At 47.6% G+C, this 257412-nt stretch overlaps 6 protein-coding genes, 1 long non-coding RNA gene and 1 other non-coding gene across 26 annotated transcripts; 2 read left to right on the top strand and 6 right to left on the bottom strand.

Annotated features, from left to right (window-relative positions):
• Positions 1 to 17639: 17639 nt before the first annotated feature.
• Urm1 (ubiquitin related modifier 1) lies at positions 17640 to 38024 on the bottom strand. Of its 4 annotated transcripts, XR_007834562.1 has the most exons (6): positions 37930 to 38024; positions 32875 to 32945; positions 23886 to 23967; positions 22154 to 22202; positions 21916 to 22033; positions 20808 to 21793 (listed from the first exon to the last, which is right to left on the bottom strand). XR_007834562.1 is itself a non-coding variant. In XM_051185040.1 (5 exons), the coding sequence occupies exons 1-5, from the start codon at positions 37962 to 37964 to the stop codon at positions 21725 to 21727; spliced, it is 306 nt and encodes a 101-aa protein (XP_051040997.1). In that variant the 5' UTR covers positions 37965 to 38024; the 3' UTR covers positions 20808 to 21724. The 4 variants fall into 4 exon arrangements, 2 of the variants coding, with proteins under 2 accessions (XP_051040996.1, XP_051040997.1); XR_007834561.1 differs by lacking the exons at positions 20808 to 21793; positions 21916 to 22033; positions 22154 to 22202 and adding exons at positions 17640 to 17959; positions 18988 to 19494; XM_051185040.1 differs by lacking the exon at positions 21916 to 22033.
• Positions 38025 to 49623: 11599 nt separating this feature from the next.
• Slc27a4 (solute carrier family 27 member 4) lies at positions 49624 to 62732 on the bottom strand. 2 transcript variants are annotated; one of them, XM_051185036.1, is made up of 13 exons: positions 62457 to 62732; positions 60943 to 61109; positions 59022 to 59416; positions 57691 to 57849; positions 56139 to 56208; positions 55947 to 56038; positions 54960 to 55069; positions 54495 to 54704; positions 54198 to 54324; positions 53173 to 53310; positions 52800 to 52964; positions 52582 to 52728; positions 49624 to 50482 (listed from the first exon to the last, which is right to left on the bottom strand). In XM_051185036.1, the coding sequence occupies exons 2-13, from the start codon at positions 61101 to 61103 to the stop codon at positions 50325 to 50327; spliced, it is 1932 nt and encodes a 643-aa protein (XP_051040993.1). In that variant the 5' UTR covers positions 61104 to 61109; positions 62457 to 62732; the 3' UTR covers positions 49624 to 50324. The 2 variants fall into 2 exon arrangements, with proteins under 2 accessions (XP_051040993.1, XP_051040995.1); XM_051185038.1 differs by lacking the exon at positions 62457 to 62732 and adding an exon at positions 61632 to 61879.
• A 3644-nt stretch (positions 62733 to 66376) lies between these two features.
• Positions 66377 to 66570, bottom strand: LOC127222886 (U2 spliceosomal RNA). Its single transcript, XR_007834575.1, has one exon. It is a non-coding gene; the product is annotated as a U2 spliceosomal RNA (small nuclear RNA).
• Positions 66571 to 69537: 2967 nt separating this feature from the next.
• Positions 69538 to 77515, bottom strand: Coq4 (coenzyme Q4). Of its 2 annotated transcripts, XM_051185034.1 has the most exons (7): positions 77357 to 77515; positions 77147 to 77278; positions 75989 to 76085; positions 75372 to 75474; positions 71127 to 71256; positions 70530 to 70623; positions 69538 to 70158 (listed from the first exon to the last, which is right to left on the bottom strand). In XM_051185034.1, the coding sequence occupies exons 1-7, from the start codon at positions 77424 to 77426 to the stop codon at positions 69987 to 69989; spliced, it is 798 nt and encodes a 265-aa protein (XP_051040991.1). In that variant the 5' UTR covers positions 77427 to 77515; the 3' UTR covers positions 69538 to 69986. The 2 variants fall into 2 exon arrangements, with proteins under 2 accessions (XP_051040991.1, XP_051040992.1); XM_051185035.1 differs by lacking the exon at positions 71127 to 71256 and having other exon boundaries at positions 75401 to 75474.
• Positions 77516 to 78028: 513 nt separating this feature from the next.
• On the top strand, positions 78029 to 85717 carry Trub2 (TruB pseudouridine synthase family member 2). The gene is made up of 8 exons (XM_051185033.1): positions 78029 to 78187; positions 79071 to 79202; positions 79934 to 80008; positions 81505 to 81566; positions 82627 to 82708; positions 82924 to 82996; positions 83964 to 84100; positions 84927 to 85717. Exons 1-8 carry the CDS (start codon positions 78079 to 78081, stop codon positions 85250 to 85252), a joined length of 996 nt encoding a protein of 331 aa, XP_051040990.1. The 5' UTR covers positions 78029 to 78078; the 3' UTR covers positions 85253 to 85717.
• Positions 85718 to 102349: 16632 nt separating this feature from the next.
• On the bottom strand, positions 102350 to 103307 carry LOC127222139 (uncharacterized). The gene is made up of 4 exons (XR_007834527.1): positions 103202 to 103307; positions 102915 to 102958; positions 102752 to 102815; positions 102350 to 102404 (listed from the first exon to the last, which is right to left on the bottom strand). It is a non-coding gene; the product is annotated as an uncharacterized LOC127222139 (long non-coding RNA).
• Positions 103308 to 119034: 15727 nt separating this feature from the next.
• Positions 119035 to 125959, top strand: Prrt1b (proline rich transmembrane protein 1B). The gene is made up of 4 exons (XM_051184021.1): positions 119035 to 119218; positions 123214 to 123671; positions 124206 to 124349; positions 125499 to 125959. The coding sequence occupies exons 1-4, from the start codon at positions 119209 to 119211 to the stop codon at positions 125646 to 125648; spliced, it is 762 nt and encodes a 253-aa protein (XP_051039978.1). The 5' UTR covers positions 119035 to 119208; the 3' UTR covers positions 125649 to 125959.
• Positions 125960 to 129276: 3317 nt separating this feature from the next.
• On the bottom strand, positions 129277 to 245672 carry Rapgef1 (Rap guanine nucleotide exchange factor 1). 14 transcript variants are annotated; one of them, XM_051185018.1, is made up of 27 exons: positions 245369 to 245672; positions 185974 to 186110; positions 185430 to 185543; positions 179262 to 179440; positions 176953 to 177109; positions 167392 to 167480; positions 166628 to 166783; positions 166046 to 166166; positions 165480 to 165663; positions 163476 to 163946; positions 158887 to 159089; positions 156614 to 156769; positions 146065 to 146322; positions 145154 to 145237; positions 143467 to 143552; positions 141181 to 141292; positions 139749 to 139824; positions 138592 to 138676; positions 136850 to 136942; positions 135987 to 136172; positions 135484 to 135568; positions 135289 to 135383; positions 133953 to 134031; positions 133741 to 133842; positions 133192 to 133289; positions 132405 to 132533; positions 129277 to 131735 (listed from the first exon to the last, which is right to left on the bottom strand). In XM_051185018.1, exons 1-27 carry the CDS (start codon positions 245427 to 245429, stop codon positions 131585 to 131587), a joined length of 3747 nt encoding a protein of 1248 aa, XP_051040975.1. In that variant the 5' UTR covers positions 245430 to 245672; the 3' UTR covers positions 129277 to 131584. The 14 variants fall into 14 exon arrangements, with proteins under 14 accessions (XP_051040975.1, XP_051040973.1, XP_051040974.1 ...); XM_051185016.1 differs by lacking the exon at positions 245369 to 245672 and adding an exon at positions 223504 to 223710; XM_051185017.1 differs by lacking the exon at positions 245369 to 245672 and adding an exon at positions 223504 to 223710 and having other exon boundaries at positions 156614 to 156766.
• Between the last annotated feature and the right edge of the window lie 11740 nt (positions 245673 to 257412).

The raw sequence follows: 257412 nt of genomic DNA, 5'->3' as shown, positions 1-257412 counted from the left end.
TTCCAGCTGGGTTATCTGTCACCAGCCTAAGATAGTCACTTTCCCTGAGTCTTCTGAACCTCACCGGTAAAACCTGATTGATGGCACTTAACATGAGGGTTTGCTAGGGGGGTCCTTGAGAATGAATGCATTTGAGGTTCTCAGTGTCTCACTCTCTCTATGGAAAGAGAAGGGCCCATGAAAACATCCTGAAGGGAAGCCAGAGTCCTCCCTCTTGCTTGTCAGTCTCTGGCCAAGGCATTCCCAGTCCCCAAATGAAGATTCTCCCTAAAGCTGTCCCCATTAGTGATAGGGGTGCTGTGGTCAGAGTGTGCCCGCCAATACTCAAATGCTAAAACCTAATTAACAATACCATGGGACTAAGAAGAGAAGAGAGGAGGGACTGGCCAGATGGCAGGAGCTAAGTGCATTGACTGCTCTTAACAAAGAACCAATTCCTAGCACCCTTATGGCAGCTGATAACTGTCTGTAATTCCAATTCCAGGGGATCCAAAGCCAGCTTCCTCTGGCTCTAGGCATGCACCTAGTGCACAGATTTCCACGAAGGCAAAACAATCATACACATTTTTTTTTAAAAAGTAGAATTAATAATTTAAAAGAAGAAGGAAGGGCTGAGTCTGGTGGATCACACTTGCAATTATAGCACTTAGGAGCCTGAGGCAGGAGGATGGGCCAGCCTGAGCTAAAGTAAGACCATCTCAAAAATAATCCGTAAAAAGTCTCAAAAATAATCCATAAAAAGTCAAAAATAATCCATAAAAAGTGGGGCTGAGCTGGATGTTGGTGGTGCATGCCTTTAATCCCAGCACTGGGGAGGCAGAGGCAGGCAGATCTCTGTGAGCTCTAGGCCAGCCTGATCTACAGAGTGAGTTCCAGGACAGCCAGGGCTACACAGAGAAGAAATATGTCTTGTAAAACAAAACAACCACCAAAAAGTGGAGCTGAATAAATGGCTCAACAGTCAAAAGCACTGACTGTTCTTGCAGAGAAACTGATTCAATTCCCAACACCCATATGGAAGTACACAACCATCTATAACTACAGCTCCAGGAGATCCAACACCCTCTTCTGGCCTCTGCAGGCACCAGACACTTATATGGTGTATATGCATACAAGCAGGAAAAATTGTCAAACACATGAACAAATTTCTTTTGGTTTGTTTGAGATAGGGTTTCTCTGTGTAGCTCTGGCTATCCTGGAACTTGCTCTGTAAATCTCTGGCCTCAACTCAAGAGATCCACCTTTCTCTGCCTCCCAAGTGCTGTGATTAAAAACATGTGCCACCACTGCCAGACTTATTATTTATTTACTTGGCAAACATAAAGAAGACCTGAGAGAGGTCCTTAAACTACATGGTGCTGTCTGTAAGGAACAGGCCCTCACCAGACACCAGATCTTCTAGACTTTGTTCTCAGATTTCCCTGTCTCCAAAATTGTGAGCAAAGACTTTCTTGAGCTAGGCACAGTAGAGCATGCCTGCATTTTAGAACTGGGTAGCCAGGGGCAGGAAGACCCTGAGTTCTAGGATCCTGTAACTACATAGCATGACCAGCTCTGGTCAGGCATGGTGCCACGAGTCCATAACCCTGACACTCAGGCCTGTCTCAAAAAAAAAAAACAGAACACAGAAGGCAGGTGTGTGTGTGTGGGGGGGGGGCTGTTCTCAGTGCTAGATGACAACCTCAGGTGTCAGTTACCAGGCTAGCTGGCCCAGAAACTTCTGGGGTTCTCTTGTTTCTGTCTCCCATATCCCTGTAGCTCTGGGACTTCAAATGGGTGTCCAGCTTTAAATGGATTCTAGGGATCTGAACTCAGGTTGTCATGTTTGCATGTCAACTGTTTACCCACTAAACTATTCATTTTTTAGATTAGTAGCTTATTGAACCTGGAGCTCAGCAAAATTCAGGTCTTCAGAGATCCTCCTAAACCCTCCATATCTGGGTTACAGACATATGCCCCTGTACTAAATTTTTCCTTGAGTTCTGGGAATCTGATAGTCTTATGGAATTATGATGTGTGGCAGGCACTTTACCAACTGAGCCACCCTCCCAACTCCCTCATGTTTTGTTTGTTTTTCTGAGACAAGTCTGAGTGTCAGAATTATAGACATACAGCCACCATGCCTGACCCAAGCTGGTCTTGCTATGTAGTTGCAGGATTTCTTAGAACCCAGGCTCCTCCTGCCTCTGGCTGCCCAATGCACTATGACATGCATGTACACATGTACTCATGAACCTTCACATGCACACACACAAATTTAAAAAAAAAAAAAAGCCATGCACAGTAGGAACTCTGTGAGTTCAAGGCCAACCTGGTGTACAGAGGGAGTTCCAGGACAGCCAGGGATACACAGAGAAACTGTCTCAAAAACCCTAACAAACAAACACACAAAAGGTGGAAAGAAATCAAGGAAGACACAAATATATACACACATCTTTCATATACACAAATAAATAATATATAGAAAGAAAAGAAGGCAGGCAGTAAAAAAAAAGGAGGAGGAAAGAAGGAAGGCTCCTGGGGAAAGTAAACAAATAAAAGTACATTTCTACAGCTCACCAGTAACCTAGTCTATGGTATTAACCATAATGGCCCAAGTGGACTAAGAAGGGAGCTTTTGGGGTCTCTCTAGGCCTAGAGTTTTTCACTTCCCTAGCACACTGACAGTTCCAGGTGATTCCTTCTTCCCTTCCTTCCCCAGTGCCTCTAATCCTCCAGCCTGTCATCACTCCTATCCCCACAGCTTTCCCACACCCCTGTCTAGAAAACTTCTAGAGCCCAGCAAACTCCTGGTCTCCACTCTCATCCGGGCCCACCCAGGTCTGCAAACCTGTTCCCTGTGCTCCGGCCTCAGTCCTCAGGGTTATAGCAAATGCCCTCAACTCTGTCCCAGGCCAAGGGGCCCCAAGTCATGTTTTGAAGAAAAGAGGAAACTGGCCCAGCATCTCTCATTTACAGCTCCCAAAGTTTCCCCTCCTTTCCCCCAAGTCAAGCTTCTGTTGTCTTTTACAATGGAAGAGGTACCCCCTCCTCCCAACAGAACAGCCCCAGCCTCCATACCATCTCTTTCCTGTACCAACCTCTTCTTCAGTCTTCCTCCAAAATCCCAAAAGACTTTAATCTCTCCCAACTTAAAATTGAGAAAACAGCAAGATGTCTGTGAGGCCTCTGCAGCAACCTTGTGTCTCTCCCTGTAGAATGGAAAAATCTTTCATTTCTGTTCACTATTTGATTCACAACAACGCTGTTCCCAGCATAACCAGCATTTTCCAGCCACTTCCCCAAGCAGACTCTTCTCCTCCAAGAGCTGGTCCAAGAGGGGTCAGCAGCCTCCAGCAGCTGACAGCAAGAGCCACACCCCCTTTCTGAACCTCTAACCCCTACTACTCCCCACTTGTATCCAAATTCCATCTTCTCAAAATAGAATTCCAGTCTTCTGCCAAACCCAATGTCTCTGCCCTTCTAAGGGAGGGTACTTCTGTGTGCCCAGTCCCTTGAAATGGAGGTGAGACCCAGTACCAGGGTACAGAAACCTTTCACTAGGTTTGGTCCCAGGACCCACATGGTGAAAGGACAGAGCCAAATCCTAAAAGATGTCCCCTGATCTCTGGGTATACCTTGCATAAGTATTTGTGTTCCTATACATGATCAATCAATAAATGTAATAAAGAACACATTTTTTAAACCCCAAAACCAATGGCTGGATGAAGAGTTTGCCTAGCTTGTGAGGGTCTGGGTGCTAATAATTTTTGACTTGCTGGGCAGTGGTAGCGCATGCCTTTAGTCCCAGCACTTCAGAGGCAGAAACAAGTGGATATCTGTGAGTTCAAGGCCAACCAGGAAAACCAAGGCTTCAAAACAAACAAACAAGCAAGCAAAAAACAAAACCAAAAACAACAACAACAAAAGAAAAACCCTGTCTCAAACAAACAAACAAACAAAAAAGCACTTGCTGCTGTTGCAGAGAACCTGGATTTGTTCTAGCATCCACATGACAGCTCACAATCTACTCCAATTTTAGGGCTGTCTGTTGCCATCTTCTGGCTTCAGAGGGCATTCCACATTCGATATACAAACATAAAAGTGGGTATCATGCTACATAAAATAAAAATAAATAAACCGAAAAAAAATCACTCTGATCCAGACATTCTGTCTCAAACCTACAACCCCAAAACCTGGGAGGCTGAGACCAGAGAATTACTCTGAGTTTGAGGCAAGCTTGAACTACATAATGAGTTCAGGGAAAGTCTAATAGCCTGGGCTTCAGTGCGAAATTGTATCCAAAGAAAAAGGGAGGGAAGTCTGGGGGTGGGGCAGGTATGTCCAAGTGTAGAAACAGCAGAATCAGAAGTTCATGGCCATGCTTGGCAACATAAGGAGTTGCAAGCCAGCCTAGACAACATGAGAACTTGTCGTTTAAAAAAAGAAAAATGAGGGGCTGGAGAGAAGACTCAGTGGTTGAGAGCACACTGGCTGCTCTCCCAGAGGTCCTGAGTTCAATTCCCAGCAACCACATGGTGGCTCACTGATGCCCTCTTCTGGCATGCAGGCATACATGCAGATAGAGCACAAAAAATAAATAAGTAAATATTAAAAAAGAAAACAAGCAAAGCATGATAGTTCATACTTAAGGCACACATAGAATAATCCCAAGTTCACAAACAGTCTGGTATACAGCTTACCAAGTGCTGGGCCAGCCAAGAACACATGGTAAGACCCTGCCTCAAAACAAACAAAATGTTCACATGTTTACATGATGGTGCATGCCTGTAATCCTAGCACTTCAAAAGCAGAGGCAGAACTGCTGCAAGTCTGAAGCCAGCCTGCTCTACACAGTGACACTCTATCAGAAAAGACAAAAACTCGCACACACTCACTCACACAGGCATGGATGTACACAATGAGATTCTTTAAAAATAACTGCAAGATAGGCAGTGGCAGCACATACCTTTAATCCCAACATTTGGGAGGTAGATCTCTGTGAGTTTGAGACCAACCTGATCCTAGCCAGAACTATGTAGCGAGAACCCATCTAAAAAAAGAAAGAAAAAACAGAAAGGTGTGTGTGCATACATACACACACACAAACACATATGTATATACATACATACATACATATATATATATATATATATAAAGTGAGACTTTGCCAGGTGGTGGTGACACAGGTCTTTGATCCCAGCACTCAGGAGGTAAAGGTAGGATGGATCTCTGTGAGTTCGAGGCCAGCCTGGTCTACAGAGTGAGTTCCAGGACAGGCTCCAAACCCTGCCTCGAAAAACCAAAAGAAAAAAGAAAGCAAATATCAACTCCATCCCCATGCCGAGGAAGTCTGAAAGTCTTGGAGTGGAATCAAATGAACTTTCCTTTTCAGTTTTTTCCCTCGGTTTGGAGACAGTCTCACTATGTACTCTAGAACGGCCAGAAGCTCCTGACCCTTCTGACTCCGAATCATGAATTCTAGATCTACCTTTTTTTCTTAGGGTTCTGGGGATCAAACCCAGAAATCCACTCTAGATTCTACCACTGACTTGAACCCCCACCCCAACTATTCGTTTTAAAGGTCCAGGTAATTCCTGCTCAGGCTGAGCTTGGAACTGCATGCTGAGCCCTGATGCTCTGGGTTATATTAGGGAAGTGCCTGGAAAGCAGTTACTCCTGGAGCCCAGCTGGTTCCCTAGGATCTAGATCAAGATGTGCTCTCAGAGTCTCTGCCCCTTGGTATTCTTGTGCCCCTCGGCCACTGTAGTTCTGTGCAAAACCATGTGGTGGCGCCAGCACCCCAGGGCTTCAGTTGGATATCCTGAACTGGAGACCCTGGAAGAACTGTCCCCTTCCCCCATGGTCCACATCCTACTGGGAATCTAAGGCTTGATGCTCATGGGCATGCACTTTACCAGGGAGAAAAGATGATAGCAGCCAAAAGCCAATACACTCAAATTGTAAGGAGTTAACTCTGGAGGGTTAAGAAGCTGAAACAGAAGAATTAGGGGTACCAGGCCTCTGGGACTTGGAGGTAAACAGCTCTGACCCAATGGAGTCTTGCCACATGCCACTATAACCCTCTGCCTATCCTGCTCAACCTATCTATCCTGGTCCCAAGCACTGCTTCCCTGCCAAGATAAGGGTAGCCAGGGCTTCATCTAGGCTCTAGGCTAGAAGTTCTCACAGCCTGGCAGCCAGGTAGGCTGTGGATGGCACTTGAAGTAGGGAGATGCTTGGATGGAGCTCTTACCAGCTGTCAGCTTCCCTTCTCTTGAGTTGGAGGTTCTCTGGACCCCTGTCCTGCTCTGTGGTCACAGAGGCCCACGATCCTGGCCAGAGCATGAGCCTTCAACCTGTTCTTAGTGGGTGCAGCTCAACAGACCAAGAGATCAACCTGGACACCATTCTCACCTCTGGTTCCAAGCACAGTTCCAAGAAGACCCAGGGCAGAACGGAGACTTGTCCACTTTAGGCTCCCCTGTCCTTTATCTGTCCTGTTTGAGGGAAGATTGAGACCCCAGATCCCAACTGGAGACACTCTTGGCTAGTCTGTTTAAACTTAGCATACTCTGGCTTCTGCTTTAGAAATTGGTCTACTCCCCTCTAGTCTCCAGGGTATCCACCCAACACCCACATGCTCCAAAGAATCACCCTCTCCCTCTTGCCTATGCCTTCCTCTTTGAGGACCCCCAGATGTGGTTCTGTCCTCCGAGGTTCTGCCTCTGCTCTTAGGAGGCTGGGACTAGGCCAGCTGTTTTCTCTAAGCAGCCAGATGTTTTGCCCATCAGAAAGTAGCCCTGGCTCCTCTGCTAAAATCGTTTCTAGGTTGCAGCGTGGCAGCCCTACTGGGCCAGGGCCTGGGAGTGGTTAACTCCTCAGATCCGGGCAGCAGCATCTGCCTCCCAGCTTTCTGCATTCCCCAGACTTAGCAGAGACTTCTAGAGACCCCAAGAAGGCTAAGTATGGCTGTCTTCAGCCCCCTCAACAACTACTGTGCCCCTTCCCACAGAACCTTTGTCCCCAGGTGAACCCTAATGAGGTTCAAAGGGATATTGGGAATAATTATAACAATACTAGTTGTCCTCCTGTTATTCTTAAAGCCACCAGAAGTTTAATTAAATGACTTGCCAACTCATTTGACTTGTTTTGACAACTCTGTGGCAGGGGTTAGTATTTACTGAAGAGAAAAGGAGGAAACCCAAGGTGTGAAGAGTCTCAGTCACCAAGATTTGGTTGGATGATGCTCAGCCCTAGCAGCTCTAGAACAGCCCACTGAGCTATTTAAGTTCCCCTGAGCCCTGTTTCCTAGGCCTGGGATTTCCATCTGTGAAATGGGAAAACCAATGAATAGAGTTAACACAACTAGTCCCGGATGTAAAGTTGGGCCAAGGCACCTTCCAAGTATTTATTAGAGATCACTCCTTCTGGTGGCTGTGGTTGGCCTGGGCGAGGATCCCAGCTTCACTGCCTTCTGCCTGCCTGGTTTGGGGTTAGAGACTCCCAGTCAGCCTTTCTGTCTCCAGAGCTGGAAAATGGAGACAGGAATATTTTTGCCCTTGGTTTCAACAACGCAGGTAAAATGGTCTGCCCACACCCCAGCTGGAGGATTGGTGCAAAATGTCCCCCTATCTTGCAGTACTACTATTGACTCTTACTGGACAGAGAGATCCTTCCACCATGGGTGCCTCCAACTAAGCATGGAGCTGGTAGGTAGAGCACTGTGATTACTGGCTCAGGAGTCCTCTACTCAGGGAAAGAAGGCTCAAGGTCATGGCAGTTACAAGGGTAGAGGGGTTCAGCCTGCCTCTGGATCTTCCAGGGCCTCCTGTTCTAACCCCTGTACTTTTTCTCCAGAGACCAGAACCTGGTCTGGGGAGAGGGCCAAGGAATAGAGACAGTCCCAAGGTTAAAAATGGCCCAGAAGGTGACATGGCTGAGGCTGGGTGGGATCTCAGGGTCTGGGAATGACTCCTCAGGATGCAGTGACCCGTGTTCTCCCCTTTTGTCCCCTCCTCCCTGCCCACCATGGGTCAGTTCCCTAGTCCCAGCCTAGACATCTGGAACTGGGGCAGACAAAGGGCTGCGGGAAGGGACAATAACCTTCTGTCCATTTTCAGATGCTAGGCCAGGCCTGGCCAGGGCTGGGGGCCGGAGCCCCGGCGAGGCGGTGCCAGGCCCCCCGCGGGCAGCGGACAATGTTGGCAGTGATGGAGAGGAGGCATTTCAAAGCGTTTTGTTTCTCCTGACCCCCTCCCCTCCACACATCTCGCCCCAGCTCGGGGTGAGGCCCCAGCCCCACCCCCAGCCACCCAGGCCTTGCTCTGGGCGGCTTGGGGACTGGCCACATTCTTGACCTCAGGGGAAAAGTTTAGACTCTTTGCGCCCTGAGCAACAATAACAGTGTCACAGACCTGATTTAGGAGCAGCACTTACCATCACAAAGCCACAGACAAAGGGCTGAGGCTGAGAACGCGCTGGCCTCAGAGCCCATTCCACGGCCAGACTCTGTTCACGGCTCTCCCAGGTTCTGGCCAGGCCCACTGTGTGCCAGGCACAGACACACCTGGGGGCCTTGAGACAGAGTGGGGGATGAGACAGAGAACAACCAGGAATGAAGGGCTTTGAGAGCCACTTCTTACTCTCCCATAAACTATCAGTGACTCCGAGTAAGTCCTTCCCCACGCCAGGCCTCAGTTTCCCCGTGTATAAAAAAGACACTAAATAACAATGAAAGAAGCAGGCTCTTTCCATGTGGCACAGGGGTTTCAATCATGATGATGGCCAGCCTGGGGACGGTCAGGAGAGGAGGCCCATCCACCCAAGAGGCTGAGGCTACACACTGCCCTGAGCTTCAGGAGTCAGAGGTCAACCTGGGCAACCTTGTGTTGGTGGTGGAGAGAGGAGCATGCCCCTGCTCCACCCTGGTACTTCCCAGCAGCACTGGTTACTAAGCCCTTCCTGGATTTCACCCCCTTTGGTCATTTAAACCCCAATCAACCTCACAAAGCAGGTGTACCATTGACCCTGCTCTAAAGTTGATAAACTGAGGCTAAAAGAAGCAGAGTGACTTGCCCAGGGTCAGGCCGCTTCACTGCAGACTGCCCCAGTGGGAAGGAGTGAGGAGGCAGCTGGCCTCTGCTGGGTTAGGGTGGAAGGGCCTCCCCTCCCAACAGAAGGCCATGAATAAATAAATATTAGATTATCCCCAGGGGGAATTCCACCCCCCAGAGCAGGTGCCTTTAAAAATCTGGATTGATTCTTGTCTATGAGCAAAGGTTGGCCTGGGTGGACACCCAGATGCAGAGGACTGGACACAATGACATACACACACCCCACTCCCCCATCCCACCCCCCACCCTGTGGAGGCTAGGAACCAGAGGCAACATGAAAGGTCATTGAAAGGTTTGTGGCACCAGCTTTAGGCTGTGTGTGTGTGTGTGTGTGTGTGTGTGTATGTGTACGCGTGCGTGTGCACGCGCGCGCGGTGCCCATTGGGTGAACTTCACTGAAGGTCTCAGAACGGTGCCTAATGCATTACAGGGAATCCTCCAGGCCAGGACCCAGGGCCAGCACAGCTCACCTCACAGAGGGCACCGGGACATCATGGCATGCCATTGGCTTTCCTTTCCATGAAGTGGTTGGCTTTTGACTGCAACACGAGGGTTAGGGTTGGATACCAAGAGCAAAGGGGTCCCTGTCCTCTAGGATTTGTCACACACAAAGACAAACTATGACTTCTGGGGGGAAAGTCAGGAAACTGCAGTGACCCCGACAGCAGCGGGCTTGTCCAAAGCCCTGACAGAAAGGAAAGAGGCTTAAAGTGCTGTCCTGACTGAGCTGCATGGGTGGCAGAGTGACCATGGCACTGGTGCCCTCTGGGCTGACCGTCAGCTCCACTGACTGCCATTAACCTGGAATGAACAGCTACTCAATTCTGAACTCATTCTGCAAGTTATTATTTATTTGTTTGTTTGTTTGTGGACAGGGCCTGGTGTAGCCAGTTTAGCACTTTAGCTGTAAGTACCATATATAGCCAAGGCTGGCCTTGAACTCTTGATCCTATTCCTGCTTCCACTTCTCAAATGCTGGGGTTACAGGCATGGACCACCACATCCCAGCTACTTTTAGAATATTAAGCATAATTCTGTTATTATGCCAGTCAAATAAAATAGTGGGCTGGCTGCGGCAGTGGACACCCTTAATCCCAGCACTAGGGAGGCAGAGGTGGATGGATTCTTGTAAATTACAAAACAGCTTAGACTACATGGCAAACTCTAGGCAAGCCAAGGCCACATTGTGAGATCCTGTCTCAAAAAGTGGCTTTGGGGAAGTCTGTTGGCAGTTACCTGAGGCTGAGTTTGAGGCTAGCTAGCATGAGAAACATGGTGATCTTTTGTCTTAAAACAACAAAACAACAACAACAAAAACAGTTGGCTTGAGATCTGGGGTCCTCCATCCCAGCCCCCATTTCACTGAAGCTTCTCAGTTTCTCCAACTACTATCCTGTCCCTTCAACATCTCTCCCCAAACCACCACTGACACATGAGTCACAGACAGTGGGTGAGACCATCCAAACAGAAAATGCCACAGCTCTTGGAGACTCAAGAGAGTTTATGCAGGCCCTAAGGAGCCCTAAGAACAACAGCTTTCCCTTCCTGGCCTGGCTTCAAAATAGAGGAGCACTCACCAGGCAGAGCGTCTTGGGGTCCCCCTCAGCCTGGAGGTGGATGGCACTGCTGGGTGCTTAGGTGCAAAATCACTGCCCGCCCAGCTCTTATTTTGGAGGGTTGGCCAGGCAGCCCATCCCAGGCCCAGACTTTCCTGGCATCTCCAGGCAGGAAGGGCACTGCCTGGGGGGTTGGGAAGAGCAAGGAAAGATTGTAAGCAAAGGTGTCTTCCAGAGGGCTTGATCTGATACTCACTTCACTTTCCTCTGGACATTATGGGATGAAGGTCTAGAAGCCAGGGGTCCAAAAAGAGCCAGCAGAGGCTAATAGAGAGGTTGGTCTGACCCAGACCCCTGCTCCCCCAACCCCCCCCCCCAGGCCAGGGAGGCCCACATGGAGGTGTTTGCTTTTCCTGTCTCCACACTGGTTCCATTCAGAGTGGCCCATCCCACCCCAGGCCAGCAGCCAGGGAACCAATGCACCAGGGGGCGAGATCACGGAGCAGCCTCCCTTCTATCCTTATTTCGTGAACATGAGCATGACACAGCAGCCCCAGTTTCATGGGGCACTGGAAAGAGGAGAGAAAAAAAGACCAGATAGAGGAGGGCGAGAAAAATATGGAAGAGGTTGAAAAAGAAGAGGAGCACACAGACACTGATGGGAAACAGAGCCTCAGAGGAGGCCCTGGGCATACAGAGGCGGAATGAGGAGCCGCTGGACAGAGGGCTGGGTCAGGTGGCAGGGAGGGCTGGTCCAGAGCCTCATTGTCTTGTTTTGTGCTAAGACACTGATGCTGGGATACTCACTTGAACATTGAGCACCCTCCTCATCCCTGGGCAAACCTTACTGACTTGTTTTGTGCTAAGACACTGATGCTGGAATTACTCACTTGAAAACAAGCATCTGCCTCATCCCTGGTCCAGGGCTCCAAGGAGGGGCTGAGACCTGGTCTGGGGCCAGAGGAAAGAGGGTGAAAAGTTTCCCCAAGTCAGAAGGCCATGGGGGAGGTATCTTAGTGGGTCTTGCTCTTTGCTCTCTCTGACTGTCACATTGGTACATAAAGGGGGTGGAAAGGTCAGATGTGCCCTTTCAGGCCCGTGAGAAAAATTCTGCCCATTTCCCTAATCCATATTTATTGGTGTGAGACACTGGGGTGAGAGAAAGCCCCTGCCCCCACCAACCGCCCCAGCCAGGCCAGGTTACCACTAAGAACAGGCTCCATGTCACCCAAATCCTAGTCTTTGTCTCCAGATTGGCTCCAGAGCCCACCCCCCCTTCCCCCTTGGGGTTGCCAAGCAACCATGGAAGGGTAGCTGAGTTATTTTCTTTATTACAAGCAAAGGCAAGACAGAGTTGTGGTCCTAGAGGGGGGCATAGGGTGCTGAGAGAAAGGGCACCCTGTGCTCTAAACCCAAATGTTCTGAGCATTGGTGGCAGAGAGCTAGGACCTCGAGTCCATCTGAAGCAGGAAGACATTACTGAGTGGTGGGAGGTGGAAGATGCTAGCAGACATCATTCCAGACTGGAGATGACAAGGCATTTCCAAAAGACCTGGGTCTTCCTGTGACCACCAGCTGTGCTATCTGCTTCAAATCCTTTTCTTTCTTTGATCCTATGTTTTCTCCTTGATAAAACGGTAGTACTGGTGTATATTATCGTATTTAACCCTCAAAAAATTACAATGAAACATTGTTTCCCTCCTCTCTTTTACTGGCTGGGAAACAAGAGGCTCAAAGATGTGACACCCTATGTTACACCTAGTTGATAAGACCAAGGTACAACTCCTCAGCCCCAACCAGTTTTACTGAGATGTAATTTATGCACATACAATTTGCTTGATCAGAATATGAATTTCAATACTTGTATATTTGAGTCCTGTATCTAAGACTACAATTTATTTTATTCTTGTATCACTGTAAAAAGTATTCCCCCCCCCAATCCCCAAGATGAGCATATAGTACAGTAGTAGGATTAGGAATTGGCATTCTACCTATTTGACCCTAGATTATTTGACCCTAGTATCACACCACCACCACTCCACAGGGCATGTGGCCCCTGTCTGTAATCCCAGCATTAGGAAGAATAAGACAAGGGGATTGTTGTGAGTATGAGGTTAGCTTGAGCTTTATAGTGAGTTCCAGGCCAGCCTTGGTCTATGAAGACTTTGTCCTATGAAGGAGAGAAAGGAAGGAAGGAAGAAGGAAGGAAGGAAGGAAGGAAGGAAGGAAGGAAGGAAGGAAGGGGAAGGGAGGGGAAAAGAGGGGATAGGAAGGAAGGGGAGGAGACAGGAGAGATGGGACAGGCAGGCAGGTGGTCCAGAGGTCAGTGTGTCCCTTATCCATTACACATTGCTCCCATCACTTCCCACCTTCCCCACATCCAGTCATCACCACCACCAATCTACTTTGTCTCTACAGGTTTGTCTGCTGTTGTGAATATTTCCCATGCATATAATCAGACAACATGTCTGAGTCTCAGCTCCTAACTCCAGAGGGGCTCAGGTCACAGATGTGGTGGGGACAGGTAGAGCAGTTAAGAATGGGACCTTTGCAACCTGACAGACAGCTCTACATCCTCGATCCACCACCCTTGATGATCCATGCCTAGGAGCAAGGGACTTACTCTCTCCCAGTCTCATTTTTTTAGTGTGTAAAATGGAGAGGCAGCCTTTCTCTCCAAGGGATGTATCAGTCAAATGTCTAGCCAGGTGCGTGCTATTCAGTATGTCATAGTTCACAGATTGCAATGCTTGTTTAATCCTGACCTAGGCACCTATTAAGGATGAAATGCTAGGGACAGAGTGGTAAACAGGACACGATCCTGTCCATACAAGCCATCCATTCAAGCGCAGAGACAGACAAGACAGCTCATAAATAAGACACATACAGAGTGAGATAGTTCAGAGACAACAAGAGCAGTGTGATGGAGGAAGCTAGCTAGTCAGATGGTAATAGATTCATTTCTGTACTGACAGTGGAGGCTAGGGCCTTGTACATGCTAGGCAAATGCTCTATAACTGGACTATATATTACTTATTTTGAAACAGGCCTCCCAGAGTTGCCTAGGCTGTGTTCAAACTTGGGAACCTTCTGTCTCAGCCTCTTGAGTAGCTGAGAATGCAGGTGTGGCCCATGTCTGGCTATATCACAATGGCTACTTTGAACTAAAAGGCTTGCTTCCACTCACAGCCCCTCCCCTCGGGGGTATCTTCTGATAAATGCAACATGAAATACAGGATGAAGGGCTCTCAGATCCTGAGTAGGGACAAGGAACTTAGCTTCAGTGTCTATGACTTCATGCGTTGGGTTGTCAATTCATATCTAAAGGTGGACCACTTGGCCATCCATCATGTAAAAGTGCCAGCCACCACCACTTCCCCCTGGCCCCAGACCAGGCTTCAACACTCAGCACAGAGACCTTCCAACTTGGTTAGGCTCCCTATCCCACCCATGGCAGCTCAGCTGATTGGCTATGAACATTCACATACTTTGCACTGTGTCTGTTTATGTTTAATTTTATTACACTTATTACGTATGGATGGATGGGGATACACATGCCGTGGCAGACACAGGTTAGAAGACAGCTTCTAGGATTCAGTTCTCTCTTTCCATCCAACACATGCATCCCAGAGATCATACTCAAGTGATCAGTCTTCACAACAAACTCCTTTACCCATTGAGTCATCTCACATCTGTTTTCTGGTTTTTAGAAACTCAGTGCTGGGGTTCAAAACTAGGGCTTTGGGAATGCTAGGCAAGTGCCAAATGCTCCACTGTGCTTCTCTGCTATAGTCTCTGTCCTTGTATTTTTGTGGCTTCTTTTTTTTTTTTTTAAAAAAAAAAAAGATTTATTTGTTTGTTTATTGGTTTTTCGAGACAGGGTTTCTCTGTCCTGGAACTCGCTCTGTAGTCCAAGCTGGCCTTGACTCACAGACATCCACCATTGCCTGGCTTATTTTGTGTACATATGCTCTCACATGGGCTTGAGGAGGTCAGTAGAGGGAAATAGGACTCCATGGAGCTGAAATTACCAGTGGCAATGAGCTGCCCAACGTAGGTGCTGAGAACTGAACTTCGTCAAGTTTTCTACTGATCTAGCTCTCCTGTGCCCCTCCTTTTGTAAAGAATTCTTTCTTGCTTTTAATTGTGTTTTGCATGTGAGTACATGAACATGAGGTATCAGATCCTCCTGGAGCTGGAGTTACAAGCAGTTATGCCTACCTGAAATGGGTACTGGGAATCAAACTGAGGTCCTCCAACAGAGCAGCAGTATGTGCCCTGCTTTTGTGAGTTTTTTCTGTGTAGCCCTGGCTGTCCTAGAACTCACTCTGTAGACCAGGCTGGCCTTGAATTTACAGAGATCCATCTGCTTGAATTAAAGATGTGCACTACCACACCCATCCTGATTTTGAATTCTTAATCTTCCTGCCTTGGCTTCCCAAGTGCTAGTATTACAGACTGTGGGACCAGGCTGGTGGGAAAGTGCTCATAACACACACCTAACTTTTTGCCTATCCTTTGTTGATCTTTTACCCAATTGTCTTAAAGTTGGTCTCTTTTTCAACCATCTACTCATTCATTTAATTATTGCATTATTAATAAAGCATTCATTCATGCACTTAACTGTCACTCATTCAACAGATGTTTCCTGAGCATGTCCTTTGTGCTGGGCAGTGTTTGGTCAAATCCTTGGTAAAAGGCCAGTTCTGGCAGGAAGTATACACACTGGATGTGGGTGTCTCTGCTGCTTTCCTTCTGAGAGTTTCTTGTCTTCCTTTGTGTGTGTGTGTTTTTTTTCAAGACAGGGTTTCTCTGTGTAACAGCCCTAGCTGTCCTGGAACTCACTTTATCCATCAAGCTGACCTAGAACTCACAGAGACCTGCCTAACTTTGCTTCCCAAGTATTGGATTGAAGGTGTGTGCCACAACGCCCAGCTTTTCATAAGGAGGAATGGAGCTGGTTTTCATAAAGGCTAGATGAGTAACCTGTATGTGTAGTTGCATGCACACACGTGTTGGTGGTGTGATCAAGCCTTCCTCATTGGAAGCAGGTGCCACACGTTTAGATTTTCCCATCACCACAGAGGCAAGTATAAAGAGACCTGTTGACACAAGTCATAACCATGGCTCAGTTCCCCTGTCCTAGAAGCCCATGGTAATGCTGCTTTTTTCATAAGTTTTCTCATGTCTTCTTGTTGGAATGACTCTCTGCCTTTTGTAATTCCGGAGAAATCTGCCAATCAGAGTGTTTCCCCTGGCTCTGCTCCTTTCACTGGGCTGGCTAGATAGAAACAGTTGGCTGTCAGTGTACTCACACAGTGCTCACTAACAGTGTCAGTGCAGACCCTGCTCTGATACTACCAGCTTTCACAGCACAGCAGCAGAAGCTTAAATGGCCTGGATCAGATTACTCAACTTCTCCTTCCCCTCCCCACTCCATCCCCAGCACATCTAAACAAGTAAATGGGCACTTGTCTGTCTATGGCCTTTCGGGATCCCGTGGCATTCAGGGTGAAATCTCAGATCCTCCCAATGTCCTACTAGGTTTGGCAGGATGGGCCTCAGATTCATCTCAAACTCCCTGAGCTCCAGACACCGGGCATCCCATCTCTAGTCGATACTCAGAAGAACTTGTAATGATATTTTCTGCCTGCTGGCTTTGGAGCTGCTGGAATCTCTGCCCCTGCAGTGTCCATCTCCAATTTACTTTCTCTGGTCTTCGTTCTCCATGATATGCCTCAGCTGTATACTGGCTTTGGGAATGCCTGTGCTTTGCTGTCCTGACTACCACAGGGCAGGCACTCCATAAATGTGCAATGACCAGAGGCAGGATTTACTGAGGTTAATAGTAAGAGTGAGGGCAGCTGCCTCAGGGCTGTGGAGAAGGTGGAAGAAGGGAAAAGCCCTTTTCTGCTCTCTATTCTTACGGAATTTCATGCCCAACCCACCCAGGCTGTGTTCACACCAGACTGTATGGATTATAATTTAAGCAGTGTCTCCTAGAAGCCACTGCTCTGAGGACATTTTTTTGTTTGTTTTTTATTTTCCGAGACAGAGTTTCTCTGTATTGCTTTGTGGCCTGTCCTGGAACTCAGACCAGGCTGGCCTCGAACTTAGAGATTTACCTGGCTCTGCCTCCCCAGTGCTGGGATTAAAGGCATGCACCACCAATGCTGACAGCTCTGAGGATACTCAGAGTCTGTCCTCTGCATCTGCTAAGTAAGGAAAGACTAGGAAATAGTTTGTAATAGGTTGCACAATCTTAGGTTCTAACCCCGTTTCCATTCCCTCCCAGCTGGCTCCTCGTCACAGGTCTGCTGCTCTATCTGTAAAATGGGCCTGATGATATATATACCTACTTCCCAGGTTGTTGCCAGAAGCCAGCAAGATGTCACCTTTCTTAATCACCCACTCATTATCTGAGATGGAGTTTTGGTATATTACCCAGGTTGGTCTGGAACTCTTGGATTCAAGTGACTTTCCTACCTCAGTTTCCCTGAGTAGTAGACTACAGACACTTAGTTTTGGACACTGTCAGCATCAAGGGGAACATTCCCAGAGTTGAGATTTTTTTTATAAACCCATAAGTTATAGTTTGTTAACTTTTGTTAAGAAAAACTCCAGAAGTCTGTAGTTGATTTTTAAGTCACAGGACAGGCAAACAACCTACACACATTTAATGAGTGGTCGAGTGAAGGCACTGTAGGAGATTAGATCCAGAGCCACAAAGATCCACCGGACCCACTTCCTGTGCTATCGAGGACAATCAGACAACTTTACAATCACAGTGCAGCTGAGCACACGCCAGGCTGCCCACAGGGTGAGAAGAAGAGACTATTTCATGGTAAACGTGCTGAGTGTGCCATGGAGGAGTAGGATGTTCGAGGAATCCTAGGATGGATAGAAGGCAGGATGCATGAAGCTGCCACCACTCATTCCTCATTCCCCTCTGGGGTGTGACACTCACTAGGGAAGCCAGGCTGAGCCCTGGAATGAGAATCTGTGTGATATGTAGCCAGCAGACTGGACCTTTTCTGGATCAGACCTGCTCAGGTACATTAGAGCTCCTGAACCTCTGGATGGGTGGGCCATCCGAAGGAAGACACAGGAGACAAACATTAACAGATTGTTCTCCCTTTCACACCCACCTTTTCCCCTCATCGCTGGTGTTGCTGCTAGGTGTTCAGGAACTTGAGAATCAAGTCCTTGTCCTTGTCCAGATTCCTGTTGGGGGTGTGGTCTCTGGAGACCTCATCCTCAGTGTGTTGGTTGGGACTACAGGCTTCCCTTATTCTTCAGATGAGCGTTCTAAGGGGGGAATGATAACCCTCTGACCTCCAGACTGTTACCCCTTCACATTCCAAAGAAAACCCTGGGAAGGAGCCTCAAGGATTGAGGACTCCAGAAACTACAGATAATACTTTATCTGGGGTCCTCTAGGCATTCTTGGGGAGCTCAGCCAAGCTCAGAGAGGACAGATTCAAGTCCAGAATCCAGTACCGAGATGTGGGTGCCTGGCCCTGGAGGGAGGGGGCCACCGGCAAAGGGGTCAGGCTGAGGGAGCAGGCGGGGCATCGAGAGTGGAGGGTGCTGAGTGGGGGTGGGAGGGCACAGGGTCCGGCCGGTGCAGGGGGGTGGTGGCCCCCAGGGAGGGGCATGCTATGTCTTTAAGAGCTGCCTGAGCGCAGGTTGCAGCTGCCTGGCCAGCCCGAGAGACAGCGGAGATTCATTACCCGTCGACACAATGACCATTGATGGCCCCGTGGCGTTATTCAAATCCAGTACCAATTGCAGCCGAGCCCCTTTCTCCGCGCCAGGCCCGTATTGTTGGAGCGGCCCACTAAAAGCCCGCCCCGGCCCCGAGCCGCCAGAGGCGCCCGCTCGGGTTCAGCCCTGCACCTCGCCAGCATGCTGGCTCCCGGTCCGGCTCCCTGGGCGCTGCAGGTGACCCGGCGGCACATTCCGGCGCTCCCCGCCGCCTGGGCTAGCGCCACCCGCGACTCAGCCACAAGGAAGCAGAGAGCGCCCGAGCTGGTGCGTTCGTGGGGCCGGGCGGGGGAGGGGGCCCGTTAAGTCCAGCACCCTAGACCCCGGGCTCAGAGACGCCACCAGTCTCGGGCCCCAGTTTTCTGGATTCCCGGAGAAACCAGTCTGGGGGCGGGGAGAGGGGAGTCAGGGTTCCCTGGGCCTGACAGGGTATTTCTCCAAGCTGGGTGGCCCATAAACACAACACAGGTTACTCTAGGGACTTTTGGCCACGATGGAAGGAAACACGCTGGGGGCGATGGGGATGCCCGCGCAGGGCCGGCATCTGCATGCCCGCTCATCCACCTTACCGCCGATGGGCTGCGACTGATGAGCTTCTGCAAGGTATTCCGACGCGCAGCTCCCGAGATCTGCTGTGCGCTTTTAAGGAGCCAGGCAGAACCCCACAGGAGACGGGGGCCCTGAACTCAGGGGCTTCGCCACTGATTGTCCAAACGCAATTCTTGTACGAGTCTGCGGCCAACCGAGAATTGTGGCTGGACATCTGTGGTTGAGCTCCGGGCTCAACAGAAACCGGGTCCCTGCTGGGGTTAGGAGACTCCGGGCAGCGGCTGGCAGGTCCCAGCACAGGCACAGTGGCCCCAAACTGGCACGCAAAGAAGGGACACTAGCTAGTTCTTGCGACCAGAGCCGCCATCCTCATCCTCGCCTGCTTCCTTCGTCTCCTCCTCTGTGGGTGACCCGTGTCGGCTGGCAGCATCCTCCAGTTGATCGCATCGGCTTTCCATTTTCCAATTTCAGCCGTGAAGAAGCTGGCACACAACGGCGGGACCCAAATGTGGTTCGTGCAGTCAGTCCTTGGCCGCAGCCGCAGTTAGTCGGGGGGTGAAAACACATGCCTGCAGAATTCGTTTGCTAACTCGTTTTGAATTTGTTCCAGCCTGTCCCCTAACCAGTACTCCCAAACACCACCACCACCACCACCAACAACAACAACAACAAAAATCCCAAATCAACCCGTATATCCCAAACCAACCAACCAACCAACCCCTCCCACAAGCTCCTCTGGACCGACTGATGGGCTGAGCCTCCCACCGCTGCCAGAAACCGACAAGCTGGGGAATGATGCGCTCCAGCCGGGCAACCGCCTCGGCTTTGGAAATAAGAACTTGGACAAACGAATCCTTTTCATTAAAGAAAAATCTTCGAAGGTAGTGGGACTTGTTTATTTCCTCAAAAGCAATGGGCCTTGACTCGCATGGGAGTGGGGCTGTCGGGCGCTGACGGGCTGAGTCTCTTGTCTCTGACCCCTTTCTGCCAGAAACTGAAATGACCTGAATGGACTATGGTGAATGGGTCCAGCCAATTTGGCACTCCGGATGGGGAAAGCTGCTTTCCTCAACACATCCTTCTAAATGCTCAGCAGTAACTGGGGTGCCATAGCAGATGGGAAATCCCCTAACCCCCTCAGCTGCAGAAGGCATCCTAGACCAGTAGCTGAAGCCCAGGAGGTACTGCAGGAAGGGAGTGTGAACTAGGCTGATCCTCTAAAAATGACAAGCTGTGAGAATGATGACAAGACCTAACATCAGCACAGCCTCAACAGCACTTGGAGCCAACGCTGGCCTTGATCTGCTCCCAGACAGTCCCTACCAGTAACCCCAACATGGCTGCTCCCACCCACACAAGCCCAAGGGTCTGCCCTGTGGCAGTGCCTGGGAACAGCTCATTAACCAGGGGCAATGTGCTCTCTACTCCCCAACACTGGCCTACAACATTAGGCACTCTCGTGTATGTAGGTAAGAAATTCTGCCTTACTGACATTTCATGAAAAGCAATACTTTCGGTCAGATGAAGCTTTTTTCCTCCAAGTCATGGGGCTCAGCAGTCTTACTCAGGCCACCCCTCTTGTGGGTTCTGGGGCTGCTGACTGCAGTTGGCAGAACAAAGCCTAGATTTAGACTGGGTTGGTGAGAATGGCTGAGGATCTAGACTGATTGCTGTGTGTCTCTGTACACTCTCTTCTCCAGATGGCCCTACTGAAACACCCTCTTTGGAACAGTTCATGTGTTAGCTTTTCAGGTGAAGGCCCTTGGCTCAGAACAGAGACCAGAGATTTTTAGGGATACAGGGTACCTCCAGTTTCTAAGGATGAAGCTTCAAGCAAGGCTAGTAAACAATCTAGTCTTTTTATTTGCCCAAGGTCAGCTGTCGTAGGCACAATGTCCTCAGATTTTCAGAAGGGATGGAGGGGCACAGCTCTCTATCTACCAGGTGCTGCACACCCAAACCCTGCCTGTCTCAGGAAGCTGGGAGTTACACTCACTGAGGCCCTGCCCACTGTCTAAGGTTAGGCTACTTACTTCCATTCTCTACCCTCAGCAGAGGGAGTTGTAGGCAGCCTGGAGAGTGTCTCAGGAGCCCATCTGGTGGCCTATGTAAGGGGGGGGGGGAAGGCCAGCCAGGGTCAAGGGCTGGGGATGGGGGGCAGAAGGAGGGGTGTGGCTAGGAGAGCAGCTGCTGGGTGGAGGGGAGGGAGGGGAGCACTGAATAGGGGACCCCAGCTGGGGATCCATAATGACATCAGTAGGGGCCAAGCAGAGTCCTCAATGTCCAGATGGGGAAACTGAGGCGGAGGCCCCTCTAATCTTTGGCAAGAGAGGAGCTTCTCATCAGTTACTCCAGTTCATCCATCTTGCCCATGAAGATGTCTCAGGAAATGGAGTGCTTTCCAGGCAGTTAGTTACTTAGTGCTTAGATATACCAAGACACAAGGAGTGGCAAGCAGCTGGGTCACCTGGGCATAGAGCTCCCTCCACTCCTGACATATCACAGGAGCACCCTCCCCCACCTCAACTGCTAGAAGGAATGCTGGGCTCAGGCATCTGCTCTCCTTCCCTGCTCATGTGCCTTGCCCAGAAAGGCTCATTTTTAGCACCTGGCCTCTTTTCTCTGCCTAGAGGGAGCTCAGGGATACAGCAGAGAAAGAGGCAGCCAAGGGGGACTGAGGACCTAGAAGTAGTGTCCAAGAGGAGGTGTGGTTGTCCTGTGCTCCCCTTGCAAAGGTGCTTGGGCTCACAAGAGCCCTTAGCCGCCGTGCAGTGTGGAGATGAAGAGGATGCTGTCCTGGTCTTGCAGCTGGTAGTCCAGCTCCCCCTGGGGCAGGAAAGAGGAATAAGGACCATCAGAAGAACATGGTCCGGGTAATTGCCAGGCATTGGGATAGGGAAGAGAGAAAGGTAAAGGTAACTGTTTTGGGGATCAAAGAAAAATCTCACCAGAAAAATGGAGATTCTACACATGGACTTTCAAATCTCCAGGATGGGTGAGCTCCCTGCCTCCCTCCCCAGCAGACATTCAATTCCTCCTCATTTGAGATGAAAGACAGGAATAGCCCTGGGGTGGGGGTGGAGGGTTATGAATGAGACAGATTTCCCAGCTCGGACCTGATCAGAGAGGCCCAGGGTTTCCCACTGAAGGCAGGAGCTGGGGAAGAGTGTTATTGGAGGTACTGACCAGCAGTTCCCAGTCGGCATCATTAATCAGCACCAGAATTCCTGGCCGCCTGTGGGAAAGAGGGTAGTGAAGGGCAGGAAATGGAAGGCAGCAGGCTTAGAGCCTGTGGATTGCAGGAGTATGGGGGAAACTTTCCTCCCCATTTCCCAACAAGCAGACACCAGTCTGCATGGTCAGGAAACCAGGTCAGACAATCACAATTTTGAGGGTATCTTAAAGAAAATGGGCAAGGGTCAGCATCGCCTAACACCTAGACTTCAGGGAAGGCATTTTACTTTTCTTCATGTGAAAACAGAGCCAATTACAAGGTCTGGCCCAAAAGGACTGTTGAGGAATATAACAAAATGGTGTGCAGGGCTTGCTTGCCACTATGTCTCAGCAACCAGCAAGAGGAACCTGCTTTTCCTAGTGTCTAATCTTACTCTCCTAGGCTCTGGAAAGTAAGGGTTTTGGCTTCTAGGACTCCAGGATGCCTATTTTAGAGGAGGCAAGCTCAGCTCTTTTGGGCCAAAGAACACTACCAGTGGCATAGGCACCTAAATGTTTGAGAGTCAGTCCTGGTTCCTACTGGCAATGGTCCAGGGAACACTGATGTCCATGCAGGTGGCTTCCAGGACTGCTGTGCCAGAAACTGGAGATTGGAGAGTAGTCCTAGCCCACAGGGTAACCCATTCTTGAAGACAGAAGAAAGTCTCCCAATTTCATGGCCTGCCTCTTTTGCACAGGAAACCATCCTTGTTTAAAAGTGGATGGCTTGGCAGGAGAAGCCTGGGTTTTTGCTAGCAGGCTGGAACAGCAGGGAGCTATGTGTATTTGTGATGCCTCACACTGCACCTACTGACCACACAAAGAAAGAAAATGGAGTATTTCGAGTGTTATTTATTTAATTTTTAATTATCTGTGTGTGTGTGTGTGTGTATTCGAGTGCAGGTACAGCAGCGTCAGAGCTGAAGACAGAGTGACAGGCAGTTGTGAGCTACCTGATGTGGGGTGCTGGGAATCAAACTTGGTCCTCTGGAAGAGTAGTACTTGCTTTCAATCTCTGATCCATCTCTCCAGACTGTCTTGCTATGCAGTTTAGACTGCCCTCAAACTTGTGGCCATCCTCCCTCCTCAGCCTCTTTTTTTTTTTTTTTTTTTTTTAGACAAATCTTACTATGTAGCCCTGGCTATCCTAGAACCCTCTATGTAGACCAGACTGGCCTAAAACTTATAGAGATTCACCTGCTTCTGACTAAGAGCTGGAATTACAGGTGTGCACCACACCCAGTTAAAATGGAGTGTTTAGGTTCTTAGTCACACTGGCCGACCTTGAGGGTTTAACCAGGCACAACACAAGTGGCAGCAGCTACCACCAGACAGCATTGATAAAAAATGCTTCTATCATTGAGGAAAGGCCTATGGGACAACTGTCCTAGGTCAGGACCAGTAAGACCTTGGGCAGTATGGCTTTCTTAGTATTTTCTGTACAGAGGATATCTGAGGTCAGGAGAAGCAAAGTAACTCACCTAAGTTGCTGCATTCCTAATTTTTGGGAAAATTTACCAGGCTCCTTTCATGTGAGCTTTAAAGAACCTCAAGCAGAAGAAAACTAGAAACAGACTAGAGCATGGCTTTTTCCTTACAGCAGTTTGAGAAAATAGAGGGCTAGAGGACTCAAGAGCATAAGATGTAGGTTTAGACAGCCTTCCCTCTCTCTGCCTTGCTCAGGAGACAGGGGCAGGGAACTCACACACTCTCTCCCTGGATGAACAGCTCTGGCCGCTCTTTTAGCAAGTTCTTCTTGATCCAGACAAGGAGGTTCCGGATGTCCCCTAGAGAGGGAGGCACAGAACAAAAACCAAGGTCAAACCCAACTCATTCCCAGGCCCCAAAGCCTTGCCTGAAAGGAGAAAGTGAACGCTGGGGCTCACAGGGCCCAGAAACTTGTTTAGGAGAGGCCAAAGGCTGTCCGAAGGGACTTCAGAGAAAGTGGTCATTGCACAGCTGAAGGCACAGTGGGAGGAACTACAAAGAACTCAAGGACAGGGCCTGGAGAGATGGCTTAGTGGTGAAGGGGAGGTACTGCTTTTTCAGAGGATCCAAGTTCAGTTCCCAGCGCTCACACTGGGTGGGTGGCTCATGGTCACCTATGCCTCCAGTTACCAGGGATCCAATACCCTCTTCTAAGTTCTGCATGCACTTACCCTGACATGCATATGCCCACACATATGTATACATAATTTAAAAGGATTTAAAAAAAAAACTCAGAGACAGAGCGGGGCTGATGTTCCCTCAGCAAGTCTGCTTGGAGGGCATCAAAGAGCCGCTGCCATCTTTATCTCTCTTGCCAGTCCAGCGAGGGAGGCCTCAGCTTTGCTCACAGGCAGGGTCTGCATATATTTCCCTTTGTGAGGGGAGAAAAACAATTGCTGAGCCGATAACATCAGTTAATTTCCTCTAGCAGAGGGAGAGAAGGCTCCTCACCAGGCAGACACTGACAAATCACTGCTCACTACCCCCACTTTTGCAGTGCCCCAGGGGTGGGGAGGGGTGGGGGATGGCCACCTTGCCAAAGCAAGAGGTTCTGGGCTGCAAAGACCTGTCTTGCTCTGTGGAACACCCAGAGCTGCCTCCCTGGGACAGGCTCTGGGCTGGCTACCAGTCTCTTTTTACAGCGTGTGGAGGAAGTGGTCTCCAGGATTACCAGCCTTTCTTAGGAGCAGGGGACCAGCCCACAGCAAACTGAGACTGGTCTGCATCTATAAAGGCCATGGTACCAAGGACTTCCACCACTCTTCACTCAGATTGTTTTTGAGGCTCCTCTCCTGAAGGGTCAGCTCTCACAGGTGACTTGAGAACAAAGGTCCTAGAGAAACAACTAGCATTTAGGAAGCCATAGAGGGCTTGTCCTGAGTCAGTGTTGTAGAATTGAGCTCCTCATTGTAGTGCACATCAAACCTAGCCTTGGGGAGGGAGGGCCTAGAGGAGGGGAGGCCCAGTGTAGATAAACCAGTCCTTTCTTTGTTGGACACAAACATCCCACAGGGCAACAAACAGTGTTCATGGACCAAAACTGCCATCTCCCAATTGAAGATTCTTTTTGTTATTGTTTTTGGAGTCAGGGTTTCTCTGTGTAGGCTGCTGTCCTGGAACTAGCTCTGTAGATCAGGCTGGCTTCAAACTCACAGACATCCGCCTGCCTCTGTCTCCTGAGCGCTGGGATTAAAGGTGTGTGCCAGCATAGCCTGGCTAAAATTCCTTTTTAACTAAGCAAATATGTAGTCCCCAAGGAGAGGAAGAAGGGTGCTGCCTCCCTCAAGATAAACTTGGACTCTAAGTGGACTCTTCCCCAAGGCTCAGTTGCAGAGGCTTCCCTTTGGCCCTGAATCCCATTGGCCTCCATTTTGACACTGTCTGGTGGGGCGCCAGCCCATTCATCTTGTGGCTGTTCGATAGAACTACTGGAGTCTGACACATCCATCAGCCAGGCATCAGCCAGCCTCAGCAGCCAGCGCTGTGCTTGTTGTGTTTGAACACTAAGAACTGGGAAGAGGTTGGCTCAGTGACCACAGGCTATATGTGATAATCCTGGCTTGCTGGTACAGAATTGGGATTCTTCTGGGGAATAGCCCTGGCTCCCTCCAAAGAGGGTGTTTCTGCTCTACTCTAGGTAGCTTGGGAATAAAGGAGGGATAGTGGTCATGTTGGGGTCACCCACGTGATGACACTGTCATGGACTCCCAGAGAGGTCGCTGGGGGATGAATCTGCTGCCCAGTGCTGCCTCATTTATCATGATGCTCCTATTTGCTGAGGTCACTCCCTCCTCTTCTGCCTGCTCCCCACTCCAGGCCCGCCTACATTTTTGATAGCTTGTTACCATGGTGAGGCTGCTGCATCACAGCAGCCAGTATTGTCCCTGTGCCTGGATTTGGGGGTGGGGAGAGGTGGAACTCATGGCTCCCTTCTCAGGCTGCAAGGGCCACTCAGCCTGGCCTGAAATGCACCCCCGGGGACAACTTGCTTGGCTTGCTGAGGCCCAGACAATATGCAAATAGGTTCCAAGCCAGATGGTCGGCTTCCAAAGGCACCCAGGGGAGGAGGAAGGGTTAAGCAGAGTCAGGGACTGGTAGCTTGGGGTGGCTCTGGGATAGATGGCGGGTAAGAACCTTACTTTTACCTTCCCACTCACTATTTTCCTTCCTTCCATCCCACTCCTCCTGAGCATGTTCTCCCTCCTGCAACCGCCATTCACAAGATAAACATTTATTGAGCAACTACCCTGTGCCATGCATTAGGGTGATGGTGGCCAGCAAAATGGATATGGAACCTTCCTTGTGAGAGGGCAGCAGAGGCGGCAGACATTACTTAATTAGCTGTGGTACGTGCTAACTCCTTTGGGACCAGAAAAAGCCTTTCCAAGAGTGTTAACACTGAAGCTTAGGCCTGAAGGATGAATGGGCTTGGGTGGGGGAAGCACTCTGGACAGAAGGAAACACATATGGGAGGAGCTGAGGCACCATACAACAGGCAGGTTCAAGGCAGCAAAATGAAGGCAGAAAGAACAGCATTAGAGCACCGGGAAAGGCCTGCTCCAAATGAGGTTGCTCCTTCCCAAACCCTAGTGGTACTGATAAAGTGTGTGTGTCTCCTGGTCCCAGTCTCCAAGCTTCTCTGTCCTGCCACATAACATGGCACTAGTATTGCCATTCCCCGAGTGGAGTCTTGAGTTGCTCTCACAGCTCTACCCTAAGATGCCAATGGAACACATGAAGAAAGCGGAGAAGGTGACGGTCATAATTGTTTACCTGAGACAAGAGTCTCATTAGCCAGGCTAGCCTTAAACTTGCTATGTAGCTGAGAAATCCCAAGCCTGGAGCTTCCATCTCTTAAATCCTGGGATAACAGGTGTGCATACCATGTCTGCCAGTTTTAGTTTTAAGTTGGACTCCATTCCTTCCTAGTGATATAACCTCAGGAAAGGAATTCTCAGAGCCTCAGCTTTCTAAAAATAAATAAATAAACAAACAAACAAACAAATAAATAAATAAATAAATGGTGGGTGGGCAGGTGAATCCCAGTGAATTTGAGGCCAGCGTGGTCTACAAAGTGAGTTCCAGGATAGCCAGGACTGTTACACAGAGAAACCCTGTCTTGAAAACTAAAAAGAAAAAACAGGGGAGGGGGGGGAAGAGGTGAGACTGCGTTGTTACTGGGCTGGAGAGAAGGCTCAGTAGTTAAGAGTACTTGCTACTCTTCCAAAGAAAGAGTTCCCAGCACCATGTTGGGTAGCTCACAACCACCTTCGATTCAGCTCCAGGGATCTGATACCCACTTCTGGTCTCCTCTGGCAGGTACACACACTCACACACACACTCACACACACACACAACTAAATTTTAAAAATTTTGAACAAAGAATACAGATCTGGAGAGATGGTTAAAAGATAGCTGCTCTTGCAGAGGACCAGGGTCTGACTCTAATCACCCATATGGCATTTCAAAATCATCTACAACCAGGCAGCGGTGGTGCACACCTTTAATCCCAGCATTTGGGAGGCAGAGGCAGGCGGATCTCTGTGAGATCAAGGCCAGCCTGTTCTATAGAGCCAGTTCCAGGACAGGCAGAGCTGTTACAAAAAACAAAAAAATCATCTACAACTTCAGTCCTTGGGCATCTGATGACCTTTTTTTTTATCTCCATGGGTACCAAGCATGCACATGGTGCATAGATTTATATTTAGGCAAAGCACATAAAAATTGAAAAAAAAAAACTTTTTTGAAAAAAGAATGTATTGTTATAAGGATCAAATAAGACACTCTTAGAGTTGTGCCTAGACTATCAATTATTCCTGAATCCAGGGAAAGAAGCTATCTCCTCTGGACTCTCAAATACGTTGGCTTTCTACATGCTTTGCCTTCACCCAAAACCCTAGCCTTAGAGAGAGGTGTACCACAAATCAGGTAGTTCTTGGGCTTTCTGTGGGATATGGTATGTGCTCATTGGAAGCCAGATGGAAGCAACAGAAATAGGAGAGGGTATAGCAGGGAGGCGGGAGGCGGTAGTGTACACAATTAGTCCCAGCACTTGGGAGGCAGGGGCAGGCAGATCTCTTTAAGTTAGGTAAAGGCCAGCCTTGTCTACAGAGCGAGTTCCATGACAGTCAGAGCTATGCAGAGAAACCTTGTCTCGAAAACAAAACAAAACAAAACAAAAAAATAAGGGGGCTGCAGAGATGGCTCAGAGGTTAAGAGCATTGGCTGCTCTTCCAGAAGTCCTGAGTTCAATTCCCAGCAACCATATGGTGGCTCACAACCCTCTATAATGAGATCTGGTGCTCTCTTCTGATGTGCAGGCTGACAAACAAGCAGAAGACTATATACATAATTGATAATTTAAGAAGGAAGGAAGGAAGGAAGGAAGGAAGGAAGGAAGGAAGGAAGGAAGGAAGGAAGGAAGGAAGAGTTTGGGGTCCACATATTGGTTTTCTTTTCCAGGTTGCCCAGGCTGGCCTGAGTTCCTGCCTCAACAATACTCTTGTTTCAACGTCCCAAGTTGTTGAGGGCCATCACTCCCACCATCTTCCCCCCATTTTAGATGTTCAGATCTGTAATTTGGCAGAGATTGGTCCAGCTCCTGGTGCAAACTGTGTGGGAAGATTCACATTCCAAGGCTGTGCATGCCATACCCAGCCATGCACTCAGTGCTGGGGAAGAAGAGGGTACCCTAATGCAAAGTTCCAGTGCAAGACGCCTTGGACCTCGCTGGCCCATCACGAAACAGAAGAAACTGCTTTGGGGTGGGCAGTTAAAGATCAAATAGAGAGGCTTGCATTGAAGGCTAGACAGCCTCAGACAAGTCACTTTACCTCAATGTATTGGTATCATTTACCCTGACAAATGTGGAAAATAATCCACACTCCAAAGGGTTGCTGTGAGGATTAAGGCAAAATGCTAACAGCAGGACATCGGCATTAAACACACAGGGAACACTCAACAGATGGGCGCGCTAAGCTGTGGACTCAAGTCTTGATTCCGAATCCCTGACCTAAAGGTGGCAGTGGCATAGAACCTTGGTGTGCCCATCTTAAGAGTAAAAGCATGAAACCTCTCACTAGGCTAGTAATCCCAGCACTTGGGAGGTTGAACGTTTATAGGTCAGCCTGGGTTCCATGAGCACCTACCTCAAAAAGACTTACTGGGGATCACAAAAGTGAAGGAATATACTCAAACTACATTATATACTTGACATGAAAATGTTTTGTGGGAAAATATGGTCTTGGGTAACCTTGTAAGATAAAATAAGAAAGAAAAAGGAACCTCCACCCAGAACCCCTTGCCCTAGTAGGTCTTCCTTGCTTAGGAGATACTGACAACCTACATTAACAGGGTTCCTTAGAGCAGGTGTTCTCAACCTGTGGGTCGTGGCCCCTTTGGGGGACGGCATATCAGATATCCACATTACAATACACAACAGTAGCAAATTAGTTATGAAGTAGCAATGGAATAACTGTACTAAAGGATCACAGTGTTAGGAAGGTTGAGAACCCACTGCCTTTGAGCATTAATACCAGCCCCTCAGAGCTGTAGAGATAGCCCTGGCTGCCACAGAGCCTCATTCAGCCTCAGGAGACAAGGGCTGCTCCCTTTGAACCGCTCTCTCCCATGTAGAAGTGTGTCTTCTGCCATTCCTGTCCCTGGGCCTGTTAGAGCATTAGGCCCATGCCCAAAAATGTGTTTTCTCACCTCCATCTAGGCCCCTAAATGTTGCCCGTAAGTTAAACTGTCCCTTCCCTACCAAGTCTACCAGCTCGGGCTCCAAGGCAGGGCTCTTCTGGGATTCCCACTCCAGGCCTGAGCTAAAGGGAGAAGAAAGAACTGGCATGGGTGGAATGAAAGAGAAGAGGGGTGGAGGGAACCTCAGAGGCTCCATTTACAAGTGAATGGGAGGAAGAATGGAGCAGTTTGTGGGCTAAACTGGCCTCAGAAGGAGGTTTACAGATGTGTGAGGGGACGCTCCTCATTGTTTAATTAAGCAGAAAGTGGATCTTTTCAAAAGCAATTTTGCACAGGGACTGGGAGGGGAGGGGAGAGGAGGGAGGTAGGAAAGGGATCAGCAAACAGGCCTGGAGAGCAGAGAAAGGAACAGCTGGCCCCAGAGAGGCTGTGAAATGCATGCTAAGCAGTTTAAAGCGCCCAGGAACTGCTGCTCAGCTCCTGCCCTCCCTTGCCAGCTACCTTTTAACTTGACTTGAGCAGGAGTTGGGCATGCCTGTGATGGTCAGCAGAGGAAAAGGGGCAGCTTGGGCTACATAGAGTGGAAATAGCAGCTCTCTCTTGGGTCAGTCACAAGCAGGAACCAGAACAAAGAAGGCATCAATGCTAACATCAAGAAGAATAAAATAATTACCACTCAAGGGACACTTGCTGAGTATTTAGTGAGTTTGGGGATGGGATTGTGAAAATGTGTATATTTTTGTGTCAAGTAAAATTTAAGAGGAAATAAATCCTTGGGTTCATTTCCCAGCACCCACGTGATGACTCACAGCTGTAACTCCAGTTCCAGGGGACCCAACACTTTCACCCAGACATATATGCAGGCATCTCACACACACACACTTTAAAAAAAAAAAAAAGAGGAAATAAGCTGTAACTTGTGCTATTTTATTTTGCACACACACTCTTATGTATCCCAGGGCAAGCCTCAAACTCTTTATAACTTTGAACGTCTGGTCACACTGGTCTATCTTCTGAGTGCTGACATTACAGGGTCACACCACCACACCCAGTTTAAGGCCTGGTTTATTCAGTGCTGAGAATGGATCAAAGGACTTTTATGCATGCAAGGCAAATAGTTGTCAACTAAGTTACATCTTCAATACAAAATGTTTTTTTTGTTTTGTTTTATTTTTTTGTTTTTGAGACAGGGTTTCTCTGTGTAACAGCCCTAGCTGTCCTGGAACTAGCTTTATAGACTAGGCTGGACTCGACCTCACAAAGATCCACCTCCCTCTGCCTGCAAGTGCTGGGATTAAAGACGTGTGCCACCAACGCCTGGCCAAACTGGCATTTTAATAAACATTTTTGTTGTTGTTGTTGTTTGAGACAGTTGTTTGAGACAGGATCTCATGATGTAGCCCTGGATGCCCTTAAACTCACTGTAGATAAAGCTGGCCTTGAGCTCAGATGTCTAGCTGCCTCTGCCTCCTGAGTGCTGGGATTAAAAGTGAGCACCACTATGCCCTGCCTGGGATTTAAAGTGTGTGCTATTACTGTTTAGTGCAATTCCCTCCCCCTTTTATTACATGTATTTTTTTTAATGTATGTGTACACACGTGTGCCACTGTATACATATGGAGATCAGAGAACAACCTGAGGGAGTCAGTTCTCTCCTACTATGTGGGTCTGGAGCTCAAACTGAGTTATCAGGATTGGTGGCTAACATCTTTATTTGCTGAGCCCTCTTTTAAATTTTTTTGAGACAGGGTCTCTCTCTGGCTGTCCTAGAGCCTGTTGAATAGACAGGTTGGCCTTAATTTCAGAGATCCTCCTGCCTCTGTCACTGAGTGCTAGGATAAAAGGTGTGTGCTACCATGCCTAGAATGTTTTTTGTTTTTTGGGGTTTTTTTTAGAAATTTATTTTCATTTATTTATGTATTTATTTATTTATTATGCATACAGTGTTCTGTCTGCATGTATCCCTGCTGGCCAGAAGAGGGCACCAGATCTCATTACAGATGGTTGTGAGCCACCATGTGGTTGCTGGGAATTGAACTCAGGACCTTGGGAAAAGCAGCCAGTGCTCTTAACCTCTGAGCCATCTCTCCAGCCCGGGCCATTTATATGAACAGTGTTTTTATTTATTTATTCTTTTTCCTTTTTTGTTTCTTTGTTTGTTTGTTTTTATTTTTTGAGACAGTCTCTGTAGCTTTGGAGGATGTCCTAGGGATGACTCCCTTTGTAGACCAGGCTGGCTTCAAACTCACAGAGACCCTCCTGCTTCTGCCTCCTGAGTGCTAGGACTAAAGGCATGCACCACCACTGCCCAACTCATTTTGTTTTCTTAAGACAAGGTTTCAAGCTGGGCAGTGGTGGCACCCACCTTTAATCCCAGCGCTTGGGAGGCAGGGGCAGGTCGATCTCTGTGAGTTCAAGGCCAGTCTGGTCTACAGAGAGAGTTCCAGGACAGCCAGGGCTACACAGAGAAATACTATCTCGGGCCCCCTACCTCAATTAAAAATAAGACAAGGTCTCATTGTATAGTCCAGGTTAGCCTGGAACTCTCTATGTGGAACAGGTTAGCCTCAAACTCAGAGATCCACCTGGCCTTCCTACTTTTGCTTCCCCAAATGATAGCATTTAAGGTGTACACTACCACATCTGACTTGTATGAGTGTTTTACCTGCATATGTGTCAGTCTGTGCACCTCATGTGAGCCTGGTGCCCAGAGATGAGAAGCGAGTCTTCAATCCCCTGAGACTGGAGTTATAGATGATGCTGGGAACTAAACCTGGGCTCTCTGCAAGAGCATCCAGTGCTCCTAACAGATGAGCCACTGCTCCAGCCATTCCCCATGTAAAGACCAACCTCCCACCCCTTCTTGCAGAGCTGGCCAGGAGGGGAAAACATCCTCTCCAGTTTCTTGTTTTGCTTGGCCAGGACAATCCTGACTTTTTCCACTTAACCACAGACCTACCCATGCCCAGTGGCCCCAGAGAGCAGTCAGGAAATCCAATACTCACAGGGTCCCTCTTGCCCAGGCAAGGTGACTTGATGTTTTTTTACTCCATCGAACAGGAGCTCAGCACCACCTCTGCAAAGGAAGGCCAGAAAAAGACAGCTGGGTAAGTTACTGCTAACAGAACTGAGTTGAGTTTACTACCTGGGGACAGGGCTGGAGGTGAAAGATACAGACATCAGGGTTCAGAACAGCCTAGTTACTAGGGACTGCCTCTCAAAATGACTTTCTGCTGTCCCAAAGAAGACGGAAACCATTTTCAGTATTAGGGGAGGACCCAAGCCTACAGCCTCCTTTACTTTGCTTTCTGGAGGGCTAGTTGGGTACACAGCATAACACAGGCTTCAAAGCTGCCAGCTCCAAGAAGGAAATCAGGCTCAACCTCTGCTTGCCAGTCAGCCTCTGGCCATGTAGCCACCTTTTTTCATGCCTTGATCTTATTTTAAAAACCACCAATCTGCCCTTTCTGGGGTGCCCTGGAGACCCTGTGCATTTCCTGCCAAGTAAGGGTGGAAATAACCCTCTTCCTGCTCACTTCTATGCACTACTGCAATGGAGGCAGAGAGAGCTCACTGGGCTTAGCACTGACTAAGCATAACTGTTCACATCGCCTTGATGTTATAGATGTCCCTCATCCCATTTCATCTTCTGGGCATCCCAACAAAAGAGGGAGGAGGCAGACATTGTTAATTCCATCTGACATAGTAGACTGAAGCCCAGGGAAGTTAAGTAACCCCAGAGCTCTTTCAGAAAGCTCCCCAAGGGCAAAATTCAGTTCATTTCTGTGCCTTAGCACCTGGCTAAGGGATGGTCAAGACAACAGAGATGCTAAAAGCCAAGTTCAGAAACCAGGACTTCTGGTGTGGGCGGTAGATCTTTCAGTACTCTACACTATTTCTTCTCCTGGTTTCCTGATTCCCATCTCAGACTTCATGTGGGTCTGAACTAAGAAGGCCCTAACAGAATTTTGATGGGATGTGATGTTTCCCACCCCACCACCCTTTCCCAATCTCAGGGAACAGAGATGTCCTGAGGCAGCCCACTAGGAGGTAAAGGCAAGGCAAACACTGTCATGGGGGAAACATGGGAGACTGTCATCTAAACAAGGTCACGCTTTGTTGATGCAGAAATGTGGAGGGGGAGCAAGGGCCCATCTGTGGCTGTGCGCAGGGCCATTTCAGCTGCAAGCCCACACAGAACCTCCATTTATCTCCTTCCAAGAGCCTCATTTTCTGATGGGTAGGGGTTGGCACATGCAGCAGCTGGGCTGGGGGAGGGTGATAGGCAAGGGGTTCAGGATTTCAGGGTCAGAGAAGTAGGGTGGGAACTGGAGGCAAATAATCAAGAGTGGCCAAACCTGGTAGTGCCAGGCTCTGAGGCCAAGCCCCTGTTTTTCCTCTTTCAAACAGATGAAGAAAGAACCAATGAAGCTTTGAGTGGCCCATCACTGCTGGGTTGGCTAGGCCTGGGGGAGGGGAGTAGTTACTCTGTCAGCATGTCTGGAGTGAGAGAAGGCACACACCTAACCTCAGGACTGACTCAGGCAAGCTGTCTGGGCCCCAAAGACCTAAGGCCAGATCCTCTTCTGTTTTCTAGGATTTGCCTGTCATTCAATCTTAACTAAGATAACTCCATCTTCTCTCAATACCCCAATTCTCAATGCATGTGTCTGTTAGTATCAGTGACAGGTCTACATTTCAGTCACTTTTTCTAGTTGCTTTAAAATATATACCTATTTGGGCTGGAGAGATGACTCAGAGGTTAGGAGCACTGGTTGCTCTTCCAGAGGACCTGAGTTCAATTCCCAGCAACCATTTGGTGGCTCACAACCATCTGTAATGAGATCTGGTACCCACTTCTGGCCTGCAGGCACACATACAGACAGAACATTGTACATAATAAATAAATCTTTAAAAAAGAAAAAAAATAAAAGCTAGGCATAATATCACATGCCTATGATTCTAGCACTTGGAAAGTAGAAGCAGAAGAACAAGAATTAAAAGTCAACTTCAGCCTCATACTGAGTTTAAGGACAGCAGCTTGTGTCACAAGAGACCCTACTTCAACAACCAACTAACCAACAACAAAAAATTTACCCATTCACAGTTTTCATCTACTGTATAAAATACAAATAGACTCTAAATGAAATAAAGCCTGGCATACAGCAGGAATTTTAAGTTATTTGCCATATCAATGAACATGACTATTTCTCTTCTCTAATCTCAATAGTATATCTAGACTTTCCAACACCTCCCCAAACTCATGGAAAGGAATCAAATCTAGGTCATTACAGCCTGGAAAGGAGGTACTCCAAACATACCTTCCAATTCTGTGTGTACTGAAAAATGCTCTGTTAAGGCTGGGAAGTATAGTTCAGTGGGTAGAATGTCTGCATTGCATGCAGGAAGAAGCCTTGTGTTCCATCTCTAGCATTTCATAAACTGATCATGATATACATGCCTGTAATCCCAGCCCACGGGAGATGGAGGTAGGACCAGAAGTTCTACGACTTCCTCCGCTACCTACTGAATTGAGATATAGGCCATCTAGAATACCATGTCTCAAAACAAACAAAATAGCCAGATGGTGGTGGCACTCGGGAGGCAGAGAACTCTGTGAGTTCGAGGCCAGCCCGGTCTGCAAGAGCTAGTTCCAGGACAGCTTCCAAAGCCACGGAGAAACCCTGTCTCAAATAAACAAATAAACAAACAAACAAACAAACAAACAAACAAAAAAATCCACCTCTATTAACAACAATTCATAAGGCATGCCAAAAGGTGATAGAATTGGTCCTAACAAGAAAAAGATGAGACAGGCATGGTGGCACACACCTTTAGTCTCAGCACTCAGGAGGCAGAGGCAGGTGGATCTCTGTAAGTTCAAAGCCAGCCTGGTCTACAGAGTGAGTTCCAGGACAGCCAGGGCTGTTAAACAGAAAAACAGTCTTGAAAACACCACCACAAAAAAGATTGGATACTTTTCAAAGGAAATAACAGAGCTGGTGGCACTAAGGACCATGTCTACCAGGGTTTACAGGCAACAGTTTCTAGATTTCTAGGACACGTGAGGAGAGAATAATAGGCATGTCTCAGTGAGTCAGACATGATGAAAACCTCATCATCATAGTAAAAGGTAAAGCAGCACAGCTGTCAAGTGACATAGTTAACTAAAGTCAGAGGTTGAAAACACGTAAGATGATAGACAGAGTTGCACATGCATGCAATCTCAGCACTCAGGAAGAAGGAGGATCAAGAGCTCAAAGTCAGCCTCAGCTGTACAGAAAGTCTGAGGTCAGCCTGAGCTATATCATGAGCTCTTGTCTCCCAATAAAACCAAATTTGGAGGACAGAGGAAAGGTTTGTGGGCTTGGCATGTTATTTTATTTTTACAGAAGGTCTCTCACTATGCAACCTAGCCTGACCTCAAAATTAAAGAGATCCAACTGCCCCAGCTTCCAAGTGTTAGGATGATAGGCACAAGCTGCAATTCTGATGGGTCACTTATGTTGGGGGTGGGGGTGGAAAAGAAGGTTGTCCTGTCCTGCTGGAGCTCAATATTGCTCTTAGCAGCAAGGAAAGCTGAAGCTAAGAAGGAAGCAACCATGTAGCTTCATAAACTCTGGAGGGCAAGGGTTTTACTTAGTTTATGACTTCCTCGCTGTTGCCAGTACAGTATCTGGCAGACAGTATTCATCTCTGATGAATAAATGCCATGTCTGACTCACTGAGACAGAAAGGCAAGCTGGCAATGGGCAAACATTAACAGTGTGACCCTGTTGCTTCTTCCTTTTCAGTTCTGCTAAATCTGATCAAGGCAGCAGGATGCTTTTTCTCCTCCCCAGGCTGGGAGGTGGGAGGGTAGGGTGTTAGCTGAGCTAAGGGTCAGAGAGGAAAAACAGTCAGGAGGCCAGACCAATGTAGTTCTAATTGAATCCAAGCAGCCAGACAATATCATCAATTAAACTGCACTTAACATTCATGAGACTAACCCCTTCCGAAGGACAGAAAAACTGAACACTGTAGGGAATAGACAGAGTGCTATTTATCTTTGTATCCTTGGTATCTGGCTCACTGCCTGGCACATGGTAGGCACTCAATAAATGACTGGTGAATGAACTACCCAGTAAAGGGAAACATAAAAGAATGGAGGGGGTATCCAATGGGGAAAAAGGCACATTTGGAAAGAACTTTACATTTCTACCCTAGAGTTTCCCCTTCACTTCGACCTTAGCTTGCACACACACACACACACACACACACACACACACACACACACACACTAGCTTTCAGCTTTTCCATATGATTCTAGACACAACCACCCATCTCTAGAGGCCTCAATTCTTTGTTCTCAGCTCCGAAGGATGTCTTCTGTAGATTTTGAGGCCATGACAGACCTTTTGTGTGCTGGGAGAACAAACTAAGGATCTGAGAAGACTTTCAATTTTCTTTGTGTTCCTTCAAGTAACAATGTGCATCCCAACTGGGACTTTTCATCTTGTGCACACTATATGCCAATGTTGGAGACTCCCTCCGTGGTTGTTACCTGGGCTCCAGATCTACAGAAGGCATTCATCAAACTACTCTGAAAGAGATTCGAGCCCGATTAAAACTCTCCGGTTTGGGAAGGAAAGAAAGGAGTGCTGTCTTAGCCACACCTTCATCCAAGAAGAAACTAGGGGGAAACTGTCGCCCGAAGACAGAATGAAGGATTATTTAACAGGGAGACTCATATTCCCCTTAGGAGCCCAAATACCAGACAAGGCGGGTCAGGCTCGTAATGACACTGGTCAAACACGCTGGTAGATGACCTGACACTATCAACGCCTCCGAGTCCCATACGTTAAGGACCAAGGAGGGACTGTCAGCGCACCTTCCTGCCCATGTGTGCGCCTCTATTCTCGGACTTACGGCCTCGTCGTCCAGGGAGACCGCGCCTGTCAGAGGCGAGGCGAGTGGCCCGGCTCACGGAGGGCGTCAGTAACCTCAGCAGGTCGAGTGAGATCCGAGTTCCAGGCCCTACAGCTTTATTTCATTCCCACGACGCCCCAGTTCTCACTCACCCGAACTCCACCTCCACACACAAGGGCGCCGCCATGTTGAGGAAACCAAGCTAGCAAAACACGCCCTTCAACTTCCGGGGCGCCCGCTTATTTCCGGTCGCAGCCAGGCATCGTAGCGGAAGGGGCGGTACTTAGAGATAAGGTGCTCCTCAGCTACTGGACAAAGGCGTGCATTGTGGGCTGGGGAACTGATTGCCTATGTTTTTTTTTTTGAAGACCTAGTTTCCGAAGAGCCTGGGCTGGAAGTAAGCGACTGAGGAAAGACAGCTAAAAGGAAGAAGTTTATCCTAGTCCGATGACACTATTGTGAGCCACGTACTGTTGATCTTTCTTTGGTTACAAATATGTTTTCAAGCCAGGAGTGATGGCGCACGCCTTTAATCCCAGCACTCAGAAAGGCAGAGAAGGCGGATCCATGTGAACGAAAGGTCAGCCTAGTCTACATAGGGAATTCCAGGTCATCCAGGGCTACTTAGTTAAGATTCTGTCTCCAAAACAAAACTGTCCGGTGTTCGGTGTTGCGTGAGACTATCAAAGAAAGAGAATCACTCCAAGATCAATTTTATGCTCTCTGGCAGCAGAGAGGAATAGTTTCTGTGAATTGAACCTCGAACATCCGTGCAAAGGCGTATTTATTGTTACACAAGTTTTTTTTAGGGGGGTAAAACAAGTTCCTCATACCAAAGCCCCAGGTCTCTATGTTTTCTGAAAGGAAACACCACACCCCTGCAATTTTAGTCCTTATTGTGTACTGCAATACTAAATAATTTAAGACACTCCAGGTGTGCTAGGATAGTCTTGTGACCAAAGTCATGCAAAGGCTCTAGCTCCTTGAGAAAAACAACTCTATAGGTAATAGAAAACAGTCATTGTTTTCCACAATGATTTCTTTAAGGTCTAAGTACTTCTAGAAAAAACAAAACAACAAAACCCAATTCATTCTAATGTTTACCATAGATATAATGAAAAACTATTCCATTCTAATATTTACTATAGATACAATGATTCCACTAATTTTTCCTCTACACCAAACAAAAACAACCAAAAGAAGAATTAAAAAAAAAAATCCACTCCGGGCATGGTAATCCTAGCACTCTATAGAGGCAGAAACAGGCATATCTCTGAGTTTGAGGCCAGCCTGGTCAACAAAGCAAGTTCTAGGACAGGCTCCAAAGCTAACACAGAGAAACCATGTCTCAACAAACAAAACAAAATCCAGATCCCTAACACCCACTTCAAGTGATGGGTAGACATGTAGCCAGCCTTTAGGGAGGTAGAGTTGTCCTCCCCAGGCAGGCCAGACTACCCCAATGGGCAAGCTCAAGAGTTCAAGAAAGACCCTGCATCAGTATATAAAATGGTGGGCCAGAGGTTAAAAGTATTGGCTACTACTATCTAGAGGAGCCAGGTTTGGTTCCTTCCCAACACCTACATGACAGCTCACCCACATAGTAACTCTAGTTCCACTTACATATATTTAGGCAAAAAACTAATATACTGGGCTGAAGAGATGGCTCAGTGTTAAGAGCACTGACCGTTCTTCCAGAGGAGGTTGGTTCAATTTCCAGCACCCACATGGCAGCTCACACCTGTCTTAACCCCAGTTCCAGTGGAATCCAATACTCACACAGACATACTTGCAGGCAAAATACCACTGCACATAAAATAAAGTAAAAATAGCAAACCATTACAAACAAAGCTGATACACTTAAAAATAAATTACACACTTATGGAAAATGATGATTGAGGAAGACACCCAACATACAAGCAAAAAAAAAAAAAAAAAAAAAAAAACTCCAAAAAGAAAATGTCATGTGGGGATGTAACCCAAGATATATATATATTTCAAGTGGACTTGCTAGGCTTTATTAGAGTAAACCAGGTGGATATGAGTGAGGACAGCACAAATTACAAACTAACTGGAACATGGAGGAAATTGGAGAGCAAGGAGCTTGGCTAAAGATGTGGCTGTAAAAGTAGGCAGGAGGCTGGGCTGTGGTGGCAGGCAGCTCTCTGAGTTCTTGGTCTACATAGTGAGTTCCAGGACAGCCAGGACTATAATACAGAGAAACAAAAACAGAAAAGTAGGCCGGAGCCAAGCCATGCCTTATAAACTAGGTAAGCATTCCAGAGTCAAAGGGAAATGGGAGGCTATTGAAGAGTTGAGGAGGGGATGAGACTATTTCAAAATAGATTATTTTGGGAGCTAGGGATATGGCTGAGTTGGCAGAATACTTACCTAGCATACACAAATCCCTGATTTTGATCTCTAGCAAAGCAAAAACCACTAGATTGCATCCTTGTAATTCCAGTACTCAGGTAGAAGTTCAAGGTAATTCTAAATCATACATGAGATACTGTCTAGAAAAAGAAAGGAAAGCCAGGTGGTGGCGGTGCACTGCTTTAAAACCAGCACATGGGAGCCAGAGGCAGGCGGACCTCTATGAGTTTGAGACCAGCCTGGTCTACTGAGAGAGTTCTAGGACAGCCTCAAAAACAAACAAACAAACACATAAATAAAAATGAAAAAGAAAAGGGGGAGGTTCCAAGAATAGATGGTAGATAGATTCAAAGGGACGACATGCATAGTGTGAAAACACAAAAAGTAAATAAAAAGAAAGTTTAAGAAAAAAGGAAAAGAAAAAGAAATCCCATTTTAGAGGAACTCATAAACAGGAGTATGACCCGATACTGAAAGTGATGGTGCACAGCCCTAGGAGAATGAGATATATAAACTAAGACTTTGTCTCAAAAACTAAAACAGTAGCAAAACAGGCCCAGGGGTGGTGGGTGTGGTGGCAGCAGCACTCACTCCTTTAATCCCAGCACTTGGGAGGCAGAGGCAGGTGGATCTCTGAATTCAAGGCCAGTCTGGTCTACAGAGCCAGTTCCAGGACGGTCAGGACTGTTACACAGAGAAAACCTGCCTCAAAAAAACAAAACAAACAAAAAACCCAACTGAGAAACAAACAAAAAGCAACAAACAAAACAAAAAAATATGGCCAGGCAGTAGTGGTGCATTCTTTAATTCCAGCACTTGGGAGGCAGAGACAGGAGACTCTCTGTGAGTTCCATCTAGTCCTGCCTGATCTACAGAGTGAGTTCCAGCCAATGCTGTTTCATAGAGAAACTCTCAAAACACCATACACACACACAAACCCAAAACAATATGAATCATATTTATAGCCTAAACATGCCATGCTGTCACCACCTCCCACCCATGTAGAGTAAGATGCTTTTGGCCTCCTTTGACCACTGTTAAAAGCTTTTAAATCTGTACATTGTACTGTTTTATTTCATTTGATACTCACTACTGGTATATTGTAGTATATATAAAATAGGTTTAGAAGCCAGTGTGGTGGCAAGGGCCTTTCATCCCAGCGCTCAGGAAGCAAAGGCAGGAAGGTCTCTGTGAGTTGGAAGCCAGAGCTATGTACAGAAACCTTGTTTTAAAAATAACAACGAAGTAAAAAAGTAATGAGTTTGAGACCATAATCCTGAGATGATAATCCTGTTCTACAATGACACCCTGTCTTAAACAAGATAAAACAGAACAACAAAATGTTTATCAAAACTCCTTTAGTTTTGTAATTTTTGAGAGACTAGCCCAGGCTAACCTTGAACTTGCAGAAATGTCCTTGCCTTATCTTGGTAAGTACTGGGATGAAGGTGTGAGCTACTACTCTGCATTTTTACTTAATTTTCAATCTTTTGAACAATGTGACTTGAACAACCATGACACAACTCAGTGAACATAGCTTTTATTAAAATATTAAATGTTGCCAGGCATGACGGTCGCTCATGTCTTTAATCTCAGCACTTAGGGGATAGAGGCAAAAGGATTTCTGTGCATTCTAAGTTAGCCTGGTCTATATAATGTTTCAGGGCAGCCAAGCCTACAGAGATCCCTGTCTGCTGTGGAACAAATTTTTTTGTACACTGTGAAGATGTGCTGTTCTCACTGGTTTAATAAAGGGCTAAATGGCCAATAGATAGGGAGGTAGAGGTTTGGCAGGGCTTGTGGACAAAAGAGAGAATGAGAAAGAAGGGAGGAATCACAGGAGTCGCTGGCAAGACTCAGAGGAAGCAGGAGATGAACATGTCATACTGGAAAAAGGTACCACCACATGGTAGAGTTGAAAGAGCTAGTTAGTAACAAGTCTAAGCTATCAGCTGAGCATTTATAATTAATAATAAGCCTCTATGTGGTTGTTTGGGAGCCAGCTGGTGAGACAGAGCTGACTAGTGGGGTAGAAAGATAAAATAAAAAAAGATTAAATGTGGGCTTCCCAGGACTATCATGGTCCACGGCTATCTGTAACTCTAGTTCTAGGAGGGCCCTCTTCTGACCCCTATAGGCACTAGACAGTCACATGGTACACATATCTACTACATACATGCAAGAAAAATACTGGCACATGTAAAAATAAGTAAAAGTGTCCCACAGACACTTCTATTTTTTTTTTTGAGACGGTACTTCTATGAAGATCTGACTATAAAACCAAACTTATACTCACCACACACACTAAGCTACCCTCAAACTCAGATCCTGAGTGCTGAGACTAAAGGTGTGTGCCACTACATCTGACTAAGCATCTTTCTCTGAACTCTTACGTTTCAAGTTATAGTAAAGTTTTTATTTTATAATTATACTTTTTAATTACATGTATTCTGTGTGTGTATGTGTTCCTGTGCATGCCATATCCTGTGTGGAGGTCAGGGAACAATTTCTATTTTGTCTTGAGGGTCCCATGTATTGAACTCAGGGCCATCTTACAGCCCAATAGTAAAGGTTTTTCTTTTTTGAATTATTTTTCTTCTGGGATTACAGGCATCTTGTACCATCATGCTAAATTTAACATGTTTGGTTACCTTTTCCCTTCAGTGCTAGGCATTGAACCCCAGTCTCATGCATGCTAGGTAAGTGTTCTAATACTGCACTGCATCCCCACCCTCTTTCTAAGTTGTATGTCGGTTAATCTTGTGTTCTTCCACAGGAGACAACCATTCCATTTATCCTTTCTGAGTCAGGATCTCACTATGTAGCCTTTGTCCTTGTCTTCAATGTGTAGACCAGGTTGGCTCAAAGTCACAGAGATCTCTACTTACCTCTGGCTTCCAAGTGCTGGGATCAAAGGCTTGGACTAGCTCCTAAACCTGGCTCTCCCTCCCTCCTTCCCTCTCTTCCTTTTTTCCTTCCAGAAATATTTATGTGTTTATTTGTTTTTTGAGACAGAGTTTCTCAGTGTAGCCCTGGCTGTCCTGGAACTAACTCTTGTAGACCAGGCTGGCCTCAAACTCTGTACCTCCTGAGTGTTAGGATTAAAGGCTTGTGCCACCACACCTGGCTTTCCTTCCAGATTTATTAAGGAGGGGCTGGAGAGATGGCTCAGCAGCTGCACTGCCTGTTCTTCCAGAGGACACTGGTTCGATTCCCAGCACCAACATGGCAGCTCACAATCATTCAGAGTCTAGTTCTAGGAGGTCCTAACAGCTCTCTTCTGACCTCTTTGGGCACCAGGTACATATATGTTACATATGCAGGCAAGACAGTCATATACATAAAATAAGTCTTTTTTTTTTTTTTTTTTTTTTCTGTGTAGCTTTGGAGCCTGTCCTGGAATTCGCTCTGAAGATCAGCCTGGCATCGAACTCACACTCACAGAAATCTGCCTGCCTCTGCCTTCCAAGTGCTAGGATTAAAGATATGTGTCACCACTGCCCAATTTATAGAATACAATTTAAAAAAAAAAGATGTATTAAGGAAATCTCCCGTGTGTGTGTGTGTGTGTGTGTGTGTGTAGTTCCAAGGAGGAAATCCCAAACCTTGTTTTTTTTTTTTTTTTTTTTTAGTGGGGCTCTTATTGGGACTCAGGGTTTGCAGATTAGGGTAGGCTGACTGGCCAAAACCCCAGGGATCCCCTTGTCTCCACCTCCCCAACACTGGAGTTGCAGACTTGAGTTATTTCCTCAACCCTTCTTTCTCCTGCTTTTGATTTTAGATTTGTGTGTGAGAGTGTTCTTGTATATTTATGTGGGCACCCACTGAGACCAGAAGGGGGCATTAGATCCCTGGAGCTGGAGTTATAGGCTTTCATGAGCCCTGACTTGGGTGCTGGGGACCAAACTCTAGTTCTGTGAAAAAGCTGTAAGCACTTAACCACTGAGCCATCCTTCCAGCTACTAAAGTAATTTCTTAGTGAACCCCAGCTTTCTTTCATACTAAATATCCTGAAATTACTTTCTGTAGTATAAATCAACAATCAAGGGCCAGGGCTGAGCACAGGGATGCTCTTCCAGAGAACTGGGGTTCAATTCCCAGCATCCATGGCAGTTCACAACTGTCTGTAATTCCAGTTCCAGGGGTTCTGACCCTCACACAGATATGTGTACAGGCAAAACACCAGTGCACATAAATAAATAAATAAATAAATAAATAGTACTGGTTGCTATTCTGGAGACCTGGGTTCACCAGTGCACATAAATAAATAAACAAATAAATAAATAAATAAATAAATAGTACTGGTTGCTATTCTGGAGACCTGGGTTCAATTCCCATCGTTTGGTAGCTCAAAACCTGTAAATCCAGTTCTAGAAAACCCAATGTTCTCTTAAGTTCCCAAGATAAATAAAAACATTAAAAACAACATCGGGGACGTTGGTGGAGTGCTGGCCTAGCTCAAAGTTCTGGGTTCAATCCCTAGAACCCATTAATTGGGTGTGGTGGTGCCCATCTGTCATCCCATCAGTCGCGATGGGATGGTACTTGGTGAGTCCTAGTTCAGGCTGAACAGAACAGAACCTCAGCAAAGAACTCAGGCTGGCAGCATTGAGCTTCCTTTCCTGCGGCCACTTCACGTCCCAGCTTAACCCATCAGTTAGAAACAATATGGCTCAGCATCGTGTTGCCTCAAAGGGAGTTTACTGAGCTCTCCAGCTGCTTTACAGATAGAATATGCGTCGTGTATTCCTCTCAGGTACTCCCCGTTTTTCAGATGACAACACTGAGTCCCAGAAGGCTGTGCCTTTCGGATCCTGTTCCTTACTGCTGCTCACTTAAGGCCTGAGTCTTAACCAAATAACTTTCTCCTCGTATCCCGTGCAGTAGAGTCTGCCGCCACAGTCCGCGAGCCAGAGCATCGGCCTCCATCCTCTCTGAAGCTCCGAGGGAGACAATGCCGGGGTCGCGGGCGGAGGCGAGGGCTCGAGTGCCCCCCTGCCCGCCGCCCTTTGTCTTCCCGCCTGCCCCCTCGCGCGCCCTGGGAGGCTGGGAGGCGCCTCTCGCAGGCTTCCTCCTCCCATTCTTGTGCTAATTGGGTGTCAAGCTGAGATCAGTGAGAAAGAAATCCGCCCTGGCTCGGGTTAAACTGCCGCCAAAGACGAGGGCTGAGCCCAGAATATGATTAGGCCAGGAGGAAGCCGCAGCCCGGGGGAGGGGTGGCTGTGCTTTCAGACCCCTTTGAAAGTCACTGGATCGCCCCTCGCCCCCCTGCTCCCCCGCCCTCGCCACAGCCGCCTCTATGGGCCTCAGGAAGGTATTTAACCTTCTTCCTGGGAATTGAAAGCGATAGCTACACTGGCCTGGGCAGCCACTTGCCTGTTCCGAGCACTGCCGGACCTCCAAGGATGCAGGAGGCTGGCTTCTTCCAGCAGCGCCCGGTGCAACGTGTGTGTGTGGTGTGTGGTGTGTGGGTGTGAATTCTTGGGTCTGTGGTGTTTGGAGAAGCTTTACCAGTTCCAGCCTCCAGTCCCTCATCGGTGGGATGAGGATAAAATCGTACCTGTGGCCATTAACAAAAGTCTATATGAGTGGTTGACCTCCAAAGGAGCTCCAGTCTCTGGAGACATGAAGTGCCATCAGGAAGGGTTCAGTGCTCACACCTTTCAGCACTAACTCCTTCCCCCAATAATGCAGTTCCATTGCCTTTTTCAGTTTTTATCTGTAAGATTTATTTTTATTATTTTTAATTATGTGTGTGCCTGTGTGTGTGAGTGCAGTACCTGCAGGGTCCAGAAGAGGGCATCACGGATCCCCTGGACCTGGCCTTGTGGTTTTGAGCCACAAGATACTGAGCTTGGAACTGAACTTGTCCTCTGCAAGAGCAGTATACTTTTTAATCAATCAGCTGTTTCTCCAGACCCTTATATTTTCAATTTATATTTCAACCACTAGGATAGCATCTTCCCTTTACTCTCTGAACTATAACCGTACTTTAAAAAGACTTATTTTTATGTGTGTTTTGCCTGCATGTATGTGTACTGTGTATGGGTACTGAGAACCCATGGTCCTCTGCAAGAGCAGCAAGTCCTTTTTAGCCACTGAACCATCTTTCCAGTACCCCCCCCCCTTTGTTTCTCTGTGTATCAGTTTGGCCATCTGGAACTTTCTTTGTAGACCACATTGGCCCTGAACTCAAAAGAGATCTGCCTGCCTCTGCCTCCCAAGTGCTGGGATTATAAAGGCATGCCCCCCTACCCCAATCCCCTACCCCACTTGTGACAGTGTCTCACTATGTAGTCCTCAGTGGCCTGAAACTCACAACAAACTAGGTTGGTTTGAAATCACAGAGATGTTCCTGCCTCTGCTTCCCAAGTGTTGGGGTCAAGGTGTGCCAGAACCATGCCTAGCTGGTCTGTTTCTTCTGTAGGCCTTGACCTAATCTGCTTGGAATGCTTCCTTGAAAGGCTTCCTGTTGCCAAGCTATAGTGGCACAGGACTCATATTCCCAGCTAAGGAAGAGCATCTCAAAAACAAACCAGTTCAGTGCACATCTGTGCCCCAGGGAACACCTCACTTTGTCAATCTCCTAGCAGCTGCCACTGCCACACTCCAGGAAGGTGAATATGGGGCCTAGATCTTTCTTCCAGTGCAACTTTTAGGATCTGCTCAGGTGAACAGATATGTACTCTGCAACTGTAAAATACTTGATAAATGTGAGGAAGTGCTTCCACATCAGTAGCTATTGCTAGTTAACTTTACAAGCATGTGTTGAGCAACTACAGTGAAGTGTGCATGGAAGACTCACACATGGTCCTGGGCCAGATACAGATCCAAGAGGCCAGGCCCTCAAGGAGGGGTTGGGAGGAGTCCTACTGTGGGAGTAGGAAGAAAACAGCTTTGTCTGGAATGTTTTGATTACATTATTATTTTCTCTCCATGTGTTTGTGTGTGTGTGTGTATGTGTAGGATGGGCAACCTACAGAGTCAATTCTTTCTTCCATTATTATTTTCTATGTGTTTGTGTGTGTGTGTGTGTGTGTGTGTGTGTGAAGGATGGGCAACCTACAGAGTCAATTCTTTCTTCCATGTAAGTACTGCATATCAAACCAAGGTTGTTAAGCTTGGCAGGAGGCATTTTTACCTGCTCAACCATCTCACCAGTTTGGTTTATTTTTTGAGACAGGATCTCATTATGTAACCCTGACTGTCCTGAGAGTTTCTGTGTAGACCAGGCCGGCCCGGGACTCATAGAGATCCATTTGAGTGCTAGGATTAAAGACATTTACTACTCTGCCCAACTGTTTTTTTGTGTGTGTGTGTGTGTGTGTGTATGTTTTGCCTGCATTCATGTATATATGTGCACCATGTGTGTGAAGCACCCAAGGAGGCTGGAACGTATAGGATCTACTGGAACTGAACCCAGGTACCTTGTTTGTTTCTGATAGTTTCACTCTGTAGCCCAGCCTGGCCAGGGGTCATGGAGATCTTCTCACCATAGCCTCCTCAATGGTGGGTTACAGGAATGGGGCCACCGTCAGGCCTGGCTTCCAGAATGAAAATTTTTCTTGTTTCTTTTTTCCAGACAGGATCTCTCTAGGTGTCCTGCAATTCACTCTGTAGATTAGGATGGCCTTGAACTTGAACTCAGAGGTCTGCCTGTCTGCCTCCCAAGTGCTGGTATTAAAGGCATGTGCCACCACCACCCAATCAACACACTTTTTTATTTTATGCATGTATGTCTGTACACTGTACGTGTGCAGCCTCCAGAGGCCAGAAGAGGCCACTCAAGTCCCAGGAACTGGAGTTGCAGATGGTGGGAATCATACAGTGTCCTCTGGAGAGAAGCTAATGCTCTTAACCACTGAACCATTGCTGGAGATCCTAGTATGAGATTTTAACATCTGAAAAGGTTTCCTTTTTTTTTTTTTTTTCATCAAGCCTAAGACCTTGGAAGCCTAAAAGTCCTCAGAGACCATTCTTAGGATTCAGTGTCACTGGCTCTGGGGTCAGGCCAGTAGCAATTCCCCTCCTCCTGCTTCCTTGGCAGGGCACAGAAGGCCAGGCCTGCAAATCTGAGCTTCTTGCTCCCTCTGCTGGTCGTCTTTGGCATGACACTTAGCCTTGCTTCACACCTGCCCATCTCTGGCCTCCTTATTTGGTTTGCTCAGATGTACCTCAAGTGTACCCCCAACTCAAAAGCAACCCAGGTACCTGGATTTCTTTCTTAGCCTGGCCACTGAGCCTCTGAACAGTCAGCTGCTGGTCCAGGGTGTGGCCCACAGCAGGTTCTACAGGTTTGTGCAGAATGGCAATTTCTGGCTTCCTGTTGTGTTCTGCACTTTTTGAAGCAGGGTGATGTGGAAAAGAGCATGGGCTGGGGTTTGTATTCCAGCCCCTACTACCTGTGTAACACCGGCTCCTGAGTGACTCAGAATCAAAATGCTCTGGTTCTTTTCTTGGTGGCACACACCTTTAATTCCAGCATTCAAGAAAGAGGCAGAGACAGATGACTCTTACTGAGTTCGTGGCTAGCCTGGTCTATAAAGCGAGTTCCAGGACAGGCTCCAAAACTACAGAGAAACCTTGTCTCAAAAAACAAACAAAAAACCCTGCCTCAAGACCCTGTTTGGCTACCCACCGACTGCAATTCCAACTACAGGGGTTTTTGGGGCCCCATGGCATCATGTTTGCAGAAGGCTGAGTCATGTTATTAAATAATAACTATGCATGTTATTAAAAAACCATGAAAACCCCTCTCAAGCCAGGCACATGCCTTCCACTGAAGCACTTGGGAGACAGAGACAGAGGATCTTGAGTTCAAGGTCATCCTCAAGTACACACCAAGTTCAATGCCAGTCAGGACCACATAAAGCCATCTCAAAACTCAATACAACCCACCTCACAGATACAGGAAGGTTCAACGGTGGAGACACAGCTCTAGTGTTCCCATCCTGGGCAGTTAGGGCCCTTTGCACTTCTGTGAACTTGCTGGCTGCTGACTGCTAGGTGATGTCAGGCAGCCTTGATCTGGATCAGAGACATTATCCTACTGGGGCCTGTGAGTTTTAGCTGGGACACAGAGGCCTCCTGGCCCATGACAGAGATTGGACATGAGACTTTCACAGCCGAAGGAGGGGTAGGGAGGAGGCAGGGAGTCATTTGGTGAATACCCTCAAATAGCTGAGATGTCCAGCTAATGAGAACATCTTTCCTTCAAAGCCCAAGTATCCCCCTGATTCATAATGGCTCCCCTTAGCTTCTGGATCCTCCCAATCAATTATCCCCATTATTCAGGAGACCGAGTTACTGGCCACATGCATCTTACAAAGGCCAAGTTCACATGTCCTGTCAGATGTGGTGGCAACTGCTCCTAAGGAGTTAAGGGGAGGCAGATCTTTGGGAAGGGACAGAAGTGTGGCCTTATCCCAAGTGCTAAGAGAAGGGGCCAGAGGGGCCAGAGGTAGGAGTTAGACTAAGGAGTTGAGGCAGAGTTTATTGGCTCCTGAGCCTTCCCTTCATGCCTGCCGCACCCAGTCAGGCTAGAACTGAGGTGAAGGCAACATAGATTCACAGACAGGCAGGAAGGCTGCATCTGAGACACACAACTCCCCCCTCCCCAAGACAAGGATGCAGGAAACCTGGAGAAACAAGGAGTGTGATCATGACTTCCTGACACAGGGGCCTGGTGGCCACATGCTATCCTCATTTCCCCAGAGATGTAGGCAGGGCCGTGGGACACTTTGGCAGCTCTGAACCAGGATCGTCTGTGGACACCAGATGGCTAGCCACTGGAGTCTCTGGCTACTTGGCTTCCTAAGTCAGGAGGCTTTTGCCTTAGTCTCATTTGTAAGCTCCCTTCCTTTGGGAGGGAGCTTGGTGATCCCTCTCCCGCTCCCTGCCCTGGTGGACTGAAAACATCATCCTAAAGGGGCCTATCAGTAAGCCTGGGGTCCAGAAGACAGAGCTAGGACATGAGACTTTCACAGAAAGCCTCAGGAGGGTTGGGGAGGCGGCAGTGAGTCACTTGGCAGTTTTGGGGTGGGGAAATCAGCACCTAGGGGTGGAGGTGCGGGCCCTGCTAGCTTTGGTCTGCCACTGCCCAGGACCCCTCTGGGACAGAAGCTGGGGCTCTGAATACAGCATCCTCTGGCCTTCAGAGGGATGTAGGGGGAAATCACAGCTTTTCCTCGCCTGCCTGGATGCGGGTATAGGCCTCTTGATCAAGTGCAACATAGCAACCCTTCCGGGCATCCAGATAGAACAGTGGGTCTCTCACAACAGTGGGGTCAAAACCCTCCTTCCGCAGCTCTGTCTTCTGGAACTTGAAGGTCCCTAGGGAGTAGGGAAGAAAATTCAGAAAGTATAAGGCATGGGTCTGAACTCCTACAAACCTGATGGCAAGTGCTGAGAAACAGAGAGCTAGGGAAGAAAAAAAAAGGTGTGGGAGGAAGGGGCATAGTTCTTCACAGTCTATAAGGAATGTTCCATCCATCACATAGTGAATTGCTTCTCAAAGCAGTCTTGACACAGTGGTGGGAGGAGAGATTGAACACAGGGACAGCTAGCTGTGCTACCCCTGGCCCAAATAGGGAAACTGAGTCCTGAAGAAGGGACACTCACTATATGCCTAACATCACTGAGCCCTGACTAGATGTAAAAGCCTCAATGCCTTGAGGCCAAGTATTTAACCATATTCTAAGACACATGTTTTCTTCCCTTTTTCCCTTTTCTCTTCTTTCTCTCTTTGGACAGGGTCTCACTAGATAGCCCTGGCTGTCCTCCAAACTCACAGATTCCCCTGTCCCTGGCTTTCCAGGGCTGGGATAAAAGATGTGCATCACCATGCCTGGGCCAAAATTTGCACAGCTAGTAAGTGGTAGAGCTAGGCTCTGACCTGGGTATGACAGAACCTCATTTCCCTGTACCTGCTACCCTCTGCAATGTCTGCTGCTGCTCCCAACAGAAAATCCCCCTTATCAGCCTTCTAACTGGCTCTGAAGCAATGCTGTGTGATTCCTGACTGAATCCAGGCCTCAGAGGCCACTGCAGTCCCACCCCATGCTCTTGAGAGTGCCTTGAGACTTGACAAGCCCTGGGAAGAACAAGAAGCTACATGAAAGAGACAACCACCCAGGTGAGGTCCCTGGACCAGCACTACTCACAGGTAAGTTAGGTAAGATTTCAGTTTCTCAGTCACACTACCTCTATCTCAAATGCTCAATCCCTCCACAGCACCTGCTGCCACCATAGTTGACAGTGAAGATGCCCAACATTCCTATCAGTACACAAAGTTCTCCTGGACAGGGCTGCAGAAGAAGGCAGTTATGAGACAGGCTTGTGTGACTAAGGCCTCTGCAGCTCTACTAACCACCTTACAGTTGAATCCAAACCCTGAAATACTAACCCACAGAACTGTGACCTTTAGAGACTTTTGCATGTAGTTCACTCTGCAGCAAGGTCATCTGGTGGCTTCCCTGCTCATTCTGGACCAAAGTCACACCTTTAATCCTCAGGAAGTCCAGTCTCAGTTGTGAGACTGTGAGGTACCAGTGTCCCTCCTGACCCAGGAACTCCTGAGAGCCATTAATACCAACAGACAGGACCTCCCTCATCTTGTCACTCCTGAGACACCTACAGTCCTCTGTCACTCTCCACCCAGAAGCTGGAGATCTTTGCAGGACATGAAGCTTACCTCGCTACAACTCTACTCAAACACTTTTGATAGCTTCCTAATGTTTCTAGGCTATCCAATGCCCATCCTAGTCTATAAGATCCTATAGACTTCGGGCCCTGACGGTCTCTCCTATCTTACTTCATGGCACACTACTCTCAGAGCAACCAGATCTGGAGCCTCTTTTACATTCCTTTCAATTTATTGGTATATTATTTGCCTAAATGCTTTATGGTTTATTTTCTTATTATTACTTTTCTGTGGTACTGAGAATCAAATCTAAGGGTTCATGTATGCTAGAAAAGCTCTACCATAGAACTCTGTCCCCATTCTGTTGTGCCTTGACAAATCTATTTTGCTGCTTTGTTGAGACAGTGTCTTGTGTACCGTGTAGCCAAGGCTTGAACTCTCCATCCTCCTTCCTCCATTTCGAAGCATAAGGATTACAGGGTGTGTTACCACACCAAACCCATTCCATATCTTTGGAATTCCTTTGGAATTTTCCCCCTCTGGGTCTACCAGATTCCGAGAACCTAATGTCTAGTCAGGAACCACCACAGTGCAGCAGCCATAGAACTGTGCTCATTCTAAGGGATGCTGAACCTTCTCTGAAGGCTGTTTCCACATTTTCATGGGTGTGGGAGGATGACAGGATCTCAGCCCTGGGACAAGGCTGTGTGTCAAGGTCAGAGATCAGCCACAGAGCTTATCCTACTGAAAGACCCAGTCCTGGAATCCAGGAGCTGGTAAAGGAGCAAACCTGTTTTGTGCAGCTCAGGCAGGAAGCGCAGGAAGATGGGGCGGGCATACAGCGGCAGCTCCTTTTCCAAGGTCTGTGCAAAGCTCTTTAGGTCACAGTTGCTAATAGGGCTTGCCACAGCAGCCATTCCTGCTCTGCCTTCAGTTCCTGGGAGGAGGAGGGCACATAGTGAGAGGCAGGCAGTGTCCTGACACAACCACCATCCTCCCCACACGTACCTGGCACCTCGACACCATACACTGCCACATCAGCCATATCCAGCAGGCGGCTAAGTGTGCCTTCCACTTCAGTGGTAGACACATTCTCCCCTTTCCAGCGGAATGTGTCTCCTGTGCGGTCTCGAAAGTATAGGTAACCCAGCTCATCCATCACCAGCACATCACCTAGGGAGGGGTATGGTGAGTCAGGACTGGGCCAGCCTAGCTGTTGACCCAGGTTGAGCCAGGCTGTCATCACTGAAGCTCAAGGGTGTGTTCTATCACAGGGGCTGGGCTTTGGGGAGTCCAGAGATATATTCTCTGAGGCAATGGAAGCTCCCTCATCTTTCCCTGTCTCCTCTGGAAAAGGTGGCAAAGAGCAGAGGAGACTTACCGGTGAGGTAGGCTTGGTCCCCTTTCTTGAAGACATCATTAGCAATCTTCTTGTTGTTGGCACCCTGATTGAGGTAACCATCAAAACGGCGCAGGGGGTCCTGCTGGATGATGCGACCCACCAGCTGGCCTGGCTGGCCTAGGACAAGAATGACAGTTAGATGTGGTCTCTTCCACCTCTCTGCTCCCACAAAACACCCTATATCTTTTCTTTTTTGGAACCTGTCCAGGAGCTAGCTCTTGTAGACCAGTCTGGTCTTGAACTCACAGAGATCCGCCTTCCGAGTGCTGTGCACCACCACTGCCCGGCAAGCACCCTATATCTTGAGTTGACTTAATGCATGCTGCCTGCCATAGAAATGCCTCATTTGAGCTGAACAGTGATGGCACATGCCTTTAACCCAGCACTCAGGAGGCAGAGGCATGTGGATCTCTGAGTTCCAGGCTAGCCTGGTGTACAAAGTGAGTACCAGGACAGTCAGGGCTACATAGAGAAACCCTGCCTTTAAAAAAAATAGATAAATAAATAAACAAAAAAATCCCTTTTGTCTCCCAGATGGAGGGCGGCTGAGAGCAGATAGCCCACCTGAACAGTTCTGGGCCATCAGTGGTGAGGGTCCAATGAACCATCCAGGAAAGAACAAATAGTGCCCACAGACTTACATCTGAACAATCTGATACCACTGAGCTCTGCTCCCTCCCTGGCTCTCATATTCTTTACCCAGATTAGGTGCTGCCATCAGCCCTGTGTGAAGATGAGGGACTCATGTATGAGGCTGGCTCTCATAGAGAATCAGTCCTAAGTGGCCCGAATTGGGGCCTTGTCAGGAAGAAGGTGTGCAAATGGCATGGTGAATGAAGGAAGGTGAAGTGATGACAACAGAAAGGAGCCCTTAGAACAGAGCCCACTGCTCAGAACAGGGGACAGGGGCTATTTTTTTTTTTTTGGTGGTTTCCATACTGGCTGACTACCTCCGCCCCGCCCCTCGGATGTCCAATTCCCTCATGTTCCCTCATGGGGCAGACCTGGTTGGCAGGGAATGCAGACACCATCGGGCCCCCGGATCAGTTCCATAGTATCTTCATTGACTCGAACCAACCGTATGGGGTACACAAAAGACAGGATTCGGCTATTGAAGCCACAGGCCCCCACCTACAAAGATCAAGTCTTGGGTCAGGGCTCCATGGATTCCCCAATGAGACAGTGGGGCTAGAGGGACCCTGGTGTCAACTCTCATGCTGGAATTCTGCTTACCCCTCTACAAGCCTAGGGCCTATGTGGTCCATCCCCACAGCACTTAATAGCCCCGATCTGAACCTTACCTGGCTATCAAAGTTGCCCAGGCTACAGTTGCACTCAGTGGCCCCATAGAACTCGGCCACTTGGGGGATGTGGAAACGGCTGGAGAAGTCGGTCCAGATAGACTGCCGAAGGCCGTTGCCCAGTGCCATGCGCACCTTGTGCCGAGACTCAGCCTCACGGGGTGGCTGGTTCAGGAGGTAGCGGCAAAGCTCACCAATGTACTGTACAATCTGGGGTGGGTGTGGTGTGAGTCCATGCTCTAGGGGGGTGCCCCATTCATCACTTCTCCATCCTTCCAGCCCTCCCCCCCCCCAGGGGTTGAACAGTCCCTTCCCTCTCTAGGCTTCAGGTTTCCCATCTGAACAATGAAAATGTTGCCCAATGAACTGTTTCAAAGAGTCACAGCTCTTCAGATGCCCCAATGTGTGGGTGGCAGGAGGGAGACAAGAGGATGGGACTGCTCATGCCTGTCCCTTCTCACTCACTGTGCAGTTGTACTTGATACAATCATCCCAGAACCGGGAGGCTGAGAACTTCTTCCGGATCACCACAGTCATGCCATGGAGTAGGCACTGACCAACCCCCACGATGTTTCCTGAAGTCAGAGGGGCCTGGAGGTTAAGGAGATAGAGACCCAACCCCACAGCCACCTCTCATTCAGGCTTGCCTCTTTAGAGCCAGGGTCTCATATAGTCCAGGCAGGCCTCAAACTTGCTATATAGTAGAAGATAGGCCTTAAACTCCTGATCATCCTGCCCCTACTTCCCAAATGCTGGATTACAGGGTTTGCCACCACAGCCAGCTTCCAGTACCACCTCTCCATAGGCCCTCCTCCCCGGTCTTCCCCTCCCCCTGGCCTCCTCCTCTGTTCTATTCCACTACACTGACTGGCCACACCTCTCCTCTACCTACCATGCCTCCACAGTGTCTGTGGAATCAAGCCCACTTCTTAGGTTGCCCCAAGTCTGCATAGCTGCCATTTAATCACACATGGCTGCTCTTCTGCCATGTGTCTCCTCTAGGAGGTCTTCTCAGCCCCCACCCCTGGTCTCTGTGTGTGAGACACTTGTGCTTCCTTCCTGCCCCTCCCTTAGCTTCACTAAGTCATCTCTCCCTGAGTGTCAGGCAGGTCCCCAACAACCCCCTGCCCCCTCCAAGCACACAGATCTCCTTGAAGTATCATGGAGGTCAGAATCATACTCAAGCTGTCTTCCCTTATGTCCCTATAACCCAGCAGAAAAGCTACACATGTCTACAGAAACCAGCCTCAACACACAGCAGGCTAGATGCCCCTTGGGACACTGACCCACACCAGGAGTCTCATGTCACCATCAGTGGACAAGAAGAATGCAGTGGAGGCAATGGCCTTGCCTGAATCTGAACCCAGATTTGAGAGTTCATATTTCTACAAAAGTGTGGTTCCTAAAGACACAGGGTGGAGCAGCTATGGGGGGGGGAGGGCCCAGGGTTACCTGCTGAGTGGTAGAGGGGGAGGCAGTCATAGACAATGTCGTCAGGCCGCATGCGGAACCCATAGTACACCAGGGAAGCCATACGGTAATACCTTCAAGGGTACAAGGCAAAGAGCTCAGTAGGGCCCTGGACAGAAGGAAGCTGCCCAGTCCCATGCAGGCTAATTCCACCCTTGGACACTTGCCCCTTACCTGCTGTGCACCACAATGGCAGCTTTGGGTAGCCCTGTGGTGCCCGATGTGTAGACATAGAAGAGCTTATCTGAAGGGAACAGACATATAGGGCACCGTGAGTCCAGCGAAGGCCAGTGCAGGGAGACGGAAGGTGCATCTCCATTAGTACTTCTTCCTACTCTTCTTCTGGAGACCAGCACCTACGCCTCCCAGGCCTCACTGAGCCTGAGTGAAGAGCAGTGGCTAGAAAGAACACTTTGAGATCCCAGCTGAGTAGGATAGTCAGATGAAGACAAGACACTTCAACATCAGGCCTAAGCACGGAAGCACAGGACCTGGACCGCCTGGCTAGGCTTATAGGAGCAAGGTCACAGTGCCATGTGGGCTTCTGGAAGACAGGAATGCCTGCCTCGAGGCTTATTGGGAAGAGGAGTACTAGTTGGGAGTGGTGGTGCACAACTTTAGTACTCTGGAGGCAGAGGTGGGAAGATCTCTGTGAGTTTGAGACATGGAGAGCTAAAGGACAGTGAGAACTATATGACAAACACCATCTCAAAAAAAAATAAGAAACAAAGGCTGTGTATGGTGACTTTTAATCCCAGCGCTTGGGAGGCAAAAGCATCAAATCTCTGTGAGTTCAAGGCCAACCTGGTCTATATACTAAGTTCCAGGATATCCAGGGCTAGAGAAACCTTGCCTCAAAAACAGGAAAAAATAATAAAACAAGGGAGCAGGTATTATAGCCACTTTATATCATTGATGTCTATCCTAAATGGGGGCTGTCACAAGGCTCAGTCATATCAGAGTGTGTGTGTGTGTGTGTATTTCTCTGGAGGTCAAGAATTCCACTGGATGACACAGCAACCACCTCAGGGTGTGTAGTACCAGCTATGTGTGAGCCTAGGATAGTATGAGAGCACCAAAGTGAACCACCCTTGTTCCCTGCTCTCAAGTAGCTTCCAAAAGCATCTAAGAAATAAGAAACAGGACAGAGGCTTAATACAGGCAATGACAAGTCACCAAGTCCTTCCTGCCAATACCCTAGCCTCAGGGTTGACCTTTAATATCAACTCATAAAGTAGATTGCTACTATCCCCAACATTATTGCAGTGGGACCTGAGGCTCAAGAGGGCAGGTCAGTGGCCATGGTCACACAGGGAAGTAGCAGAGTCAGAACAGATAGGGCTCAACAGCCCAGCTCTGATCCACAGGCAATAAAGTAGGCTCTGAGACTTCAGGAGAAAATAAAAACAGGGGCAGGGCAGGCACCAGTAAAGAAGACTCCTGGGAGGCTTTCTGGAGGATGGGGCAAAGGCAGTCAGTGCAGGGCTGGGACCTGGCAAAGCCTACACTTACCAAGTTGGAAGATTATGCCAAGGCTCTTACATTTACCCTTCTCTCCACCTCAACTCCTGGCTAAGACTCAAAGCACGCTGCAGGGTGCACACAGTCCTACACACCAGGCATTACCATGGGCTGCTACACTTTATCAGTGACCCCAGAGAGCCCATCCAATTTCCAATGCTGTCTTGCTTCAACTTAGAACCCTCCAGGATGATGAGAAATATACCTGTAAAGCCCTTGTCAGGGTGACTGGGCAGGTGCTTTGGGGCATCTTCGAGTAGCGGGTCCAGATGCTCTGTGTTGGCGGGCACTGTGCTGGGCTCCCAGGAACCAGAGCAGAAGAGACTGAGTGAGAGATCCAGGCTATCATGGATCTCAGAAACAGCTGAAGAGGGGACAGTGTATGTCAGCAAGCTAGGAAGCCCTGCGTTCCCAGGACCTCTGTCTTGCCATAGTTAAGCATGCTGTCAGAGAAGACTGATTGGTGTGCGGAAATGGGTAAAACATTTACAATTTCCAGGACACAATGCCTTACCCATGTATCCTGGTCTCACAGCTATCATCATCAATTCCCTACCTCCCTATCCTCTGCTTTTAAAGCTATATATCTAGCGTGATATTGCTGTGTAATCCAATCCTCCTGCCTTAGCTTCCTAGTGCTTCGATCATTAGTATTCATCATGTCAGCTACCATCAGCCCGTTTTACAGATGAGGAAAGTGAGTGCTAAGAATGGAAGAGATGGCTCTATCTCACACCAAGCTTTTACCTACTCTAGTATGGCTCTCTGTGGGGGGACCAATTAGAGGACAAGAGGAGGTTGTGGCTCCCATTCCCAGGAAACTTTCTCTCAGGCTTCCTGAAGCTGCACAGTCTATATTCACCCTGGGCATTAGACATCCAGTCCCATTGGTTCTGCTTTCTCTAACTTCAGTGCTAGGAATGGAACCCAGAGTCATGTACATGTTAGGAAAGAGCTATGTACTCAGTCTTTCTGGCTTCCCTTTGACTCACCCAAACTTCCTCTCTCCCTGCTGTATGCTTCCTTCTCTACTTGGAGCACCTTAATCCTGTTCCTATTACCCCATGACCACAGCACTATGGGCAGAAAGAACAGGCTGTGGTCCAGCCCAAGACCAAATCCAAGTCCTGCTGTGTAACTGTATAACTCTGTGTGAACCTGCCTCATCACCCAAGAACCAAGATAACAATAGCTTTCTCCTCAACCTTAGTGAAGATCAGGGCTGGGCAAAGCACATTTGGCAATAAATAAAACTCAGGTCTGAGAGGAGAGTAGGGACTGGATTCCTGTTCCCCTTGGACAGATGAGGTCTAATATACCCAAGGACCAGCTAGCACTGGCCACATTGCTCATGCTTCAGAGCAAGAACCCTACTTGAGATTTGTGGTATTGCAGGTAGGGAAACTGAGGCTTAAGAGTCATGTTGTTCATACAGGCTCACCTGTATTTCCAGCAGGGTCCACAAGCCCAGAGACTCACATGATCTCCTACAGGGCTAGAATGCAAGGTCCCACGGGTTTCTCACTTAGAGCTCACCTGAGGCCATCTCGCTGCCAAAGATAAGGGCTCGTGCCTTTGAGGTGTCAAGACAGTGGCGCAGGGCATCGCGTCTAAGGTTGGTGTTGATGAGAGCCGCCTCCACACCCAGCTTGGCCATGCCTAGCCACAGACCCACAAATTCATTACGGTTCTCCATAAAGAGGGCAACTACATTGCCTGAGGCCAGGCCCCGGGCCTGCAAGAAGTTGGCCACACTACTGGAGTACTCATCCAGTTGGCGGAAGGTCCAGTGAGTGTCTGTGCCCTCGAAAATCAGGGCTGTCTTGTCGGGATGGCGCCGTACCATTGAGGCAAACAACAAGGGCACTGTCTTCCGCTCCCGAAGGTACCGACGAACCTTTGCCTTCACCTTCAGGAGCACCATGCCGCCACTGTGCAGGAACAAGGAAGCCATGAGTACTAAGCCAGGCAAGTTCCTGCCACCTGAGCCCAGGCTGCTGTCCTAACTACTGGAGCCTCAGGAACCAGCTTTCTAACACTCTCAACTGTCAGCTCCTACTAGGTGCTCGGCACCATCAATATAACCTCACTGAGGCCTCACAGCACACTAAGAGATCCTATAGTTACTCTCTTGATGCAGAAGGAGAAAGAAACCCAGGCTTTCACAGTGCCACACCTGGCTCAGGGCTTCAGAGGTCAAATGTAACTGAGCTGACAATCCAAAGTCAGGTCTCTCCGGGGTTCAACTCCACAGTTCCACTCTTTTCTGTTTGTTTTTTTGAGACAGTGTCTCTCTATTATGTAGCTCTGGCTGCCCTGGAACTCATTATGATAGCAGGCTGGCCTTGAATTTACAGAGACACAACTGCCTCCACCTCCTAAGTGCTGGGACTAAAGGTATGCACCACCACGTCCAGTCCCAGAGTTCCATTCATAATCTCTCCTGTCTGCTGTTCTGCAAGAAGCCATCTAGGGCCCAAGCCCATAGTCTAGACTCCTGATCTGGAGCCTCCCTGCCACAGGAAATCAGGGATAAGTGTTTCTCCCTGTAGGCAGAGGCAGGTATCTGTCATATTCACTACCTTGTTCCCTAGGCCTTCTCCATGCTGCATAAAGAGAAAATGTCCCATGCTTGTGGAACCACCTCAACATCCCACCCCACCAACCTCTCGCTTCTGTCTTTGCCCATGCTGGGTTCTATGTCTGTGCAATGCCCTCCTCTTGCCACCTGCACAGCACCTCTCACGTACAGTCCTTCCCTTCCAGGAGATGTCCTGGATTCTTGGCCTAAGTTCCTTGCCTGAGGCCCTCTCCCCCAATCCCTGTGGGGCCACTTGATACCTCCTTTTATAGTCATCTCAGACTGACAAACACTAAGCTGCCTGCCCCAGGTGAGGCTCCTTGTTCTGGGCACTGGAACACAGGAGTGAGCAAGACTGCCAGGATCTCTGCAGCATGGCACTGCCAGCTTAAGGAATAACTTCGTCCCTTTCTTACCTCCTAACTAGCAGATGAAGTCTGCCTTCTTCCTCTGTGTCTCAGAGCCAGCCTAGCACCTGGCATTAGAGCAGCTGGCAGCAGTTTCTTCCACATGGCTAACCCAGGGCCTGTGCTAACATCCAGGCTATGCCAACCTGAGGAAAGGTCCCTTCCCATTGGGGTCTTCTTCACCTTGTCATAAACCAGTGTCCTCAGGACCCCTCACAGACACCTCTTCAACAAACCTGCTCTATGTATGCCCTAGCTTCCAAACCTGCCCCAGGTCAGGGAGTCTCACGTTTAGGTGTTTCCTTGGGAATCTTTGACCTTGGGAGATGAATGTCCCAGGTATAACTGCCAGAGAAGGACATGAAGAAGCAACTGTTCCTTTGTGACCCAGCTTCCTTATGCAGGTGGGAATAATGGCTGGGAAAGCCTAGCAGTTGAGACTCCAAGAAGGGCTAGATATGGTACTCACAAGACATCTCGTCTGACGGTCTTGATGAAGACCCGGATGAAGCGCCAGCCGCCAGATCCCAAGTACAGGAGCAACAGGGAGAATCCCACCTGGGTCCACGGCAGTTTCAGCACCAGCTTGGAAAACAGTAGTGCCCCCACCAGTGATGCCCCAAGCAGCATTGTGACCTGCAGGCACAAAGTAGTCAGGAGACTCAAATGACGATTTCCTTAGGGACTAACACCACCTGACCCAGCAGCCACTTCAGTATGATACCCAAGTGGCAACCTATGGGGACTGCTTAGTCACCTCAAAAGGAGTGGCTTAGAATAAGGTTCAAGACTTTGGTTCCATGCCAACCTGGGATTGGGGTAAAAAGCTCCAGGGTCAGCCCGACAGTGGTAGCACAAGCATTTAATCCCAGCACTCAGGAGGCAGGTCTCTGAGTTTGAGGCCAGCCTGGTCTACAGAATGAGTTCTAGGACAGCCAGGGGAGCTGTTACACAGAGGAACCCTGTCTCAAACCCAAACAAGTCCGGGGTTAAGAAGCAAGAGGATGGTCTAGCTTCTAGTTCTATCTCTGGCCACCTTGTCAAGTGACCTTGGGCTAGCCCCTTTCCTACTTCAGGTCACAGCGCTTGGCTCTATGCACTGGGTTAGTAAGACTTGTTCTTAGACCCTTTCCAACACAAATAGGACAATCTACTCACCTATAATCAAATACCCTAACCAAGATAGCTGGGATGTGGGCACTGATATAAGTGCCTCTGGCTTGACTCCTCTCCCAGGGACTCCAGGAGGTTCTGGAGATGACAACACCCAAAAGGGCAGCTTCCTGGGAAGGGTGCCCTGCACAATCTCTGCCCACGGATTACAGGTTGTGCCTCTACTGGTCTATAGAGGGCGAGCCAGCAAATGGGTTAGAGGCTGAAGGGGCCTGAGAGGTGACAGCCCAAGGTAGGGTGAAAGGAGATGGCTGTTGGAAAGCACAATACTCACCTACACCCACACACTCAACAAGCCACTCAGATGACTCTTTGGGGACTAGCGTTGAGGGGAAGGGGAAAGGCTGTATTGGAGCACTGGGCAGGGATTAAGGCCAGACTCTATCCCTGTTTCTTTATGGACTTGGTCAAGAGGACAGCTAATGGGTTGCTTTTCGTAGGGTTTTCCTTTTCTTGGGAAGAGCCGAAGGTCAAAGATATGAAGTAGCTCAAATATCTCTAAGCGAAACGGAGGACCATCTTTTGGAGAAATGCAGTAAGCCAGGGGTGGAATAACTAATGCAGGATCGCCAAGATCTTAGCCCTCTGACCTGCCATTGCCACTCAGAAAGGAGGCTACAAGGAGGAGATGGGCCAGGAAGGGATCCCGTGGACCGACCTGCCCCTTTAGATAGCCAGGACATCAGAGCGCAGGTCTGGGAGACAGAGAAGGAGGGCGCGCCCCTCAGCTCCAGCCGGTGCTGCCGTCTCCCCCTGCTCGGCCTGGCACGTTCCCCCGCTTAGAAAGCCGCCGTCCCCGACTAGGCTCACCCGGCTGCGGCTGCGCGGCGCGGCGCCCGGTCAGGATGCGGCCCGGTTGCGGCAGCGGAGTGCGGAGCGCTGGGGGCATCAGCCGCCCCGGGGCTCACACAGCCGACCCCTCAGCTCGCCTGGCCTGCTCCGCGCCCTTGTAGCGTCTGTACCTCTGCCGCACTTCACCCCTGCCCACCTCCCGCACCCGCACCGGCTGAGCCGGCCCGCAGCACCGCCTTCCGCCCTGTCCCCGCAGAGGGCGAGACTCAAAGCTCGTGCGGCACAGTGTAACCCAGCCCCAGCGCGCCTGACACCGCCCAGCCCCGCCAGCCCTGCGCGCGCCACTACCCCCGCTGCCTCGCGGCCTTCTGGGAGTAGTAGGCCGAACTGCTTGGCATGTTGGGAATTGTAGTCCGAGTAGCCTTGTTGCTTTAGATGCCCTGGTCAGGGGATGTGCAGATCTCTCTCTGCAATTTCCAAGAACAGAAGACCCAGGGAGAATATACCTGCCCACATGGGCATTCGAGAATACTCAGGCAGAGTTTTGTATTTGTTTGTTTCTTAAATTTGTTTGCTTATTTGTGTGTGTGGACGCCTGTGCCAAAGTCTTGTGTGATTAGAGGACAACTTGGGGGCATTGGTTCTGTTCTTACACCATGCAGGCTCCAGGGATCAAATAAGGTATTACCCTCAGGCATAGAAACATGTACCATCACTGAGCTATCTTGCCAGTCCGGTTTATTTTGTGAAATAGGGTCTCACTCTGTAGTTATACCATCCTGGAACTTACTGCAGTCAATCTAATTCAGCCTTGGGATTGATTACAAGAATGAGCTACCACACTTGTCTTGAAATAGAATTTAACAAATACCACCACTCACTGAAAGAAAAGGCTGGATTCTGGCAGAGGTGAGCCCGCAAAAACCCACATTGTAGACTCTGGCAGAATACCAGAACACTAGGCTTCTAGCCCAGCCCAGAGCGCTCTTTCACCATGATTGAGTATGACTGCTCCCTCAGCACTTTTACAGTTTTCAGCACCTTTGCAAGAGTCAAAAAGAGCCAGACATGGTGGCTGCAGAGGATCTCCTTGAAGGCATGACTTTAAAGTCCATAATTAACATTAATTAACCTCCACTGAAAAGATACAGTATAACTTTGGCTCCCTTGTAAACCTGTTCCCTTTTGCCCTGTGCCTAGCTGTGGGCAAGGGTCCAGACTGGCAGCCCCAGTGGGGTTCACAGCCTTTGAAAAGGGGTGACTAAGCTTCCTCATCTATTACTGCCACTTGCCCTTAAGTAGCTCTTCCAATGACTTAGCCCAGTTAAGGTCTTAAAGAGGGGAGGGGCAGTTTCAAGGTCTGTTTATAGGGATTACAAATGAAATTTTGGTATGATGGTGATTTGGACCTGTTTATTCAGGAGATCATCCTTCAGAGGGCCTGGATAGTATGTTAAAGTGATGTCTCTGGGGTTATAACAGAAGACTGTGGTGACCTATGCTTATGGCATGGGCATTACAGACCAATAGGCTGGATTCACATTCTCAACACAAAGTTCCAAATCTCAGTTCCTTCTTATTAGTAAAAGTGGGTTTTTAGGGTCAGACAGTGACGGCACACACCTTTAACCCCAGCACTCAAGAGGCAGAGGCAGGAGGATCTCTGAGTTTGAGGCCAGCCTGGTCTACATAGTAAGTTCTAGAGAAATCTTGTCTCAAAAGCAAGCAGACACAAACAAACAGGGGCCTGGAGAGATGGTTCAGTGGTTAAGAGCATTGTCTGCTCTTCCAAAGAAACCATGTTCAAATCCCAACACCCACTTGGCAGTTCAAAACTGTCTGAAACTACAGTCTCAGGGGATCTGAAACTCTCACATACCCATACACATAGGAAAAACACCAATGAACATAAAATAAAAATAAGAAATTATTTAAAAATAAACAAAAGCAAAAGATACACACACAAGTAGGTTTTGGGACTGGATAGGCATGATGGAACAGACCTTTAATTCTAAAACTTAGGAGGCAAATGGTTTCAATGACTTTAGGCCAGCCAAGGCTACATTGGGAGACTGTCTCAAAACAACAGTGTGTGTGTATGTGTGTGTGTGTGTGTGTGTGTGTTTGTGTGTGTGTGTGTGTGTGACTCTAGGACTTACTTAACTGCATTGGTGTGCAGATCTATGAGGCACATTTGAAGCAGTGTTGACATATTTATTATTATAATTTATAGGCTCTCTGACCACAAAGAGCACATAAATCAAATTCTAGGAGACATGATGGCTCCCAGAGTTTGAAGTCACCCCAAGTACATGGAGTATTAGAATAGGGCTGGGCACATACCTTAGTGGAGCCCTGCCTGGCTTGCCTAAGGCCCAGTACCAAAAACTCAACCAATCAAAACAAACAAACAAAACAAAACCCAAACAGGGCATTATGACACACACCTTTCCCTCCACCACCCATGCATGCAGCCCCTATAGCACACAAATACTTTTAATTTCCACACTCAAGAGCCAGAGGCAAGCAGGTCTCTATGTTCTACATAGTGAATTTCAGGGGACTACAGAGTGACCCTGCCTTCGGGTCAACCAAACAACCAAAACCAAGGGGCTGGGGAGTTGTTACAGAAACAACATTCAGCAGCCCATGATGGCCTATAACTCTAGCTCCAGCAGATCTGGAGTCCTCTTTTAGCCTCTGCTAGCATGCATACACATACATATATAAATAGAATTTTTTTCAAAAAGAAAGGAAGAATTAGGCCTGTCTGGGTAAGTCATATAACATAGCGAGACTTTGTATCAAAAGGGAAAAAAAAATAACCACTAACCACTTCTGGACAGAAACACCTTGTCTGCTTGCATGCACAGGGATAAGCAAGTAATGTAGTAAATGCTGGTTGAGTGACTAAAAGGAAGAATGAGAAATGTTATAGCAACCAGGAGCCATGAGTGTAAATATAATACTTTCTAGACTGACTGTTGAGCTCATCTATAAGTGGGTAAGTGAGTTTGGGAGAGGAGACTGCTGATGAACCAACTGCTATCTTCTAACCAGGCTTGTCACACTGCTTAAATCGAGGCAGTATCCCACAAAACATTGGGTTAGGCCTGAGGTCAAGAAGCTAAACAAAGAGGAGTGAGATGTTCTGCCTCCAAGCTGCTTGGTGTGGTTGGACAAAGAGAGGGTGGGTGAAGACAAATATGGACTAGGCTGGCTGTCACATTCTGGCATTTTATCTGCCCTAACACTCTCCTTGAGCTGTTTTCTTTGCCTTCTGGTCAGAAGCAGCTAGGATGCATTCATTCCCTGGCCTCAGCTGCAAGGCTCTGACAAATCACTCTCCGAGAGCCCAGTGGTTAAGAGCACTGACTGTTCTTCCAGAGAACTCAGGTTCAATTCCCAGCACCTACATAGTGCCTCACAACTATCTGTAACACTAATCCCAGGAGGCCTGACACTCTCACATAGACATACTTGCAGGCAAAACACTAATGCACATAAAACAGATAATAATTAAAAAAGAAATCCTGCTGAGCCATGGTGGCACACACCTTTAATCCCAGCACTCAGGAGGCAGAGACAAACAGATCTCTGTGAGTCTGAGGCCAGCCTGGTCTACAGATCGAGTTCCAGGACAGCCTCCAAAGCTACAGCTAAACCCTGTCTCAAAAAACCAAATAAATAAATAAATAAAATAATAATAATAATAATAATAAACCTGAAAGGAACAAAATTGAAGCCAGGCGGTGGTAGTACAGACCTTTAATCCCAGCACTCTGGAGGCAGAGGTCAGCTTGGTCTACAGACTGAGTGCCAGGACAGCCAGGGCTACACAGAGAAACCCTATCTCAAAAAAACAATAAAAACAAAAAGGAGGGGGAACTGAGATTGGAATGTAACAAATAAATTAATAAACCAAAACAAAAAATGAATTTTTTTTCATCATTTCTGGAGGCACTACAATACCAGGTCAATTAATGGAATGGGCGAAACAAGCTCCAATTCCAGGTCCTAGCTCAAAAAATCCACTTAATATGTTGTCCTTGGATAGAGGACATTAGCTATTAGATATTAAACTGATAACAGATACTACATTTGATCTTAGCCAAAAAGGCCAAGAAACAACTAAATGTATTTAATTTTATATGTATGAATGCTTTGTCTGCATGTGGGTGTCTGTGGGGGTCAGAAAAGTATGCCAGTTAGAAGAGGACATTGGATCCCCTGGCCATGGTGCATGGATAGTTGTGAGCCACCAAACTGAACCATGGTCCTTTACAAGAACAACAAGTGCTTTTAACCACTAAACCATCTCTCCAGCCCCCAGTTGTCTTTCTTTTCTCTTCTCTCTCCCTCTCTCCCACCTTCCCTTCCTTTCTTTCTTGAGCCCTGACCTACCCCACCCTGCCCTTTTCTGTTTTGTTTTGTTTTAGACAGGGTTTCTCTGTGTAGCCCTAGCTGTCCTAGAACTAGCTCTGTAGACCAGGCTGGCCTCAACTCACAGAGATCTGCCTGCCTCTGCCTTTCCAGTGCAAGGATTAAATGTGGGCACCACTACCTCCCAGTCCATATTATGTTCTTTTGAGACTAGGTTTTCTCTCTGTATAGCCCTGGCTGTCCTAGAACTCACTTCGTAGATCAGGCTTGTTGTGGAATATTTAACTATGTAAAGATGTGTTACATTTGTTTCTGCTTCATTTGTTTAATTATGTAAAGATGTGCTACTGTTTTACCTTACCTGCCTAAGGCACCTGATTTGTCTAATAAAAAACTGAACAGTCAATAGCTAGGCAGTTGAGGGACAGGCAGGACTGGTGGGCAGAGAGAATAAATAGGAGGAGAAATCTAGGCTTGAGAGAGAAGAAAAGGAGTGAGAAAGAGGAACATGCCTGGGGCTAGAAGCCAGGCAGCCCTAGCCCTGAAAGTAGGACATAAAGAAAGGAAAAAGCCCAAGGCAAAATGGAGGTAAAGAAAAACAGGTTGAAATAAGAGCTAACATAAAGCTGAGCATTCATAGCTAATAATAGGTCATGATTTGGGAGTGGTTTGGTAGCCCAAAAGAAAGCCTGGTATACCAGGTGGTGGTGGCACACGCCTTTAGTCTCAGCACTGGGAGGCAGAGGCAGGCAGATCTCTGAGTTCAAGGCCAGCCTGATCTAGAGTGAGTTCCAGGACAGCCAGAGCTACACACAGAGAAACCCTGTCTTGAAAGGAAAAGAAGGAGAAGCTGGCTTTGAATTTAGAGCTCAGCCTTCCTCTGCTGGAATTAAAGGTACATGCCACCATCACCCAGCCCCCAAATACCTTTTTAATTAAGCCCCTGATGCTTTTAGCTTCCACCAAGATGGGCTGAAACAGTGAGCTAAAATAAGGTGTTTCTCTCTTACACTACGTTTGTCAGAGTATTTTATCTACAGGAGGGAGGGGAAATCCCCTGTTCTATGAAGTCGCTCCAGGCTCAGCTCCCTTGACTCTTTGGCCCTGCCATCCTTTAGTGGCTTCTCTGTAACAGCTGCATGAGAGCTAACATGAACATTGAAAAGCACCCAACTTACCAGGAATAGCTCTGTGGACTCCCAGGCAGTTCAGGCTCCCTAGGACTCTCAGGGCTTGGCTCATAGCTGTTTAACAGTCTCACCCACGTTTACCCATACCCATTCTGCTCCTTTGGCACTAGGAGCTGTGAGATGTAGCAATCCTTCTTGACTTTGCCTGTGGTGACTTCAGAGTTCACCATCAACCTTCCTGGCCAAAGATAACTTCCATTTCCTAAGTGTTCATGATGTAACAAGTACTGCCATGCACCATCTTACTAAGCCTCCCTCTCATGTGCATTAGGTGTTCCAAACTCATTATAAAGATGAAAAACACGCTTGTAGGAGATGAAACTGCTGAAAGCAAGCAGAGCAGGTCAGTGATGGGGCAAGGCCTGCCTCAGGAGCCTGAGTGTCCAAGCACAGACGGTATGGGTGCTATCTGCAGTGTTATGTCTGTATATGTGGTGTTGGAGATCAAACCTAGAGCCTTGTGTAGGTTAGACAATTGCTCTACCCCTGAGCTACATTCCCATCATCTTAATGTTCATTTTCATTTTAAAAGACTTATTTATGTGGATGAACATCTTATTGACATGTATTTATACACACCATAAGTGTGCTTGGGACCTGCAGAGATCCGAAGAGAACAACATATCATAGAACTAGAGTTATAGGTGGTTATGAACCACCATGAGGATGCTAGGAATTAAACCCATCCTCTTTAAGAGGAGCAGTGTTCTTAACCACTGAGCCATCTCTCTGGCCCATCATTTTAAAAAATTTTGTGTTTATCTTATGTGCATTAGTGTTATTGCTTGTATATATGTCTGTGTGAGGGTGTTGGGTCCCTTTCAACTGAAGTTACAGACATTGTGAACTGCCATGTGGGTACTGGGAATTGAACCCAGGTTCTTTGGAAGAGTAGCCAGTGCTCTTATCCACTGAGCCAGCTCTCCAGCCCCCTAGCCCATCATTTTTAATTTAAAAAGAAGTTTCACATCATATTTATTTTGTACATGTGTGAGTGCGTGCATACCATGGTACATATGTAGTGATCAGAGGATAACTTGCAGAAGTTGGTTTTCACTTTCCACTATTTGGGTATTGGGGAAGGAACTCATATCTTCAGGATTGGAGGCAAGTGCTTCTACATTTGTAAACCATCTATTGGGCCCTGTTTTATTTTCTTCCAGTTTTGAAATTTCATTTTGTATGAGTGTATATGGACACATGCATGTAGACACTGGTAGACAACTTGTAGGAGACCATTCTCTTTCCACCATTTGGGTTCTGGGATTAAAATCAGGTCGTCAGGCTTGGTGGCAAGTGCCCTTACTGCTGAGTCACCGCACTGGTTCACTTTACTGGTTTTTACTAGGGTGGGGGGAGCTTTTTCCTCTGATTTTTGCCATAGGTACTATCACTTTTTTCTACGTTAATTTCAGAAGCTGGCTTAGAAATAGAAGGCACTTGCTTCCTACACTGCCTGACTTCAGGCCCAAAGACAGTGACAAGCAACTGAAGTCCAAATTGGGAAGGAACCCCCAACCAGTATCTCAGGCTTAAGGCAAAGACAGCACTAGGCCAAGGGAGACTAGTGGGCTCTAGGCCTGATGGGAGCCTTTATTCAAACAGCAGAGATGTCACCCACTTCCCCACCATTCTTTTCAGGGCTTTGGGACAGGATGCAGTTAGTGGTCAAGTCACGGGGTTTCACAGAATACCCAGAAGAGGGTCTTCAGACCAGAACAATCCAGAATGATCCAGATGGCTGTTCCAGGCACACACATTGCTCTCGTTAGATAAGTCACAGCCCCATCACTGCCCTGCCTGCTCTCTTGGGCTGGTCCACAAAGCACATGACAGCAGTGACTATAAAAATTATGAACAGTGACACTCTGAGTTCAAGGTTCAAAAAGAAACAAAGGCAGTGGAAGGGGCTCCTTTGTCCCAAGGAAGGCAGTGGGGAGAGGCAGGCTAGGCCCTCCCTGTGCAGCAGCTCAGACTAGGCCAGGCCCTGGATATGTTTTGGGGGAGGACTGATACCCAGCTCCTCCCGAAGAGCTATCAGAGACTGCTCCCAGCGATGCTCATAGTAGAGGTTGAGGACACATGGGGCCCTTCGCCCATTCTGAATTGCCCAAGGGATCAGCTCAGAGAACAACACTTGCAGGTTCCTGTGGGACAGGAAGAAAAGGCGTAAGGTCCCCAAGGGCACAGCAGAGTCTGTGCTGCCATCCCTCCCTCAGACCTAAGTGCCTCATAGCACACACCCTGAACACTACACAGCTCAGATTGAAATATAGAGCTGTCCAAATTCCAGAAACTGCACACCTTCATGTTGACACTGCTCATTCTGATCCAGCCCTTGAGGCCTGGCCCAAAAGAACCTGGGGTTTATTTAGGCTTGCTCATTGCCTCAGTTTCCTTTTCTGCCTCATTCTTCCCATCTCTGTTTCCTGGAGAGGCACCAAGCACCTGCGTACCCTTCCCCACTTCCTGGAGCCCCAGACCTTTTGAGGTTTCCCTCTACCCACAGAAAACTTACTGAGCGCGGAGGCGGATGGGTCCAAAGAGTGCTCCCAGGATGCACATGGGCAGGCCTGTCTGCACAGCCTCAAACCACTTCACCACAATCTCTCCTAGAGGTAAGGGATGGCATAGAGATGTGAGCATGTGTGTGTGGTTGGGGCGGGGGGCGGGGGAAGTAAATGATGTTGTAATGGCCCCCAGAGGCATGTTCTCCTTTTACACTTCTAAGATTTGTTTGCTGGCATCTAGTTCCATCCTATGTGGGCTGTGGGCATTTGGCCAGAAGTAAGGGAAGGTCCAAGTGGGGAATCTTGGGGACAGCATGCAGAGGATCTCAAAGGCCAGGCTGACAATGGTCTGTACAGGTGACAAGGAGCTGTATGGGTTTCAGAAGCAGGGATCCTTGGAACCTACAGTGAAGGTCAGGTAGGTATGCAGGATGAGGATGTATGGCAGGGATGCTACCAGAATGCACATCATATAATGCAGAAGACAAGGCAGGAAGCGAGCTAGTTGGTAAAGAAGAGGTATGAACAGGGATCCTGCCTGGAAGACAGACCTGGTGGCTTACCCTGCCATTACCCACTCAGCTGGCTATCCTACCAGCACTCACCTAGCATATTGGTGGGCATCCCCAGCAGAGTGTGAAGCATATCATGCACCTCTCGGTATCTCTGGATCACATAGGCTAGTTCCTCATCGTCCACGAATCGGGTAGGTGCTCTTGTATCTGGGGAGACCCTCTGGCAAAAACAACCCTTACTTGGACTCCTTCCCAGCCATTCCCACCAAACTCATACTCCATCTGAGAATCTTGCTGTTTTCATCCACACCCACCAACAGGGTAAGATTCCTCCCTGTGCCTACTCCAATCACAATGCTGGCAGCCTGTTGAAATCTATAGCTTTAGTGAGGAAAGAGGGAGTGAGCATGGACTTTCTGTTTTGTAAGACGAAGTTTTAGGATTAGTTGTATTAAAAAATAAACATACTAGCCGGGCGTTGGTGATGCCTTTTATCCCAGCACCCAGGAGGCAGAGGCAGGCGGATCTCTGTGAGTTCCAGGACAGCCTGGTCTACAGAGCTAGTTTCAGGACAGACTCCAAAGCAATACAGAGAAACCCTGTCTCAAAAAAACAAAAAACATAAAAATACTAGGAGCAGGGGTGATGACTTGGTCAATGGTGATTTCATACAAGCATTCCATCCCCAGCAGCCACTCACTCACTCACTCACTCACTCACTCACTCACTCACTCACTCACTCAATCAATCAATGAATAAATAAATAAAAGGGTAGTTGCAGCACATGTGCCTGTAATCCCAGCACATGGAAGGCAGAAACAAGAGGCTAGGAGGTGACCTGGGACTTGCAGGCCACTTTATTCAAATTGATGAGCTCTAAGTTTGAGCTGACTTGAAACATAATGCTGAGGAAGACACTTGGTGTTAACCTCTAGGATCCAAAATATACACATGCGTGTGTGCACACACACAAATTTGTGCATACAAAATAAATATACTGTTGCTGAACTATAAACTTAATGATTGACATGAAGCTGGGGGTATAGTTCCCCAATACCCACTGCATAAAACCAGTCACAGTGGCACATAGCTGTTATCCCAGCAGTTTCAAAGTAGAGGCAGAAAGATTATGAATTCAGGGTCATCTTTAGCAATATAGAGAATTTGAGGCCACCGTGGGCTATGAGCCTGTCTCAAAAATCTAAGTAAATGCCAAAATGTTATTAGGCTAATTCCATGTGGCCTGAGTTCAGTTTGTACATCTGAGGACAGGTGTCACTGTTGTGACTCTGGTGCATGGTCCAAGACCCAGATGAATAACTCCTTTTTGTTTTATGGAAAGACTCTTGGTATGTAGCCATGGCTGACCATGAATTCACGATAATTCTGCTGCTGCTGCAGCCCCTCTAATGCTAGGATTATGGATGTGTACATTCCCAGGCACTTCTCTGAGCACAGTTAAGGAAGTGGATTATCCTCACTTACTCAATCCTGCTCCCAAGTCTGCATCAGTGCTGAACTACACATGACATCCTTTACATATACTGGCCTATTCTGGTCTTTCAGTAATCTAGGAGGCAGACACTATTAGTAACTTCAGAAATGAGAAAACCATGGTTAGGCAGGTGAAGTGTGAGACCCAAAATCACACCACTGAGGTAGCTGAGTTAACCTGGAACAAAGTCTGTTGGCCTTTAAAGTCAGCAACCTTGACTTTTATTATCAATTGGCCATATTAGTGCCCTGAAGATGAAGGATGTTTCTGGGGAGGATTTGTGCAGGGCTGTGAAACTGGGAAGAGAGGCAAGGCACTACCTCTATTTCTTTGACTTGCCAAAGGATGACCACATCTTGCAAAAATGCCAGCCTCGGTTCTTATATCCTTACCTTAACCTTCATCTAAATCTCTGTAGGCTCAAAGCATTCCTTACCATTCTGTGATAGTCGATTTCCTTGTCCTAAAAGTGCCACATCTCCAGACTGCCAGCACAGTCTGCCAGGAAGATGCTGGGTAAGGCACCCAGGACAGCCCTAATAGAACTCCTCCCCTCCCCAGTGAGAGGACTAAGGTCTGTGGAGCATGCAGACACTGTCCCTCCCACAGAGGCACTTGGGGCAGGTTCTCACTGATGAAATAACCTGCATCCTGGTGAAACTAGGGCAGGAGACTGCCCTGCCAAGACACAGGTGCTAGGAGAGGGCAAGAGACAGGTTGCTGTCTTGGAGTAATGCCTTTTATTTATTTAATTCATTTTTTATATTTATTTATTTTTTTGAGACAGGGATTCTCTGTTTAACAGCTCTGGCTGGCCTGGTACTCACTTTGTAGATCAGGCTGGCCTGCCTGGGATCAAAGGTGTGCACCACTGCCTGGCTCCCATGACTTTTAATGGCTCCTAGTACAAAATGCAGTTTCTTTCCCATGTCCCAGCACAACTATCAGTCTACTCCTTGCCTTTCATGCCTTTGAGTGTTTTGATTATCTACGTACTTATGCATGCTGAGCTATATCCCCAGACCCACCAATGTTTTGGTTTGTCAATTTCTTCTTTTAATATACAAATGGGTGTTTTTTATGTGTATATGTCTTGTCCTATGTACCATGTGTGTGCCTTGTGCCTACAGAGACCAGAAGAGAGTGTCAGGTATCTTGGGAGTTGTAGTTACAGGTTGTAAGCTGCCACGTGGACGCTGCAGATTGAACTCTGACCCTCTGAAAGAATAATAAACATTCTTAACCACTAAGCCATCTCTCCATCCCATCTGCTTGTTAAAGACAGGAACTTGCCATAGAGTACGGTAGGGCTAGTTACTCCCTATGTAGCCAAGGTTGATCTTGAACTCAGTGGCAAACCTTCTGCTTTACCCTCTCAGGTACTAGGCTTGTAGGTGCACATCATAGCATTGGACTTGATTTTCATATTTTGATGTGTGTGTGGTATGTGTTTATATGCAAATGTATGGCATGTGCGTGTGGTCAGAGGTTGGTGTTGCCTGTGTCCTTACTCCCCAACTTAGTTTTCGAACTGAACCTGGAGCTCACCAATTCTGGTCAGCTGGCTAGACAGTAAGTTCTGGGATCAGCTATCCTTAATTCCAAAGTACTAGGGTTACAGATATGAACTGCCAGATCTGGTTTTGTACATGGGCTCTGAGGAGCCAAACTCCGGTCCCCATGCTTAAGTAGCAAGCACTATTCCAGCAGAGCTGTTGTGCCAGCAGAGCTGTGCTCCCAGCCCCTGCAGCAGCCTTTTCACCTACTTAAGAGTATTCTCCCCAGAATTCCACATAGCTGACCATGCCTCATCTTCCAAGTCTCTCAAGAAAGGTCTCCCCTGACTCTACCATAAGTGGCGTCCTCTACCCCTCCAGAGACATCCTCTGCCCCATCATGTTATTTCCTTCAGAGCGCCTGTCTGCTAGACTATAGGCTCCCCAGCAGCAGGCATTTGGCTATTTTTGTTCATTGTGTCCCATGGTCAAGAATGATGTCTGTCCCACGCAACAAGCCCTCAAGAAATACTCTGCCTCAAAAAAGTGGATGTAGCAGGGTCTCATGTAACCCAGGTTGGCCCAAAACTCACTATGTATGTAAGGCTGGCGCTGAACTTTGGATCCTCTTCCTTCCATTCTACACCAAGTTCATGCAGTTCTGGGGACTGAACTCAGGGCTTTGTGCACACACTCTACCAACTGAGACACATCTCCAGACCACTACATTTTCATTTTCATTTTCAAAAACTACTTTATTAACTCTCTCATAAGAGGACAAGCTCCACAGGAACAGAGACCTGGCTTGCTACACCCAGGCACATGGAATGATGGTGGCAGATGCTGAATGGTGAGTCCTTCAGTAGTTGGGAACTCCCTTTCCTCCCACCATCTGTCTTGTCTGGTGCTGGAGAGTACCACATTGGCTATGCTCTAGAGCAGCAGGGGGATACAGTGCAGTGGTTCTGAGAGTACTCTGGGGTTGAACACTGCTCTGAGTGGAACTAGCTGTGAAGTTATCAAGTTGTTTCATGGCTCTGTGCCTGTGTCCTCATCTCTTGTAAGAGGATGACAATAGACATACTTGACAAGGTCACTGGGAGGATCCAGCTAGCTCATGTACCAGCCTGGCAGCTGGCATGCAACAGGACATGAATAACCTCCAGCTGGTGCCAGTATTTGGGATGACATTCCCAGCCCATTTGTTCATTCCATAGAAAAATGTTTGAAAAGCTTTCATGCCTGAGTTAGCAGCTCAGGCATCGTCCTGCCCTAGGCTATCATGCCCATGCCACCCTCGGCCTTTGTTGGTGACTGCTAGATGTACAAAGGCTGGAAACTCACATTCACATCCAGGAAGCGGAGATACTCACGGCCCAGAGAGCCTTCAGGCAGGCTCTGAAGTTTGCTTAGGTCAAGGGTGGACAGTGAGATCCGGGGACGCTCTCTGAAAGACAGAATGCAGGAGGTAGGACTGGGAGTGTGTCAGCCAAGGCTAGTGAAAGGGCAACATTGAGGACACTGGGGTAGGCAAAGGGCCATAGGACATCCACGTAGCCACATGACCAAATGGAGCACTGTAATATTAGGGACTGTGGAGACCATCATAAACCATGGATGAGCTGGTGCCTTCAAAGTCATAGTCTAGTGAGAGAAGAAGGACCACAGATGTCAGAAGGGTACTCACAAGTGACACTGAAGGGAGGGGACAGTGCCAGCACATTTGGAGGGGCACAGCTAACACAGACAGCTTAATGCAAGCAGAGTCTTGAGGCTGACACTGGGCTAAGATAACATATTGTACAAGCCAGGGGATCCAGCCCTACATACACATATGTGTGTTCCTGGTACTGAGCAATCCATGATCTTCTGAAGGGTTCCTAACAGGAAGAGGACTGATACAGTGTGACTCTAGAAAGATCAGGACCCCTGCCACATGTCAAGGCAAAGTTGAGACCTACTGGAGAATTTGGGCACCCTCTGGATCCTTCTTCATCTGGTCCCTGAGGAATTTCAGGGTGCAGTATCCTGTGGTCTCCCCTAGAACTGCAACCATGTCTAAAAGAACAGAAATAGGCACAGATGGAGGATAGGATCTTTTTGTTTTCTGAGATTGTCAGTCTTTTTAATACAGGCTGTCCTGGGATTCCCTCTGTAGACGAGGCTAGCCTCAACTACCCAGAGATCTTCCTGCCTCTGCCTCCCAAGTGCTAGGTTAAAGGCACGAGCCATCATTTGACAGCTAGCTGTTATTCTTAACATTATTAATCTACTAGAACGTGGAGGATTTGATCAACAGCGTGTGTGAATCACTTTCATATCCCATTATCAAAATAGATTTACCATGTTTCCACTATTAGTACAGGCCAAGTTTGAGATTAAATGGTGATGAAAAGCTATGTAACTAAGCTGATGGAGTGCTTGCTTAGTACACCCAAAGCCCTGAGTTTGAGTCCCAGCATCACATAAACTGAGTATGGCGGCACACACCTGTAATTCCAGCATTCACGGGGTGGGGAGGCAGGACAATCTGGAATTCAAAGTCATCCTAACCTAAGTAGTGAGTTAGGGGCCAACCTAGTCTACATGAGACCTCATTTCAACAAAACAACAATTTTGAAAATTGGCTAGTTTTGAGTCCAGGTATAGTCACTATATTATGTGATCCTATCTAAACAGGTCTTCCTCTCCCGTTCTTTTTTTTTTTTTGACAAAAGCTGGTCCTGTAGCTCAAGGTGGTCTTGAACTGATTCAGCAAAGAAAATGCTGAAGAACACGGCCCTTAACCTTACCAAGTTTATGCTAGTGAGAATGCTATAGTGTGGTGTGTGCCTGTAAGTCATGCAGTCCAGAGATTAATATGCACGGATGAGAATTTCCCCAGAATTACAAAAATGAAGAGCTGTAGATTTCACTCTACTTTCACCTCTTCTCCCTCTGTCCAGCAGATTATTACAATGACTTTGGCTAGAACCAGGCACCTGATTATCATAAACGTTCCTGGGGACTATGAGACAGATGCAGCCAGTTTTCGGTGTAGGCGACGGTCAGGAAACCAAGGCTTTGACAGAGGTCATTACCGGCCCGGGTTTTCGAGGGCGGGGAGAGAACGGCTTTACCGTGACGATAGGGGTTGTAGAGCGCCATTCCCGCTGAGCCTGCGGCCAGCAACAACTTTTGCAGCGAGGTGGTGGGGATATGGTCCGGATACAGCAGGCGGGGGCCATGGCTCCCCGCCCTGAGGGGTACACCTGCGGGGCAGGAAAGGGACAGGTGAGAGGAGCCCGGTTCCTTCATTCGCCGCGGACGCCCAGGTCAGAGCTGCTCACCTATAACTAGCCGCAGACGGAGCGGGAGACTGCGGCGGGGACGCAGGACTCGAAGCAGCAGGGTCACCATGGCAGCGGATGTCCGCGGCGGGTGGGCGGGGCTCTGCTGGCACGACGGAGGCCGGAGAAGTCAAAAGACTCCACCGGGACTGTACTCATGGCATTTTGGTCGGAAGTGTTGTGATACGAAGGCAGACTTGAGAAGGAAAGACGTCTGCCACTGACGTAAGACTTCTGTGTGAGCTAGGCGTTATTGAGAGACCGGAGGATCAGTTCAAGGTTCTTGGCCATTTAGTAAATTTGAAACCAGCCTGGGCTACTTGAGACCTTGCCTCAAAAATAAAGCCCCGTGTGAATTACACCTGTCACCCCAGCATTTGGGAAGGAGAGACTAGAAAATCAGAAACTTTCGGCAATATAGCAAATTTGAGAGCAGCCTGGGACATATGAGAAACAAGCAAAAATTCCTGAAAGGAATTCCCGAAAAAGCAAAACAAACAAAAAACAAAACAAAAAAACATATCGAGAGCCACGCTGTTCATTATTTGGCCCTATTTCCTTCTCCGCCTCATGTTTCTCCCCGGAGGACAATAAGATGAGAACCTCTTCCGGCTGAGGAAACATAGCAGCGACTTACAGTAGGGACCATGTTTGGGACAGGACCACGCGGCACTTCCGTTTACAGCTCAAGCTGGATAATGTGGTGATGCTGAGTTCCTGCCATGGGGTCTTCGGGCCTGGCTCGACTGCAGGGCCTCTTTGCAGTCTATAAACCTCCCGGGCTGAAATGGCTGCACGTGCGGAAGACCGTAGAGCTGCAATTGCTGAAAGGTGAGTTCTTCGACTCGGACCTACGGTTCTGCATTAGTTCTATCCGGAGTCCAACGTTGATTTAGCCTTCCCGCAGAACAAAGTCACGTCCTTCTTTATTTCGTTTTTTAAGCAACTCACATGTAATCTCAAATTTGCTATGTAAACTGAGGATAACCTTGACTTTTTGATCCTTCTGCCTAGGCTACACCAGTGTACCACCACCTCTGTTTGTGGGTGCTGGGGATAGAACCCAGAGCATCTTGCATGTTGTGCGAACATTCCATCAACTGAGTTACGATTCCAGCCCAGTCTTTTTTAAAGGACTCTTGTGGGTTTTGTTTGTTCGTTTGTTTTCTCAAGAGGGTTTCTCTGTGTAGTAGCTCCCCTGGCTGTCCTGGAACTTGCTGACCTGGGATGCAGAGATCCAACTACCTTTGCCTCCTGAGTGCTGGGATTAAAGATGTGTGAAGTGTGCCACCATACGCAGCCATTTTTTTTTTTTTTTTTCTTTTTTGGTTTCTTGAGACAGGGCTGCCTTGGACCTCACTCTGTAGACCAGGCTGGCCTCGAACTCACAGATATTTACCTGCCTCTGCCTCCCCAGTACTGGGATTAAAGGCATGTGCCACCAACACCCGGCATATATATATACACACACACACACGAATTGGTGTTTTACCTGCATGTATGTATGTCTGAAGGTGTCAGATTCCCTGGAGCTGGAGTTACAAACAGCTGTGAGCTGCCATGTGGGTGCTTGGAATTGAACAGCAACCATTGCTCTTAATCACTGAGCCGCCTCTCCAGTCCCAATGCCCAGCTTCTATCTTCTACACTACCATAGGCCTAACCCTTCTCCCAGGTATTGAACAGTGTTGACAATGTGTTCTGTTGTGTTTAGGTCTCAATGCAGCGAAGCCTCCTGCTCCTGAAAAGCGTGTTTGCTTCTTGCTAGGCCCTGTGGAAGGCAGTGAAGAGAAAAAATTGACCCTCACAGCTACCAGTGTGCCCACCCTCACTACCCACAGACTTGGTAAGGCAGAGTCAGGCAGGGTACTGTCTTTTAGAGGAAATCCCTACCTGAGTTATATTTCTATCCCAAGGACTGATACATTTTAAACATTTTAAGCCTTACAGGCCACGTGGTTTCCTCAGCACTGCTCGCCTTTCCATTGTAGTACAAAACAACTCTAGATGGTATGGAAAGGAGGGATCCTTATATTACAGTTAAGACTGAAGTGCAAACCCACTATTGAACGCAGTTGTACACACCCAGACTCTGTCTGCCAGGGTGGCTGAAAGCAGAAAGATCACTTAAGCCCAGGAGCTCCCTGCCAACTTGGGTAGCACAGGGAGACTCAGTCTCAGAATAAGGTAGACTCGATGATTTGACCTGTGAACTGTGTAGTGTGTAAACTCTTAATTTTTCTAGGACTCTGAGGACTCCAGGAAGACTTAGGTTATACATTAATTAGTTAATACCTACTCTGTACACATGTTGTTACCTTTCTCCTTACCATAGTTCTGTGTGTGTAGTAGATCCTTTTTTAAAAGAAAGAAAAGGTATTTGCATGAACGTGTGCATATGCATGGATGCCAAGGCATGGGAGTGGAAGTCAGAGGTCTTCTTTTGAGAGTCACTTCTCTCAGTCCACCATGTGGGTCCAGGACCAATGGCTCTTCTGTTGTAGTAATGAGGGCCTCATGCCTAAGCTATCCCCAGGGCTCAGTAGTTGAGGAAATGGTCTGGCTTTTTTCTTCTAGTACGTGGCCCAGCATTTACCAGCCTTAAGATTGGTGTCGGACATCGCTTGGATGCCCAGGCTTCTGGTGTGCTTGGTAAGAGATGGGCTCAGCCTTGGGTGTGTGTCTGTGGGCTCTGGGAAGGAAGGGTCAGGAGCCCAGCACGCCTTTCATCTGACCTTCCTTTCTCACCACTGCTTCTCCCCTGACTCCATGCATCTGTCTCATCAGCTGGGAGGGTGACTTGTGCAAGGGGACATCCCACCTCTGTCAAGGGATTTCTGCATGACATGTGGTTCAAGACCTTTTGGGGACATTTATTTACCAAACCTGTGATAGATGCTATGTGATTTTATGAATGAAGAGAATTGAGACTAGAGCTGAGGTGACCTGGCCTGGCCAGTAAATGCTGAGGAGCCACCATCAAGTTAGGGTGCAGCCTAGGCATGTGGCTTTGTCTCCTCTGGCTAGGGTCTAGATATTGCTGAAGTGGATACAAAACCCTGAGTCACAGGCCATCTGTAGCTTCGGGGTCATGTGGTAGCCTCGTTGTCCAGCCTCCACAGTCTTGGTTCTGTGTCTTTCTTCGTGAGGTGCAGGCATCAGACATGATCTCACGTCCCCTCCCTTTCTCCCTCTTTTAACAGTGAATGGAAAGCCTTTCATTTCTTTAGACAGAGGATAAACAGATCATGGAATAGGCAGGAAGTGGCTCCATAGGCCACTGTTCTAGGTCTTTCCTTTGTGCCCTTAGCTTCCTGTGCGTATACACAGACCTGAACATCTTCATCTGTTTTACTGATGCAGAGCTTAAGGGCCAAAGACATTAAAGGTTAGAGTCAGAAAACCCATATACTTACTTTTGCTTTCTGAGACAGGGTCTCAGCCCTGGCTGGCTTCTAATTTGCTGTGAATGACCTTGAACTCTTAATCTTGATCCTCCTGAACACTGGGATTGTAGGCATGTGTCACCTTGAGTTGGATTTATTTTATTTTTAAGATATATGTTTTTATTTGGGACAATGTCTGTCTACTTGCAAGGCTGGCCTGGAACTCAAGGTCCTCTAACCTCAGCTTCCCAAGTATTGGGATTACAGGTGTGTGTCACCTCTCCCACCCCAAATGTAATTGCAGTTTGATGGAGCTGGGACAGTGATCTCTTGCTTTGGGAGTGTTCCAGAGCCCCCTTGGGAGCTTCCTCAGTTGCTCAGGCCCATTACCTACTATGAGCCAGATTCCAGATTCCATCTTTGCCCAAGCCCTGGAGATCAGGGTTGACATCTGCTTAGATGGGCTGCTACTTCTTCTTCTTTTTTTTTTTGTTCTTGTTGTTGTTTTGGTTTTTTGAGACAGGGTTTCTCTGTGTAGCTTTGGAGTCTGTCCTGGAACTTACTCTATAGACCAGGCTGGCCTCAAACTCAGAGATCCGCCTGCTTCTGCCTTGTGAGTGTTGGGAAGCTCATAGGGGCTTCTAACCTGGATGTCAGAGGTCTCTGTGTCCCCTTCTGGCTGCAGCAGAAGGGGTAGGGAGTGGAAAGTTTTGTTCCAGGGACAGGAACTCTAGGTATAAGAGGGGTCTGCCTGCCTTTCAGTGCTCGCCGTGGGACATGGATGCAGACTGCTCACTGACATGTATGATGTTCACCTCACCAAGGTATGGTGGTCCAAAAATGTGGGGACAGCCTGTTTATCTCTTGGTTCTTCCCCAGGGATCATACTGACAGGAAAGACATAAGCCACCAGCAAGCATTTCCTGTCACCTGTGACTAGGAAATACTAGTGATGCAACATTACCCACCAGCACTGTTCTATCCTGACTACAGCCGTTAGCTGTGTGTGGGTCCCCTTGTGGAAGCCCCACCCCATTTCCCTGCTCTCCCATAAGGCCTTAGGAGCTGAAATTTGAGCCTGGATCTGTCCCATACCACAGTGTAAGCATAGCACTATTCTCACTGTAGGCTGACATGTGGGTGTCACTGTCCCATCCATGGGCTTCCCCCAGAACCAGGTGGGGCCATAGACTGTGATACTGTGAAGTCTGCTGAGGGGACACTTTAGGTCTGTGTCTTCAGTGCTGAACAGCACAGAATCTGGGACCAAAAGGCTCCAGGTCACAATCCCGATTCAGGGCTGTGGTGAGACAATTGTCTGATATGCACGAAGCTCTTTGTACCCAGCACTAAAAGACAGGGCAGTATCCGCATTCTACCAGCCATAGGACCCATGTCCCGATGAAACATCTTTGTGCTTCAGTTTCCTCAAGTCTGTGATAGGAATGAAGAGAACATTCCCTGAGACAGTCACTCTGAGGACTAAAGTGATGTCCCTGTCATTGCCATCTCTGTCATCCTCATCCTCATCACCCCAGGAAGAGGCAGTCGTCTGTACATAGTGGGAGGAAGGCAGTTCTGTGAGCAGCGAGCACTGGCCTAGATGTGGGTGTTGAACTCAGCAGGGACTACCAGTACATATGTGGGGTGACGCTCTGCTTGTTTTGGCTGGGTGGAGGCTAGTGCTGGCACCATGTCCAGGTCATTAGGAGTAGAGCACAGAGTACTACCCTGAGCTCCAGAGCAGAGCCCACATCTTCTCTCAGGGCAGGAGGGCAGCAGGCATGCTGTGTATGGAGCTCTACAAGGCCCTACCCAGCATCAGGCTGCCACTTCCTTAGCTCCAGAGCTTAGGATGGGGAATTCCCTGCCCTATCCCCACAGGATTATACAGTGCGTGGTCTTCTAGGCAAAGCTACAGACAACTTCTGTGAAGATGGGCGGCTGATAGAGAAGACAACATATGGTGAGAGCCAGAGGTAGGGCAGGAGAGGTGTTTGCCCAGCCTTATTAAGGTCTTTCTAAAGGACTATGAACAAACCCTACCTTATAAGCTCCCCATCCCCAGTGGATGCTCTGGCAATATTTAAAATGGGCTGCTTTGGGGTTAAAGACACTTGCCCAGTCTGTCCTCTGTGGCCATCTGTAGACTGACACTCCCCTATGCCATGCCTCCTCCAGACCATGTGACCAGAGAACTGCTGGACCGGATCCTGGCTATAATCCAAGGCTCTCACCAAAAGGCACTGATAATGTAAGTAGATCCGAGAGCTCACCGCTAAGTACAGGTAATCTAAAGAGGAGGAACCTGGAGCCCACACCACTGAGGCACAGAACGGGGGTAGGAATGAGTGATGGAGTCACCTAGTTGGTGTGTGCTTGGCTGAGAGTCCTTCCTTGGCCACGCTACTTGGGGTTCCTGAGTCTCCTGGCTATCAGCCTGTGGCTTCCAGAAAATTAACCAGCTGTCTGTGAATGGGACAGGAAAGTCCCTGTCTTACAGACCTGTACCTGAGCACAGTGTTCCAAGTGGGACAGGAACACAGCAGGGGCAGAGCTGCTGAGACGGCAGGAATGGCTCAGGGAGCATTCTCTAAGGATTAGCAGGATCCAGGCTTGGGCCATGTACCTGCAGCAGGAAAGGCAGGACTGCAACGACCAGTGGGCTCAGAAGCCAAGAGTCGGGGCTTGGGGTGGGAAGGGCTGAGGCAGGAGCAAAGCAAAGCAGGGTAAGGTTGGCCCGGGCAGTGGGGACTGCGGCAGTTCTGAGGAAGTGCTGTGGTCTCGCTGGGGACCCTGTGAGGACAGTGCCCTGTGCCCACTGAACTAGGCCTGAAGACAGCAGGAATAACAGCCGCAGAGGAGAGTGAGCAGTTAGAGAGGATGATGTGAGCAAAGAAAGAGGGAGCCAGGAGGATATGGGGCTTTTCATGGGGAGAGCCCTGGAATGGGGTGGCATTGCAGTCCCCTGGGGTTGCACTCCTCGGGTAAGGTGGCTGGGGGGCAGAGCACAGTGTACAAATAGAGGTCAGGACTGCTCAACCTGTGATAGGTGAAACAGGAATTGGCAGAAGATGCTCTTGGTGACTGAAAGGGAGGCTGCTCTGAGGGTGGGTGGAGGTTGGGGATGATGGGTGAGGAATGTAGCGAAAAGTGAAACCCTTTCATGGTTGGACAGGTACTCCACACTGGCCTTCCATTCTGGCCCTCCTGTCTCCCAGGTACTCCAACCTGGATCTGAAGTCCCAGGAGGCCTATGAGATGGCTGTACAAGGTTTGATCCGGCCCATGAACAAGTCCCCGATGCTCATCTCTGGCATCCGCTGTCTGCACTTTGCACCTCCTGAGTTCCTTTTAGGTATGCCACTCAGGGAGCTGGAGTGATGTGATGGGGCCTGGGTTTGGAGTCATGTGTGCCATGCCAAAGCCAGCATAGACTGCCCTGATTGGCTAGCCATGGTTGGCTTCTATCCAACAGGTCCAAGTTCAACCTAACCCACAGTAACAGCACAAAGGCTGTCCTGTGCCTCCTTTCTCTTCCCAAGCCTCAGAAGCCAGCCTTTTAAGAAGCAGAGGCTGGGCTGGTGGTGCACACCTTTGATCTTAGCATTTGGGAGGCAGAGACAGTTGGATCTCTGTTAGTTTGAGACCAGCCTGCTCTACAGAGTTAGTTCTAGAGCTACCCAGAGTTTCCATGTCTGGAAACTCGCCCCCAAAACAAACAAAGCAGAGACTGGATCTACCTGTCCATGTTGATAGATGCCCCTCAGACATGACTGTCACTTCCTGAGTCTCACCCAGCTCTACCCCAGCCTCTTCTGTGTTCTGTTGGCTTCTTTCCCAAGCACTGCCCAAAACAAAGCCCCTGCTGGGAAGCCCTATGTGAAAGTGCTGCTTTGTGCACCACTCCCAGTGCATGAGTAGATGACGTGTAAGCAGTTGTGCTGGAAGTCCAGCCTGCTCACAGCTTAGCTTCGGGATCCAGAGCTAGAGTCTGGCCTGGCAGGTTCAGGTGAGGCCTGCACTCCACACATCTGCCATGCTCCAGGCCCTCCAGCAAAGCTAAAAGGCATCTCATGAAGGATGTTCCTCATGGAGAGGAGTCCAAGAAATGTGAATCCAAATCAGCTTAGTCTCTGGAGCTGTTCCTGATAATATTATCTTTCCATGTCTGTGTCCCACAGAGGTGCAGTGTATGCACGAGACGCAGCAGCAGCTGAGGAAGCTGGTGCACGAAATCGGCCTGGAGCTGAAGACCACCGCCGTCTGCATGCAAGTGCGGCGCACTCGGGATGGCTTCTTCAGACTGGATGATGCCCTCCTGAGAACCCAATGGAATCTGCACAGCATCCAGGATGCCATCCAGACTGCAGCCCCCCGGGTGGCAGCAGAGCTGGAAAAGAACTTGAGACTGAGGTTGGGCCATCAGCAGCTCCCCAGTGCTGGGCAGCCTTGGGGCTTCAAGGACCCAAGCTCTACTCTGGAGGTGGAAAGCTATTCAGGGCAATGAATGCCTGGATGTGGGTGGGCAAAGACAAAGGCACTTCACAAGTCAGAGCTGGTGACTATGTAGAGTGAGATCAAGGGCCTTAGCATCCAGTGAAACAGAAGTGAAAAAGGGAATCTTTACGTGAGGCACACTGCAGACATGAGTTGGGTGTGGTGGCAGGGTCTGTCATCTGGGCTGTTCGGGAAGCTCAGGATAGAATCTTGACGGTTCAAGGCCAGCCTAGGGTTACACATTGAAACCTTGTCTCAAAAATCAAATCAGAGCCAGGCATGATGGCTCAGACCTGTAATCATTGCACTCAGGAGGTAGAGACAGAAGATCAGGAGTTCAAGACCATCTTGGCCACATAGTGAGTTTAAGGCCAGTCTGGGATGCTTCCATTGTTTAGCTTTTCACAGAGATGGGAAATGTCACCTCAACACCTAATGATCACACCTAATAAATTGCACTGGTGATTTACTTAGATTCTTAGGACTGACTGTCTGAATGTGTTTACATCTTGGGGAAAAGTCTTTTTCCTGTTTTAAAGTGGTGTCTCACCTGTGATCTCAGTACTAAGCTGAGATAGGAGGATGGCTCTGAGTTTTGAGGTCAGCCTGCACTATTTTTGGAATACTCTGTAGTACATGTCAGTATTTAATCTTTCTGCTGGTCATACTGTAAACATGGGTGGTGGAGGCAGGAAGATCAGGAGTTCAAGGTCATCTTTGGCTTCATAATGAGTTCTAGACTACATGAAACCCTAACTCCAAAATAAAAAGCTTCAGATTACTTTTAAAAGGTTTATTTTTATTTGTGTGAGTGTTTGCATGTGTTTTGTATGTGTGCAACATGCATCATGGAGGCTAGAAGAGGGCAGGAAAGCCCTGGAGCTGGGGTTACAAATGGTTGTAAGCCACCATGGGGATGCTGGGAATGGACCACTGGTTCTCTGGAAGAGTAGCCATGGCTCTTAGCTACTGATCCAACTCTCCAGCCTGCAGTTTTAATCTCCTGCCTACACTGGCTCTGAACAGTTACCGGCTGACAATGTTTTGATTACCCCTCCATCTCTTTCTAGACCCCCTTCCCCAACATGTTCCCCTCTTAACCTCAAGTCACCTATTTTTTCATGAGTCCTGACACATGCATGGGTATGGGGCCATAACAGCTTACTGTGCAGAAAGCTATTACCCCTGCAGAAAAATGGTTCTCCCTCCTCCAGCAGCCTATTAGTCACCGTTAGTCAAGATGTTGGATCCCCATAAACCCCTTCCATCCTTGCTGGAATGTTGACTGGCTTGATCTTGTGCAGGCAGCCAAAGCTCATACCCAGAAGACATTTTCACAGTAGTGTCCCCAATCTCTGGCTTCTGTCATCTTGCTGCTCTGCTGTGACATGCCTCAAGCCCTGAATAGATGGTGTGATATAGATTTAGGACAGTCACTCCACAACCACTGTGCACTTTGAACATGTGAGTCTTATGTTAACTGCTGTCCACTGGATGGAGTGATGTATCGTGGTTCAATAAGGAACAGAACAAACAAATAGGTCAAATAGATGTTTATGCAGGAGAAATAACTTACAACATAGACAGATGAACATCAGGTTCCTCCAGATGCTCTCCTGTCTGTGTGCTGCAAGCAAGAGAGTGTTCCCGGGGCTCCTCCTCAGACCTAGTTCCCCCAGGTCACTTCTGCCCCTGTCTCCACCCCCAATGAGCCTGGTCAGTGCCACAGATGCAGACAAAGTTAATCTCTCACTACAGTGATGAGTTTCTGATGTCTGAGAGCTGCCCTGATCTCTTCAGGTAAAGATAACGTATTTAGAGGGCAGCTGAACAGACAGTAGTGGTTGCTTCTGTCCCAGGATATATGATCTCTTCAGCCATAGTACGAGGCATGAGTCCCTCCTGGAGTAGGCTTTACATCTGAACAGGACACTGTTGGTTACATACATAATAGTAATGCCACTATTGCACTAATGGACATATGTCTTGCCAAGGTGGTCTGTCTTAATTTATTTTATGTATGAGCGTATTTTATCTGGGTATATCTGCACTATATAGGCCAGAAGAGGGTATTGCATTGAGATTGTAAGCCACCATGTAGATGCTGATATTTGAACTCTGCTACTCTGGAAGAACAGCTGGTGCTCTTAACCTCTGAGCATCTCTCCAGCCAACCAAGATGTTTTTTTTTTTTAAATAGTTATTTTTATTATATTTTCATTGGCATCTTGCCTACATGTGAGGGTGTTAGATCTTGGAGTTACAGTTGTTAGCTGCCATGTGGGTGCTGGGAATTGAACCTGGGTCCTGTGGAAGAGCAATCAGTACTCTTATCCACTGAGCCAACTCTCCAGCCCCCCAAGATGGTTCTTTACAGTGTCTTGAGGATTCCCAGCTACAAAAGACTATTGGGTGGCTTTTCTCACCCAGCAGTGTGCATAGGGCCTCCCAGTGCTATGAAAGGTCAGTTTTAATTGATTTCTTCATATCCTATGGTCAAAGTATAGCGTCCTCAGCAACAAGGTCTTATCATGTTCTGGTGGTCAATCAAGAGCAACATTAGCTTGTACTGTTTGAGGGGTCTTGGAGATCATCCTGACCAGTTACTCCAAGGGAGGGATCTCACACTTGACACTAGCATTTTGCCAATGACATGTCTTCTGTGGCAGAGCTTTGCCCCATGTGTAGTGCATCTCCATTCAAGCTCTCTCTCTCTTCTTTTTCTCCAGTTTCTCTGTGAAACAGCCCTATCTGTCCTGGAACTTGCTTTGTAGATCAGGCTGGCCTTGGTCCCACTGAGATCTGCCTGCCTCTGCCTCCTGAGTACTGGGATTAAAGGCATGCACCACCATACCTGCTTAATTATATTCTTAATAAGTTTATGAGGTGTGTGTGTGTGTCTTTTCAGATATCCTTAATGTTAGTGACCCCTCTCTCAATCACCTAGGGATTTTTAAAAGCCATTTTCTCAATACGTTCGTTTCTCTATGCTATAGATACTTTGGGCCCACATACAGATACTTTTTGGCTTTCTTTGACTGGGATTACCTTATATTTGGAAAAATTCCTTGTATTTGGAGAAAGCCTGTCATTGCAGCATTGAGGGGTAGTGGCAGCAGGATTAGGAGTTCAAGGTTATCTATACAGTGAGTTTGAACCAGCAAACAACAAAAAGTCTTTATGGGGGGGGCAGGGCTACATATGTTTGGAGGCCAGAGGTCACAATGTCTCTTTCTCAAGCCTCCCCACTTTACTTGTGGAGACAGGAATTCACAATGAACCTGGAAATCACCAAGTCGGCCAGCCTGGATGGCCAGGAAGCCCCAGAGATCTTCCTGTCACCACCTCTCTTGAGCTGGGATTATAGGGACACCTTTCCCAGCTTTTAAAAACCATGATAATGAGGATCTGAGCTCAGGGCTAAGGTCATGCATAACATGCTGAGCACCTCCACCAACAGTGTCTCCCTCTGTAACCCAGGCTGGCCTAAACTTGCAGCAATCCTCCTGCCTCAGCCTCCAGAATGCTGGGTTCACAGGTGTGAGCTGCTGCTTCGATTCTGTTAGCTTGCTTTATGCCCCTCAGTCTGAAAGGAGGCCATGCCCACATTTCCCCCTCATCCTCACCCTCAGAGAGAAGCACTGGGAGTGGCTTGTCCATGCTTGCCACTTGGCTATGGGTCACCTGTAGAAACTGGCCCTGATCACCCTTACATTTTACCCTTGCATGGTGGCTTCCAAGGCAGGCTTGCTGCTCCAAGTAACGGGTGCTCAACAGGATCCTGGCTGGGAAACCTCACACACTCAACTTCCCCATCCATGGAATGGGATAACTTTGCCCATCTTGTGAGGTTTCTGTGGGCAGATGAAATCGGGTGTCAGGTGCTGTGGTACAGCCGATGCAAGTTGTATACACTTCTGTGAGTACTGGCTTCAGAGCCAGAACCATGACAGAAAGATACACAGTCAGGCCTTCCTTCCAACTCTTGTTTCTGTGGCATAAATGATCTGCCAGGTAGATATTTGACAAGTAGAACCTCAGCCAGCAAGCCGAGGACATAAGTCATGCTGATAGTGTCTGACAACACTGGTCCCTTCTGCAATCCTTGCAGTGACTCATGACCTCTGTCTTATCATCAGATAAAGAAGTTTCCAGTAGAGGAGCAGAAAGCAAAGTATCTGACCAATGTCTAATGCAGGGACAGACTGAGCAAATGTCACAGCCAAGAGGAGCCCAGAGACAAGATGTCATAGTGCAGTATCTCCTGGGTGAGGCTCAAGGAGAGAACAAAGATAGCAAGACACAGTTATGGAAGTGGATTAGGCAGTGGATTTTGATCAGCAGTACTCTGCAGATACAGTCAGCCACAGATGCATTTCCACATCACAGGAAACCCCATACCTAGGCATGAGAACCCATGGGATAATATCAGTATTATCTGAAAGTGACATAAGGAGGTTAGTAGCTGGGTGCAATAACAAGCACCTATAATCCTGGTGCTTCAATAAAGACTTAATCAGGGGGCTGGAGAGATAGCTCAAAGGTTAAGAGCACTGACTGCTCTTTCAAAGGTCTTGAGTTCAATTCCCAGCAACCACATGGTGGCTCGCAGCCATCTATAATGAAATTTGGTGCCCTCTTCTGGCATGCAGGAATTCATGGAGGCAGAATGTTGTAAACATAATAAATAAATAAATCCTATTTAAAAAAAAAAAAAAGACTTAATCAGAAGGATCAGTTCAAGGCCAGTCAGTGCCCTTTTCAAAAAAAAAAAAAAGTCTGTTGAAGGCCTAGAGACCTAGAGAGATAGCTCAGCATTTAGAAGTGCTGTCCGCTCTTCCAGAAGACCTGAGTTCAGTTCTCAGCGCCCATGTTGGGTTGCTGGCAACCATCTGTAACTCCAGCTCCAGGGGATTTAATGGCCTCCATAGAACCTACATACATGTGCCATACACATACAAACACACAAACATGTGTGCGCAACACACACACACCTGAGATTTCTCCTAGAAACCTACATTTCAGCAAATTTAGTCTGATTCTAATAATTTCAGGATGTTTACTGTCAGTATCAGGCATCTGTACTGGCCTGCCTTTAGAGTTCTGACAGGATATGTCCTCAGCTTCAGCCACTAAGAAGAACACTGCCCACCTCCAATCCTTCTTTTACTTCCTCTCTCTCTCTCCTCTCTCTCCTTTCTCTGCCTCTCTTTCCTCTCTCTCGCTGCTCTTGTCGCTGGAGGCCAGTCTGCTCCCTCCCCTTTCCCCTAATAAAAAAACCTTCCACTTGAACTCTGTCTCATGCCATCTTTCTCTCTCGAAGCTTTTAAAAAAATTGCAACAGAGGGTATTGGGTGTGGTAGTTCATATCTATCTCCTCAGCACTCAGGAGATGGAGTCAGAGATCAAGAGACTAAAAGTCATCCTCAGGTGTGCAGAGTTGGAGGCCAGCATGGGTTACATGAGATCCTGTCCCATAAAGGATGGATAAATATAGCCCTACAGGGCCACTTGGGACTGCCTCATGGTGCATGGAAGAAGGTTCCATAAACCGAGTAGTTTAAGACAAGTAGAACTCAAACTGGGTGGGCGGGGGGGGGGGGAAGTGGTGGTGGTGGAGAGATGGCTCAACCATTAAGAACACTTGCTGCTCCCCAAGAGGACCAGAGGTTGGCTCCCAGCCACCATGTTGGATGGCTCACACTGCCTGTAATTCCAGCTCCAGGGGATTAGATAGCTTCTTCTGGCCTCCTTAGGTGCACACACATGTGGCGTAAAGCCCCACACCCACATATGTAAGTTTTTGTTCCTGTTTTTTTCAATGAGGCTTTGGAGAGATGGCTCAGTGGTTAAGAGCATGTGCCATGCTTGCTGAAGTCTTGGGTTAGATTCCCAGCACACATAAGATGGCTCACAAACATCTGAAACTCCAGTTTCTGATGATCCAATGCCCTGTTCTATCTTCCTTGGACACCAGGCACTTAATGGTGTGCATACATACATTTAGGCAAAACAATCATACACATAAAATTAATCTTTCAAGAAATTATAAAGTTCATCATGATGACACATAGTTTTAATCCTAACACCCAGGAGGCAGAGAAAGGATGAACTCTGAGTTCAAGAGTTCCAGACCAAGAATTTATCAAAAATAAATTCTTTTTGTTTTTTTGAGACAGGGTTTCTCTGTGGCTTAGGAGGCTGTCCTAGAATTCACTCTTGTAGACCAGGCTGGTCTTGAACTCACAGAGATCCACCTGCTTCTGCCTCTCGAGTGCTGGGACTAAAGGTGTGTGCCACCACACCCCAGATCAAAATAAAAATTTAAGAAATCTTGTGTGGGTTGTAGTGGCACTCACCTTTAATCCCAGGACTTAGCAGGTAAAGGAAACAGATCTCTGTGAGTTCAAGGCCAGCCTGGTCTACAAAGAGAGTTCCAGGACATCCAGGGCTACATAGAGAAACCCTGTCTTGAAAAAATAAAATAAATAAAATAAAATATGAATAATAATGGGATGGTTAAGGAGCCAACCTGGGATGGAGACAGGGCACAAAGTGTCAGTGGGCCCAGTTGCTGGTGACCTGGGGTCCAGCATCTGTCTGTCCCACTCCACAGCATTCATGGAATAGCTTACCTTTTCTTATCCAGATAATATAATCTACTAGCTGGGTGCAGTGGTGCAGCCTCTCACCTAGGCTTCGGTGGATACAGAGGCTAGAGGATGACAGATTCAAGACTCACTTAGGTAACTTAGTGAGAGTCAGTCTCAAACTTGAAAGCCAGGTCTGGTAGCACACATTTCCAATCCCAGCATTTGGGAGGTAGAGACAGGGATCAGGAGTTCAAGTCATTTGCAGCTGCCTGTGTACTTGGAGCATCTCAGGTCTCAGTGAGAAATCTGTCTGAAATAAAAAAAAAAAATCATGGCAGGCTGGTGGGATGGCTCTGTAAGCAAAGTGTGACTATAATCCCAAGAACCATGTGGCAGAGAGAGAAAACGACGTGGCAAGTTGTTCTCTGGTCTTCACTTACTCACTGTGGCAAACAGGTACACACACAAAATGTATGTATGGTGTGCATATGTTGCATGCTAAGCACATACTCTACCTTGAGCTACCTGTGAGTCCCATAGCAATTTGTTTTGTTTTGTTTCAGACAGGGTTTCTCTGTTTCCCTGGCTATCCAGGAAGTTGCTATGTAGATCAGATTGACCTTGAACTCACAGAGACCTGCTTGTCTTTGCCTCTGGAAATTCAAGTCATGCACCATCATGCTCAGCCCCTGTCGCCAGTTTTGTTTTGTTTTTTTTTTTTTTTTTTACCAAAATGGAATATATACTTTATGTGTGCATTGCAACTTGCTTCTTGGATTCAGTAACAATTCGTGGCTATTTCCCATCAGACCTAGGCATTCATTTATGCAGAGTCCTTCAGGGTGATTAGAGAATTGGGTCATTTTGAGAAGCTGACCTCTTCCTTCCTTGGGCAACTTCCTGTTGGGCAACTGTTGCCTTAGCATGAGTGACTTTCTCAAATGCTTGGGCTCCAGCCAGTTCATGCAACAGCACTGGACAAATGTCTAGTCAGTACTTACCCTTGTGGGCTCTGGGAATATGTAAGCCCACAAACCCACAAAAACCCAGTGTGGGGAGAGAAGGTAGCCATGTTCAATAGTCATAAAAACCGATTCTTTGAGGAAAAGGCCTGAAGACAGTGAGGAACAGAGCCAAGAGATACAGGTGATTCACCAGGGAAAGGCTGAGCTATTGCTGAGTGGTTCCATGGCTGGCAAGTGAGGATCACTGAAGACTTCAAACCTGATGGGCCAGTGTTAGCTGTTCTCATAGAGGGTGGCCTGGATCCCCAGCTTTTGGATTGATTCAGAAGCCCTGATGACCTGCTGTGGCTTCTGTACATTTGGTTGAGTAGGAGCCCAGCTTCAGAGCTAGCCTGACCATGGCTGCTCTTCCTGAGGGTTGGACAAGGGTCTGACACATTGGGTCTTGCTGATCTTGTTATCAGCAGGCTGGGGTGACTTGGAGAGCCCTCAGGTGAGGACACTGTTATTAACACTAGCTGTCATTAACTGAGGGCTTTGAGTGGGTGCTAATTGCCTTTTGTGTATCATGTGAGTTGTTCACTCCATCCTCCAAAGCAGACCATGTGATTAACCTTTGTTTAGCCTGTGTATCTCCTACATATGGGTCCCAAAGGAGAGCATAGCTTCAGCTCAGAGGCCCCTGGATCCTGGCCACAATGATGAACAAGTCTCCCTGGGTGTGGAGCCTCAGCCAGTTTGCTAAGGAAGCCAGGGAATCTACACACAGTGTCATCCACCCACATTGTGATCCTGAAGGCAGGGCACACAGAGCTCACCAACACAGCTGGTCTGTCTAGACAGCTGCCTTCAGAGAGTGCTTTATGAGGGTTGGAATTATGGGCAGGTTACCACATCCATGCTGTTCTGAGGATCCAAACTCTGGACCTCACATTGGATGCTTTGGTAACAAGCTCTTTAATTGCTGGACCACTTCCCCGGTCCCTAGCTTTTTTTTTTTTTTTTTTTTTTTTTTTTTTTTTGAGACAGGGTCTCTCTATGTCCCATTTGTTCCAGAGTTCATTTTGTACACCAGGATGGCTTCATATTCAGAAATCTACGTCCTGAATACTGGGATCAAAGGAGTGTGCCTCCACTGCCTGGCCTTAGACTTTATTTTAGATAAGGCCTCACTATGCAACTGTGGCTGAACTTTCCATACAGACTATACTGGCCTCAAACGCAGAGAAACGGCACGCCTCTGCCCCCATAGTGCTGGAATCACAGACGTGCACCACTATCCCATTTAAGTTGGGTTTCTTACCTTGAGTGGTTCACAACTATTTGTAACTTCTGCTCCAGGGGATCTGGTGCCTTCTTCTGGCCTCTGAGGGCATCTGTACATATGTAAACACACCCCCATACAGATACACACATTCTTTAGATCTTAAAAAAAATATTAAAACAAGCCTGGAGAGATTGCTCAGAGCTTAAGAGCCTTGGCTGCTTTCCAGAGGACCTGAGTTCAATTCCCAGCAACTATATGGTACTCACAACCATCTGTAATGAGATCTGGTGCCCTCTTCTGGTGTGTAAGGCATTCTTGCAGGCAGAATACTGTACATAATAAATAATAAATCCTTAAAAAAAAGTACTCAGGAGGCAGAGACAGGTGGATCTCTGTGACTTTGAGGCCAGCCTGGTCTACAGAGTGACTTCCAGGACAGGCCCCAAAGTAAGAGAAACCCTGTCTTGAAAAACAAAATAAAGGGGCCAGAGAGATGGCTCAGAGGTTAAGAGCACTGGCTGTTCTTCCAAAGGTCCTGAGTTCAATTCCCTGCAACCACATGGTGGCTCACAACCATCTGTAATGAGATCTTGTGCCCTATTCTGGCTTGCAAGCATAATACCGTATGCATAATAAGTAAATCTTAAAAAAAAAAAAAAAACCAAAAACAAAATAAAGCCAGGCAGTGGTGGCACACACCTTTAGTCCCAGCACTTGAGAGGCAGAGGCAGAGGTGGATCTCTGTGAGTTTGAGGATAGCCTGGTCTACAAGAGCTAGTTCCAAGACAGCCTCCAAAGCCACAGAGAAAACTAGTCTCGAAAGATCAAAAAAAGAAAAGAAAAAACCCACCAGCAAATACATTAACAAACTCATCCCCTTCCAACTTTGCTAATCATATGTGTGGTGTGGCCCTGGGTATGGGACCTTTCTATGTCTAGTGTGATTACCTTCCCAACTTGAATTTCAGACCCAGCTACAGACTGCTTTAATGTGTGTTGTTCTTTTACTTTGGTTGACTTTGTTGTTTTTTTGAGACAGGGTTGGCCTTGAACTCCTGATCCTGCTGCCTCAGCCTCCCAAGTGCTGAGATTGCAGATGTGCACCAGCCTGGCTTAATGTCCCTTCCCATCACCTGGACCTTAACCTGTGCAAGCCCAGATCCATTTCCCCTGAAGCCGCTCTTCTGTGGACCAGAACTTGGTGAGGGGCTGGAGAGATGGCTAAGGGCTTAGGAGCACTTATGCTCTTGTGGGAGACCCAAGTTTGGTTCCCTGAACTTACATAAGACAGCTTACAACTATCCTCAAACTCTAGGGGGAACTGATGCCTCTGATCTCTGAGGGCACCAGGACCCATGTGTACATGTCATGCACACAACACACACACACACTTAAAATAAATTTTAAAAAGCTTGGTGAATGAAGGAACAAATGATTGAATAAATAAATCTGAACAGCCACTGGATACCTGTAGCTTCTTGTCTCAGCCCACTCCTGTCTTACTTCTCCCTAGCTGTGGGCTGTGGGCTCATTAAGATTCCACAGTCATCACCCCAGGGCCTGAAATGTGCTTAGAACACACAGTGTCACCATCTTAACCCTGAGCTGACATTTACCAGAGTCTATGCAGTCATCAAGGCAGCCTGAATGAAGTAGCCACCTTTTATAGATGGTGAGATGAAGCCATCAGTGGTGTCTCTGTGTCTCTCCTTCACACTGAGTATCGTCTTGAGCCACACAGGTGAACAAGCTAAAAGCTGTGTTCTCATTGTGACAAAATGCCAAGAAAAGCCACTTAGGAGGCAGCACAATGGTGCGTACCTTCCACCCTGGAGCTCCAGAGCAGAGGTAGGCTGGGCTTTGTGACTTTGAGGCCACACACAGGGAGGCCTTTTCTCAAGCAAACAACTTAAGTAAAAGTTTATTTTTGTTCACAATTTGAGGGAACAGGCCTTCATAGCATGGGGGGCATGGAGTAGAACTGTGAAGTAGCTGGCCACACTGCATCCGAAGTGAGCAAAAGAGGGATGGACGCTGTTTTTATCTTTCTCCTGTCTTGAACACCACCCTTCCTACCCCCCCCCCACCCCCCCATCTCCCTACCCCCACCAAAGCAGATGAGATGGTTCTGCTCACATTCATGGCAGGTCTCTCATTCCTTAAACCTTCCTGGAAGGGGCTGGAGAGACTCAGTGGGTAAAAGCACTGGTGGCTCTTCCAGAGGTCCTGAGTTCAATTCCTAGCAACCACATGGTGGCTCATAACCATCTATAATGGGATCTGATGGTGTCTTCTGTCATTCGGGTACACATGCACTCATATAGAGCACTCATATAAATAAGCTACCTAAACTTTTGGTTTTTTGGTTTTCGAGACAGGATTTCTCTGTGTTGCTTTGGAGTCTGTCCTGGAAGTCACTCTGTAGACCAGGCTGGCCTCGAACTCACAGAGATCCTCCTGCTTCTGCCTCCCTAGTGCTGGGATTAAAGGTGTGCACCACCAATGCCTGGCCTATATAAACTTAAAATAAAACCAACCAACCAAACAAAAAACCTTTCTGGAAATATCCCCTCAGCCACAGGCCTATTTCCATGACAATCCTAAATCTAGCCAAGTTAACAAGATTAACCATCACTTCAGGAATGGTGGCCCATACCTGTAGTTCCAGCACCCAGGAGTCTGAGAATGAAGGTTTGAGTCCAGTCTGGGCTACTTCAAAAAACAGAAAAGCAAACAAATCCATATCTACCGTGCTAGCACCTCATTTCACTTTGCAGCCTCTGCTCACCCCTGACTGACCCCACTCTGACCATCCTGGTCAGAGACAAGTATCTCAAGTGGGCGGCCAGGGTGTGACTAGTCAGTCTGGTACTGACCCAGAACCTCCCAGACGCCTTGGAGTCTGCAGAGTGGGTTTCCTACCTGGTCCAGCTTCTGACCCCCTCCATGAACTTTTTTAGTCCTGGTAAATCAGAAGTCAAAAGAGCCCCAAAGATGACAAAACAGGTCCTCTCTTCCCTGGCAAACCAGCTGGGCAGGTGTCAGGTGGTGGAGCAAGTCAACTCCAGGGTGAGGAAGACAGCCAAGAAACCCCAGGGCCTATGAGGTGGTGTGGGAGCAGCGAGATCAGATCTCTTCTGAGTGGTAGTGATTTGAGGCAGTGCTGGCCCCGAGGATCAACCGGCTTCGGGTTTGGAGGTGGGCGGGTTAAGGGAGGATTTGTCGGATGTTATTACTGGTGACTAGACTTTTCATAAAGACAGCAAGGAATATGCAGCAGAGGTGAAGGATGGCATCAACACCTAGGGAAACCGGGCCTGGTGGCACAGGCCTGTAATCCCAGCTGCTTGGAAGGCTGAGACAAGAGGATCATAAATACAAGACTAGTTTGGATGATAGTGAGTTCAAGACCCGCCCAGTCTCAAAAGGCACACATAGGCCTTGGATTCAATACCCAGTACTACAAATGAATACTTACAGAAGCTGGACTGCTAAGGCAGGAGGATCACACATTCAAGGCCAGCCTGAGCTATAGGGTGAGTTCAAGACCAGTTTTGGCAGCTTAGCAAGATGCTATATCAAAGTGAAAATTAAAAAACCTGGGGATGTACCTTAGCAATAAAGTGCTGAAACACGCAGAGCCCTGAAACCGGGGACATGGCTCAGTAGGTAAAGAGCTTGCTATACAAGCTTGAGGACCTGAGTTCAGATCCCTAGCATCCACATAAGTCAATGTGGCAGCATGCACCTGTGATACCAACCTCTGGCCTCCACATGTACCTACATACACATGGAATGCATTTACATCACACACACACACAGCCCAAATAAATCTTCAAACAAGTTGGTTTGTGTGTGTGTGTGTGTGTGTGTGTGTGTGTGTGGTGTAGACTTGCCTGCTTGGGAACACTAAAGGTTTACACCCTAGAGCTGGAGTTATCAGCAACTGTGAGGCACCAGAGTGTGTCCTGTAAGAGCAGCTATAGTATATTGTCAGTTGCCATGTCAGAAGAGCAGCAGATGGCAATTGACTTCCGGAGATCAGCTTACCAGAATGCAAGGCACTGATGGGTGAATCTTGGGTAGGCAGGGCCCAAGGGCTTTGGCTCCAGAATGTCTCCTGCTATTATTGTGCATTTACGTACTTGCCACTGCCGTTTTTTTTCCAGTATCTGATGTGTGAATGGGTATGGGGGGGATCCCCACTGCTTTTAATGTAGTGTGTTATCTCATGGAAATATCCTGTTCTACTGGGCATTTTAACTTGTGATTATGAAGGTGAATTCTTCTTAAGCTGTATCATTTAATTGAAGTAATGATTTTATATAATAATAGCATTAGTTGCAATAGAATTATAATGATTAAAAGTTTTATACAAATGCAGTAAGGGATTATGATAGAGGTTAGTTTAGTGGGAAAATAATATAGGTAAAGTCAGGATATAGTGTTGCCCCCACCCCTGATAAAGCAGAGGCTGCAAGAATGTAGAAAACAGGACCAAGGAAGTGTCATGAAGCTAGGCCTTCTGAGTTCCTCTTGAGGAGAAACTGTGGTTTAAATTAATGATTAAGGAAAACAATTGGGTCCCAGAAGCTAGGCTAGCTCAAGTTCTGTTAATGTTAATGTTGGGAGATGTGCTCACAGGTTTTGGTGTGCATCACAGCTAAAATGAAGTTTTAAGTAATGACTTAAGGTTAGGTTAAGATGTTTTGGTTAATGGCTTTGAGGTAGAAAATCTTGAGGAACAATTTAAAGCTTTTAATAGCTGAGAGAGGGACTCATTGAGGTCAGGGAACAAAAACAATGGCACCTGGCTATTGCTGGCTGATGTACCTTTTTTGCTAGGATGGGCTGGTGATAAAAGGTGATGATAAATTCTTTGTAACTATTTCTACCCTCAGCTTCCTGATATAAAAAAAAAATGTTGATGAGCTGGGTAGTGGTGGTACACGCCTTTGATTCCAGCACAGGGGAGGCAGAGGCAGGCAGATCTCTGTGAGTTGGAGGCCAGCCTGCTCTACAGAGTGAGCTCCAGGACAAGCTTCAAAGCTACATAGAGAAACCATGTTTTGAAAAAACAAAACAACAAACAAACAAAAAACCCTGTTGATGAGTGGGTAAGCACCCTGAGGATTTAAAGTAGAACTGACTGGCCTGGTGTTGGCGCATGCCATTAATCCCAGCCCTTGGGAGGCAGAGGCAGGCAGATCTCTGTGAGTTCAAGACCAACCTGGTCTATAAAATAAAAATAAAATTAAATAAAGTAGAGCTGACTGTTTCATATATGAGTTTAGATTTGTGATTCTTTTAAGATTTGTTTTTGTTTGTTTTTCAAGACAGGTTTCTCTGTATTGTTTTGGAGCCTGTCCTGGAACTAGTTCTGTAGACCAGGCTGGTCTCAAACTCACAGAGATCCACCTGCCTCTGCCTCCCGAGTGGTGGGATAAAAAGCCTGTGCCACCTATGCCCGGCTGTCTTTTAAGATTTTTTTTTATAAGATTATATTTTGAGATAAATAAGTGATTGATCCTTTCTTTGTAACTGCAAAATGAAGCCTGCCAGTAAGAGAAGTGGCTGAGAAAAATACCTTGCTTGCTTATAGTCTGTTAATTTAGAACAAGTTTCTTGGATATGAATGTATGTGTCTTCTTGGGGATAATTTTTTTTTCACCTGTAATATGTAAAATATTCAGTCATGTAAGGGAAATGGGAGACTTTTTTTGGTATTCAATGTAATCATTCTCTTAAAAAATAGAATGTAGCTGGGCATTGGTGGTACACGCCTTTTATTCCAGCACTCGGGAGGCAGAAGCAGGCAGATCTCCGTGAGTTGGAGGCCAGCCTGGTCTACAGAGCTAGTTCCAGGACAGGCTCTAAAGCTAACCAAAGAAACCCTGTCTCCCCCCCCCCCACAAAAAGAATGTAACCACATTGTATGTTTTTATATTGCTTGAAAGATTTTGCTGGGGTATATAAGCTGTAAGGCAAAAACTGAAGACACAGGAGGCCATCAGGAGGTAGTGAGCTGGAAGTCACCAGAAAAAAAAGAAGGAAAACACCAGGGCAGAAGAGCAGAACAGAAAAAGAATAGAAAAGAACAAGCAACAGAAAGAACAGTAAAAAGAAAAGAAAAAGCAGCTTTTATCCCTCAGAAAAGAAGTCTGTGTCTTTCTCACCGACTCTCCATCTTGTTCCAGTCTCTCTGACCTGCAGAAGGCTGGACTCTCTCAACTGCTGAGCTCTCTCTAGACCCAATACACAACTTTCTAAAAGCACGGTAGAGGTTTGCAGCTAAGAGCGTATACCTAACGGCCCAGAGAAGTGAGCCAGCCCTCCCTCCATGTTTCCCTTCCCTTAGAAGGGAACAAGGTATCTGGACATGGTTCCAGCATTTGGAAGATGGAGTCAGGAGGATAAGAGTTCAAGGCCATCCTGGGCTACATAACAATCTACCTCAAGACACCCCATTCCAAATAAAGAGTCTTGCTATGTAGACTTGACTATCCTGGAATATGCTAGGTAGACCAGGCTGGCCTAGAGCTCTCAGAGATCTGCCTGCCTCTGCTTCCTAAGAGCTGGAATTAAAAGCGTGTGCCACCACACCCAGCTATGCTTTTTAAAGGCCGGCCTGTGTGGGAGGCAGCTCTAGAGTCAGTTGTAGTGTGCCTCATGCTCTGTACCCAGCTGGCTCAGTCTGGGAATGGTGTGCTCCAAGGATCTCACTCCATTGTTGGGGCCAGTGGGATGCCCCAGGTGAGACGCCAGCTGAGCCTGAGTTGTGTAAATGTCAGTTATTGCAGTTCTTAACCATTGTCTGCTGAAACCTGCAGCTTGTAACTGATTTGGTTGTGTGACTGTCACCCTTCACCTCCTCCTCTACCTAACAAGGACCTTTCCTCGCCATGCCTCCAGTGACCAGGTTTGGAGGCTTCACCTCCTCCTCACAAAAGATACTGGGCGCCTGGTCTGCCCCTCTTCTCACTGTTGCTGGAGTGTACCTCTGGTGAGAAAGGCACACAGAAATGACACCGTCTGGTCATCTGGGACGGGTGGAGATTATATTATATTTTATTTTGAACTCTAGGTTAAGGATGAGACATGAAAATTTCACATTTAAAGAAAAATTTAATTAAAACATATATGGGTTTGTATACATGAGTTCAGTGCCCATGGAGGTCAGAAGAGGGTGACAAATTCCTTGGAGCTGGAGTTACCAGTAGCTGGAGAATATGGGTGCTGGGGGTCCCTGCTTCTCTGAAAGGGCAGCAAGCATTCTTAACCACTAAGCCATCTCTCCAGCCCCTTAGAAGGATGCTGGGCTACATACAGGCTTTGGACTGAACTCCAGCCCAACTATTACATTTTGAGATAGGTTCTCTCTATACTATCCAGGCTGGTTTTGATCTCTGGGCTGAAGCAATCTTCCGTAGCACTGAGCCAGGATCGTTTATTTTTATTTTTGGACAGGGACTTGCTATGTAAGGAAGGCAGGACTGGTTGGTTCTTCCTGCCTCAGTCTCTGGAGTTAGGATTGCAGGTGCGAGCCATCATACCTGGCTCTGAAATGTTTTTAAGTAGGGTTTACACCAGATGTAATGAAGCAGTGTCTGTGACTTGTCTGTCAGCCTCTAGTTTCCAGCCAGCTGGCTCCTTAGTACTTGTTACTGGTCTCTTCAGACTCCTGGGAAAGAAGATTGTGGCCAGTAGCCTGGCAGGCCTGCACCCTCCCAACACAAGGGATGCTGCGCAGCTGTTGGGCACATCTCTGGGTGGACACTGCCCTCTTGAGGTTAGTTCCTGCCATGGCACTTAAGAAGTTCTCACACAGAACTAGAGATGTTTTCCTTCCAGTACCCTTGGCACTTATGCTTGATGCAAATACAGAGGCTGGCTAGGATGCGGTTGGGTGAGGCTTTTGTCTCATACCAAGGGTCTGAATGGAACAGCCTGCCTGGCATTACTCCTACTCACTTTTCAATTAAATGGAATTCCTGTGTCCTGGGTCCAGGGAACCCTGTCTCTGGCTTCTGTAAATACTGTTTTCATCTGAGACTGTCATCAGCACTGTTGTCTGTCTTTCTACTGTACAGACATCAGTGTTTCTCCCTATGGATGTCCCTAAGTGTCTCAAACATACTCTTGTAATCCCATGATATCTCTTTTTGGTGCTGGGAATTGAACCCATAGCTTTGTGCCAGCAGACAACAATCTAGCCAGCCACTGAGCTACATTCCTAGCCAGCCCAATGACATTTTTGAGACAGGATCTCATGTATTCCATGGTCCAGGCCTTCATATTGGAAGATGTGAGGCCCTCCCCGTTGATGTAGGATGTAGACTAGGAGAGACAATATCTCACATGAAGATGCTCTGTCACACTCAATGTCTAACCCCTCCAGCCTCCTTATTTCTCCCTCCAACTAGCACAATCTGCTTTCCCGTCTACCATGGACCTCTCCTCTCACACCATCTTTGTGCCATTCCTCATGGTTCTAATCCCACCATGGCCCAGCCTCTGCCCCTCAACAGCTGTCATCTCGAACTTTCCACGCCAGGATAAAATCACGTCACCCATTGTGGTCCAAATCTGTCTTCTCTGAGTCTGACAGGATCCTGAGAATCCTGGCCTCAGCTTCTACCATGCTCTCTTCCCTTCTACCTTCCTGGACCCCAGTCCTGTGGTACCTCAGACACAAGACCATTGAGTTGTTGAGAAAGTTGTCGCAAACTCTCAGTTGATGAGAAAGTCCTAAGAAAGGAGACACAGGGTCAGGGGTGCAAGTGGTTTGATGGGAACGTGGCTTGTGGGCAGTGGCCTGCCCTGACTCCCTCAGTAGGGAACGCTTACTTGGTCTCCTCCATGAGGTTAGCGTTATTGTCAGCGTCATGGCTCTGTATGGGTAGAAATAAGCCAGGTCACTATTCAGCTTCTGCTTATTATCTCACAGGGACAGGGTGGGCCAAGCTCATCAACACCCATCTCCCCAAGCCTCCCCAGCTTGGCCTCCCCAGCTTGGCAGGCCCCAGGAGCAGCACCTGGACCAAGCTACCTGAAGAGACTAGAGCGTTCAGACAAGGAAAAGCCCTTTGGGAAGCAGACAGGAGTGCAGCAGACAAAAGGGGGAAAGCACAAACCTGAGGTGACGCCACACCAGTGAGGTCAGCATCAGGGGAAGGGACAACACCAAGAAACATAGTGTCATCAGCAGCAGTTGGCGGCGCAGGAGCAGTGCGGTCTGTGGGTGCCTGTCATAGAACAGAACAGGGGGGTTAGAAGACCAGGAGGCACCTCGTTGCCATGGACATGAGGTGATGGGACAAGCAGGATAGGACGGCAGCAGTCACAGGACAGTTGCACATGCCGGGAGCTACTGGGCCACTTAGTAGCATTTTGAAGGGCCAAAGCTCAAAGCAGGGGCTGCAGATTCTCCTTCCTGAATACCAGAGAGCATTGTTCCCTCTGGAGCTCTGACCTGTGGTAGCCGCAGTAGGTAGAAAGAAATGGCCCAGTCTAGGAGCCAGAGAGCTGGCCTGCAAGGACTGTGATCCTGATAGGGGCCCTGTTCCTTGGATGGGCTAGTTGTCATGGTCAATATAACCATTCGCCCCTCTCCTCTTGCTTTCCTGCATTTACTTTTTTCAGACCCCTGTTTAAAGCAGACAGCAATGACTGCCCTTTGGCTTGCAGCATCCTGGAGGTTGGATTTAATAGGTAAAAACAGGGTCAGAGCAGATGGCCAAACATGGGATGTCAGCTCTGTCTAGGTGATGGAAATTAGGTTTGCAAGGTTGGCAGCAAGAGTCTTTCCCATTGAGCACAGGAAGCCACCCATTATCATCAGAAATAGTTTAAAAGCATAAGAAAACCTTCAATTGCAGATCAAGGGCCTGAGTTGGATGGTCTCTAAGAATACTAGAACAGACTAGTATTTTCCCAGTGATGAAACTGAGGCCTCAAACCACTCCATTGTTCCTTTAGGATAGCAAATGTGACCTGCAGTTTACTATAGGCCTGCCCTTCCTTCCTTTCCCAACCTCCCCTCCCCTCTGTCCCCACCTCATGTGCCACCTCTGAGCTGACAAGTTGAGTCCCAGCACCTGAGCAGACCAGAACACCTGGCCCTGAGCCCCAGCACCTGAGCAGACCAGAACACCTGGCCCTGAGCCCCAGCACCTGAGCAGACCAGAACACCTGGCCAGGATCAGCTTTGATGACTGCAAAGGCATCCAGCTCAAGCTGAGTGTCTTCATTCTGTTCCTCTCTCCGATCCTCTCCCCATACCCAGCTCCAGCAGGATGTGGCCCTGGCTCGGGCTCTCTCCTTCAGCCAGGCTGAGGCCCATTTCCTTCGTCTGGCAGATGTCTCTTGGGGAATGAGAATTACAAAGGAAGTACTAACATCGTGTTCAGGGGAGGCCATCTCTGTCCCACCTGGAGTCCCTTTTTGAAAGGTGCCTATGAGCTCAGCTGTGAGCTCACAATGCAGTTGTGAGCTCATAGCTCTCCTGCTTCCCAGCTCTCCATGGCTGAACCTGATTAACCTGTCATCTTAAAAATAGTAAAAATTACCCACTTTTGCAGCCTCGAGTCCACTGGAAACTAGCTTTCCCCAATTCAGTATGTGGGATGCTGCTGTGTTAGGCATCCTGGACGTAGTACAGCTTCCCTCTGTGTGCATTTTTAAATTTGAGGTATGTGTGTGTGTACATATGAGAGAGAGAGAGAGAGAGAGAGAGAGAGAGAGAGAGAGAGAGAGAGAGCCTTCAGAAATCCCTTCTCTCCTTCCATCTTGTGGGTTCTGGAGTTGGAACTGAGATTGTCAGGCTTGCACAAGCTCCTCACCTGCAGAACCATCTTGCTGGCCTCAAGAAAGACTTGCTAATTATAGAGTCATAGGGTTCTGGGTCATCAAGAGTTTGTCCTTGTTTTTCATGTGATATATATATGGTATATGTGTATATCATATATATATATATATACATACATACACACATATATATTATACACACACACACACAAACACACACACATGCCTTTTTTTTGAGACAGAGTCTCACTATGCAGCTCTCTAACTCAGTATGTAGACCAGGCTGGCCTTGAACTCACAGAGATCTGCCTGCCTCTACCCTCCCCCCCCCATGTTGGAATTAAAGATTTGTGCCACTGTGCCTGGTTTATTTTATTTTATTTTATTTTTTCTTTTTTGAGACAAATCATGCTATATAACCCTGGCTGGCCTGGCACTTGCTATGTAGTTCAGGCTGCCCTTAAACTCATAGAGATCCACTTTCCTCTGCTTCCTGAGTGATGGGATTAAAGCTGTGCACCACTACACCTGGCCTGGCTGATTTCCTTCCTTCCTTCCTTCCTTTTTTCTTTCTTTCTTCTTTTCTTTCTTTCTTCCTTCCTTTCTTTCAAGACAGTGTTTCTGTATGTAGCTCCAGCTGTCTTGGAGCTTTGTAGACTAGGTTGAACTTGAACTAAGAGATGTGCCTCCTGGGTGCTGGGATTAAAGACATGTACCACCATGCCCTGCTAAAGAGAATTTTTTGTTTTTAAATCTTCATTTCTAGCTTTCCATGAGGGTTCTGGGAATTGCACTTGAGATCTCTGGAAGAGCAGTCAGTGTTCTTAACCTCTGAGCCGCCTCTCCAGCCTCCTTTTCATTTTATTTATTTATTTGTTTGTTTGTTTTGGCCAGGGTCTCCTGTAGCCCAAGCTGATCTTCAACTTGCTATGTAACTAAGAGTGGCCTTGAACTTCTGATCCTTGTGCATCCACCTCCAGAGTTCTGGGATGACAGGTGTGCGCTGGGATGACTGACGGGTGTGTGCCACCATATCAATTATGGGTTATCAGGAATTTTTACTTTTAAATTCATTTTAAAATTTATTTCATTTTGTTTAAATATTTTGAGGAAGAATCTATCTACATAGCCATGGATGTTCTAAAATTCACTATGTAGACCAGGTCTACCTTGACCTCTGTCTCTGGAGTGCTGGATTAAAGGCATGCACCACCATGTCCATCTTTACTTTACTTTACTTAGATGCACTTCATTTTTTTGTTTGTATTTTTTTTCAATACAGGGTCTCTCTGTGTAGGATAGCCCTGGCTATCCTCACTATGTAAACCAGGCTGGCCTGGTTTCAAGTTGGCCTAATCTTAAACTCAGAGATTCTCCTGCCTCTGCCTTCTGAGTGCTGGGATGAAAGGTGTGTGTCACCACCTCCTGGATTAGATGCGCTTCATTTTAAAACAACTACATGATAATTCTTTCTTAAGAAATAATATCTCCAGTCAGGTGTTGGTGGCACATGCCTTTAATCCCAGAGGCAGAGGCAAGCAGGTCTCTGTGATTTTGAGACCAGCCTGGTCTACAAGAGCTAGTTCCAGGACAGGCTCCAAAGCTACACAGGGAAATCCTGTCTTGAAAATCAAACAACCAACCAAACAATAAAAGCAAAACAAACAACAACAACAAAACCTCCACTCCAAATTAGCCAAATGAAGCAAAGTGCTGATGGTGACATTGTTATGCCAGGGTTTGAGAAACCCCAAACAGATCTCCACAAGGAACTGTCACTCTGATGTAAAAGCAAGGTTTCTTTATTGTTTAAGCTGGCAGGGACCTCTACACTGGTAAGAGGCAGAGGTCCCTAACAATAACTGAGGGAGATTTTTATAGGCCTAGACCAAAGGCTGAGAGTCACAAGATTACAAAGTTTCCATGGTTACTCAGGGTTGTTACAAAGTAGGGAGCTACAGAGAGGTGGCTCAGAGGTTAAAAGCAAGAGCTGCTCCTCCAGAGGTCCTGAGTTCAATTCCCAGCAACCACATGATGGCTCACAACCATCCGTAGTGAGATCTGGTGCCCTCTTCTGGCCTGCAGGCACACATGCAGACAGAATACATAATAAATAAATACATCTTAAAAAAAAAAAAGTAAAAGTAAAGCTATAACTATTTTAAATAAGATACATTTGAGGAAGATAGGGTAGGGGTATGGGGTCACAAGTTTGTCAATTATCCTCTGAGTTGGGGTATTTTTACAGCAGTTAGTGGTTATCTGGTTTTCTCTAGGACAAAGGAATGTTGACACAGATGGTGGCGAGCTAACTCCCTTTCTCTGAGAGCTGGGTTCAGGCTCCTAATCACATATTACCAATTAGGGGGTCAAAATCTTTCCACAATTAGAAGTTCCCTTTTTCTCTGTGTAGCAGCCCAGATCTTTAGATTTTTATCAATTTTATTTTTTTGGTCTTTTAGAAACCAAGCCCATCTTTTTAAAGTCCTGGTGTCCTGTGTATGGGAAGCAGCAGGCTGCTATGGTGACAGGTAATGGAGACAGTAATCCCTTTCCTTTTCTACACCGCCCTTCAAGAAATTTATATATGGAGCTGGGCAGTGGTGGCTCACTTTTAGTCTCAGGAGGCAGAGGCAGGTGGAGCTCCGTGAGTTCAAGACCAGCCTGATCTGCTCAGCAAGTTCCAAGACAGCTAAGATATTGATGTTTAATAAGGATCAGGAGAAACAAATAGGCCGAATAGATGTTTATTCAGGGAGAAATAACTCACAACATAGACAGATGAACACCAGCAGGTTCCTGGTCCCAAGAATGCCTCCGGAAGTGCTCCTGTCCCTGTGCTGCAAGCAAGAGCACTCCCCGAGCCCCCTCCTCAGCCTTAGTTCCCCCAGGTCACATCTGGCCCTTCTCCACCCCCATGGGCGTGGCCTATGCCACAGGTGCGGACAAGGTGAATATCTCACTACAATTCCCCTTTTAGTCTAAAGAAAAGATTTGGGCTAGATACACAAACTATATACAAAATAGTGAATAACAAGTGTGCTCTAAAGAAAAGGAAAATGAAGAACATACAAGCTTAAGACCTAACTATCTAGTCCTAGGGTGAAGTTGAAACGGGGTTTACAATAGAGTTGTCTTAAGCTGGAAAGCTTAAGTCCAGTACTTAATATATCTAACTAGGAAGAGAGAATAATAGTTGTGATAGTTTAATCTTCAACCTCATCAAAGACCTGAGAAAGAAAATAATAATACTAGGGTAGGCAGGAAGTGCGAATGGGCAACTTCCAAAAGGTGCAGCAAGGACAGAAACAGGAGGCTACCTGAACAGTCACCCAAGGTCTCACAGCAATGTTGGTACAGCCAGTTTTGGCTAAGGCCTAGAGTACCTGACAGACCACAACAAAGCAGGGAGGTAGAATGGCTGTCTTACTCTGACTTGGCAGGGTTCAGCAGTCTATGTTTGCCTCCTGCAAGCGCATAGGACTGCACGTCCAAATCAGTGGTCGAGGTGGGGGCAGTACTTTGCCCAAGAGGCTATTAGCCGAAGCAAGGATGAACTCCAGAAGGAGCAACAACAGTGTCCAACATATTTTCGTGAACGTGCACGGTGCTGTCAGGAGCAATAGTGTCTCATGTCAATGGAGTACTAATATTAAAACATTGAAATGCCATGTTCTGCATGTCTATGAAGTGATTGAAAATTAAGCATCTATGTCTGACTAATCTCATAGTTAAAGGAAACATGGGTGAAGATAATCTGTAATACTCAGGAACTTAGCTAAAAAACTGATTAAAACTTCCTTGAGTAAAGCAGGGATAAATACCTAAACAATGTAACTATGTACATATACATACATGTAAATCCCTAAAATAGAGGTAGAGTAGAAATGTCTAGACAAGAGGTAGAACTATAAAGAGCAGCGAGATAAATATTCCAAATTGTATCAATATACAAAATGTCTTGAATACAAGAAAAAAATATACATACATAGAATGTGATAAGAATGATGTGCATAAAACATCATAAGTGGAAAGATTTCACACAATATGACAAAATATAATATACAATTCTTCCAGGAAGGGAATATAAACTTAATTTTACATAGCTTACCACAAATAAGAATATATAACAATGTAAGCTGTATAATACTATTATCTCACTCTTACTCAATAATTCACGAGAAGATAGGCTAATCTACCTATATCTCATCTAAACCATACCTTTCCCAACCATTCCCTATTCCTGTCTAAAAGATAAACCTGAGTTTAAGCATCACCTTCCATACCCAACCCTAAGTAACTAAAACCAACCTGAAGAAGAGGAATATTATCCCCAAATTCCAAGAGTAGGGAAAGGGGGCGTCGTTATCTTAAAATTATTTCCTGCTGAAATGGGATGAAGATTGCTCCATGGGATCCTGTAGGAAGAAAATTTTTAGCAACCAAATTTCTCAACAGAACTGGCTGTGACATATGTAGCTAGTCACTGTGTGGCAGAAAATGCTTGACTGTAGTTCTATTTGACGCTAGAGTGTAATAAGAAGGTGTACCATTACAGCTAGTTAGTCATGAGTTGTCTCGAGCAAAACAGTCTCAAAATGGTTTTAGGGTGATGTTTGTAGTCCAGATGCATCAGGGGTTGAGTTAAATGGAAATGACGACGTGGGGCCCCATCTTCTTTCTGGAGAGTTTCAAAGATTGCTGTTAGGAACTTGTGGAAAACTTAAACATCAATATTAAAGTAAAATTTTCAAGTTTTAAGGTATGCATTAGGGAAAAGCAACAAAAAGCATTAAAATGTATATGAGAAAATTAGGATTTCAGAGAGAAAATTGTGTATAAGCGTGTAAGTCCCCAGATTTTGTTTTCTTCTGCCTTACATCAATTGGCTTCTTGATTTAAGGCAGAAACTGTGAATTCAATCTTAACAACATGCTTGAATTTAGAGAAGGAAAGCCAAATCCAACTCCAAAGCCAGCATTGGTTTACATGAATTGGGACTACAGGAATACTAGATAGTAATGAGAAACAGATTTCTGTATAGAAATAGTTTACTAGAATTAAATATTTTTACCATAAATCAGATTCCTCTTCATTAAGTGATTGTTTCTGGGGAGCTGTCTTCTCTTCTGTAGGTACCTACATGTTCAGTGTCTTTTGGCTGTTTGAAGATAGTTGTTCTCTGTTTTCCTGTAAGAACAAGAACAGAACACTTCCCCTACCTTTGAGAGGTCTCTGCACATCTCATGGGACCTAATTTGTTGAATGACTTGTCATTTCTCTTCATTAAGGTGCTTCTCTTGTTCAACTCGGATCTTGATTAACTTAGATGGTATCCACAGTTTTTCTTCTCCTGTAGATACAAATTCGAAACCCCTACCCCAGTGTAACACATATCCTGGTTTCCATTCTGAGGTCAATACATCCTTGAAGTACACTGGCTGATTTAGTTCAGAAGTTTTTTCTATTGTCCAGTGTCTTTCTGCAGCTGTTTTTCCTTTTTCAACATGATTAAGAAAGTTTACTGTTAATAAAGCATTATGTAATCTGTGTTTGGGTGTCTTGGTTCCTCTTGCCTGTTTATGGAGTATTTCTTTTAAAGTACGATTGGATCTCTCAACTACTGCTTGTCCTGTAGGATTGTGTGGTATACCAGTTATGTGCTTTATGTTATAATACTCAAAAAACTGTTTCAATTTGCTAGAGACATATGCTGGATCATTGTCAGTTTTTATTTGTGCAGGTATGCCCATAATGGTCATTACCTCTAATAGGTATGTGAAAACAGAATCAGCCTTTTCAGAGCTCAGAGCAGTAGCCCATTGAAACCCCGAAAATGTATCTATAGTATGATGCACATATTTTAATTTTCCAAATTCTGCAAAGTGAAACACATCCATTTGCCATATTTCATTTCTATTTATACCTTTAGGGTTACTTTTGGTTAAGGAGTTATAGAATGAGCAAGTAGGACATTTCCTTACTATTTCCTTAGCTTGTTGCCAAGTGATAGAAAAATCCTTTTTAAACTTTTGCTGTTCACATGGTGTTTCTTACGAAACTCCGAGGCTTCTAGCACACTTCTTATTAATAACAGATCAATTTAATCATTGCCTTGTGCTAGGGGACCTGGCAGACCGTATGGGATCTGATGTGTGTCATATATATAGGATGAATCCTATTTCTGATAGTATCTTGTAACTGTATAAACAATGAAGTTAATTCTGTATTGTCAGGAATAAATTCTGCAGTCTCAATGTGTAAAACGACTCTCTCTGCGTATTGAGAGTCAATAACTATATTGAGGGGTTCTTTAAAATCCATAAGTACCATGAGAATGGCATACAATTCTGCCTTTTGTACAGAATTGTAAGGTTTTGAACCACTTTGCTTATTTTTCCTGATTTATATCCTGTCTTACCTGATTTGTTTGTGTCAGTGTAGAATATATGAACTCCAGAAATAGATGTTTTTCTTACAATGCTTGGAAGGATCCAAATCGTTTTCTTTGTGAATTTGATTCTTTCACTTTTGGGATAATTGTTGCTAATCATTCCCAAAAAATTACTGCATGCTCTCTGCCAATATTCATTATCTTTCCATAAGGAGGAAATTTCCTCATTAGTTAAAGGTACTATAATTTCTGCTGGGTCCCTTTCTGTTAGCTGACAAAGTCTTAATTTACCTTTTATAATCAAGTCAGAGATCTTTTCTATATATGTTTTTAGTTGCAAAGAATTGCAATTACCTTAGGTGTAATTCTGCTGTCCTGGAACTTTGTTGGTTTTAGTTGTAGATCTCAACTTGTGGCAGTTACGCCTGGAGGTGTCCCACCAAATAGCATCTGTCTCAAAAACAAACAAACAAACAAACAAACAAACAAACAAACAAACAAACATCCCCAAAATAAATAAAGGAAAATAGGAAGAAAGATAGGAAGAAAATCATATTTGGGGCCCAGCCACACATAGTAGAGGCCATGCCATTGCAGTCATGTTTTCACCAACTTAAAAAGATTTTTTTTTTAAAAGAGAGGGGAGTTGGAAAGATGATGCAGGGGTTAAGAACTCTGGCTGCTTTTGCAAAAGGTCAAGGTTCAGGTCCCAGCACCCACATTTAGGTGGCTCATAACTGTAACTTGATCTTCAGGGATCAGATGCCTCTTCTGACCTCTGAGGGCAGTTGCTCCAAGAGCAAACACACATTCACATGCACACAAATGAAAAAAAATCTTTAAAAATCACAACTAGTTGCTATTAAAAAGAGCAAGGAATGCCTTCCTTCATTGTTCTGCAGCCCTGACAGGGTTCAGTACATCACTTCTAAGACGATACTCCATTGATTGCTGGTGAGCATGGTGCTGTAATATCCTCCCCTGCCCCTCCCACCCCCATTCCTGGATGGCATGCTTGGGTCTGCTGTTCTGGGGCTGCTGATCATTCTGCCTACAGAGTGGTTGTCCCTGGGCTTTTACCATAGCTTCCTTCCTCTTAGCCTGCTTTCCTGTGTGAGTGATGTTTTCTCACAAAGGCAAAGAGGAATGTGTGTATGTTCACATGTCTATGTGTGTCCAGGTGCCTGCTGAGCCAGAAGGGGGTGACAGATCTCTTGAAGCTGGAGATATGGGCAGTTTGTTAACTGCCTGATGTGGGCTTGTTTCTAACTAGCTCTTATAACTTAAATTATCCCATTCCTATTAGTTTACTTTGTGTCCTGTGACTTTATTACCTCATCACCATATCTCCATATACCCATCCTGCTTGCTCTGTGTCTCCTGGGGTCATCACCTTCTCCTTCCTAGCATCCTCTCTGCCTGGAAATCCAGTCTAGCTATTGGACATTCAGTTTTTTTTTTAATTAAGCCAATCAGAGTGATACATCTTCACAGTGTACAAAAAGATTAATCCATAACATTTCCTTCTTTTCGTCTAAATAAAAAGGGAAGGTTGTTACTCTGCTACAGAAAAACTATATACAATAGGAACAACTATCATGTAAGAATTACATTCACAAATGTCCAGTCCATTTGTATTTGGCAAATTCAGAGAAAATTCTCATGTATGCTATCTTGATGAATCCAAAGTTTTGTGCCTAATTCACTTTCTATCCTAACTTGTATTACCAACCCCAAACTATGTTTTAGACCTCAAAACATTTTCTCAGATAAACAATTTAAGCTTTTATGTCTCTCAATTTTATATACTTTACAACCCTTTTATGAGTTTCTTTTCTGAATTTGATAACAAGGAAAACTATAACTACTTAGTCTTCAGCTCCATTAGAAACTCAAGAAGGATATAATATTACCTGATTAAACAGGAAGTGCAGAGCAAACAACTTCCAAAACTACAGAAATGACAGAAACAGCCTCTGTAACATCGAAGCAGCCATCTTTGGGCTACAGGCCTAGGGTATCTAACAGAATTTTCTGTGAAGCAGGAATTTTGGAGGACTGTCCTGGCTTATCTTGGCAAAGTTCAACAGCTGATTTCTTTTGTGTCCTGCTTGTCCAATTTGGGCAGTCAAGGTATGCCCAGTGGCTAGCCACAAAGAAAGGAAACTCCATATAGGGTTTTGTTGTTGCCAATCATCTTCCCTGAAGTAGATTGGTGCTGCCAGGAGCAGACACATCTCATTGTCATGAAAAGCTGTATGTTATTAAAATATCATAAATGCCATAATCTGTAGATCTCTGAAGTGTTTGAATACTATCTATCTAAAATATATCTGTTTAACTTTGAAAACATACCTAATATGACTACAGGTTTGATTATCATAGATGACTAATAACCTGTGTTTCTTAATCAGATACTACATTTTGAATAAACTATGTAAGCACAATACACCAAGAGTATAAACATACATTCAGTATAACAAAAATAACTTGAAATTTGTATTAATATATCAAAATTTGTACCATTGAGACTAGTAATTGCTTTTTTGGTTTAAAAGTAGATTCTATAATCCATCCTTTTATCCTATTACTCCTATATCCCCCTCCCCTTTTCTTTTCTGGAATGAGATCCCTGAATCTAAGGTTACTTGTTTAGCTTTTTTCCTGATCATTATCAATAATGGATGGCAATCAATATGGGTGACAATCATTCATAATTCATTAATTGACCAAAAACCATCCATCCCACCTCTTGGGAATGTGGGTGTTGTGTTCTTTAGACTGCTTTTTTGCTCTGTGAGGGGGGATTTGATATCTTTGGGGGACCCTGAGAAAATTAGGATAATGGTCAAGTCCTGGAAAACTAGCCATAATGTTTGTTGTCCAGTCTTCGCGCAATGGGAAAGTGTAAGGCTTATCTGTAGTCCTGGCTGGCATACTCTATGAGGTTAAACCCATTTCAGCCTGCATCCTTGAAGCTGCTCTGCATGCAGAACTCTGAGGAGCTGCAACAGAGGCACCCTGAGATGTTGGATCACCTGGGCCACCTGTTTTCATTGGTGTCTGGTCCCCTTGCTTTGAAAACACATATACTTTTAAAGGTAACATACATATCTGCAAATATGTTATGTGTGGTGTGCACAAGTCAGTTAAAGATTTTTGTTTGAGCAGGCAAAAGGCATCTGTCAATGTATAAGTCTGTTTGGACTGCATAACCAAATTGTAATAAAAATCTCTATCCTTGTCATATGCAAGAATGGCATATAATAATAAGTCATGAGGACTCTGTAGCCAATAAGATTTATCATGTCTCATCTTGTCTCTGAGCTGTTCCCATGCAGAGGGGTCAGCCTACACATCACAGGTCTTGTAGTCTTTTTTGGCTTTCTCTCCCATGTCTGTAGCCAAATATTCAGGAGGTCTCCCCGAGTCAAATCTGATCTCTATTAACCTGGAAGGAATCCACAGTCTTTCATTTCCTGTGGAAACAAAAGCATAACCTTTTCCCAACTCAATACATTTTTTGACTTCCATTTTAAGATTAAGACATTCCTAAAGTATACAGGTTGGTTTAATTCAGCAGTCCCTTTCACAAGCCAATATCTTCCAGCAGGTGTTGTCTGTTAATTAGCATTTAAAAAATTCAAAATTAACAAGGTACCATGTAAGGTTTAAACTCCCTGTGTTATAACATTTCCCATCCTTACAAAGGCTTATTCTTTTTTTTATTACTTTATTTCTCTATTTAAAGACTTTATAATTTTAAACTATTTCTTTTTTATGACTATACTTTTTCTTTTTTCTTAAACCTATGCCCATAATTAAACACACTGTAACCTGTAGACTTTTTTTTTCCCATCTGAATCTGTCAGCTTCAGCATACATGGCTTAACTTAGGGCATGGTGCTGGCATATGACATTGGTGGCTGGCTCCAACCCACAGGCAATGACCGACCAGTAGCCACACCTCTGTATGTGGAGCACTGGCTCATCTGAGAGACTGCAGGATTAGAAAGCCACATCTGGCTCCTTGTCCAGAACTTTTTGTAATTTTCTCAGGCCCTATGTTTGGATTTTTTTCCCCTAAGGCAGAGTTTCTCTGTAGCTTTAGAGCCTGTCCTAGAACTCACTTTGTACACCAGGCTGGCCTTGAACTCACAGAGATTCATCTGTCTCTGTCTTCTGAGGGCTGGGATTAAAGGCATACATACCACCACCCAGCTTTATGTTTGGATATTCTAGTCCCCATGTTGGATGATATATGTAGTCAGTCTATTTTGGGGGCTGCCAGCTCTCACACACACACACACACACACACACACACACAAAACCAAACCAAACCAAACCAAAACAAAAACCACACACACACACACACACACACACACACACACACACACACACACACACACACACAGGACACTTATTTGAACCCGGGTCCTTTGGAAGAGCAGCCAGTGTTCTTAACCATTGAGCCATCTTTCCAACCCTCATGGAGACATTATTAACTGTGAAGGCATAGCCTTAGGTTAGGCTTATTTCTAACTAGCTCTTATAACTTAAATTCCTCCATTTCTATTAATTTACTTTCTGCCTTGTGGCTTTATTACCTCATCTCTGTATTGCCTATCCTGCTTGCTCTGTGTCTCCTGGTATCTCTGCCTTCTCCCTCCCTGTGTTCTCTCTTCCCAGAAATCCTGCCTCCTTATTGGACATTCAGCTTTTTATTAAACCTATCAGAATGACACATTTTGACAGTGCACAAAGTATTTCACAACAAACCACTGAGCCATCTTTTTAGCTCAATCTTCAACCTTTTTTCAATGCCCTTTGTACGATTTTGCTCAGCTGCAGAATTCCAGATGTGGAATCTAGCTGTATATAGTCAGAAACACATTGCTCCAATACTTCGTGGTTTAGTGCATCAGTTTGAAGTCTCCCTGTGGTTCTGGGTGTGGCCTGACCCCACTGCACTCTCCAGCAAGGTTGCTTATCCAGTGACAGTCAGAGTCTGGTGTGAGGACTCACCACTGGGTATGGTAGTACTGTAAGGATGGAAAAATTTAGCCTAATTTTCCCTAGACTCTGCCCCCTAGCAGTGAGTAGGCAAAAGGTCATTCTTGACTGTTTATGACAGGGTGGGTTACTGACAGCACCTGTGAGTGAATGTGAACAGGAAATGAACTGTGCCACACTACTCAGGAGCCCTATCGAAAGCAGACTTCCTGGGCAAAGCGCAGGCTTGGATAGTTCAAATTGATTGGTCCACACTGGGTGCTATGAAATAATTGGTTTGTGATGAGCGGGCTTTGTTGTAACCCTATAAAAGCTGTCTGAACCCTGTACCCAGGGTTCCCCAGTCCTCTACCCCACGTGGAGTATGGCTGCAGACCCCAGTGCACTGGAATATAAAGACCTCATGCTTTTGCATCAAGACCGCTTCTCGTGAGTGATTTGGGGGGGGGCGCCTTTCCTGAGTTGGGGTGTGAGGGTCCATGCCCTCTGCGGGTATTTCAGTACAGTACATCTGGAATGATGCAGACAGGTGCTATTGATGTTTCTGTTGGCAGGGGCTGTCAGAATGTCTCCAGTGTCAATCACCTAAAATGCTTACTGTGGCCTCTTCTGTGACATGGGAACTTTATTGAATGGTACCTCAGGTCCATGAGTTTGTCCTCAGGTCTTCATCATTCCTTCCCCCAAAAGACAGAAGCTTCCCATAGTTTTGTAATTTTTCTTTTTTTGAGACAGAGTCTCGTAGATTCCAGGCCACACTCACACTTAGCTATGCAGCTAAAGATGACCTTGAACATCTGGTCTTCTTGCCCTGTCCCCTGAGTGCATCATCACTCCACATTTTTGTGTAGTGCTGGGGCTGGAGGCCAGGGCTTCATGCATGGTAGGCAAGCACTCCGTCAATACCCCAGACTTCTGCTACCAAAACTAATTTCGAGAATGGTCTCTTCCTCCCCCTCTCATTTATTTATTTATTCATTTGTTTGTTTTGTGAGACAAGGTTTCTCTGTGTAGCCTTGGATGTCCTGGAGCTCACTTTGTAGACCAGGCTGGTGTCAAACTCACAGAGATCCACCTGCCTCTGCCTCCTGAGTGCTGTGATTAAAGGGGCGTGCCACCACCACCTGGCATTCATCCTATCTTAATGACAAGCCCTCTAGTAAAAATTTCTGTTTCTGTCATCAGTTCCCTTCCCCCTTAATGCTACCCCACCCAACTTAAACTATGCCATAAAATCTCAAACTCCCCTTTGGGTGCTCTCCCTTCTCTCAGAGCCAGCCTGGCAGTTCATATCTCAACAAAGCTTCATCCTTTTGCCTCATTGCAACTCTGGTTGGTCTCACTTTCCTATAAACCTTAGACCAATTAATTCTTCTAAAGTTGCCTCTTCATAGCAATAGAAGAGTAACTAAGACGTGTTTGTGTATGCATAAGTGAGTGTAGTGTCTGTCGAGGCCAGAAGAGGGCGTCAGATCCCTGGAGCTGAAGTTTGGGTACCGAGAACCAAACTCCCCTCCTCTGCAGGAGCAGCAATGCTCTTAGCCTCTGAGTCATCTTTTCACCTCTTCCTTTTATTTCTAATGTCTCTTTTTAGTTTAGGTGCTTCTGGATCATGTGGATGAGCTGAACTTGAACCACATACTCAGCTCCTGGAGAGAGTATATTTCTCTATACAGAGGCTCTGCAGGGTCAGAGTAGCTTTCTTTGTAAACTCTATTAGCCATCCCTCTTCATCCCGGTAAGCTTCTGGCCAATTGCTCCCTCCTTCTCAGCTGCTCATTCTCAGTTCCTAGGCATTTTCCTCTACAGCGAGAGTTCCCCTGTAAACTGGTTTGATTCCGGGAGTGTTAACACCTGGCTTTGATCGGCCTTTGTGACAGCTACCTTTTGTGTCCCATACCTTCCATTTGATATATGTAAATCTTATCTGAGTTTCCTAAAGGATCAAATACTATGCAAAACTTGGTTGTGGGAGGATTCAGAAAACGGAGACGCCCAGTGACTGGGAATTGCTTTGGCATTTGTCTCCTGGCGGAGCTTCAGATAAGAGGTTTTGGTATGCGGAAATTGACTTGCTAAAGGTGTGAATTGTATAACAATTAAAAAAAAAAAAAAGCCTTTTTGTGACACTACAGTCAGTTCGCCAGAGGCTGACTCCCCTGAGGCTGCTCAGGCTAAAATTCAGGGTAGAGTGACCCTTGGTTTCTTCCACGACCTGCGTGAACGGAACGGAACGCCGGACACGACTTTCTTCTTTGTCTGGGTCTCAGCTGTGAACATACAAAAGGCGGCCAAGCACGCCTTGGTTTAAGTGTGGTATTTTCAGGTGACTGGGTTCAGACCTGTTGTACATTCTTCGGCTTGGTGCATCTCGGGAAGAAAGTTAGGCACGTGTTGTTTTAAACCTCAGCCTTTAGATGAAATTTACACTACTGGCGTCTCTGGAACAGGGAGCTGGAAGCCGACACACACACACGCACATGCACACGCACTCGCACACGCACACAAACGTGGCTATACAATTTGACTTTGGTCCAGGTCTCCCCTTTCCCCGTGGTCTCCCTCCTGGCTCTACCCCTCCCTGAGGGAAATGCAGGAGCCTCCTGCCTGCCCCCTTCTTTTGAGGATCCCTCCCCTCCCAACGTCCAGGCCCTGCAACTCCGCAAAGGATTCGATCAAGGCATCCTGCCCTCGGGGTACGCCAGAGCGGTAACTGGCCCAAGAGGAGGGGATGCGCAGTAGGTTGCAAGCGCCAGGGTGTGAGGGAGCGAGGTATTGACACAGCCGTGGACAAACAAGGCGGTCAATTATTAACCTGTTGCACAGCAGGCACCAGGAAACCCGAGCCGGCACCGTCAACCGAGTGGGGCGGACCCAGGCTCGAGGCCAGGAGCATCATAGCCGGCGCGCACCCACGCGGATCGGGCCATGGAGGCAGGTGAGGGGCGCCGGGTACAGAGGATAAAGCGTAGAGACCTAGGGCACAGGCAGGAACGAGGCGACACTGGGGTCGGGGCACACCCGTTTCCAGAGCCTGGGAGCTAAGAGGCTTCGGCAGAAAAGTTCAGGAACTCTCACTCTTTCTTGCGGGACATCTGGGGAAGGATGGGCCCCTGGTAGACAGCAGGTGTCCTGGCAGCAGCAGGTGGCTCTGCATTTCCCGCCCAGAACTAACTCCATCTAGTGTGGGTTTGCTTTGTTCACTCCCGGGGCCAGGCTGAGGCCCCAGAGGTCTGGCAGGCTCGATCAGAAATTGGGTAGGCATGCCTGGATGCTCCGTGGTAGAGTCCCCATCGCGGCCACACATCCAAGCGAAGGACTCCGGGTCCCCGCGCTCACTAGGGAGTCCCAGGCTTGAGGGGCATGAAGTGGTGCTGGGACCCACGCAGGTTCGCGATCAGATGCCTGTGTGCCCCTTGCATCGCCTGCACCCGCTTTAGAGGATGCTGAGGTGACTAGCAGAATTCCATTGTGCCCGCCCCCTTCTAGAACATCCCAGGCCTTGGAGCTGCTCCATCCCATCTCCTATCGCTCCAGGCTCAGATGTCGAGAACTCGAGAACCCTAGGCCACAGAGGCAGGCTCAGCCAGTAGATTTGTTTACTGGGAGGCCCCAATCTCTTAGCCATCGGGCCAGGTATTTGCGCTGGCGGGATCCAGGGAAACTGTGGTTTTTGTTACGATAACTGGGTCAGGAGCCTGGCATTTCTGCAATGACCTCGTCCCGGAGGGAACTGGTCCTTCCGCAGTGGCTTTAACTAGTTAAAGTGTTTGCTGAGCCCTTGGTTCCCTGGTCTGTGCATGGAGGCTTCTTAAGATGTGGGGAAGACTTGAGCCCAGGGCTGGAGCAACTGCTCTGTGTAATTTTTGTAACACTGAGATCGCCATTATCTATCCTTATTTTATAGTTGATGGAAAGAGGCCCAGAGCAGTGGGTCCCACCCAGGTCCCATGCCTGCACCTGCCCTCAGGCCAGCTCACCCAGGTGGGGACTCCTGGGACTGACAGGCTGGTCCTGGAGTTACCCATTGTTTGTGGTTTGTCCAGGAATAGAGTAGGTTCCTTCTGGCTCATTGGCAGTGGATGCTCGAGGATTTCCCTACAGGAGAGGAAGGAGCTCCAGCGTGCCAGTGGTGTGTGTGTGTGTGTGTGTGTGTGTGTGTGTGTGTGTGTGTGTGTGTGTTTCTGTATATGTACATGTGTGACTAGTGGGTTCACAGTGGGCACAGAGGCCAGAGGGGGACTTGAGGTGTGTTTAGCACTTTCTGCCCTTATTCCCTTGAGTTGGAGTTTCTTATCCAGCCTGGGTCTCAGAAGTTTTTAGTCATCCTCCACCACACTGAGGTTTCTGGTGCCACCTCCACTTCCCACAGACTCCTGATTTCTCTGTGGGTGCTGTGGATATGAACCCAGGTCCTCACATGTGTTCAGCAAGTGTTCTTTCCCAGTGAGCTATCCCAGAGGTCAGCCTTGTCTACAGAGTGAATTCCAAGACAGCCAGGGCTACACAGTGAAACCTGGTGAGGGGAGGGGGCAACAACAGCAAAAACCAACCCCCCAAAACATTTCCATCCCTTCCTCCTCCCCCAGGACTGAGGATTGAACCCAGGGTCCCATGAATGCCAGGCACACTCTCTACCAGCGAACTACATCCCAGCCTTTGGCAAGTTTTCTTAATGTTTTAACTCTGAAATCTTGTTCAAATACACCAGACATACCAACTGAAATGTGTGTTGTGATCTCTTTTCAAATATTAGACAGTCCTCAAGCCCCCATCATGCCAGGGCACAGGCTGATTTCTATGAGTCTGAGGCTAGCCTGGTCTACATAGTGAGTCCCAGGCCAGCTGGGGATACAGAATGAGAACTTGTCTCGATAAATGAAATAAATTCAGATAATTAATAACTTAGTTTAAAATTGGGACTTGGTTCTTTATAAAATGTGGCTTTCTGATGAATTTAAGTGTGTTTCCCTTTACCTTATGGAACAAAGGTGCTTTTTCTTATGTTCCCAGTGTCTGGGCATCAGAGCTGGTATGTGTTAGGTTTTTAGTGTGTGAGGGGGTGGGGAGGGTTAAGACAGGGTTTCTCTGTGTGGCCTTGGCTGTTCTGGAACTCACCCCGTACACCAGGCTGGTCTTGAACTCACAGAGATCCACTTGTCTCTGTCTCCCAAGTGCTGGGATTAAAGGCATGCGCCACCACTGCTCTGCTTGCTTTTCCTTCGGTTTTTATATATTTCTTCTTGTTGGTCTTTCTCCTCCTCCTCTCCTCTTTATGCTGTATGTGTGTGTGCACAGGCATGCTTGCACAAACACTAGAATTCCATGGTTCACGGTGGAGATCAGAGGACAACTTGCAGGGGTCTTTCCTCTCCTACCATGTGAGTCTTGGGGATTGAACTCAAGACCCAGCAGCAAGCTCTACCATGCTGAGCCATCCAGCTAGCCCTTCTTCTTATTTTTGAGATAAGGTCTTGTAGCAATCCTAAGTGCAGGTCTTGTCCTCCACCCCACCCCCACCCCCAAATGCACAAACTTTGTTTTTTTCTTGAAGAATGCTCACACAGTCCTAATTCTTCACATTGCAGATTACTCAAGTTAGTGCCTTGGGTGCTGAGATGTGGTCGGTTCTGGTTCACCTTCTGTGTGTGGCTTCTCCATGGTTAGCTCATCCCCCAGGGTCCTGTGCTAGTGTGTGGGTCTGCTCCTACACCTGCTGCTCAGGTCTGCATTCCATACTTGTGGGAATTAATTCTAGAGTGTTCAGGACTTGGGGTCCTTCAGGACCAGAGACAATAAAGGCAAAGGGACCAGATAGTGGCTCACTCAGCTCACATATAATGTTCAAGAAGTCCAGGGTAGCCCTTCAGTTCTTCCTGTGGGGATATTCCTTTATTCTGGGCTCAGGGCTGTGAGGAAGCCTGAGATGAGGTGCCTACCTGCTGTTCTCACTTTCAGTGACCCCTGGTGGTTTTGTGTTTTGTCTCAGGGGTTTTAGTTGTAATCAGCTGGAGAGACAAGCTTTTTAAAAAAGCATGGCTTGGGCTGGAGGGATGGCTCAGGGGTTTGCACTGGCTGCTCTTGCAGAGGACCTGGGGCCAATTCCTAGCACCCAAAAGGCAGCTCACAATCATCTGTAACTCCAGCTCCAGAGGGTTCAATGTCCTCTTCTGGCCTCCACAGATACCAAATGCATATGATGCACAGACACACATTCAGGTAAAACACTCATGCACATAAAAATAAACACATTTTAAAAAGTGCTTAAAGCACACTGCATGAATCTTCCCATCATGAATGTTTTTGTCCTTATTCTTTCCCCAAGAGGGGAGGCCATAGGTCAGCCTCAAGTATTATCTCTCTGGAGCTGCCTACTCTGCTGTTTGAGTCTCTCACTGGCTGTTAGATTAATTAGGCTAAAGTGAGGGGGGGATGACCAGGGAGCAGCTAGTCTCCACCACTGGGATGGCAAACTTCTGCCACAATTTTTATGTATTGGGATTGAGCTCAGGTTTTCATGGGTGCACGGCGGGCACATCACCAAGGAATACATCTCCCCAGCCCTGACAAGACCACTGCTAAGGGCAGTATCAGTCAGTCCTGTACCCTGCATTGTGAGCTTCCCTTCCTTCGCATTCAGAACTTCTTGGCTACTCTAGACCCTCTACCGCCATTGAGCATCCCTCCCCAAGCTCTGGTGACCCAAAGACACAGTCTTTTAAGTTCGACTTGTGCTTTGTCAATGTCCCCTAGGCCAGAAAATGTGTCAAACTCTGCCTGTGTTCAAGAGGAGGCATCACCACCAGAAGGAACCTTTTTGGGGCTGGGTGGGGGAGCATCTGTCTGGAATCCTGGCTGTCTGGAGGACCGCTCTGGGTGCAACTGGGCTGGGGGATCAGCAGCCCGGCCTCACAGCTCTGCTTTCTTCCCAAGGTCCCAACGCCAAGAGGGGCGACAGCCCTGCACCCCCGGAGGACCTTCCAGCCGCAGAGGACACGTGCAGCCCCTCACAGCCAGCACTCCCGCAGCTCCCACGCCGCCCGCAGCTGCTGGATGAAAACGCAAGGCCAGATGAGGACCAGGCCACTGCCTGTGCAGAGGGGAGCGAGCCGGCACAGGGGGAAACAGAACCCACTTCCGCGTCGGGCGAGGCGGGGCCCGTGCCCAAGGCTACCGGCGGCACTGTGCCGCCCATCGGCTTCGTGGGAGAGCCCCCACCCTATGCTCCACCGGACCCCAAGGCTGTGGCGCTGCTCTACCCGCCCTTCCCGCAGGTGCCAGTGCTGTTCCAGCCCGCGCCAGGGCCCGCCGCACTCTACCCGCCACCGCCTGGCCCGCTCTTCCCACCCACAGCTGCCGCTGCCACCGGAGCCTCCTTTCCCTTTCCCGCGGTGAGAGCACGCCCCAAGGCAGACCTGCACTTAGGTGGCTAGAGCTTTCTTGAGGTTGGTCTCCACTCGAAGAAATCCATCTGCTTCTGCCTCCTGAGTGCTGGGATTAAAGGTGTGCACCACCACCACCTGGCTTTTTTTGTTTTTTTTAAAGTAAAGACAAGCCTTACATAGCCCAGGCTGGCCCGGAATCCACTGTGCAGCTGAGAACTCCTGGTTCTGTTGCTTCCACCCCCACTAGGACTACACAGAGGCAGAGGCTGGTGAATCTCTTGAGTTTCAGGCCAGCCAGGGCTACATAGAGAGACCCTGCTGACAAAAAGGCAGGCAGGCAGGCTGTGTGTGGGTGGCCAGTGGACAGGTGGATTCTCCGAGCCTTCCTAGCTCCTTGGCAGATAAGGCATTATGGTGGCCAGCCCTGGGCTCGGCAGTGTGTGCAGGGCAGAGATGAGGGGACTCCTGGGCCTGGGGTAGATGTGAGGAGGGGAAGGGGGCCATCCCCTGGTTCTTCATGTAAGTGCTTCTGCCCTGCAGTATGGTAGCCCCATGGCAGGTGGGCCTGCCCCTGTGCAAGTGGAACACAGGCCTCTGCCCAAGGACTTCATGATGGAGTCAGTACTGGTGACCCTGTTCTGTTGCCTGCTCACAGGGCTTATTGCCATTGTCTACTCCCATGAGGTAAGTGATACAGCCATAAGAGAGGAGCCTCTGCTCCTGTGGGGATGTGTAGGGTCCCACCCAGGACCAGCAGCTGGGTAGGACCCAGGAATAAGCCCTATTGTGGGGCCTGGCCTTTCTTGTCTCTTTTCCTCTCCCTTTTTGCCTGTGACCCTCGTTATTAAGGATTTGTTCTGGCAAGTTCTAAAACAGAAAAGGTATAAGTGATTGATGAGGCCCAAGGTGTTGCCCAGCCCTGTTGGGTTATCTTGGCAGCCTATAGTCTGTAGATCCATCCAGCTGCCTCAAGTCCCCTCTGTCTAGCTCCCATCTGCCTGCTCACACCTCTGACTTGTGGCCCAAAACTACTCAGCTGTTAGTTAATTCATCTCTCCACCCCCCTCTTGCTAAGACACATTGCTCTTTCAATTCAGCCTCCCACCCTCCACTCCTCTATCAGCTATCAGTTCATCTGGTCACCTACTTCCCCTGCCTTTTTTGCTTACCCGCCTCCTATTTTCTATTCACTTGCCTTCCTCCCTGTTCCTTCTTTCATTTGCATAGCGGTTCATCTCCATCCACCCTCTTTCTCACTCACTAGTACCCTCCCCCACCACCTCCCTCCATTACCGTCCCATGACTGGGGGATTCATTGATGAAGGTGCAATGACATTCTGATTGGCAGAAGGCAAGGCTTGCGGGGTGTGTGTGTGTGTGTGTGTGTGTGTATTTGCAGGTAACAGTCCAGCCTTGCTGGGAAGTAGAGTGGCAGGGTGGTGGGCGAGGTCCCAGTTCAGGTTAGCACCAGCCAGCACTAGGGGAGCAAGCAGCTCAGAGGTAGGACTTTCTGTCTTCAGCAGCAGCTGTGTGGCCCAGGGAGGCCATTTAAGCCTGCTGAGCTCTCATGTCATCATCAGCAAGGTGAAAGGAGCCCCAGTTGAGGGCTGCTGTGAGGTGGCATAAGAGGAGTCTGGAGGTATTCCTTACTGCCGGGGGACCTCTGCACCATTCTTGCCCCTCTATGAGCTGTGGGCCTAGGTTCTGATATTCCCAGGCTGTCAGTTTCTGGCTTGTGGTGTGGGCTTGGTCTTGAAGGTGTGCTGGTGGGGTTTGGGGTGGGTAGAGGGGGATCACTATTGATGCATCCCACCTTGATCTGTTTTATTACAGACTCGAGCAGCCCTGGGCAGGGGTGACCTGGCACAGGCAGAGGAGGCTTCGAGGAAGGCCCGCTCACTGGTGCTCTTCAGCCTGCTCTTTGGGGTCTTTGTGTCTACCAGCTGGGTCATCTATGTGGTGGTGGCCCTCTACCTTCCCTGAGGCCCAGGACTTGCAGGCCAGGCTGTGCCCTTTCTGTGGCTAGCTGGTGCTCACACAGGGCAAAGGGGGAAGTGATCTATTAAGGCCTTGAGTGGGATCCTAATCTGAGGGACAAAGGCCTGGAAGTCTTCCTGGGAAGTCTTCACCTTCACTCCTAGAGAACACAGAAGACTAAAGTCCTCACTGTCTTCAGAGTCTTCCAGAGGACATGGCAACCTTCAGCCCAGCTCAGGGATCTGGCTCTAGTCAGTGCATGCTCCTCTGGGAGAGTGGAGAGGAGAGCTCACTACCATTTCTCTCCCTGGGAGTTCCTGCCTGGTGCTGCCCATGCTGGGAGAGATCAGGACTGCTATTATCAGTGAACAAGAAGCGACAGACCTTCCTGTCACCACTTGAGGACACTGCTACTTGCTGGTTTCTATCTGTGTACAGCTGAATCTCCGGGTCAATTGCCTGCCCTTCTCTGAGCTGGCTCACACTTGAGCTTCACTTACACAGGATGCCTCCTTTCCCATCCTTTCTGCCTCTGGTTTCTGTTGGCTACCTGACTGAGGCTTTCAGCTTCTGCCTTTCCCTGCCCCAGCTTCCTGCTCATTCTCTTTATAGGTCAGTTCAGGGCTTGAGGGAGTGTTTCAGCATGTACACAGCCCCCTGCTCCATCCCCAGCACTACACAACGGGGGATGGCGGTACACATCTGAAATCCCGGAACTTGAGCAGAAGGAACATTTAAAGTGTATCCTTGGCTACACTGAAAGATGGAAGTGAGCCTGGGCTACATGAGTCTCAAAAGGAAAGGGTTAGCTGGGCCCCCAGTTAGGGATGGCTGTCCTTACTGGGAAGTACTCTCAGATCACGCCACCCCAGATGCTGCGGCCACCTAGATACACAGCTGTTCTCACATCATGTGCTCTGGGGGCAAGTCCAGCTGCCTGAGAGAAAGACTTGTCACAGGAGTCCCATCCATCTATGAGGAGGGCACTAGGGTAGATTTTAAAGCATGGGCAACTTACACATAGGATGGCCTCTCCTTCAGGCCCTGCTGCCTCCAGCTAATAGCAGAAAAAGAAGCAGAAGCCCAGCCCTCCTCCAGGTGCGGAGACTGGAATAAGGAAGTCTGCGATGAGCAGAGTGGAGATCCAGGGCTGTTCTGGAACCAAGAACTTCACCTTCAAAATGCATGGCAGCCATGAAGAGGAGGAAAGGATTTTTGGGGCCTGGTAGATGCCTCAAAGGTACTCACCAGCCAACTACATCACTCTCACACACCTTTTAAATAAGTCACTGTGGAAAGGTGTCTAGATGGCTGCTCCTTTGGAGCTGCTATGAGACACGTTAAACGACAGTGGGGCTTGTAACTGCAGCCTGAAGCGCTGCATGATTCATGAGCTCCTTGCCTCTTCTGCTGCTGCCTCAAACACCTTGGGTGGTGATTAATAAAACTGTCAAGAGTACCTGCATCAGGATCTTAACACGAAAGCTCCAGTGTTCATTATTCAACACTGTTGTGAAGGTGAAGCTGATAGTAAAAACAAGGAAATGGAGTCTGGAGTGTGAAAAATAGAGATGGCTCATGCTGTGTGAATATACAGCTGTAGTGGGGTGGTTCACACTGTGAATATACAGCTGTAGTGGGGTGGTCCACACTGTGAATATACAGCTATAGTGGGGTGGTTCACACTGGGTGAATATACAGCTGTAGTGGGGTGGTCCACACTGTGAATATACAGCTGTAGTGGGGTGGTTCACACTGTGTGTGAATATACAGCTGTAGTGGGGTGGCTCACACTTGGTGAATATAGTTACAGTGAGAGATAGCTCAGACATTTGATGTCAGTCTCTGGTTGCCATACCCACACAGGCACGTGCATTGTACACACACTATTGGGATTTTAACAATAATTGCTTCATGTCAGTGATTAACTGAGGGTGAGAAGACTATTTTGGGAGTCTCAGTAGTTTGCTCAGGATACCCAGTGTACCACCACACCTGGCAACTGATCTTTACACGATCTGATAAAATGTCTCAATTTCTGTACATAGTTCTTTTTGCATGAGGTGTGGTACTGGGGATTGAACCTGGGGCCTTGCACATCCTAAGGAAGTGCCTAGCCCTTACATGTAGGTCTTCTACAACACTTCCTCCAAGTGCTTGTTAGTTTTCTGTTGTGTGGAATCTAAAACATTTTACCATCATCCCTTGTTTTTTTTTTTTTTTTTTTTTTTTTGACGCTATTAGAGCTAAAATCCTTTCTTTAAAGCTGGCCTGAGTCTGACACATCTGCTGAGGGTCATGTTCACATGATGCTGAATCCATTCATATATTGTATTGTTTTTCAGTGTTTAATCGTGTTTTTGTTTTATGGCATTGACTAGGGTTGCAAGCACTGCAATACTCAGCAGAAGTGTAGATGGTGATCTCAGAAGGTTTTCAATTTTTCACCGTAAAAAAGATGAAAAAAAAAAAAATCAATTGAGTGCTGTAGCCCTAGAGTTTTAAGTATCAAAAATATAGAGGTGTCAGATTTTGGAAGTGATTTTCATGTATCAGCTAGACAGTTATGAAATGAATTCTATTGCTACAGTAATTATATTAACTTTCAGTGCAGACTTTTTTTTTTTTTTTTTTTTTGGAAACAAGGTTTAACTATGTATCCTTGGCTGGCCTAGGGCTCTAACTGCTTCTGCTTCTCAAGTGCTGGGATTAAAGAAGTGTACCATCTATTAAGTGTGGCTCAGACTTCGTTTTTTATAATTTTTTTGTTTTAGATTTTTGTGTATGAGTGTTTTGTTTTTCATGCATGTGCATTACTTGCCTGCCTGGTGCCAGAAGAGGTCAGAAGACAGCACTGGATCCCCTGAACTGGAATTACAGGTGGTTGTGAGACACCATGTGGGTGCTGAGAATTGAACCCAGGTCTTCAGCAAGAGCAGCTAGTGCTCTTAACTGCTGGGCTGAGAGTTAAGTCTTCCCAGTCTTTGTGACTTCATCTCTTTAGCATCAGAGTCTGGCTGTGAGTTGTTCTCCTGGGTGTGGTACTTAATTCCCAAGGTCTGAGGGCATTTCTTGGGTCTGAAACCACTCCCTTCCCTCAGTGCTCATTTCTGGAAAGTCACAGGAACGACCTGCAGAAGGCACCTCAAAGGCACAGTTTAAAGCCTGGCGCCTGAATCTACCCTAGACATCACATCCCTTCTCATAGGGCAGAGGGCGTAGTTCTTGGGTATATTTTAATTTTTTCTCATGTGTATATGGAGGTCAGAGGATACCTTGCAGGAGTCAGTTCTCTCCTAACCCATGGGTCCCAGAGATTGAACTCAGGTTGTCAGTGGTGGCAAGCGCCTGTATCCACTCAGCCATTCTCCAGTTTCTTTCAGTTTGAATGTTCCTGGGACTATGAACAGGGATGGTAGCAGATGGAGGTGGAGGCAGGTTCTGAGGAGGGGAGATCTTGGTATTATCTGTCTACTCAGCCAGAGTGACCACAACCACAAGAGTGGGCCTGAGGACAGAACGTCTGCCAGAGTCTTAGGCACCATCTCATCCCCTCCCCTTCAGATAGATCACAAGTAGGCAGGGACTGGCCCAATGCAGTCTCGCACAGAAAGCCTGGACACAGACGGTATCAGACGGGCTTTTGTCTGTTTATTTTTTCATATAAAAGTTACGCGCCTGTAATGTCTGTAGGAAGATGCCACTGTCCAACAGGTTAGTGGGGGATTTATATTACAGCTTCACACTGGGAGGCAGGCATTGAGCAGGTGTCTTGGTTCAAGTGTCAGCCTATGGCATTTGCTTGCCCTAGCCTTGGCCATACCATACCCAGAGGTAAGAGCTGGCCTCTGCTGAGAACCAAATTGTCCATGCCACTCAGAATGCTTATAAAGACTGATCTCCACAGCTCTCCCAGTCCCCCACCCCCGAGAAACAGACATGTGGAAGCCGGGCTGCAGTGAGCACTGGGCTCAGCCTCATCCAGAGGCCGGTGACTAGGGAAGCCTGTTGGCTAATAAGTTAAACCCACGCATCACTCCTCGCTGTCCCCATGCGGAGGCTCCAGAGCTGCCCCAACCCTTTGCTTTGGCCGCTGAAGGCTTCCAGGACTACAGGAGGTCCTGGTCTTTCTAGATCTGGAAGGTGAGCCTTCCCTTCTGTCCAGCTCCTGCTTGACCACTTGCAGATTCCAGACCACAGACCTGTTGTCTGATGTAGTACCAGCAGGCCAGGCCTGATAGCCTGTGCTACAGAGGGAGGGCTGGAGGAAGGGCCCTGTGTGCACAGTGCCCGCCACTCACACACAGCAGCACTCAGAGCTGGTGAGGGACAGGAGGCAGGAGGCAAAGTCTGAAATGAAAGGACCTGCAAAGGAGAAACAAACCGAAGACCCACACGACTGCTCACAAGCCTGACTCCACACATACTCCTTAAACAACCTCCCTGGCTGCTGCCAGAGGGAGATGGCCAAGGGGCTGTTCACGGACGACCCCTCTCTATTTACAGCACAGATAAACAGGAGAGGGGGGTAGAACAGCCCATAGCTCCTTTTTGATAAACAAACAAACAAACAAACAAACAAAAAAAAAAAAAAAAAAACAACCCAGGAGGGGTTCAGAGCAAGTTGATACAAACTTGTACCCAGCCTGCAGCTGTTGCTCTGCCTTCTCTTCTGCTGTGACAACTGGGTTGAGGAAGCACAGAGATCCTGGTGTCCACTTGACCAAGTCCCATGACCAGAAGAAATGGGTGCTTGTTCATGCAAAAGTGACTGGAGGCATGGGGCAGGGCCAGCAGCACGTCTGGATTCTGACCCGCACCCTGCCAACTTGCCACAGTGGTGGCCATGGAGCCATGGCCTGGGAGACCCCAGCACTAAGCCCTGAACATCTTGCCCTCGATTGTCAACCTCAGCAGCAGTGGGTGGCTCCACACTGGGGAAGAGCACCTGCTTGGAATCAGGAGGCCTCGGGAGGCACTCACACCGCAGGCCTGCTCAGTCTTCTCAGGAACACCAGGCATTCCCAGGGAGCAGAAAGGGACTAGGGACCTGTTGGCTGCCAGGGCTGGGGCAAAGTAGAAGGAAGCCCATAGGCCTGGAAGGGACAGGAGATGGCATTTAAGGCACACAGCAAGCATGGAGGGGCTGCTTGCCTCTCCCTAGGTCACTAAAGATCCTCACTCTCTGATCTACTCAGAAGCACAACTGTAGCCCCAGCTCAGCACGACTCCTGCTTCCTTCTGCCGCCTCTCCCTGATCCCCATAGTGCCAGTGGTGGGTGCAACGGGACGGGACAGGACGGAAGGGCTACTGGTGCTGCTGTCACAGTGCAGCAGGTGAGCCCTAGCGGGCCATGCACGGCAGGACAGGTCTGGGGCCAGTACTGTGAGGGATGCCAGCTCTGGCTGCTGCCTGTCTCCCACCATACCTTCCGGTCCAGGTCTACACACCTCATCCTGCAGATTTAAAAGGCAGGGAATGGACAGCAAAAGATCCCTGCCATGGTCCTTCTCTGCCTCTGCCTCCCATCTCCTGGCTGTATCTCCCGTGGCCCCAGGTGCCCTGGAAGGCAGCCCACCCGAGCGAGGGTCCTGGGGCCTCCACTCATCTGCCACTTAAGAAGGCTAGAGCAGCCTTAGGAGGGTGGAAGCCCACCATTGCCCTAGTCTGCTGCTCAGGTCTTTGTTGCTCCCCAGCTGGAGGGGGACAGTAGGGAACAGGAGGGAGCATTCACAGAAAACAAAACAAAACCAGACCAGGCAGGGGCTGCCAGTTCACACTCTAGTCCTGAGGCCTGCGATGCTGTGGACCCTGGGAGAGACGCAGGAAACCAGCCAGCAGGCTCGGGTGCTGCCACACAGGTAAGCTGTGGACCTGCTCTGAAGCTGGGATGGTCCAGGTCCTCTCTGGGCCGCTCGGCGTTCCCACACCCAGCCTGCTCCTAGGTCTTCTCTTCCCGGTCTGTTTTCCGCCTTGTTATGTTCCTGGGTTTGATCTTCAGAGAGAGTTCCCATAGGGCCTCCTCGGCCAGGTGGTCGCTGAAGTCATTGAAGAAGTTTATGATGTCGTCATTTCTCCGGATTTCGTAGTGCCTGGTGGGAGAGGGGCAGCCAGCGAGTTCAGGGCAGTGGAACAGCCTCTCACAGGTATAACCTGGACTACTGTGGGCCTTCAGTCAACTGCCAGGCAGCACCACTGCTACCCAACCTGATGGGACAGCAGCACTCAGCACCAGAACATGAAACAGTGTGAGCACCCCATTCCCCACTGTGAGCGCTGAACCTCCAAACAGCACTGCTACAGCAGCTCTCCCTGGGAAGCCTGGCTTCTCTGGGCAGACCCAGCTGGGACATGGGCACTTAGGCCATCCTGAGTGAGCTGTGATATTCAAGCCTGCCCCTACTGCCCGAGAGCCAGGTAGGCTGGATTGCCAGCCTCCTTTTTGTTTTTTCGAGACAGGTTCTTTGTGTAGCCTTGGCTGTCCTGAAACTCCGTATATCAGCCAGTCTCCTCCTATGGCCCGGAGAGAACCTGCTTTCTGACTTGTGTGTAATTGGGAGGACAGGACAAGCTGGCTGCACCATAGGCCTAGGCCCAGGCCCAGACAAGGAGTTGAGCCCTTTATGTGGACTTCCCCATGCTGTCCTGATAAAACCCAGGGGGAGCAGGGACTGCACCTCACCCCACAGATTTAGGCTCCTGGTCCTCTGGGCCCTGCTCCTCCTGGCAGCAGAGCCAGGCTGGCACCAGGCAGTACTTACGCCTGCTGAAAGCACCGCATGCTGTCCAAGATGTTGAACTGCTGCCACCGCTTGGAGAAGTTCACTTTCCCATCGATATAGTCTGGGTTCCCCAGGTGAACGAAGGTCAGGTCCTGCAGGATCAGACCTCTGAGGGGAGGAAGGCAGAAGCCAGTTACTGTGTGGAGACAGACTTAGGAGGTAGCTGTTTTGCTGTGACCTGGCTTTGCCACCAGAACTGTAGCCCAGAGCAAGCCAGAGCAGATTTAGGTGGTCTTTGGACCCTGCCTTCTGCATTCTGTGTCAGATCCCCCAACAGATCCCTTAAAAACTAGCTCAGCACTGGAAAAGCCTGGAGCATTTGTAAGTCCTGGTTATGGAGGACTGTGGGGTTGACCTGGCTGCGGGGTCAGAGAGGGTTGTGGTTGCTAATGTGAAACTGTTAACTGGACAATCAAATAGACTGGAGAGATGGCTCAGTGGTTAAGAGTGTTTACTGCTACTGCAGAAGACCTGGGTTTTCTGCATCCACATGGCCACTCATAACTACTTGTAACTCTAGATCCAGGGTATCCAATTCTCTCTTCTGCCCTCTGTGAGCTACTGTACATACATGGTGTACACATATACACTCACGTGTGTATGTGCGCACGCACACACACACACACACACACACACACACACACACACTCTTAAAATATAAAAAGGTAAAAACAACAACAAAAAGCCCCACTAAAACTGAGCAGAGGGAGCTGAGATGTCTATCAGGTGTGGTGACCAAAGAATTGTGGGAGGAGGGACAACTCACAGGTATGGGATACATGGGGGCTCCACCTCTGAGAGGGCAGCCCGGTAGGCTCGGAAAGAGGATGAGCTGTCAATCAATGTGCAGTACTCGGCCAGGCCCTGCAGGATGGAAGTAGGTTAGTGATATGCGATGATGCCAGGTGTCCAAAACATGCCAGACTCAGGCCCTGTTGACACCTGTTAATGGTGTCACCTAACCCCCTCAGGCCTGTTTGTGTGAAATGTCCTTGTGGGTGAGCACCTGTCCTCAGAAGACCCTGCTCATGTGTTCACATGTCCTTCCCTCTAGCACTCACCTTGCTACAGAGTGCTAATATGCAGTATGGAGCCCAGAGCAGCCACTTTGGATGGATGGGCTGAGAATGGATTCACAGGTAAAGCTGGGGACCCAGGTGCAGGGAGAGTTGACAACCCCACAACCAACCATGAAAACCCCAGGACCAGCTGACTGGAGACCATAGACAGGAAGCTGAGGCAGTTGTCTTGGTCACACAGAGGTGGGTGGCCAGATGGGGTCCATGCCAGCCTGTTCAGACTTCCTCCCACCCACCTCTGAGGTCTGCCTCTGCCACTCCAGTCTTCGGATGGGTGCTGAGTCCAGAGCTGAGAGGATGGCCAGGTAGGAGTTGAAGTTGTTCAGCTTGCGCAGGTGCTGTGAAGAGAGGCGGTGGTGAGGGTAGGGGCAGGGGCAGGGGCAGGGGCTGACTGCTCTAGCCTCCCCAGACAGAGCTGGGAGAGCCCTGGGCACTGAGCCACAGCTACCTTCATGATCTTGATGAACTTCAGAAGCAGCCTTTCCCGGTCCTGGGCTTTCTCCTGCAGCATGATGATGGACCGTACCCTGCAGGAAAGGGCCAGATAAGCAACAGCTGAGCTGACCATCCTAGATGCTAGATGACATACTGTGACCCCCGTGCCAGCTGGTCACAAGTTCTCTTCTATCTGGAGACCAGGGAAGCACAAGCACGGGCCTGGTCCCTGATCTCAGGATGTTCACTAAACCTCAGGGGGAACGTGAGGGTTGAAGAATCTTTTCAGCAGGCAAAGGCCTCATGGGGCCTCATGATGGCTCAGAGATTGTCCAATAGCTGAGTAGGAAACCACTTGGCCAGCCACAGGGATGGAAACTCAGAACCTTAGTAATAACTGAGGCTGAAACTTAAGGCAAGCCTCACCTGTGCCCTGTGAACCTCATGGTGGCCTCAATCTCTTGTGGTTTACAAGGGCCACTGCAGGGCTACTCTCCTATCCTGTAAAGGGCATTTGTGTCAGGGACATGTCAGAGGCCACGGCTCCAAAGGGTGCCGTGTACTTGCAGCCTGCCCGGGGCTTCCTGCAGCTAGCAACAGGCGAATCAGTCAAGACTCAGGAGGGAAGCAGCCCCTCTGCCCAGAAACCAGTACACACAATTGGAATGGTGGCTACTGCTGAAGAATCCTGAGACACAGTTACCTTCCCCTGGTATCCTGGGAGGCATATATATTAGGCAGGACTTTTCACATCAAGAAAAGGCAAAATGACTGGGTTATACACAGTGCTGGCCTTCACTTTGCTTTAAGAATCCAGAGACAGGTTGGGCGTGGTGGCATATGCCTTTAATCCCAGCAATCAGGAGACAGAGGCAGAGGCAGAGGATTTCTCTGTGAGTTCAAGGCCAGCCAGGGGTATATAGAAAGACCCAGCCTGCTCCCAAACAAAAGAACTCAGGGACAAACCAAAGCCTCAACAACCCACTCTTTTGCTAGCTGATGCCTACTAAGCCATTGGGTGAGTGAGCTACGGTGCTGAGTGATGGTTTATAGATATGCAGAGAGTGGCAATGAGCAACACTTGAGGAAAGACCCTCCTGCCTTGCAGTCATTCACAGTAGGGTTACCGATCAATCCTAGCTCTTCTCCGCACTGCAAAGCCTATGGCGCCTCCTCAACCAGCTCCGCAGTAGCTCCACCCCACTCCACCTCTCTCTGAAGCCCACAGTTCAAGGTCAGAGCCTACAGGCCCTGGAAAGGGCTCAGGACTGACCATTCAACCTCTCCGCCCAGGAAGCTTGGACTGCCCCACCCAGACCACCTGAGCAAGTGCTGTGGCCCCTTCTTACCAGTAGGACATGTTGTTGAAGTGCTCTGTGAACTGGGTCAGGTTGGGGCTCTTCTCCTCATTCTGCTCTTTGGCCCAAAGCAAAACTTCGGGAATCTGGGTAAAAAGAGAACAGATGACACCACTGTTTGTGGAGTTCCTGACAGTCAGTCCAGGCAGAGCGCTGCTTTCCTTCCCAGGGCTTCTCAGCACATACCTCTATCTTATAGAAAAGCTCTGCGTCCAGCAGTGTCAGCTGCTCTGCTATCTCATGGCTGTGGAAATCATGCAATGTCCCTGGCCTGGAACACAGCATAAGAAGTATGGTTGGGGACAGTGATGCAGGCTCTAACTCCATGGGTCCTTCTGGGCCATAGAGCTGCTCTCAGGGTAACTGGCTTCCTTCCTCTCCTGCCTCTGCTTCACATGCCTACCTTCTGACACCCCCACCAGCTGGGCAGAGGGCAGGAGAGAGACTTTCCCAGGCTTTTAGAAGTCAGGATGGCACAGGAGGTAACATCAGTGCTGGGGAAGCCCAGAGCCAACCACAGCCCAGAGCCCATCTATCCCTGCTTATTCAGCTCCAATTGTATGGGGAGAGGCCCAGCCATGGGAGCCCAGGAGCTGTCCCAGAGCATGCATCTTACAGGGCTGTGAGCCAAGGCAGCTGCTGGGCTCAGCTCTGGCCTGCAGCACAGGGCTGGGACCCTGGTTCCTCACCTGGCTGCGACACCCCTGGCTGCCAGAGGCTGGTCGGAATGGGCACACCTGAGCAGCTTCTTCTGGTCCACCTTATCCAGAATATTCTTCCGGAGCACGCGGGCCAGGCTGAGCTCTCCACTGCACACAAGGCGGAAGACTAGCTCCATCAGCAGCTTCAGGATCTCCTCCGTCAGCTCCACCAGGCTGAGGGTCAGGGACACTTGGTGAGAGGTAGGCCAGGGCCCCAGTTGGGAACAATGCCAGAAGTGGTTTTTCTGGAATAGGTCCCTGCCAACGCACTCAACACACTTGCTGTTTTTGGCCTTGGAGAGGCTCCTGGTCTAATTGGGGGATGAGATGTCAGGTCAGAAGACCCTCATCTCCACTGAGCCCTCCATTCCTGACCTTAGTGTGATAGTCACCACACAGGAGCAAGATGCCACCCGAGGGCAAAGATTCAGAAGTGCTACACCCAGAACAGGATCAAGTATGGAAATGGCAGGAGTCAGGGCCGAGGTCGAGGCAGACCTGTGGCTGTAGTGAGCCTGTGGAGACACAGCCTCTTCACTCCCCCCACCTCCATTTGGTCTCACTATGCTGCTGTCGTATGTGAACTTATGTCCTAAGACAAGACAGGGATGGTCCCAGATGGGGCTGGGGTTCTCTTGAAGGTCTAGAAGCCTCCCCTGGTCTGCAGGGTCTGCTCCTCTCAGAGCTGGAGTGAAGCAACGGAACCAGTGGGCAATAATCTGTGTTAGAGCGGAGTGTAACGGCTGCACGATCCACGTGAGGGAGCCTGCACCACTTGCTAGCCGCCTGCTGCAATGCACACAGTCCTAACATTTGCCAACCACTCCTGGGCCCTAGGGCAAGGCACTCACCAAAGCTCATCCACCACTCGCACCAACACAAAGAAAGTGTTCTTGCTGACTCGCTTCTTGAAGGTGTCAGCGAAAGGAGAGAACTTCTCATATGTGAAGTGTAGGTTAAGTTTCATAAAGCAGGGACTGCATGGAATGCTAATTTTGAATTTCCTCCCTCCCAATAAGCCACTTACAATGCTGGGAACCCTTTGAGTGAAGGCCTAGCTTATGGAAGCAAAGGCCTGGCCTGTGTGCAGTGGAAATGTGCAAAGTCAGCCCAGGTCACTGGGTCCACAGGCTGCTGCCTTTCTGTCTGCAGGACCAACTCTGGCATCAGCCAGGGCATCTACAGCTGGACCTGAGGCTGACATGCTGAGGGTCATGGTACTGTCCTTATGGAGCAGGTCCCTGATTAGACACCTTCAAAGATCTAGTGCTCAGAAAGTGAACAGGCTCAAAAGGCCTCCCTCTCCATTCTATGGGCTTCCATCTGGAGATCATTTCCCCAGACACATGGCCACAATGGTGTTGATACTCCTGGGAGTTTGCACCTAGGAAAGACAGGCTGGTCCTTCCTTGTGGGAGCAGCAGACTCTATAGGTGTCCGCCACATCCTGACTCATGACCACTGACACCAGAGTCTACTTTGGAGATTGTGGCTTCCTGCTGTTGTCCAGTCCCCATTAACTCTCCACACTTTCCCTTATTTCCCAGTGGCCCATGACCTATGTACATGGTGGCAATCAAGGGGAGTCACCCTGTGTGGATGGTCTACCTGACCCCCAGTAAAGTGCTGGTCCAGGTCCGGAGGCCGGAAAATGCCTGTGTGAGCAGCCGCCTGAGGCCAAATGGGGAAGGGCTGAGAAACTGAGGGTGCAGAGGTTGGCAGTGGGAATATGCAGGTCAGTTACGCACCCTTCATTTCACTGGCGCCATGGGAAATGGTGTAACAGAAATAAAAATGGCTTTAGAGCCAAGTGGGATCCCACATACAAATAAACGCATGTCAGGTCTGACATGTTTCTGGCAGATGTGGTTGCCAGTCTTTCACTAGGCCAGGCTCTAGCAGGTGCTTAGAGCCCACAAATGGGAAGTGACCACACCTGTCGTCATGGGCCAGGACAGTTAGTCAGGGTCAGACTGAGGACAGGAGGTGTGGGGGAGTAGGTTCAGGGTACACAGGAGTGAAGAGCACTGTTCCAGTAACTAACAGCAGCTGCCCAGTAGATGGCAGTCAGAGGCTATGTGGCTGGGAGGTGACCCAGTAACTGGTTCCCAGGCAGGGCCAGGGCAGAGAAAGGGGAACAGGCAGCAAAAGTGGGCTCTTCCAAGACTACAGGGTCTTGGCCACTAACACAGGGAATGACAAACCCCAAGGGTGAGGCCTGCGTTGGAGGCAAAGCCTAGCTGTGGGGGAGGAGCTGTCCACTACCTAGCCAGGGCAGATAGAAGGGGCCAGGTCTGCCTTGAAGTCAGAGTTGCCGTCATCATTGTCATCTCTGGCTCTCCCACCCCAGAACTACCTAAAGGCCCCACCCATCTTCAGCAGTTCAGCAGAACTCTGTTTCACACCCTCCATGAACAGGCCAACAGGGCTTGAAGGGCTGAGAACCTGAGGTTTGGTGAAACTGTGCAGGTCAGTAAACCTGTATGCCCAGGTTCAACATGGCAGCCTCAGTTTTCTCAATGACATCATCAGAAATGGTATCACACAAGTAAAAATGGTTGCAGGCTGGCAGCTACAGGCCTGGGAAGGATATCGGTATTGCAGTTTCTTGATGAGATCCTCGGGGCTGATGAAGGTCCTGTAGGTGGTCAGGAAGGCCTCACAGTACAGCACCAGATCTGCAGAAGCACAAAGGAGCCATTTAGGCAGGGCCCAGGGTCTCTGAGAGCCAGGCTAGGGAGGGCAAGGTTGGGTTCTGTTTCCTGACTATACCTGCATCTTTTATCACACAGGCACTGGCTGTCTGGGGAACCAAGCTGTGGGAAGGTCTGAGGTTCACTGCAGAAAATGAACTTCAATTTCTCAGTGACCCTGTGCTGGCAAGGGGCAGAGACCTGGGCACATATGGCTCTGGACTGTGACACCCCTGAATGAGCACAGATACTGCCCTAAAGCCCAGGGGTTCAATGGCTCCTCACTGCTATGGGCAGAGATAGTAGTTCATACTTGCCAGCAGGCTCTTGCAGTCAAACCAGAGGCAATACTTTTAGACAGGTTCAGCAATTCAAAAGTGTGGGAAATTCCATTCTAAGTACTAAGGGGAGGTTGAAGTGCCTGCCCGTCTGCCGGGAGGTTCAGCAGGAGGCCCACTGTCCACAAAGGGCAAGGGCAGCTGTGAGGACCAAAGTCTTGGTAGCTGGAGGCCTTAGGCTGGGAGCACCCACCCCTTCCAAAGGGAAAGGGCATTGCCAGCCAAGAACTCCTGCCTCTCCAAAGTCCCACCAGCCCTGTCTACTTCTATGACTTAGTTTCCCCATGCCTTTAGATATTAATTAAGCATGGGGTGTCATGTGACACACAGTGGGCTAGCTCAGGGTTGGTCCCACACTGGACCTGGGAAAGCTCACCATAGGGCTGGGTGCAAAAGCTGCTTTAATTTTAATACCACTGTTGAACATGTCATTATCCATGGGCTGCCCTTGGAGCACATATGAGGTACCAACAAATGGTATACCTTAGGGCGCCCATGGGGCCAAGGGCATCAAGATCTTAACCCAAGAGAGAACATGCCCAGGCACAACTTTGACAGGATCAGGGTCTCCAGAGGTGGCCCTCTCCCTCCTCTGACCCAGTACCATCAGGCCCGAAGCTCAATCCAGTCAGGGTGTTTGCCAGGAGAGATGGCAGTGTACTGGGGTCATGTGATGCCGTTGGTGGGACATAAGACCACTGCAGTGGAAGCTGCCATACCTTTTCTGTCTGTCTCAGTAGCATGGACCAGTAAGATGTCTCCTGAACCTCCACGAACATCTGGCCCATCATCACCCTGGAGTAAAAAGAGCATGAGGCAAGGCTGAGGTGACAAACACATGCTTCAGGGACCCCGAGTCCCTTCCTTCTACTCTCCTTGGCTCAGCAGCGGCACTGTGTACATCAGACAACCTCTGCAGCCCCTGCTGCCATGGACTTAGTAGATGGGCACTGGTCAGAACTCTTGCAGAAAACCAGCACCCAGAAAGCTGTCCAGATGCTGTGGGCACCAGGGCACTGTGGCTTCAACCCTACCTTTATCTCCTGGCTCATACTGAAAGGTAAGATTCCAGGAGAAAGAGGCATCCCCTTAATCCTGGGTGACAGGAAGCCACCTTTGTGCTTAGGCCCTTTCCCAGGCAGAAGCACGGATCATCTGTGGGGATGTGCCCTGCAGGTTGTTCTGGGAAGGACTTCACTAGAAGATCACAAAACATAACAAAATTGCTCATGCCATCGGATGTGTCCATGGCCACCAAACTTAGCCTGCCAGTGGGAGACCAACTCTATTTCTACAGGCAAACAAGCTTTAATTTGCTGTAGTGACAGAGTTGTAGGCGGGGCTGGGAATTGAACTGCTGTGATTCTGAGAAAGACAGAGCCAATATCCCATCTGTACATCCCATGGATGTCTAACTTTGCTATTCCCACCTGGACTCCAGAGTTCTGGGTGTCCCACTTTCCCAACCTGACTTTCCAGAAGCCATTTAGCTCTTCCTTCAGAGGCTCTGCCTAGACCCTGCTAACCCTGCCAGCATCCTGATGGCCTCAGTCCTGGCATCTTCTTGGGTTGCTAGGAAGCCACTGAGGCTTGCCCAGGAACATGCACAGAGCAGCACCTGTTCTCTGTATGTTGTAACCATCAAAACAGTTCCCAGATGCACAGCTACTCAGGGGCTGAGATGTCCCATGGAACCCTAAGTTTCTAGAACAGTACAGAGAAGAGACAATGCTTCTAGGCCAGCTTCTTCCTCTTTCATGAAATGTCTGGATGTTGTTCTTATCAATCGGGCTCCTCAAACAAGGCCCAACTCAGTCCAGGCCCCAGTTTTCTTAACAGGCAGAGACCAGAGGAGGTAGAGGGGCTGTGTTATCAACAGCATAAACATGCCTCATACTGCTAAGGGCTTCCCATGAGCACTGCTGGGTGTTTCCTTTGCATTGCCCTCAGAAGTACATGCATGAGGCTCAGAGGGACTTTGGAAGGCCCAAGCTCACTTTGAGCTTCCCCTAGAACCCTTTTTAGCTGGGAGCCCAAGGGTCCAGGTGCTGTCTGACTCAGGTCTCCCTGCTGGAGCATCCAAGGACTCGTTTCTCTCTCCTCCCCTCCCTCTTGCTTGGTGCTATGAGATCCAGCCTGGGGAATCCTTACCTCTTGCTTGAGTGTCAGCCTGGCCATAATTTCATTGTGGTCAATGAGGGACAGTTCATCCACTTCCTCTTCTGACTGGGCTGACTCCAGAGCATCCAGTGACTTTGGGGACCTGGGAGGAGAAGTGGTTGGTGCTGAGAGTGTCAGACATGGCCCAGGTTCCCCAGTCCCTGGAAGCCTGTAGGCTGAGGCAGTGCAGGTGATGGTTAATCTTAACTATCAACTTAAGAGTCCTAGAGGAGTGCATGCCTGGCTAGTGTGAGGTGAGGTGGGAGGACCCAGTCACTGTGGGTGACACCATTCCCTGGGCTGGGGTCCTGGACTGCCTAAAATAGAGCTGAGCACCAGCATTCATTGACAGTGGATGGAATATCAGCTGCCTCAAGTTCCTGCTGCTGTGACTTCCCCATCACTACAAACTTTAGCACCGGACTCTGCACCAAAATAACCCTTTCTCCCTTAGGTTAACAGAAAAAGTAACTAAGATGTCTGCCTACACATAGGTCAGAGTGTAAGAGCTGTTCATGGACAAGCCCTGAGCAGCTATAATATGAAGTTGGAATGGTGGGCAGAGCCAGGGTTGACAGCTAGGCTCCTGGCTCTGCCTGGGGACACTTCTATTCCCTGGAAGTCTCTTGTGCAAATGGGAAGGACTAGGCTGTTGAGTGAAAGTGGTCCTCTGTGCCGTCCTGTGATGACGTTAGCTTGTCCAGCCCCATCACAATCACACACACAAGGACAGCACTTGAAGGGAGGTGCAGTAAGGTAGCTGTAAGAAGTGAAGCTCCACGTTCCTCCATGCCATCCTCAAGCCTTTCCCCAGGGATCCAACTCTGCAGACCTTCTGCTGAACAGCAAGAAAATGCAGTGACCCAGAAGATGCGCCCCTGTCATCAAGTGCTCAATCTCATAAGAAATGACCTTTACAATAGGCAGCCATGGCACTGGAGCAAGAGGGAAGGCCCTTGTGCAGGGAGACAGTCTCAGGGGCTCTTTCTGATCAGTGTGCTCATCTTCTGCCAGTCCTACCTCAGAAGTCTGCTGAGCTACAAGAATAGCCCTTGGGAGAGTCCTCCCTCAGGAGATGGCTGACCTGAACACATGAACGTGACACCTCATTTCAGTGAAGCAAGTGACAGATTCCGCAGGCTGCTTTTGCTTAGCACACACAGCCTTTCTGGCCAGGTGTTATACTAGAAAATCCACCATTGCTTCTAACATCTGGGGGAAACTTGGTCTGGGGGAGTCACCAGACAGACTTATGGCAGTGTGAACCCAAGAGTGCCCAGGATGCTGGCGGGCAGGTGGCTGTCCTAACTGCTTGCAGGTCTTTGCCTCTCTCCCCTTTTTTAAAAACCAAAACCAAAGCCTCTTAGCACCTTGCCTGCATGGAGGCCTGCTTCTGACAAGTGGGCAGTGCTTCGCTGTGCTAAATCGATGAGGCCTCAGGTGACATAAGACAAGGAAAGCCTGGCCAGCTGCTGCATCTCATAAGGAAGGTGACATCAACATGAGCAGGAGGAGATGCTCACTGGCAGCTCCTTCAGACTACACTAAGTGGTTCCCGGGAACTATCTACCCTTCTGCAAGGCTAATTTACCACTGAGGGGTGAAGACACAGGGTATCTAAAGGCACCACACGGCTTGGGTCATAAAAACCTAAAGTTATGTGAGATACTCCAAGGAGGAGAGGTTGGCATGTATGAGGCCTTAGGTTCTCCCTGGGGTGAAGGTGGAGGGAATGGGGGTGGGGTGGGGAGACTGACCAATTTTTGAGTTTGCTTTCCAGGTGACATAGGGGAACATTTTCTGTCTCCAGTGCAACAATGACACTGTGATCACTATTTCCACTTGTCAAGAGAGGGGCCAAGGGTCATAATACCTGTAACCTACTTTCAAAATGATTTAGCTACACAATACACATGTTTATGACTAGAAATGCCCATAATGACAAGTTTGCAGACAGGAAGGTCTTTAATACTTCCTTTGTGACCTGGAGTTGGAAGAAACCAAAATCAAGGAAGGTGGGACTGAGGCTTGAGACAGAAAAGGGGCCCAGTGTGGGTATGGGACAGCACACAGCACAGGTGTGATCAGGAAGGCACGCTGGCTGCTGCGAAGGCCTTTGAAGGGTGAGTTATTGGTGATCTTTGTTTCCTTGTAGTTTCCATCCTGAACACAGACAATTTTGAGAATCAGAAAAATAAAGAGTCTTAACAAAAAACACAGGTGGCCTCACTGAATACACCGCTCTTGGGGCCTGGATACACCCTGCTCACGTCTTACCTCTCCCCATTTTCTCTGCTGTCCTTCCCAGATACACTATTGACTGAGGGATCTCTGGGATGTCCGTCCTTCCCTGATGATGGTTCCTGCAAATAGAAGGAATGGTGGGGTTGGACAGACAGCCCATACTGGGGTGGTCTGCCTTCCTGGCACTCCTGCCTGCAAGAGTGGCCGAGAGCAAGTGCCTATGGAGCAGCTGGAGGTGGGAACAAGTTAATGATGCATGGGGTTAATTACCAGGAACACCTTCTGGAGACCAACACCTGCCTTTGGAGAGAGTGGAGGTGCCACTCCTTCTAACATCTATCACTTGTTAACCTGGGTATAGACACCTTACCCACTTCCTGAAGGAAGTCTCAGGAACTCCTCTGAGCACAGGGGCGGGGGGGGGGGGAGGGGTTGGACCAAGTGCTTTGCACACCTCTCCTCCTTCACTCTCATCCCCCTGTTCCCTACAGAAACTGACCACAAGGAAATCAAGGGCCTGCTGAGGGACACCACACAGCTGCTAAGTGACTACCTCCAAAGCTTTTATCTTTCACCACTACACCCAAACTCCCCTGACCTTCTGCAGAGTCTTCTGGGGCATGATCCTTAACCAGTGACAGTTTCAAAGAGTCCAGCTGCTCAAACACACAAATGTGAATTGCCTTGAGCAGATGAGCTGCCGCCATACCCAGTGTCAATACAATTCTACATTGTCCCTGAGCTGTCATGGAGCAGTGGAGAGGAGAGGCCTTGGGAATATAGGGACCATCGCCAGGGAGAGTACACCATAGTGGGGCTGGGCACAGACTCCCTCAAGTATACTCTGAGGTGGATGATGCTATAACACAGGTCACCAGTGGTTCAGCTCTCACAGAGCCAAATTCCACAGCAGGGACAGCTCCTTATTGTTGTTCTGATGCCTAGGGATGGTGGTGGTGCCTTGGCAGAGACAACTAAAAGTCTCAGGGAATCACAGAATGAGTATTCCTAGTGGAGGGCCATGCTATTCAAGCCGGGATTGCCAGTGCAGTGGTCCCTGGTGGACATACTCGTCCTTGAAAACCTGACCTCATTCTCTGGAGGAACTCTGGTCTCCTGGGGTCAGCGACCTCTGACCTCATCTCCTAGAGGATGGGAAAGTGACCTCTGACACATTTTAATTTGCCCGTTTTGCTGAAGCCAAACTTGGAAAGCCTCCCGCTTCACAAAGGACTTGCACCTTGAAGACACACACTGGGCAGCAGCATAATACAGGACTTCAAGGATTCTGCTCTCAGGAAGGACAAGTGTGGTTATGCATTACTTGCCTTACTTCTTTGGGAGTAGCTGAGGGGACAGTGAGGCATGCTGGGAGTAGCTGAAGGGCAGGAGTGAAAGTTTCTCCTGGAAGAGGGAGATCAGCACTAGAGGGATGATGGGAAGAAATTCCAGCAAGCATTTGGGGCTGTGGCCAGAGTGCACACAAGTGGCTTCTGGAGAGTTCTAGAAGACTCGTCCAGACAGGCTCTAAAAAGTACTGCACTCACTGAAGCAGAAGCAGGGGAGACCTCTATCAGAGGCCATAATCCATAGGACAGGCTGGTTTCCAGCAGGCTTATGGAGACTCAGCCAATAGAAGCAGCTGCAAGGAAAGCAACGGGGGGGGGGGGGGCAGCAGTTGCTGGCCCATGCACAAGGCCACCCACCCGAGGTTACTTACTCCCCGAGAGGGGGCCAGCTCCTCGCTGGTCTGGCCAGAGGAATACAGACTGACATAGTCACCCTCACTGATGGCATTTTCAATCTAGGAGGAGACAGGGTAAAAGGAAAGACAGTGGGCCAGGCCCTCTGCTCAGCCTCCACAGCTTAGAGAGGGCAGATGCAGGGAAGGCAGGCCTGGATTAGGAAAGATGCTCCTTTCACAAGAAAGAAAAGGGCTGTGAGCTACCTCAGTTATCCCTGGGAAGTGCTTCCCCAGGCAGAGGGCAAAGCTGCTCTCACTATCTCTTGTCTCTGTGCTAGTTAGGCTCGAATCTCCTGCTGGACCTTCTCCAAAGTGTTCAGAGCCATTCTGGGAACTCCCAGAAAGCCATTCCACTTGTAGCAGGGCCTGTGGGGTCCCCAGTCTGTGGCAGGACCTGTGGGGGTTCTCAGTACAGTGGGCAAGAAGCAACATAACTGACAACTCAAGATGCTGGAAATGTCCCTAGCCATCAGACCCTCTTTTGCACCTATATCTGTCCCCTCTGCTCTGTAATACAGTTCCTCCCTGTGTTCTGGTAAAACACAGGGGCCCTTGCATCAGCAACCTTACCTCTGCCTCTTCTACTCCACAAGTCTGGATCTCTCTACAGATACATGCCAGAAAGCTCGTAGAGTTTTCTATATTATCCTTGTGACAACTTACTGTTGTCACTAGTTCAATACCCAGCATGATGGGAATTCCATATAAAAGATTTGTCTCTGCTGTGGAAACAGGTGGATCAATACTACCCTTTGAGACCCCCATAGCTGCCAATCCAGTCATGATTTGACTGGGCTCACACCAGCGGCAGACTGGGCCAGACTGAGCAGTATCACCATTTTTCTAAAAGCCTGACGTGCACAGAGGTGTATGTGCCGAGTTCTCACCGAGTCAGTGAAAGAGGTTTCGGAAGGAAGGCGGACAGGGTTCCCATGAAAGCTGCTGTCCTGAGAAGACGAGAGAGGCCCGTCCACGGTGCTGGGAGGCGGACTGCTTACGGTGGGCACCGCTAAGTCCGAGCTCTGGGACGCGTGGACAGGTGGGAAATGTGGAGAGGAAGAGGAGGTAGGCGGAAGGAAAGGTTGGACGGAGGCTTGGTGGTGAGGCATGAAGTCCTGGGAGTAAGACCTAAACACAGATTTGTACTACAGAACCCAGGCAGAAAACACACACAACAAGAATGTGGGAAGGAGAAAACAGACAAGAGAAAAGGTGGTTAGGTTAGCCATGGTTCAGCACTTATGACCTGCCCTATTTTCCTAGTCAGGAGCTGTCAGCCATGCCAGACAGGCCCCTTACGCACTTACTTGTATGCCTACACTGCTTTCAGAAGGCTTGACACTGACCAGCACTGTCCGAACAGCAGATGTAGACAGTGGATTCCTTGTGTCCAAGGACAGGACATCACTCACATGCTGATGACCACGTGTGCCGTTGAGGTGGAAAGGGAACCTCTACCACCCCACCTCTCAGGGACCCCTGGGCTAAACACGCATTTACTCATTTGGAATCTTTTGAATGACTCTCCAGCTTATCCTTTAAAAGGCAAACATCACATTTTTTAAATATTGTAATGAGTCTCAGCCCCTGCTCCTTTTGTTTGTTTTTTTGAGACAGGTTTCTCTGTTTGGCCCTGGCTGTGCTGGAACTCATTCTCTAGACCAGGTTGGACTCCAACTCAGAGATCCACTTGCCTCTGCCCTTCAAGTGCTAGGATTACAGGCGAGCACCACTGTTGCCCGGCTATCTCAGGCCCTTTTAGAAAAGAACACAAGCCTCAGAACTGATTGGAGGAGCTGCGCTCCACAAACACTAATGGTTCTGTGACCTCATTTTCCTCCTCTCTTGCTCTTTGCACTGTTAACAAATGTAGTGATTTTACAACCTTCTGATGTCACCCCAGAACCACAGGCATGACTCCACTCTGCCAGACTGAGAGGTGTCTGCAAGTCCTCACAGCTTCTGAGGCTCCAGGAGCATGCTTCAAGCTCAGGACAACCAAGCTGAGGAGTGTGGAGTGTGTAAAGTCGTCATGCCTTGTAGAGGCTTACTGTCAATGCTGCTAATCAGCACAGGACCCGGGAGAACAGTGTGAGGATATGGTTGGGGTGGTGGTACTGCTGGCTTCATGTATCCACCACAGGCACCAACTGAAACATGCACAGTTCATTTGAGTGCTCTGTGCATTTGCTGTTGTGCAGGATTTTCAGAACTCACTGGGGAGAGTAAGAAAAAGGAGTAGGAAACGAAGTTTTAAACTGAGGGAGACTTTACCATTTGAATCTGAAATGCTGCCGGGCGGTGGTGTAGCACTCCTTTAATTCCAGCACTTAGGAGGCAGAGGCAGGAAGATCTTCTTGAATTTGAGGCCAGCCTGGTCTACAGAGTAAGTTCTAGGACTGCCAAGGCTGTTACACAGAGACACCCTGTCTCGAAAAACAACAATAACCACAACAAAAATCTTAAGTACCCAGTTCAGGGTCTCTAGTTGGTGGCAATGTCCTACAATGCTGGGGAACCTAGCCAGCAGAAGTTCATCACTCAGGCAGCCTTTGAAAGTTATACTGGCACAGGTTCTTGCCTCATACTCTTTGATTCTGGGTCAGCTGTGATTTGCAGCACAGGTTGCAGATCCTCTGACATTCCCCCCCCCAACTTTCCCATTGGTGTGACTCTGAACAAATACATTCTGGTGTATCAGTCTCTTCATCTTTAAAATGGGGGTGAGCTGGGTATGGTGGTACATGCCAGTAATTTACTAAAGGAGGCTGAGGCAGGTGGATCTCTGTGAGTTTCAGGTCAGCCTGGCCTACATAGTGAATTCCAAGACAGCCAGGGCTATGTAGAGACCCTGTTTCAAAATGACCCCCTCCCCAAATGGGGTAGGAAGGACAACCTTTCTCTCAGAGGATAGTTGTAGCCATTCAGTGAGATGGTGTCCTGCCAATTCTCAGTATGGCTGGTGCAATAGACCCATATTCAACACCAGCTGTCTTTTTCTACCCCTAAGAGCACAGGAGAAGTCATTAAAATACTAGGGCAGAAGTTCCTCAGCTATTTGCTGGACTAACAGATGCTCAGAATAGATATATTATAATTAAACAAAACTTTAAATTTCATTTATTTATTCATGTGTGTATTAAGTATGAGCACATCACGGTGCACGTATGGAGGTTAGAATTGGTTCTTTCCTTCCACACCTGGGTCTGGGGATGCAACTCAGGTAATCAGGCTTGGTGACATGCACCTTTACCTGCTGAGCCCCCCCCCTTTTTTTTTTTTTGAGGTGTGTGTGGGGGCTGGGGAGACAAAGTCTCACTAGGTAGTCTTCAATGGCCTGGCATTCACTATGCAGACCAGGCTTGTCTTAAACTCAAAGATCTGTCTGCTTCTGACTCCCAAGTACTGGATTAAAGGTGTGAGCCAGCACGACTGGGTACTGCTGAGCCATTTTGTCAGCCCTCAGTATAATTTTCTTTTTGAGACAGGGTCAGGCTATGTAGATCAGGTTGGCCTCAAATTTGTAATCTAATCTCAGTCTCCCAAGTTCTGGGACTATAGCTGTGTACCACTACACCCAGATATTGCTTTTATTTTTTTACTTTAAATAGTTGCATGCTTTTCTTTTTCTTCTTTGAGATGTTATTTATGTGTATGAGTGTTTGCTTCAGAGGCCAGATGAGGGCACTGAATCCCCTATGACTGGAGTTATGGACAGTTGTGAGCTGCCAAGTGGATATTGGGAATCCAACCCAGGTCTTCTGCAAGAGCAGCCAGTGCTCTTAACGGCTGAGCCATCCCTCCACCTCCTGTTTCTATTTTTTGAGATAGGATACCTTGATATGTTGCTCTGGCTAGACTGAACTTACAATCCTCCAGCCTCAACCTCCAATAAGCTGGGGTCACACACTGACTGATTTTATTATTAAGGTACTGGAACATTGCCAGACCATAGCAGCAGCCCAGCAGTGAGTGGGGATAACTCAATGGAAAGGAAGAGGCAGGAGCAATCTGTGTCTTTGGGACAAAAAGGCCTGGGTGTCTTCTTCCCTTTCAGCCCCTGCTCCTAGCCTGCTCAGGCATTCCAGTTATGCAGTCATGCTGGGACAAGAGCCAAGCTTGAGAAGTACCTTTCCAAGGGCCGGAGGTGCCAGGAAAGGCTCTCCAATCACCATAAAGCACGCTGGCCCTGGGCTGCTCGGTGGCTCCTGGGATTCCAGAAACTGCTGGGGGCTGGGCTCAACATCACACTGTTGCCACAGGCCCTGATTCTGTCAGGTCCTTCAGGATCATGTTCACCCCCAGAACTGGGAGAAGGGCACAGATGGCCATCTCACAGTCACCCACCCCACAGCAGCCTAACATCTATTTTTGGATCTGGGGAGTGCTTGGTTTTGCTTCTAAGATCCCTGTGCAGCAGGGATTTGTATTTATAGCCTGAGGAAGGCTGTTTGGGTAAGGATTCTAGAACACTCTGGGCTCCTGTCTGAACCCTGCACACTGCTGGGGGGATAAAGTGGTGCCAGAGTAAATGAGCACCAGGAGGGAGGCACTGGTCCTAGTGTCAGACAGTGTCTGCAAGGGACACTTGAGGGCCTGTACAGTGACGCCCAGAATGCTTGTGTGGGTCATCTCAGCTTATAAACTGACATGGAGTGCTGCTAAAATCTTCGAGACTGAAGGAACATAGATCACTTCCCTAACATCCTGTGCTGGTGGGAGGCGGTACGGGTTGGCCTGGATCACACTGAGTTCTGAGAGACTGGCCCTCACCTATCTGTCCTGATCTGCTTAGGGGGTTCCTCTGTTGAGCAATGTATGGTGCTGGGCAGGTATCATAAGCCAGGGATGGATGCAGAGAGCAAAGCCCTGACTATCAGGTAGAAAAGATGGAAACAGCAGCTGGCTCTTCTGGAAAGAGCTACTGATTTTTGTAGTAAAAAAGGTGGTGGAATCTGAAGGGCACCCTTCTATGTTTGCTTATAGTCAGTTCATTGAAGGCAGATCTACTCTATGCTGGTCAAGCCCCAGTGACACGTTTTCTCTGCTAGTCCTGGCATAGGGAAATGTCAGGGGGTGGGGCCTGTGATACCTTGGCAGAAAAGCAGAATAGCATATTTCCCAGCTACTTTGCTTAGTTCTCCAGTGGCCAGCTAGGATATGAGGGGGCAGGCTGCACTTCAGTAGTCAGTAGTGAGAGCTGGATCACAGGCCAGGAATCTATCTGATCCAGCCTGAGAGCTCCCAGCTTGCACAAGAGCAAACAGCTGCAATGATACATCTGCAATGGTGCTAAAGGTCAGGGAACCCCCCAAGAGGACAGGTCATCCCTGCATCAAACGTGTTCAGGATGGCTAGGTTTTAGATGCTCTTAGAAATATGGATATGCACTGGGTTGGTGGCACACCTGTTAGTCTTGGCACTTGGGAGTCAGAGGCAGGTAGATCTCTGAGTTCAAGGCCAGCCTGGTCTACAGAGATAGTGCCAGGACAGCCAGGGCTACACAGAGAAACCCTGTCCCGAGAAACCAAAATGAACGAACGATGAATGAATAAATAAATAAATAAATAAGAAAAATATGGATAAGCCACCAAATAGCTGCTTTTAAAAAGGCCACTAAACACAGTCACAGGATGTTGTTTTCATGATTTGGGAGTCTTTCCTTCGACTCACCCCAGGTGCTGTACTGAGCACTGGCCCTGGGCCCAGAGCACACTGCCTTCATCAGGGTGTCAACAGCATGGCCAGTAGCAGTAGCGGCAGCAGCAGCAGCAACAGGCTAGGTAGGAAGCCAAGCTTCAGCTGCTTTACCAGGGGAGACTGCCATGGCACCTTTAGAGATGGGATATGATCATGTCCAGGGTGCTAGGCAGAGAGGGTCCGGGTGACACTGCTCCCCACTCCCCTGTGCTCTTGCCATTTTTTCCTGCTCCCATCATCCCACTGACAAAAGCCCATATTGGGGCTGTCTTATCCAGGGGCGGCTCTCATTTGAGACTCCTGCTAATTACTGGGACTGCAGTTTGCAAGTGACAAATGTAGAGTTGCAAAGCCAAGTGGTAGATTCAGAGACTGATGCCAAGAGCCTCTAGACATGAGACCTGTTATAGGCCATTTGTCTTTGTCCCTGGCAAGGAGAGGCAGTGACATGAGTATTGACCTTACTAAGAAGGGCGACATTAACATCACACTCTGTCCAAACACCCTCTCCCCGTTAAAACAAATTTTTTGGTGCATTTATTTTGAAAAACCATTTGAAAACTCTAAAAACAAGGACAAAAGAACAATTAAGTGGGCCAGTGTAAAAACAAATGAAGTCACTTCTGTGACATGCTCCTGCAGCTGCACTTCAGGGGCTGCAGCGAAAGCCCCGGTTCTGCCACACTGCCTCCCAAACCCCACTGCACTTCAGGGTGCTCAGTGTGCTCTCTAGACTACAACCTGAATGGCCTCCGCTCTTAGAAAGACTTCACACAGACTAGAAGGGAGCTTCTCTCAGTCTAGCAACTGGTGGAACTATTCTCATGTGCTCGAGGCTTTGGCAACTTGATGGCCTCTAACATGTCTTTAGAGTGCTCATCATGTCTGCTTTACAACACACACCACCTCCAAAGCCACCCAGGAGGCATTTCTGATCAGCTATACTGGATCTCAGTATTTACTTGGCCACAAAATAGCTTATAAACTCTAACTTAATGCTGTGCTCTTCATGAAGGGGATCTAAGTTCTAACCTTGGCTCTGGCTCAAGACTGCAAGCAGATGGTTACTTGCCTTGCTGTCTCCACACCCTGAGTGGGGAAAATACTTGGTCTCAGATCTCTAAGGAAGGTCCTGGACAGGAGGTCAGTGTGACAAAGGAAGATAGGTAATATGCATCTGTGTGGAGCAGTTCATGTCACCATGTGGACTTTCTGTACCAGATAAAGCAGGGTGCTATAGTAACATTCAGGGTCCTGGACTGGCCCCAGAGCCCTGCCAAAATGTTGGGGCACAGATGACGACAGTAAGTCTTAGGTGGCCATGTCAGAAGTACAGCTTGTGAAAGCCCCAAGTCAGGCTCTATTCCACTCCCTTGTCCTTGGCATGGTGAGGCAGCCTGGTCCTGCCCTCCCTTCTGAGCTGGGAATGTATACCCTGGGGCTCTGATTGGGTGGGAGAAACACGGGAAGCCTGCTAACCTGCAGGCTAAGTCTATCCTTCTAGGAGGCTTTCTGAGGTGCAGAGCAGGGTCTAGTCTGCATATGCAGTCCGCAGTGCTGGCCTGCAGTAGCCTGGGCATTTCTGTACGGACAGAAAAGCGTAAGGTTTTTGTAAGGCTCATGGCTTATTTCAAGGGCTGGCTGCAGCCTCAGAAGACCATGTGAGTGCTGACCTTGATGTTGCAGGGATGGGAGCATTTCACCACAGAAGTGGGGACTGGGAGAGCAGAGTAGGGTGTGGCTGTGGAGAGAAATGTGCCAGCCCCAGGTGAAAGGATTTGCAGCCCTGAAAGGCCCTGGGGGCTGTGTGAATGATGAACATGGGGCACACATGAGTTTGTGGAGCCATTCACAGAACAGAAGAGAAGAAATGGTCAGGTGAGGCAGGCGTGAACACTCATTGATCACTTGCTACTTACTGGCCTCAGGGAACTCAGCCTAGCCGTGTAGACAGAAGTCAACACAACAATAGCTAGAGACCCCAGGACATCAGAGCTGTAGACTGTACTGTGCTGCCAAACTGTAGCCAGCGAGACAGGGATCTATGAAGTGGCTTTCCACAGAGCAGGCACTTTCTCCCCCATAAGGGGAATCCCTCTGCTGCTGCTAATGCCAGGAACCTTTTATGGAAACCCAGGAAGCCAGGCAGGCCCAGGGGACAACCCAGGAGGGAAGTGGCTCTGAACACCACCTCTCTGCCCCTGGGCCACTAAGTTCCACACACCCCCACACATACCTTCCTTACATGTCAGTGTGATTTAGCTTTGCTTAGGGCAGGAAATCAGTGAAGTCAAGATGAGATAGGACAAGCAAGTGTGGCTTGTGCTATGCAGAGCAGCCTGAGCTTGTTTTGTGCCTCATCATGGGTATACCCTTCCTGCCCTCCCGTATCCTCCTATTTTCTCTCTTTCATTTCCCCCTTCCTGTTTGGTTTTTAGATGGTATGCCCATCGTGTCTGTGGTGGCTTTTGGGTGAATTCTCAGGGATAGTTCATGGCCAGGAGGGACACAGGAACACAGGTGGAGTAAAAGGAGCCAGCCCTACATCTCAGGAAGTGGCTCTGGCTGTATCTATGGCCATAACACAGAAGCCAAGTGTTTATATGAGGCCTGGGTTTTCTGTGAAGGACATGTGTGAAGCCCCAAAACCTGAATCCAACTGCTCAGAAAAGAGACTGTAAGTCCAGAATGGGATACCTGCTGCTTTATAGCTCTTTTGAAAATACTGGGGTCCATGATGACATATACTTAGCTTTTTTGAGGGTGGGATGGTTTTGGGGGTATCAAGAAAAGGTTTCTCTGTGTAGCCCTGGCTGTCCTGGAACTTGCTCTGTGGACCAGGCTGGGCTCAAACTCAGAGATTGGCTTGCTTCTGCCTCCTGAGTGCTGGGATTAAAGACGTGAGCCATCACTGCCTGGCTGCACTTAGCTTTCTTATCCCAAAAATTTTTGTTTTAAATCATAAGCATCATTATGGGCACTTAAACATAACATCTCAAAATGAACCAGCTAGCTATTTTACTTATCCACAGTTGGATGGGAAAGAAACCTGTCAATAGAGTCTAGCATTTCAACAAGTGTCTTGGTGGTGGTAATATCTGGAATGGATGCTAGTTAAGGAAGGAGGAACAAGATAGTCCGGGGGAAGGGAGAGGTAACTGATTCTCTACTACCTGCTTCACAGTATAAAGGGGACTGGCCACCCTTGTGGTCACCAGGAGTCTCGATGCTGTCACTACTGATCAGGACAGAGAAGAGACACACAAAGGGGATGGCTGAGCCACAGTGTGGAGAGAGCTGGGAGGTTCCATACCTGGGCTACAATGAGGACACACCTCACAGGAAGGCAGAACCTGGAAAGCCATAGAGGGAAACTCTTAGGTCAGGAAGAAGGTCTGGTACCACGTTAAGGCTCAGGTAGCTTGGCAGCTTGGGGAAGGCAGGGAGGCCACCTCTCAAACACATGTACACAGCAGGTCTGTGGTGGGATGAGGCCAGGTTACGAGGGCCAGGTACAGCCTCCAGGTATAGTCGCAGGAAAGGCTACTCCTGGCTTCCCATATTTCTTGCAGCTGAGGCTGCAGCCCACTTAGGGACCAACTCCCAGGCTCAGCCAACACCAAGCGCCATGCTGAACGAAGGTCCTGTGTGGTCCTAAGGATCCATGGGATAGCTGGTGCTGCCACTGCTCTTTGGCCACCCCTGTGATCATAGCCCCTGTGCTTATGCTCGAGGGCTCTTCAGAATGGCTCCAGGGCTTCCAGGCTACTATAAGCTCTGAAGCAAAGTCCTGGGCTTGCAACATTTGACTTCTTTCCTTGTCATTTGTCTCCCAGACACCAATTGTCTTTTGATACATATTACCTTCTTTCTCTCCCCATGTCTTTCTACTGTGACTCCCAATTGTCATCTACACTTTGGCTTAGCTCAGTCTTCCTTAGTTTATCTGACTGTGCCTACTGAACCATGAGACCCTCTCAGGCATGCAGCCACCCATTTCCATCCTTCTTGTAGCTAACCCACACCTGCTCTGATCACAGTGTGGAACCTCATGTCTAGGCTCATCTTAGAATCAATCAGAGACTGTGTGATGAGCTGGCATGACACTAAATCACTCCCTTGGGTTCTACCTATTAGGTGACACACACTCTAAGCCTTTTATTGAAACAACACATCCTTTCGGTGTGGCCCCTTGGACTCTTTCCTGGAGCTGGAACTAAGAACACAGAGTCACAAATGCAAAATGCCTCAACATTCCACAAGGGTGACACACTCAGACCTAAACCTAAGAAAATGCCTTTGAATGTTCTGCAATTCTGTAGCAATCAGCCCAGTCCTCCACTAACAGCTCAGAAGGAATAAGAAGTAACTCTTAGTTATGTGTGTGTGTGTATATGTAAGTAACAGTCAAGGGCTAGGATTGTCTAAAACCAAGTTCTACAAGGTCAGTGGAGGGATCTTGCTAGAGGTGCCTTCCGAGGAACCAGGCTGTCTGTGTGGTGGGGCAAAGGTAAACGCATCCTGTCCCATATACACAGCACTGCTGAGCACTGAGAAGGGAGGCTCCATACTACAAGGTCCTCCTGAAGGCCCTGAACATTGAATTGCAAACCCTAGACAAAGGTGGACACCAGACAAAAATAACTGGGAACCTAGACCAGTTTTACAGTCATCTATCCAAGCTTTTCATGGGCGGGTGAAGTCATTGCTGTCCTCCTGGGCATAGGACGAGAAAGGGACAAGACTACTGCCTGGCACTCGAGAGGGCAGTGGGGCAGCTTCTAAGCTTTCCATGTATGTGGGGTGTCATATGATTTGATGCGGTTCTCTCAATCACACTATAATTCCCAGGAAGACCGAGGCCCAGAAAGAAGTTATACTTGAGCTCAAGCTGCTTCCAAGGAAAGTAAGCTTGGCTCTGTTGTTTCTCTGCAGCTCTGGGGCAGATGCAGACTCCAGACAGCCAGGTCTCTTTGTGTTACCACGGAGCTGTCTAGTCCTCCCCATACTGGCCTGTGTCAAGGTGGAGGTCAGTACCACCCTTCTTCAGGAGCAGGGTCTCCTTTCCCTTGCCCTCAACAAGTGATCCGTGACCCTACTGAGTGGCTGTCATGTGGTGACCCTGAGTCACTTCTGAGCTTTGGCCACAAGGTGCCTGATGCGTTTCTGTTTGTTACCTTGGAACCTTGCCAGCTGCTATAAGAACAAGCCTAGACCAGCCTGGCAGTGGTGACAAACTAGCCCATCTGTTCCAGCTCAGGTCCCAAAGATGTCTGCTTGGGCAGATTAGCACACCATCCTCCTAATCTGAGTCCTAAGCAATCCTAACCAAAGACAAAGGTTTACTGCCTTAAACCACAGAACGTCTGATGCTTATGAGGTAAGCAAAGGCACCTAGCCATCACTCTTGTACCCAGTTAGTTGCTTTCTGTGTAAGGAATACTCCCTTTAAACCCAGCCCCAAGGAAAGCAGAACACAAAAGCAGAAATGGATGTGCTCTGTACCAGTGTCATGCAGTGTCCAGGCAGGACAGCCCATACTTTCATTCTCATGCCCCCCTACCACAGTCCCCAAGGCCCAGGGAACCAACTATTCAGAATTTCTCCTGTGGACAGGCAGGGGTTTGCAGAAGGACAGTACTGGTAACAGGTAGCACCATTGTCCAGGAGGCACAGGCTTCAAGCATTAACTGCACAAGTTTCCAAGTGAGGAAAAGCAGGGAGGGAGTGACTCACCGAGGGCACAGGCAAGCTGCCGTGCCGGTTGAGAAAGGAGTTAGACACGGATACACTGAGGCCCTGAGCGGCACTGCCGTCCTCGGGGGTGAAGGCCACTTTAGTTTGCTGGACACAGTAGGAGACAGAGAAGGAAGAAGCAGCATAGGAGGCCTGCTGGGCAGAGGGTGAAAGAGAAGGCAGGGAGGAGGAGAAAGCAGAGAATAGTCAGCATAGGTGGTGTAGCTGTGGGGTCTAATTAATAATGCTGGGGGGTCCCCTGCAAAGGGACGGCTGCCCAACTCCCCCAAAGCTTGCCTAAACAAGAGGCCCTGCTCTTCCACCTCATGACAGATACTAATATCAACTTTCAGAAAGACTGTAGATGACAAGTGGGCTGTGCCACACAGACTTGGTCTGACCCAGGACCCTGAACTCTTCAAAGTGGAGGAGGCATGTGTGGTCATTCTGGCCTCAAGCTCAGAGCCAAGTCAGTCTACCTATGCTATAATCTGGGCCCTATCAGAGACTACCTGCTAGCCTTGGACCTCGCTCTCTTTCTCGCTCCCTACCTCCTTCCCTCAGTTTTCTGAGAATAGGGTTTCACTGTGTAGACTTGTCTGTTCTGGAACTAGCTCTGTAGACCAGGCTGGCTTTGAACTCACAGAGATCTGCCTGCCTCTGCCTCCCAAGTGCTACAATTAAAGGCAAGTGCTACCACTGCCCAGCTTCGGCATTTCTTAGAGAGCTTGGTGATCAGGGTCTTCATCTGGAAAATGTGGAGAACTCTTGTACCTTCTGTGTACATTTGGGGGAGGGTTAAATGAAGTACCATGCACATAGCATTGAGAGGCCTGTAAATCACTGTAAAATTGCTACAGCACTTGTGTAAGATGTGCACAGCTCCTGTACGTGCATGCTGGAGATAGGACATAACCAGCAACTGGCACAGCCCATCCTGTCATAGGCCAGGCCTCACCTGGAGCTGGGCTTTGATTTCTAGGTCTTCAGATAGCTGTGGCCTGGAATAAATTCTTGTAGCTCTCAGCCTCATAGCGGAGACAGCAGGAACTATGTTGAGGGCTGAACCTGCCTGGAGAAGTCCCTAATTGGCTGATCTCTCCCCAACCTGCTGTATGGTGGCCTCCTGTTACACACTTGGAATGGTTCTGTTCCACATGCATGCTCAGAGTCTGTGGACTTTTCAGCATAGAGATGCCCAGGGAAACCCACAGGTTACGGATGAACAACCTTAGTAAGGACTGACTGGTCAGCAGTGGTCCCAGGCCCACATTTCTATTCTTATAAAGAAAACCTTCTGGGAAACAACTGCAATGGTTTAGAGTCCCAGGTGGTACCAAGGACAGGGCTGGGACCCCAGGTTCCCAGATCCCAGCTCAACCTTTCATCTCTATAGAGGCTGCCTCTGTTAGGCTGAGAGTCTTCTTGGAAGAAACAAATGCCTGCTGAGCTGACTGGTTATGGCCTGTGAAAGCTGAACAGCTCAGAAGCCTGATGCTAGGCCAAGTCCCAGGCACTACAAGAGAAACAGGGCTTACTTCCTCTCACAATGCACAGAAACTGGACTGGCCAGCAAGGTAGCAAAGCAACCCACATAGCTCTGTGACGGTTAAGACTTCAGCTCTGCAGAGTTTGGCTGGACCAGGGGCTCTGACCCTGAGGCCCAGTGTGTACCAGCAGCAAGGAGAACAGGGTTGGAAGCAGGCTCAGTGCTTTGCCACCTGGGTGAACGCACAAGACAGGCAGGATCCATCACAGAGGTGTGCAAAGGAGGGCACCACTGGGTTTGTAGCACAAAGTGGCTCTGTCTGGAGCCATCCTGTTTCAGTGGAACTTGTTCCCATGGGGCCATCCCTGGCTAGGACTGGGATGGAAGTCACTCCATACAGTTAGGCCCATTATGGAAGTCAAGTCCACAGATGGCTGCACACAGACAGTGCTCTGTGCTTTGATTGAGTCCCCCCTGTCTATGAGGTCTATGTTAGAGCCAAAGAAGAAAGGGAAGACACAAGACACTGTCAGCAGAGAAATCAAACATTCTGAGCACAAGTCTGTCCCAGCCTCATAGGCTGCTTTGGAGGAGGAGGCCCTTTGCCCCCAGGGTGGGAAGATGGTAGTGTGAGTATGTGGGGAAGTGGAGGCACCATGTGGGACACAGTGACTTGAACACCTAATGAGTGAAAAGCAGGTAACTTGGCCCCAGCAGCACTGCTCCAATCTCGGAAGCTCTGGTCACCTGCAACAGTGCCAAGGACAGACGGGGAACTGCTTACCAGCTGCCGCTGCTTGGGAGGCAGGGCGGGTGGGGGGGCCAGCTCCTGCGTAGAGTCGCTGCCACAGAAGGAGTCGCTGAAGCCATAGACCTCCATGAGCATCTTGTTCTTCTGCTGGTATATGTGCTCACTCTGCGGTGTTTGGTAGAACATGGAGGGCTGTGGCTCTGAGTAGTCCTCGAGCAGCTGCATGTAGGCCAGCACTGTGAACAGAGGGGGCTGCTGTTCTCTCACCAGAGTGGAGCCCACAGAGCTGCCCCCACCAGCTAACACGCTATAGGGAAGCACAGGGCCTTGCAGAGCAGGCTGCTCTGGGTGCTAACTACAAAGGTGGACATGTGCCATCACCCAGCTGGACACACTCACAGAGCCCTCTGTGCATGGCAAACTCTGGGAGTGACGCCTGTCAATTAGGTTCTTCCACTGTTAACAGATCCCACTCTGCCGGGGGTATCGACATTGCCGGAGGTTGTGAATATGGGAAAATTTTGTACTTTCTACTCCATGTTGCTGTGAGCCTGAAACAGCTCTCCAAACATAAGGTTCTATTAAAGAAAGTACAAGGGGCACTTTGTACTCTTCCTGCAGAGGTGTTGGAGGTTTCCATGCTTAGCAATACCCAAGGCTCTAAAGGGCTGCTCAGCCTCAGCCTGCCCTGTGGTCAGTCTCAGATAATGAACACACATAAGGCTTCTGATGTTTCCCAGTCCTGCCCTTGACCTACTGTGCTGGGGGGTGAGGGTGGGGGTCCCATCCATAGCCTTCTTTTCACCCCGTTTCACTCAATGTCCCCTACAGTTTGTATACTTTACTACAGTCTGTGGTCTTTCCTCACTCATTGTTTACTGAGCATGTAACACTGTACATGTAGGCCTGGGCACAGGTATTGGAACTACATGGAACCAGCAAGGTGAACCCTCTGCTTTATGGGGCTCATACTATCATTGGAGCAAAAGAGTATAGACACATATACAGTGTAGCAGCCCCACAGAGAAAGAAAAAGTGTGGTGGCCGAGGGTACTATTCTAGACTATGGAAGAATGTCAGGATGGGACAGGTTCTTCTAACCGTAGTCCACAGGTGAAGTGTAAAGGGTAGACAGGGCACAGCATGCAGAAGATCAGGGAAGGGAGGTTGGGCTGCATCCCAGGGAGGATGCTTGCAACAGGCTTTATTCTGAGCATGGGAAGCCACTGTAGGGATCCACTGGGAATCTGGGCCTGACCGATGTAAAATGGCTCTAAGTCTGTTCAGGGATAGGCAGGTATATGATAGTGATGCAGAACAGGGTATTTAAAAATAGATGGAGCCCGGCAGTGGTGGCACACACCTTTAATCCCAGTACTTGGGAGGCAGAAGCAGGTGGATCTTTGAATTCAAGGCCAGCCTGGTCTACAGAGCAAGTTCCAGGACAGCCAGAGCTACACAGAGAAACCCTGCCTTGAGAAAGGGGGGGGAGAGAGAGAGAGAGAGAGAGAGAGAGAGAGTATGGAGCAGGATTTACTGCCTTCCCCTCAACAGCTAGCTCTAGCAGGGCCAAGGCCATGTTTGATCTGTCCACAAACATTTGTAGAATGGGTGAATGAAACATGTTCCCAGCAAGTACCTCTAGGAACTTGTTAGCTCAGTGGGCTTCCTTTCTGGCTGAAGGGACACAGGCAAGAGGACAGAGGGTGAGAGAGACAGTGCACAATGCTAACTGATGCATCTTCTCCATCCCTGGTACCACCATCCTTGCACAGGGAGGCTAAGCTGATGTCTTCAGCAGAGCTGCCTATCACAACCTGTCTGCCCGGCAAGCTGTCACAGCCTTTCTGCCTCAGCAGGGTGACAGCCAACAACAGTAGGGACCTCATGTGCCTGGTGAGTTGAGAAGCCAGAGAATCAAAGCTTTCAAAGCTTGGCTGTCACATCTCATGCTCTCATCCTTGCAGGAACTCTCTACACAGCAGGTGCAAGGCCCTGCGTTACCTGGGCCCACTGTGCACAGAACTAGAGGGCTCCAGGAAAAGGGTTGGAACATTCTGCCTAGGGACTTGAATGCAGGCCTTCCATCTGTCCCTAACCCTGAATACACGGAAGGGATGGTAGAGAGAAGGAAATAGTTGGCACTTTGAAACCTGGTTAGGGCTGAGAATCAAGAATCAATTAATTCACTCATAGAGAAAGCAAGAATAACAGCTGTGAAGTAAAGGACCCTGGGCCTCAGACCAAAGGACCTAAGTCAATGTGTGGCAGACCCAGGGACACAACCTTTTGCATCTTCCGGGCAGACACTTTCTCCTTAGGTCATACCCCAAAGTGCCAGGAGCATCTGCTCTGCAGTGTGGACACTTTTCTGATGATTAGAACTTGTCACCTCTGCTGCCCACTGACAGAACATGGTTGTGCTTCCCATGGCTGAACATGAAAGAGAAAGCCCCACAGTGCTGCTGCTGTATCCTTGTTCAGTCACAGCCTAGGGGTGACCCTAACCCCACCACTGGCTTTTCAGAAGGACCAAGCAACCCCTTCTATCCAACAATGCTATCAAACTGAGTCTCTTCAGGCCTTTGGAAACTCCTGATGCTGAGATCCTGGTAGAGACCTGCTAGCTATACAAAAGAACAGCAAGAGGTTCACCCTTTCCATATTGGGTAGTGGCTCAGATGCCAGAGCAGCCTGCAAGACTAGAGATGCTTAGCTGCAGGCACCTGGGCACTGGGAACATCATGATGTCAGGGCACAGTGAAGACATATTGTGACACCAGAACTGCCCATGTATGAGTTTGCTTTAGAGGTGCCAGATATAAGGGATGACATTTATTCATTCTTTCCCCCAAAAGCAGTTCTGTGAAGCTTTCCACCCACTCACAGGTGGAACTCTCCGATGGTCCCCTCAGGGAGTGAAGGACAGACTCTGGACCAGGACTGAGCTCAGGGTGCTTCAAATTCTGGGCTCTTTCACTGAACACAGAAAAATGACCCCTGCATGGGGGAAAAAAGAAAAAAGAGAAAAGACCTCTATTGAAAACAGTGGGTCTGAAGACGGAGGGCAAAGCCCATCCTTCTGGGTTTGAGAATACTCAGGCCCCAGCCAGGCTCAAACCCCACTCTGCCTCTCATTTGCTACTCTAAGGACCAGTTTTGGCACCCCTGAGACCTTGCCTGGAGAACTAACTATGTAAGCTTTTGCTCAAAGTCATCACACTTGAACCCTTGGTTGTTCTAAAGGATCTGCATAAAAAAGTCCTCTTGTCACAGCAAGATAGAGCTTCAGGCACTCTCTCATGTCCCAAAAAACATTTCAGATTAACATTCAGATTAACAGAAACAATGGCCTTGCCCCATCCTCTATCTGCTACCTCCCTCTCTGTAGGCTCTGCTTGAGGAGCTCGACCCACTCTTGTTCTAAGAGCTACAAGCAGTACACTGTAACAGACACCATCCTGCCCCACACCCTAGTCCACAGGACCCTTTGATGAGAAAGAGCCCTCTGTCCCCTGCAAGGGTATGGGGCTTTGGTATAGTGGGTGGAAGAAGAGACTCAGAAAGATGTGTTCCCAATTCCTTGGCTATTCTCAGCAGAGCTTGGTCTGTAATGAGCTAGTTTACAGGACACATGGAATGACATCATTAGCTTACAGACCAGTTCCTCTCTTTGCTGGGGACCACCCCACCAAGGCTAGCACAAAACTGTGAAACATCCTGGGTGTGGTTACAAACTAGGTCCCTCTGGTCTCAGAATGGCTCTGCTGGGTTTAATGAGGCAGGCCTTCCTTTGCAAACAGGAAGCTCTCATCAGGGAGTTAGAAGTACAATATCTAGTTTTAGGTGTTCTTGCTGGATTTATACCAAGGTAAGAGGACCATCGGGCTGAGTAGCTGATGTGGCTACATACATCAAAATGGTGACATCTGGTCTGCCAGAGAAAAATCTGAGGACAGTGATAGTGAGGCTGGGGAGAGAGCAGAGCAGTGTGGCCTGCAACTCTTCCTGTGGAGCAGTTGGAGAGGGAGGAGCAAAGATGGAATGTTCAGAATGTTACTTAGTAATGCTATGGCAAAATTACAGTTGGAAACCATCCAAAATACAAACAGTCCACCTTCCAGACCCACCCAGACCAGTGACATCCATCTACTAAAACATGTAGGCCAAGAGCTGATCTCAGACCTCCAGCCAGCCAGCTCTGATCCAGGTCACTGTGAGCACCCTGTCCATGCTCAGGATATCTCTACCAGGGCTAGTGAAGCCCTGTGTATACCCAAATGCGTATTCTATGAGCACATTACAACAATGCTGCTCTGTGTACCACGATTCTCAGTTGCCTTTGTCACTACATGTTCAGGCCAAAAGGGTCAATGAATTGCATCTATAGAGGAGAGACAATGGGCAGCATCAGGCCTGTGATTTCAAAGACCAGAAAGGAGAGATGAGCTAATCAGACTTTCAAGGACCACAAAGGGTGATAGCAAAAGGCCCCTGGAAATATCCACATGTGTACCTAAGAGCCTATCCTATATGAAAGAATGAGGCTTGGTTTTGGTCCCACGCTTGGGCTAGGCAAAACACAGAATTGTTTAGGCTTATAGAGTATGCAGAGAGCTTACTGTGTTTGTTTTTCTTTTCTGGTAGAGGAGGTGGCTTCTCGGGGTCACCCGCTGACTCTGGAACACTGAAATCACCCACAAACTCAACAGGGGCTGAGGAAGTTCCCTGTTGAAAGGGCAGGATAGCAGCAAAGGGCGTGTAGGGCACAGGCTGGACTGGGACTGGGTTCTGCAGGTCATCTTCTGAGATGTTGTCATACTGTGATGGGTGTCGTTCATAGGACACCCTGCAGCCAGAGCTGTCCGTAGTCTGGGAGGCTGCACTCCTGCGCTTCTTCTCAGGAAGGGCAGGTGGAGTGTCTGTCTGCTGCCCTTCCTGCTGGGGACAGCTGCCCAGAGGCAGCTGCAAAGGGCCAAGAAACGGAGGCCCAGCCTCCCCCAGGGACTCCGGTAGTGGGCTGAGGCTGCAGGCTGCCTGGTCTGCGTTGGAGAGGTCTTGCTGGAGGAATTCATAGTCAGGGTCATAGTGGTCTGCAAACCAAACAGGAAAACAGCCCTTAGCTCCAAGCCTCATGAACATCACTCACCTGTGTGAGGGTATTGGATCCCCTGGAACTGGAGTTACAGACAGCTGTGAGCTGCTATGTGGTATTGGGAATTGAACCTGGACTCTCTGGAAGAGCAGCCAATGCTCCTAACCACTGAACCATCTCTCCAGCCCCTTAACTGGATATTCTTTATCTGTAACTAACTGTAGAAGTTAAAGAGGTGGCAAGATAGTTGTGTGCTATACTGGTCTCCATGTCTTATACTTTAATACACACACTCACAAATATGAAATATGGGTTTTTTCATTTTGGGGAGTGGTGGTATTTTGGGGATGGAACCCAGAGCTTGTATATGAATTCTATCACTGAGCTATATTCCCCCAGCATTTTCCAACTTGGTTACTATTGCAAGGAAATGGCAAATAATCATGAAAAATAAATACTCATAGCTGCCCATCAGAGTTTACATCTTGATGCATTTTCTCAAAAGATATTTTTTTTTTTTTTTTTTTTTTTTTTGCAGGGTGGGGAGGGGAATGATTTTTTTCCCCTGAGACAGGGTTTCTCTTTGTGTCTTAGAACTCACTTTGTAGACCAGGCTGGCTTCAAACTGAGAGAGAGGTCTGCCTGCCTCTGCTCCCTGAATACTGGGATAAAAGGTGTGTGCCATGACCACACAGTGAAAGTTCTTGCAGTTTCTTTTCTCCCCAGAATCCTATCACCACATATTTTTGTTAGTTTTGAAACATGGTTTCACTATGTAGCCTTGGCTGCCTTGAAATTCTCTCTGTAGACCAGGATGGCCTGGAACTTAAAAAAACCCTTCAGCTTTTGCCTTCCAAGTACAGGCAGGTGCCACACTTTTCCTATCTTTTTAACTTAACTAAGGAAACAGCATGTTGTTGGTCTCAGAGTTTGTTCATATACCAACATCCACGTGACTTTCACTGGCTATAGGCTACTTCATCAAAATGTCCCATCATTCATCTGATTCCCACTAGTGACTCCTACCAGGGTCTCTAGATTATCACCAGTTAATTCTTCCTCAGACAGAAGCCTTCCCAACAATCTCTCCTTTGTGCTTAGGATACTTTCTCAGAAGGGAAAGTATTTAGTTCCCAGGACACAAACAGGTTGGTACTGGCAGGCCTTGGGCAAGTGACCTTGGTCACTGGTGTCCAACAAGGATAGGGAGGCTGCTTGATGCTTTCAACCTCTGTCAGTCCCTTCAGGACTCACTCCCTCATAAAAAGCCCCATGTACACTGCCAGGCTACCTGTAAGGAGGGTGACTGCCTGAGCATCTGTGGTATGATTCTGCATTATGATTTCATATATACTTTCAGCCTCTTCCAGAGCAGACACCACCCTCATTTTGCAGATGAGAAAACAGAGGCTTGGATTTTAAAGGATTTGACAAAGGTCACCCAGCTAATGCTTGGAAATCAGCTGACTCAGGCCCAGAATCAAAGGACCCAAGGAACTCTGGAGGAAGAAGGAGGGCTGTGGTGGCTTACCTAGTGTTTCACAGCTTGTGTTCCGTGAGCACTGCCCACTATCCCTGTCTAGGGAAGACAGCTGCTCATCTGACCGGCTGAGTTTGCCTGTGCTGCTGCAGGGGGACAAGCGAGGAGACTCACCACCACAGGAGCGGCTGCCTCCCGACAGGCGCCTCTGGGAGTAACAGTCAACATCAAAGTCCTAGGGAAGAATGCAAAGGAGCCTCAGTCATCCTTGGGAAGGGCAGCAGAGACCAGGGATAGGTAACTGGTATGCTCACCAGCTCAGAGGCCATCTCTGATGACAGCAGAGGATCCAGATGAGACAGAAAAGGAACTGGGAGGAGTGTGTGGACAGGGATGTCCTTAGGAAATACCCAAGGTTTGTCCACTGCCCATGTCATGGGGAGAGGGAGCAAGTAATGGTTATGGATTGCCCTCCCAGAAGCCTCTGGATTATTGTGACTAACAGTGGGTCTAAAGAGTATCTTTAGCTAGTAGCTAAAGGTGACTTTTGCTTTAAGACTCAATCCCCCAAACCCCAATTCCAGTCTCCTTCCCCAACAGAAAATGGACTGCATTACCTGCCTATTGATTCCAACAGGCAAACTGGAGCCGCTGGTAGCTCGACTCATAGGGGCTACCACAGCCACTCGGGTAGGGGATGGAGCAGACTGCCTTTTCTTGGGTGGTAACGCTGGTGGACTAGAAGAGACAGAAAATCCAGGCAAACTGTACATCACAAACAGGAGCATTTTGGAATGGCTTTAGGGAACAAGACATTAGTGAAACTCTTTCTCCACACCTAATTTCCACACTTTAACTGCCTCCTATTTTCCTGTTACCAATCACTATATCAATTACAAAAGAACAAAATCAAAAAAGATTCTTTTCCTTCTATAGTACATCATGCCTGGTTTCACTAGATAGAGAACTAAGGCAAGCTGTAAGAGCGCAGAGCCTGTGCAAGGGCCCTGGGGCAGAGCTTGGCCACCCTCAGAGACCAACCACTGGGGCATTTAAGAGACCAAGTCCTAAGTCTTATCCCAAGCACACCATTATCCTTTTCACTCATTCTACCATCTTCTCCCCTTATTAGGTCATAAATGGGGAGATATTAGAAAAACAAAACAGAAAACTTCTCAAAAGGAGTTTAGGATAATTACCTGTTATCAACCACCCGAATGCCGGGTAAGGGGGGCTTAGGGGGTGCGACCTCTTCACTAGTGGAGTCTGGGAGCAGTTCAGTGGGTGGTGACACCCCTGTTGTTGTCTTGCTCAGAATCTCCATTTCCCGGTCTGTCAGAGGGAGCTCAGGGTGGCTGAAAAAATGGAAAGAACTGGGGTTCACAAGCTGTCAGAGTGCATGTGGACCCTGAGAGTGAGAGGGATGGGCTGAGGAGCATCTCCACACAGTCCTGGATTCCCATGGACTCATCACTGACCAGCTACCAGTCTGTTCTAAAACAATGTGTAACATTTTTAAACTGGGTCAGTCCTTGAAACTAATGCAAAACAATAAGGCTGTTCCCATCGTACTCAGCAAACACATGCCACTGGTCCATGTATCATCATCCCATTGACTGAGTTATATGAAAAAAAGCCCATGCTCTCCCACAACCCCTCACCTAAGCTCTTGGGAGTTCATGGTGCAGTGACAGGTGCCAGAGGGCTAAGAACAGGCAGTGGCTTCCTTTTGTACATTCTTGCACAGTTGAACTTGTAAAGTACAAGGCAACACTTTGAAACTTATGTGGAATATACACTTTAAAGCATTAGGTGCTTACCAAAACTCACTAAAAAGGGAACTGGGGCTGCTCACAGCCTCTCCAATGCTTCCTCTGACTGTCTTTGTCAAGTGTGGGCTCAGTCCCAAAGTCTGTGCTCGGTCCCACTGGGACCTCAGTGACAGCAATCTGCTCAGACTTACCCATCAGGCTTGCTGGCTGGGGAACTGGGCTTCACTGGGCTTGTTGGTGATGGCCGCCCCTGCTTCTCAATGGTTAGCCTTACTAGCTCCTGCACTCCAAAAGAGAGAAAGGGAGGAAGAGAGAGAGGTGGGATGATCCCACTGTACCTTCAGCAAGAGGCCCCTGCTCTTCCTGAGTCCTGCTTTCGTGTCCACATTTTCTCATAGAGGGTAATGTATACAGTTCCTAATGCGCCTCTTTCCCTCTAAAAATACTGTCACAGCACACTACAAAGTTTCAACTGCACTATACACTTCCTCTTGAAAGGAGAAATGGCAAGTCTCGGTCTCTAGATGAACAAACCACTGCACACTTGAGTTGCTGCTGTACAGTCTGGGGAGGGAGCGGGAGACATTTTTGGTTCCCCAAAGCTGTCATGTTATGCATAATGATGCCCTTAGCCATCTGGTGTCTGGCTTTGAGTGTTTCCCCCAAGTGTACTGGCTCAGTTGAGGCAGGAAATGGAGACCAGTGGACTGGCTGGGAACCTTGACAATGAACTTAGAGTAAAGGTCATATGATTCAGCAGAGAGCTGGTTTTGAGAGAGAGAGAGAGAGAGAGAGAGAGAGAGAGAGAGAGAGAGAGAGAGAGAGAGAGAGAGAGAGAGAGAGAGAGAGAAGGATTTAAAATAGCCAAAAAGAGGCTGATTAGGGCCCTGGAGATCATGGAGTAGGTGATGCTATCTGGAGTAGGTGATGCTATCTGGCCAGAGAGCTCTAGGGATCTGTTGCTTGACTGTGGCCAGCACACTTGGTTTCTGTGCACTCTGGGAATCGAACTCAGGTCATGATAGTGCGGGAAGTACTTTATAGAATGAGCCATCACTCTAGCTTCAACTTCCAATCTTTGTGGAGGCCAAATTCATACACCATGAAACCCACCTACTCTAAGTGTGTGAATCCATGTGCAATCCTTAACACAGTCAGCTTCAGGACAGAAGCCCTGTACCTGCAGTCCCCTCATGTTCCTGCCACTCCTGGCTACCTTGCCTCAGAAATCCACCTTCATGTGCTTGAGTAGCTGCCATACTTGGGGGCCTGGGTTTGTTCTTTTCCACTGCTGAGCAGTGTTCTGGTATGTCACTACTCACAACCTCCTCCCTAGTTGGGGGGATTCTGGTGACGACCTGTGGGTATGAGGGAAAAGCAAACCACCTCTGAGGACACAGAGGTGGGTCACCTAGCCACATCTCCCTGCCCAGGGCCAAAGGATTACCATTTCCCAAAGCAGGCTTTTCTGACAACACAAAAACGAGGAAAACAGATGGATGCACAAAAAAGAAATATTCAAGAGGAATTTCACAAATGGGAAGACAGGACGATGTGGATGGGTGGTGTCAGTGAGAATGGTGCATCACTCTGGGTGGCAGACAACGGTCTAGAGGGTGACCTACTGGCACATACTGAAAGCCTCAAAGATTTGTTAGGAGAATTTTGTCTGAGGAAAACGTCATGGATATATGCAAAAGCTCAGCTATGGAGGGTGGGACAATAGGTAAAAGGAGACTATGTAATGGCCCACAGTTAACACTCACTCCAAGTACCAAGTATGTATGTCAATGTGACAGAACCCAATACTCTATAGTCAGCAAGGGCAGACTCACAGCAGGAACATGGGTCACAGCATGGAGAAATGGCACAATACTGGGGCCACTGGCAGCAGAAAAGCCCTACCTGCTTTTGGGAAACAAGATCAACCTCCCCCTTTTAAATTGTATCTTCTACATTTGCTAAAACATACATCAATTCTGAGAAAACTGCCTCCTCTACACCATGACAGACATGTTCACGGAACCAAACTGGACTCCATTCTATTCTTGGAGCCATGTGGGAAATAAGATCCTTGGCCTGAGGATAGCACAGGAAGGGGAGGGGGGCTTCTTCTACCTATTCCCACAATTCAGAACTCAAAGCGACAGAGGGATGGAAAGAGAAAGCAGCTAGAGGGAGGCTGCCTCCTCACCCACAGCCTGGGGAAGAGGGGAGAGTGGCAGAGGCAGCCCACCCTGAAAGCCCCATACCCTTGGCTGGGATCAAAGTCACTTTCAAGTGACTTGGAAACTCCACATTCATGTAGTGTGGGCTGGCCTTGAACTCTCAATCCTTCTGACTTAGCATCATGAGAGGGGTATTGCAGACATGTGTCTCCATGCTAAGCAAACTCACTGAGGCAAGCAGGACAAAGGAATGCAGAGAAGTCTGCATATTTGTGTCTGCCAATACAGAACAAATTCCAGTTCCCCCCGACTAGGGGGCAGTTTGGGTGAGATGTCCCCCGTGAAAGGCAACTGTGACCTCAACTAATGAACAATGGACAGCAGAAGGATCCTGGGATAACAAGCACACATGTGCAAGTGTGCTCCTAAATTCCAAGACCATATCATGACATAGTGGGGGCTGGGAAAGAGACAGGAAGCTTTTCTTTCTCTGCCAGCCTTCCTGCCCAAACAGAAGGACTTTGGTTTCAACTTGCCTTAATGATTGTACACAGAAGGCTCTGGAAACTTCTATCATCTAGGTTGCTTCCAATACTCTGGTTTCACTGAGTGCTTACCACCTGTGGATTGGCCAGGGCCTAACACCATGGGAAAAGTCAAGCCTCTGGAAGGCAGAGTTTCTCAAAGCCAGGATCTTTTTTTTTTTTTTTTTTTGGGGGGGGGCAGGGTCTTTTTAACTGGACTCCAACTAAAAGGTAAGTAAGAAAGACTGCTCTGAACTCTACTGCCAACAAAACTATAAATTGAGATCAATTATTAGTTCACTGAAAATCAGTTTTCAGAATCCAAAAAATACATTTGGAGAAGATCTTCCTAAGAACGTGATACGTTCCCATGCTCATTTTGTTCATATGGACCATGACTATAGAGACAGAAGTGCTTGAATGATTTAACAAGTCAACACACAGCTCTGAGCTTGAGCATCCCAGTCCCACTCTCCTCTCCCTCTTCTGGGGATGGATGACACTAAGACCTGAGTGGTAGAGGGGGCCCACACTGCTGTGATAGTCCTGGCACAAAGAAACCCAAGGACAGCATGGTCGCTAGCGTTCTCTGTGCTCATTCTCACAGCAGGACTGTTCCACTGGAAGCACACTAGCTGTAGCCTGGACCTTTCGCTCCAGCTCAGACCCCCATCTATCACCCCATCTATCTACTCTCTGGCCCTGTGGTCTTTGAGTCCTGTGCCAGGGCACAGGAAGTCTGTGGTTACACACCGAGGCTCAGTGCTACCATCTAGTTCTTCACATACTTTGGAAGAGGGTCAGGGCAGGCCTGACAGGTGAGAGACCCTGGTCAATAAGGACCGGGGTGATTCCTGTGACAGAAGCTACAGGACACGATCATAGGAGTGTCCAGCCACAGAGTGACTTTGTTGTTGTTTTGCTCTGTGTTTTTAGACAGGGTTTCTCTGTAGTCCTGGCTGTCTTAGAGCTCTCTATGTAGACTAGGATGGCCTCCATCCCAGAGATTCTCCTGCCTCTGCCTCCTGAGTGCTGGGCCTGAAGGCATGTACCACCATGTCCAGACCTGAGTGACTTAATAGAGACAACAAGGGACCTTCACTGCCCACATCAAAAGTGGCAGCGAGAAGCAGCAAGTTGAGGAAGTGTTCTCAGCTGCACACACAGCAAAGAAGCACAGGGCTTGACACACGAGGCATTGATAGAGATGGGCAATGACTGAGAAGTAACTGGCATTCCTTACACGGTCTAAAACAGGGGACTTCAGGTGCCACACTGTAATGGGGATGGCTGGGATCAGGGCCAGTTAGGGAGCTGCATAAATACTTTAAAATGACACAGGCAGAGGATGCTAGGAAGCACTCCTGATTCTGAAAATTCTACATACAAGGATGGCAACAAGCTTTGTACAACAACCATGAGGGTTGGTTTCTCTTTCAGAAATCACCTTATGAGTCATAGCCTGAAAACTCTGGGGCACAGTAGTCACCACCACCAATTACCGTCCTTACCAAGGGGACACCTTTCTTGGGAACACAGTGCTCTATTGAGGAAGCTTCCTTTCTTCACTAACAGATCAAGAGGGCTCTGGCCTCCAGCTTTATAGGACTCCACAGGGCTGAGGGACATGCTGAGCAGCACTATGAGGGTGCCTTTGACTAACTCTACACTGCCAGATTTCAGGGGTAATGACTCTAAAATAAATTTAAAAAATTTAAAATGAACAAAATGAGATTGGAGAGATGGCTCAGTAGTTTAAGAGCTCTTGCAGGGGACCCAAGTTCAATTCTCAGCACCACACAGGACAGCTTACAACTGCCTATAACTCTGGCTCCAGGTGATCTGATGCTCCTCTGGCCTCTGTGGGCACTGTACACATGTGGCACACATACAGACATAAATAAAAATAAAATTTAAAATAAACCAAAGTCCCAAAGTTTCAAGAAGGAGACATCCACCTGCTGCTACTGCTGCACAAGGAGATGCTGCTGCACAGAGGCTCTGTCCGGGTCCTAGATTTTAAAAAGCAAACTTTTTAAAAATAGCAAACCTGGCCAGTCAGCAGTAGCACATACCTTTAATCCCAGCTCTCAGGAGGCAGAGGCAAGCAGATCTCTGTGAGTTCAAGGCCAACCAGTCTGGTTTACAGAGTGAGTTCTAGGACAGACAGGGCTACACAGAGAAACCCTGTCTTGGAAAAAATAAAAAAACAACAACAACAAAAACAAAAACAAAAACAAACAAACAAACAAACAAACAAACAACCCCAAAAGAAAAAAGGGAGCCACACCTTCAGGCCAAAGTCAGCCTGGGACTTGTTTCTAGAAAGCTCTCAAGGTAGGACTGGCTCAAACAACAAAAACACCAAACAAGGACTGTGCCAGACTGTCTGTGGACTGAAAGGCTTAAAATATTTACCACGTGGCCCTTCCAGAACAAGATGTCCTACACCAGGAAGGAAGTGTCACTTGGGATTTGCACCCTGTAGTCTCAGAAGCCAGTGGCTGAAGAGAAGAAACCAGATTGGCTATGTATGGCCATGTGGGTAACTGGTGAGGCCTGATGCAACTCTGGCCAATAAATGTAAGAAAAATTCTGTGAGAAGCTCTAAGAAGCCTCCTTAAAAGGAGTAGGTACAACACCCACCTCCTCTTCCTTGTCTGAAATGTAGCAATGGTAGCTGGAGAGGAGGTAGCCACTCTGAATCACTGGGTAGAATCCCTGTGCTAATGTCAGCAGGAACATGAGATAGGCACACCCCTGATCACTCAGAAAACCTCACACTAGCCTTCATCTGTCTCTGAGTTTTACATATGAAACATAACATTCTATTTTTGTGTCATGTGTGGAGGTCAGACGTTAATCATTTTCCATCTTTTAAGATAGGATCTCCTATTGGATTGGGAACTTGCCTATCTGGCTAGACAGTCTCATCACCAAACAACCAAACCCTGTCTGTCTTGACTTCCCTTAGTGTTAGGATCATGGTTACATGCTGCTGTCCCTAGTTTTTTTTTTTTTAAACATGGTGTTCAGGATCCAATCTTAGCCTTACACGTTCATGTGGCAAGCACTTCACAGATTGTGCTCAAACCCTCCAAAAATCTGCTTTATTTTTTTTTTTTTTTTTCGAGACAGTGTTTCTCTGTAGACCAGGCTGGCCTCGAACTCACAGATATCGGCTGCCTCTACCTCCTGAGTGCTGGAACTAAAGGCATGCACCACCAACATCCAGCTTCCTCCCAAAAGTTTCATGTCTAAACTTTTTTACATTGGTTGATGGGTTGATTGTGTGTGCGTACATGTGTGCCATGGTTCCCATGTGGAGGTCAGAAGACAATTCGAGGGAGTCAGTTATGTCATCAGGTTTGGTGGTGAGCATGCCTCCCTGGTGAGCCATCGCTTCAGCCGCAGAAGTCCCATCTTTAAAAGCTTCTCCTTGGTTGACCATTCTGTCCTGGCTACTATAGTTAGAAAACATCCTTTCCTGTAGGTGTTCCTTTGTGTTACAAGCTGAGTCTGCTATGCAAGCCCAGGGAAATGACAAAACTATGGATCTCCACAAGGCTCCCTTAAGGCTTTCAGCAGAAGCATTCGTTCGTTCGTTTATTTATTTATTTTCTGTGTATGTGTCTGTTTGAGTGTCTGGATGGTCACAGAGATCAGAAAAAAGTGTCAGATCCACTTGAGCTGCAGTTAATGGGTGATCTGCCCGATACAGGTGCTGAGAACCAAACTAGCCCTTATTATTATTATTTTAAATTATAAACACTTTTAGTCTGTATGAGTGGCTGGAGGCTAGGGATACAGAACGCTGGCAGGGAGGCCCTGACATCTCCACAGGCAAAAGGTATCATGTCTGAAGTTAGAAGGGAAGTGGGCATTTAATTGGTACAGTTGGGAAGATGTGCAATTGTGAGCTGCCCTAGAGAGAGCCACAATTCTCATCCAAGACTAGTAAATGTGAGCTACTCTGGTGATAGTTTTGGCGATCAACAATGTTCACCCCTGCCTGCTGGCCACCCAACACTTGCCAGGTACTCCATAGACAAGATCTTCTTTCCCCTCACACCTTCAGGGTATTTAAAAACCTACAAGAATCTCAGAGGAGTCACCTGTCCAATGTTACACAACTAGTGGCATTTATGTGAAGATTTATGTGGCAAATGACAGTACTCATGTAGGAACAAAATCAAAATGATCTAACTTTCAAACTCATTTCCAGTCTTTACCACTCCCCCCCCTAAAAAAAAAAAAAAAAAGAATTCCATTCAACAACTGAATGAGATCCTTAAGGAGTGGTGAGTCAGTTTGTAGGAATGCACCATTTCTCCTCCAGGCAGGATGAAGACAGCCAGCTAAAGTCTTTGTATCTGCACATGCCTGGCCCTCCCAGCTGAGGCAGCTTCCTCACACACCAGGACATGGGCTTATTGTTAAGAGGATCCTTTGGGTGAATCTCCTAGAAGGGGGCAACAGAGAGTGACTCAGTGCCCATGTATGGAAACCATGAGCTTGCCATTGACTATGGTTCGCCTGAACCTTGGTTGGTCCACTAGTGAAAGTGCCTACCTCAGAGGGCTGGCCAGTGTAAAAAAACACCCAATAGGCCAGGCAGTGGTTGCATATGCCTTCAATCCCAGCATTTGGGAGGCAAAGACAGGTGGATCTCTTGTGAGTTCAAGGCCAACCTGGTTTATAGAAGACAGCCAGGGCTATTCCACAGAGAAACCCTGTCTTGGGAAAACCAAACCAAACAAATATCAATAGCATCTATTATTACTATAAGATTCTAATCACAAATGCCAATGCTGACCAATTTCACTCCTTGACTCTAAGAGAAGTTTCTCATACCACAGGCCAGCTGACCTGCTTTCCTTAGGGATGTCTCTCTGACCTCCTTGTTCCTCCATTAGCACAAACATTCCTTGCTGTAGATGTCTCTTTGTCAGTGAACGATAAGCTCCCCACAGTTAGGGCCTGTGCCACTCTTGATTCATCACTGTGTGTGCAGTCCTGTCCCATTACCGGAACACAGGAGGCTCTTGATAATGCTCAACAATAAACAAGACAGACTGATATAGAGTCCCTCACCTACTAGATCTTTGTTCTGGCTAAAGCATCCATCCTTGAGTGTGTATGATCATCTGCATGGCCATGTGAGGGTCAGAGGACAACTCTTCCTAGTCTATTCTCTCCCACCTTCCTGTTTGTTACTTCTGTCCCCATGCTGTGTACCCAAGGCTCACTGGCCTAAGAGGTTAGGAAGTCTCCTGGCTCTGCTGAGCCTTCTCCTTACCCCTGCTCTGGTTAAACTACTTTTAATAACAACTGTGAAAAGTTTATTTGCTCAGGTGCTGGCAAGTTCAAGTTCCACAGGCTGCACGTGTGTGCTCCCATCTCCCCAGGGTCACATGGAGAAAGCAGCAATTTTCCAAACACGCCTTCTCTGACCAGTACACCCATGCTTTCATGAGTCCATAAGGAGCATTTGGTCTGGAGTGTCCTGAAGCTCCTGTGGAAACCTGATCTCTTGCTTCAGCTGTTCTGTTATGACATCTCATTGAGATCAATCTGATGGAAGAAAACTTAAACAGTGTCACCTGGAAAATAATTTTGGTTTCCAGAGCTAGGACAGGAGAAGCAAGCGTAGGTGAGCCAGAACTCAGCCAGAAAGCATGGGAAGGTCATGTTGTGCCTTGCCCATTGACTGCCTGAAAGAAGCTGCAGTAAGGACTGAGGGGATAAACTGACAGTACCCCAAATTCTATAGTGTTACAGTCAACACCCACAAAGCCTTGTTAGTTAAAGCAGATGACATGAAGTCTGATGACTCTGTGATGGGAGAACATGGGAGCAGCAGAGGAAAAGCTTGCTGTCAGCTTGTTATACGTCCTCCCTCAAAGTGAACCCAAAGCTCCCTGTAGACACAGCAGCCTTTACTTTAAAGGTGCTGGGGAGGGAGTGACTAGGGCTTCAGCTAACAGCCCATTTGAGTGATTTCTCTCACCAAACAATGCCTCTTGGGACTTCTCCCTGTAATTTAAACCCCCTGGGGGTCTTTGTTATATTTTCTAAGCTTCTAAAGTACACACCAAGAGGCATGTTTCAAGGACCTCATAGCCTGGCTGAGTAGAGAAGTCTTTCTGACCCAGGCTAACTAATGCAGTTATAATTTTGGATTAAGGGTCTATAAAAGGGACACAGATTTTCTAAGCCACATCTATAAAGCATGCATTTGGCACCACATAACTAATAATGAACAACTGTGAGTGCCTACAAGCTTAGTGTATTCCAGGCATTGTTCTAAAAGCACCCCCCATTAACTACCCTAATCCTGCAATGCTACAATGAAGGTCACCACTATTATACCTGCTTGTAGGGGGTCATCAAGATGAACTAAGGTAGTAAACTGCCCAAGTCTACCAACTACTGGGTGGTGAACTTGGGATTCAAAGCAGGCCAGACCCTAGGCTGGCCTCTCAGAACAGCTCCTCCAGCTCGCTGCAAAGCCCTTTCCATTCTGTGCTCTCCATTCTTCTTTGCTTTTTACCTACTAGCATTTATATTTGTAGTTTGGCTTCGGGGCCCCAATTCTAGGCTCTCCATAGCATTTACTTTGCTATAACTGTGACTAACTGTGACTCCTAATTTCCTATGAGGCTATGTGAATGGCCCAGATAGTAAACATATTGATTGCATCATAGAGATCAAGTACATTCCTTTTCAACCACTCAACCCTGCTTTTCTATCAGGAATTCTCGATGTTCCTATGACATGAAAAGGTAATGGTTGAGATACTTGGAGCTTTGCTAAAAGCTGGTACAAACACCATTGCATCATGGCAAGCTCTCAGACAGACTTGGGACATACAGCCCACAGAGGACTGAACAGGAAGGCTGATGGGATCTGGCAGCCTAAGAATGAAGTAGTTACTGGACAGAACTGGCCCATATCATAGCTCTAGAAGACATTCACCTCAGTGTATGGTCTATAATCAACTCCATATCTTCCAACAGGGTGGCTGCCCAGTTAGGGCCATCTGAAATCTGGCTATTACCTTCACTCCATCCAGCACAGCTTTGATGACCCCTTTCACAGTTGTCACCATCTCCTTATCTTCTGAGTTCACACCTTCTAGCATCACCTGGTCAGACCATCGAATGAGGTTGGCGAGACTCTGGTATACTCGGCTATAGCAGGAGGAGAGGGCTGAACTACAGGGAGGAGAGGGTTAAAGAGCATTAGAGAACAGTCTGCATCATGACTCCCCTTCCCAGGGAGCACTGAGGGAGGCCAGCACCTTGGTCTCCAGGGAACATTTCTTTCTTTCTTTCTTTCTTTCTTTCTTTCTTTCTTTCTTTCTTTCTTTCTTCCTTCCTTCCTTCCTTCCTTTCTTTCTTTCTTCCTTTCTTGCTCGCTCTGTAGCTAAGACTAGCCTTGGCCTGACTTCTTAATTCTGCCTCAGCCTCCTGAGTGCTGAGATTATAGCAAGTGCCCCAGTAATTGATCTCTCCCTCTCTGCTTTTCTCTCCTTCTCTCTCTCTCTCTCTGAGACAGGGATTCTCTGTGTAGCCCTGCTGCCCGGGAACTCATTCTATACACCAGCATGACCTTGAACTCAGAGATCCACATGCCTCCTGAGTGCTGAGATTAAAGGTGTGGATCACCATGCCTATAAGGTAAGTCTTCTTCCTTTTTCTTTTTTCTTTTTGGGGGTTTTTCGAGACAGGGTTTCTCTGGAGGCTGTCCTGGAACTAGCTCTTGTAGACCAGGCTGGTTTCAAGGTAAGTCTTCTTAAGGAATTGTAGAAAGGGATGCTGTTCTCATTTCAGACTTTACACATTATAACAGAAGAGCAAAAGCAACCACTCCCTTGCTCCTAAAGCAGACACTTAAAAACCAAGGGTACAATTTAGATAAGACAACACAATATTGTAAGATGTGACTAAACAGGCTCTAACACCGAAGGTCTCTAAGCCCTATACCAATGAGGCTCTTTCCAAGTGCATCAGCTTAAGGGAAGGAGCTAGGCTTTCTGCCAGCCATGACTGCACTTTGCATGTATCAAAGGAACAGTCAGTAAGAAGGAAAGCAAGTCCACCCCTCCAGCCCCTGAGAATGAGGGAAGCTGGCCAAAGAGCCGGGAGATGGTGTCAGGGCTCACAAGGATGAGGCAGGAAGGAGGGCCCTCTCCTCTAGAAAGGGTGACTTGTCTGGCAGGTCAGGTGCCCCTGGGGGCAACACTAACTAGCCTCAGGTCCTCTGAGTGTTTTGTTTTGTTCTTCTACCTCCCCCCTCCCCCCAAGTCTCGCTGCTTTCCTCCAGCATCATCTTCTTTTCTTCCTCCTGCAGGAAGCAGAACAGGACCACTGCTGCTCTCTCATTGCTTTCTTCAATGTGTGCCTTGTAATCAGTGCTTCATCAGTTCAATTTTTGAACTGATTTTAACTCTTCCCTGGTGGGGGCTATCACATGGGAACAGAGGTATGATAGTATCTAGAGATAGCTATCTACACATCTGATGGCCTAATATCAGGCTCATTTTCTCAAAGACCACTGAGCTTCCATGGGACAGCCACAGCGCAGACAGCAGCACCAAGTGACCAGCAGCATTAGAGAGCTAGTGGGCACAATTCCCAGGGGTCAGTCAGCAGAAGCTGGTATGGAAGCTCCAGGCAGAACATTTCTTGGAAATAAAGACACACAATTTGTTGTATCTCTCAGTAGAAAATTATGAACTTCATCACCAAGTTCTGAAAGCCATCCATAAAAGCTCAGTCTCATGGGTCTAAACAGATACTAAGCCTTGAGGAATCCACACAAAGATGCATCGATTATGAACAGGCACCACTGACAAAACCTCAGACCTGACAGCCTCTTCAGGAAAGTTCCTGGCCAGCATGGAGATTGCATCTAGCACTGCTTTCCTTGTTATACTTAACAATAAACACAGGGAAAGCTAACGTGTAAGGAGAAAATGCACTCTAGCAATCAAAGGCTGCCTGGGAGGTCCTGGCCTGCCACAGGCCAGGGCTTCACTACACCTTGCTTTATCAGGTGGTAATCTCAGCAGCTGAAGACTTGTATGACAGCACTGAATGTCATGGTAAGTGATGATGGAGGTTCTGAGAGTGCATCCAACTCACTATGATTAGTGCTAGCACACTAATGCAAACGATACAGCCACAGCTCAGTGGGTTATGCACCTGCTGGGACAGTGGTGTCAGCATACAGGCCTCTGCAGGAGCCTCAAGGCTGGGAAGTGGGAGCAAGTGGGAAACTCCTTTCCCCTTACTGTTTCAAATGCCCCAAACCAAGGTGCCTAAGCTTCCCACTGCTGTCACAACTAACTTCAAGGGGACTCACCTGTGCTGGATCCGAGGGTCAGTCTGTACCAGGGGTAAGATGGCCTCCAGCACCTTGCTGGCTGACCCTGGCAGCATCTCCAGAACCTTCTTATCAATGGCCATTTTGTCCACAATGGTCTTAAAGTAGCGCAAGGCACTGACAACCTCCTTCTCTTTCTCCTCCAGCCAGCACAGGTTCTGAAAGGGAATGTCATGCTTAAGGAATGAGAAGAGAATGAAGGAAGCTATTCTCAAAACAGTAAATCTATAAGCTAGCTCGACACTCCTGCAAATGGAGAAGGTTCTGGTAGCAGAGACCAAGTCAGATGGTTTCTCTAAGGACTGTGATCAGGAGACAGAGGCTAGCAGGAAGAGACATTAGGACTTAGGACTAGAAGGGTCATTTAGAGACTTGGGGATTCCCTTCCCACACTCTGACATCCTGAAAACATTTTCCTCAATATTCTAATGGCCAGCAGAGGCAGCACTTCCTATCTCCCAGTGTGTGATGAGGCCTCAAGGAGGACATAGGAGGCAACAGTCATGCCGTAGGGCATGCATACTCATCCCAGAATCAGATTCAGGATTCAAAAATTCAGGATTTGAGGGACTGGAAGTATTCACAGCCCATTCTCTACCTAAATCACTACACAGTCCTTCCCAAACCTGGAGCTCCCTCCCTATGAAAGAACTGTGACTTCAAAGGACTCTAATCCTAGGGCTGGAAGGAAGAGCTGAGGAAGCTAGAGCCAATGTTAGTAATCCAGTGACTATTGGCTGCTAACAGCATTTGGGCATTCTGATTACAAGGAAAGCCACCTGGAAACAAACAAACAAACAAACAAACAAACAAACACCCCCTAACTGCACTGTGCCTGTGCTTTCCAGAACGCATCCTCCTAACCTCAGATTCTTGTGTTCTTGACTTCAGGTAGTCTTGGATCCATACCTAGCAGACCATAGAGATCTAGATTCCTTTCCCCATCCTTCCTTCTCCAGCAGCCCAGATCCCAGGGGTGGCAGAAGCAGACATTGAGAGCCATTTAGATAATTCCACAAATGGATAGTCCACACAAGAACAGACTACACATTTAGTGAGGTGAGGATGTATATGGACACTTATGGGCTTCCTAAGGTCCAGAGAGTACAAATAATAGAAACCAAGGGCAAGAGATACTACCAAAAATGTTGATTTAGGTAATAATCTATAAATGTGTGAATGGCAGAAATATTATAAAAAGTGATTATTCTTTTTGATATTAAATCTCTCCCATCCCCGATATCAGAGAATAATATAATAAAAGAGAATAATAAAAAAAGTCCAATAAGGGAGGCTACCTCATAGGAACACCAAAAGAAATATATATAAGTAGATGGAGTCAAATAAACAGTTCTTTTGTCAGCTAACTTCCAAAGGCCCAGAGTGAGTTCTTGGCGTGCTCTGTGGACCACCAAGATGCCGCCCTTCCTGTCCTTCACGGTTCTCTTCCTAGTGTGACCTGACATGTTTCTTTCTTGTTTGTCTCCAAGAGACTGAGCTCTGGTTTTTCTACTGCCTGGATAACAGTGCTCAGCTCCACCATACCCCACCCATGGTTAGGACAGCCTGAGGAATCAGGACTCCTGGTGCCAGCCACAGGAGAAAGAGGACAGACACTGCTGTCTTGGCACATTGAAAAGTGCCAGAAGGCAACAGTGATGAAACTTGGTGAGGAAACAGGAAGTATTTTAGGAAAACACGCCACACATATAGGCAAGGGTGAAGGGAGAGCTGAGATGGTAAACAGTTCAAAGTGCAGGCACTTTAGAGCAGAAAGGCTTTTCCTGTCAATGAGGAGAGATCAAATCAGCCACACAACAGCCAGGCGAACCTGGCTCAGTAAAGGAGCTAAGTAAGACTCAGCAGGGTCAGGTAGTATCTGTTACCATCCAGCAAATCCCGTACCTGAATAAAAGGGCTCTTAATGCTCTGCATTCCCTGAGCCCTTCAGCTGTCCAACTGTGATCACCAGCCAGAAAAGTGCATAACATAAGGCACCAGCTGACCTGGGGATTCAGTGCTGCGGCTGAGCTATAGTCACCCATCTCAGAGTGACAGTCAACCTGCATGCATTTTCCACCCCAGGGGAGCAGGGAGCAGTTGCTACCACCTGTCCTCATAAGCTTGGTAACTCTGGGAAGGGCCTAGACCTAAAGCCAGACTGGACTTGGAAACAGTAGATTCCTGCTCCTTGTCTGTGGGGCAGGTGAGAGCATCTGCCCAATGTTATTAAAGAAGTCACACCATTGCATCCTCAGCACTGAAAAATAGTCACAGAAACAAAAAGAAACACAGAGCAACCAAGTGCACAATGAATGGGCAAGTATGGAAGTTACTAATAACATTTAAGAGATGCTACATGAGGGTTAGAGGTCATATCTCTACTAGTGAAAAAGCAAGGGAGGAGAACAATGGCTATAAAAGTCTCAGTGGGGAGAAAGGGCCAGGTCACAGCTGCCACTCTGAGTGTTTCAAGCCACCCACAGAGCTCTGCACTTTGGATGCATTTATTCAGTTCAGGCTGTTGCCTCCCCCACAGAACAGATGCTATTATTTCACAAATGGGGAAATTGAGGCTAAGTGGGGAGTGGGTAGGATGATAGGTAACCTGTCCAAGTTCCTACAGCTGAGTGGCAAAATTACAATACAAACCTGGTGTGTTTCAATTCACAGTCTGGACAGTACAAAAAGAAAAAGATCAAAAGTGTGGAAGAAGCTGGTATGGTGGTGCACACTCATAATCCCAGCACTCAGAAGGCAGAGGAGGCAGAAATACAAGTATGAGACCAGCATCTGGTCCCAGCAACACAGGAAATAACTGGAGATCTGGGTCAACCTAGACAACACAGCAAACAAACACTGTAACACACACACACACACACACACACACACACACACACACACACACACACACGAGCCCTGGGTTCAACACTCTTATTTAATAAATAAAAAAGGGGACACACAGACACATGGACACAGACACACACACAGATAGATACACAGACACAGACACACACAGAGACACAGAAACAGGCACAGACACACACACACACACACACACACACACACACACACACAAGCCCTGGGTTAAACACTTTTATTTAATAAATAAAAAAGGGGACACAGGTAAGTGGAAGCTGAGGTTACTTTCCCGCCTGTTTGTGGTGACACTATAACACCTGTGCTTTTCTCCCTTAACCACTGAACAGGACAGGCGCAGAGGAAAAGGAAGGGATACAAACTGGCCCAGGTCTTCAGCTACTACCTCACATCAGAGCAACAGTAGCTATCCAGCTTGTATTTGTAGTCTTTGCCTCTCTGCATCATGGAAACTAAATTGTGTTCATAGCACTGCAGGACAGTCAACCAGGTGGTTGTGGGCTAAGTCATAGCTGGGGAGCAATGAGAATCAGCATATAAAAGACTAGAATCAGGTTGCATTGATGGTGCATGCCTTTAATGCCTGTACTTGAAGGTAGTAAGTTTCTGTGAGTTCGAGACTAGTCTGGTCACAAAGCAAGTTTCAGGGCAGCCAAGACTATAACAATACAACACAGCACAGCAGAACAACAAAAACTGGAGCCAGGATCATGTAAAGATAACTCAACATCTTTGCTTCTTCTGTATCTGACAGCGAGGGCCCTGCAGAAAGGCACATCTAACAGAGCTCAGCTGTACCAGGCTCTGGGGCAGGGATATCCATCTCTCTGCTGACCTACATAAGATCTGTAGACCTGAAAGGGAAACCCCTTTAGAAGTCCAAAGAGGCCCCAGGACCCAGCCGCTGTCCAGATGCCCCAAGGGTTGGAGAACTCGCCCATCCTGAGCCACTTCTGAACACTGCAACTGATCATACAAGGATGGTTTGTGACTAAACTTTTTCTGACACTTTTAACAATCAATAGCTCACTGCTAGGCTTGCTAGAAGGTTAATAAAAAACTGACAAAATTTTCTATGAGAAGACTATTGTGTCTAGATGAAACCAGGCTGGAAAGATAGTGGAAGACAGTAGACAAAACAGACTTAATTAGAAAATTTGGGCCACAGCCAATAATGTCTATTAGCTCTCTCCACATGGCTGGAGCAGAATAAATAAATAAAACAAGAGGTGTAAAACCACAGGGACAGACAGGGGCTGGGCAAGGAGAAATCCAGGAAGCACAATAGCTGGGATCTGCACTTCTACCTCCTGCGCTTCAAGTCCCGTGATGTCACAGGGAACGCCACAAGTGGAAAACACGAGATGCATACGCAAACACTCTACAAAGGGTCAGAGAGAATGAACCGCAGACCATAAGAGGCAGCTGCAACCTTCCCATACCATAGGTTTCTGGACACTGTCCTCTCACCTACATAATGTGACAGGTTCCATCCTGGGGCCTGCACTAAACAGCAGTCCACACTCATGCTATGGGGCAGGGCTCACCACAGTACTACAAACACCCAGGGCCTTGGAGCAGGCACCCTGCTGCTACAGGACATTCACCTGTACTGCTTGCTGGCTCCTACCTAGTGGATATCTAGCAGTTCCTGCTTCACACACTGTGATGACAACTGAAAATGTCTCAGGCATTGCTGGGGCTTGCAGATACCTCACTAAGTGAAGGGGATGTTTCTGTCAAATTTTCTTCCATGACCTTTCTTTGGACAATACATAAAAGAAAAGATTCCAGAACCAAATGGCTGAATATGTTCCTATCAACATCCACTTGCAGAACAAAGCTGTCTGCTAGTAAGCCAGTTACACTGCATGGCTTAAAGGTGTGAGCTCTAAGAGTATGCTGTGCATGCTATGACACAGAACAAACCTCTCACAGCTCAGGGCTCTTCTATATGGAAGTAGTGCACCAGATAAAATGCCAAGTACCGCCCTCTTGCTCATAGGCAGCAATTAATCCAACAGAATTTCTGGGCTTACAACCTTATTAACTAGACTTTTAAGGAACTCTGCTTGGGGCTGGAGATATGGTTCAGAGGTTAAGAGCACTGGCTGCTCTTCCAGAGGTCCTGAGTTCAATTCCCAGCAACCACATGATAGCTCACAACCATCTATAATGAGATCTGGTGCCCTCTTCTGGTGTGCAGGCATACACTGTATATATAATAAATAAATCTTTGAAAAAGATACTCTGCTTGTCCATATAAACAGGGTAGTGTTTGTGAGCCACATTAAACTGACAGCATTGATGGTTCTGCATTCATTTGCCCTTGGACAGTAACAAAGCAAAGAGGAGCTACAAAGCTTGTTACATCGATACATGTATTTTTAATGTAAAGTAGTACATCAAGATAAACATTTAGATTTGTGAGACATTAACAAACACATTTGGGCTTGATTTCTTAAAGAAGACTTATAGCAGCTGGGTATGGTGGCACACACCTGTGATCCTAGCATTCAGGAGGCAGAGGCAGGAGGACTGCAGTTTAAGACTAGCTTAGGCCATGACACATCTCAAACGAAACAACAAAACAAAACCCTGGACTGAGGACATAGCTCCGGGTAAAGCTTTTGCCTAGGATGCACAAGGCTCCATATCAGACCCTAAGCACCACAATAATTCCCAGTCAGGCATCAATAGTCTGCACTCAAGTCCTGACTTCACCACTGCTTTGTGGCTTTAGCTAAATGCTCCCCATCTTTAGAGACTCAGTTTCTTTTTAAGCAGGGGAGGTTTTCACTGTCAGAGATGTTGGGAAGAGGTAAGCACTCAGCACAAGGCTGGAAAGAGGTCCTGTCAGTGCCAGTGCTGGTGACATAGGTACCCCTGGCTGAGAACCTTGCAGCTGGCTGTGACAGCATCCCAAGGCTTTAGAAGCCTTCTCTATAAATCATGTCCATCATCTCAGCGACTCAGGAAGAGAGCAGCCACTCTAGAAAGGTGATGCTTGCCCACTGCCCCAGTGCCTGATGGAGTTCACTTTTGGAAGGACCCAAATTTTCGCTGTGAAGACTGAGCTCCCTCCCCATCAACACCACTCAGATAGATGCTTTTATTCAGGAATTATATCAAATACTTGAGCCCATAGTTGCCACCCAGCTAAGACACAATGACATTGCCATAGGTAGTTTTCCATCCCCAGACCATGGACCAGAGTTCTGCAGTGGAAGGCAAGGCAACCCCAATTGTTCTTAATGTCACACTGACCTTCTGCCTCTGAGACCTGGAAGCCACAGCACTGGTGGACATAAATTCTACTGCCTGCTGCTCCAGATCCAAGGGGATAGGGTAGCCCTCTGGTAGAAATCTGTCTCTTGCCTCCTGGAAGAGAGGAAACCTGGATTCCTACAGAGCTTGAAATGGACATTGCAGGCTGGAGGGAGGGGTTGATGACAATCAACAGCTGTTCCACACATATGGCTCAGCTGGCCCTGCTGAGGTTACTAGTGCTGGAGGATGTCTTTAGATGGGATTCAGAGCCCAGGCCCTGGGTGAGAGGACTCCAGGGCTTCTGGGTGGGAGGCAGCACCAGGTGTGAGCACAGTGCTCTGAGCTACTTTAAATGCCCAGAGGGTGATACGGAACTGTCCAAGCCATTGGCTGGACTGATTGCCAGGACAGGCACACACCATTTTAGAGGTCCCAGGTCCCAGGGACACAGATGGCCCTAGTAAGCGCACTTATGCACAGTGCAGCCCTTAATGCTGGCCGAAGGCTAGGGCCAGGAGGAACACCTAGAGACGCAGCTTACTTTGCTCACAGGTTTCTCGGTAATCTTCGACACCTCGGCTGGCTTTCCCTTCTTGGATGGTGTTCTCTTGATTTTGGGAGAGTGGAATTTGTCCATCAGCTTCATGGTGAAGGAGGAGAGATGAGAGCGCTGAGAGTCTGAAAACACAGAGGCCTGGCTGTTAGAAGAGGAGACAGGAGAAGCTGTGGCTCTCTTGTGGAAATGGCTAGGGTGCTTAGGCTAAGATTTCCTTCTCGAAAGGAAAGATTCAAATGAAAGGGCACATGAATCCAGCCTTACACTCTGCTTACGTAAGTCAATTTTTGCACCTGTCTAGGGTGACTAGACTCCTGAGCAACTGAGGTAGGCAGGCTGGGTATTAAGAAGAACTTGCATTAAAATGTCAGCAGGTCCTTGTTGGTTCCATATGAGCGTCTAGTCAATGTTCAAAAGAAACAGTTAAGAACACCCTCTCTGAAGAGGGGTAGATGTTAACAAGTAGCAGGCAAGGCCTTTGTAATCAGTCTCTATTCTTGGGTGTAGGGCAGCACAAGTGACAGGATATAGGCCAGGTCAGGTCCTAGAGATGGAAGCAAAGACAGAAATGGAAGCAAGGTGTTAAAACCCTTCTGGTCTAAGATAAAAGACTGAATGATTTCCTAAGAGTTAGGTAAGTCAAGGATGTTGTCCCTGTTCCTGGTTGACATCACATTAGAAATTTCTTACAGGGGAAGAGGGGAAAAAGGTACCCAGCTTAGAAAGAAGAGTGACACTTTCTGTTTCTATGTCTGTTTTAACAGAGTCTCACTATGTGGCTCAAGATGTCTTCACTGTGAGGCTGCCTCCACCTTTGGAGGTCTGGGTCACTTGTGTGCAGTAGCACACAGGCAGCTCTTCACTTGCAGAGATGATGTATGCACACTCGCAGGCAATCCACTCAAGAGCTCTGCTAACACTGGGCAGGGAGACAGCTCAATGGAGAGTGCAGTGCTTGTCTTGTGTGTCCATGACCTTGGCTTTGCCCTCAGAACCATAAAACAGAAAGAAGTAAATAAAATGCAGCAGCCTCATGTAGTGGCACATCTTTAACCCCAGAACCTGGGAGGCAGAGGCAGACAGAGTTCTGTGAGATCCAGGCCACTCTGGTCTACATAGTGGGTTCTAGGCCAGCCAGGGCTAGATAATGACAGTCTGTCTCAAAACAAAAAACTATCAATACTAATAAATTCAGTAAGGGCACAGGATACAACATCAACATATAAAAGCTATTTGTATTTTTTTTTTTTAGCAGCAATGAAAATTCAAAAACCTTTTAATTTATATCAAAAAGGACATCCTTGGATATAGATTTGGCAAGAGAAATTTCACACTTACACTTCACAAACTATAAAACACAGCTCAAATTAGAGACAACCAAAATATGTGGGGAAGAATCCATGTTCTTGGATCAAATGGCTTAGCATTGTTACAACAGTAATATTTCCTAGTAACAACTTGTTATTCTAGAGAATCCTGCTAGCTTAATTCTTTTGGTAAGAGGTGACACTCTAATCCTAAAATCAGTAAGGAAATATGAGAGATTCAGAACAGCCAAAACAAATAGCAAAGCTTCAGGGCCAACACATCTCAATGTAAAAATTAAGCCGCATTAAGCAAGACACCACAGTACTATAGCATAAAGATAGACATATGGATCCAAGAAAAGAACTGAAACTCCAGTTCACATGTCTATGCTGATTTTCAAAGGACATGATGGCCATTGAATGGGGGAAGGGACAGTCATTTCAACAAGCAGTATTGGGGCAAGTGGGCACTTGTCTGTAAAGAATGAACTGGGACCTCTGTCTTACCCTACATGCCAAAATGAGCTTCGAAAAAGTCAAAGATCTAAATGTAAGAGTTAGAACACTTAGAAGAAAGTACAGGTGGTTTTATGGCCTTGGATTTGAGTGCACTCTTAGCTGTAACACCAAAAGCACAAGGAACAAGAATAAAAATAGATAAATTAGAATCTGTGCTATGATGACTGCATCAAGGATGTTTAAAGACAGCCTATAGGATGGAGAATGTATTCACAGATTATTTATATGATAAAGGACTGCATATACAAAGGAAAAGCATTCTGGGGAACTGAAGGTCTGGTGGTATATGCCTCAAATCCTAGGGCTTTGGAGGCTGAGACATCAAGATTACAAATTTGAGGCCAGCCCAGGCTACACAGCCAGACCCTGTCTCAAACCAAACCAAACCAAACCAAGTTCTGAAAACTGTCCTCAGACCATATATGCTGTGCACACACACAATACACATCACATATAAATAAAATTAACACAATAAAAAAGAATTTGAAAGACATTTCCCCAAAAACATACTGGTAAAAAGTATATAAAATTGATGGCCACCATGTGAACTCAGGGGGGAAGCCCTGGGTTTGACCCCTAGGACACCCCCAGGAGTACTAAAAACAACAGGTATACCAAGTATTAGCAAGGACTGGGTGAACTGGGAGCCTCATAGGCTGATGTTGGGAATGTAAGAGCTGCACTGGCAAACACTGTTGGGTCCTCATAATATCAGACACATCATTCTAGAAATCCACTGGTAGGGAGCAAAGAGAAACATTCATAGGGTGTACATAGCAAAATTCAGAGCAGCAGTTTTCATCATGGCCAAAAGGTGAAAATAACTCAAATGCCCAAATGCCTGTGAATGAATAAAGTATGGTATAGTCACCCGTGGAATGATATTTGATAAAAAAAAAAAAAAAAAGAAAGAAAGAAAGAAAGAAAGAAAGAGAGAGAGAAAGGAAGGAAGGAAGAAAGAAATTAGGGTCTGACCTTGCAACAATATGGATAATCCTGAAAGCATTACCCTATATCTATGACATTCAGACGTACAAGACCACAGATCGTGAGAATTTTTCTGAGATATCCAAATAGTAAGTCCACAGAGACAAAAAAAAAAAAAAAAAAAAAAAATTGATCAGTGGCTGCCTACATGACTGCAGAGGGAAGAGAGAAGGATGGAGAGGGACCACTAAGGAACATGGGGTCTTCTCTGGGAGAGCACAGACAGCATTAGAATCTGATGATGCTTACACAAGCCAGTAAGTCACTGTACACTTTGAGAGAACAAATAGTAAGACACAAAATGACATTTCAACAAAGCTGATGAAAACAACTACCCAACCCACCAGGCAACTCTGTCGTCTGCAACCACCTGCCTTATTATCCTTATTAGCTGTTTCCTGACAGGGATGCAAGTTCCCTGAGACCCATACCTGTGTGCTCGGTGGGCTGACAGCGTCTGGGCCGCAGAAGGTGCTCAGAAAAAGGTTCTTCAACAAAGGAATGCATCACCACCCACACCACCCAACCCTGGAAGAGAAAACAACACTGCTGCTTTCAGCAACAGCAGAGAACCACAGGAAAAAAATACTTAAAACTGGCTTAAAACTGAACAAAACATTATGTGCGCCATGGGAATGTAAGTTATCTGTAGTTTTGAAAAATAAAAAGCACTCCATCAGAATTTCTAGCAATTTAGTGCTAAAGTAAAAGTTACCTCCTAACAAACGACAGAGTAGCTGTATTTCAGGGCTGTCTCTGTCAGTCACTGTTGCATACAACTTAACAGATCCAAGTTCAATTATTTGGTCAAAGACATTCCAAGTGGCCAGGCAGGATAAGATGAACTCTGGCCTCTGAAGCTCGCCAGGGAGCACACAAACATCAGCACCACACAAAGGAGCAAAACAAACCCTGCCTTAGGCTGGGTGCTTCAGAGCAGCACGAAGCCATTACTCTCCAGGGTAGGAGACTCAGCAGCAGCCCTTGGAGGTAGAGCAGATAAAGTGGGATTTTCTGGCCCTCACTTCTCCCCTTGGTCTCTCTCTACCAGAGCAGGGCAGGTCCATTTACAGTTAATCTTCCTTCTTCATGCTTCAAGTTTCTGAAGCCCTTGGTAGTACAATGGTGCAGAGAGCATACACTGGAGTTAGAGGGGCAACACACTGACATATGCCTCTGTAATCTTTTTTTTTTTTTTTTACCCCCCTAAAGATTTATTTATGCATGTATGCCTGGGTGAGGATGCCAGATCCCCTGGAACTGGAGTTACAGACAGTTGTGAAAGGCCATGTGGGTGCTGGGAACTGAGCCTGGGTCCTTTGGAAGAACGTTTAGTGCTCTTAACCCCGAGCTATCTCTGCAGCCCCATCGCTAATGCTTTAAAATGAAGCTGAAAATGTTCTCCCCCTTGATATGGATGGTGTGATGGAGACTGACTACACATGCAGGAAATACTTTCCTCCCTTCCCTTGCGGATCACATTCTGTGCTAAGGCAAATGTGGTATGGTGCACATTTGCAAGACTAGGCAGGGAAGGGAAACAACTGGTGTTATACAGTGACCTGGGTGGCTGGAGTGCCTCGGGTTCAGGTATTCAGTAAGCAATAGGAAGATGCTAGGTAGGCAAGATACCTTATTAGGAAATGTGCTTGTGCTGGAGGACTCTGCCTAGAGTTGTAAGCTGATGTACTGTGAGCATGTGTGAAGCAAACTGAGTTGGGCTACAATATTTTGTGGGCACATTTTAAAATGAAACACATTTTTAAAAAGAATTATTTATCTGTTTGTGTGCATGTGCGGGCGTGCATGTGCGGGTATGTGCATGAGCACATACATACACAGAGGCCAGAAGATGGCACTGGAACCCTTGATGTTAGAGTTACAGTGATGCACAGCAAGTATTCTCAACTACCAAGCTACTTTTCCAGATACATAAACACAGATAAGTTTTAAAGGTTTAATAAGCTGGGCAGTGGTGTCACAAGCCTTTAATTCCAACACTCAGTATGCAGAGGCAGGCAAATCTCTGAGTTCAAGGGAGCCTGGTCTACTAGGACTACACAGAGAAGCCCTGTGTCCAAAACAAAAGAAGATTTTTCTAATTTTTTGTGTATGAGTGTTCTGCCTGCCTATATGTACATATACTACACACATATCTACCGGAGTCAGAAGAGGCCATCAGACTTTCTGAAACTGGAGTTATTGTAACACACTATGCGGGTGTTGGGAATTGAACCCAGGTCTTCTGCAAGAGCAAAAAAGTACTCTTAAGTGTTCCATGGCTCCAGTCCCATAGGCAAATAAAATGAGTTTTTTTTTGAAAGTATGTCTCAGGCACCTAGTTCACGGAACATTTCAGCCCAGGCCAGACGTGCTCAGAGAACTTCCATCAGTGTTCCAAATGCACTTCTGACTTATCTTTTTAACTAGAAATGGATACATCAGGGTATAGCTTCACTTATCAACAGGCCTGGCAAGGGTAGCTGCTCAACACAGAAGCTAACTTGACTACACAGTATCTGTCAATGGATACAAACTCTGAATCTTATTTCCATATGGACTACAGCTGTATCAGGTTGTTCTACAGCTCTGACATGTAGCTCACTTTCCTGATTAGAGGGAGCTTCACCAATCCCCTCCTCTTTATTTACAAGAGAGTTGCACACCTGTTCTGGTACAACCTACTTCCTCTGATCCATCTCACTGTTATTCCACCCATCCCATTCCTTCAGATAAGGACCTTGTAACACCCCCCCCCCACCTCAAAGACAGCATACCCTGGCCCAGACAGGCTCTAGGGTTGCTGGGATGTGAGAGCAACTGACCAATCTGTTCAAGACAGGCTGACAGCAGAGAAAAGAAAGCAGGCTTGAAAGGGAAGTCTGGCAGGACATACATTTCTTGGGTGGTGGTCAAAGTTCCTCAGACTTGGCTGGGTGAACCAACTTCTTTTCTAGGGTCTGGTGCCCTAAGTTCTGTAGAAAGATGCAGAATTAAGGAGCTGGCCAGACTCACAGCCACCCATTATAACTAAGGTGTAGCCAATGTGGAAAGGAAATGTGGAAGTCACCAAAAACCCTTTAAAAAGCATGAGTGTAAGGCTAGCCCTGACCATGAACTAGAGACACCTATTCCTGACAGCTGCCACCAAATGCCAGGAAGTGGGTGACAGAACTCACTGTACCTTTGCCTGTCTGGTACTGAATTCAGTCTGTGTGGGGATACAACTGGGAAGGTCTGGTGACACTCTGAAGACCTGTCAATACATCACTCTTCTCAGGCCATTTAGTGGGCACAAACAACCAGCAAGTCATGTGGGGAACAGAGATGCTTTTAGTGACAACTAACCTTCCCAACTCTGGAAACCAGGACAGCAGGAACTACGCTGTCCTCAGCTTTCCCTCAAAATAAGGGGCGACAACCAAGGTTTCAGGTGGCTTTCAGGGTCCCTCAAAGCTGTGCCATGAAGTACAGATGAAGCACTTTTGTAATGACCAGCAGTGTCATGGTAAGTGGGAGGCAGCAGGTGGCATTTGCACAACACTGTTCCCAGTCTTGTCCACAGTTCAGTCACAGGCACTCATGCACACACAACCAGACTCTCCTGGCCCTCCCATACACCTGTCCATCACTGGTGTAGAGAGCAGTGTCAAAGAGCTATCGCCACACCATGGTAGCCTCAGGTGGCTCCTCTCTCCTATTATTTCCCATGGTTCATGTTGGGAAATTATGATGAAGATTTTGTAAATGCATATTTGCAAAAATTTTCTAAGACTAAAATTAAAATAAAAAAAAATTTAAGGACTGCACACATGTAGACAGGTTACTGAGGATGAGGTCAAATGTACACACCCTCTTACAACCTGTCAAATAGCACCACCTTCATGTCATATCAACATGGTGGTTACTTGTGTGGATGTAGTGGTTTAAGTGAGGATGGCCCCCACAGGCTCACACATTTGAATGCTTGGTCCTCGGTTGGTAGAACTATTTGGGAAGCATTAGGAGGTGTGGGCCTGTTGGAGGAGGTGTGTCACTCGGGTGGGCTTTGATGTTTCAAAAGCCCACACCACTACCTCCCTCCCTCCCTCTACTTATAGAAGAAATGTTAACTGTAAGCTAATGCCATGTCTGCCTGCTTCATGCCATGCTCTTTGCCATGAGGTTGAGGACCCCAGGCAACTGAAACTGTAAGTCCCAACAAATGCTTTCTTTTATAAGTTATCTTGATCATGCTGTCTCATCACAGTGACTGAAAAGTAACTAAGAGAAATGCATTTCTGCTTCTCTGTACTTTACATAATCACGAGGATGGCACAGCCACAAAGGAGGGTGCCACTCTGGAATTCCTTTGCCATTGCCACCCTCCTGTCATGGTAGCCACACTGTGGTTGTTTGGGCTATCATTCTTCTTTTCATGATTTGCATTTGTATGTGCAGTTTAAATTATAAGTCTGTGACCATTACACATGATAGCATTCTGTATAGAGTCTCACTCTACAGGCCTGACAGCTAACCACTCGGATGATGTAGGTATCCTTGCTTTTGTCTATCATACCATCTTGTCTGCTTTTATACCAATGGACACTGGGTTGTTCTTGGCTTCTGGCTTTTATAAACAATGCTGTGACACTTTCAGAATGTATCACAGAATGTCTTTTGGGCATGCAGGAGAACATCCTATGAGCAAAACTGCCAGGTTGCAGGGCATGTCCCTTATTTAACTTTACAGATGTCAGGCAATTCTAAGGGGATGTGTGATTTTACAGTGTACATGCATGCACTCAAGCTTTCCACAGAGCTGTGCTGAACCACAGGGGGGGAATGCCCTCCTCCATGTGGAAATGCCAAGTGCCATTGCACTGTGACCTGCATGTCCGTGAAAGCTTGAAAGGCCACTAATACAAACTAAGTCCCTCATTGTTTGGTGAGGCACTCACACCAAAGAGGTTCCCAAGGACTAACATGCTAGTTTCTCCTTGGGAAGAGCAGCTCCCCTGACATTACAATCTCTGAGTAAGTGACAAGTGCTACTAACAACAGCCACTTTCTTGGACAACCCATGAGCTGTATGCCCCTACCCAGAAACAAGAGGGGTGAAGGAGAACACCCAGCCTACTGGCAGGTCAGCCTCAGAGAAAATCCAAGGAGACCAAACCACACAAAGCTCGCCAATCTCTTCCAAAGTGCTCTGCTAGGCACCAGGATTTCATTGTTAGATCTTCAGCTTGCCCCTCAGCAGGCCTAGCCTAGCATTCTGTCCGCTGCTGACAAATGTGTGATCAACTGGCCTTTCAAATGTCACTTGCCACAGCAGCTGGGATCCCAACTTAGTAGTGGTTTCTGTCAGGGCTTAATTCTACCCTGAGATGGGAAGCCTCCAAGCAGCACCCACACTGGGGATCACAAAGTCAAGGTCACTGTGGACAGGACTCACTGTAGCAGCCCCACAATGCCCACAGCTGGTCAAGAGGCTGGCCTTTGGTTTTCTGCTCAGCACTGCATCCCTGGATGGACTAGGAGATCACTCACTTCATCCAGTAGCCTCCCCCCCCCCGCCCCCCGTGGGTGGAGACGTGTCTAGAGGATACAGGGAAGAGCATTTTTTAAATATAGGAGTTCAATTTTCAGTGTGAACCCTGTGAGGATCTTATAGACTGTACCGCAGGGATGAAGATGAAAGTGGGTGCAGGGCACATGGGCACTGCAGGACATGGAGTCAGGTGATGGTTTGTTTAACCCAAGGGTGGCCACTAGCTTGGATACCTCTCTGAGCCTCTTTCACTTCTCTCTTCTACCTCTTCCTGCCTATAGCAAAAGCCTAGATGCAGCATACCTCCTCCTCTGGTGGGTGTAGGGGTCAAATCTGACTGTGGGTAAGGGATGGAGCCAAGGGACCTGACCCAGAGCAGATATTTACTAAATGGCAGTCGTCACTGTCATCTGGTAACATTGCCAGGCCTCTGCCAACATTCAATAAGGCAAATGCTAAAAACAGACCCAGCTGAGGGGAGTGAAAAGCAACAATTTCCATACTAAAAGACCCTCTGTCTTACTCAACATAAAGACATTCATGTGAAGACAGAGAAGATAGTGTTTGAAGTTTTGCGACACCAAAGGCCTGTCCGATAGCCCACATCCATACCTGTAGATGCTGATCATGGAAAACTAAGTGTGTCAACTTCCTTTTTCAACACTGAGGGTGAAACACGCTCATTATTCAAACCCAAGCACTGAAGAAATATGAAATAGTAGGAAACCCTCATGGCTTCTCATATGGCCAAGTGAGAATTACCACACTTGTGCTCTTTTAAGATTTATTTTTAATTTATGTGTGTGTGAGCCTGCACACTGTGTGTGTGTGTGTGTGTGTGTGTGTGTGTGTGTGTGATGATGCACATAGAGGCCAGAAGAAGGCACTGGATCACCTGGAGCTGGAGTTACAGGTGGTTGTGAGCTTTCAAAGTGGGCACTGGGAATCAAACTTGCGTACTGTGGAAGAGCAGCAAGCACTCTTAACTGAAGAATCATCTCTCCAACTACTCACCTTAAATAATTTGTTTTCATTTGTGTGTGTGTGTGGGGGGGGGGGGGGAGATGTGCCAAGTGTGTGCAGTTGCCTTTAGAAACCAGAAGAGGCATCATATCACCTAGAACTGTAGTTATAGGTGGCTGCAAGTCAACTGCCATGAGTGCTTGGAGTTAAACTCAGGTCCTTTAGAAATTCGGCAAATGTTCTTAACCATGGACCCATCTCTCCAGCACCAACCTTTCTCTTCCTTCTTTCCTCTCCCTCTCTCCCCCCCCCCTTCTTTCTTCCCTGCTTCTTTCTTTCAAGACAGGGTCTCACTATATAATCCTGGCTGTCTTGGAACTTGCTATTCAGACCAGGCTAGCCTCACACTAACAGAGATCCACTTGCTTCTGCACCTGTGTACTGGGATTAAAGGCATGTATCACCATGCCCAGACAATCCTTGTTTTTTTTTTTTTTTTTTTTGCCTTTTTTTTAGACTTAGTGATGCATTATAGGCAGTTTCCTATGAGCACATGTTAGACAACTGAATATTCTGCTGGAAGGCAAAGGACAAGTCTCCTGGGTGATGGAGTCTAACATTGATGGAGTCATACATTGCTGCATGGACAGACAGCTCATTCCTGCTTCTCTATGTGCTTGCAAATGATACTCTGAGGAAGAGAATTGTGGTGGTTTAAAAGACAGGGAATCTGGAAAGCTACCTTTCTGCCAGGCAGGTATAGCCAGTGGCTGCCCCAGGGAGGCTCTGAGTGGTGGTGGGAGAAGTGGGATGCAGGGGAGAGGCTGGACCAGCAGGCCCCTCCCATCACCATGGCTTTGGGTTCAAATCTGAGCACCTCCATTTCCATTTCACTTACCAGGGTTAAAAGTACTCTGAGAATTGGACAGACATCTCCAAAGAGGTGAAGCCTAAATGGCCAATGGGCACATAGCACAGTGCTCATCCCATCTGTCACCAGGAAACAACACATTAAAGCCATGGAAGGATACCACTACATGCACAGCCATGTGGATCAAAGGAAAAGCTAAACCAAGTATGATGGTACATGTTTGAAATCCCACTACCTGGGAGGCTAAGACAAAAGGATAAATTTGTTGCAAAATAAGTCCGACAAAGAAATAAGATGGAAGGGAAGGATGCATCTGAAGATATGCCCCCAGTCCACTATAAAACACACCTCATAGTATTAAGAGTAGTAGTGCGGGGTGGGGGGGGGGCGCGGTGCTTGAGGGTAGCAGATGAGGTAAATGGAGGCACCTTTAGGAAATGGAATCCCACCTCACATGAGACCAAACCACCTATTCCCACCTATCCAAGCACCACCTACCTGTCACACAATGACAGAAGAGGCTACACACAAGGAAAGCATATGCTGAATGACCTACAAAAGTACAAAGCCAGGCATAGCACAGCTATTGTTCAGGAAGTCAAGAGTGGTTATGCTCGAGGCAAGGCTGGTGTCTGGAAGGGACACAGGAGGACACACAATTCTGGGACACAGTTTTCAATCTACAAGTTCCTTACATGTCTATCTTCACTGTGTTTCCCACATTGGCAGGGCCAAGCATCTGAGACCGGGGTCAATGTCAGGAAGCTCCCTGGCTCCTAGGACAAGCCTGATCCTCATGGCAGGTGCATCAGGAGTGGAGGTCCTATTCTGGTCTCCATCTCTCTTAGCATTTTCCTTCCCACTTTCAGAATTAGGGGAAAGGGGTTTCTACTTACTTGCCCCTTGGGACACCAAAGGGTTCCAAGTCTTATTCACTTTGGACTCTTGCACTTACCTCAGTAGTGGGTACAAGTACATACAAATAAAAACATTCTCATCAATAAGCACAGAAGAATCAATGAATAAATTCTGTAACCTGAACAACTATTCATTCACTACACTGAAGATACTACCTGACTGGAGGTGGCAAGTGGCAGCTGTGTGTTCAAGCATCAGAGGAGAAAAGCTGTCCCTCCAACTCCTCTAGAGCTTTAGAGAATGGTGGATGATTTGGGTCCTTACTGGACAGCAGAAGCCTAATGGGAGCTACATGTACAATTTATACCACCTTCAGTCCATTTCTACCTAAAATGTCACCATTCTGCTCCTGAGTTACTTCTGGTGTTTCTTTTTTATTTTTAAATTATTTATCTATTTATCTTGCATGCATTGATGTTTTGCCTGCATGTATGTCTGTGTGAGGGTATTGGATCCCCTGGAACTGGAGTCACTGACATGTGAGCTGCCATGTGGGTACTGGGAAATGAACCTGGGTCCTCCAGAATAGAAGTCAGTACTCCTAAACACTACCCCTCCCCAACTTCATGTTTTTCTTACACTCTACTATAGTATGGACTTTACACTTCCAGCATGTTCTATCCATACAAGCCATTTTTAGGATGCATAAACTAGACAGGCAACCCTGGGCCCTTCCCTTCCATGCCAGAGAAGTTCCTGGGACTAGGCTGGTTGTATGTAACTGCTTCTAGGTTATACCTTCTAGCAGCATATAGCTGTAGAATCCAAGTGGATCTGCTTACCTTTAGCTGGGCCCCAGGCTTGGAAGCCCTCCCCACACTTCCTATGCTCTGTATCTCAGGACCTGAGAGCAAATGGCACTGGATGGGAAGAATACTGGACAGATTGCTGCAGAGCCTGGGAGGCAGTACTCAGACGAGAGGTGTAGCCTTCCATTCTCTATGAATCCTGCCTCTCCATTCCCTTCTCCCTCTGGGAAACAGACTGTATCAGGCCATGCAGAACAGTCACTAAGTAGCATGGCTAGCTGCTCATTTACACACTCCACACATCTGGAGCCATGAGGAAGCTCTAGACTCAGCCTCCTGGCTAAAGGCAGTACAGTCCCTCCCCAAGTCATAGCTGAAACGGCACCACAGATACCTCTCCTCTCATGAGGATTCTTCATTAATGCCAAGTGTTCGGAGAACCCAAGGGCCCATGCTTTCCAATTACAGTCACAAGTCACATTGATTTAGGCAAAACCAGACTTCACTGATTTAAGGTCACTTCATTCCTAGCCAAAATGCCAAGCCCCCTCCCACCACCACTGTGCACACACAGGTATGGGGTTATGCATGGCCACATGCTGTCCAGGTGTGACAAGGACAACGCAGAACCTGGACCATTCATTCCCCTACCAAAGGCTCTCTGCAGCCTTATCTCATTTGAGCCACAGCCACCTTCCAGCGTAGCTCATTTCATCCATAAACCTCTAGGCTGAGGAGGAAGCAAAGTGACTAGATTTGAGCCCAATCATTTGTCAACCAGCAGTGTCTGGTTTATCAGAGGAAGAGTGGTAAGCACCTGCAGATGGCTCAGAACAGACCCAAGTCCAGAGGTGGCAGTGCTTGGGGTCTGCGTTTGTCCCTGGAGTGATCTTGTTTCCTCTGGGTCAGCTCAAAAGGTTGTTTCCTTCTAATAAGCCATCACCTACTAGGTACAGGGTGCAGGACCCACCACAGACCAACAGAAAGACAGACAGACAGAGCTTTGGAGTTGGGCTTCCCACTGTCCTCTCTGAAACGTATGCCCAGCATAGAAGCTGTGGGTTAAATGTGCTCACAGCCTTGAGCAGGGAAGCAAGTCTCTACTGGACTAGAGGAGAGACTTTCTGGCCAGCAGCTCCTGTAAAAGTGAATCAGCTCCTAGAAAAGCAGCCAATGACTATTCACAGAAGCAGCACATCAAAGGCACAGGGCTTAGGAGGAGGAGCTGAGGCCACACCCTGCTCTCCAAACTAGGAGAGAGTAATGGATAAGGGGGTGGACTTTATTTTTACACCTCAGTGAGGAAAACACATAATTCAGAGATGCCTACATTTGCCAGCGGCTGGCTGGAAACTAGGGAAGGGGTTATTCTGAATTTGGCCAGGTTCCAAGTTCTAAGTGTATACCACAGTGGTCTGTGAGCTCTGACAAGGTCTGCTCATCTCCTCTCAAGGTGCTACCTCTCTTCCAGTTTCCTCAGCACTCTCCTCAATCCTGGGAGAGGACTTCAGTAAAAGGCTAGGGCAGCCCAACTTCAAACACCTGCTGGGAGTACTGGAGAGGCTGAGGCTGAGGATAGCTGAAGGCTCACCCTGTCTGAAAACAACAGCTGCCAAAAAGCCCACCAACCAAGGCTTCACCAAAGGATCTCCAGGACAGGGGACTCTGCATCTTTTGGAGGAGAGCACACTTTAGGCCTGATTTGAAGCAGACAGTCTCCTGGAGCAGATGGCTCCCTCATTTGTCTTAAGGCTCACATCTTGGCAGCCATAGGGCTGCAGGAAGGAAGGTAGAAACCTGTCTTGTCCAACTTGAGAATTTGTCTCAGACTCTTCTTGTGCATAAACAGTGTTACAGACTCTGGGTCTGCTGGCTCCACTGAGCATATGTGAGCATGTTACACACTGGCCATTTGCAGTTACAGAAGGCACCTAGGTGGCTAGGAATGGAAATCCTGTCCACAGGTGCTCTGCCAGCTAAAGCAAAGTGTCCTGTTCTGAATGAGCTAAATGCTGAAGAGATAGAAGGCTTTTGAAATCTAGAAAAAGTTCACGGAGGGAACATATGGATCTTGGAGGGTAGGGTCTGAGTTGGGTGAGGACCCTGAAAAACACACACACCCTGGCCACCTGCATGTGTGGCCTATTCCCATAGTTAACCTTTATTACAGGTTAGTTTACAAGCAGGCTCCAAAGTCAATTCACAGGCTGAGCAGCAGAGCAGAAGGCTGCAGGAGTAGGACTAATGCTCTGATGAAACTTATTGCAGTAGTGACCAGCTTGGGACAGCCCCTCCTGCTGCTGGCACAGTAAGGTGTTGCAGTTAAGTCAAGGGTTGGAAGATGACAGATGTGACTTTAACCATGTCATGGTACAGGTTGTGCTTCCTGCTCAGGCCCCAGAACCTGAGGGACATGAGCACACAAGAGAAGGGAAGATCAAAGACAGGGGAGGCTTTGGACTGTAATGAGAAATAATCACAGTTCATGCTGCAACTAAGTGCACAAAGACTATTAGACACCAGGGAAGACTTGACTCTGCCGCTATGTCACCAATTCTATGACAAATTATGTCCATTTTCTCTCAACTGAGCAGGGAAGGGGCTGGACCTCTTAGGACAGGCAGTGTCACTGGCTTTCCCTAGTGACCCTGGAATCCCACAATCACTGTTAGAAGATTGAGATCTAAGGGAGAGAGGAAAGACTGCCAGAAAGGGAAGGGCTCTGAGCAAGGCCCATAAGCAAAGGTAGATAGATAATACCTGACAGCAAGGAAGTTCTCATCTCAGGAATAAGACCCTTGGTAGGGACAACCCTGCACCCAGAGAAGGTTTACATTAGTACCATGTGCCTGTCCACCCAACAGTCCCAGTCCTCAAAGTTCAGTCAACAACAGTCACCCCAGCAAGGAAGAAAGGCCAACCGAGGACTCTATCATAGGTGCAGAGCACTGGGCAGTCCACAGCATTCCTGCTGAGTCATATGAAAGTAGATGATGACTGACATGGTTTGGAGCAAAATGGCTGTGGACTCCCCCTCTTGCCTAGAAAGTTGTTGTACTGCTACTGTGTTTGCTTAGTGCCTACTTGGGCTGGGGAAGCATGCATATTGTCCTTGGGTCCTAAATTCCTCCAGAGAGATGAAGGTGGGTCAGAATGGCAAGGTTCATGGACTGCAAAAGTTCAACCCAAACCAAGCACCTTCAAAAGTGCAATCAAGAAAGCAGATACGCGTTGTCCTCTCCTGGGAAATCCCAGAGTTATTCAGCACAGAACTAAGAAGGAGCTGGAGTGTTAGCCTGTCCAAATCCGGCCGCAAAAAGCAAAGAGGCCTAAGAAGCAGGCTTTGTGCAGGAGGCTCCACCCTATACCCTCTGCTGCCCAGACCTGCAGGCTAGCTGCATCCTTGGTATAAAACAAAGTAATCTGAAGCCCCTTTAACACATTCTAAGAGGAAACCAATTTTACATTTGACACAGAAAACCTTGGATTTTCTCAACATGAAAACAAAATTAACTCGGAAGGAAAGGGTCTGCCAAGGGCCCAACAGCACAGAGTACAGTCCCCCCCAGATCTGAAGGAAGCAGGACTCCTACCAAACCAAGTCCCTGCCCCATCATGTAAGGTCACAACAAAGCTTCCTCAGGGAGGAAGGCAGAGACAAGAGAGTCCACAGTTTTCAATGGAAATTTCCAAGAGCCATGGAGTAATCATGAGGGGAACACTTCCTCTTCTTCCGGGAAGACTGGTCTTGTCATGATTCACCACTGTGTCTAGGAGTGTAAGTGGTGTCTTCGAGGCATTGTGACCTCAGATCCAAGGACGCTTTAATCACAAGCACTTAAAGCACTGGTGTGAGTATTTGAGAAGGCCCCAAATTCTTGCCTGAATCTGTAAATGGTTTATGCCCCACAACAGAGAAATAGCAGCCATTAAGATATGCATGATTTTTTGAGGCTGTCTGTTAAATAGTTTTTAGTTTCTACTTTCTTTACAAATGGAAGCACTACCACAGAACAGGGATTGAAATATCTAGCTTCTTTATAGTAATCTTTTTCTTTATACTAATATCTAAATTCTTTATAGCAATATTTTTATGTTTTCTGTGGCAGGGGTAGAGGGCAGTGTTTTAAAACCCTGAGGTTTGGGTAAAGTCTGGGCTGCTTCAATAGTCTCTTTCTCTTCAAACCAGCCATGGAAGGAGGGCTGGAAAACACTACAACAGACAACTGCTTCCACTCAGCCCAGCAGAGCACTGCCTGGCTTACCACTCTAAACACCTCTCACCCACAGATCTACCTGAAATGAGCTCAGATTCATGCTACAAATGGGCCCTGGGCCACTTCCTCAGTGTACCAGAGATCACTGAGGTAAATGATTGCCAGCGTGGAAGAGACCATCACAGTGGATCCTCTTCCCCAAGGCCTTCCAGAAGGGGATGCTTAAACCTTGGTGTTAGTTAGGGTTTCTGTTGCTATGAAGAGATATCATGACCACAGCAACTCTTATAAAGGAATACATTTAATTGGGGCTGGCTTACAGTTCTGAGGTTTAGTTTATTATCATCATGGTGGGAAACATGGTGGCATGCAGGCAGACACAGTGCTGGAGAAGGAGCTGAGAGTTCTACATCTGGATCCACAGGCAGCAGGAAGAGGCAGTCAGCCACACTGGGCCTAGCTTGAGCATCTGAAACCTTAAAGCCCACCCCCAGTGACACATTTCTTCTAACAATACCACAGCTTCTCTAGCAAAGTCACACCTCCTAATAGTGCCACTACCTGTTTGCCTTTGGGGGACCATTTTCTTTCAAACTACCACACTTGGGATGGTTTCTCTAAGACAGCAGACCCTTATGAAGAGTTTCTTGGAAAGAGAGTGGGGAAGGAGAAGGAGAACTAAAAAGTGGAGCATTAGCAGAGCATGTATGGGGGGCCAAGCATGCTGGGCCAGGCAGAATGGACAGAGAGCAGCTGGGAGATTAATTTGGGCTATAGGATTTGCTTTCTTCATTGCCATTAGAGAACTGATTCTGAGTCCATACATGGCAGCCAGAGGCACATCTGTCCTCTAACAAAGAGATCTGTCATTCATATATCCTGGCTCTGATGTGTAGAAGGAGATTCTTTTCCTGGACTGGTTTTCTCTCCACCTATCAGGTCCCACAGTCACTTAATGAAATAGCAACTCTAAGACTTAATATTAGTTACAGTTGTTTAACCAATGGCTTAGGCTTCTTTCTGGCTAGCTCTCTCTTAATTATTAACCCATTTCTGTTAATCTCTGTATCTCCACATGGCTTCAGCTTACCAGTGATGCCCAAGCCTCTTGATTCCCTAGCTGCTACATGACGTTCTCTTCCTTCTCCCTGCCTCTTTGTTTGGAATTCCTGCTTGTCCATTGGCCAAAACAATTTTATTCATCAACCAGTAAGAGAAACATATAGTCACAGTTTACAGAAGGGCCTCTCCCACCAATGATGCTTAGATGAAACCCAATTCCCCTTGAAGGAGTTAAGGGCTGTGTGCAGGCAACTGATGCCTGGAATGGCACTCTTGAGCTTTGTGTGTCCCCTTAAGTTGGAAGTAAACCCCAGAAAAAACACCTGGGCACATGGTCTGCACCACAGCAGCCTGCTACTGGTAATGGACACTGGAATAGTTTTTGCTTCTGAGGAGGTGAAACCTCTCTGCATGTTGGTCCAGTCACTAACTCATTTTGTCAAGTAGGCAGACACAATTTGCCCAAGCCTATCTTCTCATCTGGAAAGGTCAGCCTACACCAGTGATTCTCAAAGTGTAGCTCTGACCCAGCAAACAGGAGCTGCCTCCTAAAGGGACTCCTTACAAGTCATTCTCAGTCATATACTGATCAGAAACAGAGCAACTTCTGCAATTGCTAAACAGCCCCTCAAGGGCTAAATTACAAGCCTACTAAGTTAGAAAACACTGCCTGTGAGCCAGCAAGCATGCACCAGCTCTTCTTACTAAACAGTAAGAAGCCATCCTTCTTTACCCCTCTCCTACCTGTGCTGCTACTACCTTCATTATTACCCAACAAATGCAAAGTGTCTACCGTAAGCCAAGCAGCCAGGACAAGGGAAGACACTTACATCTTCATAATAGGCCATGTTCAAGCTCCCACTGCCTGGATGGGCACATAGCCTGTTCACTGGTTGGTTCCTGGTATGCAGCCACCGTACCTGACCCATGATCGTCCTAAACACACTACACCTTTAAGCAAGGTTCTGTGTATACACAGTCATGCAAGGTGAGGCCTACACAGTGTCCATGTGAAGGAGTAGATTATGTATATCCAATTGGGTTTTTGTTTGATTGTTTGCTTTGCAGTGCTGGGGGTGGGATGCAGATTGGAGTATGTGCCAGACAAGGACTCTGCCACTAAGTGACTCTGCCCAGCGTGATGCAGATCCATCATGGAAATATTCTAGAAGAAAGACGGACAGCAATAGCACAGATGGCATTTCTTCTGCCTCAAACTATTTTAATGACTCATTGTTTCACAGGTCTCAAATGTTATTCTAGGCGCAAAATGACAAACATCAAGTGACATTTTCAGCAGCCCACTTTAAGGAGTTATACACAGGAAATGCAAAAGCAAAACCAAATCCTAAAATGCTCTACCTCAAGAGGACAAAGCCAGCTGCCACAGCCACAAACAGGAGGTCAGCTTCCTCTCTCCTCTGCCTACCAGCTAAGCCCAAGTATAGTCAGAGGCACTGAATGGGGGTGGGGTGGGAGTGGGGGACAGGCCCAGCTGCTGTTGAGCTGGTTGGGAACAAGAGTCAGTCTGCACCAATCCCACTTTCCCTCTGGGTCAGCAGTAAACTTTCCTAAATCCAAACATTGGCAGAGTTTTGTCCATGAGAAGCCGAAGTCAGAGTTCACCTGTCAGCAAGCGCTCATTAAACAGCTCACCTAATTATTAGTGTAACACACATACAGGGCTGCCTTGGCTCTGAAGCAGGGATAAAACAAACCATGGTGCTAACCCACAGAATTAAGAACAATTCTTTCCCTAATAGTGGTGTTTATTCAGGCAACACAAAACTCCTAACAAGACAATTTAAAAGCAAGCAACAGCAGAAGTGGTAAGCTGTGGTTGTTTGGCTCTGAGTTTCCCCAAGATGGGTTAATTCTACTCACTAAAAGAAAGCTCTGAACTCAAAAGAGGGTCACTTTCCCTAGTACAACATCCTAGACAAAATTGCAAAGAAGAAGCTATGAACTTGGTCTTCAGCTTAGTTTCTATTCTTCAATATGGTCTTTAAATGATGATTTACCTTGCACTTCATGGAGTTAACAGTCTGACAACATCATATACATATACCAGACATTCCTAAGGAAACCTGGACACTGCATTTAACACAGAAATGACTCAGAGAACTTACTGGAAAGTCCAGCATGGGTGGGGGACTCACACCTGTAGTCCCAGCACTTGAGGAGCTGCACAAGGATTGACAGGAGTTAGAAAGTAGCCTGGGTTACACAGGCAGTGTGGGCTACAGACTGGGACCTGTCTCCAAACCAAACCAAACCAAACCAAACCAAACCAAGCAAGCCCTCAGTGAGAATGTCTTACCCCACCTGCCCTTGGCAGAAGTGATAAAGGGCCCTATTAACCACACTCCCAACTCTGAGGAAAGCTTTTAAGGGAGGTCCTAGAGCTGTTTCCTGTCTCGGATTTTCACATAAATAGGTTCCACTTGTAAAGATTCAGGCATTATGCAAGCCTGTCCCTGTCACCTGGCAGAATGCACTCAGGCAGTACTTTCCTCATAACTACTAGTCTGCAGGCAGGTGTAAAAGACCCCTTTAAAAGACAGACCCTCTGCCCACTTACAATCTCTTTTGCTTTTTCTTTTGCCTTCCAGCTCTGCTCACTCTCTCTCCTCTTCTGTTCCTGATGCCTCTATGTTTCTTCCCTTCCCCCTCACTCCCCTTTCTAAACAAACTCCGCATTTAAGCTCTATCTGCCTGGCAGTTATTCCCTCCTCCTCAGTCACCCTCACCTGCTATGGAACCTGCTATGCTCTCCCACATGGTCCCTGACCTTGGGACCCCCCCACAGCCCCCCCACTTACTACTAACAAACAGTTGGTCCACCTCCTCACACACTTGGTTTCCTATTGCTGTAGAATAGTGGCCTGGAATTTCCACAGCTTAAAGCCACACACATTGGCTCTGGCTGGTTTCTGAGGGCCAGGGATGAGAGCTCAGGCTAGGGGGGGGGGCCTTACAAAGGTGCCACCCCCAATGGCCTTCTGTGGTGCATACTGTCATTGTATACCAGAGTGGTTCTAGAAAGTTGTCCTGGTGGTACACATCTGCATCCCTGGGTCTGTGGGGAGAGGCTTCTGGGTTACTTTAATGAAGTGACAAACTTTATCTGACTAACAAGACACCCTCTCACAACATGGCTCCTCCCTCTGGATCCTTGTTCCCTGTCACCTGCCATCCCATCACAGAGAGCTTCAAGCTTCGGGTCCTTTTTTGAGCTTGGATGCTTTGTAAGAAGCAACTGTCCTCCCCCCACCTCGAATGCTATGACAGACTTTGAAGACTCCCCATGGATGGCCTCACCCTCCCTGGGGAGCAGAAAGGGTATGAATGGTCTGGGATTTGGTGGGGGTGATAGGGGAGGATGGGAGGGTCAGGGAACTGGGACTGACATGTAAAACAACTTTGTTTCAAATAAAAAGGGAGAGAAGCAATTGCCTTCTGGGAGCCTCCAGGGAGTCTCAAGGCTCCAGTGACCATGCAATTAACCTGTTAACCTGTTCCATATCAATTTGATTTTTAGCCCAGTTAAGAAACCCTGAAGTGTGGAGGGAAGCCATCTCCCCTCAGCAACTATGGGATTAGGGGCATCAAGGTGGGGTACAGTCTAGAGGCCACCCTCAGCTTCCCCTTCTTCAAAGCCAGGGCACTAGTCTTCAGAGCAAATCGGTGTGAGGCAGTGAAGTGACATCTCATCACCCTCACCATACTTGACCATCAGAAAAAGGGCCACATGCTTTTAAACAGCCTCTTTATCACTATCAAATAAGATCTGTAACTAATGCAAACAAAGCCTGCAATGAACAGTTTTGTTTTATGGACAAGGTGGCTCCTGTGTTCTAGACTGCACTTTGTCAGGCAGAGCATGTGGATCACACTGTGGGAGCCAAAGAAAGTTACTTGGGGCTCCATATGGTTGGTTGTCAAAATGACAACTTCCTTCCTCCCCACACCCTTGTTGTCTCCTGAAACCATCGGGCCACAGTTATACTAGCATTGGAAACCACCTAATACCTCTCTTCTGTGGCCCCTCTGCTGAAGAAACACAGAGAACACATGGTGGACCCCAACAAACTCAAGGTCAGTGGTGTATACTTGGACCAGAGACAGGGAAGGATGGGCGATGGGTAGTACTTAGAAATCAGTCTTGGAGCCTGACCCCAGCTGAGAAGGAGAAGTAGAATACATCCCTTGTCCCTTATGCCTCCTGTGGTGCGAATGCCTGCCATCCAGGCATGATTCTGGTGGTTACAGACCATTTTCTTACCTCCTGGTGCCTAAATATAAGACAGTGCTTTCACTTCTTTAAGCATTTCCCTAAAAAGACAGGACAACAATTATTTGAGAGCCACACAGTAAAGTTACTCAGCTTGAGTAAGCAAGGGAGAAAGCAATATGATACATGCACTGGGTTTCAATAAAATTGTATTCACAAAAACAGGAAGCCAATTAGGTTTTGGTCTGCAGTTTGCAGTCCCTGCTTTGAAGAAACAGACCAGCTTTACTTGTCACCTGAGATTGGAGGGTGACTGATTACACATCACTATTGCTGTGGACCTTTATTTGGCCCCACCCCCACCTAGGTAGAATACACTTTACTTTAACCCTGGCTGTCTATAGTAAGAGCTGCCATATCTGCCCTGCAGTCACTGTCAAGTGGACATCTAGCCCATCTTACTATGCCTGGCTCAGATCATTCTTTTCTTCTTCTTCTTCTTTAGAACTGCTGGGTCTCCTAGACTAGCTGTCTTATTATCACTGTGATGGGAGACTATGACCAAAAGCAAACTGGGGAGGAAAGGGGTTATTTGCCTTACACTTCCAAATCACATTCATCACTGGAGGAAGTCAGGACAGGAACTCATACAGGACAGGAACCTGGAGGCAGGAGCTGATACAGAGAGACAGAGGAGTTCTGCTTCCTCACTTGCTCCTTATGGCTTGCTCAGCCTGCTTAATGATCCCAGGACACCAGCAGAGGGACAGCACCACCTACAATGGGCTGGGCCCTCCCCCATCAACCACTGATTAAGAAAATGCTCTACAGATGGATCTTATGGAGGCATTTTCTCAATTGAGGGTCTCTTCCACTATTCTAGCTTGTGTCAAGTTGACATAAAACTAGCTAGCACACCAAGTAACTAGCTAGCACACCAAGTAACAAGGCAGGAACTTTTCCCTAAACTCACACTTAAACTCCATGTTGTAGTCAGATTCCTGCCTCTCTTCTCCTAGGTGGCTAGGGCTGTCAGTGCTGCTCCAGTGATCAGCTGGGAGCTGGAGACCTGGCAGTCCTCATCAGCAGACTGCTGGATGCAGTAGGAACAGTAGGAGCTTTCAGGGGCCCAGGGTCCTGAGCAATCATACCCAAATGCCACACCACAGTCACACTGTAATTATTTAGGTGCACTATAAAGGGAGACCTGGTGACAAAGAAGAGGTAAAATACCTGAACATTTCAGCTGCTGAGACTCAAAACCACACAAAATTATAAAACAACTGAGTGCACACAATCTTTTAAATTAAACATGTTAATTTAATTCACTGCTGGCCTCTGACTTCTCAGAAGCACTGGGAAATTTGAGATGGCAAACACGGAGGAGGGGTTTGATGAATAATCTGCAGTAATTGCTCTGCGTGGCCAAGAGAGTAACATGGATACATATCATTCACCCCTCCTCCACATCAGGCTGCTCAAAACTAACCATGCCTGAAAAGAGTGTGGTGTCCTCAGCACAACAGCAATTGCCTCAACTGTCCTCTGGGGACCCTCATTAACTAGCATGGACCCAGCCCCTGGGTTGGTGGCACAGCTGACTAGTTTATACATTGCTGGCAAACAGTGCGAGGTCAGAAAACATCTCTCTCCACACTCCACACACACTCCAGAATGCTTCACCGCCAAATCTGACAATTCATTTTCACATAAGTAGAAAATTAACTTCTCAGCCTTGACAGTGCATATACATGGGTCCCAAGAGCTTGATGACAACACCCTGTGGGCTGCTTGGAGCAAGTGTTAGTTAAATGGAATGAGGACACCTGGCAGAGCAGTTTGGTAAATCACACAGTCACTCATGGATGGAGGCTTCTCAGGACCCCCTAATGAGAACATTCTCATTAGGAGCCCAATTGCCCATGAAAAGAATGAAAAATGAGCCCTAGGGAAGCGTCTCGCTCCTTCTTAGTTGGTCTATGCAGTTCTCTCATGGAGGCAGAGCTGCCTTGAGGGATGTTAAGAGACACAGTGCCAGCAAGAGGGGCAGCTCTCTAGCTGGACTGGACACACTGTCTGGTTAAGCTACTCCCATTAAATTCCAAGCCCCACAAGTTAAGAACTCTAGGGAAGAAATGTTATTTCGTGCATATGAATACCTACAGACAGCAGTTTGAATGCCCATGGTAATGAAAACGGACAAAGTCCTCCAAGAATCACTGTTCAGTGTTGACAGCTAAACCAGATAGCAACAGGTCTTCTCCAGTGCTCCACATCTCACTGGCCAGTCACTGTCCATACAAGCCAAAAAACCATGGGCCAAATTCACCCCCATAAGCCCTGTTCGAACATGAAGTCCACCTACCTTCATCCTGCTTCTATTATACCTTCTATATATCCAGGAACTCTATCCCACTGCCCCCATCACGAACTGTCTGCAATGTAATCCAACCTGTGAATTCCATGAGTGCCTCTCCAGTGCTTTCTCCCATGCCAGGATGCTCCTGTCATCTCCTCAGATTAATCTGATCTCTCAATCAATATCTTAGGCATAAATGCCACTTAAAACACTTTAAGACGACTCAGCTTGACACTGCCCTAAGCTCAAAGCTGACAGGATGACAAGTCACCACTCAACCACCCACACCTCTACTTCACAAGTATGCCCACCATTTCCTCCTCTTACAAGTGTCACCTCCTCCCTTCCCAGGGGCCCACCTGACCCTTCACCTAGTTAACTCTGGCTTGGCCTTCAGATCTTGGCTCTGATCTTTCACGGTGTTGACTGGTCTGTAATTATGTACAGACCCAGCTACTTCCACTTCTCAACCTGGATTCCCTAAAACCCTAGAGCAGTCTTTCTCAACCTTCCTAATGCTGTGACCCTTTAATACAGGTCCTTATGCTATGGTATCCCCCAAAATTATTTTTCTTGCTACTTCATAACTGTAATATTGCTACTGTTATGAATTGTGATATAAATATCTGTTCTCTGATCGTCTTAGGGAAACCCCTGTGAAAGGGTCATTTGATTCCCACAAAGGGGTCTCATCCACATGTTGAGAGCTACTGCCCTAGAGCCTCTACTGCAATTGTGAATCACAGTGATTTCTCTATGCCTCAGGACACCAGACACATGCCATGCCAAGAGCATCTGATAAAACAGACAGTTGATTCTGTGTCCTGTAGTTCAGACAAGGAGGGCAGGTTTCTGCCTAATAGTACCTCCCCTTAGTAGTACTGCTCAAATGCTTGCTGAGTGAAAATGAAACAAGGAATTGAATTAACTAATGAACTAACCACTTAGGGCCTCACTTCTGTCACTGCATTATATCTCATTATGAAGCCTTGTCTAATTTTCCCACATCTAGAACCATCTAAAACACAAATTACACCAAACACCACACCACAACAGCTCACAAAGGGTGGTGGGTTCCACCTGAGTAAGATGCCAAACTGGAGCCAGTTCTTGCTAGGCTACCTGAAACAAGCCATGCAAACACTGGGCTCCTCCTGCCTGCATTGTCTGAAGATATCACTTCTCTAGCCATAGCTCTTTTGGTAGCAAGGAATGGAAACCCAAGGTCATTGCTTAAGAAAAAAGGAGGACTGGAAGAATGTAGGGAGTCTCTGGGAACCAAGGAGAGGTACCCAGCAGAAGGCAGGAAGGGCTAGGAAGAAGCTGTGGGCTTCAATCCAGTGCCCACCTCACTCTAGTTGGCTCTGTCCTAGGCTTCACCTACGCTGGAGACTCCTCTGTAGGAGTTCACCCACTCTTTGGCTCTAAAGATATTCTATGCCAGCATTCCCTGTCCTCCTCACCTCTAGCCCAAATCTCATTATCTGACAATCAGCACATATATGGGACATCTTACAGGTACTCACTCCTAATAGATCAGAACAAAGGTGACATGCTGGTTTCCTCCCAACCTGAGTCCATGCAGCTGCACCCTTGTACTATGTGCAGGTTAGGAGCTTCATCTATCCTTGGTTCTTCTTTTTCCTCTCAAGCCCACATCAGTCAGGAGGCACTGTTGGCGCTAACTTCCAAGTCATGCTTAGATCCAACCACATTCCCGACATCTCTTTCCAACCTGCGTTAGTATACCAGCTTAAGGGCACCAGCTGCCCCAGGCCCACTGTAGTGTCAACACAAGAAGGGTGCTCTCCTTAAACTGTTAAAACTGGGATATGGCTCACTGACATTTGCAAGGTCCTGGGCTCTATCTCTAGTATTGCAAAGAAAGAAAAAGAGTCACACTGCTTTGTTCAATCCTGCAACATCACCCTATCTCTAACAGCACATGTAAAAGCCTTTGCACAGCCTTCAAAGCAGTGGGATCTTGACACTCTGAACCTGCCATACCTACCGTCCTGCCATTCCCAAGTCTTGAATGCTGCATAGTAGAAGTCCACTTAGCCAGTTTCCTCAGCTCCTCCAAGACTAACTATACAAAGTATACCTTTTCAGTGAAGTCCTCATTGCCCTATTTAACTCTCTAACCTGTCCCTTACCCCAGGGCCCCTGATGTCCATGGTACTCACTGCCTTCTCCCATATTTTATGTACATGTCTAATGAATAATACTGTCTAGGTTGCCATTGTAGAAGTATGAGGTCTGATAACTACTCCTATGTAGCAGGTACACAATTCCCATCTGTCACATAAACACATGAAAGTACACCTTCTGACCATTACTGTCATGACTAGAAGACACCCCTGGGTTGCTGGCTTCCCATCCTACAGTAGTCTTCAACTCAGATGTTTACCACCAACTGGACTGGCTCATCTTCCTGAAGCCATTACACAGGTCAATAGCTAATTGCCCAGGGGATGAGCCAGCAAGGGCAGAGGGTCCTCTATGCAAAACTAGAAAAACAAGGCCACCTGGAGCTGATTAGTGCTGGTGTAGAGTCCCTATGTCTCACAGATGTCAAGCACTGTTCTCTATCTTAGCTAAATGCCCTGATACCTACCAGCAGGCTCAGAAGGGGTGAGAGCAAGTTCCATCAAACTAGGACTTGGAACCCAGATCCTGACCTTGATGAGGTTTACAGAGGGGATCAAGTACAGGAACTTGATCACCCTCTCTATTGTACCCCACACTGAACAGACTTACACAGACATTTCACATTAAAACAAGTATGGCAAAAACTTTACACTCTTAGACAAACCACTCTCTAGAACTCACTGCTCAGGATGTTATTACTGTCTCAGAGGCAGGAGAATTTCCTTTAGGCCAGTTGATGCCTCTGGCTGACTCAGGCTCCTAGGAGGCTGTGAGAGAGGAGGGCAGGAACAGCAGCTCAGCTCCCCCATGTGTGTTTGGCAGGAAGCTTCAGATGCCTGCAGCATGATGAATCTCTTCCCCAGAAGACAGTATTCAGAAGAGAAGGAAGGCAGAGGTCAGATAGGGACCAAGCTGATACAGAGTGGAAGGGTACTACAGCTGGATATGAAGACCAGGGACATGGCACAAGGCCATCATGGTGATAGTCAGCTCATGCAGATCAATTTTTTTTTTTTAAAGGAATCAAGTCTAATAAAAAGGTTTTTTACAAAGCTGGGCAGTGGTGGTGCATGCCTTTAATCCCAGTACTCGGGAGGCAGAGGCAGGCGGATCTCTGTAAGTTTGAGGCCAGCCTGGTCTACTACAGAGTGAGTGCCAGGACAGGCTCCAAAGCCACATGGAAAAACCCTGTCTCCAAAAACAAAAGAAAACAAAACCTTAAACAAACAAGGTTTTTACATAGCTTAGGCCAGCTTCCAACTTAGAATTCTATTACCTTTGCTCCCATGTACATCACCATAGTTGCTTAGGTGTTTACATTTCAAGGGACTATAAAAAGAAAACTAAAGTATGTGTAACAGAAACCCCATCCTGATGATTCTAATGTGAACTTATGTTACAGATGGCTCCAGACACTTTTCAGGGGGTCTGTGACTCCATGATGTTCCCCTTTGGTCCCAACTGAGCCCTGGATCTTAAGCAAGCAACTCAGCAAACAGCAAGCTGCAAATGGTAGCTTGCAAACTAAAGACTCAGCAATGTAGAGCTCCTGGTAGCCTGGGCAGAAAGGAAACAGCAATGGTGTCTGATAATACCAACTTGGGGAAAGTGAATGAGGGTGATTGTGTATGGAGCCATGGTGAAAGTAAGTGTTAGATGAGGACTTGTTAACCAGTGATTCACAACACAGAAGACAACCTGTGAGAGAGTAGGTGGGGAGGAGGAGGGAGAGAGATAGCAGGTAAAGATGCTAGGCATCAAGCTAAAATTGATTCCCAGAAACAGTCTAGGAAAACAACTGCCTCTTATAAGTTGTTTCCTGGCCTCCACACATATGCTAAGACAAGACATCCCCGCCTCATGCTTGCCACAAAATTAAAAATGAGATGTATGTAATAAAAAATTTTAAAGCATGAAGCCTATACAGTAACTACAATCACAGCTGGCCCCAGGATGAACACTGATAAGCACTAGCTCATGTACTCTGCCTCACACTCCTCAGGTGATGTCAGCTATTTCTATAGATGCACAAAGCCAGGCTGACAGAGTAAGTGATCTCAAGGTTCCAAGATAAGTATGTAGCAGGGGACTACTTACTGTGACACTGAGTGACCACCTCTCTGCTCCTGCATCAGCTGTCTCAGAGCAGGGCAGGCCACAGCAGAGTTCCCTCAGGACCCAGCCCCTGGCTCTCCTCCAGGAAAGGTTCAACCTTCTTCCAAAAGGACAAAGCTCTTTAGTTCCCCTACATGGGCTAGATTAAAGGGTCCTGCATCCTGACCAAACTTACCGAGAGTTTCTCTCTACCCAAAGATATTTGACATATTTGTATAGCGGTTTCTGCCTTCCAATCAAATGTCATCTCTTCAGGGACTGCAGAGCCAGCCCTACCTAGCCATCTCCCCAACTGCTTTCCTAATGGGATAAGTCATTGCTCTATCTAAGTGGTGGCGTACCAGCTGGGCACAGAGGAAACTGAAGGGCTCTGAGAGACACAAGTCAGGACACACGGACAGCATAGCCACTGCAAGAGAACAGCCCTGGCTTCCATGTGGATACTGCAGCACTGAGAGGCCTATGACACAGCCCCATTAGCACATTCTTCCTGAGTTCAGGAAGCTCAGGGGAAATGACTTGCCCAAGGATATACTTGCAGGGATAAGCCAAAGTTCCTGGATGCCACAGCATACATCCCTACCTTTTGGATTCTGCCTTTGGGAAGTCTGAAACCCAGTGCTGAGCATAAAGGGATCAGTTACACAAGTTTTAGAAGAGGAGGGCCTCAACAGAGAAGGTTGATCCCACACTACTGGCAAAATGGCCCAGGGCCAGGGGAAGAAAGAAAAGGTACACGGATGAGGCAGGATAATGGAAATCCTGAGGGCATGGAAGCTGGAGGAGGCTGTGTGTGGCTACCAAGGAGACTGGCTAACAGAGGGAAAGTGAAGGGATAGCTGAGAGCAGAAATGGGAACAAACCCCTAATTAAACATGCCACACTGACCCTGGTGGGGTTTTAATAAATGCAGCTGTCCAATCACACACAGTTTAACAGGCTGGCCACAACAAGATAAGCCCCATTCTAGATCAATGCCCCTGATGAGACAACTAACAAACCAGTGCCCATTCGTTCAAAAGGAGAATGACAGACACATGGGAAATTGAAAGAGAAGAAAAGTATTCAGACACTAGAGACCAGGTATGGGCCCTGACTCTGTCACCCATTGGCCTGTAATCTTTAAGCTTGTAGACCATGTTCTTATTCATGATCTGGGCTAATACTGTTGACCAAGAAGTCTACTACTGAGAGTTCCAGTAAGACTCAAATGCATAGCACAGTCCCCAGGGAACAGTGGCATACTATGTGCAGAAGTGACTCAAAGCATTCCCATCCTTGCACCCACACATCTTGACAAGGTAATTTTATAATCAGAAGCCAGAATTGCTCCCTTCTCTCTGCCTCCCAACCCCTGGGAAGTCTGCCACTACTAGGTGACTGGCTGGAGACACAAAGGGGACTCCTGGCAGTTGTCTGCAGGTACTTGAGCGACAGGAGCCAGTAGCACAGCCTAAACTGCTGGCTGCAGAAACACAGACTAGATAGTAGTTACATTTCTGCTCAGTAAGCAAAAGGCGACAAGAGCTGCCTTAGGAACAGTTGCCTGGGCGAGGCTACAGTTAGCAACTTCTACATGCAGCGACTCTCTTCACAGCTCAGTCACACTATCACCTCACTCTTTAGGAGAATTTCCCTCGGACCACCATCCCCTCAACAACTGCTATCTCACATCTTTGCTCTGTACAGGAAAAATGTGTGTATTTCTAGTGGCCACCTCCTTGCTGCAACTCCCTTCACTCTCCTATCTTCAAATTCCACTGGATCCACTTGACAAGGCCCCAGTGACTGCTAAAGTGCCAGGTCCTGTAGTCAAGTCTCAGAGCTTAGGCACTAGGACCCAACTCTGCATCACGGGGCGCCTCAGCACCCTCTCCCCATAGGAGCACTTTCCACACTAGGCTTCCAGGGCACCCTGCCTGCCTCCCACTTTGCCCCCTGCACGTCTTTCTACATGCTGCCTATCTCCCCTCACCTTTTCTAAGGCTGGAGGCTCTAGAGCTCTTGTCTCAGCTTCCTCCTCCAACTAAATGTTCAGGTAAGCTTGCCCACCTTTATGATGGCAACTTTCAAAAAGCAACTCTATTGAATCCTGTATTCTTTATTTTTGACTGATTGTTTGTGTGCATGTGCTACACAGCATACGTGCACATATGGGAACACTTGCAGAGACCAGGTGTTCTGTTCCATCACTCTCTGCCTTACCGTCTTGAGACAGGGGTTCTCACTGGTATCCAGCAAGCCCCAGTTATCATCCTGCCACTGGTCCCCACAATGCTGGGAAAACCAGTGTGAGCACATCCACACCTGGCTTTTTATGTGTGTGTGGGTTTCAAACTTGGGTCCTTAAGTTTACACAGCAAGCATTCTTAGTCACTCAGTCCTTTCCTTAAGTCATGAACCCCACATTCTTTTGTTTGTTTGTTTTTTGAGACAGGGTTTCTCTATGTAGCCCTCCCTGGCTGTCATGGAACTCTGGCTTCAAATGCAGAGATCTGCCAGCCTCTGCCACCTGAGTGCTGGGATCCACCACCAGGCTTCCCTAAATTCTTACACTCAACAGTTTTTTCTCACAAACATCCCAAACTCAGCTTCCACCCGCCCCACAATCTGTTCCACTGGCCTTTTCACACTGAGTAGCAGCCCTGCAGATGTGCAGGCCAGAAACTCCAGTTCTCCTGGCTGCCTCCCTCTTCCAAATCCCAGACCAAACTCCCCAAATCACAAAAGTTTTCCCCACAATATTTCTGCAATTGTCTCCATGGCCTCACACTGTCACTTTCCAGTCTAGCTTGTCCCAGGATGCTCCTGGGCTCCCATTTCAAGGTTCTCAGGCTGTTCTTTCTAGGGCATTCTGGCATGAATATCTACAACACTTGGGCATCCACCTTTCCCTCCTATGTAGAACTAAGAATCCCAAGCACTGAACATCCTCTGCCCTTCTGTGCCATGTATAGGACACCACCTCTCCTAGTTTATGTACAAACTTGTAGACTCCAGAGGGCAGCACTGATTTGTATTTTCAATAGTCACCTCCTGAGCCTAGAATAGTGCCTGTGGCACACATTCAGTGGATACCCATCAATCTGTAATGGGAATAATAAAACTGATTTTTTTTCTCCCACTGAAAACTTTGGCTAGAACTCACCAGGGAAGATGATTCCACCATAGTTAGTGCCCCACAGCCTATTCAATAGCAAAGGGGACACCAAAGCCTCTGGTCTGGACAAGACTTCCAAAGTCTCCTCTTCTGACAATAAAAACTGGGGTGTGTGGGGTCAGCTGGCAGCCAACCCATTCCAACGACCATGGTGGGCACTCTGGGATTCCAAGTTCCCCCTCCAGTCTGGAAATCACAAGATTCTTCTATCTCCTGTGTGGTCGAGGGACATGCTGCTGACTCCCAGAGGAGCAATGGCCACAGAAAACATCCAAACCAAGGGACTCTGAATGTCAGGGGCTGGTAAACTGACTGTCATCCAGAATTCCAGCAGTCACCTGTTGTGCAGGCTCCTTGTTTATAGCCTATAATCAGGGAATGGTTTTCATATTTTAAATGTTTATGTAAACATCTGCATAATAGTCTTGATTTTGTTTCTTCTAAAATAGCACCTGGTCTTTATGTTTACAGACCCTTAACAGATGAACTACAAGACAAACCTGTCAGCTTTAGTCTGTAGTCTTACAAGGTTCCTGAAAGTCTTACAAGCAATCCTTGAGAAGTAACTGGAGATGTTGGGTGGCTGCTGGCCATTGCTATCACAGTAGATAAGGGCAGCAGTTTCTACACAGCTAGAAATGAAGTCTGGAAACCTGGAAATGCATTTTATGTACATTCCCAGGGTGAAGCACATTCTGAAGCCAGTGGCTCAGGACAGACATTGTTCTAAATTTGGAGCTATCTGATGACAGAGCCAAGTTTCCTTCCCTTTTCTTACCCACACCCAAAACAACACCCCACACTTCTCATGAGAAAAATCCCTTCACACTTATAGTTTCCATTCCCCAGAGTCAAACCCTGCTGAATAAAAAACCAATGTATGGGAGGAGGTTCCAGTTATACACCAACTGTGTACAAATTGAAGCCACTGTGTGTGTCAATTTTTTGGTACCACACCTGGTACACAGGAAGACCCTGGCATTGCCTAATACTAATACCATATTCCAGCAGCTTCTGGTCACTGCTATACATGCTACTGTGCTGTATTACATATGAATATGTAATACATATTAATATTATTACATATTATATATTCCCATTACAGATTGATGGGTATCCATTGAATGTGACACATGCTAGACATTGTATTTTACAGAGATTACACTCTACGTGTAAAATGTTGTACACGTTACAGACTATTTACAAATGTGACATGTAAATATGAAACAAACTTGTACAATGCTTGTCAGTTCCTGTCAGTACTGCACTCATTGTCCCATCCCTGCTACGACAGTGGTGACAGAGGAGACAAGCTGCAGGGTTTCACATCCCACCTTGATCCCTCCACTATTAAACTTAGGTAACCATTTTAGAAGATCTTTACCCTTCTAGCCCAAGACATGTGCTCTCAAAAGGGTGCCCGTAACCTTCTGTCTTAAAGCTTTTCCTCCCATCCTGAAGCTTCTTGAATTATATCACACATGGCTTTGACCCTCACTTAGGCCCCTCCCCATCCACCACATTTATTCACATTCTGAGGTACTGCATGTGTTGGTCCAAACTGTTCAAGAAAACTAATTAAGAACACCACAGCCATTTATTGCTCAACTCAAGTTCCTCCAGCCTTAGCTTTCTGTATGGGATTACAGATATGTATACCACACCTTGTTCTGTTTATTTTAGTGGCACCAGAGCTGGTGCCTCATCACTTATAAGCAGTTGGAATAAAAGGACAAGTTGGGTTGTTTCTCTTGCAACCCAGCAGTAAGCCCAACATTAGCAATGCAAGTACTCCTTGGCTCATCTATACCCCCCACAAGAGAATAATTTTTAATAATCAGTACTCTCTGGGAGACAGAAGACAAAAAGAAATGACAACAAAAGGACATCTTTAAACAAAGCCTTGTTCCTCTTCCACTGAAACTTGGCTTAAGTGCAACCATGCAATCATGGAAAGCCCAAAGCAAAGAACTGTGGGGAATAAGAATGTTGTAACAAGGGGCTAGAGAGATGGCTCAATGGTCAAGAACATGGCTGCTCTTTCAGAGGTCCTAAGTTCAAGTTCTAGCACCCACATGGTGGCTTATAATAATTTATAATAGGATCTGATGTCCCTTCTTTCTGGCTTAAAGGCGTACATACAGAGAGAGCACTCATATACATAAAATAAATAAATCTTTTAAAAAAGTAACAGCCTTTTCACATTGCTGATGGCCCTGGGATCATTTCCTCAGATAACCCATCGCTTCGGCACTACAAGTACAGCTGAAGTTTCCTAAGAAAATCTCAAAACAGATGGGACACTGGATGTTGATGTGCTCTTGACCAACTGGGGGATTTACATCTCACTGTGAGATGCTAACAGACACTTCCCCTTTGAGAAAACATCACAGTGAGATCCTTAAAGCTATTTCTGTGTTCCCAGCTTGGGAATGCAATGCAGGGAACTCATCCTAAGGAAACCATCCAACAGCATCACACAACTCTGGTCCTGGAGTTCCTAAAGTGTTGTTCCACCTGCAGCAGCCAAAACAGCAGTTTCAGCGTTCAACGGCAGATGGTTAATTTAAAACAGTGTGCAATATTAACATGATGGCACATTACCATCATCACAGTAGCTATGGGGCCACACAGAAGCCTGACATCAAAGGGGGGAATTACACACACATGCTTGTGACTATAAAAAAAACATGGGTGTGTACATGAGCAGGACTCTGGGCTCTGGAAAATAACAGCAACAGCTAACGCTTCTGTCATCTTGCAAGGCTGAACTCAGCATGTGTTTTCTTCTCTTAGCATTGTTTTCCTCAGGGACAGGGTGCTTGCATACCATGCACAAGGCCCTGTGCTCTACCACCAACACCAGAAGATGGGAGGGATGACAGATATGTAAGATTATTTCATCTAAAGTAAAATGTACATTCTCTGTATTTGACCACCAAATAACTGGAAAATGAGAGAATTCATGCTCTTAACCACTGTGTAACTGGAAAACAAAACAAAACAAAAACAGTAACCAATAAGGAAAACTGAGTCTTCTGAGAGTTTGTACTATAAACAATGGTGACCAGAGTGCATGGACATTGGTATTAACCCCAAAGAGTATCAACATATCTTCCCTTTGAGAGGAGGCCACTGGTAGAGAATTATCTAAAGTCACAGAGCTGATGCCTCTGGGAGAATCAACCTAAGGTCTATGCCATGGACCCAGTATAAATGCAGGGTTCTTTCCCGTGAGTAATGTATAATAACAAGCATTCCTAGCAAGCAGTATGTATTTGTTAATGCTATTGCACAGTAAAGTCCTCATCACTCATCTCCCTTACACACTAGGAAGCAGGCCTGCATATATGAAGTTGGGTCAGTGGTAAGAGTGAGACTCTGGCCTTTATGTGCTCTGGGTGGACATTTATGACTTGGCCCGCAGATATCCAGCTATATCAGATGTGTCTCCTCTGTGCATGCAGGTCTAAACACCTCTGCTGGCTACAATCCAAACCTCTAAATCCATCCCTACTGTACTGAGGTAGAGCCTCACTCACTCCCCACAGCCCCCCACCTACCCTCTGCCTGCAGGGCTCTTTCCCAGCACAGCAAGCCCCACTTAGTCAGCCTATGAGCACAAGCTTGTCATAGTCAGACCTTCCTCAGAGGGTGTTAATTTTCCTGGCTACCACCCACACTGTGTGCAAACATTTACATCACTAGCATCTCCATTCACCAGCCTGGTGGCAGGGGGCTGCTGGGATTTTAGGGAGGAGGTGGGGTGGGGAGATGGCTCAGTGGTTAGGAACACTGGCTGTTTCTCCAGAGGACCTATGTTCAGTCCCCAATACCCACATGATGACACACAATCTATTTTAAGGAAACAATAACTAATTTGCAATTTATGCATATTGGCCCACATGAGACTTCCTAAAGCCAATATGAGAAAGGAAGAGTCTGCAGGGCAGCAGAGAGTTGGGACACCCATACCATCATACAACTTCAATTTTCCAACTTCCTTAGCCCATAATATGGGAACAAACTGATAAGGGGGCACACAGGATCTCTTTTAAAATAGCCTTCAGAGTTAGGCAGCAGTGGGCACACACCTTTAATCCCAGAACTCAGGAGGCAAGGGCAGGTGGATCTCTGTGAGTTTGAGGCCAGCCTGGTCTACAGAGTGAGTTCCAGGGCAGCCAGGGCTACACAGAGAACCCTGTCTTGAAAAATCAAACAGATAAATAAATGAATAAAAAAAAAAAAAAAAGCCTCCAGAATGCAACAAAGCTTGGCCCTCACACATCATGGCTGACTCTGGCAGTGTCTACTCAGAGTACCAGCCATCCAGGGCAACAAATTGGGGAATATGACAGAGTATCTTGAGCTGTCCAAGCAGCAGCCAATATGGACACTGCACTTTCCATTTATTACCATTCCCTAGTGTGTCAGAGGTCACAGCTGTGTGGCTTGCCTGGAGCCACCACTCACACATCAGAAGGATCTCATCACCTCACTGAAAGAGGACTATAAATGACCCTGAAGTCAGGGGGCCAGCTAGACTTTGAGGAGACAAATGTGGTCCCAGGTATACCCTAGAAGACCAAACCATCTTCTGAGGGAAAAGGTGAGTAGAAAAGCATGGATCACAGTGGCTCAGCTTGCTATGAATAAACTATCAACTATGACCCTACAACTGCTCTCACCACAGTTAATGAACAAAGGCAAACAAACCTCAAACCTTTCTGTAATTTTGTATGCAAACCCAGTTATTTCCAATGAAAAACTATACAAGTTAAGCTAAGCAAGTTGTTGCTTGCTTTTATTTTACACATGTTAAAAACACATTGAAGAGAGCTGGGGATGTAGCTCACTGGTAAAGCACTTACCTAGAGTGGGTGAGGCCCCTGACTGGATCACCAGTGCTGTTTTAAGCATAAACAATGTACCATCATCTAGCTCCTGGCACTTGTTAAGAGTTCCCCTATTTTGCTCATCTGGAAATCCTCACTTTCAATGTATTATTTTGCTGAATTGTGTCAGGGTAATTACAGCAAGCATGGCTTTTTAAACACTCCAGCTTGACTAATCAAAACCAAGAGTATTCTCCCACACTGCTCAGTACCAAGGAAAGTAAGGGCATGGGCTAAGTGCAGCTCAGGGTTGCTTAGCAAGTTCCAAGTGTTGGACTCAGTACCCAGCACCCAGGAAAGAGGAGTTCCCAGCACAAGCCCCTAGACACTTCCTATTCCGCCTTGTTAAACTGGAATCCAGTAGAGTGTTCTTTAAAGAAACAGCAGACAAGAGAATGATGAGGGAGGTTCAGAAAGGCTGGAACTTGACAGCAAACAAACCTCACACACTCCCAGCCCACCCCCGGCATGCTTTGGAGGGAGATTCGAGACAGGGTTTCTCCGTACAACAACAGTCCTGGCTGTCCTGGAACTCACTTTGTAGACCAGGCTGACCTCAAATTCAATGAGATCCCCCTGCCTCTGTCTCCCAAGTGCCAGGATTAAAGGCGTGCACCACCACTGCCTGGCTCTATTTTCCCTTTTAAGTGAAAAACTGTCTATAATTTGATTCTAACAGTTATTGTTAACATTTTCAGGCATTTCTTTCCAATTGCTTCTTCATGCACAAACACACATTCAGCCATAGTTACAAGGGGATTGCCAACCACAAATCAAGCATGACTGCAGCTGTTAGACAAGATCTGAAAAGATGGCTGGGGTGGTGCACACCTGTAATCCCAGCACTAGGGAGGCTAAAACAGGACTCTCTAAATTTGAGAACAACCTGATGAGACAGAAAACTCAGGACCAGTACAAGTTAAACAGTGTGAGATCCTGTCCTAAAGTCCTACAGGTGCCACCTCTGGCACATCTGCCAGCTGCTAGCCTGATGGGTTAGGTGTCTGAGACAGAGCTGTCCTGGATCACTGCTGAAGGTCATGTGCTGATCCTGGGGCACTGTGACAGTGCTGTGGACCCTGTTCTTCTTCTCCTCAGAGCTGACACAGCAGCCTGAGGGTCCCAGTCTGTGTTGAGAAAGGTAGCTGCCTCTCACAGAGTGGAAAATAGGTTAATAGGGTGGATATATATTTATCTTTGGAAGATGATACATGCTTAGAAGCTTTTTAACAATATTCTTTACACCAAAAATATCACAAAGTACTCCAACTCACGGACAGCAAAACTCTTGGTCTTAAAAACTGAAGGATGTCAATCAAAATGGAAACTCTTGTGCTGAGCCACCCACAGCCATGAAGGCATTAGGAGGAGAGTTTGCTCAGATCAGATGGCTCCCCAGGCTGATTCAGCTGGGCAAGGGTCCCAGATGAGACCACCCTTTTGCTGCCTATGAAATGGGGGCAGAACTTGCTTACCTTGTTTCCAAGGGCACAGATGGCTTTGTCTCAGGGGCTTCTGTTTTTCAACAGCATTGCCCATCCCTAAAGCCAGCTGGTCACAGCACCTTTCCCAGCCCAGGCGTCTTCACTGAATGACGAGTAAGAACCAAGTGACTGGCTGAAAGGGGATTCATCTCTAGGATAACCCAAATGACCCAGCAGCCCCAGGCAGAGCCCCAGGAGCCTCTGGAGAAAGCAGGAACTCTGTTACTCTAAAATGTCTCGCCTCCTGCCTTTCAAATTCTTTGGTGGTACTGGGAGGAAACTACAAGAAAGGGTGTTACCGCCCTACCGGTGGGTTGCAGTAATCCACTATATTAAGCAGCTCTTTCCTTGGGCCTCTGACATCACTAGCTCTGCAGCAGCCTGGAGAATGGGCCACACTCCTATCGCCACTGCTGCTTTCCCAGGGGAAGCAGTAGGGATTGGTGATCCAGAAGCTAAAAGTCACAATGGCCATTCTAGGGTGTGCAGTGAACCTTGTATAGACTCTATGTCACACCTTCTATTTAAGGTCTGTCTCATTCTCAGCCCTATGACACAGTTGGAGGAAACAGGCTGATCTCATTAATTCTGTGGCTCCAAGGGAAAAACAAAACACTCAGATGCAAGTAATGTCTTCATTCACAAAGGAAACAAAATGCCAGTGCAGCCTTTAAGGGTATGTACCCCGAGTTCTAAACCCTGACTCTATATGAAGAGCATGTATTTTTGGGAGAAGGTGTCATGCCACCTAGTTTGCAGGAAGAAAACAAGGGCAGGAAGTCTATGAAAAAAAGGAAGAAAAAACCAAGGTGAGTGTCAAGTCTAATTTATTTCAGCCCCCCATAGGAGGTCTAGAAATGCTGCTAAGGGTATCAGGGTAAGAATGCCAGCTCTGGACCCAGCCAGAGCTTCAAACTGAGCTCTGCCACTGGTGTTGCCTATAAAGTCAGCAGCCTCAGTTTCATTACCTGCTAAATGGACACATCACCAGTCCACCTCTGCTTGGTACATGTTCTACACAATTGTCTCCTAAGCTCAGTCTCTAAAGCCACAGCAGTCAGACGGGAGAGCCCTGGCTCCAGGTCAGCCAGTGGTACACAGCAGATAAGTTCTGCAAAGCTGGGTGGCATGGCATGGAAGCAAACGGAAGCAGCCTGAAGACAGCACCCAAAAGCAGACCCTTAGAACCAGTCACTGCTCTCTTCAACTCTGCCACTGCTCCCACCAGTCCTGCAGAAGGAAGGACCTGGATAAATGAGGCAGAGCAGGGAAGGCCTAGCAACATCTCCACCAGATCTCCAGGTGCTGTTTTCTTTCATCAATATAGAAAGCATTTCAGATAATCAGTCTGAGCTCCCAAACTTGGCAAAGCAAACCCATACCCAGTTCATCTTTCCAAGGTTGTTGCCCCTTTTGATGAGCTGGAGTAACTTCATCTGTCTCTTTCTCATTAAACACCAGAACAGCTTTCCTCAGGGAAATCTTAGCTTCTCCCACACTATCTGCAGTTTAACACATGCCAACACTAACATAGTAAAGGGGCTCCGGTCAGAACCTGCACTTTAACATCTTTCACTTAGAGAAAGTTTATTTTATCAACATTTGGCAAATAGCGGGGCAGTGGTGGCGCACCTTTAGTCCCAGCACTCAGGAGGCAGAGGCAGGAGGATCTCTGTGAGTTCAAGGCCAGTCTGGTCTACAAGAGTGAGTTCCAGGACAGCTTCCAAAGCCACAGAGAAACCCTGTCTCAGAAAACAAAACACAAAACAAAACACAGAAATTTGGCAAATAGCTTATCTAGCTGCCTATCAGGACAAGAGCCTGTCAGAAGTTGTGCTTGGCAATGCTGACGTGTGGACGGGTGAAGGAATGAACAGTGACAAGCCCTACCTGGTCCCCCACACTGGAATGGGTTAGCCACACAGAGACCACCCTGAGCCTGTGTAGGGCCTCTATACCAGTGTATCATCCACACCATTACTGCCCCATCCTGCTCTAGAAAGTGGATGATGCAGGCATCTGATTATGGCGGATCCACAGTGCTGAGTCTGGTGAGAGGCTTCAGCAGGTGAAAGTACTGCCTCAAAAAGCCTGAGGACCTGAGTTTGGTCGCTGCCCAGAAATCCATGGTGGAAGCAGAGACCTGACTCCTGAAAGTTGTCCTTTGGTTGTCATACATGCACCATGGCATGTGTTCTCCCACAGTGGCATGTGTATACCCACACTGACATTTATAGATACACAATAATAACAACAGCAGCAAAATGTGTACAGAGCTGGGCTCTGCCCTGCTAGTTCTGAGCTGTTTTCACTCTGGTGGCAGTGTCTCTAGGAGCAAATGAACCCAAGATCCAAACAGTCTATCTATGGATGATACTGGCAAACAGAACTTTCTCAAGAGCACACTTTTTCTTGAGGACTTGGCGGTTCAACGGCTTCTGAGGCAGCCCTGGTACCAAATGTTCAAACCTGTGCTGCTCCAGTGGAGGGGGGGAGATGAGCTGAAGAGTTCATTTTTAAGGCTTCCCCCTGGATTGCCAAATCAGAGAAAAGTGTCCCCAGAATCATCCCAAAAGGTAAATAAATATGCTGACTAAAATGGCTCAGAAAGGAAAGGCCCTGCAGGAGGTGCCAGTGTGGGTACCCCCACAGGGCCAAAGAAACAGCACCAGGCTCTTGGGTGGTGCCCAGGAGCTGACACCCAGCTCTGTGTGTGTGTATGTCTGCCGGGAGGAAAGTCTGATGTTGGTCATTTCCCTCCTGTAGAAAAATGCAACAATACGAGGAAGCACAGAGCCTGGTGGGAATGTTCCATGGGGGGGGGGGCAGGGAAGCCTGGTTCTGCACATGCTCAAAGGGCCAAGCCGAGCAGAGGTCAGGTATCAAAGGTGTGAGGCAGAGCTCATGGGCCAAATTTCTGGGTCATCTGCTGATATCCCTGAACAGCGGGAGAGGATCACAGGAGGCAAAGCCACTTGAGCAGACTGTGTCACAGAAGCACTGACTAGGTTCAGAATGAGGCTTCAGCATGAAATGACATGCACAAAAGTCATTTGATTACCATGCGAGGCATGCTGAGGAAGCACACCAGCTAATCCAATTGGCAGGTCAAGGAAAGGGTGAGGATTGAAGGTGTACACAAAGGAGGTGGTGAGCACTGGATAGGTAAAGGAGGGTTCCTTTTCTAAAGTGTTAAACCATATGCATGCATTTTTCTGGAAAGAGAAGTTCATGGTTTTCACCACCTCAAAAGGTTCTAAAAAGCCAAGAATTATCAAGTTGGTCCAAATCATTAAAATGAAACGGGGAAACTGAGTGTCTTAGTAATGTTTCTATTGCTGTGACAAAATACCATGACCAAGGTGATTTATAAAAGAAAGCATTTAACTTGGAGGCTCAGGGTTCCAGAAAGATAGTCCATGGCCATCATGTCAGGGAGCAGGGCAGCAGGCAAGCTGGCATGGCACTGGACCAGCAGCATAAGGCTGATATCCTCACCCAAAGACGGTAAGGAGGAGGGAGGGAGAAAGAGAGAAAGAGAGGAGAGCTAACTGAAAATGGTTTAGGTTTTTGAAACCACACAGACACCCCTTCCCCTCATGACACATGTCCTTCAAAAAGTCACATCTCCTAATCCTTCTCAAACAGTTTCCAGATTGGCAGAGAACCTGTGGATGAGTCTCAGAGGAGCGAGGCTGGTCCAGGCTTTGTATCTGCAGAGCACCTGTCTGCTACTGTGAGCTCAGTCCTGAGAGCTGGAGGTACCCCATTGGGCAACTGTGTTGCTCTCTGGTACACCCAGAAGGGAGCTACACACTGCCATGACCTGTGACTGGCTCATCTGTTACACAGTTATCAAAATCAGCTCCTTGCCTCCCAGACCCCTTGAGATGGCTGGTCTTCAGGCCACCCTGGCAATGTAGACTATAAATAGGGACCACACAGACACTGTGGATGCAACAGACATACATCCAGCCTCCCTGAGGCAGCTCCACTACCAGGACCTACCTATCTACGTCTAACTCTGAGGCAGGAGCAGAACAAAGCCCACCTGGATTCCTCAGTTCTGCCTAGAATTGGAAGGAAGGCTGTTTGGTTTTGGGTTTTATTTATTTGTAGCCAAGGCTAGCCTTGAAGTCCTGCCCCCACAATGCAAGTTTCAGGGTTACAGATATGGGTTTTGGAAGGAAGTTTTAAAACTGAACAGAAATAATGGAGAACACGTTGATGTATTAAATTATGGGGAGAGGCACTAAGCACACATAGAATCCTTATACCCTTACAGCTTTCTGGAGCACCTGGGAAAGTCTCGAATGTTGATATTCAGAGGTCTTTGAAGCCTGGCCCCCAAACCATCTTCTGCCTTCCCCTGCCATTCTCCCCTCACGCCTAGTGTACTTGCTGTTGAGATGTTCACTTCTCACCTCTGCAGCCCACTCTCATCCCTAAGGAGTCCCATAATCTGTCCCACTGCTACTCTGAGAAAGGCTGGACACCTCTCCCACCACCTCTGGCTCCTGCCTTGAAACTCTCTTAACTTCCAGAGTCAGGGGAGCAGCATTGCTGAAAGGCAGAAGATCGTCATGAAGTCGACATGAGCTAAGGGCAGAAAACAGGGTCAGGTGCCTGTGGTCACACATGGCATGTCCAATCTACCTTCTAACAGCTGAATGATAAACCGACATTTCTGAAACAAGAATGGAAACAAATCACCGACTACAATGGACCTGCACAGAGACTGGCAGCCTTGTGGACTATCCAAGAGAGTCAGATAGCAAGGATGATGCAGACTTCTGAGCCTCAGCCAAGGGGTCCAGGATGTAATGGACCCAGGGCTGGCACCATTGTGGTCCCAGAACTAAGGAGGCTAAGGCAGAAGAATCCCGAATTCAGGACCAGCCCAGACTATGATGGGAAGCTTGAAAGGAGGCACAAGGTCTGCACACATCTGCTATGCTCGTGAAGATGTATGGTGTGCACCTCAAATTCACAGTCAAGTTGTATTCCCAGTAAGTGGCTCGAGATTGGTTCATGAGGACAGAGCTCACATGTGAGGGCAGAAAGACTCCTGGCCCCTTCCTTGTGAGGACACAGCAAGAAGGCACTATCCTTGGACACCCAATCTGCCAGGGCTTTGGTCGTGAACTTCCCAGCTCTAGGGATGGGTGTTTATAAGCTACACCCAAACAGGCTAAGACCACATTCATGGAAAGACATTCAGCAGGCAGCTGGTACCTCCTGGCCATGAACCAGGAAAAAAGAAAGGCTGGAAATAGATATTTTGGGACAGGCTCTGTTTACAGCAGTGGTTTTCAACTTTCCTAATGCTGTGACCCTTCAATACAGTTCCTCGTAGTGTGGTGACCCCAAACATACCGCTTTTTTGTTCCCATTTCATAACTAATTTTGCTACTATTATGAATCATACTGTAATTATATTTGGAGATAAAGGTTTGCCAAAGGGGTCACGACCCACAGGTTGAGAACCATTGGTTTAGAGGGCCTGCACTGTCCAGGAAGTGATTAGAGTCTCATCCCAGGACATTCCAAACTGGAGAGTTCAAGAGGGTGAAGACCCTGCACCAGAGGGCTGGGAGGAAGCTGCTTTCTGGGGAGCATCTGGACCGGAAGAAGCCTGTCAGTGTTTACCACCACAGGGAGAAGGCTGCTGTGTTATGTGGCTTCAAATGGATTTAAACTTTGAGTCCAAACTAGATACTTAGTTTTTAAATGTCTTGTTTATCATGATGACTCATACATCATCCTAATTAATTAGCTAATATCCCAAGGCACAGTATGCATTAAGTGGGAGATCCATCAGTTTTTTTCACGGCAGCTAAACTGCCAGCCACCTTCGTGCAGAGCTTAATTAGACGGCTGCTACAGAATTCTCCCCCTGCTCTCTCTCAGAATCATCTTTAGACTGCAGTGGCTTTAGGAGGGTGTTTTAAGCTACTTCTCTACATTACCAGGGTTTGTTTCAGTGCCAGACAGGAACTTCCATTTAGCTCCCCGTGGGCCAGCAGGACCAGTTGACTGAACTGTCAGGGCTGCAGTTTGTCACCCATTCCTAATGTGTTCCCACATGATGATGCTGAGGAGGGGCACATTCTGTAGCTGCTGTTCCCACAGAGAAGAATGGGAAGGGCACTAGGGATCTGATCTAAGCAGTAAGGAACTGCCCTTAGAACAGCAGAATGACAACACAGATACACACTCCCCATAATGTTGCCAGGAAGGAGCAGGATTGCTATTTAGGTGACAAACTGAAGCCTGATGATTCAGCCATCCTGATTTCAATCTCCACACGAAGGAAGGAGAGAACTGACCCCTCCACATTGTTCTTTGACCTCCACATGAACAAATGACATACGTGTACACACACACACACACACACACACACACTCAATGAACTTTACACATATCATTAAAAAATTACAAATAATTTTTAAAGAGATGTCATTTGACACAAATTCTATTCTTGTCTCCATCCACTCCAAGAATAGGAAGCTAAGACCGCTTAGCCTTCCCACAAGGACCATTCACTGATCTTAAACCCAGCTCTCCCAGATTTTGATGCTCACCTGACTTGAGTAAATGGGATGTAGGAAATGGCAGAGGTTTCAGAGGAGGAAAGAATCAAGGGAGAATGCACAGATTCATGAGAACCTCCCGGAACTAAGCCTGTACTGGATGGAGCCAGCGTATTTCTCAACCAGGTCTCTCAAAGCAACCTGGCCCCTCTGTAATACAAGCTGTGTGGGCACATTTGTGACTATTTTCCAACTGTCCCAGGATGCTGAGAGGGGTGTGGTTCTGAGCAGTCACCCTGAGGAAATCAGCAGGCCAGGAGAAGCAGTCAGCACTTCCATTTGTCAAGGTTCACAGGGACCCTTGGTGACTTTCTTCACTGGGAGGCTGTAATGGAGACATTCATGTGCAAAGATTCAGAACCCAACTCTTGAATCAATGCTCTGTCTCAGCAAGGCATGATGGCATGTGTCTATAATCCCAGCATCAAGAAGTTAAAACAGGAGGACTGTTGAGTTCCAAGGCCAGCCTAGGAAGGGGGTGATTGTGGGTAGGTGTCCAAGTTCTTCCTACAGAATTTGCACTTGGGAAGTCAGCGGGAGTCATGCTCCAGTGTGTCCCTGGATAAACACTTTCTTGAAGCTTAACTTTAGAATCCAAGTGTGCTGTTTTACGATCCACTCTGTTAGTATGCTTCCTGAGAAAGGTTATGAACCAATCCTACATTTGCTGCTAATGTCCACACAGCAGCTGGTTATCATGGGACTGTAATGACACCTGTGGGCCATAGACTCTACCTTGGTGATCTCAGGCTGAAGCTCTGTGGAGGTGCTATCCATTTAACAGGGCCTAGAGGGCTGGAATTTCTGAGGAAGCTATGGCCCTGCTTCTGTGCAGATTATCCTCCCTCTGCCCCTCCCATGAACTAGTCATATTTTCTTAGGAATGTGGCCAATAGCTTGGAATCCTTCCAGGGTACCTGCCACCTGCACCATCAACTGCCCAGTATGCAACCCTTGACAAGGCCAAGCTTTAGTGACCGCAATGATACCCAGCACTAGGTGCCAGACTACGACACCTCAGGGTGAAGCCCAGCTGCACATTCAGGCCCCTGAAACTGTCAGTCATTCTTGGCTCTGATGTCCTCAGAGTATAGATACAGAACAAGAATAAAGACAGTTTGATTCAGAGCCTGGGCAGTTCCTGGAGGTGGAAGCTGTGATGGAGTCTACCAGAGTTGAAAAGTCAAGATACATGGTAGCAAGATCCCTACCCAGTGGTCTAGTATCTGCTCTGGCTTACAGACTTCCTGATCACACAAGCTCCTTGAGGGCCAGGCCCAGTACAGGAGCCACTGTACCCAGAAGGTCCTTTACCCAATGCCCTTCCCAGCCCAGATACAGCCCATCAAACAGCAGTCATATGTCCACTAATACAGCCACTTACAGGCTGCTTTTTAAAAACTGTATTGATATAATTTATTGTATAAGGATATAGTCTAAGAGTAAATAATATACTTAGGTAAATAAATGCTAACATAGGACCGACCCAGACCTCCTGAATGTGGATGTTAGTTAGGAGGACTGGGCAGTCTATGGGGCCTCTGGTAGTGGATCAGTATTTATCCCTAGTATACGAATGGACTTAGGGAGCCCATTCCACATAGAGGGATACTCCCTCAGCCTAGACACATGGGGGAGGGCCTGGGCCCTGCTCCAAATGATGTGACAGACTTTGAAGATCCCCTATGGAAGGCCTCACCCTCCCTGAGGAGCAGAAGGGGATGGGATAGCAGTCAGTGGGGGGGGGGGACAGGGGAGAATGGATGTGGGAATTGGGATTGACTTGTAAAACAAGTTTGTTTCAAATTTAAATTAAAAAAATATCAAAAAATGCTAACACTATATTTTTAGCATATTTTGAAACTGATGAGTCTGGGGGTAGAGCTCTGTGGTACAGTGCCATGAAAACAAGTGTGGTAAAACATGTTTTTGTTTGTTTTTTCTCAAGACAGAGTTTCTCTGTATTGCACTGGCTGTCCTGGAACTCAAGAAATCTGCCGGCCTCTGCTTCTGCCTCTGCCTCTCTGAGTATTGGGGTCAAACGTGTATGCCAACACCACCTGGTGGTAAAATTTGTTTAAACTGACTACCCGAGCCATGCTGTGTATACATCATCCACAAACGCCATGCTGCATCACCACCATCTCCACAAGATCTCCATTTTGCAAAACAAACTGTCCATCAGCCACCAGCTCTACCATTCTTCCCTCATCCAGACCCTGTACCATTCTGCTTCAATATGATTTTTATCAAGTTAGGATCCCATGAAAGTGAAGCCACACAGTGCCTGTTTCTGTGTCTGTCTTACTTCACTTGGCACAGTGCCCCCAGATTTATCCATAGTGTAGCACATCAGACTGCCCCCTCAAAGGCTAAATTAAAAACAAACAAACAAACAAACAAAAAAAACTGCTTTTTATCTATCCACCCATGAGGGTCATTCTACCTTTTGGCAATAATGAATAATGCTGCCGTAAAGGGGTGGGGGCTCTTCAAGACCCAGCTTTCAGCATTCTTCTGGGAATTTAAGAAGTGTGGTGTTTATATGGTGTGATATTTCTGAGGCACTGCTATCTAGTCTTCCCCTTCATGTTCTGCCAACTCAGGGTTTCACTTTCTCCATGATGTTGTTCCCAAGATTTTTGAAAGGAACCATCTTTGTGTAGGGTGTGTTCTCATTGTGGTTTTGGTTATGTTTCCCTAGTGAACAATAATTCTGTGCATATTCATAAGCTCATTGGCTGTTGACATAGTTTCTTTGAGAAGAATGTCATTTTGATCTTTGGTCCATTTTGTTTTTTGAGACAGGGTTTCTCACTGGAGAGATGGCTCAGTGGTTAAGAGTGGTTTCTCTGTGTAGTTTTGGAGTATTGTAGACCAGGCTGGCTTTGAACTCACAGAGAGCCACCTGCCTCTGCCTCCTGAATGCTAAGATTAAAGGCGTGTGTCACCTAACTGGCTGATCTTATGTCCATTTGTAAAAATTAAGTTGTTGTCACCCGTGCTGTCAGCAAATGTCACGTGGAAGGAAGCCTATGATTGGTGCTCCTTCTGACTGCAAAGAGCAAGGACTGATGACTGCAGGCTCACAGTTGAGAAAGAGGAGCATAGACGGCTTCTGTGACAACCCCCATCTCCCAAAGTAACAGCCAAGATAAGAAGCCATCTAAGAGAACTTGTAAAAATTGTGATAAGGATGCTCAAGTGTAGCTCTCCATAACTGAGGGCTTCTAGAGGGGGTGTAGATAGGGAAGGATTCAGTTATCTTTAAGGGGCTGGCCACTGAGAATATGGATAACACAAATTAACTTATGCGTCTTCTTCATCTCCTTCCTCTTGGGGGAGAGGTGTCACAAAAGTTGGGGGAGACCTGGAAGAGCTAGGAAGTAAGTGTGATTGGGGTGCATGATGTGAGATTCCCAAATAGTAAAAATATTATGTTGGGGACAAAATGCCCAAATAAAACAGCGTGGGACAAAAATAAAAAAAAGGAAAAGGAAGAAAGAAAGAAAGAAAGAAAGAAAGAAAGAAAGGAAGAAAGAAAGAAAAAAGTTGTTTTTGTTGGGTATTGTTTCACCACATTCCTTGGAAATACCTAAATAGCTAATGAAGGTCAAACTCTCAAGCAGATAAACAAGCCAATGTAATGGAATACTACATAGCAATAAAAAGGAACAAGGTGGAGATAAATATAATAACTTGATGAGTGTAAAGAAATCAGTGTCCACAAACACAGAAGATGGTCACACTTCCATAAGGACAGATGGAAGAGAGCTCAGTGGTCACAGAGGTTGGAAGAGTTTTACTCAAAGACTTTGCAGGAAGATTCCCCTAGGGTAGGTGGAGCAGCAAGGCCTTCTGCCTGTGGAAATCTGCCCATGTTGAACACAGAGGTTTACAGTGTGAGTTTACAGCATTCTCACTCAGAAGAGGAAAGCTCCCTTTGCTCACAGAGACCTGGCTACATGGAAGCACCATTCCTGGGACCTCACACCCTCAGTAGTACATGAGGACTGACACTTGAACCCAGTCTAGCTGAACTAGGACATGAAGTTCTAAAGAGCCTAAGTATTCACAAACACTCTATCACGTAGGAGGGAACATGTATCAAGTTTCCATCCGCACAGGCCCTAGCAGAACAGACCCTAGGCAGACCCACAGCCCCAGTTCACAGAGGGGACATGTAGTGACTCTGCAGCACCAAGTCTGCTCTCTTTGTACTGCCTGAAAATGTCTGTTACCAGTCTGGTGGTGACAGTGACCATCACACTCTGGTGACCTCAGCCTATGTGACTGAGCAGCAAAAGGCGTTCTCATCCTAGGAGCTGGGGCCTGAGAACTTTGGCCACTGCAGCCCAGAGTGGGAGTACAGTGCATGTTCCTAGCCCAGTTCCTATGCTTCAAACACAAAAACAGCTCCTACAAGCTTTTGTGTTCAGGGTGATGAAGAGAGACAAAGCCAGACCATGCAGAAAAGCATGCTTTTGATCCAGACCTTGGGCTCTGTGATGAGCTCAGAGAACTAGTATGTGTAAGGTGATCTGGACAAGCCCAGGCAGACCCACAGATGACTGTAGTGACGCTAATGAAGTGGGAGGTCCTGCAGCTCCAGGTCCCAATGAGTAGAGGGAGGGGTTGAACAGCTCCATCTCCTGCAGACAGACAACACAGTGCTTCCTGCCAGTGGCAGGGGGTCTACACACCCACTTGCACATGGCAGGGAGGCCCAGGAAGATGTTAGCAGGACAGTCATTCCTGAGTTCCTGCAGCTGTGAAAGGTAACCTTGGGAGGAAAACACAGGGTAGGGATCACCATGTCATTTGTAAATTACCTATCACAAAGACCTGAATGACAGTATTTTAACAATCACAAGACAAAAGCAACACGCTGTGAGAGCTCACCTTGATGGTTTCAATCCTGAGGGTCAGCCCAGGTAGGGGCAACTGAAGTGTTCTTAGCAGTGAAAACACACCTGCCAGGTTTCAGCCCTGCCACAGCCTTCAAGCTCATTACTTTTAGACTAGACTAGCACACCCCACCTGCGGCATGGCCAGTGTGTGTGACTTAGGTGACACCCAGCTCCACAAGCCTGCAGCCCCTCTAATTGGTGTGGCTCAGTGGAGGAGTGCTCAGCTTATGTGGGGCCCAGGGTCACCCCCACACCCTGCACAGAGACTCCAAAGCACCTCAAAAGCCAGAAAATGCCCTTTCCACTGAGGACTGCAGTATGAAATTTTATTCACTCTTATCAATATTTTTAAAGAAATGTTATTTTAGGGTCTAACTAAGAACAAGGCTAATGTAGATCTATCAGCACTTCCCAAGTGTTAAGAATCAGCTAGAACCCTGAGGTATCAATCTCCTCACTGACTCTTCCCTTCTGGCACATCATGAGGCAGACCCACTGAAATGAGGAGGGTGGGGTCCCACAGCCACTTCATTGTACCTGTTTGCCTGTCATTTTACAGGTGAAGACAGTTAACAGCTCACAGGGCACCGAGCCAGCACACTGGTGCAGTACTGGGGTCACTGGAGGATCTTCTTATAGCGCCTGCTCAGGCTCCCCCAGCCTCTACCACAGAGGAATGTAAGAAAGGCTCAGTCTCCTGCAGTTCACACAGCACTGGCTGGTTGACTCCTGCTAGGCACTCAGCGACACCTACCAGGGCCACTTATTACCCCTACTGCACCATTCCACTCCCAAGCTGCCTTCAGGAAACCACTTCTGAACCGAGGAGTCAGAGGCTGCTTTGCAAGTCTGTAGGCAGATGTGCAGCCAGTGTCAGTCCTGCAGAGATGCAGGAAAGCCCCAGGGAAGTCCCAAGCTGAGTGGTTCCAAGCAATGGTAATGGTGGTGCTGCTGAGACACCCCTGTGACTCAGCAGACCAGTGCTGAACCCAGGGTTCAGAAAAGGGGGTGGGGGTGAACCAGGCCCTCTGCAGCGTGTGCCTGCGCGCCAGTCACATACTGCCTTCCTTTCCGCAGCTGTTAAATGGTCCCAATACCTGCCTATTCTCCAGTAAGGGAAATCAATCAAGCACCTGTCTGAAGGTCCAGCTCCTAGCACAATGTCTGGCACCTAAGAAAAAGTGAACACCAGTCACCACCTCCCTCACTTAGAACAATGCTGTACAGCTCCAACACCTTAGATAGGAGAGTCAACAAAACCCACAGCAACAAAGAAGCTTGTATCTGAAATACTTGGGAAGCTGGAGGACTGCATTTATTCTGATGATGGACAGTTAGAGTCAAGCACAACATCCACAGAGCTGAAGAGGTGGCTCAGTGGATAGGAACATTTGCTGCTCAAGCATGAGGACTGGAGTTTGAATCTTCAGCGCCCATGTAAAAGGCTAAGTGTGGCCACAGGCACAAACTTATGCCCCAGTATTTGGGGTTGGGGAAATGCTGACAGAAGGATCTGTGGGCTTGCTGGCTGTCAGTCTTCCCAGAACACGGTCAGCAAGCCCAATACCTGGGAAGCAAAGGCAAAGGATCAGCTGTGTTTGAGGTTAATTTCGGCTGTATGATGAATTTGAACCAGCCTGGGCTACATGGTCCCCATCTCAACACAGAAAGAAATCATTAGCAAAGCGTCTGTGTCCAACCCACCACTAGCACTGTGGAGTCAGCATCAGGAAGGGCCTTTCAACCAGACACAAAAGTAAGTACAGGTGACTCCAGCACCCTGAAACCTAAGACAGGAGGACGACTGTAAGTTTGCGGTCAGCCTGTGCTACACAGCAAGTTCAAGATCTGTCTAGGATACATGGCAAATCCCTGTTCCAAAACAAAACAAAACAAAAAAAACAAAACAAAACAAACAAACAAACAAACAAAAAAACAGGGAAGGTCAGGGATGAAGGTAACTTCCCTCTGGCTTTGGGCCCTGTGCAGGACAGCTTCTCAAGCTCCCTGTTACACTTCATCCCTAACCTGCCAGCAGCCACCTCTCAAGCAGAGGAGTACCTGGAAACATCTAAGTCCACCTTCGCCCATGTCACAAAGCTAAGAGATGGGTGTCCAGAACCAGTACGACCTGGGTAAGTAATGCGCATGCCTGTGGGCTTTTACCTTCGTCCCACTCTGTGTATGACTGACTATGCACATCTTAACTGCTCAGATCTCCAAGAACAGCCTGTAGCTTGAAGAGCTCTGTAGAACAGTACAGTACCTTTCCTCCACTGTGAAAATGAAATCACATGCTTTTGGCAGAGCCTGGTACCAGCACGTGGTAAGTGCCTAATGACTGTTAGCTGCCACTATTATTTTTACTTACTGAAAGAAGGGGCTGAGAGACACCAATTCCAAGATCCCCACACAATCACCCATCTATCTGTTCACAACCAGCCACTTGAAGGAGGACAGGCACATGGGACTATCCATAACAAGCATATAAATACCACCATTGTTTCTAACCAGGAGTCTTGCGTGTTTGCTCCAGGTCAGTGAAGTGGGCTTCAGCTGTCCTGCCTTCTCACTCCACACCCACCTCCCAGAACACCGCAGCATCACCCTCCTGCTCTGCTTCATTTTTAATTCCTATTACATTTATTTATGTTTTAGGGAGTGGTATCATGGCACACACAGGACAACTTATGGGAGCCAGGTCTCTCCTCCCATCATGTGAAACCAGGGATTGAACTCATGATGTCAGACTTGGAGACAAGGGTCTTTAGCTGCTGAGCCATTTTGCTGTGTACCTGAGAGCCACACCTGCCAGGCCACACCAACGGTGAACATTTATAAAAACTATAAAGTTGGGGCTGGAGGGATGGTCCAGAGGTTAAGAGTTCTCAGAACCCACATGGCAGCTTACAACCAGTTTCAGGAGATCTGACACCTTCTTTTAATCTCCATAGGCCATGCATGCATACTTAAGGTGCGCATACATGTGTTCAGGCACACACACACATACACATACATTTTTTAAAGAAATAAAGTAAGCTACTGAAACAGGCTCTTATCTTGTCTGGCAGGCCCCTTTCCATGCTTTCAAAGTAGGGTGGAGTTCTAACACAAAACTTGATTTGTAGTGAGATGACTGTGGTGCTGGCAAGCAAGGGAAGCAAAATGTCATTCAGCGCCTGGGCTAGCTACAGGGGCAGGAATGTGTTTAGTAGCATGAAGGACTCTGAATCATGTATCAGGCAAGAAGGAAAGAGGTAGAAAGAGGAATTGCCACCATAGACTCAGAATCTCTAGGCAACCCAGGTCAGTCTCCCACTGCATCTCAGCTCACACAAGGTAACTATAACAAAAAAGCAAAGATGGGGCAAAGCCCACCCTCTCTGGCCACTCAGAACAGCAAGTACCTCCAGGCACCGATGAGCCAGGAAATGCTCCTAAAGAATGTTCCGGGGCAACTGAAAAGCTTAACAAGCATCAAGCAGGACACCTACAAGGGGCTTGCTATGGGTACCAGCCTGTACGACCCTCACAGCTGTGTATATGCCAGCACAGTGACTACTCTTGAAGGGTGAGCACTACCCAAGAGTTCTTTGCTCCTGTGCAAAGCAAGCAGTGACTATAATGGGGGCTTGGAGTACATGCTGGCAAGTAGTGCTCTGTAGAGTTTCAAGTGGGGCTTTGCCTCACTCTGAGAATCTGCCTCTTGCAATGTGAGATGTGGGGCTTGAATCCAGGGTCTTCCCCCCCCCCCCCATTTCTGAGACAGGGTTTCTCTGTGTAACAGCTCTGACTGTCCTAGGAACTAGTTTTGTAGACCAGGCTGGCCTTGAACTCACAGAGATCTGCCTGCCTCTGCCTCCCAAGTGCTGGGATTAAAGGCATGCACCACCACTGCCCAGCTTTAGTTTTGTTTTTTAATTACCTATGTATATATGTTTTGCATATGTTCCTATATCTGTGCATCATGTGCATACTGTGCCCAAAGAGACCAGAAGGATTTCAGATCCTCTGGAACTGGAGTTCCAGATGTGAGCCATTATTGAGTGCAGGAAACTGAACCTGGGTCCTCTGAAAAAGCAACTAGAGCTCTTAATTTCTGAGCCTCCTCCTCTCCAGCCCAAGCCTAAAGGCCTACATATGCAAGTATATACTCTAGCACTGAGCTACACTCAGGCTTTTCTTCTCCTTTGTGTGTTCACAATGAAGTGTCACTATATTGACCAGACTAGTCTCCTAGGCTCACCAGACTTCTCCTCTTTAGCCTCCCAACAACCAGGGACACCTCATGTGGATACCACCACATGAGACTCAAGAATTTGTGGGGTGTTTTGTCTTTGTTTGTTTTTAAGGTTCTTTGAAACTGGGTGTTACTCTGCAGTCCAGGCTGGCTTAGAAACTCTCCATCCTCTTGCCTTACCTCCCCAACAGCTTGGGAATCTGGTTATAGTGTTATCATCAACTTTCAGGTGCAAAAACACTGACCGATGCACACAGTTAATTAACACAGAACCCCAGCCACTGGGTACCCCTCATCAGAGAAGAAGTCCTACCAACTCACCAAGAAACAACCTGGGTAGCAAGAAATTAAAAGCCAGGAGTTAGTCGGGGCTAGGGTGTGGCTCAGTGGTACAGCACTTGCCTAGCACGTGGAAGGCTCTGGTTTGATCCCCAGAAAGGATTAAAAACAATCAATGCCGTTCTGTGATGATATTGACTAAGTTTACATCTTCCGTTTTCTTTTTTATCTTTTGCTTTGACCAGCAGTGCTGGAGATGAACTGATGGCTTTGTGCATGCTAGGCAAGTACTTGTCCCACCTTGCCACACCCCAGCCAGTCACTCATTCTGTGAATAAGTATGGACTGGGTACCTACTATGTGCTAAGCTGGCTAGCAGCCAACCAAGGGCAGGCAGGCACACCTCTCCCAGGAGCTGAGGATCTATTTAAGTTTTATCTGTTTATTGTTAACTTGCACACAGGAAACTGGGCGCTGGATTCTGAATGAGTACCATCATTGCACTCAAGCATTTGCGTGATGCCTTTCTCCAGAATTTACTATCTTCTGAGGAACAGAAAGCATGAGGCACCACGAGTAGGTCAGCCTCGTGGAGGAAGCTGTGAGGCCATCCAGGAAGTGGGTTTTCAATTGTTGGTGGAGGGACCTCAGAGGAGCCTAGAGGGCACAGGTCAAGAGCGATTGAACTCAAAGCAGTTCCCCCACTATTTGTTATTTAATGTTTTGTTTTCCAGTGCTGGGATCAAACCCAAGGCTAGACAGACAGGCAGACACTGCCAATAAGTTACATCCCCAGCCACATACAGTTTGTTCTTTTAGGGACAAAGGGGACCTGCAGTCAGGGAAACATGAGTTCCAGAGTCCCAATCCTTCCAGGCCCTCATGGAGAAAGTAAGAGGCCAGAGAAGGAAAAGAATCACCTGAGGACACACAAAGTTTCAGATGATCTCAAGCAAACCAGCAACAAATGACAGGCCCAGCAGATGACAGGTCTCTTCTAATTCACAGGCTGTGGGCTGTGTTTATTTACTCATAACACAGCCTTTGGGGTGTGGTGGGTGACAGTCAGTGGAACACCTGTCCCAGCAGCAAGGCAGGGGGTGGAGGTCACGTGGGTGTGGCAGGCACTGTGGCCAGGCCTCTCCTCTTTCCACTGTGTCATCTTACTATGGCAACAAGCAACACACTGGCTGGACTGAGGTAAGACCCAGCCTGCACTAAAAGCAAGCTGCAATCTGGGCTAATTTGGGAAATGGTTTTTCTGCAAGCTCATACATGAGTCATCTTTCCAAGCCTACCGTCTCCTGGCTACAAGGAATCCCATTCAAACCACCCCTGCCAACAGCTGCACAGGAGATCAGGAAACATTAGGGTTTGCTGTGGCTGATTTTAAAACACGTTACCACTTATCTCCCTATAGTGCTATGAATGTTGTTAGTATTATAAAAATCATAAGCAGCCTCAAGGCCAAGTTGGGTCTATGTGAATTAACTTGGTGATTTGGGGCTTTTCTTCCCCCTAAGATCAGAAGAGAAATGTAGGAACATAAACTAAAATTGGGGCGGACACTGCTATGTCCCCCACAGCACCAGGATTCTACAGTGTAGAAGACAGACAGTATACAGACAGAAAGGGGGTCAGTTCCCCATTTCACTTCCCTAAGACTGTGATCTTGGGCAGTACCAAAATACCCCAGCCTCTGCTCCCCACAGGTGCATCATGGGGACAGTCTACCCTTGCCCACCAGCTGTGACAAAGCTGATGTGAAAGGGAGGTTTCCACACACAGTCTGATTTGCTATTACTCCTACCTACCCCCTTGGGAAGACCCTGTTCCAGATACCACCCCACATCACAGGGTGGCTGCCAACGAGCAGAAAGTGTTGAATTAGCAGGTCAATGAAAGAACATGGAGGGTCAACATTTGTGAAAACACTGTAACCACAAAGATTCCTCCTAACCTGGGGGAAAGGGAAGTACAAGCTGAGTGGTTAAGAGTGACTGGCATCCAGTGACTGACCATTGCAAGGCCCTCAGGCCACAGAAAGTACACAGGCCTGACTTTCAGTATCTGTTCTGAGAAGATACATAATGGCAAGTTCCAACATAAATCTCCTTCCCATTTGTACCTATAAACATTCGGAAAGCATAGCACCTGTACTTTGAGACCCATGTTTATTCTGTCAGTGGGTGTGTTGGGGGAGCTTGTGGCCATCCCACCAGTCCCAACAAACTTCACTGCAGACCCTGATGCCAGTACTGGCCAGACAGTTTAGTTAATGAAGTTTATAGGCAGACTATGGTCTAGCTGGTCACAGAGAAAAGAAAGGGATTAGAACACCACAGGACCCTTCCTATTCTGAGGGCCCAGGAACTAACTAGGTGGTCAGAAACTCTGAAGCAATGGAGCAAAGTGGGGCAGGCAGGACTAGGGCTGACTGAAGCCCAGGATTTCCCTATTCTTCTAGCACAGAGGCCTGGCAGGCCATTCCCCACCACTCAAACTTCACCAGCCAGTTGAAATCGGCAAGGTCCTTGAAGTCTCCATCCATTGTAGCAGGAGTTTACAGTCACCACTAACACTGAGTCCAATTCTGCAGATCCCCTGGATGACACACAGGACACAGGCCAGTGTCATGCTCATGGTGGATACCAATCTCCAGAGCCACACAAAGGACCTGGTAGAGCAGGTGCCCCATCCCTACTGAATGAAGGAATGGAGGAGCCAATCAACGAAGGAATGGGACAAGAGTCAAAGTCCAGATCACAGGCAAACACGTGAATCATCTCTGCCAGTCAGGAACAAAAATGTCAACAGTCCAAGTGGGCAAGGGGACTCAGTGATGTGGCAGGGGAAGGGGCAGGGACACCAAGGAGAGAGTGACCACCTAGCTCCCACATATGGGTGCAAATATGAGAAAGGTCTCAGAGTTACCAGACAGTCTCATTCTTTGGGAGAACCAGGAACCTGAAATTTTTGAGCAGTTTTCTGGTTTTTAAGCATTGATCAACAGCTCTTTTCCTTCCTTGGGGATACACATGGGTCAGTGGGCTAAAGCCAGCTCAATGCCGCCAGTCTGGCATTAAGCTCTAGAAATTTGAGGGTATCAACTCACTCATGTCTTTGCAGGAAGGGATGTGGGCAAGCAGAACCACCATACCTGCTTGCACAACTAGAACCATTAACATATGCCCCAAAGTGCCTCTGCCCCTCACCCCCAAACCCACTTGCAAACTCAAAGCAGGGGAACACATCTCCCAGTGATTTCCTAGAGCAGGACCTGCCCTTGGCATCTGATCACAGGAGGCAGCACCCCTTACCCAACCTTCCTCTTGACCCTCCTAGCTGACAGCCCAGCAAGATCCCCCTCAACTCAGACTGTCCTGATCCCCCCTCAGCACTTGGAGCAGAAGACTGCCTCCTCCCTATACCCCCATGAAATGGTGTGTCACCTGATGACTTGCCGCAGGCAGAGGCTGCTGGATGACTGAGTGACAGATCTAGAGGTAAATAAGTGAAAGCCTGCTAGCTGTAAACAGGGAGGGCAAATTGAGCAGAAAGACCAGGGTAGGGGTGTAAGATTTCTGCTCACTAAAAAAACCCCTAACCCCTTCCCCACCACACAACTCTGAGAAGCAATAACAGCAGTCCTGTTTTCAGAGAGATGAAACCACAAGCATATTTCAAAAACACTTCTGTTGCTTTGAAGCACAGAAAAACAGCAACAACTGTTACTGGAGACTGGACCTGGCGGAATAAAGGTCTCTCCTTCCAGTCACACCACCTTTCATATTTAACAACAGGTCAACTTAGCAAAGTCCACCAGAAACCAAACAGGAAATCTAGAGGAATGCACATCCAGTTCACCTAGGATGACCCACAGAAGCTCCAGAGGGTTAGCCATCACTCCAGGCACACATACCCCAATCTTCCTGTGCAGGTGTACATGGACCACAGCAAAAGAGCTTCACAAGAGGGTTCACTTCCAATCATTTCCTGTGATCCCCAGAATCCTCCTCTGAAGTGGGCACTGCCATAACCCCTAGCAGAAGGCAGTGCCCAGAGAAGGCCCCAGCATGACCTCTGCTGAAAGAGACTGGGGTGGAGAATCAGTGGAAGGCCATGTTAGCCTGAACTGTGAAAGGAGCCTATGAGATGACAGCTCATTTCATCCTCTGTTTACTCTTGCAGGTCTCCAATTTTTTCATAATAAACATACACTATTCTGATAAAGAAAAGTCAGTTAATGCTATTTAAAGTATATTTTAGATGTATTTATTTTACAGACATGAATGTTTTGTCTGCCTGTAGGCCTGTGCACTGCACATGTGCCTGGTGCCCATGGAGGTCAGACCCCTGAAACTTCAAAGGATGGTTATGAGCTGCAACATGGGTGCAGCAAACTGAACTTGGGTGCTCAAGAGCAACAAGTGCTCTTGACTGCTGAGCCATCTCTCCAGCCCGTTAATGCTATTTTAAAATAAATTACCCAAGTTTCCCAACAGTGCCATTCGGATGAGACACTATAAGGAGCTCCTAAGCAATGCTGCACAGATAAACCAGAGATATTTCCGGAGCAGCACGTATGCAGGAAAGCGACTCATAGTCACTAGAGAAAGCCCTAGGGCTAGAGGACAAGGAGAAACACCCCAGAAACACCACCTGAAAACAAACAGTCCAGTCATGAGGACAGTCCCATTTCTAGTCAAGGGGCAGGTGTCAACACCCAGCCTACTGGCCCTTTCTGGGTGGGCTACAAAAATTCAGCGTGCCTCTCTGAATCCTCAAAACAGAGACCACATTCTCAAAGGCAATCTTCAAGTTTTGTTTTGTTTTTAAATAAACAGCACAACCAAGGGAACAAACACTGAATGAAGACAAGCAGCAGAGGTTTAATAAAGAGTATCAAAACGTTCTTCTTATTCGTAAACCCAAGGCTGCAAAAGTTAGATTCATTGCTGGCTGATCCATTGCTAATATGCAACCCAGCCAACTATCCCCAAGTCCACCTGTGAAATGGCAACTTCCAAAAATCAGTGCTGCCTAACACCTTCAGCTTCTTACACGTACATCAGCCTTCTTCATGGAGTTTCCAGGCTAACTGGGTATCCCCACTGTGACAACCCCCAACAAGGGCCGTGGACCACTGCCTACCTCACCTAGCAGCCAAGAATCCGCCCTCCCCTATAAGGAGTCCCTGCTTGACGGCTAATTAAGCTCTGGGCCCCATGTGCACAACAGTAATTGACTCTTGGGAGTGTCTAACTCCCTTAAGAATATGCAAGCCGGGGAAATCAGGAGGCGACTCCCCAAGATTTCCAGGAACACACAAAGAGATGAGGTTTGCATCAAGATCGCACCCACCTTCTCCCGCAACCCTAGTAGCTCCCCACTGCTCTGCTTGTAGAGCAAGGCAAAACACCAGAGGACAATTTGGCTGCGCCCTGGAACATCACTCCAACACACCCCAGCCTGCTTTCCTTTGAAGCTATCGAAGTGGACACTTGTGGTTAAACTCGAGGCTCATTAGGAGTGACACATTTTATAACTGGGCTGCCGATCACCTCTGGAGCGTGCTTGCCCTTCTACATGTGATCGGGGCTGGGCCTCCTCTGGGTCCAGGGATCCAGCTATTGTGGGAGGTTCCAGAGAACAAGGCTATGGGGCCTTTCAGCTGCCCCCCTAGGATCCCACTAGCATCGCGGGCGCCGGGGACGCCGGACAGGCCCCGTTCAAAGATGGCTCTGGCGGCGTCACTGCCAGGCTGGGGCCCGGGCCAAGGGTCCAGCACACGAGGCCAGGAGGCGCGCCGCCCGCCCGCCCGTCTGCCTCACCTGCTTTCTCAATCTTGCCGGACATTTCCGGGCTGCGCCGGAGGCCGAGGCCGCTGCTCATCCGGCCCCGGTCGGGCCGCTCAGGGGCAACAGGCCGGCGCGCCCGCCGCTCTCCTGGGCCGCTGCTCGCCGCGCCTCACACTCGCGCCGGCATGGCGGGCTCCGCGCGGCCGCGGCCCGTGCGCTCGCCGACCGCGCTTCAGCCCGCACAGGGCCTGCCGCTCCGCCGCTCCACCTCCCGCGCAGCCGCTGCTCCGGGGCCGCGAGCCGCCGGCCGCAGCGCCGCGCCGCCGCCCGCCCGCCGGCCTGGGCCCCGCGGCCACGGCGCCACCTGCCGGAAGCCCGCCGCGCCGCCCGCGCCATAGCGCCCCCTGCTGACCCGGAGCCGAGCCTTCTAAGCCTGGCGAGAGACGCAGGGCCCCCTGCCGGCCTGGAGTCGGTCGTAGCCGCCGCTTCCTTCCCCCCCCCCCTCCCCGTGCTCCGTCCCTGTTCCCCCCCCCGCCCCCAACACCTCCCTGCCACAAACACAGACCCCCATCCCTCTTCTCACAGAGAGGGAACAGCCTATGATTGACACCCCCAACTCAGGATTCCCGCATGCGCCCTCTTCAAAGATGCAGATCCCTCTGTCAACCCAGACTTATCCATCTCAAGTCCCCAGGTCTATCACCCAAGTTTAGCATCCTCTGCAGATACCTGGGATTGACCTTAACCTAAACTCAACAGCTCCCTCATGAAGATGCAAGAAGCCTGCACATCAAGACCTGGGAGTGACCCCAAAGGCCCTCCCACCTGACCAGACTCCTCCAGGGAATGACATCTCCCTCTGCCACCCCTCTCCCCTTCAACCCATATCCTCGATCCAAGGCCTCCATTCATGAATAGTTCAATCCAAGGCTTGACACACACAAATACACACAAACACTGAGACTCAGAGATCACTGAAAGGCAGAACCTTTTGGCCAGGTGTGGGCCCTGATCCTCTAAGCCAAGGCTAGGCCCAAACTTGGAGGAACACAACAAGCCTGATTTGCTTTGCTCAAGCAACCCTCCCATGGGAATATATGAGAGAGCAGTCTTTTCTAGTATGCTAATGAGTTCATTTACAGTTCTTCTTTGGGGAGTCTAAGAACCTTCTAGAGCTACACACTGTCATATCCTACAAGACAAACACAATGGATTCTTCCCTCCAAATGAGCCCACAGCTGCGCTGGAGAGTCTAATCATATCATTAAGTATTAGTGACCAATACATATTAGCAACTCAAGAGTATATTCAGATTCAGGGAAACTTGCTGTGTTTTTAGCTAAGATGGGATTTACATCAGCATCTCAGAGAGACAGAGAGAGCTAGGGACCATCTGAGATAGCTTAGGTAAAAGCACCTGCTGCCAAGCCTAGCCACCTGAGTCCAGTCAGACCCACATGGTGGAAAGAGAATCAGTTTCTGCAGATTTTTCTCTGACTTTCACACACACAAACACACTAGTAATTTTGTTTTTTTTTTTTTGTTTTGTTTTGTTTTTGTTTTTGTTTTTGAGACAGGGTTCCTCTGTATTGTTTTGGAGCTTATCCTGGAACTCACTCTGTAGACCAGGCTAGCCTCGAACTCACAGACATCTGCCTGCCTCTGCCTCCTGAGTGCTGGGATTAAAGGCGTGTGCCACCAAAGCCCAGCTCACACTAGTAATTTTAAAGCATTAAAAGGTAACTAGACCATCTTTCCCTCTAGATATGCCAGCAAATGGTAGCGATAAAATTTGAGGGGTGTGAAGGGAGACAGAGAAGATAACTGATACCACCAAAGATTTCTATTTCCAACTCCCCATATTCTAATAGGTCACTAACTCTGTGGCTCAGAGTTCCCCCACAGTTGGCAAACAAATTTCCAGAGCTCTCTAGGGGTCAAAGGCAAAGCCAAAGATTGACAAATTCATTTTCCTTTTCAAGTTGACAAATGACTGCTTAGGGCCAGAATGTCTGTGCTCAGCTCGGGTGGAAGCTGCATCAGCAGGCAAAACTGGTACATAGTTCAGGGCCCATCTCCCCAGCCCTCCCTAAGTGCTTTGTCTTTTAGGCTTCTGAGCTCAGAAGGTCAATATTTCAAGGCCCAAATTCTGAAGCAAAGTAGAAAATCAAACTGAATGAATATAGGCACAGTCAAATTTAAGGTTCCCAAGAACAAACTCAAATCCATGTGATAAATTGCTGCTGATCAGATGGCAAGGAATTTGCAAAGAGTAACATATTGATGCCAGTCAGACTCACAGAACTTGCTTCCTAAGGGTCCAAGGTATTCATAGCCATAGTAGAACACACACGTTAAGACAAAATAATCGATTGCTGAAGCCTCGATCTTCCTTGCCTTAGCTTGTTCTCATGTGCTACTTGTACTGCCTAGAAGGTTCTTGCCCCTCATTTCCAGTGGCTGTCAATCATCTTTTGAGTCTCAGTTTCATTATTAGTTGTTCTCAGACTCCTCTCCTGAGGCCCCCCCAGCGCCAGCTCCCTTTTTGTTATTACCCAGAAGTTGGCTTTAGCTGTCAGAAATGCAAACAAGAGCTGGTGTGTTGGTGCACACCTTTAATCCCAGGACTCAGTGGACAGAGGAAGGTGGATCTCTATGAGTTGGGGGCTAGCTAGTATGGCTACATGGTGAGTTCCAGGTTAGCCAGGGCTACACAGCAAAAGCCTGTCTTAAAAAGGGGGGAAAAAGGAAGGAAAGAAGGAAGGAAGGAGGAAAGAAAAAGAGAAAGGAAGGAAAGAAGAAAGGAACTCAGGATCCAGTCAGAACAAAATGCAGATAGCCAATATATGAACAGCGGCTATGTGCTCTCGGCTTGGGCCACCACTCTACACACTGACAAAGGCAAAGTTGAACACTAACTGTCCCCAGACCTGTTATTTATCCTCTTGACAATCCCATAATTCCCAAATCAGGCCTACGGAGGTTCTTGCTATCAGTTCCCAGTACTTATGTCTGGGCTCACAACTGTCCATAACACCAGCTCCAGAGCATCCAGCCAGCACTCTCTAATGTGCACACAAATGTGTGCACTCAATAAATAAATGCTATTTTTTAAAGTCATTGTTGTAAATTAAAAAAAAAAATTTACATGTGAGGGGCAGGGGAAGATGGCTCAGTTGGTAAAGTGCTTGTCTTGCAAGCATGAGGACCCGAGCTCAGAACCCACACAAAAGATGAGCACAGTGGTGCAAGCCAGTAATCCTAGCTCTGGAGAGGTGGAGAAGAGGATCCTGGGGTTCATAGGCCAACCAGTCTAGGCAATCAGTGAGATCCAGTTTCAGTGAGAGACCCTGTATCAGAAGGAGGAAGATAGGGGAACACAACACATGGACCTCTTGCATCCACACATGCACAATGACATGTGCACCTGTACCCAAATGGGCAGACACATGCACACAATTCATAACATGCACTCACAGAGAGATGTGTTAGAGCATACTTGTAATTTAAGTATTAGTGGGGCTGACACAAGAGGATCACAAGTACAAGGCCAGCCTGGGTTATAGAGCAAGACTCCATTTCAAAACAACGTACAAATAAACAAATGAATAAGTAAATACTTAAGAATTAAGTTAACCAAAGAGACAAGAGACTCACCCACTAAAAACCATAAAAAGTTGAGCCAGATTGGTGGTCTCAGCACTTGGGAATAGGAAACAAGAGGTTCAGAAGTTTAAAACCAATCTCAACTACAAACTGAGTTCAAGGTCATCCTAGACTATGGGAGACTCAGGACCCTGATCAAAATGAAAAGCAAAAGAAGAAATCAAAGTATCACTACATAATGCTTCTGAAGGAAGAGTTAAATATAAAAATACAGGATTGGAGAGATGGTTCTGCCATTAAGGGCACTTGATGCTCTTCCAGAGGACCCAGGATCAATTCTCAGTAACCACATGATGGCTCACAACTGTCTGTAACTCCAGTTCCAGAGGACCTGACACCCCCACACAGGCATATGAGCAAGTATAGGAGCCTGTATCTGAATCTCTGGTAACTACATAAAATGCTGGGCATAGCAATGTGTGTCTGTAACTCCACACTGGGGAAACGGAGACAGGAGGATCCCTAGAGCTGGCTGCTGCCAGACTAGCTGAATCCATGAACTTCAGGTTCAGTTAGAGAGCCTGTCTCAAAAATGAAGGTGGCTGGCACTGGAGTGTTTAAGAGTACTTCCTTCTCTTGCTATAGTTTGGTCCCCAGCATCCACATCATGGCTCACAACTGTTTGTTACTCCTGTTCCAGGGAATCCAACACAGTCTTCTGACCTCCAAGGCTCCTGTGTGCACACAGTAAACATATGTATACTCTGGCACACAAATCCATGTAAAATAACACAAACATTTAAAATAGGTGGAAGCCAATTGAGGAAGATAGCTTTCAACAGCCTTTTGCCTCCTCAAATGTGCCCATATTACATGTACATGCACACACACATATCACATCACACACAGAGATCAGCAGAATAAACACTAAACAGAGTAGGAGAGAGATGTCAAATGTTTTATATGCCAAAGAATTTTCTTGAACACATAGTTCTGATACTCTACCACCACCACAACATCAGAAGAACAAATAATCCCCCCCAAAAAAACATGGACAAAGGGGCCTGGAGTGGTAAACTATACACTTAGGTAAAGATCTGTTCAACCCACCAAAAAGTAAATTAAATAAATTATATCAATAAGTGAATAGCTTTAATGGGAAAGGATTTAGATAAACATCTCCGAGAAAAGGTCTGCAAATGGCCAAAATGGTATACAGGAAGTTGGACAACATCATGAATCAAAAGGGGACAATGAATTAAGGCACAGGCAGATTCTACTTCATCTTCATTAGGATGTGGCTGTTAGCAAATTTCCCAGAAAATAACGAGTATTATCAAGAATGGGGTATAAACAGAAGCCTAGTACCCAGTTGCTATGGGCAACAGTAGGAAAAGTCCCCCAAAAACTTAAAAGTAGCCAGCTGTGATGTCGCATTCCTATAATCCCAACACTCAGGAATAGAGGAAGAGGAATTGCAGTAAGTTCAATATGAGCTCAGTCTACACAGTGAATTTCAGGCCGGGCAAGACTTATCTCAAACAAAACAGTAAACAGGACTGAGCTGACTACAGGAAAAGACACTTGCCAATCAAACTTAACAAATCTGATGCTCCGGGCCCATGAAGGTAAGGCAGGCTTTTGGAAGTTGTCCTATGATCTTTATATACACATAGGAAGAATAATAAATACAATTTAAATTAAGTATAAATGAGTAAAACAGAACTACTAAATGATCCAGCAGCCCCCTTCTGGATATTTGCTTCAAAACACGGAAAGCAGAATCTTGCAGAAGTGTTTAGAGCAGAACTGGTCACAGTAGCTAAGAGGTCAAAGCTGGCCAGCACTGCAGGGCAGATGAGTGGTCAGTAAAACACATGTATACAATAAACTTGCCAGCCCCAGGAAACTATGACAAATTGTGTTGTGAACAAACCTAGAGGATGTCATACAACAGAAATGCTGGTCACAAACTTACATCGTGGGAGGATCCTGTGGGTTACTTGGAGGACTTGGAATGAGAGTCTGAAACAGTCGATGCCAAGGGTGCAGGTGTGAAGGCTGAGGATGAAGGAGGGAGGATCCTTTCACAGGGTCAGAACTCGGGAGATGGAGCGACCTTTGTACAGCAAAGTGTAGAAAGTACTGATGAATTGCCCCGTTTATAATGGTCCTTTTTAAGCTGAAGCTTGCCAGTGTGACAGGCCTGGGGGCTGTGACTTCCTCAAATGAGCCAATATAGTTGCTGGTGACCTGAGGAGCACAGGGAACTGTGCAAGCAGTTAACAAACTCTGTGATCACAAGTCACACTGAGAACTTGTCTCTTCTGCCCCCTAGCGAGGAGAAGCTAGAATTCTAAGCTAACATTTACAAGTAAAGGCTCCCCCCCCCCCCCCCCCCCCCCCGTTTCCTTTTCCTTCTTACTCCCTCTCCCTCTCTCCACCTAGAATGTTGCCCATTGCCTATGCTGGCCTCTAATCCTTCAAATTAAGCAATCCTCCTGCCTCATTCATTGGGACTACAGATCTTTTGTTTGTTTTTGAGACAGCGTTTCTCTGTGTAGCCCTGGCTGTCCTCAATCTTATTCTGTAGACCAGGTTGGCCTCAAACTCACAGAGATCTTCCTGCCTCTGTCTCCTGAGTGCTGGGTTTAATGGCATGTACTACTAGTGCCTCGTTTGGGCTAAGATCTATAAGTTGCTAAATCTCATAGAAAATATGTGGTCATCATTCATCAAGACATAACATCATACAGGTAAAACTCCCATTTGAACATCCTTCCAGATTTTTCCCTATTAAAAATCCAAGCACACACTTCTGTCATTTTATATGGATTGTGACAGTGGTCCCTACTAGCTTTTCATCCATTAAATGCTCATCAAATCCATCTCGTGGGTTGACTGCACTTTTTGATTCTCCTGGTGCTTGGGTGTAGCCAAGTGTTCAAATTCTGGATAACAACAGAATGTGGATAAGATTATGAGTGCCCCTTCCTTGCCTGACTCGTTGCCTAATCTACTTCTCTTTTCTTTCTCCTTCTATGATTTGATGCAGGGAGAAGGAGACTGGCATCCTGAGTGACTGCCTGGACCAGAACACAGCCCCTCCCAAAGGTCTGCCCAACACAGGCCTGTGAGCCAGCAGGTGCATTCTGCCCAATGCAGTCTCAGCCCATACTTTTCACTAAATATATCTATGGGACATCTTTCATGCTCATATATATGCAGCTACAGAGTTTCAGGACAGTCAGGGATACCGAGAGATACCTTGTATTGAAAAACCATAAAAGAAAGAAAGAAAAAGAAAGGAAGGAAGGAAGGAAGAGAGGGGGAGGTAGAGAAGAAGGGAAGTAGGATAAGATTATAGAAATAGAAAACAAGCTGGGCGGTGGTGGCACATGCCTTTAATCCCAGCACTCTGGAGGCAGAGGCAGGTGGATCTCTGAGTTTGAAGCTAACATGGTGTATAAAACATTAAATTCTAGGACAGCTAGGGCTACACAGAGAAACCCTATCTGTAAAAACAAACAAACAAACAAAGAATGAAAAAACAAAAACACTCCCGGGGAGGGGGGGAAGAAAAGCAAGAAAGAAAAGAGAGACTAGATGGAGAGATGGGTCAGTGTAAAAGCACTTGCCTGTGTCCCTAGTTCCTGTGGATCCAATGTGGCCTCTGAAAACACCTACACTAATGTACAAATACCCCCCCATAAATATATTAACTTTTAAAAAATTTTAAGTGTTTGGCAGTTAAGAATACCTGTTGGTCTTACAGAGGACTCAGGTTTGTGTCTAGCACCCACACAGTGGCTCCCAATCATCTAAAATTCTAGTTCCAACACACCTGATGCTTTCATCTGACTTCAACAGGTATACATACAGGTGTAAGCACACACATGGTATAATACACACATTCAGGCAAAACAATCATAAAGTTAAAAATAAGAATTTTTAAATATTAAAAAAAATCCATGGCCAGCAGTTAAAGACAGGGTGGGAGGTGGGAGTGGGCAGGACAATAAAAAGGAAACAGGAAGTGCAGTTGGATGGAATGTTCTACATCTTATCTGTGACCATCCTGGCTGAGAGATGCAGTTTGGGTTGCAGTGAAACTCAGTAGCAACTAGTTTTCAGAGCTTGCCCAAGGCATCCCCAGGGTCTGCATAAAAATTTGAAGAAACATGAGCTACATACTGGTTCTACACAGCTGTCACCATTGACATTAGGGATCTCTCTCCATTATTATACTTTTTACAGCTACTCGTGAATCTACAATACCTTAAAATAAAATGTCTTTTAATGCCAGTGACCCTGGAACGTGGCTACTGGGGCTGGAGCACCATGAGTTGTATGCTATCATGGTTTACATAGTGATACCCTGTCTAAAAACCCTGGGAACAAAATCACCAAAGACCATAGAAAGTAAATCTCACACTCCTGGGGAGCAGCTACTGTTACTAACATCTGCATCTTTGTCTCTTTTCCTGTCTTTGTTTTTGAGCCAGTGTTTGGCTTAGATACTCCCAATCTGGGGCTTTAACTCTTGCTTTTGCCTCCCTTGTTGAGATCACAGGCAGTAAAACTCTGGGGGGGGGGGTACAAGTTGAATGTTGCCATTTTGTCCAGGCTAGGACAGACAGCTCTGCCTTGGGTTCAATATAGGGAAGTGGAGCCAATAAGAATCTAAGGCGACTTTTATATCATTTACAAACTAGGTATTGTAGACAAGGAAAATGGCTTATTTACTTAACTAAAAAGCAAATTCATCAGCATAGCCCTTGGCATGTCTGTCTGTCCCTTCCTCCGTGAATCCTTCCTATGTATAATATGTGGGTGTTGTGCTTGCATGAATGTCTGCGTATTATGTGCATGCAGTGCCCGTGTAGGCCAGAAGAGGGTGTTATATAACCTGTAACTGGAGTGACAGATGGTGTGAGCCACCCTGTGGGTGCTGGGAACAGAACCTGGGTCCTCTGAAAAGCAGCTGGTGCTTTTAATCCTGAGCTGTTCCTCCAGCCCCCTTTCTTTCTCAGTGGCGAAAAGCAGATGTAGATTTAAACAGATCACTCATTACTACTTTTGCTGCAACCTTTCTATCTTCACCCAGAAGAAGCCTTTGAGATAGTTATAGCTCCCCTTTGCTTCTTATTGTAACAAACTTGGAGACACATTTTAGGGAGGCAAACGTTGGTTCTCAAGGTCTAACACAAGTAGTGTCAGAAGGAAGTGGGCATGGGTGGAGTAAGGGGTCTCTCTAAACTAGGGCACTCTGGCCTTCTTTAACTTCACTTGTGAGTAGGTTGGTCTTGGGCAATTCATTCATGACTTGCACGCTGTGGCCTACATAATCCAATAATGGCTGCCTATGGACCAAAGTTCCAAGAATCCAGTAGTTGTTCAGCCCATGAGGCTGGATGTCTCAGCTGGTCTTCAGTAGAGGATGGAATCCCGAAGTAGGCTCTAATGACAGTGAAGGAATGGACTTACTAGCAAGGCTAGAACAAGCAGTCAAAGAGCAAATGCTTCCTTCTCCCATGTCTTTACATAGGCTTCCAGCAGAAGGTGTGGCCCATTTTAGAGGTGGGTCTTCCCACCCCAAAAGATCTGGATTAAAGATGTGTTTTCCCATCTCAAAGATCTGGCTTAGAAGTGTATGCAGTCAAGTTGGCAACCAAGAACAGTTATCACACTTTCTTCCTTTTTTCTTTCTTTCAAGACAGGGTCTCCTGAAGATTGGCTTCCAACTCACCATGTAGCTGAGGATAAGCTTGAACTTTTGATCCTCCTGTCTCCATCTCCCTAGAGCTGGAATTAATTATAGGTGTGAGCCATTAAGCTTGGTTTATATGGTACTGAGGATGAAATCTAGGGGTTCATGCAAGCTAAACAAGCACTCTACCAGCTGAGCCACATCCCTTCTCCTTCTTTCTTTTCCTTCCTTCCTCCCTCCCTTTCTTTCCTCCTCCCCCTCGTAAGTATGTATGTATGTATGTATGTATGTATGTATGTATGTATCTATCTATCTATCTATCTATCTATCTATCTATCTATCTATCTATCTATCTATCCAGGGTCTCCTTATGTAAGCCAGGCTGGCCTGGAACTCTGGGCAGCATTTATGTCTCTGCCTCCTAAATGCTGGGTTATCGGGCTTGCATCATCACATCAAGTGATTGGGGCTAATTATTTCAGTGCTCTTCTACATATGCCTTTCACTACAAACCTGTGAGAAGGATAGATTTACCCACTGCTGGCCTGATGAAGAAGAATGGGTCAGGCAAGGGACAGGGCCACAGCTGAACATCATCTAGACTAGAGAAGTCATAGGCTGGAAAGCAGAGCTCCTGACTCCTGCCTGTGGCCACTGAAGTTACTGTCACCAAAGCCACTGAACTACACCCTAGCCACATGGCCTGAGGCACCCCCACCCCCAGGCTCTCTAAGTGGAACCCGTGAGAACTCCTGCTTGCTTTCTAACTGAGCAGAAAGCTGTAGGAGGCAGGGTCTGTGAAGCACTTAGCTAGATGAGAAATTAAGTACCACCCCCATGCGATGATTCAAGATGCTCTGCCAGGCTTTTGCCTTTGTGTTACTAAAAAGCCAGCTGCCTCCTAGACAGGCCAGGCAGTCACAGATGGCGTTGGCCCCTTACAAATCCCATCCTTTACCCCAGCTCAAATACCCTTAATGCTCTTGGAGTTAGACTTTGCTACCAAAGCTGTTTTCTGCCTGTAAAGCGCATGATAGAATCTGCACCCATACGTTTCTCCCTTTAATTAACAACTCTTGCTGCCTTCCCGCATTACAAAATTGGTAACTCATTAATTGTAGGAGAAAAAGAGATAGGAAAAGATGGGAGAGAACAGCCATCCTACTCTGTAGCATTGAGCCAGGAAATCACTTAAACACAGATTGTAGGAGGGAGACACCTGAGAGGGTGATTCGGGTTTGGGGAGCAAAAAAATGAAAGCCAGTGTACCCAGACTCTCTGTGGCCTTGGATTCCACATATGTTATCCCCGAGGCCCTTCTACAGCTCAGGCCCACCTCACAGAAACATCTTCTCATCCTCCTGCTCTGCCCACCATGGTGGGAGCACCTGGCCATGTCACCTCTCCCTTCCTGGGCTCTTGCCTTTCATCTTAGCTCTAGATTTTGTGTGTTTAACGGACATAAAACAGGGTCATTTGAAGTTTACACCTCATTGATTTTTTTCACAAGTAAACAAGTCACCTCTAAGGATCAAGTCCAGAACAATACCAAGGCTCACACCCACCTCAAGACTTCCTCAGACCCCTCCCAGTCAGAGTACCCCATGCCTTGCTAGAGACAATCCCTGTTTCTTCTCTAAGCATAAGTTACTTGGTCTTAAACAGCCTGTAGCAGAGAGTGTGGGTCTGACATAGGTGGCTGAACACTGTCTGTAAGATTCTTATTATGTAGCTATTCCGTGGATGTAGCTGTTTCTTGCCTGTATAATATCACATTGCACGAAATACACATGATTGCCATTTGTTCATTCTTTCCTCTCTTGATAGCCATTTTCTTTGTTTTCAGGTTTGGACTGAGACAGAATATGAGGGGCCAGACTTCCCAACCTTGGTTTCTGTCTTCCAGTCACAGACTGATCTTTCCTAGTCATAACACCTACTGTTCAAAGCTTGTGAGGGGCTTTCCAGCATATCCCACCTGTGTGGAGTGACCAGATCTGGTAAGCAAGCGTTCCTCTTCTCTCCCTGGGAGAATCAGACCAGTCACTTGCCTTGATACACATCCTCTACCCTTTTCTCCAGTATAAACCAATGTGTGACTTCATTCCTGTCAATCTCCATTTGGATTAAAGAAATCAAGGTTGAGCTGGGTAACATCAGCTGCCGAGTTAGTCAGGCCAAAAATTTGTTACTGAAGCAGTCATAAACTCTCTTGTGCTGATTCATTTGTTTATTCATTTATCTCCATTGAGACTGTAGCTCAGGCTAGCTTTGATGACCTTGGGACTCTGATCCTCCTGCCTCCACCTTCTGAGTGCTGGCATTGTAGCATACCCCCCACCACCACCTTTTTAAAGATGTATTATGCATACAGTGTTCTGCCTGCATGTACACTTGCAGGCCAGAAGAGGGCACCAGCTCTAATTACACATGGCTGTGAGTCACCATGTGGTTGCTGGGAATTGAACTGAGGACCTCTGGAAGAGCAGCCAGTGCTTTTAACCTCTGAGCCATCTGTCCAACCCCCAAAACTATTTTTTTTCGAGACAGGGTTTCTCTGTGTAATAGTCCTGGACTGTCCTGGGACTAACTTTGTAGACCAGGTTGGCATTGAACTCACTCCCAAGTTCTGGGATTAAAGGCGTGTGCCGCCACTGCCAGGTGAGTGCTGGCATTGCTGATGTGCCCCACCATGCCTGGTCTGTGCAGTGCTGGGATTGGCCCTAGGGATTCATGTATCTTAGGCAAGTCCTCTGCTGAC

Source organism: Phodopus roborovskii, unplaced genomic scaffold (assembly GCF_943737965.1).
Source record: "Phodopus roborovskii unplaced genomic scaffold, PHOROB, whole genome shotgun sequence".
Taxonomy (NCBI): domain Eukaryota; kingdom Metazoa; phylum Chordata; class Mammalia; order Rodentia; family Cricetidae; genus Phodopus; species Phodopus roborovskii.
Note: the sequence above shows the minus strand (reverse complement) of the source record. Positions and strands in the feature narration are given on the sequence as shown.

Coding starts and splice junctions, on each gene's coding strand:
- Prrt1b (XM_051184021.1), top strand. Junction 123,672..124,205: donor CCTCCTTTCCCTTTCCCGCG/GTGAGAGCACGC, acceptor TCTGCCCTGCAG/TATGGTAGCCCCATGGCAGG. Junction 124,350..125,498: donor CCATTGTCTACTCCCATGAG/GTAAGTGATACA, acceptor GTTTTATTACAG/ACTCGAGCAGCCCTGGGCAG.
- Slc27a4 (XM_051185036.1), bottom strand. CDS start 61,103: ATGCTGCTTGGGGCATCACTGGTGGGGGCACTACTGTTTTCCAAGCTG. Junction 53,311..54,197: donor CTGCATTCCCTGCCAACCAG/GTCTGCCCCATG, acceptor TTCTTGTCCTAG/GCCAGCCAGGCCAGCTGGTG. Junction 52,729..52,799: donor GTATGGTGTCGAGGTGCCAG/GTACGTGTGGGG, acceptor TCCTCCTCCCAG/GAACTGAAGGCAGAGCAGGA.
- Rapgef1 (XM_051185016.1), bottom strand. CDS start 223,567: ATGGGCAATGCTGTTGAAAAACAGAAGCCCCTGAGACAAAGCCATCTG. Junction 145,238..146,064: donor AAACCTCTTTCACTGACTCG/GTGAGAACTCGG, acceptor GTCTCCTCCTAG/ATTGAAAATGCCATCAGTGA. Junction 141,293..143,466: donor AGCAGAGAAAATGGGGAGAG/GTAAGACGTGAG, acceptor TTCTCCTCCCAG/GTCCCCAAAGTCACTGGATG.
- Urm1 (XM_051185039.1), bottom strand. CDS start 37,964: ATGGCGGCGCCCTTGTGTGTGGAGGTGGAGTTCGG. Junction 32,946..37,929: donor TGTGTGGAGGTGGAGTTCGG/GTGAGTGAGAAC, acceptor CTTCCTTTGCAG/AGGTGGTGCTGAGCTCCTGT. Junction 23,968..32,874: donor GCCTGGGCAAGAGGGACCCT/GTGAGTATTGGA, acceptor CTCCCTCTCTAG/GGGACATCCGGAACCTCCTT.
- Coq4 (XM_051185034.1), bottom strand. CDS start 77,426: ATGGTGACCCTGCTGCTTCGAGTCCTGCGTCCCCGCCGCAGTCTCCCG. Junction 77,279..77,356: donor CCGTCTGCGGCTAGTTATAG/GTGAGCAGCTCT, acceptor CCTGCCCCGCAG/GTGTACCCCTCAGGGCGGGG. Junction 71,257..75,371: donor TCCGCTTCCTGGATGTGAAT/GTGAGTTTCCAG, acceptor TGTTTTTGCCAG/AGGGTCTCCCCAGATACAAG.
- Trub2 (XM_051185033.1), top strand. CDS start 78,079: ATGGGGTCTTCGGGCCTGGCTCGACTGCAGGGCCTCTTTGCAGTCTAT. Junction 79,203..79,933: donor CCTCACTACCCACAGACTTG/GTAAGGCAGAGT, acceptor TTTTTCTTCTAG/TACGTGGCCCAGCATTTACC. Junction 81,567..82,626: donor ATGATGTTCACCTCACCAAG/GTATGGTGGTCC, acceptor CTATCCCCACAG/GATTATACAGTGCGTGGTCT.